Source organism: Anabrus simplex, chromosome 1, assembly GCF_040414725.1.
Source record: "Anabrus simplex isolate iqAnaSimp1 chromosome 1, ASM4041472v1, whole genome shotgun sequence".
Taxonomy (NCBI): domain Eukaryota; kingdom Metazoa; phylum Arthropoda; class Insecta; order Orthoptera; family Tettigoniidae; genus Anabrus; species Anabrus simplex.
Window position 1 is genome coordinate 779,765,923 of NC_090265.1, and position 288,358 is coordinate 780,054,280.

General features: G+C 41.2%; 1 protein-coding gene across 1 annotated transcript; it reads right to left on the minus strand.

The window, feature by feature from the left end:
* Window positions 1-37,038: 37,038 nt before the first annotated feature.
* On the minus strand, window positions 37,039-184,489 carry LOC136873332 (uncharacterized). The gene is made up of 3 exons (XM_067146696.2): window positions 184,462-184,489; window positions 88,461-88,565; window positions 37,039-44,913 (listed from the first exon to the last, which is right to left on the minus strand). The coding sequence occupies exons 2-3, from the start codon at window positions 88,515-88,517 to the stop codon at window positions 44,683-44,685; spliced, it is 288 nt and encodes a 95-aa protein (XP_067002797.1). The 5' UTR covers window positions 88,518-88,565; window positions 184,462-184,489; the 3' UTR covers window positions 37,039-44,682.
* Between the last annotated feature and the right edge of the window lie 103,869 nt (window positions 184,490-288,358).

A 288,358-nucleotide genomic window follows, 5' to 3' on the forward strand; every position in this document is an offset into this window, starting at 1 on the left:
ATATTTAAATATGTTTCATCCGTGTAGACCGCTTAAGGTAACGAACCCCCCACAGGAGTACGAAATGAAATGGTGCGATAATGAATGCCACGATCTCATTCATAAGAGAAAACAATTATTTAAACAATATCGCCAATCCATGACCCAGCATCATTATTTCCAGTTACGAAATCATATAGCAAAAACAAAGCTTGTCTTTAATGCCAAAAAACGAAAAGTTTGGCAATCCTTTATTTCTACTCTAACTCCCCAGTTACCAGCCGCGACATTCTGGAACGTTATCCGCATGATAACAAGAACATTCCAATACCAAACTCATTTTTCATATCCGCGACAAGTTTTAGAAGACTTTCTTTATACCCTCGCCCCAGTATCAGTAAATCCTCCCTTTCTACCTAACTCAATGGACAATTCTCGTCAATTTACTTCATCATTAAACCCAATTACATATAATGAACTTCAATCTGTATTATGCACCGTTAATAGTTCATCACCAGGACCTGACGCAATTACTTATCTTATGCTAAAGGCCCTTCCCCCCAACGTCCAACTTTATTTACTACAATATTACAATGGTACTCTTGAGTCGTTACAAGTACCAATAACATGGAACGATTTTTTCATAACCCCTATTTTGAAACCCACAAAACGACCTACAGACCCTGAAAATTTTCGTGGCATTGTACTGGGATCATGTATACGAAAATTTTCTGTAAAATCCTCATGAAACGAATGGCATAGTTATTAAAACATCACTCGTTATTACCTAAGTATCAATTCGCTTTTCGACGTGGTCATAGTACTCAAGAACCTATCATTATTTTCCTACTCGATATTTTATTAGCAAAATGGCGGAAACAATCTACCATTGCAGTCTTTTTGGATATTAAAGGCGCCTATGATGCTGTGTTATTGCATTTCCTCTGGGAGAAATTATTTATTTATGGATTTCCCATCAGATTTCTTTCTATTTTAAATCAACTATTTACCAACCGTCGGTTAACCATTAAATCAACTCAACACACAATTGAAAGCCGATATACATCACAGGGATTACCACAGTGATCGATACTAAGCGGAATTTTGTTTGCTCTTTATATGAAAGATCTAGAATCTATTGTGACACCGCATGCTCGAATTCTAGCCTTTGCGGATGACTATGTCATTTATTGTTCCCACCCAAACATTGACAATTGTAGACCCACAATATCTCATGTTTTGAGTTTAGTTTTTCGATGGTTAACGACCCACGGACTTTCTCTTTCTTTATCTAAGTGTGCAGCGATGATTTTTACTAATAAACGAACCTTTGATAGAAATCCTATTACTTTTGATACTTATAGCATCCCTTGTACCACAACACTCATATTTAGACGTATATATAGACCAAAGACTTACATGGCAACCCCAAATACAGTATTTAATTAGGAAATCTGATCGCTATATCACCATATTACGAACGGTAACGAAACGTACATGGGGAGCTGACCCCTTGTCAGCATTACAATTATATCGTGCAACGATCCGTTCCACACTTGATTATAGTGCACATATTATCGATTTAGCCTCTAAACACAGTTTATTAGCCTTGGATCGTTTACAATTTTCTGCATTACGTATCAGCGTGGGTGCCCTCCGAACAACACCTACTAACGCTTTATTAGTGGAAACTACAGAAGAACCGCTGCACATTCGAAGGATAAAAATTTCGAAAGAATTTCTACTTAAACATATTAGCAGATCGAACTCCCTTATCGTCCCTAAATTAAAATTATTATATGAATAGTATCAACAGCGTCCTCCACCTAATCATCAGTACCCCGCCATATATATGGCATATGCTGAAACGCACCATATTGCTGAGATTATATTACGAACACCACGCTTAAATATGTACTCATATAGCTACGATATTCAGACATTCCGTCCATCAATTATCATTGCACCTTCTGATTCTTCGAATCAAACAATGCATGCACCTAACCTCACACCATACGCTCATAAGAAATTTAAAAGTTTAATTACTTCACCAGATTATCACATTTTTACCGATGGGTCAAAGTCGTGTACTGGATTTGGAGCAGCATTTTTTGATCCACAAACACAAACTAGCTTTAAATATCCGTTGCCTAATAATTTAACTATCTTTACAGCAGAATTATATGCCATATATCAAGCTCTATTATATGTCCAACATTTGCATTCCAGAAAAATAAATGTATTTAGCGATTCTCAAAGTGTGCTACAAGCTCTACAATCTTTCTCCCACTGTCAAAATACATATGTCTACGAAGTTAAACATCTCCTTTATCAACTCGAAACATCTGGCTTTGTTATAACGTTATTATGGATTAAAGGACATAGTCAGCATGTAGGCAACGATTTGGCCGATATAGCAGCCAAAGAGGCTAGTGCAGATACCACGAACTTATTACAAACCAAAATTCCGGTCTCTGATTTCCTTCCATGTATTAAACACGAAGCTCAACACGCATGGTATACACAATGGCGTATATCAGCTGGTACGAAAGGCCAATATTATTACCAAATTCAACCGAATATTCCCACACTCCCGTGGTTTGCAAACGGTAAGTATGCACGACGTCACATCACTAATATAATTAGATAACGCTTTAATCATTCATTAACCCCTGTATACTTATCTCGATTTCACATTACGAATGACCCAACTTGTTCCTGTGGAGAACCATATGGCGACAGCGACCATTTATTTTTCCAATGCCCCCAATATGCACACTACAGGCAATTTTAATGCAGAAATTAATTAAAATACACGTACCTTTACCTACACGACTTTCAGTCTTGCTGTCTCAACCTTCACCTATTATCATTGCTATTTTAAACGAGTACCTTGATAACACTCATATCAAATTGTAATTACGCTCTAGATTTTCAGTCGTTTTTTCCGACATGTTTGCGAAGTGGCATTTCTATACGTTCCTGGTGAGTGTATCTCGCCCCAAGAGTTTTACTTTGTCCCAATCCTGTACAGTGTATTACGTTTATGCTGCTAAAGATCCATAGGATATCTGTGTATTCGAACAGTGCATATAGTGTAATTCTTTCATGGATCTACACATAAAAGACACAATAGTACCCTTTTCAGTTTACCTATCTAAGTGTATTTGTGTCTAAACAGTGGCGGCCCGTGGCCAAATTATCCGGCGGGGCACAACTTATAAAATAATATGGACAGTCAAGTAGATATTTAAGGTATCGGTTGCAAAATATAACAATAATGCGCATGTGAATAAATACACTAACAACTGACTTGTAAATAAGCTTATCCCGTTTACAGTTGGTGCCAGTTAGATATTAACACCAAGGAAAAAGACAGTGAAAGGTGGGGTCAAAGGAAACGGGACACGAACCCGTGACCTCTCCATTTCCGGTGAAGTGTTATTTCACTGAGCTAAATGGCAGGGGATAAGCTGATCCAGATTTCGTTTATAACCTGTTCCCCTACAAGTCAAGTAATAATGAATATACTAACCTTCTCATTTTTAGATGAAGTCTATTCTTCGATCCTTTGCTTGAGCAAATACTTCGATAACTCGCTGGTTGAAGTCGGGAATCGAACGTACCATTTTACTTTCAATGGAAAGCATCGCCAGGGCCATTAGTCTGTCTTGGCTCATCGTATCTCAAGAAGGTCTTTATTCGATTTAGAGTAGAGAAAAACTTTTTACTTTCCACTGTCGACATCGGGTTTGTAACAATAATGCTCAGTAACCTAACGCATTCATTGAAAGTGTCTTGCATATTGTTGCGCAGGAAAAGTTGCAAAAGCGCCGCAGCACCATCTGCCGCACGCACGTCTACCCTGGAATATAACACTTCAAGTTCGGTCCTGAGCCTGGCTTTGTTCACTTTCGGGTACTTGTTTACGGTTGACGCGGAATTTTTTCCGGAAAGAGAGTACACAATTCTCCAAAACTTGATACCCGAATAAGGTTGGCAGCTGCTAAATGGCCTATTAGAAACACGGTAACCTCATTTAAGATAACTTATTTTAATAATGAAAACATCTGAAAGCAACTAAATCCCTGCATGAGAGATATGAACGCATTTTTTAAATAAACAAGACTAAAATATTATTGGATTTACTTTAGTTACAGAATTGGTGAATTGGCTACACTGATGTTTGTAAAGCGCGGATATTTCTCGTGATCTGTTATTTGCTCTATGCGCATGCGCTGCAGAAGGCCTCAAGGATCTGAGTGCCCAACCAGAAGTACTCCCCGTCGCCCGCTCACCCACACAAGCCCACAGCTGTCATGGACTTTCACCATCTTCAAATACGGTGTTCTAATGCGCAGGCGCGTCGTTTGGGCACAAGACGATCTAGTGCCCAGAGCTGCACATTTCGCCTGCCACTCGCTTCGCAAGACTCCTGCAGTCATTATTGTCGCACTGACAGCAACAGCTTGTCTCTTTAAATACGAGTACAAAAGGTATCCTCTCTTCGTGCTTAAAGACATGGTGGGTTTAAATACCTACCAAAATCCGTAATCCAGTTAAGAATATAACATTTTGTCGTGATAATATTTGTAGAAATAATTCTGTTGTTCGGCTGTAGCCCAACTAAATTATAAATTATTTCCTGAAATTCTGAGTGCAAAAACTTGACAGGGCACGTGCCCCTGTGCCCCTAAGGGCCCACCGCCACTGTGTCTAAAACGGTAATTAATGATGTAAATGTGTGTTGATGTGATACAAGTGAAATATTACGTTGGACTTGTGACTGGGAAATAATATATTGAATCCCAAATAAATATCCTCAAGACAAGACAAGAAAAGACAACTTGTTAGGCCTACTCAGTGGAAGGTAATCGGCAATAAAATGACTCAACTAAGAAAATGATAGACTAATGGACCTGTTTCTAAAATAATAATTACTTTATTCCAGAATTACGTGAATTGATAATTCTACCACGAGTACTGGCAGCGTAAAAACCGATGATGTACCGGTAGACGGTTCTATTCAGGGCATAACCATGTCACCTAAAAGAAAATACTGATCACGTTTATTTCTAAATTATTGCCAAGAGGTGAACTACTAAATACTCTGCTAGTCCGGCCTCGCGGCGTAGGAGACAACGTGTCCGCCTGTCATCCGGTGGCCCCGGGTTCGATTCCCGGCCGAGTCAGGGTTTTTAAATTGTAATGACGTCCTTTGTGGCGTCCTTAATCTTCCTTTCCTCACACATAACATTCCACACTACCGCCATTCCAATTACACGCAGGTTCGTACAATATGGTGCCAGTAGTGGCAAAAGATCCATATGGGTCGACGCCCCGAACAAATAGCATTAAAAATACTCAGAAACACATCCAAAATATTTCGCCTGTTATCACAAACAGCTTGCATTCGTTTAATAATAAGAGCAGTTTACTATGAAGACATATGTTGATAAATAAATATACCGGTACCTGTATGGAATAGTGTCCTTTTCTGTTTACGTTAGAGGCGGTATCATTTGCAGGCTTATCAATTTCAATATGACAGCCACCTATGGCACCAATGACACCTAGAAATCCACTTTCCCTGAAATGTTGCTCAATATTTACTTCCTCATCTTCTGTAGGCCAAGTGATCACTTTTGGAGATAAGTTGCTAATGAAGACAGTCAATCGTTTGACAAATCTATGTAGAGAGCTCAAAGAAATCTCAAACCGATCTGCAACATCCCGGAAACTTGTAGTCTGATGCCCAATAAACCACAGGAAAATTTGAACCTTTATTGGAAAAGCAATACTTAACGATTATTAAAATTATTATTACTGTCATTATTATTATTATTATTATTATTATTATTATTATTATTATTATTATTATTATTATTATTATTATTATTATTATTATTATTGTTGTTGTTGTTATTATTACCGAGATCGATAGCTGCAGTCGCTTAAGTGCGGCCAGTATCCAGTATTCGTGAGATAGTGGGTTCGAACCCCACTGTTGGCAGCCCTGAAAATGGTTTTCTGTAGTTTCCCATTTTCACACCAGGCAAATGCTGGGGCTGTACCTTAATTAAGGCCACAGCCGCTTCCTTCCCACTCCTAGGCCTTTCCTATCCCATCGTCGCCATAAGACCTATCTGTGTTGGTGCGACGTAAGGCAAATTGTAAAAATATATCATTATTATTATTATTATTATTATTATTATTATTATTATTATTATTATTATTATTATTATTGCAGCAGCTGCAGGCAAACCTGACTCAGTGCAGAAAGTTTTCCATATTGGCCAGACTGATGTTTGTAAATATTTTCCATTATCTCCCTACTGACACAAAAATTCTCCTTGAACGTTTTATTGTCATAGCGAGGTACTGTTTCTTCTATAGACGGAGAGCGAGAGAGAAAGAGAATTTTGGTTACTAAATTATGAGTTACTCATACATGTTGTGAAAATAAATATAATTTAAACATAATGACAAACAAGTAAAAAATTATAATAACTTGCCTAAATAATCTTCATTTTTCGGTTTTGGGATATTGTAATATATCCCTAGATCATCTTCACTGGAGTCCGAGTTCATAAGATCATCACCATAATTTATTTTATTTATTTATTTATTTATTTATTTATTTATTTATTTATTTATTTATTCATTCATTATAGAATGTCCCAGTGAGCTAGTGGCTCAAGGAACCGCCTTCAAAATCATCATGCATCATTCTGGTTTTTATCTCGTGCCTCTTAATTTATTAGTGTGTAGTCAAATATGACTTTTTAACTGTATGACTTTTTAACTATTACTGTATAAAACAACGCCGTACTTCTATTTAATTGTACGTGTAACGTGTCGTCTGTTCGCGCCAGATGATACCTGGATGATACCGATCAGCTGTTCACGATTCACCAAGTGAAAGCTATGGACCACAATGCACAGCTCACACTTATTTTGGTGTACTGCGCATGTCTCTGATGAACAGTACTTGTTCTGGAGCACGAACTGCTTTGCCAGTTTGCAAACTGGTTCAGGAACGGTCAATAGTCTGTTGGAACAACCGACTCCGAGTCCGCGTTTGAGTTTGAAGTTTGTTGGAACGCTCTTTCCGTACTGCACATGCGTCTGCCAGTTTGCAAACTGTTGCCGTTCTTGTTGGAACAAACCTATTGATATATTTGCGCGCTCATTTTAGAGCTCATTATACAGACGGATACAAAGCTACCACATTTTTCTGAAAGTGCAAACGCGGCATTTTAGTGTCTAAAGCTGGCCACAGACGAGCGATCCATTTGGCCTGAGCCCATTTAGATCGAGTCCATTTGGCAGAGGTCAAAATTAGGTAGACACACACGAACGCTCCGTGCTGAGCCCAGCTCCAGGCAGTTGTGATTATCTGCTAGTGAAGTTCACTCGTTCTGAACATGGACGAAGAATTCATCACCTTAGCAGCCGCTGCTGTGGTTGTGTGCGTGAAGTTGAAGACAAGAAATCCGAGGAGCAAATGGCAAAAGGAGTGGTTGGCTAAAAAAAGGAAATTTACTCATGTAAATCTGTTGAATCAGCTTTCACTCGAGCCTTCAGATTGGCGAAATTACTTGAGAATGGATGAAACAACTTATCATACCTTGCTGAAGATGGTTACGCCCATGATCGAGAAAAGGGATACAAATATGAGACAAGCTATCAGCCCTCACGTGAGACTGACTGCTACTCTCTGCTACTTAGCGGCTGGATGTACCTATGAGGAACTGAAATTCGTTACTGCAATATCGCCTCAGGCTTTGGGAACTATAATACCAGAGACGTGTAGAGCAATTCTAAGATGTCTGCAAGGATGCATAAAGGTAAGCAAAAGTTAATTTCTAATTCAGTAGCAAAAATATATGTACGCATACGAAAATGTAGTTGTTCAGTCGTATAGTAGTGTACAGGGTAAATGATTTTCTAAATAATAATACAGTAATAGCAGACTTACTTTTATTTATCTATTTATTTATTTATTTACAAAAATAATGAAGCAAAATCTGAAAAAATGCAAGAAAAATATGAAATGAAAAACCTCAGGTCAAAGGAGAAGAAACAACAGTTCTATTAATTCGAAAAGTCTACAGAAGAATTTATCGTATGATTTAAACTTGAGATGTTGAAATATTTATGGATACGGCTCTACAGCATCAAAGTACGCCCTCATTCTGGGGTCCTGGCTTCCTGAGGAAGAGGTAAGCAGACGCCCTTCATCTGTGACGATTCTGGAAGTGGCGTTTAACACTCCTATTTCAGCATAAAAAATAGCATCATTTATGAGTTTTTGGCAAAAAGGTGTCATCGAAGCCGAAATGGACTGCATTTTTCCGGCAACATATACCCCAAACACATCATGAGGTTGCCTTATTTTTTCAATTGGTGTGGGAATGGTGACAGGCTGGTCCATTCTCTAAAACTTGATCCACTCTTGGAAGGGGTCCCTTCAAAGAACGGGATGATCTGGATGATGCTGAACGTTGACTCCCAGTGCTCATGTGATCATTATTATCAGCCGATTCTCCATCATTACTCTGGAAAAAATGAAATGAAAAATGAAATAAATAAATAAATAAATAAATAAATAAATAAATGAATAAATAAATAAATAAATAAATAATGAAATAAAAGTAACCAAATACAAAACAAATTTCTTACAATAATCCATTTATACAAAAGTTGATGATGTACGTTATATTTTATTCATCACATTGTAATATTTTATTGTTCTAGTTCCCTTTTCAGATGCCTCATACTGAAGAAGAATGGAGAACGATCGCCCGCCGATTTGAGGATAGATGGCAGTTTCCCCACTGCCTTGGGGCGATCGACGGGAAGCACATTCTGATCGTCCCCCCTCCTGGAAGTGGATCTTATTTTTGGAACTACAAATATTTCCATTCCATTGTACTCATGGCATGCGCTAATGCTGATTATGAATTTATTTGGTGTGAAGTTGGCACTAACGGTCGGGTATCAGATGGTGGAGCATTGAAAAACACTGAATTCTTTTAAAAACCGAACATGGGCCAGCTCAACATCCCTCATCCAGAGCCTTGTTCTGGCAGTGTGACTAGTTTACCATATGTTTTCATTGGGGATGGGGCGTTTGCTTTGAGGAGCGATTTTTTGAAGCCCTATGGTGAAAAAACTTTAACAAGGGATCGCAGAATTTACAACTACCATTTATCAAGGGCTAGGAGAATCGTGGAAAACATTTTTGGGATCATGGCTAATCGTTTCAGGATCTTTCATAGCAGTATAAATTTATCGTTGGATTGAATAGATGTAGTATTGGCGTGTTGCGTCTTGCACAATTTTCTTCAGAAAACCTGCCCGACTTATACCATGGAGGCAATGGAGTTTGAAGAAGGGATATCACCAGCCGAGACACTGACGCCGCTACAAACTACTGCATCGCGGAATGCACCTGCATCTGTGAAGCTCGTTCGAGAGTTATTCAAAGAGTACTTCGTTGGTGATGGTGAAGTGCCTTGGCAAGATGAAAGAATATGAAATGCCATGTTAATCATAAACTTACATAATATGTGCATTAACTTGTTTCCCTCTTGTGCAGAAGACCTGTTTTAGTTCTATGCACTTAATGTTTAAAAATAATTAATGTTGGGGATGTGGTTTATTATGAATGGTTTGACATGAGAAGTTACAAATAAAATATATTACTCAACTATAGTCACTTATTGTAAATTTACCTCATCTTCCCCAAATGGCATATCATCCAACACCATAGTTACAGAATGACTTCTTCGTGGTATGTCTTGATCTTTTAGGAAGCTCAGTTGGTCATAGTTACAGAGTTTAGGAACGTGTACACTAGACGGTTCTGTCCCTGTGGTCTGAAATGCCTCTACCTGAAAGTCAAATGTAAGATATACCAATTGAGGAATTCAATACAACATTCTTTTATATTACGTAGCCGGTTGAAAATGTGTTAACAATATATACACACAGATACTACCATACACAACCATTTAGTATTGAATAATAATAATAATAATAATAATAATAATAATAATAATAATAATAATAATAATAATAATAATAATAATAATAATAATAATAATAATAATAATAATAATAATAATTGCAGCACTTACCTTCCTCAGCTCTTGATTGTACGACCCCCGCATAGAAGCATGTTTCTTTAGCACTGTTTCCCGGTTCGCTTCAGGATCTTTCATTTTAAATAATTGCACAAGTTGGTCAAGAGCATTATTGCGTTTCACTTTGTCGCGATAATCTGCATGACTCACTTGCCACAGGCAAGGATGATTGCGATAACTCTCAATCACCTCAAGTACGAAATCGCGCCCGCTAGTAGTACCAGACATTTTGTGGGATATGTGTTGGCGACAAGAAGTCTCTTTCAAAATTGACAGCAATTTGGATCGGGAATGCCACACACACAGTGAGGCCAACGGATGGCTCGAGTCCAATCGGACCTGCGATTCCCCACACATGGGAAGTCCAATTGATGGCTCATTGGCTCGGCGCGGTGGACTTTGGATCGGGCGGAAATCCAGCTGTGCCTGCCGAGCCACGCCGATCCATCTAGGATTCCCCACACACAATAGGTTTCTGGATCGGTACCAGGCCAATTGGACTGATGGATCGCTCGTCTGTGGCCGGCTTAAGAGATGTGACTCGCCAGGCGCTGTAGTTGGATTCTGATATTTGTGCGGCGGAAGCAGTAACTACGAGATGTGGTATGTTCCTATACTTATAGTTGGCCCAAGACCAAGTACAACGTATACTGGGTAATATTGTAGTTGGTCTTGGTTGGGCCCGCGAGAGTTGGAGTCTTGACATTTGAGCGGCGAAAGCAGTAACTGCGAAGTATGCTGGGTTGCGTTGTCATAGTTACCTTCAACTGCGACATATCACCTTTTCATACAGGCTGAATATTTTATCAAATATGTAGGCCTAATGCAATTCAATAAACTTTGACCCATTCCTAAGCTCGTGCTAATAATTCCAGCATTTAAGACAGAACACGTCATTGCCGATTAACATGATATTTCATAATCATTAAATTGACAATAACCTCAACAAATGCACCTGTTAAATAGAGAATAGAATTGTACAATTAGCCACTGATTAATTTAAAAAAAAATGAACTAACAACGATAATAATAATCGGGAAACAAACACGTAAATATTTACATAAACCCGCAACAACTAACACAGCTAACACAGTACTGTACCACTCCCAAAAATATCAGAAAAGCAACTGAGAGCAAGCCAACTCACGTGGCGATAGCTGCCTTAAATGTGGCATCTCTGTTATCGTTGCCGTAGCAACAGACCATTTTTGAGCGGCGTTAGTCAAATTTTTCTCGCCAGTGGCTCTAATTGACAAGCTCCAACTCTTGTTGGCCCTACTATAGCTCTGCTGCTGTACACTGGGTGGCCAAAAATCAATCCATCTTCAGACAATTGTTGTCCTTCAGGAGATGTTACTCTAAACATTCTCCGTACAATTCTGTATTTTAGTATATATGAGTGATACTGTGCGATTTATTACAAGTATTGGAACTGGGTGATATAACAAGCCCATTCAAATTTCAAGAAGAGTGGCCAAAAGTCATGGGAAGGGGTGTCCCATTAGAAAATGTGCCATGTATGACCCCTGAACTTTGCGGCAAGCTGCGGCGTAGCTGAGCAGTCTGTTACTGACACCAGTGGGTGAAAATGGCAACACGTTGTGAGTTAACTGAGACTTTGAACGTAGGATGACCATCAGTGCATGGTGCATGGGTCATAGCATTGCAGAGATTACACGTGAATTTGGGTTCCCGAGGTCAACAGTGTCGAGGGTGGATCTTCAATAGCACAGAGAGAACGTTGCCACCCACGTAAACCGCTGCACGGGAAGACCTTCGGTGTTTAACGAACGGACATCATGTCACTTCCACAGAACCATACTGGGTGCTCGACGGGCTACTGTGAGTCAGATCACCGCCCAGTTGAATGTTGCGAGCCAGGAACCCATTTCTACCAACACTGTAAGGAGGCAACTGCACCACATAGGCTTCACCAGACGACGACCAACTAGTGTCCCTTTGCTGACACCTCAACACAGAGCTCATCGACATGCATTGTCCCACGAATATCGGCATTGGACCATGGAACATTGGCAGCATGTGTGGTATGGTCCAATAAATCCCGCTTCCTGTTGTATGGAGCTAATGGGCGCGTGAGAGTGTGGCGTATTCCCAATGAAGCTATGGATCCTGCATGTCAAGAAGGTTGTGTCCAGGCGGGAGGTTGCTCAGTTCTGGTCTGGGCGGTGTTCTCGTGGTCACAATTAGGCCCCATTGTATGGCTGCAGAGAGCGCTGTCAGTTGCACATTATGTGGACATTCTTTCGGACCATCTGCATCCCTTTCAGGCCCTGATTGAGATGCCGTGTTTCAACAGGAAATTGCACACAAATGGTTGAAGGAGCACTTCAGTGAAGTTACGACCTTGGATTGGCCCTCCAGATCCCATGATCTTAATCCAACTAAGCATTTATGGGATGCTGTCGATGCTGGTGTAGGCTCCATGAACCCCACACCAACTACACAAGACCAATTGTGGGCAGCAATGTAAGATGAATGGGTCCAGATCCCTCCAGAACATTTCCAACACCTTCTTGAGTTGATGCCTCGCATTATTGTTGCCGTTTTGAGGGCTTGCGGTAGAGCAACTCATTATTAACATCACATTCAGTGTATTCCCATGACTTTTGGCCACTCAGTGTATATCATCCTTTAACACAGGTTGAGCGTTTTAGAAAACATGTAGGCATAACAGAGTTCACTAAACTTTGACCTGTTCCTAAGCTTGTGCTAATAATTTCAGCATTTAAGTATTAGTTGAGAAACACCGTGAAAAGAATAAGCCGCTTCATCTCACTTTTCTGGATCTTGAGAAGACCTTAGACCAGGTGCCACATGACCTAATCTGGTTAGCACTACGAGCACACAGCATTCCAGAGCTCCTTCTTAAGTGGGTACAGATGCTCTACGTAGAACCAAGGAGTTATGTTCAAGCTGCCGCAGGAGCGTCCGATGATTTCCGCATCACTGCAGGAGTCCATCAAGGCTCTGCCTTATCACCACTACTGTTCATTCTTGTGATGGACACTGTTACATCAGACCTGCACAAGCCAGTACCATGGGCACTTCTTTATGCTGATAATGTCATGTTGGCTGCTGTGAATAATTTAAATTTAAGAATTTCAATTTTAAGTCCATATGGAACCGAGAATGATAGAATAGAATAATACTAATATATTGAAAAGGTGGATTTTTAATTTAATTATCTATTGCTGAGAATAAGTTTGATCTCCAGTGTCAAACAGAAGAGTGGAACAACTGACTAGCGCAATACGGCCTGCGCTCAACAAAAAGAAGAAAGAATACATGACATTAGATCCTCGAGAAGTTGGAAACATTCACGTTGACAGTGAAGATCTACCACTAGTAGATAAATTTAAATATCTTAGCTCCACAATCTCTGACGTTGGCCGACTTACTGACGAGGTCAACACATGGATACACGCAGTCTGGCTGAAGTAGCGAATGATAAAGGCATCACCTGTGACCGTCGGATGAAGGGCCATCTGAAATCTAAAATCTACCGGACTGTTATCCGTCCTGTCGCTCTCTATGGCACTGAGTGTTGGCCTGCAACAAAGGAGGTAGAACGTCGACTAAGCATCATGGAGACGAAGATGCTTAGGTGGAATGGTGGCATCACTAGACTGGATCATATTTCAAACGATGATACACTGACTGACAGAGCAAATGCAACACCAAGGAGGAGTGGTTCGAAAGGGATGAAAGTTGGGGAAAAAACAGAGACGGCACGGACGAATAATTGATGTTTATTTCAAACCGATATGCAGGTTACACAATGCGCACGGCATCGACTCAGTAGGATGTAGGACCGCCGCGAGCGGCGATGCACGCAGAAACACGTCGAGGTACAGAGTCAATAAGAGTGCAGATGGTGTCCTGAGGGATGGGTCTCCATTCTCTGTCAACCATTTGCCACAGTTGGTCGTCCGTACGAGGCTGGGGCAGAGTTTGCAAACGGCGTCCAATGAGATCCCACACGTGTTCGATTGGTGAGAGATCCGGAGAGTACGCTGGCCACGGAAGCATCTGTACACCTCGTAGAGCCTGTTGGGAGATGCGAGCAGTGTGTGGGCGGGCATTATCCTGCTGAAACAGAGCATTGGGCAGCCCCTGAAGGTACGGGAGTGCCACCGGCCGCAGCACATGCTGCACGTAGCGGTGGGCATTTAACGTGCCTTGAATACGCACTAGAGGTGACGTGGAATCATACGCAATAGCGCCCCAAACCATGATGCCGCGTTGTCTAGCGGTAGGGCGCTCCACAGTTACTGCCGGATTTGACCTTTCTCCACGCCGACGCCACACTCGTCTGCGGTGACTATCACTGACAGAACAGAAGCGTGACTCATCGGAGAACACGACGTTCCGCCATTCCCTCATCCAAGTCGCTCTAGCCCGGCACCATGCCAGGCGTGCACGTCTATGCTGTGGAGTCAATGGTAGTCTTCTGAGCGGACGCCGGGAGTGCAGGCCTCCTTCAACCAATCGACGGGAAATTGTTCTGGTCGATATTGGAACAGCCAGGGTGTCTTGCACATGCTGAAGAATGGCGGTTGACGTGGCGTGCGGGGCTGCCACCGCTTGGCGGCGGATGCGCCGATCCTCGCGTGCTGACGTCACTCGGGCTGCGCCTGGACCCCTCGCACGTGCCACATGTCCCTGCGCCAACCATCTTCGCCACAGGCGCTGCAGCGTGGACACATCCCTATGGGTATCGGCTGCGATTTGACGAAGCGACCAACCTGCCCTTCTAAGCCCGATCACCATACCCCTCGTAAAGTCGTCTGTCTGCTGGAAATGCCTCCGTTGACGGCGGCCTGGCATTCTTAGCTATACACGTGTCCTGTGGCACACGACAACACGTTCTACAATGACTGTCGGCTGAGAAATCACGGTACGAAGTGGGCCATTCGCCAACGCCGTGTCCCATTTATCGTTCGCTACGTGCGCAGCACAGCGGCGCATTTCACATCATGAGCATACCTCAGTGACGTCAGTCTACCCTGCAATTGGCATAAAGTTCTGACCACTCCTTCTTGGTGTTGCATTTGCTCTGTCAGTCAGTGTATTATGAAACGTTTCAGCGTTGCACCAATCCAGAAGAAAATGCAAGAAAACCATCTGTGCTGGTTTGGGCATGCGTTGCATGCAGAAGACAATACATTGGCAAAGTCAATGTATACATTGGAAGTCGCTGGAAAGAGACCCATGGGATGATCAAGACAGAGGTGGACCGATACAGTGCACAACGACCTGAAAGCTGTAAGACATGGCCCGAGGCTGAATTAAATGGTGACAACGAATCCACATAGTTGTCCCTGCCACCAGGCGGGACAAACACTAAAGAGGAAGAATATAAACCATATAAAAATAATCAGCTGTTGTTAACAATATCAACAAATGTGCAACATGTAAAAAATAGCAGTCACAACATAACTTACATTCATCAGTCAGTCCATTAGTCATAAGGAACTTCTGTTGTAGTAAATAAATGAACACTTCCCACATTGATAGTTGTATTATTTAATGCCAATTGTTAATGGTACGCATCAAGAATAAACCTTCATAGGAAGACAATAGGTACTTCATCGAAAAAAATATATGTAAACTTCTCTGCTAAATGGAGAAGCATATAATCGTGGATATGTTTATGGTCTTACGAGATAAAAGTGAGTAGAGATTTTTTTATTGTTTCCCCCTTACGACATAAAGAGGGTACATTTCACTCCACCCACAGCAAGATAGAGTTCCAGGAAACCTAAAGAAATATGTAGCATCACGCGCCACGTTCAACAATAGGGCAAATAATCCAGCACACAACATAGCCCCACCTATCAAAATCTGTTGTTGTTTGAGTCATCAGTCCATAGACTGGTTTGATACAGCTCTCCATGCCATCCTGTCCTGTGCTAACCTTTTCATTTTTTCATAACTACTACATCCTACATCTGCTCTAATCTCTTCGTCATATTCCTATCTTGGTCTGTCCCTACCGATCTTACCACTTACACTTCCTCAAAAACCAACTGTACAAGTCCTAGGTGTCTTAAGATATGACCTATCATTCTATCTCTTTTTCTGGTCAAATTTAGCCAAATAGATCTCCTCTCATCAATTCGATTCAGTATCCCTTCATTCGTGATTCTATCTACACATCTCACCTTCAGCATTCTTTTGTAACACATTTCGAAATCTTGTATTCTCTTTCTTTCAGACCTAGTTATCGTCCATGTTTGACTTCCATACAATGCCACGCTCCAGACGAAAGTCTTCAAAAACATCTTTCTAATTCCTATATCAATGTTCGAGGTGAACAAATTTATTTTCTTAAGAAAGGCCTTCCTTGTTTGTGCTAGTCTGCATTTTATGTCCTCCTTACTTCTACCATCATTAGTTATTTTACTACCCAAGTAACAATATTCATCTACTCTTTTAAGACTTCATTTCCTAATCTAATAATTCCTGCATCACCTTACTTTCTAATTCCTATATCAATGTTCGAGGTGAACAAATTTATTTTCTTAAGAAAGGCCTTCCTTGCTTGTGCTAGTCTGCATTTTATGTCCTCCTTACTTCTACCATCATTAGTTATTTTACTACCCAAGTAACAATATTCATCTACTCTTTTAAGACTTCATTTCCTAATCTAATAATTCCTGCATCACCTTACTTTGTTCAACCGCACTCCATTACTTTTATTTTGGACTTATTTATTTTCATCTTGTATTCCTTCTCCAAGACTCTGTCCATACCATTCAGCAATTTCTCCTGATCTTTTGCAGAGTCAGATAAAATAACAATATCATCAACAAATCTCGCGGTTTTAATTTCCTCTCCTTGGACTTTGATTCCCTTTCCAAATTCCTCTTTGATTTCCTTTATCGCCTGTTCTATGTAAACATTAAAAAGGAGAGGGGACAAACTGCAGCCTTGCCTCACACCTTTTTGGATTGCTGCCTCTTTTTCAAAGCCCTCAATTCTTATCACTACAGACTGATTTTCGTATAGATTGTAGATAATTCTCCTTTCTCGGTATCCGATCTCGATCACCTTCAGAATCTCAAACAGCTTTGTCCAATCAACATTATCAAATACCTTTTCTAGATCCACGAAAGCCATGTACATGGGCTTGTCTTTCTTAATTCGTTCCTCTAAGATCAGATATAAAGTTAGGATTGCTTCATGTGTTCCCACATTTCTTCTGAAGCCAAATTGATCTCCCACCTCAGTTTCAACTCGTCTTTCCATTCTTCTGTAAATAATACGTGTTAACATTTTGCATGTGTGAGATACTAAACTAATGGTGTGGTAGTTTTCACACTTGTCAGCACCGGCTTTCTTGGGAATAGGTATAATAACATCCTGCCGAAAATCGGATGGCACTTCTTCTGTATCATATATCTTACACACTAAACGGAATAACCTCTCCATGCTGGTTTCTCCTAAAGCAGTCAGTAATTCTGAGGGTATGTCATCAATTCCCAGTGCCTTGTTCCTACTTAGGTCCCTCAAAGCTCTGTCGAATTCTGACCTCAAAATTGGTTCTCCCATGTCATCAGCATCAGCAGCCTCTTCTTGTTCCACAGCACTATCATCTATGTCATTACCTTGATACAACTGCTGGGTATGTTCCTGCCATCTTTCTGACTTGTCTTCTTTCCCTAAAAGTGGTTTTCCATCTGAGCTTTTAATTCTCATACACCTACTTTTCCTTTCTCCAAAGGTTTCCTTGATTTTCCTGTATGCAGCATCTACCTTTTCTAGGACATACAACCTTCAACATCCTTGCACTTCTCTTTCAGCCATTCTTCCTTAGCTATCCTGCACTTTCTATCTACTTCATTCTTTATTCGCCTGTATTCTTTCCTGCCCTCCTAATTTTTTTTGCATTTGTGTACTTTTGTCACTCATCAGTCAGGTCTAGTATCTCTTGAGTTATCCATTGTTTCTTTGTTGATCTTTCCTTTCGTCCTAACTTTTCTTCAGCAGCCTTACTGATCTCATTCTTCATGACTGTCCATTCTTCCTCTACTGTATTTCCTTCAGCCTTTTCATTTAGTCCTTGTTGTACATGTTCCTCATGCTCTTTTCTTTCAACTTGTCTGGATCCCATCTCTTTGCATTCCCTCCTTTCTTCAACTTCAATTTCAGATGGTATTTCATGATCAACAGGTTGTGGTCAGAGTCCACATCTGCTCCTGGGAAAGTCTTGCAATCCAACACCTGGTTTCTGAATCTCTGCCTAACCATAATGAAGTCTATTTGATACTTTCTAGTGTCTCCAGGTCTCGTCGAGGTATACAGCCGTCGTTTGTGGTGTTTGAACCAAGTGTTAGCAAGGACTAAATTATGATCGGTGCAGAATTCAACCAGCCTCTTTCATTCCTTTGTCCCAATCCGAATTCCCCTACTATGTTACGTTCTCTTCCTTGGCATACCACTGCATTCCAGTCTTCCATTACAATTAGATTCTCATCATCTTTTACATATTGTATTAAATCTTCTATCTCTTCATATATTCTTTCGATTTCTTCATCATCCGCTGAACTAGTAGGCACATAGACCTGCACTATTGTGGTGGGCTTTGGCTTGGTGCCTAACTTGGCAATAATAATCCTTTCACTGTGGTAGTAGCTTACCCGGTGCCCTATTTTCTTATTCATTACTAAACCAACTCCTGCAAATACCCTGTTTGATTTTGTGTTGATAATTCTATAGTTGAAGGAGATTGACTTAGAGATCCTCAGCAAAGGACCCAAACACAAAAAACCAACATCCCAACTAAACACATTTCAAAATTGAAAAAAACAAAAAACAAATGACGTAATAGTCACAAAAGCAGATAAGGGAAACACCATGGTTCTAATGATTAAGAATGATTATATCAGTAAAACAGAGCTATTCTTTTCCAATAAGAGTTTCTCCATCGTAACTAAAGATCCCTCCATTAAAATTCAAAAAAACCTTAAAGGAAGGTTATTTTAAATAATATTGTAACCCTTTTCAATGAACAACAAGTTTCCAAACTTATTTTAATGAATCCAAAACTCCCCACTGCTAGGTCTTTACCAAAGATGCATAAGACAATGTTTCTTGATTCATACAAAAATACCTAGCCAAATATTATACATTTTCCAACAAAAGCTCTGTCAAAAATTCTGTACAATTTAGTAACATCACATATAAACTCAAATTAAATCCTAATCATTCTATGCACTCGTTCGATATTACAAATATGTACACCAACATCCCATTAGCTGAAACCATTAACCTAGTTAAAGACAACCTAAATAAACATAACCTTTTAAGTAAACTTGAAATAGAAGAATTTTTTACATATTTGGAAGTTTGTTCTTAATAATTATTATTCTACATTTAATAACACAATTTATCTGCAAAAAGGACTCCCTATGGGATCCCCTATTTCTGGAATTTTGACAGAAATTGATATAGACGATCTGGATAAAACCAAGATACTCAGTAATTCACCATGTATATTCCATTGGTCAAGATATGTAGATGACATTTTCACCATTATTGATCAATGTACCGTATCACTGACAGTACAACCCTCCTCATTAAGCTAAATACTTGTGATGCCTATATAAAATTTACAGTTGAATCTGAAACAGATAGATGCTTAAATTTACTAGATCTTAAAATTAGGAGAAGTGACAACCATCTAAAATTTGAAATCTTCAGAAAACCCACCCAGACAGCTAACATGATCAGACATGATTCACTGCACCCTGGCTCCCACAAAAAGGCCTCTTTTTTAGCATGATATATAGAGCCGTGAACCTTCTCATGTGTAAGAAAGCTTATAAGAAAGAAATTAACATCCACACTTTAGCACACCTTAATGGGTTCAACAGTAATTTCGTTGACAGAATTCTTATGAAGATTAAGAATAAACCCTTCATATAACCAAAAAGGGAACTTTATTAAACATCCTTGAAAACATTGATCAAAAATCAAATCTCATCCATAATCTTAACGACATCCAAGAAAATATGAACATCCTTGTTGACACAATAATCAAGATGGATTTTAAGCAAAGCTCAGTTAAATCTATCACAACTAGTGACGGGATATTCAATTCATTTTAATGAATCGATTCATTTGATTCCGTTCACGTTACTGAATCGATACAGTGAGCCAATTCACGGCTCAATACGGTCATCGATCCTATTGCATCTGTGTAGTGTGTACTGATAAGACAGCAGCAACAACATTCACTGCTTGCTGCTGCCATCTGGTCATCATTCTATGAACTGCTTTCCTATGTGTCATCTAACTTTCAGATTCAATACTATACTTGCGTATTATATTGCAGCACAAAACTTACGTAGTTAATAATAATAATGATAATAATAATAATAATAATAATAATAATAATAATAATAATAACAACAATAATAATTACTGACATAACTCAAATTTTATACACTACCTAATGGTTTTCCACAGTTCTCTGAAAGTCACAACTCACACACACACACAAATATATATATATATATATATATATATATATATAGAGAGAGAGAGAGAGAGAGAGAGAGAGAATTAGATGTAAAAATACCTGTGTCCAAAATAAGTAGCCTACATATTAAACATAAATCAAGTAAGTTGCTTTACGTCACACCGACACAGATAGGTCTTATGGCGATGAAGAAAATAGAAGAGATAGGAAAGGGCTAGAAGTGGGAAGGAAGTGGCCGTGGCCTTAATTAAGGTACAGCACAAGCTTGTGTCTGGTGTGAAAATGGGAAACCACGGAAAACCATCTTAATGGCTGCCGACGGTAAAATTTGAACCCACCATTCTCCAAATGCAAGCTCATAGCTACACGACCCTAAACGCACGGCCAACTAGCTCGGTATTCTTTGAAAATGTCTTTTTCTATCAGCATATGAATTTTTTTAATCATCATATTTTGTATAGGCTACACAAGATGTACAGAAGCCCACTGGTTTTCTGATTAAACATCTTTTTATTTAAGGTATTGCATCAGTCTGCTTACGTACTCACTGTCCTCGTACACCAGTGACCTCGTGATTCGATTATTGAAGTATTGTGCAATGATGCGACATACAAACTGAGAGAATACAGAGCGGTTCTTCCGAATATAAAACAGACAGTTTTGAGTGCAAGCATGACTCATAGTCATAGGGTAGGCTAGATAATAATGTTAATGGCTTTATGTCCCACTAACAACTTTTATGGTTTTTGGAGATGCTGGAATTTAGTCCCACAGGAGCTCTTTTACGTGCCAGTACATCTACTGACACGAGGCTGAGCACCTTCAAATACCATCGCACCAAGTCAGGATCGAACCTGCCAAGTTTAAGTAATTGTCGAACATCAACTAGTTATAAAAATACTAATTGATTAAACTAATACGGTAAATAGAATAACCTAATAGCCTACCTGCTAACAAGCTTTTTAACACTGTAAATAAATCTATCTATTATTTAAAACTCCCTGTAAGAAGAGGACAGTGAAAGCAAGTGGGTATTATTTTCAAATGAGCTGAGCTCGAGAGTCCATTAGAGCGTACGATTCTTTCAGTGTGCCATGATTCACTGTGTCTCGCTGCAGCGGAAGCTGGCTCTCCGCCAGTGTCCAGTGTGCCGATAAGGAGCCATGTGTGTTGTGTGGCTCACTGAGCCGTGATTGAGCACGATTCTTTCAGTGTGCCATGATTCACTGTGTCTCGCTGCATTGGAGGCTCTGCTCTCCGTCAATGTCCAGTGTAAGGAGAATAATAAAACTTTGTTTTACACCTTCATTTCAGCCACATAAATATTCAGCAAAAATTGCAAAATCACAATAGAGGACATATACAATATTTTAAGTAGAAATAGTCCGGAACATAGATTAGTGAGGTTGGACATCCTGCCCTTCATCATTTATGAGTCACTGTTGAAAATACTGTGCTTGTCAAAACTAGTAAGTTGCTATTTTACACTAATATTGAAATGATGATGAAGACGACACATACACCAATTCAAAACAAAGTTTTATTATTCTCCTTTCAATTGATTTTCAATACGGGATCTAAAATGAGAATAGTCTCTTGCAGTGTCCAGTGTCCCGCTAGTGAGCCTTGAGTGCACCATTCAGCACTGTCAGCTGAATCGTGTGCCGTGAGCTCTCCGTTCCTGTGAACCAGTTCACTCGGACACTTGAATGAATCGATACACTGCTTTGAATCATGCATTCAGTAGCCAACACTAATCACAACACGCATTACTGATCCATCCTCCCATACTTCCACTCACGTTCCCTCCCCTCATCCACTGTTTATCCCACCCAACGCAACATCGGAACGGTTGCCAGTAGTGGTGGGGACAGAGCGGTGCGGAGCAGAGCAGTTGTTGTGACGTCATCACCTGGTTGTAACGAATGAACTACTGAGTGAATGTACTGTGGTCCGCCTCTGTGGTGTAGTGGTTAGTGTGATTAGCTGCCACCCCCGGAGTCTCGGGTTCGATTACCGGCTCTGCCACAAAATTTGAAAAGTGGTACGAGAGCTGGAACGGGGTCCACTCAGCCTCGGGTGGTCAACTGAGTAGAGGTGGGTTCGATTCCCACCTCAGCCATCCTGGAAGTGGTTTTCTGTGGTTTCCCTCTTCCCCTCCAGGCAAATGCAGGGATAGTACCAACTTAAGGCCACGGCCGCTTCCTTTCCTCTTCCTTGTCCATTCCTTCCAATCTTCCCATCCCCTCACAAGGCCCCTGTTCAGCATAGCAGGTGAGGCCGCCTGGGTGAAGTACTGGTCATCCTCCCCAGTTGTATCCCCCGACCTAGAGTCTGAAGCTCCAGGACACTGCCCTTGAGGCAGTAGAGGTGGGATCCCTTGCTGAGTCCGAGGGAAAAACCGACCCTGGAGGGTAAACAGATCAAGAAGAAGAAGAAAAATAATGTACTGTGGCGGCACCTTAAAATACATTTATTGGTATGGCAACGTAAATTCAATGCCCCTTTCTTACAACATAACTGTTTTGCTGAATATAGCAATGTTGTTTTCTGCTGGTGAAGCCGACCTGCTCATTTCATCCTTATGATGCCTCTTGATATGATCCCACAAATTTGATATGCTACCATTTGTCACGTAAATGCGGATGCAAAATAGGCATTTTGCTGATTTTTATCATCGGTAATTTCAAAGAACTGCCATGCATCAGACGGTTTTTGTGGCATTTGTGGTACAAATTTCTGTAAAAATTTATTCAAGTCCTTAAATATTCAAAAACATGAATACCATCTAAAAATGGGATTAAATATCAAACTAATACCACAATTATTATCCAATATACTTTGCATTATCTACAAAACACAACAAGCAGAGGAAATAGATGAAAATTAAGCAGCCCAGACTGAATACAGGTATAATACAATACTCTTACAAGGGAAGGCCACGACGTTCATTTCACGGAGTATCTTCAAACTTTGTACACATTTAGTAGTCCATTAGAACAAGATAATGTGCAAGTAGTAAGGTGTATTACTAAGACGTTCTCGAGAAATTGTAAGAGAAGTTTTCGCATTGAATATGCACCGGTGCGTTGCGATCATGAGCACGAAACGGGGGTGGTTGAATGCTTAGTGTTCAAGCTCCGCTGGTTTGCTGGATCGAGTCCCGCTTGTCCTTTTGTTTTTCAACACTGGTCATATTCTTTCATATATATTACGATTTTTTTACTACCGGGGTAGTGGCTTTACGTCACACCAACACAGATAAGTCTTATGGCGATGATGGGATAAGAAAAGCCTAGGAGTAGGAAGGAAGCAGCCATGGCCTTTATTATGGTACAGCCCCAGCATTTGCCTGGTGTGAAAATGGGAAACCACGGAAAACTATCTTCAGGGCTGTCGACAGTGGGATTCGAGGCCACTATCTCCTGGATGCAAGCTCACAGCCGCGCGCCTCTAACCGCATGGCCAATTCACCTGGTATATAGACCTATTGCAATTCAAAGGTAATATAATGAAAATGAAAGGTATATTTGCATGAACATTTTTGGATTTCCAATGTTATTTGGCTCTTTGCTAATATTTATCATTACTTCTTCTTCTTCTTCTTCTCTATCTGTTTACCCTCTAGGGTCGGTTTTTCCCTCGGACTCAGTGAGGGACGCCACCTCTACTGCCTCAAGGCAGTGTCCTGGAGCTTCAAACTCTGGGTCAGAGGATATAACTGGGGAGGATTACCAGTACCTCGCCCAGGTGGCCTTACCTGCTATGCTGAACAGGGGCCTTGCGGGGGATGGGAAGATTGGAAGGGATAGACGGGGAAGAGGGAAGGAAGTGACCATGCCGTTAAGTTAGGGACCATCCCGGCATTTGCCTGAAGGAGAAATGGGAAACCACCTAAAACCACTTCCAGGATAGCTGAGGTGGGAATCGAACCCACCTCTACTCAGTTGACCTCCCGAGGCTGAGTGGACCCCATTCCAGCCCTCGTACCACTTTTCAAATTCCGCAGCAGAGCCGGGAATCGAACCCGGGCCTTCAGGGCTGGCAGCTAATCACACTAACCACTACACCACAGAGGCGGACTCCTTTCTTTCTTTCTTTCTTTCTTTCTTTCTTTCTTTCTTTCTTTCTTTCTTTCTTTCTTTGTTTATTTCTTTTTTAATCTGTTTACCCTCCAGGGTCGGTTTTTCCCTCGGACTCAGTGAGGGATCCCACCTCTACCACCTCAAGGGCAGTGTCCTGGAGTGCGAGAGGTTGGGTCAGGGATACAATTTGGAAGGATGACCAGTACCTCACCCAAGCGGTCTCACCTACTAAGCTGAACAGAGGCCTTGTGGAGGGATGGGAGGATTGGAAGGGATAGACAAGGAAGAGGGAAGGAAACGGCCATGGCCTTACATTATGTAGGGGCCTACATCCCGGCATTTTCCTCGATGAGGAATTTGAAACCACAGCAAACCATTTTGAGGATGGATGAGGAGGGAATCGAACTCCGCTCTACTTAGTTGACCTCCCAGCCCTTGTACCACTTTTCAAATTTTGTGGCACGGCCGGGAGTCGAACCCAGGCCTCTGGGGGTGGCAGCTAATCACACTAGTCACTCCACCACAGAAGCGGACTACAAAAAAATATATATTATTTAGAATTATCAACAAGTAAATGACCAAATGCATAAAGTTTTCCTGAAAATGTATGGCTTTTGTTACAAAATCCCTCGTACCTGACAGTGAAATCGGATATGGTACCCGGAACTGCTTTACACCTGGACGCTCTGTGATAGTACATATATCACACCCTCGCACTACATGTAGAAGTGAGAGATATTATTGTCAATATTCGATTTATTATTATTATTATTATTATTATTATTATTATTATTATTATTATTATTATTATTATTATTATTATTATTATTATTATTATTATTATTATTATTATTATTATTATTGTCAGTATTTCATTTGTATATTTTGTCATTAATATTTGTAAGCTGGGAGGTCTCCATATATGTAGTATGAGTAATTTGTTTTGAACAACGAGTGGGAAAACATTTCTATATTGGTCTCTGGTAATTTCTATGACTCATGCAGACATCCCAGTGTCTTATGAGATGTACTTGTTGTTGTCGTCGGGAAGTTCTATAAGTCATGTATATATCCCAGTCTGATGAGATGAGCTTGTTGTTGTACTAGGAAAGTTCTATGACTCATGTGAAACACCCCAGAGTTTTTTATTGTCTTGGGAGCAAGAAGAAGTTCAGGGCATGGTCTTGACTAGAGGATCACTTATGATTGGCTGGCAAGGATCAATCTCGGCGAATCATGTGAGAGATGAGGTCTTTATATACTTCGACATCACAGGAAGGAAACCACAACTGACACACTGTATGAGAAGGAAGTAGTGCAGACAGACTGTACAGGAAGGAAGTGGTGCTAACACACGGGAGTGAAACTGGATATACGGTATTCGAGTGACACTGCTACAATGGACTGGACTTCAAACATTCGTGGAATGTAGTCTTGTTATGTTCGTGGAAAGTGGCTGATCGACAAATTGTGGAGTGCTTACGCATTAAGTATTGTAGCACTTGTGGCGGCCTGGCATTATATGTTGGTGAAAGCTATTTCAGACTTTCCATAATTTATGTTCAGGATCGACAAGCGTGTGTTGCTCAAATGTATATATCTTTACAAGAAGTGTTAAAGTCTGTGAATACAGTATTACGAGGTACAGTATCTGTGTGATTTTATAAGTGCTGATTTTGAGAATCGGCAAGTCGTGTTGATACAGAGACAGTGAAGGCTTCTTATATACATATATGTACATTGTTCAATGAACTAACTACAAATGGTAGCTTAGTTCTCGCTTTTGTTTTCCCACTGTTTTCATTGTTGTTCTTGTAAATATGGAGTCTTCCAGCAATCTTTTTTGTTTGTGTATTATAAGTGTATTTTTTTGTGTTGATGAGGTGCTCAAGCACGGTTTTTATTGAGAGTATAGTTAGATATTTTAGAATCAGTGGAGTTATTGATGAACCTAGGTGCAGTTCTACCTATTTAGTCGTTTTCAGAAGGTTAGGTAGGGCCTGAAGCAGATGTACCAGTACGCAGCATTATGTACACGCCCTGGAAGATAAAAAATTATCATGCTCTATCTAAATTTGAGGGATCCTTTCTGGTGAACTCTTGCGCCCATACTACAGATATTTCGATTAATTATTTTTATTAATTTCACTTATTGCAAGTATTTTATTCAGTTCAGTTACAGCTCTGACCTGCAATATATATGAAAGAATATGACCAGTGTTGAAAAACAAAAAAGCGATGACTGGGACTCGATCCAGTGATTACGGAGCTTGGAGTCTAATCACTCGACCATCGCCATCTCGTGATCGCGACCGTAATGCACCGGTACATATTTGACGCAAAAATCCTCTTGCAATTTTCTTGAAAATGCTTTAGTAGTACGCCTTACTATTTGCACATTATCTTGTCCTAGTGGACTACTAAAAGTGTACAAAGTTTGAAGGTAATCCATGATCCGAACATTGTGGTCTCCCCTTGTTAAACATGTGGCATGTGCTACACTGTGTTCTGGTCCTCTGCAAGTACTTGCAGTTGTAAACAGAGGGGATCGGTGGTGTGCTCTACTGCTACAACCAGATTACTCATCGGTATTACTCGCTCCGCTCCCAGCTCTAGTTGCCAGTCAGTGTGGAGGTCAACACTAGCCCAACGTGATCTACACAAGCATAGGGCTGGAGGAAAGAGGACATGAGTAATATTTTGCGATTCCTAATATTATCTTTAATCTCTACCTCAGTTTTTCATTCTCAAACTCGGCTTTTTATTTCAGATCCTGGCTATACTAGTGTTCTCTGTGATGCATTACAATGGATCTTTTATAAACTTCCGCCATTTTCCAGAAATATGACAGATTAGAGCTACGTCCAACTGTCATTCACTAGTTTTCTGAAGTATTTCCTCCAGCTATGTACTATTGTACAGAATTTGCTTGAACCCACACTATCGATTTATTTTGTCCAAGCTTGAATCCATGTATATTTTTAACAGTTTTCCATTGTACTTGTTGAATATATTTTTAATAGCGAAGCTATGTGCATTTTAAAGTACTCCCATTACATTTGTTGACTGTGTTTTATCTCTGATTTTTATGTATCACTATTATTATATAATACCGATATAGTTGGTCCGTTATTGGACATTAGCATCACTGTTTATTGTCGTATGTCACTCTTCTTTGTTATTTTCCTGACGATGACCTCTAAGCCAGGTCAAAATATGTCCAAGGTATTTTAAACTACTATGTAACTTTTAAAGGGGCTGCCTGGCCGAGGTGGTAAAGGCGTACTCGGTTTACCCGGAAGGACGTGGGTTCGAATCCCCGTCAGGAAGTCGTAAAATTTAAGAAATGAGATTTCCACTTCCGGAGGTGCATATGGCCCTGAGGTTCACTCAGCCTACATTAAAAATGAGTACCAGGTTAATTCCTGGGGGCAAAGGCGGCCGGGCATAGGACTAACCACTCTACCCCATCAAGTGCCGAGGTTACGAATAGTGGAAGCCTTTACCTTCCACCACTCCCAGGGCCTTCATGGCCTGTACGGAGATGACTGCTTTGCTTTGCTTTATGTAACTTTTAAACAGACCATTGAATAAATGGCAGAAATGTATTGAATAGGTGGACCTAATTACAGTAATTGAATTCTTTTAGAATTTTGTCTTAGATATTCAAAGTCAATACATAACTGGAATGAAGTTTATTACTTGTAATCAACCATCCATGTCACTCAGCCCAGCATAATTAAAACTGAGAGGACTTTTCCTTTTGGTGAAACAGCCTGATTTTTCATCCCATTTACCATTATACCATTGTCCGTTGCCCATCTCACAACTTTGTCGAAGTTGTTTTGCAGTTGCTTCCAATTCTGTAATTTATTTACTACTCTATAAAGTACAACAGCATCTGAAAAAAGCCTTACCTGTGAATTCACTTCTTTACTCATAGTTTCTATAGGTTACATAAGAAAACATAAAGTTCCATTAATACCGTCTTATGGGACCCCCATCTTAATCATTAAAGAATGAGACAATGTTTCACCTACTCAAATTCTCTTGGGTATTTTCTAGAAATGTAGCTATAGCAACGCAGTCCATTTCAACTCCAAAATCTAAAATATTTGCTATATCTTGCTGGAATCCTACAAGTTGAGCCTCACTGTGATAACAGTTCCATAACCCAAACTGCTTTCTGTTAAACCAGTTAGTAATTTTGCAAGCATGCCTAATATAATCAGAAAGAATGTTTTTCCAGACATAACAAGCAATGCATGTCAATCTGACTGGTCTGTAATTGTCTGTTTTAGGTTTATCACACTTTTTGTTTGTACACTAAGACTACTATAGCAACTCTCCCTTTATTTGGTATAGCTTCTTCATGCAAACAGTAATCAAACAAATATTTCAGATATGGCACTATATCAGTATAACATCAAAAATGTTATTAATCCCAGCTGCTTCTCTAGCTTTCAACTTTTGTAAATATTTTATAGCATAGGTCTGTACTTTGCTGGTATTAGTCACTTCTTGTATGAGCACATTCTTCTTATGTCCAATTATTGGCATGTACTGCTGACTTAATACCTCTACCTTCTGTAAATCCTTACAAATATGCTCCCCTTGTTCATTATTGATTCCTGGAATATCCTTCCTGGAACCTGCTTTTCCTTTACATACCATCCCATTCTTCATTAAAACTCATTTGACTGCTGCTCGTAATTATGTTTGCCATCATATTAGCCTTAGCTGATATTTTTTTTTTTTTTTTTTTTTGCCAAATTCAATTTCTTAGTAAATTCCTTGAATCTCTCCTTACTGTTCAACAATAATAAAGGTGTTTTAATTTGTTCCACCTATTCAATACTTATATTTTCACTTATAGTGGTTACATAAATAGATTCTTAGTTACATGGGACATGTTTTGCCCTCAATTAAGGGCATCTTCAGCCTAAACACAATCATCAACAATACAACTAAATTAAAAGTGGAAGTTAAAAGTTTAGTCAGTTATTAAAATTTGGAACATAAAAATGTGAAAAGTGATACAATATATAAAGATGCTAATGAACTGGCGTAGCCAAGGGGTGGGGGTGGGGGGGGCCAGTGGGGCCGGGCCCGCCCCAAAATATTTCCTGAAACTAGAGCTATTTTCAGCCGTTATTATACGTACGGTACGAACGACTTAAACACTTACGCCAAAATGTTAAATTAACGTAGCGACAAAGAATCTACTAGGAAGGCTCAATAGGGTCATACATAACTCTCCATATTTGTACTGCTTGAATGAAAGGAAAACACTTAGGATTCTCATGCGTGGGGATATTTCCGTGTAGAGGCCTCAGTATTGGGAATGTAACAGTGTATTGACAAACGTCAAGAGATGAGGAAAAGGGTAATTAGCAAGGGATTACGCAGCAGGGGGCCGGAACATGACCACCGAGATAACGGGGCCACGTACAGAAATAGTTGCAAGCTTACAACATCGTGTCAGCTTTTGCACATCGGTTCCAGGAAACAACAATGCCCTAGCGATCCTGGGGTTGTACCGTAGTTGAGAGATATGCTGTGTTTAAGTGGCAGGGTTGGGAAGACTGTGACAGGATTGTGAGTTGCACATTAGTTCCTCATTTTGTGCCATATAAGCAGTTTTTTTTTGAAGCCAGAAATATGTGCATCCTCGGTAAGTTATGAAAACTTTTTTTTATTCTAACAGTAGCAAGACAGATCGCGGATGTGGGCCTAAGGTCTACAGGTAGACCTATATATTTTGTCAAATGCCCGGGGACTGATTGGAACCTCAAATGGTACCATCAAAAGTGCGGGTAACTATTTTGTAATTAGTGGGCGTGATAACTCAGTTCCAATGGTTCTGTATTCTCATCAAGACAGCCGAGGCTTGAATCGCAGTCGATGCATAAAACATTTTTAAAATGGGAAGTCCCGTTCTATTGATTCGTCCCGTACCTTTCATTAGTATCTTTGAGCCATAACTGCATCATTTATAGTGTTGTATTTTGAGTATCCAACCATTCTTCGGGCTTACTTTGTACCTTAAATGGTGAGTGGATGCAGTGGCGTACCCACAAAATAATTTCAATGGGTGAGATGTAAGTCCAGGCCAGTAGTGTGGATACAACTTTTCCTTAGAAGGGGTTGTGAAAAGATTTTTATTTATTTTTTTACTTAGAATTTGCTTTACGATGCACCGTAGGTCTTATGGCGATGATGGGAAAGGAAAGGGCTAGGAGTGGGAAGGAAACGGCCGTGGCCTTAATTAAGGTACAGCCCCAGCATTTGCCTGGTGTGAAAATGGGAAACCACGGAAAACCATCTTTAGGGCTGCCGGCAGTGGGGTTCGAACCCACTATCTCCCAGATGCAAGCACACAGCTGTGCGCCCCTGACCGCACGGCCACCTCTCCCGGTGGATATGAAAAGAAAGCCGGTCCTACCGAGTGCGGTGACGGATCTTCAGTAGATATTGATGGTTTTGATTGTTACCATATACAATCATGGCTTCTGTACTCTTAACATGTACAGGCTGCATTATTGAAGCTGTTCGTAAAATTGATAATATCGTTTTTTGTTTATGAGGAAGTAGAATCTTCATTTATTTTGTCTTCTTAAAAAGGAACTAGTTGCTTTACATAGCACCGACACAGATAGGTCTTATGGCTGAAAAAGGAACCACTTTGGTACTTCGCCCCATGAAGGTGACAGCTTTCCAGGTCATAGAAGTTTCGATTACGGGAGACTCAAGGCCAACTCTACTGCACCCACAAACAAGGCTGTATCTTCCCCCATCCCATGCCTTTTTTAACTCTGTCAGTGTCGGGAATCGACTGCAGGATGCCTTAAGTCAAATTCAAAAATAAGGAGACCCAAAAGTAACCAAGTGGCCCCGTGGTGTAGGGGCAGCGTGCCTGCCTCGTACCGGAGGCCCTGGGTTCGATTCTCGGCCAGGTCAGTGATTTTTACCTCGATCTGAGGCCTGGTTCGAAGTACACTCAGTCCACGTGCTTATAATTGAAGAGCTATCTGACGGTGAGATGTTGGCCCTGGTCTAGAAAGCCAAGAATAACGGCGGAGGTGATTCGTCGTACTGACAACGCGACACCTCGTGATCTGCAGGCCTCCGGGCTGAACAGCGGTCGCTTGGTATGCGATGGCCCTTCGGGGCTGTTACGCCATTGAGTTTGGTTTGGAAAAGTGAACAGGGTAGGAAGCGATACCCCTATAAGGCTCTTTAGCTTCCAGCTAGTTCTTCCGTCCGGTCTCATGCATTTAGGACAGTTGGAAAACGTACCACTTAATAAATGCTGCTCACAAAACCTTTGGAAAAATACTAACTGCATCTATTTATAACAATCATCACAAACGCCTCCTTTTCATGTGATTCAGTTGGTTGAGTCGCTTTCCTTCTGAGTCCGAGTTCGCAGGTTCAAATCCCTGCTTGGATCGGTGGCCCTTAAAACGGTGTTGAAATGGCAACAGCTCCATGTCGTTGGTTTCTGGCATGTTAATAACAATTATACATGCGAATATTAGCATCATTAAACTGTAACTTTATAGTACCATATTCTGTATCCCAGGCTTGCGAGGGAAAGTAATTAACAATTTGCTTTACGTCGCACCGACACAGATAGGTCTTATGACGACGCTGGGATAGGAAAGGCCTAGGAGTGCGAAGGAATCGGCCATGTCCTTAATTAGGGTACAGCCCCAGTATTTGCTTGGTGTGAAAATGGGAAACCACGGGAAACCATTTTCAGGGCTACCGGCAGTGGGGTTCGAATCCACTATCTCCCGGATGCAAGCTCACAGCTGCGAGGCCCTAACCGCGAGGGAAACTAATAGGACAAGGTAAACCCTACCTATCATATGTTGTGACGTGTATTTTTCTTTACCGATTAACAAAATACGCATCTATACCCATACCCCTTGCATTCTATATTTAATTTTATTTATTTATTTATTTATTTATTTATTTATTTATTTATTTATTTATTTATTTATTTATTTATTTATTTATTTATTTATTTATTTATTTATTTATTTATTTATTTATTTATTTATTAGTGCCTTTCTTACAGTGGCTAAGTTAGGGCTCGAGGACCTCTCCTATACTTAACCACATACTAATCAAAATCTTAAATAAAATACTGAGTTACTTAAAATAGTTAAAACTACTTAAATGAATAGAATTGAAAATATATTTAAATGCATTGCTAACTAAATTAATACCTATTCAAACTAATTAATATTAAAAACTCTGAAAAATGGCTAGTCCTCAGGCATGCACACATTCATACTTCAACCATTCAGTCAGCTGTCCTTAAGAAGTAGTCTCCTTAAGCTAGTTTCTCTCACCTGAGCTGGCAGAGAATTCCATAACCTGGCGCCGGTCCCCACAAATGATCTATTAATTTTATTTGTGCAGTGCAGTGGAATAGAAAGAAAGCATCTAGAACGTGTAAGTTCTGAAATGATGAAAATAAGGTGAATTTAGAAGAAATATACAGTGGCTGACTTTCAGCTAACACTCTAAACACCATCCTTAAAATGTGTAGCTGCCGACGTTTATCAGGCTTCAGCCATGAGACAGCCTGATAGTATGGGGTGGTATGAACATCGTACCCGATGTCGTAAATAAATTGCAGACAGGAATTCAGTGCTCGTTGAAATTTAAGTGTTTCTTCTCTCGTCATGTCAACTAAAACAACGTCACAATAATCAAGAATGGAGAGAATGAGTGTCTGTATTAGTCAGGCCTTTAGCTCAAATGGAAATACATCCCTCTGCCGTTTAAGAGGGTGATGTACTCCAAAAATCTTTTTACGTATTTCTTTCGTGTGATCAGACGAATAAAGTGTTTCATTCATAATAGCGCCGAGATTTTAAACTTTTTTACTGTAGGGAATAATGTTTCCATTCAGTAGAATAAGCACGATTATGACATTGTTTGAGCAGCTCAGTAATTTTCGTGATCCAATTATGATTAACTGAGATTTTGTGGAGTTTATTATAAGAGAAGTTCGTTGTGCATATATACTGAGTCATCGAATGTCATTGTTAATATCTTGTCTTGCAGTTTTGATATATTTGAAGATCGTCATCATAGAGGTGGTGTGTGTTATTTCGTGTCACAGATGGTAGGTCACTGATATAAACACAGAAAAGTAAAGGCCCTAGAATACTGCCCTGTGGGGCACCATTTTCATTTTCTATTTAGAGGCCTTGTTGTTTACTGTTACACGCTGTTGACGGTTACTCAAATAAGAATTAGAAACTTAAGCGCAGCCAGGTCGACATTTAGCAGTTCCATTTTTTTTATCGTAGTCCGAATTTCTATAGTGTCAAAGGCACTACTGAAGTCAAGAAGGATAAGTATAGTGAGCAGTCGTTTGTCCATAGCGTTTCTAATGTCTTCAGTAACCTTCAAAAGTGCTGTTGTGGTACTGTGACCCTTCTTAAATCCAGATTGCAAAGGGTCCAAAAGAGAATTTTTATTTAGGTATTCCAGAACTTGCTCGTATACTAAATATTCAAAGACTTTGGAAAGCGCAGGGAGTATGGACACAGGACGATAGTCAGAGGGTGATTGTGGCTCTAAAATCTTAGGTACCGGTATAATATTGGATGTTTTGCAGACAGTAGGGAAAGTAAACGGTAGTTCAGTATGTGCGTCAACACCCATAATGTTTTGTATAAAAGTAATAAGAATATCATCTACACCTGTGGCCTTTGATTTAATCGAGTACAAAGCTTTTTAACCTGATTTTCTGTGACACTGTGAAATGTGAATAGTAGATTGGCTGGAGGGGAGGGCAGTGAATCGGTGCAGTTAATGGGGGGGGGAGGGTGAATATTTATTCTACAAAAGTAATCGTTCAGTTCTTCAAGTGGAATGTCAGGAGTTGTCTGTCTTTGTTGACGTTTTCCTATTCCCAGAGCTCTAAGTTGGTACCATGCACAATTAGAATTTAAGTTGTTAGGTAAATTCCGGAATTTTGTACGTTTTTTATTTCTGATTAACTACTTTGTGCGATTTCTTAGATGCGGGAAGATTCAAAGTCTGTGTCATCCAGAGTTTGTTTATGATGTTGAAATAACGAGTCTCGATGGGTCATCATTCTCTTGGTTTCATCATGTAGCCATGGACTAAAAGGTCGAGAAACCTTTATTCGACGTGTGTGTGTCTTTGCCGCATTATTTGTATAAAATGTCACTTCTCTTTCTTTATAGCTTATCACGTGACCATTATTATAATAAAATGACCGTATTTATTCTAAACCAGAATATTGCATCTTTACTCAAACTGTTTATTTTTGCATTCATTTCACTTTACTTGGAATATATGAAATGCTGCAGTTATGTTGGGTTGGGAGTAACAGAGGTAGGCGGGGTGTGGGGGTGGGGCGTTGTCGTCCAAGGAGTCCAGACACCCCAGGAGTTTTATTTTTATTAAGCATTTGATATATAATGTATATTACTATTAGCTTCTGGAGTCCGACTGATTGGCTGAATGATAGTGTTGAGGCCTTAGGTTCAGGCGGTTCCCGGTTCGATTCCCGGCCGGGTCGGGGATTTTAATCGCACCTGAATAATTCTTCAGACTCGGGGACTGGGTGTTTGTCCCAACACCTTCCTCTTGTTATTCAGACAACATACTACACTACTAACCACCAAAGAAACACACAACAGGGATTACATCCCTACATATAGGGTTGGCGTCGGGAAGGGCATTCGACCGTAAAACAGGGCCAAATCCACATGTGCGACACAGTTCGCACCAGCAACCCCACATATGTGGGAAAGGCAGAGGAAGAATATTATTATTATTATTATTATTATTATTATTATTATTATTATTATTATTATTATTATTATTATTATTATTATTATTATTATTATTATTATTATTATTATTATTGGCTTCTGGATCCGCATGAATCCACCACTGTTACTTGGATCCAAGGACACTCATTTCCTTTTTAGGTATTCTATACCACCTAAACTCTGGAAGTCTGGACACCTATCAAAATAAAATTCTGGATGGGCCCCCCCAAAACTGAAATCCTGGCTACGCTACTGTGCTAATGGAAAACTGTCTTATAATTAAACTATAATCTTGTCAGAGACTAAAACTTCTTCTATTAAAATTCTAATTAAAAACAGTTCATATAAAATATTAGTGGAAAACCAAAGTGGTAATAATATAAAGCCAACGACATGAGTGCGTGAACACAAGCATAAACTTGATTGTCATGAATACAATCTTTCCAAGGCCGCTGATGAAATTTGTCAGCAAGTGAGACAGAAGCATCTGTTGAAAAATTGTAAGTGGCCCTTAGCACCGGTTGGTAATAACGCAATCAACACAACAGTAGATAACAAATAACAACTTCCACTTACATAAAACATTATTTCTGCATCTACTGACATTTTCTGGCAAGGTTTCAGCCATTTTTATTACCTATTGGTGTGCAGAATATCCAAATTGTGTTTATGAAGTCCCTCATTATGATAGGAGGATTGATGTTTGGTGTGTTGTTAGTGCAACATTTTTCTTTGGGCCAACAGTAAATGCAGAGAGGAAGATGACATTTTGGCGCCGTTATTCCATCAGTTAATGGAACGGGTGGACAAGATTTAGACCCTGCTCACACAATAGAAGATTCCCTTCTTACAATCTTGGAAGTGTTTGCAGACACAGTGATCAGTGCTGGTCTATTTCCCCCCTCATTCTCCAGATCTAACAGTATATGAATTTTACATGTGGGGTAAACTGAAAAAGAAAGTATATCAAACAAATCCTCACACACTGGCGGAACTGAAAGAAAATATTACGACTGAAATCAGAAACATTACAGTGGTAGAACTGAATCGCGTCAGCCAGTATATAGTTATCAGATGCAATACCTGTATAACCCAGGAAGGACAACACTTCCAGCATCCTTTTTAAGGTAAGATTTCATATAAGACTGCGTGCGTCATAAATTCGGCTGAGGCAGCTGTCGTAGGCCCGATTACAAACACCGTGCGTTCGGTCGTAGTTTATATGAGAAAGCCTGTAGTGGGTCTTTATCATTCCTTATCACCTTTAAAGGTACCAGTACTTACCTGTTTTCACACTCGTTAACAATTGTTTTAAACCCATCCTCCAGGTTGTTTACATTTTTATTTACCATTTTCTGCCAATCATAATTACTTTTTAGAAACACCTTCATGCCTTTCTTATCAGTAGTACTTCTTAATAGTCCTACTTTGGATGCAGGAATATTGGATGGAGGAGTTTTGTGTTCACATATAAATAGACACAATTGATAGGACATTCATTACACCTTTAATGGATTATGACTGACAGTTATTTACACAATAAATAACACACAAAAATAAATACTGTACAATAAACATTCTGTATATACATATCTTACATTTTAAAAAATCTCTTTCTAATGGCTTCTACACATTTAAAAACAACTTACAGTTCAGTGTTAACTTTTTGTGGTCTAATATTTCCAGAAATTAAAGTCAGAATCACAAATCTACAAAATCTGTGACAGGAGAAAAATTTAAAATAGTTATTAACAATGGAAGGCCTCTTATCATTGCCAGTTGTGACAGATGATCACTGCTAGATTATGATTACAATCACAAACTGGACCTGTTATTCACTCTCTTTCATTTGGGACAGTGACATTTTTTAGTGTGTTAATGTCTGTAAAATAATGCACATAATATGGTAGCAATAGAAATGAGATTCATTAGAACTATGAATCAAAGGACTAAATCAGAAATGAGGTAAACAGGAAGGTAGCTGGCTCTCTATTACCGGTGTAATAAAGAATCATGGATTTCAGTGGTATGAGCACATTTTGAGAATGAAGAGCGAGAGACCTGCCAAACAATACTTCGACCTTACTCTCTAGCTAGGGAAAGGCCAAGGAAATGCTGGCCCCACAGTGAAATCAGGTGTGGAGGACAAAGGTCTCGGATGGGAAGATGTTCTGGAACAGAAGATGTATGGAGACGGAAGAGATTGTGAGCGCTTGTACACCACACCTGGGAAAATGGAGTTGGAAAATGATGATGATGATGATGATGATGATGATGACGATGATGACGATGATGATGAATATGGTAGCATAGGCAGTTGGTCTGATGAATGGTATACAGCATTTCATAGTGAAATAGTGTCAGATTTGTTTAAGATAAATTCAAACATTTCAGCAATTATTACTGAAGTGTACACTGAACTCTAACATAATTACTTATACACTTCTTCATAATATTCTTCAGTTCATAAATAAATCTATATATTGAATGAGTTTACTAAATCTGTCCGTCCATTGTACCAAACAGATTTGCTTCATTTTTGTTTTATTCTCTCCAGAATTACCTGCTGGTGAATCATGAGACACTGATAGGTCTCTAAGTTCAGCCAACTTTGGGCAATCACAAAATCAAATCATTGAATGATCACTCCAGTAATTGCAGGCGAAGGCTTACTCTAACCCGCAATATAATCTGTACTTAGCGGATTGGTGGAAATGATTAAAGCTGCAGGACCTATTGGAATGTAGTGGCTGTATAGAATAATGAAGATAGTATGGACGTATGGACTGACAGAGAGATTCCTGATGATTGGACAAGGGAAATTATTGTACCTATTTTTAAAAAAGGTAATAAGGCACTTTGTGCAAACTACAGAGGCATAGCATTACTGTGTCATTGCATGAAGATTTATGAAAAGATAATCTTACAAAAAATCAAGAACAAGATAGATTCATAATTAACAGAAGAACAATAAGGATTTAGACCTGGAAGATCAACTATTGATGCCATATTTACAGCTAGACAAGTAGTAGAAAAGAAATGGTAATTTGGGAAAGACATCACAGTTGCATTCATGGATATACCAAGGCTTATGACATTTAGAAGAGAAGAGATATGGAAAGGGCTGAATAGAATGAAACTGTCAAGAGAAATGCAATTCAGAATTAGAAACATGTATAACAAATGTCTGAACTGTGTTATAATAGATGGCAAAAAATCAGAATGGTTTAGAACAGACAGAGGAGTTCAACAAGGAAGTGTACTTTCACCCGTGCTCTTTAATATAGTGATGGACAACACCATGAGGAAAGTTCGCCAAGGGTCAACAGTAAATGATATGAAAGTCATAGCATATGCAAATGATGTGATGATATGGGAAGAAAATTAGCACAAAATGAAAGAAGAACTAAATACCTGGCAATTGAAAGGGAAATTGAAGAAGCAGGCATGGAAATAATTTTAACGAAAAGTGAGGTAATGAAAATCAGTAGAGAAAACAAAAAAAATTAAGAATGTTAGGTGTAATGGAAAAATTCTTCTAGAAGTCGATGCTTTTAATTACCTAGGAAGTAAGCTAACTGGGAAAGGAAACATCAAGGAAGAAATTTCAGAGAAGATAGGAAATTGCTCAAAATTTTATTACTGTGAATCAGACATAATTAGAAATTGGAAAGTACCTACCAAGGCAAAAATCATAATATATTTATATATATGATATTATTTGCCTAAGGATCAAATGTTGGTCTTGGACAAATCGTCGCCATAAGACCTATCTGTGTCGGTGCGACGTAAAGCAACTAGCTAGATGGTCTTGGACAAAAAAAGATCTGAGTAGATTAAAAGTGACTTTATCCATTCCTAACCTGTGAACAAGGTGCTGCAAGGGAAATGGATAGGACAAGGAGGTCCTGTTTCTTGGCCCACCAGATCACTGGATTTAATGCCGTTAGACTTTTTCTTGTGGAGGAATTTAAAAAACATTGTTCACACTCAAGTGCCCGAAAACCCTGACCAGCTCTGGTAACACATCACAGATGCCTGGAAAGGTTCAGTGCACAAGGCGATCTATTGGACACCAGGCCTGAATGTGCATAAACCAAAATGGTCATCACATCAAACATTTCTTTCTTTCTTTCTAACTCTGTGTACCCTCCAGGGTTGGTTTTTCCCTCAGACTCAGCAAGGGATCCCAACTCTACTGCCTCAAGGGCAGTGTCCTGAAGTGTGAGTGTTTGGGTCAGGGGATACACCTGGGGAGGAGGACCAGTACCTTGTCCAGGCGGCCTCACCTGCTATGCTTCTTTTTTTTTTTTGCTACTTGCTTTACGTTGCACTGACACAGATAGGTCTTATGGCGATGATTGGACAGGGAAGGCCTAGGAGTGGGAAGGAATCGGCCGTGGCCTTAATTAAAGTACAGCCCCAGCATTTGCCTGGTGTGAAAATGGGAAACCACAGAAAACCATCTTCAGGGCTGGCGACAGTGGGGTTTGAGCCTACTATCTCCCGAATACTGGATACTGGCCGCACTTAAGCGACTGCAGCTATCGAGCTCGGTCCTACTATGCTTAACAGTGTCCTTGTGAGTTGGGGGGGGGAATGGAAAGATTGGAAGGGATAGAGAAGGAAGGGAAGGGATAATAAAGGAAGTGGAAGGGAAGCGGCTGTGGCCTTAAGTTAGGTACCATCCTGGCATTTGCCTGGAGGATAAGTGGGAAACCATGGAAAACAACTTCGATGATGGCTGAGGAGGGAATCGAACCCCCCTCTTCTCAGTTGACCTCCCAAGGCTGAGTGGACCTCGTTCCAGCCCTCGTACAACTTTTCAAATTTTGTGGCAGATCTGGGAATCGAACCCGGGCCTCCAGGGGTGGCAGTTAATCACATTTGTGAATTCATAATCTTTTAAAAGGTTTTATGTTAAATGGAACAACAATTTTACTGAATCAACTGACTACACTCAGAACAAATGATGGCGTTATAACGAGGGGTGACTGTATAACAAGGACATTTAGTTATCAAAGGATATTATTTTAAAGCAATGACAACATTTAAGCATAAAGGAACAAGGCTGCGACTTATGTACATTCAGTGTTTAAGCATAGTGAAGAAACACTGCAAGGAATCAGTGATTTCAACACTGGAGATAAGAGGAGAAGACATTTTCAACCAATTAGAGCGAGTTTCCATTTTAATTTTTCAAGGACCTCATTTTTGGTAGTTTTCTTTATATAAGGTTATTTTAAATCAGTTCATTAATATTAACTGGAAAAAAGTGCTGTTAACTTGGGTTTCAGTCCCTTTACTTTCTCTTTTGTAGATAAGTTTCTCTGACTCTAACTTACAGTTCTATTGAAACTCTTAGCCTATATTATTATAGTGAATTACAGTTTGTAAGCAACAACAGAAGTTCTCAACCATTCAAAAAAACCTGACTTTAACCATGAACAGTCATATTATAAGAAACTTTTTTCAAGTACTTGGGTCGCATGTTCTCCTAGGACAGTAGCATAGCCAGGATCGACTGATGGGGGGAAGTTATAGTTACAAAATGATGATAGAACACAACAAAGGTGCTTGTGTGTGTGCATATGCAAGACTTGTCATTATAAGGACACTGATACAAGTGAAATATGTTGATATTAATATTCATGTTCAGTTTACAATCTAAAATCCAACTTTCGAGGCTTTTTAGAAAATATGTTCAAAAGATCTGTCAGTTCTACGATTATGTCTCTGAAGGTTTATTTTCTTTTTGTAAAATTTCCATGGGATAGGGATTCTAACCCCAGTAACCCCTGCCCCTCCCCTTGGCTATGCCCCTGTCCTGGGGTGGATGTACAAAGTTCCCATGGAGCTTGACACTCTATCCCTTACCTTTCTAAATCAAGTTTTTTCAAGAGTCCACCTTCACAACTTCACAACTAAGACACATTTTTTCGTTACAGACCCTCAATCAGTCAACATCAATCATTAAATTGAAGCAACAAGACTACAACATTTTGTCATAATGACTTTGAGAAGTCCCCTCTTCAAACATAATTTCATCATTTTAAGCACCACAAGTAACATTCAGCTAACAGATCATCTAATATCTTACAAATATGCCAAGAAAATTTAAGTCCTAAGGTGACGCTCAAGTTCGCGAACATTCCAGTGACAGCACGCAAATCAGATATTCAAGATCAAATAACCCAACCAACCAGGAGAACATGCTCATGGATATTAAAGACTGATTAATTCAAACCAGTTAATGTCATTCAAAAGTTATAAAACATAACAATTAGGTTTTTTAAAATGTTCAACAAGTGTAGACTCAGTTTTTAAACAGAATAATTTGTATGTAATCTGAATGTTTTTTTATATATAGCACATTTCACCAGTGAAAATAATTCAAATCAGTCGGATGTTTCCACAGACCACATATTTACACAAAAACATAATTTATTTAAAAAGAATCCATGTTAGCTTGACAATTTTAAGTATTTTATCAGTAAACAAATACACAAGACCCTCGCTATTTTGATCTTAGAGTATAGGAACAGCAGCTGAAGGTGCCTAAAAATATAGGCGAAACATATCCCACTTAAGGAAATAATGTTAATTTTTTTTATATAAATCAATTAAAACATATTGTATTGAAAAGGTGGACTCAAAAAATAAAAAATAAAAACCCACTATTTAGAAAGGTATACATAGCTCAATGTGGATCCAACGATTAGAGTACCGGTATATAACTTGTAACTCCACCTCTTACCCCCAGAGGAAGATATCAGTATCATTGACTACACATAGCAAGTGTAAGCAAGACATTGCAGGCAAGTTTGTCTGCATTTCTGTTCTTTACCACTATACTGTCTTCCATACTTACTTCATTAATCAAAAGAATAAGGTATAAATAAGGTAAAAATATAGGCAAAACATGTCCCGCTTAAGACATAATAATGTAAATTTTTTATATAAATCAGTAAAAACATATTGTATTGAAAAGGTGGACTCTTAAAAAAGATTTCCACTTCAGTGAGGACCGTGAGCGTATGGTGATGATCTCTTCTTCCTAGTGACTTACCTTACTTGCTCACATAATTACCAACTGTTGATTATGCATTCCAAGGTGTGTATATTGATTATCAAGTGTGCATAGGATAGAACTTCTCAAAGGGAACCCCTTGTGGATGGGGTTAGTAAAATGCATCCATGGTATCCCCTGCCTGTCATAAGATGTGACTGAAATGGGGACCAGGGACTCTCAACTAGACAGCAGGTTTCGGCAACCACAGTTCTCTTAGCATTGCTCCCACTTTTTTCTGGGAATCTGCTACCTTTCATCCCTCCTATGTGACCTTCCTTTGTCCACTTTTGTTCTCTTCTGAACTCGAGTGTCAGGTTTGCAAGGCCCTCTATGTCCCTTCCCTTTCTTTTACCGATATTTTCATTACTTGTATTGTTGGACCTCTTCCGATTAGTATAAGGCATGATCAAAATATTTCCCTTTGAGGGCGTTGCTGCAGCAGACATGCAACATAGTGCAACTTTGATGCGGGCATATAAGCACGGACATTTAGGCAGAGGGAATAGTGTGGCAGTCGTATTGTGCCAAGGAGCGTGCGTTAAATGTGGCCACATTGAACTATGGTGACGTTATTACCAAATGCATCCAAACAGGACCAACATGCTGTTAGTTTGTTCTTGGGTGCCAAAGGACAAACACCGGTGGACATCCATCAGAAAATGAAGAATGTGTATGGGGCAGCATGTCTGTCGAAAATCACCATTGTCGAATGGTGCACCAAGTTCTGTGCGGCTCGTGTTTCGAAACAAGACAGTGGTCGATCTGGGAGGCCATGCAGAAGGAACGACAACTCAAGTGGGAAACACTCGAGCACCCGCCCTATAGTCCTCATTTCTCCCCATACGATTATCATGCTTTTCGTCCCCTCAAAAAGGCCTTGAAACGTTGACACTTCCTGACGGATGAGGATGTGCAGCAGGTGGTTACAGATTTCTTCATGCAGCACGACACAGTATTTTACCACAGGGGGTTCTTCAACCTGGTGCGTCAGTGGGATGAGTGCCTCAATGCTCACGGAAGTTTTGCCTGATTGGTATCACAATTCAGGACTGTATGGCTGTTGAACAGAAACTTTTCTATGACCCGTTATATTAATAGCGGATGGTTGCCCAGTTGTACTTTCTCTTGAAACATTGAATACCACCATCTCTTTCAAAGGGAAAATGTCCCCACATAGCAGTGACACTGGACCATTGGTCAACAGCAAAGGAGTTCTTATTGCTCTGTAGTTGGTAATGAAGTTTGTCGTTGTTGAATTCTAAGAGTGACACTATATTTAATCAGTTTCAGACATTGGCAGTGGGGTGTATTGAAATGTCTCATGATATCTGATATTTTGCTATGAAAGTAAATATATTTCTGGGGTGGGCTGGTGGATCCCTAACGTTGGCAATGAACACATCCCACTCTCCCTCACATTCCTTTTTAATTCATGCTGAGAGGTTATTGTATACCTTTACCCATTCATGTTATCTTTCTCAAAGGAAACATCACAAACCCTTGTGTGAAGAGTCTGAGGAAAAGTATAGATTTGTTACAAAACCAGCCAACTACATTTTTTCTTCCACAATAACTAATAGTCCTTAAAACTCTTTGGCAAGGTTAAGCTTGAATTTATTTTTAAATCTGTCCCTGAAATAATCACTTTCTTAATTATTGTCCACAGTCTAATGGGTTGACAGATTTTGCTCTCCTCTGAAAAGAAAAAAATCAGATGGATATTGTCTGTTTGTAACCAAGCTACTCATTTGAAAAGACTCTAACAATGGTTTACATCCATTACACCATGGTTCAGATTTTCTAATTTATAAAATGACAAACAATGGATTGGTAGCCTAACTTCAGTATTATAAGTTAGATATAATGCAAGAAATATGCAATCTCATGCAAAATGGTTTGAGAACTCTGTGATAAAAATTACCCCCCTAGGGTTACCTTTGACTTTGAAATGCATAAATGATTTACATAGTATCTCTAATAATATAAACAGTCTCCAGTTTATATAAACATGCTGGATATTCTTTGGTAACATCAGGCATCAAGCAGCCTCCCATTCTCAATAATCATCACCACCATCAAATCCATAATCATCATAATCATCGTTGACTCCTGGGGGTACAAATATTCCTCCCATGAAGTTAGATATTCCTTCACCAAATCCAAGGGAGGTGGCGATGCCATACACCACTCGTAAGAATAACAGGCGGAGAAAGTTGAACAAGCTTGTTTCTCGTGACTGAATTTGCTTTTCCTTCTTAGCTTTTTTACTGCGACATTCACAACCAATCTGCAACAATAAAATGAAATTTGTTATTTATTTTCTTAGTCATATGGAAAAGGGAATCTCATTGTTATCAAAGAATAACCTTGACCTACAGACATACAATTAATAGAAGCACGGTGAGACCCCAGTGAACTGGGCAAAATTGAGAAAATCAACAGATTCAAGTACCTGGGGGCTTTGACTGTCCTAAAATGAAGGCAGGGGATGGTCAAAATTTATGCATGCTCTAGTTCTGTTATAACGTGTGATTCAACCGCTCCTTCCAGTGTAGTTTTACGCATCCTGCAATATTAATTCTGTTCTGAAAACATCTGCCCTGCCGGTATGCTCAGACAATACAACTGGATATCTTGATAGATGCCGTACTATTATACTCGTATTAAACACTGAAAGGCATGCGTGTGCCTTCTAGATTATATGAATCTTACATGCCGGCAAAACACTAAATTGATATTGTGACTGCAGTAAACCTAATACATGCTATAAGCTGCTCAGTGTGCCATACAGAACCGTAGTTGGTACAGGTGTGGCAGAGAGGGCTTAAGTGTGAGGTGCAAGGCTCGAGTCCGGGGCTAAGATTCCATATTTTTGAAATATTTGTTTAATACATACCGCATGCAATGTAAGTTCAATAGCCACTTTCATCCAAATTGTTTGTGAAATAATGTGTTTGTGGCCCTAAGAAGGGCTAATGAGTTAGCAGGCCGGACACATACGGACTGGAAATAATAGGAACACTCAACTGCCCTGAGAATGTTTTATTGCAGTAAATGCTTGATGTGTCCACCTCTGTGGTGTAGTGGTTAGTGTGATTAACTGCCACCCCTGGAGGCCCGGGTTCGATTCCCAGATCTGCCACGAAATTTGAAAAGTGGTACGAGGGCTGGAACGGGGTCCACTCAGCCTTGAGGCAGTAGAGATGGGATCCCTTGCTTAGTCTGAGGGAAAAAACAATCCTGGAGGGTACATGGAGTAAGAAAGAAAGAAATGCTTGATGTGATGACCATTTTGGTTTATGCACATTCAGGCCTGGTGTCCAATAGATCATCTTGCGCACTGAAGCATTCCAGGTGTAATTGCTCAGCATGCGTCTGTGATGAGTTACCAGAGGTGGTTGGGGTTAGATGTATGGCTTTTTAGGCGTTTGCTCTATTAACCAGTGTTTCGTCTTAGGTCTGACACCAGACCCTTCAGAGTGGGATGTGTCAGACCCCACCCACTGACGCTGGGTACATGCAGGTGAACGTGCGTGCGAGAAAGTTTCATTCCCCACCCTGAAGGGGTGGGGCAGGCCACTTGAAGGATTACACCCTCCCTCTGGCCAAGAGCTTGAGCGGGGTGGAGGAGATGTGTGGAAAGTGGGAGGTGGGAAAAGGTGATGTGAAAAAATTTGGGGGTAGAGGGCTCTTAGCTAAGTGAGGTGTAATGATACATATACCTTTATTAGTAGATTATGAATTAAGTACAATACAAGTGAATCATACAGTTATACAGAGAAACTAGATTTAAAGAGTTGCACTAGGAAAAAAGTGGAGAGCGAAGAGGTGATAAAAGGAGAAGAAGATGAAGGCAAACTTATCAGAAGCCTATTTATGAAGCACAGTCTGATAACTGCATACGGGAGACAAAACTCCACAATGGAAATAATGCCCACCTAGCAATTCCGAATGGAAATTCTAAGTTCCCATGGAGGGAATTAGATATTTTTCCACCAACAGAGCATATCAAAAATCAGATCAACAATTAGATGTATGGCTTTTCAGGCATTTGCTCTATTAACCAGCGTTTCGTCTTAGGTCTGACACCAGACCCTTCAGAGTGGGATGTGTCAGACCCCACCCACCGACGCTGGGTGCATGCAGGTGAACTTATCAGAAGCCTATTTATGAGGCACAGTCTGATAACTGCATATGGGAGACACGTGGTTGGGGTTTTTGGGCACTTGAGTTTGAACAATACTTTTCAAATGCCTCCACAAGAAGAAGTCTAACGGCGTTAAATCCGGTGATCTGGTGGGCCAAGAAACAGGACCTCCTTGTCCTATCCATTTCCCTGGCAGCACCTCGTTCACATGGTTAGGAATGCGTAAAGTCGAATGTGGCAGAGCATCATCCTGTTGCAATCACATTGTAAAAACCATCATGCAAGGGCACATCCCCTAGCAGCAGTAGGAGTTTACATCAGAGGGATATGTGATGATAAAAATTGGTTCATGAGTAGCCAGTATGGATTTAGAAAGAAATTTTCTTGTGAGGCACAACTGGTGGGATTTCAGCAGGACATGTCAGATCAGTTGGATTCAGGAGGTCAGTTAGATGGCATAGCCATAGATCTTTCCAGAGCCTTTGATAGAGTGGAACATGGAATACTATTAAAGAAATTGGAGGGAATAGGATTGGACATAAGGGTTACATACATACATACATACATACATACATACATACATACATACATATATACATACATACATTATCATTATAGACTGTTATGCCTTTCAGCGTTCAGTCTGCAAGCCTCTGAGAATTTACTAAACGTCGCCACAATCCTCGATTTGCAACTAGTGTTGTGGCCTCATTTAGTTCTATACCTCTTATCTTTAAATCGTTAGAAACCGAGTCTAACCATCGTCGTCTTGGTCTCCCTCTACTTCTCTTACCCTCCATAACAGAGTCCATTATTCTCCTAGGTAACCTATCCTCCTCCATTCGTCTCACATGACCCCACCACCGAAGTCGGTTTATGCGTACAGCTTCATCCATTGAGTTCATTCCTAAATTAGCCTTTATCTCCTCATTCCGAATACCCTCTTGCCATTGTTCCCACCTGTTTGTACCAACAATCATTCTTGCTACTTTCATGTCTGTTACTTCTAACTTATGAATAAGATATCCTGAGTCCACCCAGCTTTCGCTCCCGTAAAGCAAAGTTGGTCTGAAAACAGACCGATGTAAAGATAGTTTCGTCTGGGAGCTGACTTCCTTCTTACAGAATACTGCTGATCGCAACTGCGAGCTCACTGCATTAGCTTTACTACACCTTGATTCAATCTCACTTACTATATTACCATCCTGGGAGAACACACAACCTAAATACTTGAAATTATCGACCTGTTCTAGCTTTGTATCACCAATCTGACATTCAATTCTGTTGAATTTCTTACCTACTGACATCAATTTAGTCTTCGAGAGGCTAATTTTCATACCATACTCATTGCACCTATTTTCTAGTTCCAAGATATTAGACTGCAGGCTTTTGGCACAGTCTGCCATTAAGACCAAGTCGTCAGCATAGGCCAGGCTGCTTACTACATTTCCACCTAACTGAATCCCTCCCTGCCATTTTATACCTTTCAGCAGATGATCCATGTAAACTATGAACAGCAAAGGTGAAAGATTACAGCCTTGTCTAACTCCTGTAAGTACCCTGAACCAAGAACTCATTCTACCATCAATTCTCACTGAGCCCAATTGTCAACATAAATGCCTTTGATTGATTTTAATAATCTACCTTTAATTCCATAGCCCCCAAGTATGGCGAACATCTTTTCCCTCGGTACCCTGTCGTATGCTTTCTCTAGATCTACGAAACATAAACACGACTGCCTATTCCTCTCGTAGCATTTTTCAATAACCTGGCGCATACTGAAAATCTGATCCTGACGCCTCTCTGTGGTCTGAAACCACACTGGTTTTCATCCAACTTCCTCTCAACGACTGATCGCACCCTCCCTTCCAAGATGCCAGTGAATACTTTGCCTGGTATACTAATCAATGAGATACCTCGATAGTTGTTGCAATCCTTCCTGTTTCCTTGCTTGTAGATAGGTGCAATTACTGCTTTTGTCCAATCTGAAGGTACCTTACCAACACTCCACGCTAATTTGACTACTCTATGAAGCCATTTCATCCCTGCCTTCCCACTATACTTCACCATTTCAGGTCTAATTTCATCTATTCCTGCTGCCTTATGACAATGGAGTTTATTTACTATCCTTTCCACTTCCTCAAGCATAATTTCACCAACATAATTTTCCTCCTCCTCATGAGCTTGGCTGTTTGCAACACCACCATGATGATTTCCTTTTACATTGAGAAGATGTTCAAAATATTCCCTCCACCTCTCCAGTGATTCCCTGGGGTCTATTATGAGTTCACCTGAATTACTCAAAACACTGTTCATTTCCTTTTTCCGTTCCTTCCTAAGATTTTTTATTACTGTCCAGAAAGGTTTCCCTGCTGCTTCCCACGACTTCTTTTTGGATTCAACAACTATTTGTTTCGCTCTGTTTCTTTCATCTACGTACCAATCCCTGTCTGCCTCGGCCCTTGTTTGGAGCCATTTCTGATAAGCCTTCTTTTTACGTTTACAGGCTGCTCTCACTTCATCATTCCACCAAGATGTTCGCCTTTTCCCATCTTTACACACAGTTGTTCCTAGGCATTCCATTGCTGTTTCTACTACAGCATCCCTGTATGCCACCCATTCACTTTCTATATCCTGAACCTGCTTACTGTCTACTGTTCGAAACTTCTCACTAATCATATCCATGTACTTCTGTCTAATTTCCTCGTCCTGGAGATTTTCTACCCTTATTCGTTTGCAGACAGATTTCACTTTCTCTACCCTAGGCCTAGAGATACTTAGTTCACTACAGATCAGATAGTGGTCTGTATCATCGAAAAATCCGCGAAAAACTCTTACATTCCTAACAGATTTCCTGAATTCAAAGTCTGTTAAGATATAGTCTATTATGGATCTGGTACCCCTAGCCTCCCATGTGTAGCGGTGAATAGCCTTATGCTTGAAGAAAGTCTTCGTAACAGCTAAACCCATGGATAAAATCATTTCTAAATTCAAGGGTTCAGAAAGTCAAAGTAGGAAATAATGTATCACAGGAAGAGAAAGTTTGGAAGGGAATTGCACAGGGTAGTATAATCGGTCCGTTACTTTTCTTAACATATGCAAACGATTTAGGCAACAATATAACATCAAAAATAAGATTGTATGCAGATGACATCATTGTTTGTAGGGAAATGAGGATTGTTCAGAATTATAAAGGGACCTTGACAATATCCAACAATGGATTGAAGAGAATATGAAGGTTAATGGAGGCAATATAACCTGTTACAACATTTACAAACAGGAGCTTAAAAACTGAATTTAATTATACTTTGGATGAGGTAATTGTCCCAAAAGATGGCAAGTGCAAATACTTAGGTGTGGGATTTGAAAGTAATTTGCACTGGAAGGGTCATGTTGATGACATTGTTGGGAAAGCATACAGATCGTTACATGTCATAATGAGGCTACTTAAAGGATGCAACAAACAATTAAAAGAGATAAGTTACTTAAATGTGATTTGTCCATTATTGGAATATGCAAACAGTGTTGTGATCCTCACCAGGAATATCTAATAAAAGAAATAGATGGCGTGCAGAGGAAAGCAGCAAGATTTGTAACAGGGGATTTCAGAGAAAAAGTAGTGTATCAGAAATGTTAGAGAAATTTGGGTGGGAAGCTTTAAGTCAGAGAAGAGAGAAAACTAGACTTATAGAATTATATAGAGCCTATACAGGAGAGGAAGCATTGGGGAGAAATCCGTGAGAGGCTTCAGTTGGAAAATAATTACATCAGCAGGGCTGACCACAAGTATAAAATGAAAAGGGATTATAGCCGAAGCAATTGGGGTAAGTTTTCATTCACTGGGAAGGGTGTGAAGGAGTGGAACAGTTTGCCAGGGAAAGTGTTTGACCCTTTTCCAAAATCTGAATGGATATTCAATGCAGCGGGTCTTTATGCATGTTAGGTGCCAAAATAAGTAAAAAAGAAATGCAATGTAAATTTTAATCCTATACCAGTTGTATAGTATTATTTGTAGTGATTCCACATACTGTATATGAGTTGATTATGTTTGTAAGTACAGAAGATACAGAAAATACAGAGTAGAATTTTGTAAATAATATAAATTTATTAAGGATGAGTGGTGCGTTTAATAGAAAAGCTGTTAAGTGTAAATTATATAATACTGTATTTTAGGGAAATGTCCTCTTCTCTTCTTAATTTAAAATTTAGTGATTGATAATAATGTATTTTTGTGTACCATTTGCCACCGAGGTAGAAAACCTTATTTGCAAATAAAATTATTTTGATTTTGATAATAGTAACTATTCCAAGGATGTTTTCACCAATTGAAACATATTGGCCTGTATTGTGAACAATTAGGGTCAGGATAAAGCTTCATGGTACATGAAAAAGCAGTTGGAACTCTGAAATACACACCCAAAAAGATTCATGTTTAAGTGTTGCTTTTATGATAATATTTTCATTCATTCTGAAATACACCAGTCACAATTATACTGACAGCAGATGTATTTACAAATATCACAAACAGAACTCCGGTGTAACATTCTGCAAATTTTACCGTCTTTTGTATGATATACAATATGTTACCAGCTTCAATGAAAATACTCTTACAGAACAAATTAAGTGATTCGCATGTACCGAAGGCCAGTGGCCAGTGCAACGGGACTCACAGAACAAAGAGGGTATGACAGAACACAGAACACTCCAGCACGTGGTGGCACACAGCTAGTAGGCAAAGGGCAGTGCATAGTGGCACTTTTGACTGGACAACGAGTCACTATCTCGGTTTCACTTGAGAATGTTTCGAAACAACAGACAGTCGGTGTTCCAGAACAATGGAACATAACTGTGCACTAGCACAGTGTGTCGAAACAGAGACATAGTGCCCACCCCTATTTCTCAGAAAAGGCAGCACTAATAACACAGACTAACAAGCTAGAGTTGGCATACAAACTGACATTTATAACAAGGGGTATCTAATGCTATATAAAATTTAAATTAAAGTATAAAATTTCCACCTATTCTATACTACATATTACAATCTTATAGATTATTTAATTAAACATTATATTTTAAAAGTGTACATTCTTCAGCTCAATTGAGCCATCATCAGCACTGGAAAGACATAAAAATGAGTGTAACTTATTAAATAAAATATCTAGTAATGATATGATTAAAATATAATGTTTAATTAAATAAGCTATAAGATTATAAGTGTAGTATTGAATAACTGGAAACTTTGTACTTTTAATTCATAACTCAAAATATGAATTTTGTTTCTTGCAATACAAAATTTAGACACTACCATGCTGTTACCCAACCACAGCCCTATATGACACTGAGAAACTGGAGATCCAAGAGAGAAAAAGCCAGAGAAAGATACTTGGACCACCCAACTATTTAGTGTATGGCTTATATACAGACAATATGAGAAACAAAGTAATTTGTGCTTCATAGTTGAATATCTATTTCTTCAATCCAGCGTACAGCATCTGGAGTTACCAGCAGGAAGTCAGCTTCATCACCGTGATAGGCTTGAATCTTGCATTCCCTGACAATATGATGAATAGTCTGGTGTGAAGTTCTGCAGTCACAGTCTGGATTAGCTAGCTTTTTCCACTTATGGAGAGCGGCTCTGCACTGGCCATGTTCTGTTCTGATTCTACTCAGGGCAGTCCAGGTCTTGCATGGTAGGTGGGATCCATTTGGAAGTCTGGGACCCGAGAAGAAGGTATGCAGGTGCACATCTGTTGCTTCTTCCCATTGACCTTTCCACTTATCAAGAGATTTAAAATCCTTAGCATCCATGTCAGCAGCATCACGCAGAGTTGGATGGCGTGATTTTAGTCTATTAAGATTCAAAAGTGGCAGGTCACTATGCACAGGTAGACTAGGATTTCTGGAGATCTTGTGGAATTCCTTCATAAGGGCATTAGATTGGTGTATGAAGCATGTCTTTTAAGTAAGATCCGTTTTGTTGTAGACACTAGTAGTTCGCGCATATCGCAACAAGCGCGTGCATCGTGTGCCGATATGCCTCGGGAACAACTGTGCTCAGTTTCGGCTCTGTAGCTAACCTGTATGGTTCTGTTCTGTGCTTTCAAAATGGGAATCAACATCTACATCATTTGATGGCCAGGCAGGCATCTATTTTTGGAAATGAGACATAGCTCTCATAGTGCATTGGCACTGCTGGTGGCTTCAAATAGTCTATGCAGTGGCCTCCACGGTATGCACTAGCCTTGCGTCTTGGGTGGTGTGCTAAGTCCCAACTGACGAGCCTAACTTAGCACACGAGGGCGAAACGCAGGCAACCAAGAAGGAGTTAGCTGGAAAATTTATAATGTCCAATAACGGACCATTATATTGGTATTATTAAGACTATCAACTCACCCGCCGCGTGTGAGGCTCGGTCAGTGATGCGGTTTTTGTTAGCAAGGAACCTGTCTGCTGCAGAAATTCATCGACAGATTTGCGAAGTGTACGGTGATACTGTTATGAGTGAAAGCAAAGTGCGTAAATGGGTATGACAATTCAAAAATGGCTGTGACAACATCCATGATGAGGACCGCTCCGGTCGCCCTTCTTTGATTACAGACGATTTGATAGTTTCAGTAGAAGCGGAGATTCGTGAGAACAGGCACTTCACAATAACAGGTCTCTCAAACGAATTTCCTGACATGTCGAGATCAGTGCTTTACAACATTGTTTCTGAACACCTAAAGTTTAGGAAACTGTGCTCCCGTTGGGTCCCTAAACTCCTAACAGAGGACCACAAAAACCAAAGGTATGAGTGTGCTATGAAGTTCTTGACTCGTTATGACGAAGAAGGTGACGGCTTCTTGAGTCAGATCGTAACTGGAAACGAAACATGGGTTTCGCAAATCACGCCCAAATTGAAGCAACAGAGCATGGAATGGAGACACACACACTCGCCTGTAAAGGTGAAGGCCAAACAGACTCTGTCCCAGCGCAAAATCATGGCATCGGTGTTTTGGGATAGGCATGGTGTTTTATTGGTCGACTTCATGCAACGAGGAACCACTATCAATGCAGAAGCATACTGTCAAACCCTGAGAAAGCTACGCAGAGCGATTCAAAACAAAAGACGCAGCATACTGACAAAAAGAATTGTCCTTCTCCATGACAATGCAAGACCTCACACTGCAGGTCAGACCCGCGATTTATTGGACAGTTTTGACTGGGAAGTTTTAGACCACCCATCCTACAGTCCTGATCTTGCGCCGAGTGATTACCATCTGTTCCTCCACCTCAAACATCACCTCAGTGGCAACCATTACAATGATGACGACGACGTGAAAACTGTTGTATGTCCGGCGCTCCCTTCTCGCTCCGCCAGCCAGCTGCACGCGCGCCTGTGTATCATTCTGCTAGCTTCGACGCGCAGCCCTCAGTGCGCGTGCCTGACCATCGAGTGTACTATAAATAGGAGCTCCCTGCCTGCTCACTTGCCCACTTGCCCCGGTGTCCAGCTCCAGAATACACCCTACGTCGAGCACGGAGGCTACTCCTCTTGAAAATGTGCTTCGACCAGGTGGACTGAATTTCTGGCAGTACGAGGTTTCACCTCTGGTCACCGCTCCCTTACCTGTTTCCGCTGCCTATGTTCCGTAATTCTTTTACAAGCCATTTTCATTCCCTAACTTATGCAAGCTCCCTTAGTTTCGCTAGGTGGAATTTCTTCAATCAATTGAACTTGCTTTTTAGGAATTCAGGCACTTCAACAAACAAGGACTCTCATGAACAATTATGTTAGTGTGCCAGATAGTTCTCGACTATCAACGTGTCAATTCACAAAGACTATCTTTTCAAGATAGAAGTGTATATAAAGACTGCAAACCTGTACATATTGTATAAAGACAGACTTTTCTCAAGATTCAATATTCCTTTTTGCTTCAAAATAAATTTCAGTTATTTGTGTAAATATTATAAAGTGAAGCAAATAAAGTTGTGTTCTGTAAACTTCAACCTTGGTTACAACACAACTCTATGGCGACGAGGTAAAAAAGCAACAAACTACAATTCTTCGGTCCCAGTTGCCAACTCTATAGCGACGAGGTACACACGCAACCAACACTACAATTCAACGGGCCCAGTCGTCAACTCTACGGCGACGTGCTAAACCACAACGACACTCCAACCAGTTCTGACACACAGCTTACCTTACTTTTTCTTGCACGCATCTCGCAATGGCTACTGCGGAACAACTCGCTACGGTTTTCCAAGCCTTACAGCAGCAACAACAACAGTTTATGCAACAACAACAGGCAGCATTACTTCAGGCTATTCAAGCTATTTCTGTCTCTACACAGCCATCAGCTATTCCTCCGTTCTCTGCTTTTGATCCGGCTAAGGAAGAATGGTCAGTTTATTTAGCCCGCTTGCAACAGCATTTCATCTGCCATTCTGTCACAGATGATCAACGCCGCCGCGCACTATTTCTTAGTTCGGTTGGCAATGCTACGTGTGAATTACTACGTAAATTAAGTCCAGAAGAACACTTATCTGAGGTACCCTTCACGCAGCTCTTGGCCCGTCTCACGGAACACTATGCCAAAGCTCCTCACATAGTGGCTGCTCGCTATAAATTTTTTCAGAGCAGAAAGCAACCCCATCAGACACATACTGAATGGATAACTGAATTGCGTGGTCTAGCTAAACCCTGCCAGTTCATCTGCTCCAAGGACGGTTGTGGTTCATCTTACACTGATTCTCTCATTCGGGACATGATAATTTTACATACTCCTGAAGACAAAATACGTTTTGACGCTGTCAAGCAGAGTAACCCTTCTTTAGAAGACGTCCAGCGTATTGCTACGGTTTATGAGCTTACTACCAAGACTGCCGCAGCCATAGCTTCTCCACACGAAGTTGCACAAGTCTCGCCTCAGGCCCGCAAGTCCTCTGCTACAGTGAACCGTACGGATAAGGCGCTCTCCACCAAGCATTCTCGCCAGGTTCCCTCTCGTCATGCTACACGGAAGCCCAATTCTCAAAACACCTCGAAACTCCTGCCTTCCTGCCGAGGTTGTTTCAAGCATCATGAACGTCGTGACTGTCGTTTTTTCAAAGCTACTTGTGAACGATGTAATAAACTTGGACACATTCAGACTGTCTGTCAAAGTTCGCTCCGCCCTGCTAAGACTACTGCAGCGCGCCGGAAGCATATACAGCCCCGCCAAGACATGGAAGTTGATCAGATCAATCTTATTCTTCCCACAAAGGATTCTCACAAAATCATCATTCCTCTCTCATTCTCTGATCGATCTGTCGATTTTCAATTAGACACTGGATCACCTGTCTCTATTATTAACCTGACTACCTACCACGACTTAGGTTCACCTTCATGCTCTCCAGCTGACATCCAGCTCGTGACATTTAACAAGAAGAAAATTGACATCAAAGGTCAAATTCAGCTTCAGGCTAGTTATAAAGGAATTCAGAAGGCCATTCCTCTTCTCGTAGTTAACAACTACACTGCATCAAACATTATGGGCATGGATCTATTTAACTTATTTGGTTTCCAGATACATGACAACATTAACGTCGTATCTACATTGCATCCTCCTTCTGACGTTACCGCTCTCCTAGCGCAGTTTCCTGAAGTCTTCGACTCTCAGCTCGGAACAGCAAAAGACTATATAGCTCACATACAGCTGAAATCCGGAGCTAAGCCTCGCTTCCTCAAAGCACGTCCAGTACCCCTAGCACTTCAAGACCAGGTCACGAAAGAATTAGAAAGATGGATACAAACTGGAATTGTCGTACCAGTTACTTCTAGTCAATGGGCTACTCCACTCGTGGTAATCAAGAAACCTGATGGTAATGTTCGACTTTGTGGCGATTTTCGATCTACAGTCAACGCACAACTCGAAACCGATATCTTTCCTATTCCACGTCCAGAAGACTTATTCCGTCGTCTCTCTGGTGGACAATTCTTCTCTCGAGTTGATCTTAAAGAAGCATATCTCCAGCTACTTTTAGACGAAGAATCTAAGAAATTTCTCACACTCAACACTCCTCTCGGACTGCTCCAGCTCCAACGGCTCCCCTTTGGTGTTTCATCCTCAGCGGCTATTTTTCAGCGCTATTTGGCTCAACTCACCGCCTCAATTCCCGGTTGTGCTAACTACCTGGATGATATTATTGTTACTGGAAAAGATCATCAGGAACATCTAACCAATCTCCGCCTTCTTCTCCAGAAATTGAAAGACAATGGCCTACGAGCGAATCTCGCTAAATGTACCTTCTTTCAGCCTCAAGTTCACTACCTCGGACATATACTTGATAAGAATGGAATTCGTCCTAGTATGCAGAATGTCTCCGCGATAGTAAACATGCCAGCACCTCAGAACCTCAAGCAGCTTCAGTCCTTCATAGGCAAAGCGAACTATTATAATAAGTTCATTCCACGCTTCGCTACAGTAGCAGCTCCATTAAACGCTCTACGTAAAAAAGGTGTTAAGTTTCAGTGGACTCCGCAATGCCAACAGGCATGGAAAACAATCAACGACGCCTTACTTCAAGCTATACAACTCACTCATTTTCAGCCCGACAAGATCATCACGCTAGCTACTGACGCTTCAGACTACGGTGTCGGTGCCGTTCTCTCCCAGAAGGATCGTCATGGACAAGAACGCCCCATCGCCTTCGCTTCGAAAACACTTAATGACCATCAACGTCGATACTCACAGATAGAGAAAGAAGCTTTAGCCATCATCTTTGGTATTCGCCGTTTCAATGAATATCTTTATGGCAACCATTTCCTGATCATTACCGATCATAAGCCTCTCGTACACTTATTCCATCCTGGTAATAAGATCCCAGAGAATTCCCTCAGAAAGCTTCAAAGATGGTCCATGTTCCTTTCTGATTATTCCTATCAAATTGTATATCGAGCCACATCCCAGCATTGTAATGCTGATGCCCTCTCCCGCTTACCCGTTGGTCCTGACACTGCCTTCGATTCTCAAGAATCTGCATGTCTTCAGTTGGACATAGAACTTGAAGATACTGTATCCAGTTTTCCTATTGATGCTACCTGCATAGCTAAAGCTACGGATAAGGACAGTACACTTGCTACTGTACGTACTTACATCCGCAACGGTTGGCCTCTTCAGAGCACACTTCCTGCCCACCTGGCACCTTATCATCGTATGCAGCATCGTCTCACGACTCGTGCCGGAGTTGTACTACTAGAAGCAGGCACCATCTTCCGAGTGGTTATCCCACTTAGCCTACAGAAACAAGTTCTGGAATTATTACACCAAAGCCATTGGGGTATCTCCAGAACAAAGCAACTCGCCCGTCAACACTGCTACTGGCCCGGTATTGATGCCGCCATCGAAAAGCTAATACGTCATTGTGAGCAATGTCAAACGAATCAGAACGCCCCGTCTTCTGATCTTGCTTCATGGCCTCCTGCTACTACTCCATGGGAACGAGTTCACATCGATTTCGCAGGTCCTTTCCTCAATTCCATGTGGTTAATAGTCATCGATTCACTGTCAAACTTTCCATATGTCGTGGATATGCATTCGACTACTACAACCGAAGCTACCATTCGTGCTCTCCAGAAAATCTTTACTACAGAAGGTTTACCGCAAGTACTCATTTCGGACAACGGACCTCAATTTACAGCTACTGCTTTTCAGAACTTTTGTACACATAATGGCATTCGTCATATCCTAGCACCACCTTTTCACCCTCAATCTAATGGTGAAGCTGAACGCTTCGTACAAACATTTAAACGAAGTATGAAGAAAGCTGTCTCTTCAGGCTTAACTAAAGACCAAGCCTTGCTCCAACTCTTAAACAACTACAGAACTCTCCCCGGCGCTGATAATATCACTCCTGCACAGAAGCTCCATGGACGACCTCACAGAACTTTACTTTCTCTGTTACAGCCTCTTCCGGCCCAGCATAAGACATCACCAACGAAGTTCTCCCTCAACGACAAGGTCTACACCAGGACATTCAAATCCAACCCACTCTGGATACCTGGAGTCATCTGCAGATCTTTGGGTCATCGTCTCTACGAGATACAGACTACGGAGAAACGTATCTGCCGCCATCAAGATCAGATACGTCTGCGCTACCGCCCCTGTCCAGCTATTGATGCTATTCCTAAACCAGATAAATCTATTGCTGAACGCGCTTTAGATCATTTAATAACAATGGGTTCCTTTCAGGACGAGACAGCGCCACTCCGCCCAGTTCCAGCTCCGGACAATACAACAGAGATATCAGCAGCTCCGCCCCAGCATCGCAGTCGCCGCCAGCGCCGCCGCCGTTTCACGCCGTACCGGCGCATTTAGGAGGGGAGGGTGTTGTATGTCCGGCGCTCCCTTCTCGCTCCGCCAGCCAGCTGCACGCGCGCCTGTGTATCATTCTGCTAGCTTCGACGCGCAGCCCTCAGTGCGCGTGCCTGACCATCGAGTGTACTATAAATAGGAGCTCCCTGCCTGCTCACTTGCCCACTTGCCCCGGTGTCCAGCTCCAGAATACACCCTACGTCGAGCACGGAGGCTACTCCTCTTGAAAATGTGCTTCGACCAGGTGGACTGAATTTCTGGCAGTACGAGGTTTCACCTCTGGTCACCGCTCCCTTACCTGTTTCCGCTGCCTATGTTCCGTAATTCTTTTACAAGCCATTTTCATTCCCTAACTTATGCAAGCTCCCTTAGTTTCGCTAGGTGGAATTTCTTCAATCAATTGAACTTGCTTTTTAGGAATTCAGGCACTTCAACAAACAAGGACTCTCATGAACAATTATGTTAGTGTGCCAGATAGTTCTCGACTATCAACGTGTCAATTCACAAAGACTATCTTTTCAAGATAGAAGTGTATATAAAGACTGCAAACCTGTACATATTGTATAAAGACAGACTTTTCTCAAGATTCAATATTCCTTTTTGCTTCAAAATAAATTTCAGTTATTTGTGTAAATATTATAAAGTGAAGCAAATAAAGTTGTGTTCTGTAAACTTCAACCTTGGTTACAACAAAAACGGCAGTGAACTCTTGGTTATCGGAGAAGGTGGCAAGTTTCTATGAAGAGGGTATTTTAAAATTGGTTACGAGGTATGATAAGTGTTTGAACAAACTTGGCAACTATGTCAAAAAATAGAGTGAAGTATGTAGTTTCTGAAAATAAATTAACTTTTTTGAAATAACCTTTCGTTGTGTACTTATTTTCAAACGGACCTTACTTAAAAAACACAGCTCATAGATCAGGTGGCATTATACCAGATAGCAGTGGAAGCCAATGAACTGGAGTAGATGTGATTGCGCCCGATATGATGTGCATTGTAGCATTAAGCTTGGTGTCAACAAGCCTTGTATGAAGATTGTTCAACCAAACAGTGCACAATATTCAGGACTTGAATACACCAAACCTAAGGCTGAAGATCGCAAGGTGGTTGCTGAAGATCCCCAGGTAGTTTATGGAGGATGTTGTTTCGAGACTTCAGCTTCTGTGCTAAGTTCAGGAGGTGTTGTTTGAAGGATACTGTATGGTCCAAGATGACGCTAAGGTATTTTGGGTTCCAATGATGACGAAGAATTCTGCCTCTGAAACTAACATTCAGTTTCACATTCACAAAACGATTATTTAAATGGAAGCAAGACACTTCTGTTTTACTCACACTGGGTTGAAGTCTCCAGATTTTGAAGTAGTTTTCCAGTAAAGACAAGTCCTTGATCAGAATCTCTTCAGTCGTCTCTATTATCAGATATTGTACGGCTAAAGCCAAGTCATCGGCATAGCAGAATTTTCTGGATGAAGTGTCAGGAAAGTCAGAGAGAGATATAATTTGAACAATAATGGTGAGAGAACTGATCCTTGGGGCAATCCATTGTTTAGCTTCCTCTCCTTGCTTATCTTGCTTCCAGTGATTACTTGGAACTTCCAGTCACTTAACATGTTGTTAACCAGTTGAGCCATCATTCTGCATGGTATGATATGAAGAAATTTGTAGATAAGGCCTTCCCTCTATACAGTGTCAAAGGCAGCAGTAAGATCAACAAATACTACAGATGTTTTCAGCTTTATTTGATATCCTGTCTCTATAAAATATGTAAGAGACAATACTTGGTCACAGCAGCTACCCCCTGGCCTGAAGTCTGCCTGTTCTACTGGAATATGCTCTAGGAGTGCGCTACTTATTCTGTTATATATCAGCCTTTCAAAAAGTTTGTAGCAGCAGCTAAGAAGGGCTATGGGTCGATAACTTTCTACCTTGTTGCTGGGTTTGCCAGGTTTCAGAATAGAAATTATCTTCGCCCTCTTGAATTCCAATGGAAGTTGACCAGTCAGCAGGATGTCAGTGAAGAACTCTGCCAACCATTTCTTAGCATATCCTTCCAAATGAATCAGGAATTCTGGAAGGATGCCATCGAAACCAGGTGACTTAAAGGGTTTGAGGTACTTCAGTCCATTATCAATGCCTAAAACTGTGAAGGGACGTGAATATTCTGATGAGGGAGATGTTACCTTTTTCAGATCATGAAGACGTCATCTAATATGTTTGGTATGTTTCTTGTCGGGAGGCACTCTTGATGTGGTAATGATGTGGGAAGCAATTTGGTCAGGTGTTACTCCTGAAGGTTTCCTGCATACTGATCCACTTCTTCCCAATCTCCTCAAAAGGCTCCATACTTCCCTGTTTGAGTGGGTAAGTCCATACTTTCTACTGTATCTGTCCATTTCTGCCTCTGAGATAAGTCTAAGTGGGTCAAAAATTCTGTAGCTATCTCTTGGTCACTACTTTGCTGGAAGTGTTGGTACAGTATTTCACTTTCTTTGCTCCATCCTGGGATATATTCCTTTCGATATCCTCTTGGCATACACTTTTTAGCTGCTGCTGTTACTGCACCAATGAAGCAATTGTAGTTCTTATGAGATGGAGGGATCCAGCGAATGCACTTATCCAGTTCTCTTGAAAACTTCACCCAATCAGCCTTCTGGAAGTTGCATCGAGCATGTGGAGTTGATTGTGTGACAGGGACCATGCAACCAATTTGTATTATTACAGGTCTGTGCTGGCTGTGAGGGAAGGCATCTATCACTTTTCTTGTGGCATTGATCAGGAAGCCTTTTTCATTGCAGGTAACGTAAGTCAGGAATTGAATCCTTGCCCCAAGCAGTTGACCTGAAAGTACCTTGCTCTTTGGCATCAAACACTAGATGAAGATTGTTCACTTCAGCTCATTCTGCAAGCATGCTTCCGTTTTCATCATTGTCAAAGTATTTCCAAAATTCATGGTGACCATTGAAGTTACCTATATAAATTGCAGGATGTTCTGCAGTTTGTAAATTGCACCAGGGTGTCTTGGGTGGCTTATAAATATTTGTGATAGTGATATCATGCACTTGTACAGGGTGTGGCAGAAATGCCTGACGAATTTCAGATGTAAATAACTCAGCAACACAACAAGCCATTCGCAATTTTGTTGTGCAGTTTAAAAAAGCAGGGTATGCCATTGACGTCACATACAGTAGATTGGAGCAAACTAGAGATCGTATTGGCCACAGCTTTCAAACAGGTGTTATTGTGGTGGTGCGCGTGGTCTTGGCCTTGGCTTGGCCTTGGAGAACACGTGCATCGTCTCGTCCGGGCTAGTCAGTCAGCCAGCCAGTCATTAGCATGGTGTGGAGTGATGAACACCGAGGTTTTGTGATTGAGAATTTTTTCAAAAATACCGACTCTGTTACTACAACACAGCGTTTGTTTTGCAGACACTTTGGCTTAGTTCTATATGAGAAAGTTCCGAGCAGGAACACCATTCTGTTATGGGTGAACAGTTTGAAAAAAAGTTGTTTGAGTGCGAAAACGAAGCCGCCTGATAGGCCTCGTAATGTCCGAACACCAGAGACCGTCCGCGCAGTGAGACACGCCGTTATGCAATCTCCTCAACGTTCGGAGTGTAGGCATTCACGTGCTCTGGGACTCTCGAATCGCACCGCAAGGAGGATTTTACGCGCAGACATGAAGTTCCATCTGTACAAAATGGTGGGTGTTCAGAAACTCACTGAACGTGATTGGGCCAACTGCAGAGAGTGTTGTGAGACTATCCTGGAAGCTGTAGCCTGGAAGCTGACACCAGTGTCCTGGCAAGTGATGAAGCACACTTTCATTTGTCAGGCTACGTTAATAAACAAAATTTTCGGTACTGGTCCGCAACCAATCCTCAACAGATCCATGAGCGACCTCTCCACAGCGAGTGCGTTACTGTTTGATGTGCTGTCGCTGATTTCGGAATTGTAGGCCCTTACTTTTTTGAAGAGGAAGACAGAATTGTAACCGCAACATCGGATCGTTACGTACAGCTGTTATGCAACTTCCTGCAGCCGATACTGACCGACTTAGCGAATCCTGCTGTGTGTTTCCAACAAGATGGTGCCACTGCACACACAGCCAGGGCGTCGATGGGTCTCCTCAGAGAAATGTTTCTTTTTTTTTTTTTTTTTTTTTTGCTAGTTGTTTTACGTCGCACCGACACAGATAGGTCTTATGGCGACGATGGGACAGGGAAGGGCTAGGAGTGAGAAGGAAGCGGCCATGGCCTTAATTAAGGTACAGCCCCAGCATTTGCCTGGTGTGAAAATGGGAAACCACGGAAAACCATTTTCAGGGCTGCCGACAGTGGGGTTCGAACCTACTATCTCCCGAATACTGGATACTGGCCACACTTAAGCGACTGCAGCTATCGAGCTCGGTGTGAAATGTTTCCAGGACGTCTCATCTCCTTGCGAGGTGACGTTCCATAGCCAGCCCGTTCCCCTGACCTCGCCCCGTGTGATTTCTTTCTCTGGGGATATTTGAAGGATCTCATCTTCTGACGTAAGCCGCGAACACTACATGACCTGCAAGCTGCCATCCATGAAGAAATCAAGGCAATACCACAAGACATGCTCAAGCGAGTCATGCTGAATTTCAGGGAGAGGCTTCAGAGGTGCATCGAACAGGACAGTCAGCATTTGAATGACATTATTTTCAAAGCCTATTGTGTATGTGTATGAGACACAAATGGCAAATACTACTCTTTCCAACTGTGCAAATAATCTTTAAATGGCTTTTTGCGTTGCCGAGTTATTTACGTTTGAAATTCGTCAGGTATTTCTGCCACATCCTGTATGACAACCATATGCATATCTTCCTTCATATTAACAGAAATTAGTGAAGCCTCATTTAAGTTGCTCCGAGCATACATAGCAATTCCATATACTTCGTGATAAGTTGCACCAAGAGCAGTATATATGCTGGAAACATGAGTTTCCTGAATGGCAACAATATCGATGTTGTTGTCCAGCAGGAATTTTGACAGATAGTCACACTTTGCCTAGCTAATGCCTTTGACATTCAGTTAGGAGTCTAATAGATGGACCAATGTTTCTCGTTAATGAGTTCTGAGAAGAACTGTTTCTATTATTATGTTGATATATCATTGCCAGGAGCTCCTGTGGATAGTCTGGGTGCCTGTTTTCACTGTTGCTCAGTTAGCACCACCCAGGAGGCACGTGTAGGAGAATTAGAGATTAAACCTACGGACGTGAGCAACCTCCTGGACCACCCGATGTAAATGGCAAATATAAAAGGTGACCCAATCAGGAGCTTAACTTCTTTTTTTAATACTTGTAAGACATTTTTCAAATGGACTGGAAAACTTCATAGTTATAGATGAATCTTGAACAGTACAATTACACAGAAAGAGTCACAGGTATGGCCAAGAAGAGATGTCTAGCCTTCTACACACAGGGTAATCAAAAAAGAATACTCATATTTTAAGATATTGCTGCTTCAAGCTGCTGGATGGACATGTTGAGACAATTGTGGTCTCAAACTGAAGAGGAAGAAGGGAGAGTTTGAAACCACTGCTAGTAGTTGTCTGACTTTGACCAGGTGATGTAACCCTCGGTATGTATAACGTGACTGCATATGTATTGTGTAGCCAGGACAGTACAATGTGGACCACCTAGTAGAAAGTTCACTGTATGCTTTTGTTTTTCCTCAAATAAAATAAATTGAACATTAAGCTGGTGTCCAGGTTATTTTCATGCAAGATACCTTTCAAAGCAAATGTACGCAATGCACTGAATGCTCAGTTTCAAACTGGTAGAGGTGGCCCTATTCCCTGACTACCTAGAATCTCTGACCTCACTACAATGGACTTCTTCTCGTGGGGATATATTAAGAACATTCTTTATAGTGGGATTTCACTCCAGACGTGCTCCAGTGTACGAGGCAAGAAACTGATTATCAGTTTGATGTCAGCCATGCAACTAATGGGACACATATAGAGATGTATTGAGGAATGTAAAAACCCTCCCATCTTTACTCTTCAATTTCAGGCCATAATTACCTCAATATATTTATCATATTTGGAGCACCATTTTTTAAAAATATAGGTATTCTTTCTTGATGGCCCTGTATGAGGCTAAGTAATGGTAAAGATCAACCACGTAACAAATCACGTTACATACAGAAGGTAGGAACATGAAAAGGAACTCATAGTAAGATAAACATAATGATAGGAGGAGACAAGGACAAAGATGAAAGGATGTGTTTATACAGTGCCATCTCTACACTATAGCCCCCAGAAGCCCGGTCATCAGGAGAGTAGACATCAGCACTCAATGAGCTGCCACCTTGACAAATCTTCAGTCTTGATATAAGAAGTGTAGGGAGAGAACAAACCTCAATAAATACAAGAAAATGAAAGAGACTAAAAGATAACAGTGGTAAAAGGCAAAGAGTAAAGGATAAACACAAGACAAGGAAAGGAACTCAGCAAGTCAATAAAGTAATGAAAAGAAAGAAAGAAAGAAAGAAGTGTTTCTGTTCTCCTTCTGTTCCTAGTCTTCCCTTTTGTCTCTTTCTTTCTTAATCTGTATACCCTTCAGGGTTGGTTTTTCCCTCAAACTCAGTGAGGGATCCCACCTCTACTGCCTCAAGGGCTATGTCCTGGAACATTAGACTTAGGGTCTTAGGGATACAACTGGGGAGGAGGACCACTGCCTCACATGAGTGGCCTCACCTGCTATACTGAACAGAGGGCTTGTTGGGGAATGGAAAGATTAGAAGGGGTAGGCAAGGAAGAGGGAAGGAATCAGTCCTTGAGTTAGGTACCATCCCCTGGAGGAGAAGGGGAAACCACGGAAATACACTTTGAGGATCGCTGAGGTGGGAAATGAACCCCGCTCTACTCAGTTGACCCCTCAATTCTGTGTGAACCCCGCTTTACTCAGTTGACCCCTCAATTCTGTGTGAACCCCATTCCAGCCCTCATACCAGCTAATCACACTAACCACTACACCACAGAGACAGATGTCACTTGCTTTTTATCATGTTTATGTGAATTTATTCTCGCCCCACACTTCCCATATCAAGATTGAAGGTCTGTTGAGATGACTCTCATGGAGTGTCAATGCCCGACCTCCTGATGAAGATAGGAAGCAGAAACAAGCTCGTCAGGGCCCAAGAATAAATCCCTTAGAATATCTGGGACTGATGAGGAAAGAGCCCATCTGCTTGAGGACCATGCCATATGAAAACTTAGAGAATATGGAGTTAGAATTTTGTGTTGGAACAGCACAATCCAAAATAACATTCACGCAAACACTTTCAGGTATTTTAGATTTAAAGTAAAGAAAAATAAGAACATGGAAATGTTGTGCAAGGAATAGAGATTTAGGAGCCAAGTTGCTTTAGTCCCAGAGCCCTGACTCCTCAATATCGCCAACATGCCCAACTTCCCAAAGTATTGCTCTTTCAGCAAAACAAACTTTCCATTTGTTTGATAAATTTTATTGTACAGAGTGGTCCACTTAAGAATATTTTATGGCTAGTTCAAGATAGTGTAGGAGGTTTTCACCTTGATGAAGAACAATAACGGGTACATGCAGACTGAGCAGTGTGTGTCTCATACTTTAAAAAGTACTGAGACAGCAATACCAAGTAGAGAGTATTGTAACAAGGTAAGGCCTTGGGATGATCAAGCTACCCTGGTCCAGCTCTAACTGACATCACTGAGTTACAACCCTACCTGATTGCCACTGCAGCAAGCAGTAAGGGACATGCTTGGTGCACACCACTCCATTATCTCACTGCAGCCCTTTCTGGTGGTGGAAGAAACTACTGGAAGGTGAATCACAGCTTTTATATTCCCGAGGACTCCAGGGACCTTTGCTTTTGCAAAGTATCTGGAAGAGCCAACCTCCCTATTTAAAGCACCCTGAATGAGCTTCATTACTTCAGTTCTAATACCGATTGAGATGGGTTTTTTTTTTTTGCTAGGGGCTTTATGTCGCACCGACACAGATAGGTCTTATGGCGACAATGGGATAGGAAAGGCCTAGGAATGGGAAGGAAGCGGCCATGGCCTTAATTAAGGTACAGCCCCAGCATTTGCCTGGTGTGAAAATGGGAAACCACGGAAAACCATTTTCAGGGCTGCCGATAGTGGGATTCGAACCTACTATCTCCCAGATGCAAGCTCACAGCCGCGCGCCTCTACGCGCACGGCCAACTCGCCCGGTGAGATGGTTTAGTTCTGTGAGTGGTTGAATGCTGTTAGTGCTGTGTGTTTGAACTGACAGGCAGTGCAGGACTGTGTAGCTGAGCGACGAGGTACAGTGAACAAAGACTGCCATAAGTGTACGGAGTGTGTAGCATAAAGAAGAGCAATAAAACTTTGATTTCCACCTATTCAATACTCTCCTTTAACAGACTTTCAATATGGAAAAATGAGGATAGTCTCTTGCACTGTGTAGCATATGCACAATTTGTGAACTGTGTGATTATGATTAGTGCACAGTGAGTGTAATTGTGAACTGCCCTAGGGTCTATATGCAAAAGAGTGTGTAGTGTGATTTGTTTTAGTTTGTAAGCAATTTAGTGAAAAACTAGAGTGACTCAGCAGAGATAGAGTGTGAACTGATGTAATTGTGTGCCTGTGTAGTTGTATAAGGAATTATTAGTTAATAAATACTAGAGTAAATGCTACCAGTTGTGTGTTTGTTCAGCTACCCGCCATCACACTGCGGTATGGTGCCACATTCAGCGATGCACACAGTTCACAACTTGTGCATGTGCTAAACAGTCCGTACGCTCACAGCGGTCTTCCTTCAGCATACCTTGTTGCTCAGCTACATTTCACATACAGAGCACTAACAGCACTAAGACATCACTGTCCACTGGCTTATCTAGTGATCCATATCACTCATCCACTAACAGAATTGAACCATTTTGATTGCTAACCAAACTCATTCAATGAAACTCGTCTGGCCTGCCTTCAATAGGGATGTCACACTTGTACCACTGGCAGAAAGGTGTGTTCAAGTGTGCACGGTTTCAAATGTGGTGCTATCAAGAATTAGAAGCCTGACGTCAAGAAGAACATAAAGGGTACATGTGACTCATAACTTGTGTTGATGTCATTGGGAGAGTAAAGTTACAAACAGCCTCTGCCACATTTGGAAATTATACATTTAATTCTCCTTTTCACCAGGGATCGATGTCTGACTGTGGAAACACTTGCACCACTAAATGCAGTTGCCGACAACCAATTGTGCAGCAGAGAAAGGTATTGTTATGTGGCAACCCTGTTGTGGCCCCATTCAATACTTTCTGGAAGCGACTAGTGAATCAGACGATCAGTGAGCTCCCAGCCGGGCTGGAAGGCATGGCTGGCCTTTCCGTATTTTGTTCTCTTCACCTGATTTTCCCCATGTGTTTCTGGAAGCTGCAACAAGAATGTTCCGTCTCTAACCACATCGCAAACATTCCGGTACACATCACCCGAACTATAAAAAGGTCAGTCAGCCAGTGCTGGACTCACCAAGTGTAAAAACCCGATTTGCGGAAACTTCACTCAGTAATAATAATGGCGTGTGGCCTCCGGAGAGCTGGCTACCTGCGCGTCTTGATGAGGATGAAATGATAATAAATACCCAGTCCCTGTGCAAGGAGAATTAACCAATTATGGTTAAAATTCCCGACCCTGCCGGGAATCGAACCCGGGACCCCTGTGACCAAAGGCTAGGGGCCTGTTCCACAAACGAACTTTGCAACTTTTCAACTTTGCACTTTTCACTTTTCAATTCTTGCAAAGTGCAAAGTCTTTCTGTTCCACCATGAACTAGGTTGTACTTTTCAATTTCTTTGCAAAGTGAAAAGTCTTTGCGAATGAGTGATCCGATCGAGTTTATTCCATAAGCAAACTGTATAGGCCTAAACTCTATGATTTTAATGCTTTACTTTTCGCGGCGAACTTGGCGGTATAATTGTCGTACCGTTAAAGTTTTTATCATGGGAAAGAAAGGTTATTACAAGAAGCTGGCTGTGCTGGAAGTTGTCTAGGAGAAACGTGACATCCTTTTTTGACAACTTTAAAGATAACCTCTCAAACGATGACACACATCAATGTTAACGAGAGTAGGCTACGGTACCATCAACACATCCACCAGTGGCGTGCATTGTGGGTATGCAGGCTAAGCCGGGCTTACCCGTTGGATTTGAGAAACAAAGTAAACAAACTAATGCGACTGTAAGAGCAACAATTAATTTTATCTTGTCAGTTGCCAATTTTTTTCAAATACACAATTGCTGCAGTATGGTTTTCTGCAGTATGCATGGGCACCCGCAAGGGGGGGGGGGGGGGGGCGCTTGCCCCCCCCCTAGAATTCTAAAAAGTTGATGTTCAATTGTTTAATATCATACCAGATTATTTCATAAACTGAACTTACTGACAGTCATCCAGCATCTGTTATATTCGCAAATTTCTGTAAACAATTTAATGTTGCTGACGTTATATTGGTGTTTATATTCAAGAAAATTGTTAATGTGCCCCCCCCCCCCCCTTGGAAAAGATCCTGCGGGCGCCCATGGCAGTATGTATATATAAATTCTGCAGTAGCGAGGGTACGCGATACACCTACCGCTTGGCTCGCCCAGCGTTGAGTTCAAGGTGACGCATGCGTAGTAACCACGCCAGAGAGCGAGCTTGGTAAGCCGACAACTCAACGCTGCCCGGCTCGAGCGCTTGGTGCAGCAGTGTCTTATTTACGGTGATTTAGGTTATTGTTGAAACAGCTCTTGTGAGTGACAACTGACAGCAGTGAAGAACTTATTAAAAGTACGAATATCCAATGCCTTTTAGAAATGAAATATAGTTTTTCTTAAATGTAACAGTGTGAGAAAAACTTGGCTACTAGTAGGTACCAGCGTTATAGTGGAGCATGTGGCGTGTTTGTAGGAGTGGATATTCTAATTATTTTCATATTAATAACACGCAACGTGGACAGTGCTTATAATTAGCCTGTGTCGTGAGTGCGTACTTGTGTATTTATGTAGAAGTATTACGTGAAATATAATTTCTTCTTACTTTTCAACCACCGTATCGTAGGCTAATATTTACGATGGCTGACTCAATTTGAGTGATTGAACAACTGTTAGACAAGCAGTCTCGTTCTAAGAGCTTATGTGAGAACCTAGAAATTGTTCAATCTGGGAAACCTTCTCCAGATATGTCCAACCTTAGAAACGCATAAAAACAAAAATCAAGAGTACGTTCGTCGTTTCCAAAGTTCACAGTACAGTAAAACAGAATGGATTGAGGGAAGTTCCAAATTTAATAAAATGTTCTTCTGGCCATGTTTACTCTTTGCAAGAGACCGAACTGTGTTGTCCGACACTGGTTATGATAATCTGAGTAACTTACACAGTGCCATTCAAAAGCATGAGATATCGTAGTCACACATTTCTGCACTGTTGCAGCTGAGAACGTTTGTAAAATCTAGAATTGATATTCAGCTCGATGCTCGATTGCCTGCAAGCACTGTACAATATAATGAAACCGTTCGGAAAAACAGAGAGGTGCTCAAACGATTGGTTGATGTTGTGATTTTTAGCTACTCACGAATTACCATTCCGAGGACATTCTGAGGGTGAAGCTTCTTTGAACAGGGGTGCTTCTTTGGGTGCATTGAACTTACTCGCCACTTACGATGCGACGTTAAGTACACACCTAGAAATATCGACCGTGTTTCGCGGAACTTCAAACAGGATAGAAAATGACTAAATAAGGGCTGTCAGTGATGTAGTTTTAGAAAAAGTGAAGTCAGATATAAAACAAGCTATTTTTGTTGCCCTTCTTCTTGACGAGACTTCAGACATAATGAATTTGTCTCAGCTATCAACCACTCTGAGATACGTTGATTCTGAAAGTGGTAAAGTTCACGAAAGGTAAATTTCTTTCACTGATGTCAGCGCAGATCGAATAGTCAGTGGTTTGCTTGAACATCTGTAAAACATTGTTACTGAGTTTGACTTAAACTACAGGTTGGTTGCACAAACGTTCGACGGAGCAGGTGTGATGGCCGACCACACAAGTGGATTAAGAAACAAAGTACAAAAACTATTTCCGAGGCCACATTTATCCAATGCTTTAGTCACAAGCTTAATCTGATTTTGTCACAGTCAGTTTCCTGTGTCAAGGAATGTAGAATATATTTTCAGACCTTAGCGGGATTAGGAACATTTTTCCACAAGTTCTCTAAACGATCTCATGAAATGAAAGAATTTACAGCAAAGAGGATGCCTAGAAATACTCCTACACGGTGGAATTTTTCATCTCGTCTTGTTCACACAGTGAAAGAACAGTTAACTTCATTCCTTGAATTCTTTCGGATTGTTTTAGATGAAAGATCAAACTGGTACAGTATACAATAGTAGCGGTACAATGCCTCATGAAATTTCTAACTAGCATTGAAAATTCCTTTTTTTACTGATTTTAGCAACATTTTTACTTTCACTGATATCGTTTTCAAAGTCCTTCAATCCAAGCATTTAGACGTCCTATATTGCTCCCAGAATGTTCAGGAAATCAAAAGAGAGATACTAAACCTCGGGAATAAGTGCGACGTAACTTGGTCCGAGACTCTGGTCTATCATGGTGTCGAAGACTCTCTACCAACTAAATGAAAATATAGGGAAGAAGATCCAATAATTTCAAGGAAATTCCTATACCACTCGATTCTTTACCACATTATTGTACAATTAGACTAACGATTCGGGTCATTAAACCAATTACAGTGTTTGTTTTTGATTTTGAAGTAAAGGAACTTGGTGCCTTCTATACTTTATTGCATTAGATATGTCTTAATGATGCGATATCACAACTTGATGACGGACATGACTGTTGCATGCGTAACCATTTTTCAACAATACAGAATCATCTGACCAATTGGAAATAGGCTTAGAAAGTGCCAACTTCAATTAATGAAATAATTTTACAAAAATGAAAAGTCTCTTCATAACATCTTGCCCCCCTTGAAAGGAGTTCTTTCAACTAAACTATTATAACATTGTAATCTTATACCTATTGTAAAAACACTTATTCTGAACATATGCATTAATACAAAACTCTATACATACATATTTTTATCATTAAAAGAAAATAATATTGAAATTATATCTTTGATGAAAAATAACACAAAGTTAAAGATATCACAGGAAATCTTGAATTCAGTTCTCTTTGTCATCCTCTTCAATGGGAAGAGGGCATATTTTCTTGATGCTTCGGGTAAAAGTTCCACCAGCCGTCCGAACGGTGACAACCCTCACCTCACCATCTTGTCCAGGGTGAACTTGAACTATCCTACCTCTGGGCCACTCTAGAGGAGGGATGTTGTCCTCAATTAATAGCACCAAAAAATCAACATCAATACGTCGATTAGTATCATGCCACTTGACGCGTTTTTGCAATTCCTGCAAGTATTCTCGCTGCCATCTCTGCCACAACCGCTGCCGAATTTTCTGCAAGTGCTGCCAACGTGACAAGCGGTTATCGGGTTCTCTCAACAAATCCCTTTGCACGGGTTGCACGATCGAGTCACTTAGAAGAAAATGTGCTGGTGTTAAGACTTCTAAATCATTTGGATCATTTGGCAAGGGAGGAAGGGGACGTGAATTTAATACCGCCTCTATATCGCAAAGAATAGTGTAGGTTTCTTCGAAAGTTAGCACACGTCCCTGTGTTTCAGTCAGCAAATGTCTTTTCATCATCTTTACAGCTGCTTCCCACAATCCCCCAAAGTGGGGTGACCGGGGAGGAATGAAACTCCACTGTATCTGCTGCTGTGCGAGTGAGGAGGTAATGGTCGTTGACCCCTTTTCCGAAAAGGATTGGATATCTTGTAGTGCGTTCGCTGCTCCAATGAAATTCTTCCCATTATCAGAGAAAAGCTGCTTGCACAAACCTCTTCTCGCCGTAAAGCGTTGCAATGCAGCTAAGAAAGCTTCGGTCGTTAGCTCCGACACCAACTCCAAATGCACTGCCTTGGTACTGAAGCATGTAAATACAGCTACGTAACTCTTGTAAGTATGAATGCGGCCCCTTCTGTGGCTTTCTCTTACAGATATTGGACCTGCATAGTCCACTCCTGTGGTAACAAAGGGTCGAACAACTAACGTAACCCTTTCTTTTGGTAAATCTGCCATGCGTACCTCTGGAACTGTAGGATGGTAACAAAAGCACTTCAGACACCTCTTGACAATCCTTTTCGCTTCTCTTCTGCCACTGATAGGCCAATATCGTTGTCGAGTTGCATGTAGCAGTTGCTCTGGGGGACAATGCTTCAGACGACGATGTTCATTTTCCATGATCATTCTGGTGATGTGATGATTTGCTGGTAGAAGCACAGGATGTCTCTGTTCTGATGTTAGCTCAGAAAAACGAAGCCTTCCTCCAACCTTAATCAATCCGTCACTATCCAGAAACGGACTGAGTGACTTTAGAGAACTCTTCTTTGGGAGGTCTTGATTATTAATTAAGCAATGTAGTACTTGAGGGAATGCTTCTAATTGTGTCCATTTGACTACCTGCTTCTCTGCTTTACAAGTTTCTTGTATTTCTAGTGAACCTTTTTTCCTTTCCGATGGTTTGAGTTTGCAGTTATAAATGAATCTTTGACAATATGCTACTATACGGCATAATTTCGGAAATGACGAGAATTTATTCAGTAGAATGCTGGTTGATGTTGCTGTCAACGTAACTGCTGTGACCTTCAGCTCTGATAGTTCTGTTTCGAATTCTTCTGAATGCTCTGGTTGTTGACGTTGTGTGCGAAGCCAAGAAGGTCCACTCCACCACAGCTTTTTGTCTTCGAGTTCTGCTGAAGTAATTCCTCTTGAGAGAAGATCAGCTGGATTTTCAGTCGAAGGAACATGCTTCCAGGTGGTTGAATCAGTGGCTTCTTGAATCTTTGCAATCCTGTTTGCCACAAATGTCTTCAGCAGCCTTGGCTCAGTGTTGATCCATCCCAAAACAATTGTACTGTCACTCCATAATCTGATCTGACCAATTTTTTCTTTCAAAGCACTCACTGTTGTTTTGACAAGTTGTGCAAGAAGAAGGGCTGCCTCCAATTCGAGTCTTGGCAACGAAATGGTTTTTAAAGGAGCTACTTTCATCTTCGCACAAAGTAAATTGGAAATGTAGATACCACTTTGCGTTTGACAAACTGCATAAATGCATGCTCCAAAAGCCTTCTCTGAAGCATCACTAAATCCAAACAAATCAAAAGAGCCAGAGCAATTCCCAGGATTTATGTTTCTCATAATTCTGATGTTGTTCAGTCTTTCTAATGACGTATAGTACTCGTTCCAAATCTGAAGGTGCTCTCGAGACAATGGCTGATCCCATTCAAATCCATCAACAACTTCCCTTTGATCAGTACTGGACCCACGAGTCCTAGTGGATCAAAAATCTGTGCGATTTTGGAGGCGACTTCTCTTTTGGATCTTGGTGACTGCTTTGTCAGCTCAACTCGAAACTGAAGGCAATCTTGTGCTGAGTCCCAGAGGAGTCCAAGAGTCTTACTAGCTTCACCTTTGTCTAAAACCAGTAAAGTCCCTTCGTCGCTTTTGCTCTCCAAATCCTGCAAGATCTCTTTGCTGTTGGACCTCCATTTCCTCAAATGCATTCCACCACTCTTGAGTATATTTTGTATTTGCCGCCGTAGCCCGATCACGTTTTCTAGAATGTCTCCACCACTTAAGCAGTCATCCATATAAAAATCATCACGAATAGCCTTTGCTGCTGCTGGAAATTCATTTTCATGAAGAGTAGCCAATTCATTTAAGCATCTCATGGCATGGTAAGGTGCTGATGCTGTTCCATATGTTACTGTATTCAACTGATAAATCCTCACAGGGGCTGAAGATTCCTCTTTCCACAAAATCTGCTGGAATGCTCGATCTTCAGGATGGATGAGGATTTGCCGAAACATCTTTTCCACATCTGCCGTCATGACGTACTTATGGCTGCGAAATCTAAGTACAATGTGAAAAAGATCTCGCTGTAAATTAGGTCCTGTCATGAGCTTGTCATTGAGTGATGTCCCGAGTGATGTTTTTGCCGAGGCATCAAATACCACTCTGACCTTTGTGGTGTCACTATCTGGACGTACCACTGGTTGATGGGGTATGAAGTATGAATTTGGTACATCTTGATTTTGGTTTGTTTCAATCAAGCTCATATGCCCTAGTTTTTCATATTCATCCATGAAATCTGCATAAGCTGTCTTGAGTTCGGGGTGTCTGTTTAACCTCTTGACTAATGATTCTAGTCTGTTTAGTGCGTGCTTTCTTGATTCTCCGAGGATGACATCTGGCTTGATAGGGAGCCTTACGATGAATCTACCTGTTGTATCCCTCGAAGCGGTGTCCGTGAACTGTCTTTCACATATTCTTTCTTCTGATGTGTAATGTTGAATCTCCGGAATTGCTTCTTGTTTCCAAAATTTCTCCATCTGATCTGATAATTGTTGATTGCTAATTTTCATGCATGTTGTTGTTGATCCTTGTTTGTTCTCAAAAACTTCACCACCTATAATCCAGCCTAATCGGGTGTTTTGCAGAGCTGGTTGTCCTTCAGCTTCATTCTTGGGTGGACCTATGACTATTTTCCAATAAAGTCCAGCACCAATTAACATGTCGATGTCTCCAGGCTTGTTGAATGTGGGGTCTGCCAAGCGAATATCCTTTGGAATAATAATCTTGTCCTTCTTGATCTCCAACTGTGGCAATCGTCCTGTTATAGTTGGCAAAACTAGAAATTCTGCTTCCACCTCAAATCCGTCATTCCTTGAAGCGAGATGTACTCTCGTGATCCTTTTTGTTTCCACTTTGGAACAATCTACTCCAATGATCTGTGTGTTTGTCTTGACATTCGGTAAACCAAGTTTCTTATACAGACCTTCCTTTATTAGATTCGACTGAGATCCCGGATCCAGTAAGGCTCGGCATGTCATTCTTCTTCCGTGAACATCTTTCACATCAATTAAAGCTGTTGACAAAAGTATTTGTGATGTTATTCCTTTCACCAAGTTCACATTGAGTGAAGCAAGTGAATGCTGAGATTCGAACACAGGTTTATGGCACTTGATCTTCTTTGAGATTTTGTTTCTGTTTGTCATCTTCCTCAGCATGTAAAAGTGTGTTGTGAGGAAGTCCGCATTTCTTGCATTTCGATCCTCTGCAATTTTTTGCAATATGTCCTGGTTTCAAACAGTTATGACACTGTCCTTTTTCTCGAAGCAGTTTTCTTCTGTCTTCAACTGATCGTTTAATTAATTCTTCACATGTAAAAATGGGGTGACTTCCACCACACAGATTACAGCTTCCCTGAGTCGTCGTCATAACAACTTTCTTGCTAGGTTGTTTGTCCTTCGGATTTGCCTTTGTGTTCAATGCCTTGGTTTTGTTATGATTTAAAAGCATGTATGATTGGGAACGCTCAGTTAAAAATTTCAAGAAATCATCCAATGTTGGCATCTTCTCTGGAGTGTTGCCTTTCACCCTTTCCTGCCAGTCTCTTTGCTCAATGAAATCCAGCTGCTTCTTTGCTAGATGAATAACCAATGTGTCCCAATATTGTACAGGTTGCTTCATTGCTTTTAATGAAGCCATGTGAGTTTGAATATGAAATTGTAATTGCCTGAGTGATTCAGATTTGTTCTCTTTAAAAACTGTAGGAAACTTGAAAAGTTCATCTAGATGTGTCTCGATTATCATCATTTGATTATCGTATGTATCTACAAGCAAGTTCCACGCACTTGTGTAGTTTTCTTCTGAAATGGTAAAACCTTGAATGACTTTGCGTGCCTCGCCCTGCAGAAGACCGATCAGATACTGATATTTTTGGATATTTGTTAGTTGAGTATCATTATGAATGGTTGACTCAAAACTGTTCTTAAAAAGCAACCATTTTGTGAATTCGCCGTTAAATTCCGGTAATTTAATTTCTGGTAATTTATGTATTCTTCTGTTATTATGTTGTGGAACTTCCTGTTGATGAACGGCGTTGTTTACTGCCGTGTTCATTTGAGCTAGTAAATTATTTTGAACATCCTCTGCTTCATCTAATATCGTTTGCAGTTGTGTAACTGCGCGGAAATAAATAGATTCAAATAGCTCTCGCTCTCCCTCACATTCCTCTTCAAACTGTAGGGCAGCTATTTCATCAGTTATCTCCGTTTCCTCTATTTTCATTTGTACTTCTTCAAAAGAATTCCATAGCTCTTCACATTTTTTAATTCTAACCTTCGCCTCCGATTTTGACATGTCAGCTGTAATCGACTTTATTATTCTTGTTAACGTGCCCTTTACTCGACCACGCGATTGTTTCAATTTCGTTAGTTGCGACATATTGAAATTAAGGTTATGCTGTGTGAAAGTTCGAAAGGATTGCGTGAAGGTTATGTATAAGTTCAAAGGAATCGTGTTGCTGAATTGAGGTTATATGACAAAGGAATTTGGATCTTTTATATTTATGACAACAGGAGGATCAAAGGACTTCAATTATCATTTTCTTATTATTATTATGTTGATCGGTGCATGTGCATGTTTGTTACAAAAACATGCGCTAAAAGAAAGGCTAGAATCTAAGAGTACCGTATGTATAGCAAGGATGGTGTATATGTCAAAGAGACTCACGCTCTCACGGAGATTCTTGCCTTGAGCGGCTAAGAGAATGTAAAACTTGAAATCTTGTCGCTACTTCTTTGGATGTACTAAGTACGAAAGCTCGAATCTTACTTGCCTGATTACTGATTTATGCTGCAATCCGTTGAAGTTGTTGGCCTCAGCGGTCTGATCTTCGTTATGAACGAGAATGCAATATCCGTGAATGATTCCACGAATTCGAGATGTGTTGTATTTTTGCTCCGATGCTTAACCTCAATTGCGACGCATTGTTTTCACTTCTGGATTTCACTTTTCATGATCTTGCTTGTATTGAACATCTCAGGTTATTGAGAGCCGTGCTGTTGGGCGCCAATGTTTGTTTTTGATTTTGAAGTAAAGGAACTTGGTGCTTTCTATACTTTATTGCATTAGATATGTCTTAATGATGCGATATCACAACTTGATGACGGACATGACTGTTGCATGCGTAACCATTTTTCAACAATACAGAATCATCTGACCAATTGGAAATAGGCTTAGAAAGTGCCAACTTCAATTAATGAAATAATTTTACAAAAATGAAAAGTCTCTTCATAACATACAGTTTACATCCTTATTGGATCCTCTGAAGTATGAAACGTACTAAGGTACTTTTCCTCATTCTGCTTTTGAAAATATTTAGCTGTCCTATAAAGTCTTGTTTGATTTTATCCGATTGAAGAATGAACTTACTGTGCTGTATTATTTTGACGAATTTTATGGTCAACACCCTCATCAGTTAGTGTGTTCCCTGAAAAGCAAACAATTAGATGCAGCCCTGCCTGAAGTGTACAAGTTGGGTTTGCTTATAGTAACTGTTCCAAGCACAACAGCGTTAGTTAAAAGATAGTTTTCAGCTCTCAGGAATATTAAGACTTATCATAGGGCAACACAGAGACAAGAGCGACTTTCAGACTTGGCAGTTCAGTCCATAGAAGAGGAAGTTCTGCACCAACTGAAAAGCACAGACACATTTTATGATAATGTCATCACAACATTCACAAAACAAGAGAGGCGACTAGATTTTACCTTCCAGTATACTCAAAGCAACAAAAAATATTGCGGAGGAACATCATGCATAGTTTTGTTAGTAGTGGAGCATACAGTGGACAGTATAAGAACTTCTGACGAAAACGTAGCAAGTAAGTTACTATCAATTTTGACATAGGCCTATCTGTACAATGTAATATGAATGATGCTGTTGCATCAGTGTCAGAGGTACTTCAAGTCGGCTTCCAGGCTGAAGGGCGAAAAGTGTAACAGGTCAGAGAGTTTTCTGATACATACATAAGAGATCAAGGAGATTTTTAACATAATAGTGACGGGTAATTCATGAATTATACGTGATTTGTACTAATCTATGCACTTTGATATAGGAAACTGAATAAAACAACAATTATCAGACATAAAACGTAACAATGACACGCTTGTTTCCGTTTTTTACGGATTATGCACTGTCATTAGAAATAAATAAGCTATTACTATACATCTCAGTGAGTTAATTGCAGCTTTAAAATATATATAGATTTTTTAAATCTACAGAAGTGACGTCACTAGTTATTTAGTGTTTCCCGAAAAGCCAATGATTTGACATGATACCTTACGCTCTGGTTAGAAGTTCTTACATTTTCATGATAATACAGAAGTCTATATGGTTACAGCTTGATTACATTCTTTTATATATTGACGTACGTTAAATTGTACTTCCTACGTCAGGTAATTAGTACGTCCTACTTTGGACAGCATACCCACTTTTCGAAACCACCGCACGCCACTGACATCCACACACAGAAGGAAATTCACCCTTCATTAGAAATCCCGTCGCTATATTAAGTGGATTATTAGGCCAACGTACTGTTAGGAAATATTACATTTACTATAACATCTACGAGTTTGGTAACAGTTCTGCAAATAATTGATTTTGATGTCTCATGCATTGCTGCTACACCGTGCAAGCTGGGCACTATTTATTAACCAATTTATATAAGCATATAAGAATTTGTTCTTTTTCGGAAAGGAATTGACTTCTTTTTGTTACATGTTTCAATAAATGTCCGATCATTTCAAAAATATAGTGAGCCTGTGTTGGGGTAATACGAAATCACTCGCGAAAGTCCGTCGAAGTGAGGTTATGAAAATTAATCTCGTCTTTGTACGTTCTCTTATTGGATTCTTCATCACTGTCCTCACATGATGCTAATAAAAGCTCACGTAACGCGTTTATATCACTAAACAAAATTCTACGCCGAAAAAACGAGTGTACATACTTGTTAATTAACATATGAAAAGGGAATCATCTCTTTGCAAGATTTATGAAAACTTTTCACTTCATTTCTTTGCACTTTGCATTTCTGTACCAATGAAGGAACATAACAGGCTTGAAAAGTGAAAAGATTCCTAACTTTTCACTTTGCAAGCTAAATCTGAAAAGTTATGGTGGTACAAAATCTGAACTGAAAAATGTAAAGTGCAAAGTGAAAAGTTGCAAAGTTCGTTCCTGGAATAGGCCCCAGTACGCTAATCATTCAACCATGGAGCCGGGCACTTCACTCAGTGAAAGAGGGGTCGAAAAAAGCGAACAGATGTTTCGGCTTATCCTTAGACACTCGACCGTTTCTGTGAAAATGACGGTCCAAGTTACCGTCGTGGTTTACGTATCTTTTAGAGCGTACGGAGTTCAACTTATGCGGTGGCGCAGCACTTATCGCCCCGGCTTTACAATTTTGCGCCCCGTCTTCAAATCCCGATAATAGCTGTTTTTTTGTAGTTGTTATTTAATTTATATACTTATGTCCATTGACGATTACTACACGGATGTTTCTTATCAGCTTCGCGGACACAAGGACGTTATGTTGATTGTAGAATTACAGCTAGGTTTCAGAAGTGTTATGTATTAATTTTCATAATCCGTTTACTTTCCAGGACTGGTTTTTCCCTCGGACTGAGCGAGGGATCCCACCTCTACCGCCTCAAGAGCAGTGTCTTGGAGCGTGAGACTCTGGGTCGTGGATTACAACTGGGGAGGAGGACCAGTACCTCGCCCAGCCGACCACAGCCGCTATGCTGAACAAGGGCCTTGTGGGAGGATGGAAGATTAGAAGGGATAGACAAGGAAGAGGGAAGGAAGCGGGCGGGGCCTTAATTTAGCTACCATCCCGGCATTTGCCTGGAGGAGAAGTGGGAAACCACGGAAAACCACTTCGAGGATGACTGAGGAGGGAATCGAACCCCCTCTACTCAGTTAACCTCCCGAGGCTGAGTGGGCCACGTTCCAGCCCTCGTGCCACTTTTCAAATTTCGTGGTAGACCCGGGAATCGAATCCGGGCCTCCAGGGGTGGCAGCTAATCATACTAACCACTACACCACAGAGGCGGACGTTATGCATTTATTATATGTTGTTGTTGTCGTTGTTTGAGTCATCAGTCCATAGACTGGTTTGTGCAGCCCTCCATGCCACCCTATCCTGTGCTAACCTTTTCATTTCTACTACCTATTGCATCCTACATCTGCGCTAATCTGCTTGTCATATTCATACTTGGTCTACCTCTATCGTTCTTACCGCCTCTACTTCCCTCGAAAACCAACTGCACAGGTCTTAAGATGTGTCCTATCAATCTATTCCTTCTTCTTGTCAAAGTTAGCCAAATCGATCTCCTCTCACCAATTCGATTCAGTATCTCTTCATTCGTGATTCGATCTATCCATCTCACCTTCAGCATTCTTTTGTAACACCACATTTCAAAAGCTGATATTCTCTTTCTTTCTGAGCTAGTTATCGTCCATGTTTCACTTCTATACAATGCCACGCTCCAGATGAAAGTCGCCAGAAACATCTTTCTAATTCTTATATCAATGTACGAAGTGAGCAAATTTCTTTTCTTAAGAAAGCTCTTCCTTGCTTGTGCTTAGTCTGCATTTTATGTCCTCCTTACTTCTGCCATCGTTAGTTATTTTACTACCCAAGTAACAATATTCATCTACTTCCTTTAAGACTTCATTTCCTAATCTAATATTACCTGCATCACCTGCCGTCGTACGACTGCACTCCATTACTTTTGTTTTGGACTTATTTATTTTCATTTTGTACTCCTCACCCAAGACTCCGTCCATACCATTCAACAACTTCTCCAGATCGTCTGCAGTCTCAGATAAAATAACAATATCATCAGCAAATCTCAGGGTTTTGATTTCCTCTTCTTGGATTGTGTTTCCCTTTCCAAATTCCTCTTTGATTTCCTTTAATGCCTGTTCTATGTAAACACTGAAAAGGAGGGTGGGTGGGGGAACAGACTGCAGCTTTACCTCACTCCTTTCTTTATATATAAATGTGGTATTTTTCAGAGATTACAAGTTCATTGTTAAGTTAACGCTTCAGGGAGATACGCTGAATTCCCTTGGATGACACCGAACGTAGAAACATTTGAAACAGCAATTTCGCACACCTCGAGCATCGCGCGAAGGCAGGCTTGCCATAGTTACATTTCTGGGTGGGAATGCCACTTGGAAAAGAAATGTCGTTAACATTACTGAAGATTTCACGTGTTGGCAATAAGTCTGCGACAAATTACGCATATCGGATTTTTTCAAACACTGGCGCTTGCAATATATTACGAATCAATGCATGGATTTTTCGTCGCGTCTAGTCGTGATATCCCTTTGCTGTGCAATGAGTGTAGGACAATTGATTGATGTTTTAAAATGATTTACCAGACAGAACAACGCCAATCAATGTAAGAATTATAGGACAATTAGTTTTATATGTCATAACACTAAGGCTGTGCCCAGAATAGTGCTAAGAAGAATAGAAAAGAAAATAGAGGAGAATATAGGAGAAGATCAGTTCGGATTCAGGAAAAGAAGAGGAGTCAGGGATGCAATTGGGTGTCCGCGGATGATGGCAGAAAGGTTGTTGGAAGTAAATAGAGAAATAGGCCTATACGGTATGTTTGTTTTGTTGACTGGGGAGAAGCATTTGACAGAATTGACGCTGTTACTAGGGTACGGTACATGTTACGCGTAATCCGTTACGCTGTGAATCGCCGGCAACTTATCACTGTTGAAGAGAAGTCGTCTGTTTATTAATGTGTATGTTCTAATATTCTTGTACTGTACAGCAGTTGTTACTGAAGATTTTGATGTTGTGGTGTGCAGCGATAGCCTACAACACAGCATGACTTGTACTGATACATATATTTGATATGATGTTTACCTGTGCTTGGTTTTGTTATTTACCTTTTGTTTCTTAAGCGCATTTTTTGTCACATTTTTACCACTTCTTCACAAGCGCATTTAATTGTTTCCATTCTTTTCGTGGGGCGATATGACGGCACAGTAGCACCCGGCGTTGCCTGGGCAGGGGACAGATGGGCAAATGTGGTGACATTAGACGAAGCATATGTGTACCTTAGTGATTGTAACAAACCCCGCTCGATTTACTACCGCCATAGAGACAGCAAATATTATCAAACATGATATAAAGATTGTCAGGAAAGTTTTCCAAGGGATTTCATGATCATCGCTAGATACTGCTACTGTACAATGATAAGTTAACCATTCGCCGTGTCCCTAATAATGTGAAGGTGAACTCTACATACTATCAGCAAGAGGTTTTAACACCCATTTACAACACAGATATCCCAGCACTGTATGGGAGGGCGAAAAATCAGTTATGGGTACATCAAGATAAAGCATCCAGCTACACCTCTCGTTCGGCTCGTCTGTTCTTAGAGAGAATGGAGATGGAAACTGGAATCTGTGCATTCCTTTTGCTGACATTGTGAAGGCACCGTGGACTTCTGTGTATTTGGACTCCTAAAAGGGCTTTAGGAAATAGACGTCCACGCACTATCAATGGCCTCTGAAAAGCCTGTCAGGAGGAGTGGGATGCGATACACATGCTAGCTCTGCGAAAAAGTCTGTTGCAATGGAAATTACTTTGTCAGCCTGTAGCTAGAAATGCTGGCTTTTCAATTGAGCAGGATGGCTTTTCATAAGCTAAGTACCCTTCAAACATCATCCCCAGAGATCTCGAACAAACTTCTGTACTGTTAAACTGTTGCTGTTTAGTTGTTCACTGTATTTGATTGTGTGAATTACTGGAGTCGAACCAAGAAACAGTCATCGTGTGTTGTGTGGCCAGTAGCCTGTGTTCAGACCTACAGACATGGACAAAAGTATTCATACCCCAACCCATCCGAAACAAAATGCTTTGTTGCTGGACCAATACGGAGTACAGGTCAAAATTACAAACCCAAACGTATACCTTGTACAGTAGTGTACATTAAAAAGCACAAAATAAACTGGAAGTAAATAACAGTACATATCAAAGCAACAAATTCGTACTCCTTGACACTACTTGTCTGGACATAAGTATTCATACCGTATCCTAGAAGAGTTCACAACTCAATGAAGAAACAGATATTACCAACTCGATCAGTAGCGCGTTTGTTTGCCTTTCCTGTATAGTATTTCTTTTAACCTGCTGGGCATTGAGAACACCAGTTTCCGAGTTAGTTCAAATAAAATGTTTCCCCATTCTTGTTGTAGTAACTGTTTAAAGTGTGCTTTACTTGTTATGTGGTGTTTTCTTAGTCTCGACTCCAGTTCACTCCACAGATGTTCGATGGGGTTGGTATACGGCGATTGGGGAGGTGTTTCTAGTGTGTGCGGCGTGTTGCAGAGTACCCACAAACGAACAATTTCTGCCGTATGTTTGTGGTCATTGTCGTGTTGGAAGTAAAACTCATTTGCAATCCCAAGCTTTTCGGCGCTTTTGCGAAAGTTTTCTTTCAGGATGTTCAAATATTGAAATCTGTCCATCCGCTCGATAAATACCAACTCCCCGACACCTGAAGCGGCCATTGAGCCCCACACCATAACCCCACCCCCGCCGTGCTTCACAGTGGTAACGAGGTTCTGCTCATCGAGCTTTGTGTTACGGCGTCTCCAAACTAAAATGCGTCCATCACTTCGGAAAATATTAAATTTACTCTCATCTGTAAACATCACTGTTGACCAAAACGCATTATCTTTCGCCACAGATTATTTTACAAATTGTAGTCTCTTCCGTCGATTCACTTTCGTTATGTGCGGTTTCTTTCTTGGGACCCTAGATCGATACCCAGACGATGAAGGACCCTCCTTACTGTTTTGTGTGACACTGCCTGATGGAAATATTCTGCCAGCTGCGATGCTATTGGGGAAGATGTAGTGTGTGGTTTATTAATTGTGGTTACTATGGACCTTTCTTCTCGTGCGGTCAGTTTCTTCGGACGTCCACTTATTTTCTTGCTTATAAGAACATCCTGTCCTTTTAACCTTTGTATGATGCTTTGCACAGTTGGTTTACTTCTTCCAATTATGTTTCCGATCACGGAATACGATTTTCCTTGCTGGTGAAGGCGTAGAATAAGTTGTCTCTTTTCCTCGCCATTGGACAAGTACCGTCTCTGACCAGCTGATCAGTCCATCCCTGTCTGCATCTACTATACAACCAATGTCACGGAACAACACAGGTTTCTGTTTACTCGTGCAAACCCCATTTTTGCACGTAAGGTATGAATACTTATGTCCAGACAAGTAGTGTCATGGAGTACGAATTTGTTGCTTTGTTATGTACTGTTATTTACTTCCAGTTTATTTTGTGCTTTTTAATGTACACTGCTGTATAAGGTATACGTTTGGGTTTGTAATTTTGACCTGTACTCCGTATTGGTCCAGCAATAAAGCATTTTATATTGGATGAGTAGGGGTATGAATACTCTTGTCCATGTCTGTAGCTGTCTGAGTGCATCAGCAGTGTGTGTGACTGGACTTGCGAGCATGAGTGGAAGTAAGGCAAGCCTGTCGATCAGGATTATAGCCTCTTTCAGATCAACACTGTCCCGCTGGAGTCCTGCTGCGAGAGACATGTAAACAGCCCGCAATTAGTGAGTGTGATCATTCGTGGCTAAATAGAATTACAGTATATGTGTGTGTGCATTTATTGGGTCATCCAGAGATAAATTAGAGTGATACCGACAGTGTTTTATTCGTAACAGTACAGTTCCGGTTTTAAAAAGCAGCGTGGTTTGAAGTACAAGACACATACTACATATTCTTTCACGTGCTCCGTTTAGTCATTCACCTTAGTGAAAACCATCTTCAGAAAGTAATTGAGGAGGAAAACTTAGATGGGCCACCCAATATATAAGCTGACTTACTGAAAGCTCGGCTTGAGTGAAACTAACACTTAATCATCTGAGGAAATTACAGAACTGAGGTGGGGGTGGTCTGAACTACAAACTCTGTTATTTGTACTTACATAGGTTTAAAGCCAGCCTTTTCAGTGATGTTTGTAGTATTCATCCAGTTCGTAATCGTAAGTGTAGAAGAAGTTATTGACAGACCCAATACTCATATTACAGCTGCATTAAAGAAGATTTTGGCTATGGCAGAAACATGAATGGGTGCCATCCTGTCACCAGCCTCAGCAGAAAAATCTGCAATAGCACAAGACAAGAGTTGTACAGCGTGCTTCAGTTACAAACAGCTCAGTAAGTTGGGTGGTCTAAAGCTGCCCTGCCATGGCGGTAGTGATGGGTGCTGGGTGGCTCACTCGCGAACCAGACCTTTTGAGCGGTTCTTCTTGAAATCATGCTCAAGAACGGACTAAAGGACGTAGTCTGGGCAGGTCATATAGTGATAATGGATCTCATGAGGTGGACGAGAGTGATAACTGAATGGTACCGCGTAGACATACAGCGAGGAAGGTGACGCCCTTCAACCAGTTGCTCTGATGTCCCGGAATGGGTTGCGGTACCAATTTGGATGAGGGGTTCACGTGACACAGGAATATTTCCAAAAAGTTGTGGAAGGCCTTTACCGCAGAAGGGAACTGAAAGGGCTAGAAAATAAGAGAAATATTCTTAAAATATGTCATACTTCCAAATTTCCCTTATTATTGCCGATTTAAACGAATCTTCCCTACACATATTTTTATATAGATTATCATGTTGTTACCAGGGGCGCCGACTTCCAGGGTGCTACGGTGCTAGAGCACCCCGCAGAACGTGTGTGGGGGTGACCAGCAGCCCCCCACAAACAGGAAACAGAAGGGTAACAAAATAAGTAGTAACAAAAGTCCGTAACAAAAAACAAAACTTAATTGAACCTCGAATCGATCATTTTCACCAAACGATGGACTGTTGACGGACGGTTGCGCAGTAGACTGGCGTGGTCGTGACGTCACTGGACTCTCCCTCCATTACGTAATTGTTAATACCAGTTTATACACTTTGGTGCCAGTGTTTTCATTCTAAGCAGTGAAGTTCGGTCTGCGATCTACACATTATTTCTTTAATTATTGAATTAGGCTACTTTGGAGGTTTACCAATGTTGTAAATGTCCGTGAACTCGTGCGTATCGTTCGTGAGTGAAGTGAATTTCAGTGTACTGTATATGTCGGGTATGTGCTGTTAAAATGGCGTGCTGTGCGGTTGCAGGCTGTACAAATCATCCCAACAAAGGAAAGAAATGTAAGTTGTCCTTTTATAGGGAAGGTTTCACTATTCTGGCTTTCAAAGTAGGTCTGCAATATTTACAAAAGCCCACAAATAAAATAATAAAACGAATAGTTTTATGCAATATTGTACTTGTTTTCATGTGAAAATATCATATTACAACGTAAACGTACTTGTGATAAGGAAAATAAGTAGACTGGAGTCCACTGACGTCACATGTTCCTGGCCGGCTGCGTGTGACACCTACCGTCCCTGTTCGTAGGAACATTCTTTATATGCGAGAAGTAGAAGTTCCACAAAGATTTTAAATTTTTTGCTAAAGACTTAAGACTCCCAGTTTTTCATTTATTATTATAGTAATAATAAGCGCCAAACTTGAGGCAAATACTTTTAAAAACTCAAGTTTGGTATAATTTTACGAGAAAACTAGGCTAAAGCTTAAGATTTTAGAGAGCAAGTTTATTTTTCTTCAGCTTCCATCCTTTTAATTCACATTTATTTAAAATGTAAAAGCTCTTACTTTTCATGATTTTTTTTATTTCGTGTGGCTATTTCTAGCCGAGTGCAGCCCTTGTAAGGCAGACCCTCCGATGAGGGTGGGCGGCATCTGCCATTTGTAGGTAACTGCGTGTTATTGTGGTGGAGGATAGTGTTATGTGTGGTGTGTGAGTTGCAGGGATGTTGGGGACAGCACAAACACCCATCCCCCGGGCCACTGGAATTAACCAATTAAGGTTAAAATCCCAGACCCGGCCGGGAATCGAACCCGGGACCCTCTGAACCGAAGGCCAGTACGCTGACCATTCAGCCAACGAGTCGGACACTTTTCATGATTAAAACACACCTTCACGTTTTATATGGATTTTATGTCGATTGTACATGGATTTATGTGGACTTTTGTTTGTACTCGTTCATTATTGTTGTTTTCCATCCAATATTGCTCATTCAAGAAAACCTAAAACTTGCATTTTCCTGAAGGCTGAATTTCAACATTTTCCGAAGCGTTTCCTTCTTTCTTAACTCCACTTATTTTCAAAACTCGGCGCCCCTGGTTGTCACCATATCCCTGCTGATCCCTTGTTCTGTGTAAGTTTACAACTTGAGAATGTGTATTCATCACAGCTGTTTAATGAAAGACATTAGTTCATTTGTACTTACCGCTGCTAAGACCAGCACCAGGACGGCAGAGTAAATGAGTATTCTTCGTAGCTCCATGATCCCGCTGGTATGTATGAGATTTAATGCTGGAGAGGTTTTAGCATTCTGGAATTGAAAACAGAACAAAAAATTACTACATGTGATTTCCTTCCATTGGAGTTTCTTTGTGGGGAGAACCCGAAAAACAGATAACTGTCCTTAGCAGGTTACCTGAAATATACACTCTTTAAATCAATTCGTATAAACAATAATATTAATAATGATTATGATTAAAGGCCTACAATTTTTAAATTCTTGTTTTAACCAATTAACTAAGGACTGTCTTTCGAGAATTTCGTTTAGAAATAAATTACTGAGGATTATAGATAACTGACAGGGATTCACTGATTACATTCAGAGCTAATAGCTTTAATACTGAACAGTTGAAACGAAGCCTGTTAATATTCGCATAACACTGGCAATGACAGGTAATTTTCATCTAGATTTCCATCATATTTTTTTTCTTAAAAGGAAATTTGTTTTGTGTGTTTATGAATTTCATTGTTGTTATGTTGTACACATCGTCACAAAACATCAACCTTTGATGGCAACGTATTGTTGAGTTATAGCGATCGTTACCAATAAAAGTGGATATTGAAATGTTCCCATATACACTCATATTCATAAAAACCAGAATACCTTGAAAGACTAGAGATAGGAAGTTCATATTCACAGAGCATGTGCATTAGTATGTTCTGAAAAAATGATTAGCATTCGAACCATGTCAGCCCTCAGGTTCAAGGTCCACATCGATATTTCGACGCACCACCATCGACTGGTAAAATGTGCCTGCGGCTCTCATTGTCACTATAAACCTAAGGTAATGGATCAGTGTGACTTGAGCAGACGCGCAGGATGCCTCGCAGATGTATGCGAGAACCGTACCGTCAAATGAGTGAGTTTGAACGAGGGCGCATTATTGTCATGAGAGGACGTGATGCATTCATCCGGGAAATTGCTGCTCGTGTGGGACGAAGTGTGTTGGCAGAGCAACGGCTGTGTACAGAATGGTTCACAGAAGGCCGTAGAACATGACGAGATGGGTCTGGTCGCACCACCAAGACCCCCCCCCCCCGAGAAGATCGACACCTCATCCGAATGGCATTGCAAGACAGAGCTGCGTCCTCTTCGGCTCTGGCGCAACAGTGGAACAGTTTAACACATCGTACACTATCAGGAGTGACAGTCCGTCGCCGTTTATTACGATCTGGGTTACCGACGCGTCGTCCACTTCTCCGCCTACCATTGACTAATGTGCACAAACATGCTAGACTGCAATGGTGTATGGAACAACGTCACTGGGGACAGGAATTGCAGCAGGTAGTGTTTTCGGACGAATCCAGGTTCTGTTTGTTTGAAAATGATGGCCGCATTTCGGTTCGCCGCAGACAGAGGGAGAGGCATCACATTGACTGCAATCGCACAAGACATACAGCGCCAACTCAAGGCCTTATGGTGTGGGTTGCTATTGGGCATAATCACAAATCACAGTTGGTGCGTGTCCAGGGCACTGTGACCAGTTTGACCTACGTGAATGACATCCTGCAACCCGTAGCCAAACCCTTTCTGCACAACAGCCCAGACGCCATATTTCAGTAGGACAATGCGCGACCACATATTGCTGCACGAACGCGTGCCTTCTTGTTGTCACAGGATGTCAGACTGTTGCCCTGGCCCGCCCGATCACCGGACTTGTCGCCAGTCGAAAATGTGTGGGATATGGTGAAACAACGGGTGCAGCGCTGTGACCGAAAGTCAACCTCCAAAGGTGAACTGTAGAACCAGGTGAATGCAGCATGGATGCCTATACCCCAAGACGCCTTATAAGCGTCGATGCTATCACGCAACCCCCTGTGGGTGGAGGCGGTAAAATAGCATCCACGGTATCCCCTGCCTGTCGTACGGGGTGACTAAAAGGGGTCCCAGGGGCTCTGAAATTTGGAGCGTGGCTTGACGACCAACCACGGGGCCCTTAGCTGAGTCCTGGCATTGCTTCCACTTACTTGTGCCAGGCTCCTCACTTTCATCTAGTCTGTCTGACCTCCCTTGCTCAACTCTTGTTCTTTCCCAACCCCGACGCTATTAGGTTTCCGAGGGCTGGGAGTGTTTCATTTTCACACCCTTTGTGGCCCCTGTCTTTCTTTGTCCGATATCTTCGTTTTTCGAAGTGTCGGATCCCGTCCATTTTTCCGTCTGATTAGTGTTATAGAGAGGATGGTTGCCTACTTGTACTTCCTCTTAAAACAATAATCGTCACCACCATTGCTATCACGTATGGAACAAGTTATCAGTGCCCATGGAGGACCCAGTGCCTACTAGGCAACATGACACATGCTGAACGTAGGTGACTGCGTTTCTGCAGAACATACTAATGAACATGTCCTGTGAATATGAACTTCCTATCTCGAGTCTTTCAAGGTGTTCTCTTTTTTATGAACATGAGTGTAGTTTTCAACGAATCCAAACTATTTAAAAAGGCACTTCAATATTTCGGTGTGAAAATTATACTCAAGCGAATATTACGCGGGTAAATTCGGTTATTTTTTAAGCTTATTCAGAGGATCTACAATGGCTGATCTGAACCTGTAATGTCTGTTGTTGAGGATGATTTTAATCCCACGACGAAAACCAAGCACTCGAGGGAGGATTTAGTAAAATGTAATCAAGGTGCAGTAAAGTAATAATAATTATTATTATTATTATTCTCGTATCAGAAACATACATGTTGTACACAGTTATAATTACTATATTACATTTGCCCAAAACTTGGCCACTTCCAAAGCATTTTTTGATGCTTGATATAGTTCATCTTCTGTGCAGGAGGCTGGACATAGACGACACTGGAGCATATGTTGGACTGTCTGGTCTTCTCCGCAGTCACATTGGATTTTTTCTTGATCTATATAGCCCCATCTTGCCAAATTAACTTTGGATCTGCCAACTCCAGATCTCAGTCTATTCAGGGACTTCCAGGTCATCCATTCTTCATTGTAGCCAGGAGGTAGAGTTTCAGAAAATCTTATCCAACCAGGAGGAAGGTAGGATGTAGCCCTCCATAATTGCAACCTGGCTTTTTCAGTAGTGGTTCTAAGTTCCTTTGAAGTTCTGAGAAAACTCTTCCTTGACTTTAAACGTTGCAGATGCGGTGCATGCCCATATAGAGGGTGGGTCCTTTCCTGTTCCACTGTCTTTCTTTCCTTGTTCGCAGCTATTTCTCTTCGAACAGAAGGAGGTGCTATTCCTGCAAGGTGGTAGAGCCATTCAACTGGAGTGGATTTCAAACAACCTGTTATAATTCTGCAAGTTTCATTGAGAGCTATATCCACCTGTTTGGCATATGTTGAATTATACCAGACAGGACACGCATACTCTGCTGCAGAATAGCATAGTGCCATTGCAGAAGTTCGGATGGTTTCAGGTTGGCTACCCCACTGTGATCCGGCCAGTTTCCGTAAAAGATTGTTCCTGGTGGAGACTTTTGATTTGCAGTTCATGCAGTGCTTCTTGAAAGTAAGAGATCTATCAAGTGTCACTCCTAGATATTTTGGAGACTCGCAGTGTTCCAGTTCGACTCCTGACCATACTATCTTTAACTTGCGAGTGGCTTCCCTGTTTCTCAGATGAAAAGCACACACTTGTGTCTTTGAGGGGTTCGGTTTAAGCTGGTTTGTGCTGTAATATCTAGAAAGATCATTAAGGGCATCCGTGAGGGTGATCTCCACTGTTTCAAAATCTCTTCTCTGAGTGGCTAGGGCGAGGTCATCAGCATACAAGAAGCTACTGCAATTGGGGGCTATGGGTTGGTCGTTTGTGTATATATTGAACAGAATTGGAGCCAGCACACTTCCTTGCGGAAGACCGTTTTTCTGTAGTCTCCATCGACTACGCTGTTCTTGGAAATCAACAAAGAACCTGCGATTCTGCAAAAGAGTGGCGATGAGTCTTGTTAGGTTAAAGTCCTTGGTTAGATTGTAGACCTTCACTAATAGTAGCTGGTGGTTGACAGTGTCATACGCTGCTGATAAGTCAACAAATACCACTCCTGTCACCTTACGAGCCTCAAACCCATCTTCTATAAACTGTGTAAGGTTTAATAACTGTCCAGTACAGCTTTTACCAGGACGAAATCCAGATTGCTGAGGTATAAGTAATGGGTCAATTACAGGTAATAGGCGATTTAAGATCAATCTTTCCAGCAGTTTGTAAAGGTGACATAGTAGCGCAATTGGTCTAAAATTCTTTGGATCATTCCCTTCTTTACCAGGTTTCAGCAAGGCAATCACTCGGCTCTTCCGCCATATCTTTGGAATTTGGTTTCTGCTCAAACAGTTATTGAAGAGTTGGAGAATCCATTTCTTTGTCATTAAGCCAAAGTGTTTAATTTGCTCAGTTCGTATATCATCCAAGCCAGCTGATTTTCCATTTTTACTCTGTTTGATAGCCTTCTCTAATTCTTCCATGCTGAGTGATGATGTTAGGTCGTCGCTCTCTTCATGCTCTTCTCTTTGCAGTTTCGGTTTTTGTGATTTGTGGTTTGCCTTCCCGTTCAGCAGTAACTGATGTGCTATTTGGTTAGCAGTGATATTATGATGTGCGGTGGTCTTGGTTGGATCATTGCTTAGACGTCTCAGAAGTCTCCAAGCTTTATGACTGTCTCTTTTCAGGTCCAAGTTTTCAATAGTTTGTATCCACTGATCCCTTTTGGTCTCTCTAATAGAGGAAATAAGCTTGTTCCCTGCTTCCACAGTTACTTCATTGAAAGGATTTTCTTCAAATAAGTTTTTGTATTCTGCAAGTAGTGTGGCTTGATCTGAAGTAAGCCCGGGGATATAAGATGTTCGACAGCCACGGGGGATAGACATCCTTGAGCATCTCTTTACAGCTGTGGTGAAGGTGTCATAGTAACTGGGTACTGGTTCTATAGCAGATATTTCAGCGTCCAGTAATTCCGCAAATCTTGACCAGTCTGCCTTCTTAAAATTAAACCTCCTCCGAAAGGATACCATCTGAGGTCTTATAGCAGCAAATACTTGGCACATTATTGGTCTATGCTGTGTATTGGGTATTGGGGAACAGACAGATTTTACACATTGTTGGTTGATATTGCTGCTGCCAAATATGAGGTCAGGATTGTAAGCTCTTCTCCACCTGCCACTGTTAAAGGATCCAGGTAGTTTTGCATCATGGATTAAAGTCAGCTGGCTTATTTCTGCCCATTCTTGTACTGCTGTCCCATTCTCATCTTCATGGTCATAGCCCCAGAGAGGACTATGGCTGTTGAAATCACCGATCACAATTTGCACATGCTTGTTTCCGAAATTGGATGGTAGGTTTACAGTGAATTGAGCACCAGGTGGTTTATAAAGGGATGAAATGGTGCAATTAGCTGTTTCTACAGTAAGGATTTCAATGTTGTTTTCCTCTGTGAATGCTGTGGATGAAATCTGGAAATCTGGATGAACAAAAATAGCACTTCCATATTTATCATGAGGTCTTTCAATGGCGAGACGCATTCCATCTATTTTTGGCCTGTGAATATCACAACCTCTATGTGTCTCCTGTATGCACAGTATGTGGCACTGGTGCTTCCTGCATAGTTCTTGTAGCAGTTCTTCTTTGGCTGGTGTAATGCCTTCTATGTTAACAGAGATAATCGTTAACTGTGGCCCTGAAAAGGGCTCAGGTGTGGATGTTTCTGTTGTGAAAGGATCAGCCGTCAGGTTATTCATTCTCTGACGTTGCCCGGGGTACGCCCGATTGCTTTTATTATCTTGATCACAAATCATCGCAATCTTCGGGGAGGCTCCTTTCGTGTACCCCGTAATAATAATAATAATAATAATAATAATAATAATAATAATAATAATAATAATAATAATAATAATAATAAAAATAATAATAATATTATTATTATATTATATTATATTATATTATATTATATTATATTATATTATATTATATTATATTATATTATATTATATTATATTATATTATATTATATTATATTATATTATATTATATTATATTATATTATATTATATTATATTTTGTATAACGCGGAAACGGAAACTGAAAGAATTCTTTAACATCTACTTGTACAATGCGGAAAATATTAGGAACTGATGTAGTCCTATGTACAATATTTGTGTATTTCTGGTGCTGGTATGATCAGTGCCATTGTTTGGACAGACTGACTCACGTGTTTGGAGAGAGTGATAATACGGATGGTGGAACGAATGAAGTGCTCGAAAACACATCGGCAAGAACTTACGACATACCACATTTTCGAATCAGCTACAGCCCTTCTATAGCAGTGAGGAAGGCCGAGAATGAGCAGAGCACGGAAGAAGAAGGAGACGAGCAAGAAGATGAAGATCAAAACAAGATCCGAACCCACGAACAGGTCCACAGTGCTTTTGTGACGTAAAGCAATTTGCCATTACATCTAACTCTTCTTGAACTAATTTACTCGGCTCAGGACTGCATTCAGAAAGACACGACTAGAAAGAAGAGGAAACAAGATCTTTTGTTTGATCTGAGCTTAGTGTTGTGAAGTTCTGGATAGAGTTTTATGTTGGAAGTTTAAGGAGCGTATATCCAGTGTTCTGAAATAGTATCATATAGTGTTGTGATAGTGCCAAAATGATATACTGTGTATCATTCTGTTTGTAATAATAATAATAATAATAATAATAATAATAATAATAATAATAATAATAATAATAATAATAATAATAATAAGAGGGCCCGAGTTGCTCCACACCATTCTTTATTAATAGGTCAGATAACTCGTCTTGATATGCCTGTCGTAGTAGACCTAACATTGTTTCACCTGCACTTTTCAGTGGTTTTCTGAACATTCAGTAAGAGGCGCGTTATGTTATGTCGCAGTTTGTAGTCAGAATCCATCCATTCTGACGTCATCATGCCATCTGTTTGGTAAACATCTATCCAAATGTTCGCTTTTAATCCTGCAGTTCTTGATGTAAAGCTTGGTATTATGTCGTAGAAGGCAATGGTACTTTTAATCGCAGTTTTTCTTTACAGACGGTTGTCTTGTGAGCTCATACGTTAGTCTCGAAGGAGCGTTTTTCGCCAGGCAGAGAAGAACGTTTTTAAGATACATGTCCTTCACTCTTTCTAGTGCAGCTAGGTTATCCATCAATAGGTGTTCCCAGATGTCTAAAGCGTGTGCATGATGGGGTCTGTTTGTACGTAGACATACTCCTTTTCTTAGCAGCATCTATCTAAGATCATTTTATCCTATAATAGTAGGGGCAAAAGATCTTCTAAGGTCGACGCCCCGAATAAATAGCATAAATAGCATTTAAAAAATCCTATAACAGTAATCCTCAACATTCAAAATGCCTCGGTCCCTAATAATATACAAAATTTTCGACGTAACTGTTTTGAAATAGATCATTTTGGGCTTCAGAATCATTTAAGTAAAAGAAATTGGGGAGACATCTTAAACGGCAATGATTTAGATATCAAACTTGTAAATTCGTCAAAACGATTAACCGTTGCTTAAGCCTGTCCACTGTTCAATTGAAATCAAAGGAAATTAAAAGAACAGAGTGGAATATTACGGTTTAGTGAAATCAATTCACTCAAGAGACCGATTTTATCAACAATGTTTAAAAAATAAGTATAATTTGGAAATTAAAGAACAGTACAGGAAATATGGGAATAAACTAAATGATATAATTGTGAAAACGAAAATATCCGAATCTGATCAATCGCAATACAAATAACCGGGTAAGGTCTGCGGCAAAATCAATGAAATAACACAAAGGTCAGTTAGAAAAGAAGAGATCAAGGAAATCCGATATAAAGGTGAGGTCCTTAAAGATGACATAAATATTTCTAATATGTAGCAATTATTTCAATAACGAAAGGACTGAGAAAGCAAAGCATCACAGACAGATTTCCGGCTCCACATTAATTATCGCTCGCAACCCTCATAGGCTTACTTACTTCCTTGCACCGGTAACAGAATACGATCTGAAGAGATATTTGAGTGAAGTAGATGAAAACAAAGCTGTAGGAATAGACAATACGTATTTCGGCGCGAATTATTAAAGAAAATATAGAGTCATTAAAGGAACCGTTGCTGAACATTATCAACGATTCATTCACCTTAGGTTACTTTCCAAAGCAGCTTAAAACCACAATAGTAAAACCTTTTCACAAGCCGGAAAATATTTATGACATTAGAAATTACAGATCCATTTCGATAACCACAACAATATCAAAACTATTCGAGAAATGCATAAAGAACAATATTTACCAATTTTTAGAAAAATAACACATACTTTCTCCCAGGCAGTTTGGATTCATTAAAAATCTCGGAAAGACTGATGCCATATCCACCTTAACCAAGAGAAAATATGGCAATTTTAATTCTTCTCTGCTCTCCACAAGGATATTTCTCGAACTTGAAAAGGCATTCGATAGTGTGTCACACCACTTGCTCCTCCAGAAATTGGAAAAATACGGCTTAAGGGCTAATGTGCTCCATTTGATTGAAAGTTACTTGACAGATCGAGTAGAGTATGTCAAAATTAATCAGTTTCGAAGCACACCGATAAAGATAATAAAGGGTGTCAAACAAGGCACAGTATTAGGTCCATGATTGTCCATTCTATTTATTAATGATCTAGAGAAAACAATAGCAAACGACGAACATACGCACACCGTAACATATGCAGATGATACAGTCATTTATGTTGAGGGTGATAGCTGGAATCTCATCAGACAGAGAGCAACTCAAGCACTGCTTAAAGTTAAAGCATGGTTAGATAATAATGAATTATTTTTAAACATAAAAAGACAAATTTGATTAATTTTTCAATAACAGATACGAGGAACGATTTTAATTAATTAACTGTACACAACATCAAGTGTAAATTTAATTGTAACTGCTACAAAATGTATAAAGTAAGTAATGTTTAGTATTTGGGATTATTAATTGATGCGAACATGAAATAGAAAAGTCACATTATCGATTTGAAAAATAAAGTCAGAAGAACTATTTATATATTTCACCTTTTAAAGTACATATCCAGTATGCAATTGTTAAGAGAGATTTATTACGCTTTGGTTATGTAGGCCTAAAGCAGCTCTATGCCCATTAAATATACAAATATATGAACAAAAACAAAAATATAATTGAAAACATTAAACATGAATATTCTACACGCACTAAGATGTACCACCGTTGTGAGTTATACAAACCCAAACTTAGCATAACAAAACGCAATTTCTTGTACTTCATTCCAGAATTCTTTGATGTCCTTTCAGGTTTTTTTTTTTTTACAAAATACAAAATTAAGCCAAAAAATGAGTCTGAAGAATCTTAAATCCTTTGTCATGGATAATAAGACTGTTATTGAAGAAATAACTAAATGAAAATATCACGTCATCATATACAATTTCTATTCGATACTCCACCATGTGCTGTTGATCATACCTATCATTCACTCATACCCATACTCTTACTTCAGGCATTATTTTTCAATATATTTCTCTATACATAATTAATACTCTGAATTATCACACACAAGGTTTCACCTTACGTGGTATTTTACTCATATCCTGACTCAACTCTGTTGAGGTTGGTGCAATAATAATAATAATAATAATAATAATAATAATAATAATAATAATAATAATAATAATAATAATAATAATAATAATAATAATAATAATAATAATAATAATAATAATAATAATAATAATAATAATAATAACAATAATAATAATAAATTTCATGTGTGAAAGAGATAGTTCCAAGTTCAATTTATTTTAAGTATTAATACATACATACATACATTATCATTATAGACTGTTATACCTTTCAGCGTTCAGTCTGCAAGCCTCTGAGAATTTACTAAACGTCGCCACAATCTTCGATTTGCAACTAGTGTTGTGGCCTCATTTAGTTCTATACCTCTTATCTTTAAATCGTTAGAAACAGAGTCTAACCATCGTCGTCTTGGTCTCCCTCTACTTCTCTTACCCTCCATAACAGAGTCCATTATTCTCCTAGGTAACCTATCCTCCTCCATTCGTCTCACATGACCCCACCACCGAAGTCGGTTTATGCGTACAGCTTCATCCATCGAGTTCATTCCTAAATTAGCCTTTATCTCCTCATTCCGAGTTCCCTCCTGCCATTGTTCCCACCTGTTTGTACCAGCAATCATTCTTGCTACTTTCATGTCTATTACTTCTAACTTATGAATAAGATATCTTGAGTCCACCCAGCTTTCGCTCCCATAAAGCAAAGTTGGTCTGAAAACAGACCGATGTAAAGATAGTTTCGTCTGGGAGCTGACTTCCTTCTTACAGAATACTGCTGATCGCAACTGAGAGCTCACTGCATTAGCTTTACTACACCTTGATTCAATCTCACTTACTATATTACCATCCTGGGAAAACACATAACCTAAATACTTGAAATTATCGACCTGTAATAGCTTTGTATCACCAATCTGATATTCAATTCTGTTGGATTTCTTACCTACTGACATCAATTTAGTCTTCGAGAGGCTAATTTTCATACCATACTCATTGCACCTATTTTCAAGTTCCAAGATGTTAGACTGCAGGCTTTCGGCACAGTCTGCCATTAATACCAAGTCGTCAGCATAGGCCAGGCTGCTTACTACATTTTATACCTTTCAGCATATGATCCATGTAAACTACAAACAGCAAAGGTGAAAGATTACAGCCTTGCCTAACTCCTGTAAGTACCCTGAACCAAGAACTCATTCTACCATCAATTCTCACTGAAGCCCAATTGTCAACATAAATGCCTTTGATTGATTTTAATTCCATAGTCCCTCAGTATAGCGAACATCTTTTCCCTCGGTACCCTGTCATATGCTTTCTCTAGATATACGAAACATAAACACAACTGCCTATTCCTCTCGGAGCATTTTTCAGTTACCTGGCGCATACTGAAAATCTGATCCTGACAGCCTCTCTGTGGTCTGAAACCACACTGGTTTTCATCCAACTTCCTCTCAACGACTGATCGCACCCTCCCTTCCAAGATGCCTGTGAATACTTTGCCTGGTATACTAATCAATGAGATACCTCGATAGTTGTTGCAATCCTTCCTGTTCCCTTGCTTATAGATAGGTGCAATTACTGCTTTTGTCCAATCTGAAGGTACCTTACCAACACTCCACGCTAATTTTACTACTCTATGAAGCCATTTCATCCCTGCCTTCCCACTATACTTCACCGTTTCAGGTCTAATTTCATCTATTCCTGCTGCCTTATGACAATGGAGTTTATTTACTATCCTTTCCACTTCCTCAAGCATAATTTCACCAACATCATTTTCCTCCTCCCCATGAGCTTGACTGTTTGCAACACCACCATGATGATTTCCTTTTACATTGAGAAGATGTTCAAAATATTCCCTCCACCTCTCCAGTGATTCCCTGGGATCTGTTATGAGTTCACCTGAATTACTCAAAACACTGTTCATTTCCTTTTTCCCTCCCTTCCTAAGCTTCTTTATTACTGTCCAGAAAGGTTTCCCTGCTGCTTGACCTAGCCTTTCCAGGTTATAACCGAAATCTTTCCATGACTTCTTTTTGGAGTCAACAACTATTTGTTTCGCTCTGTTTCTTTCATCTACGTACAAATCCCTGTCTGCCTCGGCCCTTGTTTGGAGCCATTTCTGATAAGCCTTCTTTTTAAGTTTACAGGCTGCTCACACTTCATCATTCCACCAAGATGTTCGCCTTTTCCCATCTTTACACACAGTTGTTCCTAGGCATTCCCTTGCTGTTTCTTTTACAGCATCCCTGTATGCCACCCATTCACTTTCTATATCCTGAACCTGCTTACTGTCTACTGTTCGAAACTTCTCACTAATCATATCCATGTACTTCTGTCTAATTTCCTCGTCCTGGAGATTTTCTACCCTTATTCGTTTGCAGACAGATTTCACTTTCTCTACCCTAGGCCTAGAGATACTTAGTTCACTACAGATCAGATAATGGTCTGTATCATCGAAAAATCCCCGAAAAACTCGTACATTCCTAAAAGATTTCCTGAATTCAAAGTCTGTTAAGATATAGTCTATTATGGATCTGGTACCCCTAGCCTCCCATGTGTAGCGGTGAATAGCCTTATGCTTGAAGAATGTATTCGTAACAGCTAAACCCATACTAGCACAGAAGTCCAGCAAACGCTTCCCATTCCCATTAGCTTCCATATCTTCCCCATATTTACCAATCACCCTTTCGTATCATTCAGTTCTATCCCCAACTCTCGCATTGAAATCTCCCATTAGCACTATTCTATCCTTGCTGTTGACCCTGACCACGATGTCACTCAATGCTTCATAAAACTTGTCAACTTCATCCTCATCTGCACCCTCACATGGTGAATACACGGACACAATTCTTGTCCTAATTCCTCCCACTGACAAATCTACCCACATCATTCGCTCACTTACGTGCCTAACAGAAACTATGTTGCGTGCAATGGTATTCCTGATAAAGAGCCCTACCCCAGACTCTGCCTTTCCCTTTCTAACACCCGTCAAGTACACTTTATAATCTCCTATCTCTTCCTCCTTATCTCCCCTTACTCGAATATCACTTACTCCTAGCACATCCAGATGCATCCTCTTTGCTAACTCAGCAAGTTCTACCTTCTTTCTTCCATAAGCCCCATTAATATTGATAGCTCCCCATCGAATTCCATTTCGTTCGCCAAGTTGTTTCCAAGGAGTCCCTCGCCTGTCAAATGGGAGTGGGACTCCATTACTCCCATAGGTCCGAGGCTTGCTTAAAGTGTTCTGAGCTCGGTAAATTCATGAAGCAGGATGCTGCCCTACTTGCACATAGTCCAAGTGAGGCTCTCTCCTCTAACGGGTTATGGACCACCGGTGAATTGTGTAGTCCTAGCCGCCTGAGCACGAGGAGGGCCACGACTCAGAATATGTCCGAGATGCCCACTCCCATTCCATAGCAACTGGTATCCCGATTCTCAGGACCACTTACTAGGCCACTCAGCCGTTGCCCATGCTTCACGAACTAGGACGTGACTACAGTAACCCACAAACATGAACCATTAATACTAATATGGTAATAATAATACTACTTCTGTAATATAATGTAATAGTTAGTTACAATTTTTTTTTTAGTATTAATGTTATTAGAAGAGTTATGTTTATAAGTCCTGTAAATATGTAAACACCGTACCTAATGAGTGAATAAATACTATTGCTACTACTATTAGGAACACTCTGCCATCTGCTGAATATGTTTGGAAGCTGGGAAAGGTTAGAGGGTCAAAGAGTATCTAACAGGGAATACTACTATTAGGAACACTCTGCCATCTGCTGAATATATTTGGAAGCTGGGAAAGGTTAAAGAATCAAAGAGTATCTAACAGGGAATAGTATCCTTCCGTGATCAGAGGAAGTGTGTACTCTCTGGCTTGACATTTAGTAATCAAACAAGGCATTACTAAGGATGAAAATCACTGATATCAGAATATTAATGCAAGAGTTAGTCTCTTAGCAACCTGCTAAGTACATAATACACTGACTGACAGAGCAAATGCAACACCAAGGAGGAGTGGTTCGAAAGGGATGAAAGTTGGGAAAAAAACAGAGTCGGCACGGAAGAATAATTGATGTTTATTTCAAACCGATATGCAGGTTACACAATGCGCACGGCATCGACTCAGTAGGATGTAGGACCACCGCGAGCGGCGATGCACGCAGAAACACGTCGAGGTACAGAGTCAATAAGAGTGTGGATGGTGTCCTGAGGGATGGTTCTCCATTCTCTGTCAACCATTTGCCACAGTTGGTCGTCCGTACGAGGCTGGGGCAGAGTTTGCAAACGGCGTCCAATGAGATCCCACACGTGTTCGATTGGTGAGAGATCCGGAGAGTACGCTGGCCACGGAAGCATCTGTACACCTCGTAGAGCCTGTTGGGAGATGCGAGCAGTGTGTGGGCGGGCATTATCCTGCTGAAACAGAGCATTGGGCAGCCCCTGAAGGTACGGGAGTGCCACCGGCCGCAGCACATGCTGCACGTAGCGGTGGGCATTTACCGTGCCTTGAATACGCACTAGAGGTGACGTGGAAACATACGCAATAGCGCCCCAAACCATGATGCCGCGTTGTCTAGCGGTAGGGCGCTCCACAGTTACTGCCGGATTTGACCTTTCTCCACGCCGACGCCACACTCGTCTGCGGTGACTATCACTGACAGAACAGAAGCGTGACTCATCGGAGAACACGACGTTCCGCCATTCCCTCATCCAAGTCGCTCTAGCCTGGCACCATGCCAGGCGTGCACGTCTATGCTGTGGAGTCAATGGTAGTCTTCTGAGCGGACGCCGGGAGTGCAGGCCTCCTTCAACCAATCGACGGGAAATTGTTCTGGTCGATATTGGAACAGCCAGGGTGTCTTGCACATGCTGAAGAATGGCGGTTGACGTGGCGTGCGGGGCTGTCACCGCTTGGCGGTGGATGCGCCGATCCTCGCGTGCTGACGTCACTCGGGCTGCGCCTGGACCCCTCGCACGTGCCACATGTCCCTGCGCCAACCATCTTCGCCACAGGCGCTGCACCTTGGACACATCCCTATGGGTATCGGTTGCGATTTGACGAAGCGACCAACCTGCCCTTCTCAGCCCGATCACCATACCCCTCGTAAAGTCGTCTGTCTGCTGGAAATGCCTCCGTTGACGGCGGCCTGGCATTCTTAGCTATACACGTGTCCTGTGGCACACGACAACACGTTCTACAATGACTGTCGGCTGAGAAATCACGGTACGAAGTGGGCCATTCGCCAACGCCGTGTCCCATTTATCGTTCGCTACGTGCGCAGCACAGCGGCGCATTTCACATCATGAGCATACCTCAGTGACGTCAGTCTACCCTGCAATTGGCATAAAGTTCTGACCACTCCTTCTTGGTGTTGCATTTGCTCTGTCAGTCAGTGTATATTGCGGGTTAGGGTAAATTTCGCCTGCAATCATTGGAGTGATCGTTTAATGATTTTATTTTATGATTACGGCCTACTTGGTTGAACTTAGAGACCTATGAATGTCTCAAGATTCACCGGCAGGTAATTCAGGAGAGAATAAAACAAAAATGATGCAAATTGGTCCAAATTGTATTTAGTAAATTCTTTCAATATATAGATAATAATAAAAAACAAATTAGTGCACTACAGTACTACGTACATCAATGTGGATAGCCGAGCGTCATGTGTAGGTAAGCTATAAAAAATTATATTTAAAATTTTTAAGGCACACAACCCCGATGTTTTTCGTAATGCGGAAACTTGTCTAATTCGGAAGTTCTTTTTGTCCCTTGCGATTCAGGTTTTATCAAGTAGTACTGTATTATGTTATATAGGTCTAGTTATTACAGTTATGTTATATAATAATTATAATATACATTTATTTATTTATTTATTTATTTATTTATTTATTTATTTAATTTGACTCAAAACATTCCAGGTTTGCCAAATCACACACAATAGCCCGCAGTAAAATTTTGAAGAAAAAGAATTAATTTTTGAACAAATAGGCCTAATTCAGACTAATCTTAAAAATAATGTAGGTTACAGTTGATCATATTAAATGCTACGAACTTCATATAAATGATGTCTAAGAATCGAGACGGAGTATTTCATTACTGAGACGACTATGTCGTCTTGCAGGTTTCTTGACAGCTTATATTTCTGTCGCCATATCACGAAAGATTTCGGAATAGTTCTCCTCCCTCCAAAGAGTCCAGTCACAGTCATATTCCGAAAGGTATAAGACTCAAGGAGGAAAGGGGTGGTTGAGTGATAAATATTCCTTTTTCTCACTGTCTACGTCAATCGACTGAGAGACTGGAGATACAAAGCGTGCGGTTGGATAAGTAAATTCTGCTGCATTCGTCCGTCTATCAGTCGCTATTATATCACTCCATGTAGGCCTATGTACGAATAGTAACACAGTCGAAACCCTTTATTGCGACATCGCTTTTAACGACATATGGGATATAACGGGGACTTCTGTCGGTTCTATTTAAATCATATATTAACACTCTATTTAAAAATTCGTTTAGTACGACATCGCTTATTACGACATATCGTATATAATGGCGTATTTTTAGCACATTTTTGGAGAAAAGTATCATAAATAACGTCCATTTTGTTTGTTTTTTCAACTACTACAATCAATCATTACTGACCTGCGTTTAAAGCAGTCACTCAGGTGGCAGATACCCTATCTGTTTTCTTCCTAGGCTTTTCTTAAATGATTGCAAAGAAAGTGGACATTTATTGAACATCTCCCTTGGTAACTTATTCCAATCCCTAATTCCCCTTCCTATAAGCGAATATTTGTCTCAATTTGTCCTCTTGAATTCCAACATTATCTTCATATTGTGATCTTTCCTACTTTTAAAGGCACCACTCAAACTTATTCGTCTACTAATGTCATTCCACGCCATCTCTCCACTTAATTTTTTTAATTTAGTGTGGCTATTTCTAGCCGAGTGCAGCCCTTCTAAGGCAGACCCCCCGATGAGGGTGGGCGGCATCTGCCATGTGTAGGTAACTGCATGTTATTGTGGTGGAGGATGGTGTTATGTGTGGTGTGTGAGTTGCAGGGATGTTGGGGACATCACAAACACCCAGCCCCCGGGCCATTGGAATTAACCAATTAAGGTTAAAATCCCCGACCCGGCCTGGAATCGAACCCGGGACCCTCGGAACCAAAGGCCAGTACGCTGACCATTCAGCCAACGAGTCGGACATCTCTCCACTGACAGCTCGGAACATGCCACTTAGTCGAGCAGCTCGTCTCCTTTCTCCCAAGTCTTCCCAGCCCAAACTTTGCAACATGTTTGTAACGCTACTCTTTTGTCGGAAATCACCCAAAACAAATCGAGCTGCCTTTCTTTGGATTTTTTACAGTTCTTGAATCAAGTAACTCTGGTGAGGGTCCCATACACTGGAACCAGAAAATCATATGCTCTCTCCTTTACATCCTTACTACAACCCCCAAATGTGCAGATATGACATTTTTTGCAACAGCACGGAAAGACCGGTTTGTGCGACTGTTGTCTATACCGATCGTTAATCGCTGGTCTCTTCGGAGTCGTTGTAACCGTTTCGACTGTAATAATAATGGTTTTACGTCTCACTAACTACTCTTTACGGTTTTCGGAGACATCGAGATGCCAGAATTTTGTCCCGCAGGAATTCTTCTTAATGCCACTAAATCTACCGACACGAGGCTGACGTATTTGAGTATCATCAAATACCACCGGACCGAGCCAGGATCGAACCTGTTAAGTTGGACTAAGCAGACCAGCGCTCTACCGTCTGAACTACTCAGCCCGGCACTGTAAGAAAGAAGTCAGTTCTCGGACGAAATTATATTTACATCGATCTGTTTTCCGACCGACTTCGCTGTAAGGAAGTGAAAGCGAGGTGGACTCAGTATATCTGTTTCGGAAGTTGGAAGTAACACCAACAATGATAGTAAGAATGATAGTTGTTTTAAATAGGTGGAAACAGGCTAACAGGGTAAAGGCAATGATGTGCAGATGCTGGGAAACTGGCAGCAGGCGGCTTGCAATGGCACAGGGGTGTGACGTCTCAGTCCGCTGTGCCCTCGTGCACTGTCTGACTCTAGATTAGTCTCAGTTAACATAATGGAGCTTACTGCGGAATGTTCAAAGCGGAGACTCCCGACTTCGTTATCGTTTTGCGTGAATAGGAAGTATTGTACTTATTTATACTGAGTGACTAAAAGTCAGGGGAAGGGGTGTTCCATTAGAAAATGTGCCGTGTACGACCCCTGAGCGTTATGGCTACCTGCGGCGTAGCTGAGCAGTCTGTCACAGACACCAGTGTCGTGAAGATGGCAACACATCACGAGTTAATCAACTTTGAACGTGGGATGATCATAGGCGCACGGCGCATGGATAATAGCATTGCGGAGATTACACACGAATTCGGGTTTCCGAAGTCAACAGTGTCGAGGGTGGATCTTTAATATCGCAGAGAGAATGTTACCACCCGCGTAAACAGCCGCACGGGAAGACCACAGGTGTTTGACGAACGGACATCACGTCACCTCCGCAGAACCATACCGGGCGCTCAACAGGCTATTATGAGTCAGATCACCGCCCAGTTTATTGTTGGGAGTCAGAAACCCATTTCTACCTCAGTCTAGCTTGAGCAAGCGGCGAGAAAGGACGTGTTGCGTAGTGCGTGCCGAGAAGTATGGTGGGAGTTGAACAGTATCGGGCCGCGATTGGGAGGTGGCAGTGGAAGCAGGAGAAGAATTCTAAGAATGGTTTGGTGAGAAAAGAAGAGCTGGGAAATATGGGTGGGGCGGTGCTGGTGGCAGCAGTGATAGCTGTGCGTCTGGTCATTGGAGAGGGGGGGTGGTGGAAATAAACCCCGGCCCGAATACCAGCGGCAATTTCAGCTGGGAAGACTTGGCAGCAATTAAGGAGATATTGAGGGAAGTTATACAAGAAACCTGCCCTTGGGACCAAATTAAGGAAATGATGAAAGAGCAATCAAAGGAGATAGGGAATATGAAGAAATGGCTGGAAGCAAAGACAGAAGAAACGATGAACAAAACGTGTAGCAACGAGAAAGAAGTAGAGCTGTTAAGAGGGAAAGTAAAAAATTTAGAAGAAGAGGTGCTGAAGTTGAAGAAAGAAGCAGACGTATGCAACCAGGAGAGTATGAAGAAATCCATATTTGTATATGGTGTTCAGGAAGATGAGAAGGAAGGCAAGGTGGACGTAATTTGTAAGGTGGTGGAGGTCATCCAGAACAAGATGAAAATAAATTTTTCAGTGAAGTGGATATAGACGATGTGGAAAGAGTGCGTAAAACTCAAGGTCGCAGACCAATTAGAGTAAAGTAGGCAAATTAGGTAACAAAAAGTTTAAAGAAGTAAAGTAGAGTAGAGTAGAGTAAAGAAATAGTGTTAAGGAACGCCAGCAAATTACAAGGACACAACATCTGGGTGAAGAGGGATATGGGTAAAGAAGGAAGTGAAAATACGGAAACTTTGAAGCGGCATCTATGGACGGCGAGACACCAAGGGCTGAAGGCACACATAAGGGGGAAGCTGCTAGTGGTGTCAAAATGGAAGATGGTTTCGAGAGTGGCCGGTGTCAAAAATGAAAGCGATGGACGATTATGCCAGAACGGAGGAGGAAATGATGGCAAGGCAAGATGGAAGAAAGGACGCAAAGCGAATTATGGAACGAGTGGGGGTAGGTGAGTAGAGCAACCCAGGAGGAAGTGGGCAGCGCAGTGTGGGTGTGGAAAAAGGGAGTCGGGAATTGGTGAGCGAGGGAGAGTCTAAAGAATCTTCAAGAGCAGAGTGCAGTGGACAACTGAACAATAAAGGTGGTGATATGCGTGACGAACAGAAAGGAAAAGGAGCTATGAGCAAAGGAAGAAGTATGAGTCTAAAAGACTTGTAGGGTAAAAGGTAGAAAGGTTTGGTGGATAAAGAGGGAAGAGAGCGACAAAAAATGTTAAGAAAGGGAGAAATGGAGTCAGGAAGTGAGAGGGATATGGTAACAAGAAGCGAGAATAGGGGAGAAAATCTGGAAGGAGGGAGAGTAAGTTACAACAAAATTGGAAAAATAGAGTTTGTGAATATTGAAGGGCTGTTAGGCAAATTAGGTAATAAAAAGTTTAAAGAAGTAGTGGAAGGTCACGATATTGTGACACTCTTGGGGAGATGGCTTGAAATAGGGAAGGAGATAACATGGGAAGTGTGTGTGGTTAAGTATAAATCCGAAAGAAAGGAGCGGAATATGGGGTGAATCCCAGGATGAATAGTGGTTCTAAGAAATGAATAAATTAGCGGACTAGTAGAGGATATTGAGACAGAGATGCAAGAAGTAATCTTGAAAAGATTTAATATGCGTAGGGAAGAAGGGAGGGTTAAGAAGGTAAGTTTAGCATTTGTATATTGCCACCCTAGGAGTTTGTTATACACAAATAAAATAATTTTTGAGTTATTGCTGGACATTAGTATGATAAGAGGGAAATTTGAAGAAGAGATGGCATGTTGTTATTTGGGGACTGGAATGCGAGAATAGGGGACCAGAGCCCAGTGTACTGTAAAGAAGACGGAGGAGTAATGAAGAAAAATAGAAGAAGTGAAGATACAGTCATAAACAGTTATGGAGATACACTTTTAGGAATGTGTGCAGCGGGAAATGTATACATTCTAAATGGTTGGAAACAGGGCGACAGGAATGGGAAGCTGACTTAAGTTACAGAACAGGGAGGAAGCGCGATTGACATAGTAATAAGCTCAGAAGATATGTTAGAGGAAATCATAAGGATGGAGGTAGGAGATTGGGTTCAATCACATCACTTTCCAGTGTGGGTGTTGATAGAAAGGAGGGTAGGGAGGGACAAAAAGAGAGAGTTAAAGAAGAGTGATGAACTGGAGGGAGGGTATATTAAATATAAATGGTCAGAGACAACAAAACGGGAATTGGATGCGATAATAAAAGAGGAGTTACAATTAGTAAGGTATGGGTGGGAGGTTGCGTTGGAGGAAAAGTGGACAAGTGAACAATAAAAGTGGTGATATGCGTGACGAACAGAAAGGAAAAGGAGCTATGAGCAAAGGAAGAAGAATGAGTCTAAAAGACTTGGGTAAAAGGTATAAAGGTTTGGAGGATAAAGAGAGCGACAAAAAAGTTAAGAAAGGGAGAAAGGAGGGGAGAGGGAAAGGAAGAGAAAGGGAGAGCTTTGGAAATTATTTTATACCCAATCAAAAGGGTAGCGCAGATTGACAGAGGCAGGAGGAGAAAGAGGGGAGAGGAGAAGGCCGGTACAGTAAGGAGTGTGAGGAATTGCGAAATAGGTTATGGGAGCGTTAAGAGAGTATAGAAAAAAGGTGGGAGTGCAGAAGGAGCAGTTTTCTGTAATTTAAGGGAAGACTAGAAAAGGGAAATCAGTGAGAAAAAAGTCATGGATGAAAGAACAAACGGAAGCAATAAATAGCGTAGAACGAATTAAATGGAAAAATAGGAGAAAATAAACAGAATTAACAAGGATGGAAAGAGATTTTAGAAACCGGGTATTGAGGATGAGCAATGGGTGAACTATTTTAGTGAACTATTTGGGAGGGGAAGAAATGGTGTAGAGAGAAGTGGGAAGAAGTTATTTGGAGAGATAGAGGGTATCGATATTTGAACTGGACAAAGAAATTTCAAAAGAAGTCATGGAAGTGATAGGTAAAATTAGGGGTAGATCTGCGGGAAGATGCAATGGTATTACGAGGGCAGATCAAAAAATAAGTTGCACTTCCCAGTTATGGCCATTTATTACACCACCTATACAACAGCAACACGACTATAGCGACATACACTGTAACGTCACTTTTCCACATAGTTTCCAAGAGACTCCAAACATTTCTGCGAATGCACAACCAACTTGTCGATGCCGGATGCATAGAAATTTCCTCCAGCGTTCTGCAACCACTCGGAGACAGCGGCCTTCACCTCCTCATCGGTCTGGAAACGTCGACCACAGAGCTCCGTTTTGAGCTTACCGAACAAATGAAAGTCACATGGCGCTAGGTCGGGACTGTAGGGTGGATGTTGCCAGACCTCCCACTTCAAACGCTGCAGCAGTTCTCTTGTTTGGCGGGCCTTGTGAGGTGTTGCGTGATCGTGCAACAAAATCACACCGGCGCTCAATTTCCCCCGGCGCTTCTCTTTAATCGCTTTACGCAACCGGTGCAACGTTTGACAATACGACGTCGCGTTGATCGTCGTTCCTTCCGGCATGAATTCCTCGTGCAGCAAACCCTCCATGTCAAAGAACACTATCGCCATAACCTTACCGGCTGAAGGTTGAACCTTGGCTTTCTTCCGTTGTGGTAATGAGGGGTGTACCCATTCTACAGATGTTCTCTTCGTTTCGCGGGTGAAGTGGTGGACCCACGTTTCGTCGCCTCTGACGATTCACCGCAGAAACCCGTTGCCGTCTGCAGCATAGCGTTGCAAAAATGCCAGGGAGGATTGAAAACGTTGTCCCTTGTGCTCATCGGTGAGAAGACGTGGGACCCAACTTTGACACAGCTTACGATGTCCAAGGTCCTCGTGAACAATGGCCAACACACTGCCATGTGACATGTTTAGCTGCGTCGCGATTTCTCTCAGTTTATTGCGCCGGTTCTGTCTAATGATCGCATTCACACTGCTGACCTTTGCACGGGTCCTAGACGTCGCGGGCCTGCCTTCGCGATGGTTGCCCGTGATATCCGTGCGTCCAACTTCGAAGTGCTGACACCACTTTACGATACCTTGCCGGGAAATGGCCCGCTCCCCATACAAGCACTAATTTCACGATGAATGTCCGTGCAATTCTTCCTTTTGGCCCATAGGAATCGGATTGTCGCATGCACCTCATATTTGGAGTGAACGTCCAGTTGACGCACCATTGCATTTGGCCGCTATTCACACAATACTAGACGAGACACCACAGCGACCTGCCTAAGAGATGTGTGGGCAGTGTCTGTCCCTTTCTCCGCTGTGCCCACGTTTGCGACACACACAGCGCGCTGCTGCGGCGCGTTAGTGCAACTAACCTTTTGATCCACCTACGTGACAATAGGTTTTGGATAGAATTACGCAAAATTGGGCTGATGATAGAGGGCATAGTGAAGTCATTTAACAAGATTGTTGATGGGGGTAGGTACCTAAAAGAATGGGAAACAGGAATTGTATATCCAATATACAAGAAGAAAGGTAATAAAAACAACATGAATAATTATAGAGGTATAACTTTGTTAGATTCTCTAAGTAAAATTTATACAGGAGTTTCTTCAAACAGATTAAGAGACTGAGCTGAAGAGAATTCGTTTTTGTCAGTTTTCCAAGGGGATTTTAGAAAAGGAAAAAGAACGGCAGACCATATAATGATAGTGAAGATGATTTTAGATAAATACGTGAGTATGGGAAGAGGAAAAGTGTATGTGGCGGCAATTGATTTTGAAAAAGCCTTTCGATACGGTAAACAGAAGTGCGTTAGCACGAAAATTGGGAAGGTTGGAGGTTTCTGAGAAGATGATAAGTGCAGTGGAGGCGGTATATAAGGAGGTCAGGTGCTGTGTTAAGTTGGAGGAAAACAGGTTAAGTAACCCACAGAGTGTAAGGTGGGTTTAAAACGAGGTTGTAAACTATCCCCGATATTGTTTATTTTATTTATTTACGACATTTTGGATGGACACGGCGGGAATAACTTGGCTTCACCGGTTCCTGATAGGATGGAGATACCGGGACTGATTTTTGCGGACGACGTGGTTATGCTAACTCTAACTGCTGGTGGGGTGCAGCAAAGTTCAAATGCAGTGTCGAAATATGCAAAGGAATGGGCCCTGAAAATTAACGGGAATAAATCTTGTTACGAGCTTCCTAATCATGTTCCCTACGTTGATGTTACATCTTATCTTCTGCCTACTTCGCTGGCTTGCTGTTGTGTATATTGCAACTCAACTCATCTTGCACCGCCTGTTCACACGGCCCACCTACGACTGTTTGTTGCCTCTCCTTCCTGGCCTCCATTCTACTACGTCACGATATTCTCGCATGTTCTCGACTCCGCTTCTCTGGCATATTTAAGTCGCCACTGACCTGTTACCGGCAGTCAGGCATTCTGTGTTAACTCGAGTGGAGGGAGCAGAAACTGTTACGCACGGCTGGTCCGTCGCGATTTTAAAACTTTTCTATCTTCAACGTGACATCTTCATTATCTTCACTATGCTGGGTGAGCAGAACTTTGTTATGTTACTCTAGTCACTTTGGATTAATCTTCTCCAACTTTGCCCCTCAGGCCTTACGTGTATTTCAAACTTAGCCCTTTGTAGGGCAGTTCTCACTACGTATATCATGAACTTCTATCGTCAACGCTTAGTTACTAAATTTTGCACGTTTCTGCCACAAGGACTCATAGCTTGGGCGAACGTTTTAATATTGAATCAAGGGAAAGACTGACTAATACGGAACTTTTATAAGCGACCTGTGTGCGTGTGATAGAATAACTTTCAATTATTGCAGCCTGATTTTTACCATCACTCACCCTCGCCACTCCTTTTTCTCTCTTTTTGCTGTCACTGTTAACATTGCTTACTATTTCTTGTCCTTTCCTTTCCTGTCCCTCTAATCTTTTTCCTTTCCATAATTTCCATGATTCTAAATTTGTAAAAGTGGCCTTCGTGTTTCATCTACTATGAATATCGGTGTTTAGCTATTGTACATATTCTCCTAAGGTGTATAAGTAATTATTTTGATCTCTTCTTAATGTCGATAAAAGTGTTCTATTATCAAAGAACTCTAGTCACGATGTCATAAGCCTTGCCTTTCATGGTCATGTTATTTGTATCTACGTAATTATACCTAGGTCTAATCATGGTCTAATGATCAGTTATTTTTATAGTCTTCTTTGTATTGCCAAAGCAATATTGTAAAATTCTAGTCACGATCTTAATGAACGTCTTCCTTAATGAGCACCATAACGTATTTTAAATTCTATATTTATGTTTTGAACAATGATATCACAATTTAATGTTGGTATTTGTGGAAATCCCTGATTGTAAAACTCTTTCTTCTTTGGGTGTTATCAATAAATTTTGTGATTTTGAAATTTGTTATTTGAGCTTCCCTAGCTGTCCTAACTTCCCCTTTTCTTTCCTTCTGCTTACTATGCGCTTACGTCATACCTACTGGAAAAATGGGCCAGTGAACTCTGGGCAGATTCTGCTGATATGTTGAGGTTTTGATCTGTGATTATGCTTCGCGCTGTTTTCCCTTTTTTGGTCTGGCGCTGGAGCTTGGTAATATTTTGTGTCTGCCACGTAACTGTTTTGCCTTGTGGTCTCTATTGTACACGTCCTTTGACCCAGGGTTTCATCTCTGCTTCAGCGCACAGGCAGATTGCTACTTAATTTACCATTCGTACACCATTGCCCATATTATTTGTGATCACCGACTATTCACTGAGTTTGTACTGTTTAACACGCCTAATCTGGATACGCTAAATGTATCCCCCGTACCACCACAAACCATCAGTAACAATCTGAAGTGTTAGCAATGCAAAAACAAAAATGGAGAAAAAAGAAATGATTTGGATGGTCCAGGAAGAGAGGATAGAACAATTAAATAAGTTAGAATAGTTAGGAGTGATTTTAAACATAAGCGGGACATGGGAGGATCAAATTAGGAGAGCAAGGGGAAAGGGAATGACAGCCTTAGCCGTAGTTAACATTTTAGTGGCTTAATCTCCGGGAATAAGCTATAAAACCTTGAAGTTAGTCTTAAGATCAGTAGTATTTGGCAGGGTAATATATGTGGCAGAAGTATGGGAGCTGGAGGAAAAGAGGGTTAACTTAAGACAAATTATGAATAAATTTCGTAAGGCAGTAATGGGGCTCTCTCAGCGCACAGCGAATGCTGTGGTGGAATTAATGTGCAGGGAAGGAATAGAAGTTGAGTGTGTGAAAAGAGTAGCCAAACAGTGGATGGGTTTGAAAAGAAAGGAATGAGGGAGGGTGCTTCAGGCTGCGTACGAGCAACAAAAGAAAAGTATGCATAAGGGGTGCTGGCTAGAAAAAATTAAACTATACATAAAAATGAAATGGTATATGACTTTCAGTGCCGGGAGTGTCCGAGGACAAGCTCGGCTCGCCAGGTGCAGGTCTTTCGATTTGACTCACGTAGGCAACGTGCGCGTCGTGATGAGGATGAAATGATGATGAATACGACTAATACACCCAGCCCCCGTGCCAGAGAAATTAACCAATGATGGTTAAATTTCCCAACCCTGCCTGGAATCGAACCCGGGAACCCTGTGACCAAAGGCCAGCACGCTAACCATTTAGCCACAAAATCGGACAACTATACATAGAGAGGGTGGGAATGGGGTACATGTGGGAAGAGGTTTGGAAGAAGAAGTTAGGGAGCAGAGGGTGCTTTTAAGGAGGATTAGAGATATTGAAAGACATAAACTGATAGAAGAGTGCAGGAACTGAGGATCGCTTAGTGTTTTTAATAAAGAAATGGAAGTGATAGTTTTAAATGTTGGGAATGTAGATAGGTTGAACAGAGGAGGATTACTATGGTGGCTGATGGGGTTATATAAGAGTAAGGGATGGACAAAGGGTAAATAAGTCACTATGCGTATCATGGGGGGGGGCATCAGGAAATGATCCACACTTAATAGGTAATTATAAAGGTACAGAAGAGGTAAGAAATAAACTTTTGAGTGCCAATAAATGGGAATTATTAGAAAAAGGGGATGGGCAAAAAATCATAGAGTGGATTATCAAGGAATGGGAGAAGGAGGGGGGAATTAAACAGGTATTTATATGCGGCAACGAGAGTTTGTGAAATAAAGCTAAAGAGGAAAGTTCATAATGTTATTTGGGTTTGAAATAAGTTAAATGACGGCGGTGAAGTTTTATTGAATAGTCATGAATGTATAAGACTTGAAAGTGGATGTGAAAGAAAGTTTAAGAGATAGGGGTGTAAAATGAGAATGAATTAGAGGAGTGTGTAAGAGTGATAAGTAAAATTTAGATGTAAGGATTTGTAGGAAGTAGGTTTGTTAAGGGCAGTTAAGTAAGATAAGTACGGTTATAAATGTATGTGAAGTTTGAGCGAAGGATTGCTAATATAAAGACAAAAAGTTCGAAGGTTCGATGATACGGTAAACAGAAGTGCGTTAGTAGAAAAATTGGGTAGGTTGGGGGTTTCTGGGAAGATGATACGTGCAGTGGAGGGGGTATATAAGTAGGTCAGGTTCTGTGTTAAGTTGGAGATACATTGTAAATGTGGTTGTGAAGTGTAATTAATATTGCGGAAGTGATAAGGTATTGTAAATTTGGAAGATTTAAGTAATAAAGATAGGGCATATTAATATTGGTATGGCAGGACATGGACGTATAATTGAAACAGTAGTGGTAAGTAAGTTAGACAATGAAAGACATGACTGAACTGTTGACTCAGAAGTGAACTGGAATTTATCTGGAAGTAGGTCAGTGTATGCGTAATATTATGAACTGCTAAGTCAGTAGGTGATCAAGACGATAGGTAATAAGAATGAAGGCACATGCGCTGCGGATGACGAAATGTTAAGTCAGCGGATCTGGAAAGCAGTGTTCTGCTGAGGACGAAATGTCGATTCTAAGAGGAGTGAGTGTAGAGGGGCAGGTCTTGAATAAATAAGTGTGTGTAAGAGTTAAGGTAGATGTATAAAAGAGAGATGGGTAGTGTTACTGTAATGAGGGGCCGGACGTGTCGTTCCAGGAGGGTGGTTCTTTTTTGTTTTTTCCTCACCAAGGGGGGACGGCACGGACGGCCAGTAGTTTTAGGGGTGGCATGTCACATGTGGTCTGGTTTCCGACTGTGTGAGGGGTCACAAAATTACGTTAAGAGTTTAGAGCAAGTTAGTTATAGGGGTGGCGCTTACATGGTGCATGGTTTTCCGCCCATGTGAGTGATAAAAGAGTAGAATTAGTATATTTTTATTTTATTGTTGTTTTGCAGGAAGGGGGAGGGAACGACATAAGAGGGAGGGATAGGGCGGTCCTAACCCAAATCTTGCTGCCAAGTCTTAATAGATAGAGAACGATAAGGAGAGAAGGAGGCAGGGTACATGTGGAGCTGGTCTTCAGCACACATGTAGCCTGTCGAGAAACGGAATGTTGAGGATCTAGCTTTGTCAACTGTATAGAGGGCCGGACGTGTTCTAGGGAGGGTGGTTCCTTTTTTCCTCACCAGGGGGGACGGCACGGCCGGTCAGTAGTCATAAGGGTGGCATCTCACATGTTGGTTTCCGCCTGTGTGAGGGGTCACAAAATTAAGTTTGGATATTTAGAGTTAAGGTAGTTATAGGGGTGGCGCTTACATGTGGCCCGGTTTTCCGCCCATGTGAGTATCCACATAGTAGATCTTTTTTTGCTTTGTAACGGGAACATGTATTTGGGCGGAAAGCCTGTAATGATCATCATCAATAAACTCATAAACCCATTTCTACGAGGACTGTAAGAAGGCAACTGCACCGCATAGGCTTCACCAGACGACGACCAACTCGTGTCCCTCTGCTGACACCTCAACGCAGAGCTGAACGACGTGCATGCGTCCGCGAACATCGACAATGGACCATGGAACATGAATCCCAGTTCCAGTTGTATCGAGTTGGTGGGCGCGTGAGAGTGTGGCGTATGCCCCCATGAAACTATGGATTCTGCGTGTCAACAAGGTTGTGTCCAGGCGGGAGGTGGCTCAGTTCTGGCCGGGCGGCGTTCTCACAGTCGCAATTAGACCCCATTGTCCGGCTGCAGTGAGCGTTGACAGGTGCACATTACGTGGACATTCTTTCAAACCATCTGCATCTCTTTCTGACCTTAGAGTACCCTGATGGAGATTCCATGTTTCAACAGGACAATGCGCCATGTCGCTGCTCTGTGGAGACACGCAGGTGGTTGAAGGAGCACTCCAGTGAAGTTACGACCAAGGATTGGCCCTGCAGATCCCCCGATTTTAATCCAATCGACCATTTATGGGATGCTGTCGATGCTGGTGTTCACTCCATAAACACCGCGCCAACTACACAAGACCATTTGTGGGTAGCAGTGCAAGATGCGTGGGTCCAGATCCCTCGAGAACGATTCCAACGCCTTGTAGAGAAGATGCCTCGATGTATTGTTGCCATTTTGAGGGCTCGCGGAGTATGAAATCGTTATTAACATCACATTCAGTGTCTTCCCGTGACGTTTGCTCACTCAGTGTATAGTATGTAAGATCAAGGGCTGTCAAAATGTTTAATTTGCCATAAAACCATGAACCAATTGAAGAAACTCAAACTAAAACGACATATTGTTTACCGTAGTAAATAATAATAAAAAATAATAAAACGACTAAAGAAGGAAATTATCAACCACATATTCACATATTTCAGAGTTTATGATTAATTTATAGCTACCGGGTGAGTTGGCTGTGCGGTTAGCGGCGCGCAGTTGTGAGCTTGCATCCGGGAGATAGTGGGTTCGAATCCCACTGTCGGCAGCCCTGAAGATGGTTTTCCGTGGTTTCCCATTTTCACACCAGGCACCGACTGAGAGAGGACTTATGGCGAGGATGGAAGAGGAAAGGACTAGGAGAGGGAAGGAAGCGGCCGTGGCCTTAATTAAGGTACAGCACCTGGTGTGAAAGTGGGAAATAATGGAAAACCATCTCCAGGGCTGCCAACAGTGGGGTTCGAACCCAGTACCTCCCGGATGCAAGCTCACAGCTAACCGCACGGCCAACTCGCCCGGTACTGTTTTAATCTAGGCCTACTAGATGGCAGAGTAAACCGAATTTCTTTTGGGCGTCTACGGCTGAGTTTTAGTGAATTTGGTCCTGTAAACACCAAATGTGGTTCGGGAGATCTTTTACTTGCCGACATCGTACGACATGGAGTGTCGAATGGACTTGTTTCCTCCCTTCAAAAATGCTACAACCACTGGCCGGGTTCAAACCCGCTATCTTGGGATCCGGAGGTTGACTCTCTACCACTAATCCACAGAGGGAGTTGTTATAATAATAATAATAATAATAATAATAATAATAATAATAATAATAATAATAATAATAATAATAATAATAATAATAATAACGTGTGGCCCTGAAGAGGCGTCGTGCAGGTCTTTCAGGTTGTCGCCGTATAGGCGAGAATGGGGCCTTCTAGTGCTGAAGGCGGTGCACACACACATCTAGCCCCCGAGATATAGTAATTAAACAGTGATGGTTAAAATCCCCCACCCGACCGAAATTCGAACCCAGGATTCGTTCGATGTGATGTCGATGCTTTATTAATAATGTTACTTTATTTACGTTCCACTAACTGTATTTACGGTTTTCGAAAACGCCGAGGTGTCAGAATTTAGGCCCGCAGGAGTTCGTTTACGTGCGAGTAGATCTACCGACACGAGGCTGGCGTATTTGAGCACCTTTAAATACCACCGGACTGAGCCAGGCTCGAACCTGTGAGGTTGGGGTCAAAAGGCCAGCGCCTCAACTGTCTGGGCCACTCAGTCTGGCTATGATGTTTTACTTCGTATCGCTACGTTTCTTAAGAGTAAAGCCAAAGGTATTAAAAAGGCAGATGCAGCTAAGAGTGAGTTTCGAGTCTGCTAATGTTGTGACGTGCGATCGCATTAGCAGCCCAGCCAACGTGTAACGGTAGTCCTACTTCATTAACAATAGACAGGATACGAGATGTCACTGTGCCACAAAACGGGCACAATTAATAATTCAACGAACATTAAAGATAACAATGGAATGTTATAAGTAGAGCGCGGAAGTTCGGGTATGTATCTTTTCTAAAATAGGCAGGCAAATAGGCTCTTAACATTTAGGAAATAGGCAGTAAAATAATTAAAATAGGCATTTATAATGACAAAAAGGGCACTAAACTAGTAAAGATGTTTTAATGTAAGTTGCGTAACACATATTTGCATCATATTTTAGCACTTAATAGAATAATGTCATAGGTTTCCCCTGTCTGTCGTAAGAGGAGGCGACTAAAAGGGGGACCAGAACCTCTCAACTTGGGAGTGTGTATATGTGACCACGGTTCCCCTAGCTGAGTCTGGCGTTTCTTCCGCTTACTTGTGTCAGGTACCTCGCTCTTAGCTTTCCTGTCTGACCTCCCTTGGTCAACTCTTGTCCTTTTCCGACCTCGACGGTAGTAGATTTGCGAGGCCTAAGGAGTCTTCTATTTTCACGCTCTTCGTGGTCCATCCCTCTCTTTTGCCGATACCTCCATTTCTCGAAGTATCGGACCACTTCCATTTTCCTTCTGATTAGTGTAATCAGAGGATGGTTACCAAGTTGTTCTCCCTCTTAAGACTATAATCACCACCAGCACTTAATTTTACGTAGCAAGGACGGGACCTGGCATCCCTTTCGAGCATTTAGCTTGTGGAAAATTCGGTAGAGATTTGTATAATACGAAAATATCTATTAAGTTAACATGAATTTATTTCTTTATTATTAATACAGGACATTGGAATTTTACGAGGCGGTACGCAAAAAACCGGAATTATTATTTAAAAGCTATATATTTTCTTTCTTTCTTTTTTTTACAAAAATACCTTATCCCCTTCAAAATACTCTCCATTACAACTAATTACTGCTACCACTATTCGAAAGATTTTCGAAAGATCTTTAGAAATGGCTGACAGCTCCTCTCTCGTTTTTTCTTGGCCTCTTCAATGTTGTCAAATCGGTGTCCTTTCAATGCGTCGAAATAAGAAAAAGTCGCACGTAACCAGGTCATGCGTGGGTCAGCGGAACTATGCCATTTCAGCCAAAAACTGTCTAACAAGTGCAGGTGCGTTGTCTTGGTGCACGAATCGGTCTCCTGTCTGCCACAAATCGGGTCTTTTTTGAAGAACACTGTTGCGCAATCTTCTTGAAACTTCCCAATAAAAGGTTTGCACGTTGTTCACTTAAACTTGCCGTCATAAAAAGCGAAATAAGAACGAAACAGCCCTAGCAAAAACATTCACTGCAGTTGAACAGAATAAGCCAGGTCGACAACACAGGCGGCACTGAGCTATGCACGCCTAGCGGCAGAAACGCGTACTACACAAGCTTCGCTCACGGCAATGTTATTCCGGTTATTTTTGGGTACACCCTCGTACGTAGGCAAGTTAATAAGTATCTGCAAATTTGTTCTAACTGTCTTTAGGTTGGCTCTATGGCGTTGTATGCTCACCAGCTGCTAGATGGCACCGTTGTCTACTCCTGTCGGTCTGTGGTAGGTTTCAAGTGTTTCAATGTTATCAGATCACAGTACAGCTTGCGCTGTTGTGACGTAAAGGTTGGCGCGCCACTCTCTGTTTGCACCAAGTAGGAACAGCGTTCCCTAATGCGATTTTTGTGGTCTGAGGGTGTACCACAGTACCAGGAGTGTAAATTCATAGAAGACTTTCAGCACAATATGGAGACAACGTTTTGCCGCAGCGAAGTGTTTACCAGTGGATTGAACAGTTCAAAAGGGGTCGCCCGAGCGTAAAGGATGAGGAAAGATCCGGGCGTCCATCTGCAGCTGTAACTGATTGCCATTATTGCACAAGTGCGTGATATGATCCCAAATAACAGGCGAGTGACTGTTGATGATGTGGGAAACCATAAGCCATCGATTCAGCTCCGATCAACAGGTGAAGGATGCGGTGCATGCATGGCTTGCTGCGCAACCAGAAACCTTCATTGCAAAGGGTATCAGAAAGCTTGTGAAACGGTGGACGATGTGCATTAATAATAATAATAATCTCGTGTAGCTATATCTAGCTGGGTGGTGGGCGGCGTCTGCCATGTGTAGGTAACTGCGTGTTATTGTGCTGGAGGACAGTGTTATGTGTGGTGTGTGAGTTGCAGGGATGTTGGGGACAGCACGAACACCCAGCCCCCGAGCCAAGGGAGTTAACCGTTTAAGGTTAAAATCTCCGACCCGGCCTGGAATCGAACCCGGGGCCCTCTGAACCGGAGAGCACTGCGCTGACCATTTAGCCAAAGAACCAAGTGCATTGAAAAGCAGGGTGACTATGTTGAAAAATGATATCAATACAAAGTGTGTAGGCTACTATTTTTGTGATAAATTATAAACATTGATTGCAGATACTTACTGACTTGCCCTCGTAATTTTTTCTCCCCATTGATTAATTTTAATATATAAATAACAGCAGAAAATATCCACAACTTAAAAAGGCAAAAAATGCATTACGTTATCAAATAGTGTATGGAAGCTAAAATAGACAAAAAAGACAAAATAATAACTGGTCCTACCGTTCCCAAACGTACGGAAACATATTTTTCTCTATGTGATGCTTCGATGTATCTACCCAGATAAAAAAAAAAAAAGGCATTTTTCCTAACTTCCGGCCTCTAGTTATAAGTTTCCAGGGAACTGTTCAAATCATACAAAAGTTACACATTTCTATACATGGTTATGAGCTTATCTAGGGGAAGTAGTGAAGATGTAAAGGAGAGGGCGTATAAATCTTTGGTAAGACCTCAGTTAGATTACAGTATGGTTCCAGTGTGTGGGACGCTCACCAAGATTACTTGATAGGGCCTACGAGAACTGGGAGAAAAAATCAAAGGAAAGCAGCATGATGTGGTATTATTCGACACAAGAGTGGTGTTACGAAAATGTTGCAAACTTTGGGCTGGGAAGACTTGGGAGTAAGGAGACGAGCTGCTCGACTAAGTGGTATGTTCCGAACTGTCAGTGGAGAAAAGGCGTGGAATGACATTAGTATAAACTAAGTTAGAGTGGTGTTTTTAAAAGTAGGAAAGATCACAGTATGAAGATAAAGTTAGAATCAAATAGGACAGATTGTGGTAAATATTATTTTCTTAGGGCGAGGACAATTTTACAATTTGCTTTCCGTCACAGCGACACAGATAGGTCTTATGCGGACGATAAAATAGGAAAGTGGCAAGAAGTGACCGTGGCCTTGAGGTAGAGCCTGGTGTAAAAATGGAAAACCACTGTAAACAATCTTCAGGGCTGCGGACAGTGGAGTTCGAACCCACTATCTACCGGATGCAGGTTGATAGCTAGTAACGTGAGCCGGTACGAGGAGTTAGGGATTGGAATAATTTACCAAGGGAGAGTTAAATAAATTTCCCAGTTCTTTGAAATAATTTAAGAATAGACAAGGTAAACAACTGATAGGCAATCTGCCACCTGGGCGACTGCCCTAAATGCAGATGATTGATTGATTGATTGATTGATTGATTGATTGATTGATTGATTGATTACTCCAACCTTACGGTGTTTAATGTATTCAATACTGCGTGTTCCGGCTGTGGTTGATTGTGCGGAGTTTTATTTATTTATTTACTTTATTTAGCCAATGGCTTTTGGTACTGGGAGTGTCCGATGGCATTTTCGTGTAACCTGGTACAAATCTTCCTATTTGACTCCCATGGGCGACCTGCACGACTGGATGTGAGACGATGATGAAGATGTAGGTAAAGGGTGAAACCCGACGTCGGCTTACTCCTGTAGAATAACACCAAGGGGTCGGTTCAAGGCTTAACGTCTCCATCTGGTGGACGAATCACCATCAACAGCGTCATGTGCCCTCAAGCCATATGAACATTACAGAGATGTTTGAAATTGAACTCAGACTTTTCACGCGCAATCTAGTGATTAGAAATAAACTGTATCCCACCACCTCCCCCACGCTAGCGGCTAACATTCTGATGGTATGGCGGAAGCTCTAGAAGCATAAGTTTTGCAGTAAAATTCAATGGAATACCCAGCCAAGTAATTAAGTTTGCAGATGATCAGACCATTTTAGCTGGCAGCCCATCTAACTTACAGGCAATGCTCTCAAGAGCAGAAATACGGCATGAAGATAAACACCTCAATGATAAAATGCCTGACAGTCTAGAAATTCTCAAAACCTCTTCGCTTAAAGTTTGATGATCCAGATAGAGAACAAGTCAACAGGTCAGAAGGTTACTTAGGATGGAAGATGCACCATTGAAGTTACATGCCGTACTGTTCAGGCGAAAACAGCTTTTATGTAGAAGAGGAAATTACTGTGTACCGGTCAACTTAGTCTTCCCCTCCGAATGAGAATGCTACATGCATCAGTATGGCCGGTTGCATTGCATGCCTGTGAAACGTGGACACTAAACTTATTTGTTTTACGTCGTACAGACACAGAAAGGTCTTATGGTGACGATGGGATAGGAAAATACTAGGAGAGGGAAGAAAACGACCGTGGCCTTAATTAAGGTACAACCACAGCATTTGCCTGGAGTGAAAATGGGAAACCATGGAAAATCGTCTTGAGGGCTGCCGACAGTGGGGTTCGAACCCACTATCTCCCAAATGCAAGCTGACAGCTGCGCAATCCTAACCGCACAGCCAACTCGCCCGGTAAATATAATAGAACCATTTTGAAGCCTTTGGGACCTGGTGACGTGGAGAGATAAGAGTTCTGGACACTGTGAACTAAGAGAGATCAATCCTTCGTCGTCTTCCATGGTGGGGTCACACAATAATCTGGAAATATTTTATGGGAACTGATCAGTCTTTGGACAGTAAACCAATGATGATGATGATGTTGATCATGATCATGATAATGATAATGGTGATGGTCATGGTGGTGGGGTTGGGTTAAGCACGGTACCAGACCATGTGTGTTACATGTAGATGAAGAAATGCGTTTTAAAACGAACAAAATCAGCAAGTTCCAGAGAAAGAGGAATTAACCATAGCCAGTTAAAAACCCCGACCCGGTCAGGAATCGAACACGTGTCCTTCTCAATCGAAGGCCAGTACGCTGACCATTCAGGCAAGGAGCCGGACGACAAGCTCAGGAAATTCCATAAAAGAAACCACTTTTCCGTTTGCGAAAATCAAATGATCATAAATATGTCTCAGCGACTGCTCATTTTAGATGGCAATCAGACATAAGACATAGCCTGCACGGTTGCTAAGTAACATTGTCTGACCATCCTTCTATACCTTACATCACAGCCTGCACGGTTCCTATGTAACATTGTCTGTTGACCATCCACTCATACCGTACATCACAGCCTGCACGGTTGCTAGGTAATATTGTCTGACCATCCATCTATACCTTACATCACGGCCTGCACGGTCCCTAGGTAACATTGTCTGTTGACCATCCACTCATACCGTACATCACAGCCTGCACGGTTGCTAAGTAATATTGTCTGACCATCCATCCATACCTTACATCACAGCCTGAATAGTTGCTACGTAGGTAGATCAAAAGGTTAGTTGCACTAACGCGCCGCAGCAGCGCGCTGTGTGTCGCAAACGTGGGCACAGAGGAGAAAGGGACAGACACTGCCCACACGTCTGTTAGGCAGGTCGCCGTGCTGTCTCGTCTAGTATTGTGTGAATAGCGGCCAAACGCAATGGCGCGTCAACTGGACGTTCACTCCAAATATGAGGTGCATGCGACAATCCGATTCCTATGGGCCAAAAGGAAGAATTGCACGGATATTCATCGTGAAATTAGTGCTGTGTATGGGGAGCAGGCCATTTCCCGGCAAGGTATCGTAAAGTGGTGTCAGCAATTCGAAGCCGGACGCACGGATATCTCGGACAACCATCGCGAAGGCAGGCCCGCAACGTCCAGCACCCGTGCAAAGGTCAACAGTGTGAATGCGATCATTAGACAGAACCGGCGCATTACACTGAGAGAAATCGTGACGCAGCTGAACATGTCGTATGGCAGTGTGTTGGCCATTGTTCACGAGGACCTTGGATATCGTGAGCTGTGTCAAAGATAGGTCCCACGTCTTCTCACCGATGAGCACAAGGGACAACGTTTTCAATCCTGCCTGGCATTTTTGCAACGCTATGCCGCAGACGGCAACGGGTTTCTGCGGCGAATCGTCACAGGCGACGAAACGTGGGTCCACCACTTCACCCCCGAAACGAAGAGAACATCAATGGAATGGGTGCACCCCTCATCACCACAACGGAAGGAGGCCAAGGTTCAACCTTCAGCCAGTAAAGGTATGGCGACAGTGTTCTTTGACATGGAGGGTTTGCTGCACTTGGAATTCATGCCGAAAAGAACGACGATCAACCCGGGGTCGTATTGTCAATCGTTGCACCGGTTGCGTAAAGCGATTAAAGAGAAACGCTGGGGGAAATTGAGCGCCGGTGTGATTTTGTTGCACGATAACTCAACACCTCACAAGGCCCGCCAAACGAGAGAACTGCTGCAGCGCTTCAAGTGGGATGTCTGGCAACATCCACCCTACAGTTCCTACCTAGCGCCATGTGACTTTCATCTGTTCGGTAAGCTCAAAACGGAGCTCGGTGATCGACGTTTCCAGACCGATGAGAAGGTGAAGGCCGCTGTCTCCGAGTGGTTGCAGAACGCTGGAGGAAATTTCTATGCATCCGGCATCGACGAGTCCATCCATCCATCCATCCATCCATCCATCCATCCATCCATCCATCCATCCATCCATCCATCCATCCATCCATCCATCCATCCATCCATCCATCCATCCATCCATCCATCCATCCATTCCTTATATCACAGCCTGCACGGTTGCTAGGTAACATTGTCTGACCATCCATCCATACCTTACATCACAGCCTGAATGGTTGCTAGATAACATTGTCTGACCGTCCATCCATACCTTACATCACAGCCTGCACGGTTGCTAGGTAACATTGTCTGACCATCCATCCATACCTTACATCACAGTCTGCACGGTTGCTAGGTTACATTGTCTGACCATCCATCCATACCTTACATCACAGCCTGCACGGTTGCTAGGTTATATTGTCTGACCATCCATCCATACCTTACATCACGGTCTGCACGGTTGCTATGGTAACACTTCCGTCACACATGTTGTTGCATCACGTTATACATATTTTCGGATGACCCCCCCCCCCAGCCATGAGACGTATGTATGTCAAAATGGTTTTGTTACTATGCTATAGATTTGCATAACACGCATTGCGTTACACGTTTCTAATGTTTTCCAAAGACAAAGTATTCCTAAGAAAGTAGTTCACTCCTTTACCAAATACCATATTATCTGCAGAATTACGAGTTTCTATACCACCGGCCGTGACGTCGCGCTGGTTATCAGGTATAGGAGACACGCCCCACTGTGCCACCTGTTTCTTGAGCCGAAGGAAATACCAGAGAAAGTCTTCGTTCACGCCGGGCAGTGATGCGTGACCTTCACCGCTTTGACCTCAACGACGGACCACGCAAGTTCCGGACCAACACAAGGTTCAGCTTCATCATGGTCTAGAATGTTCCGTACCTTGTTAAGAGGAACAAGCAAGCCAAACTTCCAGATATCAACATTTGAATGTTTATTGTTTTAGCTTCGCTCATTTAATTTTTAAAATTTTATTTGCTTTACGTTCCACTAACTACTTTGACGGTTTTCGGAGACGCCGAGGTGCTGGAATTTAGTCCCGCAGGAGTTCTTTTACGCGCCACTAAATCTACCGACACGAGGCTGACGTATCTGAGCACCTTCAAATACCACTAGACTGAGTCAGGATCGAACCTGCCAAATTAGGGTCAGAAGGCCAGCGCTTCAACTGTCTGAGCCACTCAGCACGGCGCTTATTTAATATTCCAATTTCACTTGCTGTACATCTATATAATAGGAACTTATTAGTTACGCCCGCTTCTGCGCAATCTGTCATTCAAATAGAAACTTCCCGAAATATATTCTCTCTTTAATATTACTTTCTAAAAGCACCCATTTCTAGAATGGAACGGAAATGTTTCATCTTAACTGCTAGTAGCACTGTCTGAAAATTGAGAGTCGATCCATGCTGATTTTTTTTCTTTGCTATTGGCTTTACGTCGCACCGACACAGATAGGTCTTATGGCTGCGATGGACAGGAAAGGGCTAGGACTGGGAAGGAAGCGGCCGTGGCCTTAATTAAGGTACAGCGCCAGCATTTGCCCGGTGTGAAAATGGGAAACCACAGAAAACCATCTTCAGGGCTGCCGACAGTGGGATTCGAACCCACTATCTCCCGAATACCGGATACTGGCCGCACTTAAGCGACTGCAGCTATGGAACTCGGTCATGCTGTTTCTAGCGGGAGTTTCAATGTATTGGAATTCAAGAAGAAAGATTGCTTCAAATATTCGAGGAATTAGAGATTGGAATAATTTACTAAGAGAGACGTTCGATAAAATGGCAATTTCTTTGAAATCATTTAAGAAAAGACTTTGTAAATAATTGATAGAGAATCTGTCACCTGGGTGACAGCCCAAAATGCAGATCAGTGGTGATCGCTTGATTGAATTCTAATTGAAGATCTTCCAATACGTTAATGAATTTGAGTGATATAAAAGTGATACACCGGGCGAGTTGGCCGTGGGGGAGATAGTGGGTTCGAACCCCGCTATCGGCAGCCATGAAGATGGTTTTCCGTGGTTTCCCATTTTCACACCAGACAAATGCTTGGGCTGCACCTTAAATAAGGCCACAGCCACTTCGCTTCTTCTCCTTCTTCTTTCATTATGGCCTCTGTAGGATCACGATTTTGGTTTTCTTCTCCTCCCCAAATCTCCTTCTCTCCCGTTCTTCAGCTGATGTTTTCAGTCTCTTGTCTCCCTCATTTGTCTTTCTCTATTCTGTTCCTGTATCCTTCTCTGTTGCTGCTCCTTTCGGTCTTATTTCTTCTGAGATTGTCCTCATGTTTCGGTACAGTTCGTCCCTTGATCTTCGCTCCCATCTTTTATCTACTCTCTTTTTGGTGCCAGTATCTCTCTTCAGTTGCTTTGCCCCATGCCTTCCTAGTGTCATCGTCTCGGCCGCCTTCCTCACTGTTGTCTTGTAGTGCCTAAGCTTTGCGGCTGTTGATGGGTTTCTTTTATCGTACAGTTGTCTGGTTGTAAGGTAGGAAGGCCTTATATATTTCAGTCTCTCTCTCTTTTATCCCCTCGCTGCTCTTGTTCCTTCCTGTTACATATTTTTAAAGGTACGGTATTAAAACTTTTCTACCTTCTGCTGTTTTCCAGTCACCGGTTGTCTTCAGAGTATTTGTTTTTCACCGGGCGAGTTAGCCGTGCGGTTGGGATCGCGCAGCTGTTAGCTTGCATCCGGGAGATAGTGGGTTCGAATCCCACTGTTGGCAGCCCTGGAGATGGCTTTCCGTGGTTTCCCATTTTCACACCAGGCAAATGCTGGGGTGTACCTTAATTAAGGCCACGGCCGCTTCCTTCCCTCCTAGCCCTAACCTGTCCCATCGTCGCCATAAGACATATCTGTTTCGGCGCGACGTAAAGCAACTAGCAAAAAAAAAAAAAGTTTTTCACATACGTACTGGTAGTTCTGTAGCGTGTTGTTTGACAAACTCAGAACCTTATTTATTTATTTATTTATTTATTTATTTATTTATTTATTTATTTAATTTATTTACTTGTGTCTTCCTAAAGTGGCGAAGTTAGCGCTCTTGACCCTCTCTTACACTTAACCACAGTACATACAATTTTTGGACTTTTACAGCATTAATTTGAAATATCGTGGTAATCAATTACAGTTTATGAGATAAGACGAGAAAGTCAGATAAAGAGTAACAATAATACTGTTAATTAAGTTTACTATTGATGAAAAAATTATAGGAAAAATAGAGAGAGTGGACAATAACGGAAAAATATCAAATTACTAACTAAAGAGTAGATCTACTAACTAGTTTAAAAGAAAACTTATTCTAATCTGAGGCAAAAAGAAATTAACTGAATATTACTATATTCACCAGAGTTCACCAGAAACCAGGTTACTATGTTATATATTTCTAGGAACAGTGCATAGTCTTAAATGAGAAGAGTAAAAACGTAAATGGGATAGCCCAAGATAGTTAAACCTAATACTTTTTTTTTTTTTCATTCACACGTCATTCACTCTTACATTCATTCGAGTCAACGGTACGTAACCTATTTTGGAGGAATTTGCGGTAGGCTGTTTTACTGTGGTCAAAGACCCAGTTTACCTGGCTGATGAGGATAGAAAACTAACTTCGTTTTTTAGACCCCCTTCAACACCACGGGCTATTTCGTAAGCAGTCTAAGCAATGGTAGTGTTCTATTATCCGACGCGAGACGCCATGCTACCGAACTAAGAACATGCACGTACGAGAACAATTGCGGGTGTGCACGAAATGTCACGGATATTCGCGAATATGCCCGAAGAAGCAAATTATAAACATTAATAGTTATCCATCGTATTATTTATTTTTTTAAATTATTTTCATAGTTTGTCGAATCATGTTCGTTAAATCCGAAGTCTATTGAATCGAGGGTTTACTGAAGCTTGAATCAAAGTCAGAACACGGAAATGGTAACATAGCAGATCTCTTTCACAATGCCACTTTACTCTTGATGACACTTTCACAAATTTGCAATCAATGTCACATTCAAAGACTGGAACTGTATCGGACGTGCATAGGTCTACATTGTTTGTAGTAAATGAGACGCGTTGAAGAAAACTGACTATATAGGGAAGACGTTTTCGTGATGTAGGTAGTAAATTACTTCCGCTTTCACAAGGAATATCAAATTATGATGCTTGTTTCTTTGTAAGCCTTAAAGGAAGTACGAGCGGCCTACAATCAATGTTAAATTGAACAATTTCATCTTTCTTTTTAACCGGAATAATTCAAGATAATGAAGGGAAAATCTTATTTTCTTGATGTCACCAGTAGTACAAAGTAAGATGTAAGTTTTCAAAGATAATGTAATGTATTTTTAATTCAATGTTTATTTTTATGAAATAATAATAACCGCAAAACAGAGACCAACAGGTTTAAATAAACTGAAAGTGACGTAGTAGAATAATTAAAATAACAGAAAATTCACTATTCGATCGAACAGCTAAAGTAATAACTAAAGACGAAAATATAAGGTTCTAAGACAAATCTACATTAAGAGCCAAACAAACCTATTCTTGGGAAGACGAGAGGATATGATCAGAATGAATGAAGAAATACCGGGCACTAAGAAAACAACACATAGAGACATGATTGATTCATCGCACCCCAAAGAGGGTGAAACGAACGAATAATAATAATAATAATAATAATAATAATAATAATAATAATAATAATAATAATAATGCATGGCCTCCAGAAAGATCTGGCTCGGGCCCATGGGTGATCTGTGTGTGTGTGAGGGTGAGACCCTCCCTAGGACGAAATAAGGTTCAAGACGGCACACACATCCAGTCCCCGAGCTAGAGGAATTAACCAAAGAAAGTCCCCGAACCGGCCGGCAATCGAACTTGGGTCCCCTTCGATTATGGCCAGCATGCTAATCAATCAATCAATCAATCAATCAATCAATCAATCAATCAATCAATCAATCAATCAATCAATCAATCAATCAATCAATCAATCAATCAATCAATCAATCAATCAATCAATAAATAAATAAATAAATAAATCAATCACTACTGATCTGCCAGGGAGCCGGACATTGGTTTTCGACATTTTTTCTCCTACCTCTACTTTAGAGATACATATCAGTACATACAATCAATCTTGAATAAGTAAATGAAGCATTTCCTGGGATAATGGAAACAAGAAAATACAGTAAATGGCTTTTTTTTTTTCAGAAATCGTAGTCGGATAACTGCATTTTACAAAACGAAACTCCTTCACACAGCTGACCAAGCTGAATGTCAAATAGGAAGTGAAAATGAAAATGAAAACCTACAACCTGTTTTCCAGTCTTTGACCGGGTCAGGGATGTAATGAATGAACCATATATAGGCTATTGGTACGATGGGGTCGCCACTCCCAAAGTTATATATTAATGACTGATAGATGCTATGAAATGAGAATGGAGAGTGTTGCTGGAATGAAAGATGACAGGGAAAACCGGAGTACCCAGAGAAAACTCTGTCCTGCCTCCGCTTTGTCCAGCATAAATCTCACATGGAGTGACCGGTATTTGAATCACGGTATCCAGCGGTGAGAGGTCAACGCGCTGCCGTCTGAGCGACGGAGGCTCTCTCAAACAGGAAGTGACATTCCAAAATATGTTCGCTATAATTCAAGGCAAACCACTGCCTTCTAGAGCAGTCATAGCAAGTTCAAATGCTGTCAAAACGTATTGAGTGCAAGCGTGAAAGCTCAGGGCAGATGACGGAACAACTACAGGTCCAGCGAGTAGAAAAAGCATAGCAGTGGAACAGGTACGGATTATGTTGGCGACCATATTGTTATGTCCGAATGTACTCCCTTATATACGACAAGATAGAGGACGAAAGTTAGTTATCATTTGGTATCAGGGGTGGTGCGTGGTATTGTTGCAGTGTTGCACAACACCCAATAATATTACACTTCACTTGTATTTTCTTCTAATGTTTTAGTTTAATAAACCTAACATATATTCTAAAACATGTTAAAATCAACCATCTTTGGTTGTTCGCTGTACTAATGCTTCGTAACGGACCAGTAAACGCTGCTGGCTTCGAATCAAACTCAGGGGGTTTGCTTTCCTACGGCAACTCCCTAGCGGACAGCGCGGCGCAATGTACCTCAGCAGGGACGAGCCTAAGCTTGTATAGCATCAGGTAGCACGCCCGCCAGTATCGGTCTTGGAGTTGCACGAGACTAGCAAGTCCCCTATCGAGAAACAGTTCCAAATGTCCCCGTTAGATTACGCTGCTATGCGGAGATTACTTCGTTCCTATTTTCTCTCTCTTGCAAAGGCAATTTCTTTCCCATTTTTAATTTACAATTTTTGCTTTACGTTGCACCGACGCAGATAGGTCTTACGGGGACAATGGGATAGGAAAGGACTAGGAGTTGAAAGGAAGCGAATGTGGCTTTAATTAAGGCACAACCACAGCATTTGCTTGGTGTGAAAATGGGAAACCGCGGAAAACCATCTTCAAGGCTTCCGACAACGGTGTTCGAACACACTATCCCCCGAATGCAAGTTCAGCTACGCGACCCTAACCACGCGGTTAACTTGCTGGGTAATTTATTTTCCACTCCATACTAGACTACCCACAATATTACCAATCATCTTGCTTCAATGACAAACATGAGGGTAAATTTTCAATTCAAGTGAGGTAAGAGTAACTGTGCTAAGCTGAGTGGGTCAGACGGGTTGAGGCGCTGGCCTTCTGACTCCAACGTGGAATACGTCAGCCTCCTGTCAGTAGATTTACTGGCATGTAAAAGAACTCCTGCGGGACGAAATTCGAGCACCTCAGCATCTCCGAAAAGCGTAAAAAAAGTAGTTAGTGGGACGTAAAGCCAATAATATTAGTATTAAGAGTAACTACAGTTATAGTGTATAATTAGCCTCTTATTTTCTGGGTTGTAATAGCCAGATATGTACTCCTGAGCACGTAAGACTATACACTAAGGGTGCAACCTTGCTCTTTCTCCCCTGTTAATGCTGAATGTAGTGATCTACAGTTAGTTCGATTCAGTGTCACTAACCACAGAGTTTAGAGACCCTACTTGCCGATACGACGTCTTACAGTTAATTTAGCACGTTGGCACTATACAGTCATGGTTTTCGCCGGAATTAGGCTACGTACTGCCACTATCGTATTGTTAAAATCACTAGTGTTACACTTGCGTGTATAATTAAAGCACATTTTCTTTCTCTGTGGGATTGTAAATCTATTTGGCTAATACCAGGTAAGTAGAATTGCAGCATGCTCGAATAATGCATTTAATAACATAGTTTGTGTGAAATGACTAACATAGCATTTTATTAATTACGGTCTTATTTCGTCCAATACTTACCTATAGAATTCAATTAGGATGTCTAAGAAGCAAGAAAAATCTGCAAGAATTACTCCGAAAAGGAAAGCAACGTTACGTCCTTTAAAAACATCGGGTCAAGAGATTATTATACATTGCTACGAGGAATTGAAAAACGAAGACGATGAAGAAGTTATCATTCGTAGTGATATGGACAAGAGAGGAAACCGACGTAATTACAGTGGCATGCAGTGAACACATTCCTTACCCCAGCTGCAAAAATGTTTTTTTTTTTAATGTAAGCAATAGTAGCCCCCACTACACTCTGTAAAGTCAACATTACCATTTTATAAGGCTGCATTTTTCGTGGAAAGGTCTACCCAGTGCCGGATTAAGGTGTTTGGAGGCCCTGGGCTATTTAAACATGTGGGGCCGCTTCTTCGTAACATCACGTAAGACTAGCATACTGAAGTCGTTATAGAACCACTTCCACTTACATTGATGAATAGGGAAGTGTTGAAATAGACTACAATTTTTCTCTCTTTTTCATGTTAATATTTCTAAATGCCAAAACATATTTTACATTTGTTTCATCATCACTATCAAATCGACATACAAAAAAAAATTACGTTTTTTTGGCACCACTAGGATATTTTCTATCCATTTTACAAGAATATTACAGTTGTAACTTACGAATGGTTCAATAATCAGAGGTGAACTGGAAGTTCTCTTCCTGATGCAAAGATATAGTATAAACAAAACAAAACAAACCCCATGGCACTACAGCCCTCGAAAGGCCTTGGCCTACCAAGCGATTACCGCTCAGCTCGAAGGCCGGGAGATTACGAGGTGCCGTGTGGTCAGTATGACAAATCCTCTTGGCCGCTATTCTTAGCTTTCGAGACCGGGGCTGCTACCTCACCGTCAGATAGCTTCTCAGTTCTAATCACGTAGGCTGAGTGGGCCTCGAACCAGCCCTCAGGTCCAGGTAAAAATCCCTGACCTGGCCAGGAATCGAATCCGGGGCCTCCGGGTAAGAGGCAGGCACGCCACCCCTACACCACGCGGCCGGCTCAAAGATATAGTATAGCATGCACATTCCACCGTGCTTCCCCTGTCCCCTCCCGCTCACTTCCTAGACCTCTTCCTCCCCTCCCTCTCTGCCCCTACTCGCAAGCTGCCAGATTTAAATTTTTGTCAACAATAACCTTTACAATAATTACAGTGCGTTAATAGCGAGGGTTCGTGTCTCCGGACGGTGATTCTAGCAGTGATGTTATACTACCGCGGGCAGCTGATAAGAAGGAAGGAAGAGTGCGTTTTCAATATTTTGTGAGCGTAAATACTCATATTCATGCACGGAGGTGGAGCAGCAGGCCTTTTTATACAGTTTTAGGTTCGGCCAAGGGCCAGGGCCCGGGGCTGCAGGCCCTTTAGCCCCCCCCCCCCCCCATTAATCGGGTCCCGGGTCTACCTGAGAAAGGTCTTAAAGAATATTTTCAACCACACACTTGCACTTATTTCCAAATTGATATTCACGGCAGTGACGGCACCATGATAACTTAATTTATAGCAGATTTTAAACAACGTACCTACAGTTTTACTCGGTGACTTTTCGTGATAGTACAGTCATGTTTTCATAAAAATACACTGGGACTGTTTGTTTTTAACTTAAAGCAACTTGTAAAAATAAAAATTTAAAGAAATGTACGCAGCAGCCACTTGAAGTGATAAGTTCGCATTCCTCGAACGTAAACATCTAACTAGTGAAGTAAATGAAATGGGTATGGCTTTTAGTGCCGGGAGTGTCCGAGGACAAGTTCGGCTCGCCAGATGCAGGTCTTTTAATTTGATTCCCGTAGGCGACTTGCGCGTCGTGATGAGGATGAAATGATGATGGAGACAACACACTCCCAGCCCCCGTGCCAGCGAAATTAACCAATTTCGGTTAAAATTCCTGACCCTGCCGGGAATCGACCCCGAGACCCCTGTGACCAAAGGCCAGCACGCTAACCATTTAGCCATAGAGCCGGACGACTAGTGACGTGAAAGATCATTATTGTGATTAACAGACTAACTACCGCTACTTCACCAGGTCGAGGACGGTAGACACAGACCAACACCCAGGACAGAGAGAGTAGTAAGGACGTACATCAAGTATTGTTAAAGATCGTGTGCAAGCTACCCATTTAGACGAATGTACACAGTCAAACTCCCAATACAATAGTGTATCCTCCGAAGGCAAATAAGTTAAAGCAAGATAAACAACCTAGTTCACGAAGCTTTAGAACAAGTACTAAAGGAACTTCAAAAGAAGTTTTTATCATCATCATCATCATCATCATCATCATCTGTTTACCCTCCAGGTTCAGTTTTTCCCGCGGACTTAGCGAGGGATCCCACCTCTACCGCCTCAAGGGCAGTGTCCTGGAGTTTCAGACTCTTGGTCGGGGGATACAACTGGGGAGTATGACCAGTACCTCGCCCAGGCGGCCTCACCTGCTATGCTGAACAGGGGCCTTGTGGAGGGATGGGAAGATTGGAAGGGATAGGCAAGGAAGAGGGAAGGAAGCGGCCGTGGCCTTAAGTTAGGTACCATCCCGGCATTCGCCTGGAGGAGAAGTGGGAAACAACGGAAAACCACTTCCAGGATGGCTGAGGTGGGAATCGAACCCACCTCTACTCAGTTGACCTCCCGAGGCTGAGTGGACCCCGTTCCAGCCCTCGTACCACTTTTCAAATTTCGTGGCTGAGCCGGGAATCGAACCCGGGCCTCTGGGGGTGGCAGCTAATCACGCTAACCACTACACCACAGAGGCGGACAAGAAGTTTTTATACCTGGTGATAAGAAGCTGCACGCTCAAAGGAAAACAACGACCAACACATTCCAACTATACTCAGTGAAAAGTGGACCGGTATTTTTAAGCATATTCACATACTTTATAAGACATTTTAAGCTATTTTAACTACCAATAAGTATTTTTCTCCATAGCTAAATGGTTAGCGTGCTGGCCTTTGATCACAGGGGTCCCGGGTTCGATTCCCGACAGGGTCGGCAATTTTAACCATAATTGGTTAATTTCGCTGACACGGGGGCTGGGTGTATGTGTCGTCTTCATCATCATTTCATCCTCATCACGACGCGCAGGTCGCCCACGGGTGTCAAATGGAAAGACCTGCATCTGGTGAGCCGAACTTTTCCTCGGACACACCCGGCACTAAAAGCCACACGCCATTTCGTTTCATATGTTAGACGTTAAGTATTACTAAGCAACCACCTTCACCTCCACACAATCCACACATAACCCCCTCCCTACAACACTACCTTCCTCCTTCAATTAGTTTATAAGATTTTAGTTTCCCGTGGGATATTTCTTAAGATTGACTAAAGAACACACATGTGCTTACTTTTAAGGTATTATCAGCACCTATCCGCCTGTTGCCATTTCTTGATGGATGCAGTATTTTTGTATCCGTCTCTTGGTACAGGCCAGAGCAAAGTGTAGCTTCCACCGAAGTCCCAGTCTCATCCTTGGCTGTGACAATATGGAAGCTGCTGGGGTATGGGTGGTGCTTGAGTAATGACATTTGGAGCACAGCTAGTGTCTGAGTGTTACGAAAGGTGTTGCTCATAGGATCAGTCGTATTACAGTGGCACCTTCTGGTCCAGTGAGGAAAGCAATGGCAAACTACCTCACTCCTCATCTTGCCTAGTACGCCTCAATTGGACTCTGCCATTGGTTTTTGTGGTTTCCCTATAGCTGCATAGCCTTTGGTGGTGCTATTTGAGGATCCAACCAGCCTCTAATAATTAATGTTATTTGCTTTACGTCTCACTAACTACTTTTACGGTCTTCGGAGACGCCCAACGAGCCTCTGGGCTGATGACCTAACAGACACACATCAGCATCAAAGCTTCTGTTCGTACAGCTGATGATGACTGCAAAGCAGTTGAAACATATACTGCATTTGCTAATTTTCTTATAGATTTGTCAAAGGCAAAGAATAAAAAGTATCGATTAGGTGGAAAAACATTATTGTGATTATCAGACTAACTGATGTCTTTCCCGGTAAGCGTGATTGGATTGTTGGTGAATTTATCACGTAATTTAAACCCAAGCAACGACATGCCATAGGTTATCCACCCAAAATCCGTATTATATTAGAAATGTTTCTAAAGCACCTCTTAACGTACAATAGTGAAAACTGGAATTGATTACGGACAATACGAAAATATTTGAGATTGTAGCCCTGAGTCTTTATTGTATTTGGTCAAAATACATTAACTACAATAAACATAAATAACGTATTTCTTACAAAGTAAATTGAAAATGACGTGGATTTCTGCCCTCTTTCTTTCATTATTATATGCCTGCATGTCACACTCGGGTATCGCCACAGTGGTCGAGAGCGACTGGGAGACCTTCAGGGCCTGTGACGTAACCACGTCAAGGTGGCTGAATAGCATACGCTCATCAGCTGCATGCCCGCCCGCTTACAGAGCTGGGCGCCCGCGGGACTAAATGGCCAGTGTGTGCACCTCTGCTCTAAACGAAGCCGAATAACCAGCAGTATCCTCCCTGTGTCTACGCTTAGGAAAGTAGTAATTAGGAAAATAAGTGGATTGTTAGCGACAGAAAATTCAGTGAACTATTGAAGCTAATACAAAGCCATCAATCAGCAGCCATAGGTATCCTAGGCAGCACTAAAGAGCCGTAGTGGGTAAAGAGGAGTAGTGTGGTTTCCCGTTGGTTTCCTCATCGAACAGTTATAAATCAGCTTGCCAAGCCCACTGAAATGCATACTCTGACCGAGTCTATGAGCAACAATTTTCCATCACTCGTTACAGACACTGGATGGATCACTAAAGGCACTACTAGCATCGCTCACACCTCAATCACTTCTATATATTGTCAAGGCCAGGTATAAGATAGAGACAGATCTAAATGTGTTCTAGCCCAGACCTAGTACAGTCACCAAAACTGGATCTGGGGAGTCCATTATTGTTCTGAGAGAAAATGTAATGTCCCCTCAACCCCCGTTCCTCCTTTGAGAGTAATCAAAGGTCGAATCACTTGTTGTTCCAAAGATAGAATTCAACAATATTGTAATTTTTGATAAATAAACAAACGTTGCTGGCTAAATCTCAAGGTCTCGGCGTGAGTCTCTCCTCACAGTGAGAGGTGGTTGAGACCAGGAATCCCAGTCACGCAGAAGAATCAATTTCCGGAGCCGAAGTGTGAAAGGGGCCATCAAGAGTGATTACCTGAGCCGTCGTGTCCGCTTGTTGGGGTCAGTCCCTAGGAAGGAACATTAGTCTTTGAAGAGAGAAATGAAGCATGTTCCACAGAGTGATGAGTCACTTGCTACACAAGTGGCGAGCACTGAAATGATCGAGGTCACACCACACTGCTCCGACTGCAGGCTCTGACCAGCTAGCTTCACCAGCAGGTCATGATGTGAAAGAGAATGTACCCTACCACGGGAGCTACGTGGTATGACTGTACGTAGTGACGGATTCAATAAAAGTAACATGCTCTTCTGCAAAGCATTTTAATGTTTTCGAATAAATTCTCCCGGGAGAATAATTACCAAAAAAAAAAAAAAAAAAAAAAAAGGAGCAAGGCTTTACAGGCGTTTGCTCTATGAAACCAGCGTTTCGCCTTAGATCTGGCGCTGGTTTCATGGAGTGAACGTCTCAAAAGCCTTACACGTTATTAACATGGATATGTTTTTGTTCTATCTGGAATTTGCGTCATCAATTTCCCCACACCATTGTAACCATGGAAACCAATCTTCGTCACCTACTACTACTACTACTACTACTACTAATAATAATAATAATAAAATAATAATAATAATAATAATAATAATAATGTTATTGGCTTTACGTCCCGCTAACTACTTTTGGCGGTTTTCGGAGACGCCGAGGTGCCGGAATTTTGCTCTCATGAGTTCTATCACGTGCCAGTAAATCTACCGACACGAGGCTCAGGTATTTGAACACCTTCAAATAGCACCGGACTGAGCCAGGATCGAACCTATGAAGTTGGGGTCAGAAGGCCAACGCCTCAACCTCCTGAGCCCCTCAGCTCGACCTATGTCCGGCTCCATGGCTAAATGGTTAGCGTGCTGGCCTTTGGTCACAGGGGCCCCGGGTTCGATTCCTCGCGGGGTCGGGAATTTTAACCATCATTGGTTAATTTCGCTGACACGGGGACTAGATGTATGTGTCGTCTTCATCATCATTTCATCTTAATCACGACGCGAAGGTCGCCTACGGGTGTCAAATCAAAAGACGTGCATCTGGCGAGCCGAACATGTCCTCGGACACTCCCGGCACTAAAAGCCATACGCCATTTAATTTCATTTCATTTCAGCTCGGCCTATGTATACTAGGTCAGTAGCGGTATATATACGCAAGCTTCGTGAAAGAGAGTACAGTTTACTACCTAACGTACTTGGTGGTGATTTGAACATCGATCTGAAGTCAGAGCCAGGTCAACAGTTTCTCTCCTTCATGCGAGATACATTCGCCCTCGAATGACGGAACGACCCAGACACTTCCACTAGGTCGGTGGATGCAGAGTGAATCTCGGTCCATAAGTGGCCACGGCTGGTCCGTGGTCCAACAGCTGTGCACTCTGACTGGCCAATCGAGCAGAGGAGGGGTGGCCGCGGCTCTACCGTGGCTCTGCGCCTCTGCATTCGGGAGACGGGACAGGGCTGGACCTCACGGCTTGCCCCAACCGTCGGCTATCCTGAAAATGGTTTACCGTGATTTTCCATTCTCCTGCACTAAGGTGAATGCTGGGATAGTTCCTAGTTTAGTCCACGGCCGCCAACCCCCTCACCTTCTCCGTGGATCTCCTTCACCGTAACAGATCTCCCGGCCTGAGAGACGGCGTCACCGTCTAAGAGGCCCGCCTCCCCCTTCAGGGGCGGAATGAAAACGTTTAATACTAGTAGTATTTCCACTACTTCAAATCCCGGTCACTCCATGTGAGATTTGTGGTGGACAAAGCGGAGGGGAGACAGGTTTTTCTCCGGGTACTCCGGTTTTCCCTGTCATCTTTCATTCCAGCGACACTCTCCACTATCATTTCATTTCATCTGTCAGTCATTAATAATTGCCCCAGAGGAGTACGACAGGCCTCGGCAGCCGGCACAATACCTATCCTCGCCGCTACATGGGAGCTGCATTTGTCCCATTCCTGGCCCGGTCGAATGACTGGAAACAGGCTGTGGATATTCATTTTTTTTTCAGTACTTCTACTACGAGGAGTAGAAAATGCGTGGATGCTGTGTTCAGTCGCAACCACTTAACAATATTACTACTACTACAACTGATAAAACGTTTTCATTACTCCCCGGAAGGGGAGACGGTGACGCCGTCTCTCAGGCCGGGAGATTTGTTACGGTGAAGGAGATGCTCGGAGAAGATGAGGGGGTTGGTGACCGTGGCCTAAACTAGGAACTATCCCGGCATTTGTCTTAGTGCAGGAGAATGAAAAACCACGGAAAACCATTCTCAGGACAGCCGACGGTTGGGGCCAGCCGTGAGGTCCAGCCCTATTCCGTCTCCCGAATGCAGAGGCGTAAGGCCATGGTAGAGCCATGGCTACCCCTCCTCTGCTCGGTTGGCCGGTCAGAGTGCAGAGCTGTTGGACCACGGACAAGCCGTGGCCACCTGCGGGCCGAGACCCACTCTGCATCTAACGGCAACTTACTCTGTACTGTCTAGTGTGCCATCGGTTATTTTCCTTTAAAATTATCATGAAATCCCCTCATTTGACTTCGTTTAAGTATGCAGATTTTGTTCACGTACAATGAATTCAGCGAGCCCGCAATGTACAACCTGGAGAAATAATTTGAAATTAGTGTATTTGGAATCATACTTGGCTTAACCACACTACGGTCACAGAAATTGGAATTCAGAAACACCTCAGTTCGCTCGGCAGTATATCACAATAGTCATCTCCAAGTAAAGGATCGTCTGTTTTCAGACAGCACGTTGCAAAACATCGAGAAACTTCACCCCGCATTAACGGATGTTAAGGGTTCATACTTGAAGCAAGTGAGACCTTCCTCTTCAAAAACAATCACATCAATATTTTATCCTTTCAGTATTTTACTTATCTTCAAAAACACCTGGTTTTTCAACCATTAGTTTCATTTTTTTCATTACATTTCATTTTCACTCTTGCTGAAGAAAAGATGTTTAAGAGGTGATGGATGAACTAATGTTGATTCAAATTGAGAATGGGCAGTACAACTGTAGTCAAAAGAAGGTGAAGTTGCAAGAAAAGCCGTTAAAACGTAAACAAAGGCTAGAAAAGGACCTATAAGCAAAGAAAATAAGAAGAAGAAGAAGAAGAAGCCGAAAAAGACAGAAAAGGAGAAATAAAACCCACCATTTTCTGGTCTAGAATAACCCAGCCGTCTTCGGACACTCGGAAAAAATGGATTTTTTTCAACTTCCGAGACCTAGTGATTACAATGAGATGGCGGCCCCGGTCTAGAAAGCCAAGAATGACGGCCGAGAGGATTCGTCGTACCGATCACAGAATACCTCGTAATCTGCAGCCCTTCGGGCTGAGCAGCGGTCGCTTGGTAGGCCATGGCCCTTCGGTACTGTTGTGCCATGGGGTTAGGCTTCGTGTCCATATAGTAATATGACACGAACATTTATACCAACTTGTTCTCATGATGTAATTTCCTTCCCCATGTTCGTGCAATTAAGTTTAATTCCGTATGGCTGTTGCGAGCCTGTACGGCAGGGTGCGCGGCATCCGCCCTGTATGAGAAACTGCGTGGTAGTGTTGTGGTGTGTTACAGACCAGTCGCGTATACTGAGGGCTACCAAGGCTATCGGTGAACCCCAAACCTCAAATGAGAACTATGGAAATCTAAAGCACGTTATAATGTTAGCACATAGTTCCATTTACAAAACTTGAAAGCAATAAGACATCGCGCGTATTTCTGAGAGCAAGGGATAGGAGACAGATCTTGCAGCCCAGGCTCTGCGTCGCTGTCTCCTAGAACCACCTCGCGCGTCTAGCTGCTGTATGTCTCATAGGTGCCGGGACCGGGGGGATAGGTGCGAGGCTTCGCTCCGTCAGATCGCCACTGCTAACGAATAGCCATGCGTTTCTCATCGTACGTATATACTTCCTCACCTCATACTTCTGACTTAATTATAGAAATAAGAGAATGCTGGTATTTCACTCCCGTTTATTTCTACAGCATTGTAAAAAGACACTGTAGGGCTGCTGTAGGTAGATCTGCTAAAATGAAATGCAATCTGTCAGGTTTAGTGTTTCTTTTGTTGGTTGGAATGGAACCCGTGATCATGGGTCAGACACCACCACTCATCTCCCGAGGAAGCTAATAAATCAGTGAACTATGGGCATGTCCGTTGGTAATGCTGTATAATTAATTTTTATATTATTATTATTATTATTATTATTATTATTATTATTATTATTATTATTATTATTATTATTATTATTGTGCATGGCATCTGTATAGGCTTGTTGGTGACGTGATGAGGATGAAATGAATGGCGAAGATTTTTATGAACACCCAGTCCCAAGCCAGGGGATATAACAGTACGAGGAAGTTGATTCTGAGAATTGAACCGAGGCCATCGGACCAAAGGCAAACATTCTATTCATTTAGCCACAAAGTCGGACTTTAATTTGCTAAGGACTTTTATTTGCTAAACGTTAGGCTACCATCTCCACTGCTCAGGTACTGGAGTATTAACAGTAGTAGATGCCAGGGCAATAGTTTGTGAAGCACCTTGACAACACAGCAGGCTACTCTGGTGGCTATTGACTGCAGTAAACCAACCATCGAAAAGGGGTAACCGTTTAATATTCAAACCCCTCGACCCGATCGGGATTCGAAACCGAGACCCTGAGCCATGGAGCCAGATTACAAATGCAATGAAGGTATGAGATAATCTGTGAAATTAATTCTTAAACTGCTTACATACTTTTGTCGATCTGTGTACTTTTGTGGCTATCAGTACCGCTACGCTACTTCATTCGGGCAATTAGTGTCTCCAGGGAGCGGTCCACTGTCGGAAGAGGACACGCCATAGAGAGACCGCCCGAAGGCGAACCTGTACTTATACTTGATGACTGTTCAGATTACTCGTAAACTCTGGCGAAGCGTGGGAATTTTATTCGGGTAAGCTGAACGAAACAGAACCTTTCGTGAAATAAATAAATAAATATAATAATAGAAAACAACAGCAACAAAGATATTTTTGTAGTATACATGATATGAAGCCTTTGGGTTTATACCGTGTCGGGAACAAGGCGAAATTCTTTACGTTTCGCACAGAACTTTGCTCCACGTCTTCAGAAGAATTAGAGATATTAGAGAAATTAGAAATAATTCGATACTTAATATACACCCGCCCCGAGATGTAAATATTCGCGGGTATTTTTCCCCCAACTCGGGGCAGGTGTATATTAAATATCGAATTATTTCTTAAGAAAAGACTAGGGAAACAATTGATAGGGAATCTGAAAACACACCGGTGTCGTCCGGGAGCTGAGTTCCTTCTTACAGAGTACCGTTGATCGCAAATGCAAGCTCATTGCATTAGCTTGCTGCACCCTGATTCAATTACACAAGTACTATACATACATATCCTAAGTGCATGGAATTATATCCCGCTTTTCCTACCTAATACTCATTCCTCTTAGGTTTCTATTAATAATATATCCAGTAAACCTAATTTTTCTACTTTCTTTCTTTAACAGCTCTCCTTCATTTCTCTTAACACTTCATGGGTTATTTTTCTTTTAATCCAGCTCGTTCTTGTCACTTAGCACTGTTTCAGGGCGGCTCTTCTCTTGTTTTCGAAGTGCCAAGAAGACTTCATAAACAACAATCACCGCCAGCTCTGATTCTTAGAGTAGGTCTACCTCACTTGAATGGGAGTCTCGTTGATGGAGGAAAACGTAACGGTCTCAATGATAGGACTGTCTCATCATACCGAGATTGAGGTCGGCGCAGCGAGGACTGACCTTCTTGAACGTAGAATGCATAGGTCACGTCTAGCAGCGAACAAAAAATGAAACTATAATGGCGTAGATTGTTTTGAGACATGGTAGCAAGTTTTTTTTATAGTGAACACAGTGAAACCTCGTCCCACGAAATAAAATTATTTTGCCTATTTAAAATTTAGTAATGCTGATGCTGCAATAGAGCCTGTGTGGCTCAGGCGGCAGCGCGCCCGCCTCCCACCGCTGGGTTCCGTGGTTCAAATCCCGGTCACTCCATGTGATATTTCTGCCGGCCCCCGTGGTGTAGGGGTAGCGTCCCTGCCTCTTACCCGGAGGCCCCGGGTTCGATTCCCGGCCAGGTCAGGGATTTTTACCTGGACCTGAGGGCTGGTTCGAGGTCCACTCAGCCTACGTGATTAGCATTGAGAAGCTATCTGACGGTGAGATAGCGACCCCGGTCTAGAAAGCCAAGAATAACGGCCGAGAGGATTCGTCGTGCTGACCACATGACACCTCGTAATCTGCAGGCCTTCGGGCTGAGCAGCGGTCGCTTGGTAGGCCAAGGCCCTTCAAGGGCTGTAGTGCCATGGGGTTAGGTTAGGTTAGGTTAGATGCTGCAATGCTGATTGAAACGCATACATACTACATTTTTTAAATTTAAAACACAATGAATTACAGTAGGTGAGGTATTATCTGATCCTGGAATAATTAAGACGGAGGTGGGGGGGGGGGGGGTCTGCAAGTAATAGAAAAGAGGCCAGAAGAGGAGGAGGAAGAAGAATCTGTAAATTGTTTGGTTTCTTAAGTTTATAGCATTTTGTTTCCACAACTGATGTTCTGTTGCTGTGGTTGCATATACAATGTCATTCTACGCCATTTCTACGCTGATAGCTCTGAGCATGCCGCTTAGTCGATCAGCTCGTCGGACGGAGAGGCCCTGCGATATCACCTGCAGGTGGGAACAGTGGAATACCTTCATTTCTCGATGTGTCGGTGGTGGTGGTGATTACTGTTTTAAGAGGAAGTACACCTGGGCAACCATCCTCTATATAACACTAATCAGAGAGAAAAAACCCGAAAGGGATCCGACACTTCGAAGGGCACAAAGACCACGAAGGGCGTGAAAATGAAAGACTCCCTAGCCCTCGAGTGCTCTAATACCGTCGGGGTCGAAAAGAACGGCCAATATTAAAGTACAGTCCATAGTTTTCAGGGTCGCTGAGATGAATAGTGAAACTCCAGATGTCGTTTAAGTCCAAGTTCAGCCGGATCGACACAGGGTGAGAAGGGGTGAAAAAGGAAATATACAAAATAACCGAGATTACTTGTATTTCCAACATAACGTTTTTCTGCATTTCTTACAATACGCTGTTATTCTGCCTGTCACCTTACAACAGTCGTTTAGTTTAAGTCCGAAAAATTCACCAAGATTTCCTCGCATCGATTCATAAGCCGTATTTGTAACTGAAAACAATGAATGCGAATTTACACTGCCTGCTGTATAACAGCCGCACCCGAATTGAGGTTTAAGTTGAGACATTTTTTACAGTGTCTTTCCGGCAAATGGTAACTGCCCATTCCTACATTACCTGGAAATTTCTTAATGACAGTTGCTTCAAGTACCTTCCCCACATCTTTCCATTATGCCGCCTGAAAAGGTCCGCAAATATACTACAATAGTATAAGAGAAAGATATGAACATCAGCTTACTTTAATGATCAGTCCATCATATTATAATAGCTGAGGTTAGCACACCAAATGGCAAATAACAGGTTTTGTGCCACGAAAAAGAAAGTATGTTTCCTTCACTACAGTACAATTATTTTAATAGGTTCGATTAATCGACTAAAGCACATTGATCGATTAATCGGTTCGATTACCGATTAATCGATTAAATCGACAGCTCTAATTATTACACATAAAGCCGTTGCCTGTCCAGTCGATTTGCTCCACCTCCGATGTAACGTGATCTGCCTCCCTCGTCGTGAAGTGATGGGTCCGCGATAATATGACGTGTCGCCTGGCACAGGCCGCGCTCAGCTGTCTGCTATTTTAAAAATCTCGAGTGTGGTTCTCTGGAAATAAACTCGGAGGAACAAATATCCAGCATGCTAGAGTTCTGTCTTCATGCATACCTCATTGGCGAAATCAAACATCTGAATTGCAAGTGCTTTAATCAACAGAAACTCAATTCAGATTGTCTATATAGGCCTAAATGATCCCCCTGTGGGTAGGAGCAGTAGAATAACACAAGCCTGTCTTAAGAGGCGATTAAAGGGGCGCCAGGGGCTCTAAACTTGGGAGCGATAGTGGTGGTGAATATTGTTTTAAAAGGAAGTACAACCTGGTAACCATCCTCTATTAACACTCGAAAAAAAAAAAAAAAAAACCTGAAGGTATCCGACACTTCGAAAATGGAAGGTATGGCCCAAAGAAAGACAAGGGCCATGAAAGGCGTGAAAATGAAAGACTCCCCAGACCTCATAACCTAACACCGTCGGGGTCGGAAAAGAATAAGAGTTGACCAAGGGAGATCGGATAGGATAGATGAAAGTGAGGAGCCTGCCACGAGTAAGTGAAAGCAATGTCAGGACTCAGCTAAGCGCCCCGTGGTCGCCAACCCACTCACCCAAGTTAAGAGCCCCGCAGGTGGTGTTGTTGGTGATTATTGTTTCAAGAGGAAGTACAACCAGGTAACCATCCTCTATAAACACACAGCAGAGAGAAAAAAAGTAAAGGCATCCGACACTTCAAAAAATGAAGATATCGGCCAAATAAAGACAAGGGCCATGAAAGGCGTGAAAATGAAAGACTCCCGTGACCTCGTAACCTAATACCGTCGGGGTCGGAAAAGAACAAGAGTTGACTAAGGGAGGTCGGATAGGATAGATGAAAGTGAGGAGCCTGGCACAAGTAAGTGGAAGCAATGCCAGGACTCAACTAAGCGCCCCGTGGTCGCCAACCCATGCTCCCAAGTTCATAGCACCTGGGACCCCTTTTAGTTGCCCCTTACGACAGGCAGGGGATACCGTTGGTGTTATTGTACCACCCCCACCCACAAGGGGGAAAAGGGAATTGAGCCAACGGCACGTGGTTTTCCCAAGCGGCCACCCATCCAAGTACTGACCACGCCCAATATTGTCATTAAATAAGGTCAGCGCCGGCATTTGTCTGGTGTGAAAATGGGAAACCATTATCTCCCGTGACTCAAACCACAGCCTCTTGCTGGGTATAACAGAACTCTTCCCACGGAATTTGTGGAGTGATGTCTAACAAATTTTGACCGTGGATGTTTCATTGTAGGTATATCGTAGAGATATGATTCGGATAAGGTGGTTCTTACTCAACAGAATGTCATTTTAGTGCAAGTAGAGCAATTGCATCATCTACTGTAGTAATTATAATTGTCGACCCTGAGTTTTATTCTTAAAATACCGGTACATTATCATGTCCATTTCCTATTTTAAAATTAATTTTCACAATTTAATTTCGGCTATCGAAGACAAGCTTTCATACTAGTCTATACTAATATTATAAAGAGAAAAAGATTTGTATGTTTGTAATGGATAAATTCAAAAAATACTGAACCGATTTAAAAAAATTTTCACCTGTAGAAAGCTGCATTACCAGTGAGTAACATGGGATGTATTTTATTTTCAAAACAATTAGACATCCCTACGAAAATTGAAATAATATAACCCAAGGCATAACAAATTTGCCCCTGAAAGTCATTATAGGCCAGTATAGATGAAATATCGAATTTGTCGCTCAAGGACGAGACAAAGCTCATTTTAAACCTCACAACGCGAAGAATAAAACTGGGTAAGGTCCCGAAAATCATGTTTTAAGGGCTCAAAATCAATCGTTATGGAGATATTGCCATCACATACCCCGCTCTAGGAATCGGATGAAAAAATGACCAGCCGTAACCATGGCAACGTCAGCACAAGGATTCTACAGTAGAATATAGGCCCGATGTTCGAAGTAGGCACGTGCGTAAATGTAGGCTAGACCGAGGAGCGATTCTGCTACACATATGACTGTCTGGAAAAAAGCCCTGTTTTAAGGTCATAGATAGCGCTGGGAAGTTGAAGAAAAGTCCTTTTTATTATCGAGTGTGCGAACACGAGGCCCAACATAATATTTGTTCATTCTGGGTCAATTTAGGTCAGATAATGGAGGGTTTTATTTGTCCTTTATTGCCTTCTTCGGCGTTCTTGGATTACAGTTCATTTTCAGCCTTTTTTGAAAGGTCTTAGCGGCTTTTTTATTTGTAACTCCAGCTTATTTCGACTACGATTGTATTACTCATTGTCAATTTTAATCATGATTAGTTCATCCACCACCTCTTAAACTCCTTTTCTGTAGTAAGAAAGAAAATGAAATATATAAAAAATGCTTAACAAACAGGGGTATCAAATTATGGTGCAAAATAAGTGAAATGCTGAAAGGAGAACATTTTAGTGTGTTTATGAAGAGGATGGTTCATGGTGTGCGTTACTGTAGTCACGTGAACCATGGGCAACGGCTGAGTGGCCTAGTAAGTGGTCCTGAGAGTTGGGATACCAGTTGCTATGGAATGGAAGCGGGCATCTCGAAAATATTCTGAGTCATGGCCCTCCTTGTGCTCAGGCGGCTAGGACTATACAATCCACCGGTAGTCCATAACCCGTTAGAGGAGAGATCCTCACTTGGACTATGTTCAAATAGGGTAGCTTCCTACTTCATGAATTTACTGAGCTCAGAACATTTTAAGCAAGCCTCGGACCTATGGGAGTAACGGAGTCCCACTCCCATTTGACAGACGAGGGTCTCCTTGGAAACAACTTGGCGAACAAAATTGAATTCGATGGGGGAGCTATCAATATTAATGGGGCTTATGGAAGAAAGAGTCAGTCTGGATGTGCTAGGAGTAAATGATATTCCAGCAAGGTGAGATAAAGAGGAAAAGATAGGAGACTGTAAAGTGTACTTGACGGGTGATAGAAAGGGAAGGGCAGAGTATGAGGCTCTTTATCAGGAACACCATTGCACGCAACATAGTTTCTGTTAGGCACGTAAACGAGCGGATAATGTGGGTAGATTTGTCAGTTGGAGGAATTAGGACGAGAATTGTCTCAGTGTATTCGCCATGTGAGGGTGCAGAAGAGGATGAAGTTGAAAAGTTTTATGAAGCGATGAGTGGCATCGTGGTCAGGGTCAACAGCAAGGATAGAATAGTACTAATGGGCGATTTCAGTGCGGAAGTTGGAAATAGAACTGAAGGATACGAAGGGTGATTGGTAAATGTGGGGAAGATATGGAAGCTAATGGGAATAGGAAGCGTTTGCTGGACTTCTGAGCTAGTATGGGTTTAGCAGTTACGAATACATTCTTCAAGCATAAGGCTATTCACCGCTACACATGGGAGGCTAGGGTTACCAGATCCATAATAGACTATATCTTAACCGACTTCGAATTCAGGAAGTCTGTTTGGAATGTACGGGTTTTCCGGGGATTTTTCTGATCTGTAGTGAACTAAGTATCTCTAGGCCTAGAGTTGAGAAAGTGAAATGTGTCTGTAAACGAATAAGGGTAGAAAATCTCCAGGACGAGGAAATTAGGCAGAAGGACATGGATATGATTAGTGAGAAGTTTCGAACAGTGGACAGTAAGCAGGTTCAGGCCATAGAAAGTGAATGGGTGGCATACAGGGATGCTGTAGTAGAAACAGCAATGGAATGCCTAGGAACAACTGTGTGTAAAGACGGGTAAAGGCGAACATCTTGGTGGAATGATTAAGTGAGAGCAGCTTGTAAAAGTAAAAAGAAGGCTTACTAGAAATGGCTCCAAACAAGGGCCGATGCAGACAGGGAATTTTACCTAGACGAAAGAAATAGAGCGACACAAATAGTTGTGGAATCCGGAAAAAGGAAATGAACAGTGTTTTGTGTAATTCAGGTGAACTCATAATAGATCTCAGGGAAGCACTGAACAGGTGGAGGGAATATTTCGAAAATCTTCTCAACGTAAAAGGTAAGCTCCTTTGTGGTATCGCGAGCAACCAAGCTCATGGGAAGGAGGAAAATGATTTTGGTGAAATTACACTTGAGGAAGTGAAAAGGATGGTAAATACACTCCACTGTCATATAGCAGCAGGAATAGATGAAATTAGACCAGAAATGGTGAAGTATAGTGGAAAGGCAGGGACGAAATGGCTTCATAGAGAAATAAGATTAACATGGGGTGTTGGTAAGGTACCTTCAGATTGGACAAAAGCAGTAATTGCACCTATCTATAAGCAAGGGAACAGGAAGGATTGCAACAACTATCGAGGTATCTCATTGATTAGTATACCAGGCATCTTGGAAGGGAGGATGCGATCAGTGGTTGAGAGGAAGTTCGATAAAAACCAGTGTGGTTTCAGACCACAGAGGAGCTGTGGGGATCAGATTTTCAGTATGCGCCAGGTAATTGAAAAATTTTACGAGAAGAAAAGGCAGTTACCGTATGTTTATGTCGTGTAGATATAGAGAAACATATGACAGGGTACCGAGGGAAAAGATGGGAGACTTTGGTATTAAGGGCATATTTATTAAAATCAATCAAAGGCATTTATGTTGACAATTGAGCTGCAGTGAGAATTGATGGTAGAATGAGTTCTTAGTTCAGGGTACTTACAGGAGTTAGACACCTTTGCGGTTCGTACTTTACATGGATCATCTGCTGAAAGGTATAAAGTGGCAGGTAGGGATTCAGTTAGGTGGGAATGTAGTAAGCAATCTGGCCTATGCTGACGACTTGGTCTTAATGGCACATTGTGCCGAAAGCCTGCCGTGTAATATCTTGTAACTTGAAAATGGATGCAATGAGTATGGTATGAAACTTAGCCTTTTGAAGACTAAATTGATGTCAGTAGGTAAGAAATTCAGCAGAATTGAATGTCAGATTGGTGATACAAAGCTGGGACAGGTAGATAATTTTAAGTGTTTAGGTTGTGTGTCCTCCCAGGATGGTAATATAGTAAGTGAGATCGAATCAAGGTGTAGTAAAGCTAATGCAGTGAGCTCGCAGTTGCGATGAACAGTGTTCTGTAAGAATGAAGTCAGCTCCCGGACGAAACTGTCTTTACATCGGCCTGTTTTCAGACCAACATTGCTTTACGGGAGCGAAAGCTGGATGGACTGAGGATATCTTATTCATAAGTTAGAAGTAACAGACATGAAAGTAGAGAGAATGATTGCTTGTACAAACAGGTGGGAACAATGGCAGGAGGGTAATCGGAATGAGGAAATAAAGGCCAAGTTAGGAATGAATTCAATGGATGAAGCTGTACTCATAAACCGGTTGGATGGTGGGGTCATGTGAGACGAATGGAGGAGGATAGGTTACCTAGGAGAATAATGGACTCTGTTATGGAGGGTAAAAGGGCTAGAGGAAGACCAAGACGACGATGGTTAGAGCCAGTTTCTAACGATTTAAAGATAAGAGGTATAGAAATAAATGAGGCCACAGCACTAGTTGCAAATAGAGGATTGTGGCGACGTTTAGTAAATTCACAGAGGCTTGCAGACTGAACGCTGAAAGGCATAACAGTCTATAATGATAATGTTATGTAATGTTTATGAAGAGGAAGATCTTACATGCTTTAAGTATGAACCCTTAACATCTGTTGATGTGGAGAGAAGTTTCTCGATGTTTCACAATGTACTGTCTGAAAACCGACGATACTTTACACCTAACAACCCAGAGACGACTATTGTCATATACTGCAAAGCCAACTGAGGTAAGGGTTGTGAATTCCAATTTCTGTAACCTTAGTGTATTTAAGCCAATCACTCCAGGCATACTAATTTCAATTTCTTTCTGCAGGATATCCATTGCGGGTTCGTTGAATTAATTCCAGGTGGAAAAAACATTTTATGCTAAATTTTGCAAGTACTTTTTTAACAAACACGGAATTCCTTTTTTAGTATTTTAATCTAAAATATATACTGTCTGAAAGAAGAAGTGTTTCACTTATGTTACATAGCACCAGAATTTTGCATTTTTAAACATTATATTCCTTCATATGTCATGAAAACTAACATTATGACTGAATTCGGAGCATTTTTACGCCCTTTTTGCCAGTTTTTAGAATTTTTTTTGGGGGGGGGGGGTTCTCCAGTAGTATAAAGCATATCACTTACACTGAAATTTGCTAAACTGTGCCTGCCCAAATTGGATACAACTCGGTACTGCTGATTTACCGAGACGGTAGGAGGAGGAACCACCTTGACGTCAACATGACCTATGGCTCTTGCTTTAATATTTTGCGGTAGTGGCAATGAAACATTTGGCAGCTGTAAGAGCCTCTAAGCTTGTGCCAGCCGATAACTCACCGAGATGCAGCTTGGCAACTGCTCTCTCCGGTAGCGGTAACATAAACTAGCGGGCGTAATATGACGTTGAATGAAGTCGCCACGCGAACAAAATGGCACAGTATCGTAGAAAGTGTTGGCTTTCGCCGTCGCGTACGATAGCAGTAGCGACATTTCTTGATGGCGGTGAGTGCGCTGACCGAACAGATCATGAACATTTTTCTGCTCAAGTGCGGTAGATTTTCTGCACACAATCAGTCAACTGGAGTAAGGAAGAGGAGGAATAGTTGATTGATTTTGTAAATAATTCTGAAATACTGCATTGGGTGAAGAGCATGCTTTATGTAGTTCAATACATAATCAAGTTTTTTCTACTATTGCATTGTAGATGACGATAGACAGAAATATCATGTGCAGCTCTTGTTGAAAGTTTTTTGAAAATGTTATTTTTATCTCGTTTCGCTTCGTCTTCCGATGATAGTTCACCTTCAAAAATATGAGTCGAGATCCGTTTCATGGAGCAGCAAGTAAAATCATCTGATGACGAATGAACGTACGGTACCACATCCACTTCTATTATTAACTCTTTAATGCATGATTTTTTTTATTTTCATGTTTAAAAGTTATTTTTTGATTTTCCATAAGGTTAACAGAACGGGGAAAAAAATTGAAAAAATATCAATAATGCTGCATATATGATACATCATGAATAAACATTATCTTTGATACGGTTGCCATTCAACTAGTTCCTACATAAAATATACACAAAATGGTTAATTAAGGTCAAAGATATTCTATAAAAAACTTGGAACTCATGTGTAACATGCACTGGTTCATGAAATGTCCATCAGAGGCGTGCAAATCAATTTTTGAATCTATGTTGCATATATGCTACATCATGCAACAAAGGGGTGTAGGCTCTCCCATCTCATAACATACGCTACTCTAAGGCCACAGTACAGCCAACCTATGAGTAACTAAGGTCAAAGGTCTTATATATACATCTTGGAACACATGTGGAATATGCATTGGTTCATGAAGTGCCCACCAGAGGCGTGCAAAACAGTTTGTTAATCGATGTTGCATATATGTTACAAAATGCAACAAAGGGTTAACGTGTAAATTCAAACTTAATTCTTGGAGAAGTCTTCCTCGTGAACAGTGGAGATTTTCTTCTGAAGACCCAGAGCAAAGTTCTCTGCGAAACGTAAACGATATCACCTTATTTTCTGTCCGACTCGTTGGCTGAATGGTTCGCGTACTGGCCTTCGATTCAGAGGGTCCCAGCTTCGATTCCCGGCCGGGTCGGGGATTTTAGCCTTCATTGGTTAATTCCAATGGCCCTGGGGCTGGGTGTTTGTACTGTCCCCAACATCCCTACAGCTCATATACCACACATAGCACTATCCTCCACCACAATAACACGCAGTTACCTGCACATGGCAGATGCCGCCCACCCTCATCGGAGGGTCTGCCTTACAAAGGCTGCACTCGGCTAGAAATAGCCACACGAAATTATTATTATTATTATTATTATTATTATTATTATTATTATTATTATTATTATTATTATTATTATTATTATTATTACCTCATTTTCTTGACATGGCGTGAGCCCAGAAGTGCATATCGTTTCTATAAAATCATTTACTTATTCGCTATCAAAGAACTTGGATAACAATTTTGATCAATGTTTGACTCCATGTTGTAATTAAAGATATTCTATTACTAGGGCTCGAAAGTTGAACAAAAAAGACGTAAAAATGCGATCCAAATTAATTCATAATTTTAGTTTTAATTATTAATGAAGGAATATAATGTTTAAAAATGCAAAATTCTGGTGATATGCAACATACGAGCAAAAATATGGGTGAAATATTTCTTCTTTCAGACATCATATATTTTTAGATTAACATAATTTAAAAATGGAATTCCGTGTTTGTTAAAAACATACTTGCAGAATTTAGAATGATAATTTTTTTCACCTAGAATGAATTCAGTGAACTCCTGAAGAAATAAATTGAAATTAGTATAACTGGAATCATATTTGGCTTAACCACACTAGGGTTACAGAAATTGGAATTCGGAAACATTACCTCAGTTGTCTTTGCAATATATCATAGTAATCATCTCCAGGTTCTGAGGTGTAAAGGCTCGTCGGTTTTCAGACGACACGTTACGAAACATCAAGACACTTCTCTCAACATCAACGGATCTTACATGTTCATACTCGAAGCAAGTGATATCTTCTCAAAAGCACTCCCATCATAATTTTCTCCGTTCAATATTTCACTTACCTTGCACACAATTTGACACCCCTGCTTTTTCAAGCATTACATCGGTTCACATTTTTCATTTCATTTCACGTTTTCTCTTTTCAGATATGGCTCAAATATAATGTATTTATTATAGAAAAGGTTAAGAGATAATGGATGTATTAATGATGAATAGGCAGTAAAAACGTAGTCGAAAGAAGGTGAGGTTGCAATTAAAGGCCATTAAGACCTAAAAAGGCTAAAAGGGCCAATATGCCGAAAAACGCCGAAAAAGGAAAAAAAAAGTAGAAATAAAACCCACCATTTTCTGGCCTTCAGTGACCGAGAATGAACATATATTTGTTGGCCATCGTCTTCAGACACTGGAGAAAAAAAGAATTTTACCTCAACTTCCGAGTCCTAGCTATCACACTACATCAAATATCTTGTACAAACTCCTCAGTCTTCTTTCCGAGAAAGCTGATGAGCAGGCTCCCGCTCTAGTTGCAAGTGCATGTGTAGTATTTATATGACTATTGTTAAGAAAAGCGAGAAAAGAAAGAAGAAAAGTGTGAAATTTTATGGAGTTCGATGTAGAGAAGAAGAGTGAAACCACGGCGACAGTGGATAGACTGAGTATTTATTTAATGACTTAAAATTAAGAATGAAATAAATCACCTCTGATCTGCATTTAGGGCTGTCACCTAGGCGGCACATTCTCTAGTCTTTTCTTAAATCATTTCAGAGAAGTTGGACATTAATCTAGCATCTCCCACGTTATACAATGGTGTTCTGTGATCTCCCAACTGCTACAGTAATTCCTCATCTTACAAAAGAATATTTGGCCCAGGTTGTCCTCTTTAATTCCAACTTTATCTTCATATTGTGTTCTTGTCTACTTTTAAAAACTTCACTCAAGTTTGTTCCTCTACTACAGTAGGTCGTTCGGGATCTCTGGTGACGAGTTTGAAGGCCGCTGGCGGCGCTGTTATCAACTTGAGCACATCAAAACGGGGAGTGACGATTCATGTTGGTACTGCGAACGTGTGTGTAGAGTTTCATGACATTAGCTGCAAGGATGCCAAAGCGGACTGACCCCAGGCACCGATTTCAAATAGTTGGCGCCTCGGGCAAACGATCTTTAGCCCCCCAAACGCTCGTTTTTCTGTTCTTCTAAAAAATAATTGTTTACAAATTAAAGAGTACAGTTTTCAATATTATGAGTTTTTAGAGAATATCAACTTGAGTTAGAATCATGAAACTTCGATTTAAAACACTGATTTAAAATACATTGTTCTTAGCATTAATTTACATGAAATGTTTTTGAAAAATATTCCAACTTTCCCAGTTGACTGTGAATACAATAAACAATCTCTTAAAATAACGTCTCCATTAGAAAGAGTACTCTTAAACATGTTTCGAGACAATGTTTTTTTACCATCATTGTAAGTTCGCAGAGATTTCGAAAAATCCACCATTACTTTTTTTTTGCTAATTGCTTTACGTCGCACCGACACAGATAGGTCTTATGGCGACGATGGGACAGGAAAGGGCTAGGAGTGGGAAGGAAGCAGCCGTGGCCTTAATTAAGGTACAGCCCCAGCATTTGCCTGGTGTGAAAATGGGAAACCACGGAAAACCATTTTCAGGGCTGCCGACAGGGGGGTTCGAAGCTACTATCTCCCGAATACTAGATACTGGCCGCACTTTAGCGACTGCAGCTATCGAGCTCGGTACCATTATGTTTTTGTTTTGGACAATGTTTAATAATATTCTCAACTACTCAGTTTAACTTGAGATTCCAAGTAGCAGGATCATCTATAGAAGATGAATTAGGTAAGGTAACCTCAGGTTGTGATTGTGAAATAGTTCCAAAGGGCTGCTGGACAACTTCAGGCTCATTGTTCAATTTAATACTAACACAGGGCTGACCAGTCTGTATATCTAGGCCTTGTAAGTCATCTTGTGTAAAGTTAAATGGGACCAATGACGAAGTCGAAGGTTTTGTTATGTCATCTTGGCATTCCGATTCCGAAGTTGGAGTTGAACGAGTCAAAGTAAGGAACTTTCCCATTTTAGGCATTTTCTTAAGTAGTTCAAGTTCGTCACTCTGCGTTTTACCAGGGCGTATTTTTGTATTCATCGCCACTTAACATTTTACTCTTGCTTAAATACCGAAAAACATGTAAGAATTACGCGAGACAATGAGTTGGCTAGGTGAGCTTATCAGGTTGATGGTGAGCGGAGATGTAAACAACAATACGCACACGAACCGTCACAAGCCAATGACAGACAGGGCAGTGGCTGTCTAGACTAACACGGTTGCCAAGCCACCAACTACAATTGCCCACCCAGCAACCGCACGAGTTAAATAATACCTTTCCTTACTGTCTGCAGTTATTAAATTTTCTTCATAAAATTTGAATATATGGATTAAATTCAGGTTTTAAAGTTAGAATAGTTTAAAATATTTTATATGGGCTAATAAAATAATTGGAATAATTTGTGGAAAGTAAAAGTAATTTGAGTGTAATGAATTTAAGACGTAATTCACACAGGCCATAATTACTCGATGCGCCGGCCCCCACCCCTCGAAAACTGGCGCTCTGGGCAAATGCCCAGTCCGCCCATTTATAAATCGGGGCCTGACTGACCCTTGGTGGGAGGGCTACATAACAGCCCTTTCCGATGCTAAATATAGGTAATCTACAATCCAAGGAACGCGCAAGAAGCGTGATTTCTTGATACCAAAGAACGGGATCAGTGGTGTATTGAATAAAACAGGCAAAGGCCGACTGGGCTTAATTCCAGAGCGGAAAAACAGGCAAATTCACGACCAGCCACTAGCCATACATCAGAAATGGTGAGGATAGTGAAGGCCCTTGTCTCAGGTGGTAAACCTGCCCCCCAAAGGACTATCGCACGTAAGTTGGAAAGTCTGTTTCAACAATTAACACCATAATCAACAAGGACCTGCAATTAGAAAAGCGGCATACGAGCCGACTTCACAATCTGTTGCCTCGTCATATTTTGGAATGTCGCACTAACGCAAGAAGGCTGTATGAGGGCTGTCTGGCAGGGGACAGATGAAAAAATGTGGTGACATTAGACGAAGCATATGTGTAAATTACTTAGTGTAACGAACCCCGCTCGATTACCACCGCCCTAGAGACAAAACAAAATGATCAAACATTGTATAAAGAATGCCAAAAAAGTTTTCCGAGTGGTTTCATGATCATCGCTGGATAATGCTTCAATGGCTAGCTAACAATTCGCCGTGTCTCTAATAAAGTGGAGGTGAACTCTACATACTATCAGCAAGAGGTTTTAACACTCATTTACAACACAGATATCCCAGCACTGTATGGGAGGGTGAAAAATCAGGTATGGGTACATCAAGCTAAAGCATCCAGCCACATCTCTCGTTCGACTTGCCTGTTCTTAGAGAGAATGGAGATGGAAACTGGAATCCGTGCAATTCCTTTTACTGACATTCCGGTGAAGGCACCCGATGGGTCACCCATGGATTTCTGTGCATATGGATTCCCAAACAGGGCCTTAGGAAATAGACGTCCACGCACTATCAATGATCTCTGGAAAGCTTGTCAGGAGGAGTGGCATGTGATAGACATGCTAGCTCTGCGCAAAAGTCTGCTCCAATGGAAATTATATCGTTGGGCTATAGCTAGAAATGCTGGCTTTCGAATTGAGCATGATCGTTGGTGGAGATATGGCTTTTCATAAGCTAATTGCCCTTCAAACACTGTCTCCAGAGATGTCGAACGACCTTCTGTAATGTCATTCCACGCCATCGCTCCATTCACAGCTCGAAACATACCGCTTATTCGAGCAGTTCGTCTCCTTACTCTCAAGTCTTATCAGCCCAAAGTTGTCTGATCAAGTCATCCTTATCTGTACTCCCACATTGTGAATACACTGAGACACTCCTCGTCCTAATTCCTGCAACTGCCTTCTCTCAAACCAGTTAGTAATTTCGCAAACATTTCTTCTTTTTCTTCTACTACTACCACCGTTTCTTCCCACACGTGTGGGGTCGTGGGTGAGAACTATGTCACACATGTGGATTTGGCCCTATTTTATTGACGGATGCCCTTCATGACGCCAACCTTATGTGGAGGGATGTAACCATTATTGTGTGTTTCTGTGGTGATTACCAGAGTGTCTGAATATGAAGAGGAGAATTTTGGGGCAAACATCAATAGGCAGTCCTTGAGCCAGAAGGACTAATAAGACGCAATTAATATCCCCGACCCGGCCGGGAATCGAACCCCGGACCCTCTGAACCTAAGGCCTCAACACTGACCATTTAGACAAGGAGTCGGTCTTCGCAAACGTGTGTAGTGTAAAAAAAATTAAGTTTCCAGAAGGAAATCATAATTACCGGGCGAGTTGGCCGTGCGCGTAGAGGCGCGCGGCTGTGAGCTTGCATCCGGGAGATAGTAGGTTCGAATCCCACTACCGGCAGCCTTGAAGATGGTTTTCCGTGGTTTCCCATTTTCACACCAGGCAAATGCTGGGGCTGTACCTTAATTAAGGCCACGGCCGCTTCCTTCCAACTCCTAGGCCTTTCCTATCCCATCGTCGCCATAAGACCTATCTGTGTCGGTGCGACGTAAAGCCCCTAGCAAAAAAAAAAAAAAAAAAAAAAAGGAAATCATAATTTAACGATTGAAAATATTAAAAGCTTCAAGCTCTTCATGCCTTTTCAATCGTGAAATTATCAGCGTTTCGCCCCGGTATAGCAGTGATATCATCAGTCTGATTGCTACACATTTCCAAGACGCTGGCGGCTAGTGCACCGTTCAGAAACTACTGGAAGTTAACGAGCTTGATGCTCGGGTGCGTTAACCTCGGTTACGAGTCAACCGTGGTAAAATGGATAGCTTACCATGTTTAACTTGAATTTATGTTGCATCAAGCCAGGTTTTGAAATTTGTGACGTTTTACCGCAGTTAAAAGTTAACAGGTCGTCAGCGAGCGGTTAAGGAACTAACCGAGGCTTTCAGGCTTACGTACGCTCATAACCTCACGAGTAATTTGCATATTACGTGCATCAAAAATGTCGTGATCCGATTTAAAAGTTTACCGGTCGTGAGAGAACGATATCACCTCACAATCGGTGCATCCAAAGTGCCGTGATGTTACCGTTAAAACGAATTTGGCACCACATATCGTGACAATATCTTGAGGATAATGAAGGAAGAGAAATAAATTGTGGCGTCTTTGTTACAATTAAAAGGTGACCAACTCGAGTTCCCCACTCATAGAAATAATCCTGTTTCGCCAAGAACTAATCTAAGGGCCTGTACTACGACAGCCAGATACAAGTGCGGTTTAAATTTATGTGGCAGTTTGCACATTTATCTGGAAGTTCGGTTGAAAACGCGTACTACGACTTTCGTTTATGTGCAATCTGGGAGAGTATTCTCGAGTTTTAGCTATGCCACTGCCTTCGTGATGTGTGGCTGTGCCGAAGTTGGAACGGAAGTTTTAACGCTCTTATCTGGGACTTGGCAAAGTGGGTCTCGGCCCATAAGTAGGCAAAGTTGGTCCGTGGTCCAACAGCTCAGCACTCTGACAAGCCAACCGAGCAGAGGAGGGGTGGCCACGTCTCTACCGTGGCTCTGCGCCTCTGCATTTGGGAGACGGGACAAGGATGGACCTCACAGCTGGCCCCAACAGTCGGCTGTCCTGAGAATAGTTTTCCGTGGTTTTCCATTCTCCTGTACTAAGGCGAATGCCGTGACTTCTTCTTCTTCTCCTTCTTCTTCTTCTTCTGTTTACCCTCGAGGGTCGGTTTTCCCTCGGACTCAGCGAGGGATCCAACCTCTACTGTCTCAAAGGCAGTGTCCTGGAGCTTCAGACTCTGGGTCGGAGATTCAATTGGGGAGGATGACCTCACCTGCTATGCTGAACAGGGGCCTTGTGGGGGGATGGGAAGATTGGAAGGGATAGACAAGCGGCCGTGGCCTTAAGTTAGATACCATCCCGGCATTTGACTGGAGAAGTGGTAAACCACGGAAAACTAATTCTAGGATGGCTGTGGGGGGAAAATCGAATCCACCTCTACTCAGTTGACCTCCCGAGGCTGAGTGGACCCCGTTCCAGCCCTCGTACTTTTCAAATTTCGTGGCAGAGCCGGGAATCGAACCCGGGCCTCCGGGGGTGGCAGCTAATCACGCTAACCACTACACCACAGAGGCGGACGAATGCCGGGATAATTCCTAGTATAGGCCAAGGCCGCCAACCCCCTCATCTTCTCCGAGCACCTCCTTCACCGTAACAAATCTCCCTGCCTCAGAGACGGCGCCATCGTCCACCCCTTCAGGGGAGGGTTGAAAACATTTTAATAGTAGTTCCTCCTATCGGGGACGCTACTGTAGGAATCAAGAAGGTTACACGTCAAGACGAATCTACATCTGCATAATGCTATACGGAAAATTTGTTAAAATGTAATCTATGCATAAGTTTACAATACATCATGCTTCCTGTCCAGCTAGAGATTTCCCAAACTAGCAAGTTGTTGCTACTGACTACAGTATATGAGTAGTCGTACGCACGCAGATCAGTAACAAGCTTCCCAGGTAGTCGTAGTCATTACGGCAACATCCACGGCATCATCGTTAGATTCTGCTACGCAGTTATTTATGGGTTCGAGTCCCAATAGTCCAACATTTTTTTTACCTTCTAAATGTTAGTCGGTACGATACTAGATGTGATAGTACACATTTCCTAATCATTAAGAGTGCGTGCAGAGAATTGGATTCTATTCCAAATCTATCCGCGAAGCACATATGGAGTAAAAGGTATACGACGTTGTTCATGGTGATTCGTCCGTCAAATGACGACGTTAAGGAGGTTATAATTCTTTGACTTCATAACAACTTGCTACTAAAGTGATATAAATGGTTGACAGTTACTATTCTAACATGATCTTGGAAAAAACCTTCCTGTTCTTAATCTGTTTACCCTCCAGGGTCGGTTTTTCCCTCGGACTCAGTGAGGGATCCCAACTCTACCACCTCAAGGGCAGTGTCGTAGAACGCGAAACTTTGGGTCGGGGATACAACGGGGGAGGAGGACCAGTACCTCGTCCAGGCGGCCTCACCTGCTATGTTGAACAGGGACCTTGTGGTGGGATGGAAATATTGGAAAGGACAGGGAGGAAGAGGGTAAGAAGCGGTCGTGGCCTTCCATCCTGGCATTTGCCTGGAGGAGAAGTGGGAAACTACGGAAAACCACTTAGAGGATGGCTGAGGTGGGAATCGAACCCTCCTCTACTCAGTTGACCTCCCGAGGATTAGTGGACCCCGTTCCAGCCCTCGTACCAATTTTCATATTTCGTCGCAGAGTATGGAATCGAACCCGGGCCTTCGGGGGTGGCAGCTAATCACACTAGCCACTTCACCACAAAGGCGAACGAAAATGAAACTATATACTTATTAAATTAGCAACAATAAATTGAATTAATAATAACATTAATAATCCTACGCCGCATCCAGTGGCATCAATCTATATACAGTGTGTTAAGGGTATACGTGCAGATATTAAGCTAGTCGGCAGAGAAAAATACATCTCACAATATATGCTATGTACTTTTTACCTTGTCCTATTAGTTTTCCCATAACTGAGCCAAATAGTTCAGGACCTAATGTGTTTTGAACAGCCGTAGCAGGATACGCCGGTTACGTCATTCCGTCCACGCGTAGTGGAAGTACAGTAGTAGAGTATAGGCCTTGTTGAATCTGTTTCTTATCGCAGGCCAACACATGTTGTGCACTTCCCCTAAAGGCTTGGCAAGTAGGAGAGGTTGACTCACGTGCCAGACACACTTGCTGTACTCGAAAACCGGTCTAGCGTAGTCTGTGTGAAAAGTACACAGAATCCTTACTGTGACGTCGAAGATCCGTACCAGCACATCATGCGAATCAAGTGTTGTGTAGTTGTGTGTGATTTATAAGACGTCAATGGCATTACTCAGTGATCCAAGCTGACAAAACGAAAAGAAATAGTTAATAAGTAATGAAAAATTGGCGCAACATTTCTCTGCTGTTATTGCGGCAGTCTACGATGAATTTCTGACAATAGACAATGCGAGTTGTCTATGCTTATTCATAAACTTCTCAGGTCAATGAAAGGTCGGTGGACACTGAAAGAAAAGGCTATAAGTATTCAGTGAAATTGTTATTAATGAGACAAATTTCAAAAACCGTAGTTGCATCCATCGTGAACATTGCTCGAAGGAAAAAGAGCTACTGTGGAATTGCCGCCGGGCATTTGTAATAGAAGGCTTATTCTTCCTTTTCCTCCAGGGTTGGTTTTCGCTGAGGATCCCACCTCTACCGCCTCAAGGGCAGTGTCCTGGAGCGTGAGACATTGGGTCGGGGATACAACTGGGAGAATGACCAGTACCTCGCCCAGGCGGCCTCACCGGCTGTGCTGAACAGGGGCCTTGCGGGGGGATGGGAAGATTGGAAGCGATAGACAAGGAAGAGGGAAGGAAGAGGCCGTGGCCTTAAGTTAGGTACCATCCCGGCATTTGCCTGGAGAAGTGGGAAACTACGGGAAATCACTTTCAGGATGGCTGAGGTTGGAATCGAACCACTTCTACTCATTTGACCTCTCGAGGCTTAGTGGACCCCGTTCCAGCTCTCGTACCACTTTTCAAACTTCGTGTCAGAGCTGGAAATCGAACCCAGACCTTCGGGGGGTGGCAGCTAAAAACACTAGCCACTACACCATAGAGGCGGACAGAAGGCTTATTACTGGACAGTAAGTGCCGATAGGTAAAATGATGACTGTGATGGACCCGTTTAATTAGAACTTCCGTAATAAAAATATTACTACTACTACTACTAATAATAATAATAATGTCTTTACCTTCCACTAACTAATTTTCACGGTTTTCGGAGACGCTGAAATACCAGAATGTTTACCGCAGTATTTTTTTAATGCAAGTAAATCTACAGACACGAGACTGGCGTATTTGAGCACCTTCAAATACCACCGAACTGAGCCGCCATCGAACCTGCCAAGGTGGGATCAGAAGACCAGCGCTCTATCGTCCGAGCTACTCAGACCGGCATTAGAGCGTAGAGTAAGTTGTTCATGCGGTTAGGGGCGCGCAGCTGTGAGCTTGCATTTTGGTGATAGTGGGTTCGAACTCCACTGTCGGCAGCCGGGAAGATAGTTTTCCGTAGTTTCCCATTTTCACATCAGGGAAATACTGGGAATGTACCTTTATTAAGGCCTCGAACGCTTCCTTCCCACTTGTATTCCTTTTCTGTCCCATCGTCGCCGTAAGACCTACTTGTGTCGGTGCGCTTAAAACAATTCGTAAGTACACGTTTCGGTAATTTCGGAGACATGTCTGCAATTATAAGATTAATAATAATTCAGACTTGTTAAAAGTTCACTGTTTTATTTAGTGTTTTCTGACAGATTACCAGCTACGAAGTTTGAGTGGGGCGTTTAACTTTTATTTCCATAATAGTGAGTAATAATAGAATAACACAGTTATTATTATAATATTGGTAGTGGCTTTACGACGAATGCAAGCTGACAGCCGCGCACTCCTAATCACACGGCCAACTCGCCCAATAATAATAATAATAATAATAATAATAATAATAATAATAATAATAATAATAACAATAATAATAATAATAATAATAATAATAATAATAATAATAATAGTAAATGTCTACGTACCAATGGAGACGCGCGGTTTCGGAATTTTGCCCACAGGCATTCTTTAACGTGCCTGTAATTCTACCGATCAGAAGCGGACGTATTTGAGCACCTTCAAATACCAGCAGACAGAGCCAGGATCGAGCCTGCTAAGTTCATGAAACAAATGCTTGAACCGTCTGAGCCACTCAGCCTGGCAACGGTTATTTTGATACGTTTAATAGGCACTGCAAAAGCAGAATGCTTTAATTTACCATTAAACATGTTCTTTTCGTTTGGAAGCACGAAAGGAAGGTACGTTTATTTATTTTATAACATGTCCCTATATTGGTATGAAGCAAAACGTTCGATGTGCTTTGACAATTCAATTCTGATACTACTCACTTGGAAATCCTATCCCATGCATTCTTTCGTTCACGTAAGAAACATTATTTACGTACACGTCACGTTTCTGCATACGGCGAGTTGGTCTCCCAAATATCCATGGTACTGAAATCACACTGTGGGGGAATATTTCACGTAAGGACTTCGACAAAAGCACTAGACCTGTCACGTGCCGGTTCGGTTGTCTGCTGTTCCTAGCGATGGGGATATGGTAGGACGGGTTCCCGCCTCTATATGAAACCGGACTAGAGGTATGAGCTGTCTGTCCGACCTTGACCTGAATAACAGCTGTCGGAGAGGCGAATTATCGTCCGTACTGGTACGCGAGCTACTTCGGAGTAGTAGTAGCAGTATTTGAATAATGCCAGTGTATGAATACCACGAATACCATGATATGCTGCTAGTGTATCGTGTGGCAGAACAGAACACGGGTCGCCCTCCATGAATCTATCGGGAAAGGCTTCCCAACAGACGGGTGCCGAATCCAGCAACGATACTTGCTGTACTGCAGCGTATTCGCGATACAGGTTGTCTTACATCACGCTTTGAAAAGCGATGGCCTGAACGGCCACGTGTAATCCTAGACGCGGAAGAAGACATCCTGACAATGAAATGACATGGCGTATGGCTTTTAGTGCCGGGAGATCCCAGGACGGGTTCGGCTCGCCAGGCGCAGGTCTTTGGATTTTACGCCCGTAGGCGACTTGCGCGTCGTGATGAGAATGAAATGAGGATGAAGAAACACATACACCTATCCCCCGTGCCAGGGAAATTAACCATGATGGTTAAAATTCCCGACCCTGCCGGGAATCGAAACCGGGACCCCTGTAACCAAAGGCCAGCACGCTAACCGTTTTGCCATGGAGCCGGGCATCCTAACAATAGTAAACGATGATCCCGGGCGCCGTACGCGTAGTATAACACGTGCCGTTGGTGTATCAACTTGGACCATACGTAGGACACTGTATGAAGAGCGAGTGCATCCTGACCACATTCAACGCTTGCAGTGTCTTTCACAGCTGATACAATTTTTTACGAGTTGATCTTACGGCGACGGCGGGACAGGAAAGGGCTAGGATCGTGAAGAAGCAACCGTGGCCTTAATTAAGGAACAGCACCAGCATTTGCCTGGTGTGAACATGGCAAACCACGGAAAACCGTCTTTAAGGCTGCCGACAGAGGGGTTCGAACCCACTATATAGCACTCATGGGCTGTGGAACATCCCCATTCAGTAGGAGAAGGCAATTTCCAGCACCGGTTCTGAATTAATACCTGGATGGGTGTAGAAGGAGGTCGGTTACGTGGACTAATCATCTTTTTATTAACGTTACCTTGCTCCTGTAGATACAGTACGTTACTTGAACTTTCAGAGTACGTGTCGTTTCGACTACGCAGAACCACGTGGATTTTACACGATGGTCGTAGGAACTACAGTCGGAATAATAACACTCTGTTGTAGAAAAGAATGAACTAACATACAGTAGGGGCTCCGTAATTCCAGGTGGACGGTAACAAGACTATCTCGAATAGAAAAGCACGGATTTACGAACATACACGAAAACGCCTGTGTACAAAGAATGCACCTATACTAAACATTACAGTACAACAGTTTCGAAAAGAAAAACGTACAGATTGCCTTACACTAAAATAAATTTAAACTCTCTTTTGTAAATTAACAAAACACTCTAGGCAACCTTTTTAAGTTAAATGTTTACTTATAGTTCCTATTTCAGTAGTAATGAATATAAAACAAGCATTTTATTGAATTTTTATACGTGACAATGATGATGATCATGATGATGATTGCTGTTTTAAGGTCATCGGCTCTTAAAAACGCAAAATGTCTTCTGTTTTAACTCGTAGTGGATAAGAAACAAAATATAAATTGCTCGAACACACGTAATAAACCCAAACCACGTGCAGGGTAGGATTGAGGTGCAGCCAAACTGCGTTAAATGTCAATGTCTAGCGTTTTAACAAGCAGGTCTTCCATTTGTTATGTTCATCTTTCACCACGTACAAGGCACTCGCGCACTGAAACTCTCAATTTATAATTTTTGTTACCGGTACATCAATTTCTCTGCTCAGATTTACGAGAACATCGAACTATCGAGACTCAAAATACTATATCGAATCTGTACTGAACTCCCCATCCATGGCGTAACATCTGATATACCGAAGTAAAAACTCGTAGCAATTGTTCAAAGTCATCACACTGGGCTTCTCTGCAGGCTTCATTTCTACGAATCCAGTTGCGACGCATTCGAGCCAGGGTTGTTCAGAATATCCTTTGCTGCTTAAACAATACGTTCACGGAAGTCATCCGAAGTGGTTACTTGAGTTCGATATACTTTGTGTTTCATGTCCCCCCAGACATAAAAATCAATTGGAATAAGGTCTGGAGATCTGGCTGGCCAATTGATAGTTCCACATCGTCCTGTCCACCGTTGAGGAAATATCTGGACCACGTCACTATTATGCCTGTGTCACTAATGTGCGCCCTGTTCGGCTCTGTCCTGCTTGACTATGTGGCTCTCGTTATCTTCTTCCTCTTCTTCTACTGCAGCCTTATGTCATTACAGGTATACTGTATTCTACCGACATCGTCTTAACACGCAGTGCCGTAATCTGCTGCGATGTGTTATTAGCACTATCATAGTAAAATGTAGGATGTAGTTTGGAGGAATCTTCTTAGGTACGTTCGACATCTGTGAATTGTGTACAATTTCATATCTCATCTTGTGCTCATGAAAGCGCCCGTCGCCCTGGCATTCATGTTAATAGCTACATGTCTCTAACGTTTAACGTTGTTTATGTTTCTCAGATTTGTTGATGTGTATGTTTGATGTTTATACACAATACGAGATAACAGCTGACTCATCCCCACGAACTTGACCTGGTTTTCGTCTTACGCATAGTAATGTGTAGTTAACTACTGCGACCAATGTTGCATCACGTGACGTATATTTCATCTTGTTTCCTCTTAAACCACACATATCTTACTATTTTCTTCAACGCATTTCAGTTTTTAATGACCTGATAATAATAATAATAATAATAATAATAATAATAATAACGTTAAGTGCTTTACGTCCCACTAACTACTTCTGCGGTTTTCTGAGACTCTGAGGTGCCCGAATTTAGTTCTTTTTATGTACCAGTAAGTCTACCGACACGAGGCTGACGTACAGTATTTATGCACCTTCAAATACCACCGGACTGGGCCAGGTTTGAACCTGCAAAGTTGGAGTCAAAAGGCCGGCACCTCAACCGTCTGAGCCACTCAGCCCGGAAGAAGGCACGAAATGTAGGTACGTTTAATTTATTTAGTTGTTTTTTGCTATTTTGCTTAACGTCGCACTGACACAGATATGTCTTATGACGACGATGGGATAGGAAATATCTAGGAAGTGGCCGTGGCCTTAATTAAGGTACAGCCCCGGCATTTGACTGGTGTGAAAATAGGAAACCACGGAGCACCATCTTCAGGGCTGCTGATAATGGGGCTCGAGCCCACTATCTCCCGATTACTGAATACTGGCAGCACTTAAGCGACTGCAGCTATCGAGCTCGGTTTATTTAGTTGTATAACATGCCCATTACTCCTTTGAAACTAAACGTCCGATGTGTTTCGATAATTCAATCCGATGCACAGCGGGGATCGTACCGTATTTCACGTCCCGGCGCGCCTATCCCAACCAATAATTATATCGCACACTCGTACAGGTCCCGCACCGACACAGATTTTCAGGTCTTTTCCATACTCACTAGACCACGGGGCTGATGACCACATATATCCCAATCCCCTAAAGGACGTAACAGCAAATGAACCAGTATTAACACTGAGAATTCGATACATCTCCAGGGTCCGAAACCAATGACCAGTGTTGTTTGAAGCCTCTAAGACGGAAACTGATCAACAATAACCATTCTTTGTTGTGATGTTCTTTGCCTCTTATGGTGCCCTTAACTCCGATAGATAGGATTACTGTTGCGTACAACAAAACCAGTCTGGCGAGAATGTAACGTAATACACTACTGTAGTAGCCGCCTTCAGCTGTTATTGCAGTTCAGTTGCTCTTAAACATAAAACCAGTTTGAGAAGTATGTTACGTAACATCTCGTGCATTGCATAGGTAGCGTTCAGCTGTTACAGTAGTACATTTGCTCGTAAACGTAAACAGAAACCAGTTTGGCACGGATGGCGCGTTACTTGCCTGTTAACAAAGGGAAGCTATTTATTCACAAGAACAAGGCATACTACCTATTCTAAGAACATCGTATCTCTTTGCTCTCGAAAATAACTTCCGATGATTACTAAAAGTTTGATGTATAGTGGTTCGTCACATCGTTCTCTATTGCTAGAAGAAATATCTGCAGGTATACCCATAACATTCTGTATATAAAATAAGAGTTTTGCCTGTACATTGCTCAGAATTTGAAAAGAATGGTATTTCTGTATCGGTCATGTCCACAGTAACAAGGTAATGCACCTTTTACTTTTCCGTAATTTCTGTCTGTCTGTCTGTCTGTCTGTATGTATGCATGTACACGCATCACGAGAAAACGGCTGAAGAGAATTTCATTAAAATCGGTATATAAAGTCGGAGGATGAGCCTCTACAATCTAGGCTATAAATCATTTTATTCACGCTGAGTGAAATGGTAGTTTAGGGGAAGGCCTAAAATTCAATTCTCAAATATTTATATTATTAGTGCTCTTATCAATAAATACGACGTAACTAAAGTTACATAGAATTAAATTTCCGATCATTTATGTCTTGTACATTTTTACTGTACCGACTATGATAACAGATATTCATGAATTTCGAATTTTGTTGCTAAGTCCATTTCAACGACGAGTCACGAGAATATGGGTCCGCAGAATTTAGTGAAAATCGGTATATAGAGTTAGGGAAGAAGAAACTATATTCCAAGCTGTAAACAATTTTATTCACCCTGGATGAAATGGTAGTTTAGGGTAGGCGCCTAAAATTTAATTTTTAAATACCTGTTATTTTGTTCTATATAAATGTACTACATAACAAAAGTGATAGAGAATACAGTTTCCTATCATTGATGTTTTAATCAGTTTAACCGTACCGAGTAGTATTTCATAGTCGGAAGAAAACTAAATGTGAAGGCATACAATATCGAGAGCGCATAACATTGATCAACAATAACCATTCTTTGTTGTGATGTTCTTTGCCTCTTATGGTGCCCTTAACTCCGATAGATAGGATTACTGTTGCGTACCGAGTATAACAGCCTGACTGAATATTGGCGAGAAATAGCTGGTTAGTTAGAAAACTGTTTTCTTTAGCATGCCATTCCTCTGGTTCATACAATGTCTGACACTGCTTGTACGTAACACACTGGTTCATCATAGTATTCCAGCTATTCGATCCCTACTCTGACGCCCTGTTTTGAATGAGCTGTGTACACATTTGGCAGAGGCTCACTTAGTAGTATGACTTGGTCTAGAATTACAATTTAAGCCTATTCCAAATTATGGCACCACAGTTCACTAAATAATTCAAAATTCAACACTGAAAAGAGCCGTTTCTTAAGAAAAGCGCCTTCCTCTTTACTTTTATTATATTCTACATTCATTTTATTCCAAATTAGCAGTGAAGAGGGGTTTCTCCTCTGGCTTGCAGGAAAAATTTGCCTCCCAGTCAGATAGATTTTTCCGCCGCCAGTGTAGTGAAACGAGATCTTCCGACTCATCGGTTACTCCCAGGAAACAGATTAGAAGAAGGGCACAGATTTGCCCTGGGACTCTCCACTATTCTACCCATCCCCCGCCAAAAAGACCATGAATGTTCACGGATCACGGCTGTCTGCGGCTTGGTCATTCCAGTTCTGAACTTTGAACTGTTAGATCGGCAGCGTAGTACTGTTCGTTAAAAGTGAGAACATGCATGGTTTTTCATTTGATAGAGTATTTCATATTGCTTTTGATCGCGTCATTCCTACTGACGTCTTTGTAATGGCCTATGTTCATTTCACTTGGGAAAACCACTAAGAGAGTCTTTCCGAGGATGTAAAAAAGCAGGTGGAGAGTGAGTGTCTGTCATTATAATGAAAACTCCCCAACCTGATTGTGACTGATGGTAGGCAAGTGGGCCTACCATTACAATGAAAATTCCCTAACCCAGTCTTAATCTGAGAAAAGACGTTTGGTGACTTCCCCGTCGCGTTTCTAGAGTAACGTTAAGAGCTATGCAATATAATATAGTCTTGCTCACAAGGTGTACACTACCTAACCGGCATACAATGTAGAATTCCGTAGCGAAGCACGGGTACATCAGCTAGTTACGAATATAAACTTTTATTTCGCCGTAACACGCATCTTCGTAAATAGTATTAGACAAAAAACAAAAACGTGTGGTAGGAATTATTTGATAAGATACATAATCTGAATCTTAACTTTTGCATCCAGGTTACATTTTTAAGTCTTTTAATTTTCTGCAACAATTTCTGAGTTTCGTTACATTGTTCATTAATTCTAACATTTCTTCGTATGTGTAGATTTCAGTTCTAATTCTGTTTCTGACCTGAACTTCTACATTATAGCTCAATAAGAGTCTGATATTGGACTCTAGTAATACAATTTCAAAAGGAACAGCGCTAATCAAACGAAAACACCAGGAAACACGTATAGCACCGCGCTAAATTTCACTATATTTTCATTAAACTCATTACCAACGTAATAAAAATGTTACTACATCTGCCGCATAACATTACCGTCGTTAAAATCCGTTGGTAGTACGCAAGAAAATATTTAACTTGTAGTTTGCAAAACTGCAGCCTACGTATCTGACCGTTTATTTGACAGTCGTTATACAGGCCCTAAGTCAGTGAGCATTTCAGTTTTAACTGCACTAAAATTTGGCGTTCTCATTCGCCCTTTCTTTTCTATATCGACTGACAGCTGCTGTTACTGATAAGTTAACCTAAACTAACCTAATGAAATAAAGGACTGTAATAAAAGATATGATAAATATTACTACAATGATACTGACAAGGAGAAAAATTATTATACAACTTTCTTTATAGAAGTATAAAATAATATTTGTCCTAGAAATAGAAAGACAGCTAACGATTCCAGACAAAACGTAAACATTCAATCTATTAAGGTACACTCGAAAGAGCATTAACTACAAACCAAACATACTTTAGCGCTCATGTAGACCTGATTCAAAGTACAATAAACAATCTCCCAAACAGGGATTAGTTTTCACTGCTGTAATCAGACAAAGATTTTGTCCTCATCTGACATACTGTTATGTGATGCAGGGTACATCTCTGTCCACATAATTCACCCACAAACCTTTCGTTCGGCAAATGAAATAGCTTATTCTCACAAATCTTGTAATGAAATCCATAAATGGCCAGTCTCGTAACGGTATATCTTTGCTCCCGGTTCGTCTTTGTCTAGTTGATGTTCCATAAAAGCCAATATCTATCTCTGTTCTATTCGTCCTCCTACGTTCCAGTAGTTTGTTGGATGCCTCAGTAGAAGGCAGACGTAGTCTTAGATCCTCCATCAAAAATTTCCTTGGCAAATACGTAAACAAGTCTAGATGGTGCATATTTTCTCACCCTGAGGGCATGTTTTAGGAAACGAGCTTTCCCCTTTTCTATGCGATCTAAGTCAGTGATGGTCAGATTTCCCATATTAGTTCCAGACCGTAGGTAACTATGGGTGATAACATCGTATCAAAAAGTCTCATGGCTGTCTTCAGCGATGGTGCTGCAATATTCCTTACCCTGCATATTGCTTTCGTGGCCTCTGCTGTCCTATCCTGGATGTGACACCAGAAGGAGCTCGCTGTCGTTTGAAGGGCTACACCGAAATATTTGAACCTATTAAATGTCGTTATCAGTATGTGGTTTTGCGATTTTCTCCCTCCCTTTCTGAAAATCATCTGATGTGTTTTCTGCATATTGATTGAAAGATGGTTTTTCTCTATCCATGTCTCAAGTTCCATCAAGGTTTCCTGCAGCTCTTCTTGGTTGGTCGAGCCTAAGACCATGTCGACCTCATACATGATTAACGTGGTTGTCTTCTTTCCTTTAAGTATCTCAACGATGTCTGCTGTCATTATGTTGAACAACAGTGGACTTATGGGGTCACTCTGTAGGACTCTCTTTTTTTTTTTTTTTGCTAGTGGCTACACGTCGCACCGACACAGATAGGTCTTACGGCGACGATGGGATAGGAAAATGCCTAGGAGTGGGAAAGAAGCGGCCTTGGCCTTGATTAAGGTACAGCCCCGGCATTTGCCTGGTGTGAAAATGGGAAACCACGGAAAACCATCTTCAGGGCCGCCGACAGTGGGATTCGAACCCACTATCTCCCGGATGCAAGCTCACAGCCGCGCCCCCCTAACCGCACGGCCAATTCGCCCGGTCTGTAGGACTCCATTGATCTGTGTAATAGTCTTCGATCTGTTAACACCATCATCGATTTGGGAACTGGATAAATTAGAGACACATGACTGTCGAAAATATCACTGCCTTCTGGATAAATTAAAGACATTTTTTTTTTTTGCTAGGGGCTTTACGTCGCACCGACACAGAGAGGTCTTATGGCGACGATGGGATAGGAAAGGCCTAGGAGTTGGAAGGAAGCGGCCGTGGCCTTACTTAAGGTACAGCCCCAGCATTTGCCTGGTGTGAAAATGGGAAACCACGGAAAACCATTTTCAGGGCTGCCGATAGTGGGATTCGAACCTACTATCTCCCGGATGCAAGCTCACAGCCACGCGCCTCTACGCGCACGGCCAACTCGCCCGGTGAATTAAAGACAAGTGGCTGTAGAACTCATCACTGCTTTCTGAATACTACTTTAAAATTCTTCTGAGGTTAATAATAGTGACAAAAACGAGCGTCAAGATTCCGCGGTTTCAAAACCCAGGATTAGCAATGATGCAACTTGTTAATGACAAGACCACGGTAAGAGTTTGACCACGGTTTCGTAACGCCTGATATTTACCGATAATGGTGCACCCGGGCATGAATGTATTATCAGAAAGAATGCTTACCCTAAGCTTGCATGCAACACATGTCAAGCTGACAGGCCTGTAATTATCCGCTTTATGTTTAGCAGCCTTTCTTTTGTACACTGGTGCTACTCTAGCAAGTCTCTATTTAGCATAACTCATTCATGGGAGCCTCCGTGGCTCAGACGGCAGCGCGTCGGCCTCTCACCGCTGGATACTGTGGTTCAAATCCCGGTCATTCCATGTGAGATTTGTGCTGGACAAAGCGGAGGCGGGACAGGTTTTTCTCCGGGTACTCCGGTTTTCCCTGTCAACTTTCATTCCAGCAACACTCTCCATTCTCATTTCGTCGCATCTATCATTCATTAATATATATATAACTTTGGGAGTGGCGACCCCATCGTAATAATAGCCTATATATGATTCATTCATAACATCCCTGACCCGGTCACTGACTGGAAAACAGGTTGTAGGTTTTCATTTTCATTTTCAACTCATTCATGCAAACAGTAATCACATATGGTAGTACAACCTAAGCCATTGCCTTTAGCAAATCCCTGGAAAAAAACCCTGTGGGTGGGGGCGGTTGAATAACGCCCACGGTATCCCCTGCCTGTCGTAAGAGGCGACTGAATGGGGTCCTAGAGGCTCTGAACTTTGGAGCTTGCGTTGACGACTACGGGGCCCTTAGCTGAGTCCTGGCAATGCTTCCACTTACTTGTACCAGGCTCCTCACTTTCAGCTATCCTATCCGACCTCCCTTGGTGAACTCCTGTTATTTTTGGACCTCGACGGTATTAGAGTATTCGAGGCCTATGGACTCTTTCATTTTCACGCCCTTGGTGGCCATTATCCTTCTTTGGGCGATACCTTCATTTTTCGAAATGACGGATCCCTTCCTTTTTTTTCTGATTAGTGTTATATAGAGGATGGTTGCCTGGTTGTACTTCCCATTGAAACAATAATTACCACCACCACCACCACTCCCCGGAAATCTTAAAAGACAGGAAGTGTGGAACAAAGAAGGGCACAGATTATTTTCAAATTGAAGATTTTGGTGGTGCGTAGTTTGTTTACAGAGGCTTGCAAACTGAGCGGTGAAAGGTATATAACAATCTATAATGGAGATCTATGTAACCACGAGCAGTTTGTTAGAACCACGTTCAGGGAATATTCTCTGCGAACGGTTACACATATTGTGTTTACGTTCGGGGCGGCGAGTGAACACCTGTGTGGCTAACGGCATCTTCCCTCACATCCGCTACTTTGAAGTAAGAAATAGTCGTGCTTAGTCACACTCAACAGCAGAATACGCAGTCACTTCCGCGCAGGAATTATCAAGTCAAATGCTAAAATACAGTCGAAATCGTTTATTGCGACATCGCTTGTAACGACGTATTGGATATAACGGCGAAATATAACGGTCCGTATATATCCTATATTTTAAAAATCGCTTAGTACGACATATCGTATTAAAAAAGGCATATTTTTATCATATTTCCGGGGAAGTGTATCCACTATAACTTCCAATGTTGATTTTTGTTTGTTACGCGTTTGGGGATTGCTGACAACAATGTAATGCTTATTTTCAGTAGATTTTAGATTTCAAATCGCTCTGTCAGTTAAACAGTCAAGGCAACCATCGCTGTGTAAGATCAAATACAGTAGAGACAATACGCGACACTGAGCGAGATATCGAGGGACAGCTATTGGAGCTCACTCTAACGGATAGACCTGAACAGTACTGATACTCTCATAAGAGCACGTGTGTTTTTGTGTGAAGTTTTTGGTGTTATTTATGCGTTTTCAGTGAGTTGACATAATTAAATAGTAGCGTGTGTCATTCCTTGATATCTCCTCTCAACATGAGGGGAAACGTATGTGCTGTGTTTGGCTGCAGTAATTACGAAGTAGAGAAAAATGCGCGGTCGTTCTTCAGGTTCCCTCGTGACAAGAACATGGAAGTAATATTGTGTTTGCATATATATTCTTCCAGTGACAGAGATTTTTATAGTACTTCATAATCTTCTGACCTGCTGGACCCATATTTTAACTGGCATAAAATGTAATACGCATATTTTATTGTATAGTGCAGCAGTTAACCTTCAATACCGATGTGTTGTTGTAGGTGTGATCTGTGGGTTTTGAAATGTCACAGAAGTGATTTGGATAAGGTGTACAAGAAAGAAGGGACGTTACGCTTATATAAGAATTATAAGATCTGTTCAGATCATTTCCAGGTCAGTGACTTAAAAAATCCTCGACTATACAGCCAAGGGTATGTTACATTTTTACTCTAATTGTACGTAAATATTCCTCAAAGCATCACTATCGACAACATTTTCATACTTTTCTTTCTTTAATCCCTCTTCTCAGATTAAAGCCGGAATTTTATAGATTTTCTTTCTGTTAGTAGGCTTCATATTAAGAGGAAAATTGTCCAGCTTTTAAATGTTAATTCATTGCATCATGTGTGTAAGGAATGTGCCGATATTTTTATTGACAAGTGTCTTAATGTGATCATACAATGTTTTATTAATGAGAAAAAAGACAAATCCAACCGTAAAAGTTCAGGCAGGAATGCTAAAGCTAAAAAAGTAATGCATAAATGAAAGATCAAGCCATTTCACAGCAGTCCATTTCATATCTTGTTTCTGTGTCTAATTTCAGTCTTTGAATAATAACCTTTTAAACAATTCTTCATTCATTTATGCAGAATTGCTTTAGCAACTTTGAAGTTAATATCTCAATACCACTTTCTTTCTAGACGTAATTTATTTATCCATTTCCGTATATACATTTCCATTGATATTTGAATTTAGCGCGATTTGTTCAGGTCAACTCACTAGGAGCGCCACCGTCGAATTGTCTCCCATTTTAGCAAGGCGAAATCCGTAAGTGTCGCGTATTGTCTCTACTGTATTTGGTAAGATGTAGCAAAAGGAAGGGAAAGTGTTTAATATTGAACAAAAATCACACAGATGGCAATTATAAAATGGGGAAACAAACGCGAAGAAATCGGGGTATCACTCTCAACGATTTCTACAATTTGGAAGGACTATTCATTAACCAAGACCGTGTGTGACATTATCGATCAATTTACATTGTTTGCTACTTCTTTTCTCACTTATTATTTTGTATAATTATATTTTGCTGACTTACTGCAGTACGTATTGTGTAAACATTAGAAGAAAAATTGTAACTTGATGTATTCATGGACAGCTCCGTGGCCCGGTACACCTTGCAGACGGGCCGCGGGGCTGTCCTCATCCACCTGTATTATTAACAATATTAATCAAGTAATTATTGTGACCAGCCGTGGCCTCCGCCGCTTACTGCGCGCACCACTCCCCGAAAGGGGCCGTCCGCCGGGTTATCAGCGGAGGCGACGGGTAGCCACGCAAGGGTAACAACCCTCTCTGTTGCTATCTTTATTAATTCACAATACAGGTGGATGAACATGGGATGGCGATGGAGGACAGCCCCGCGGCCCATCTGCAAGGTGTACCGGGCCTCGGAGCTGTCCGTGAATACATCAAGTTGTGAGAACAAGTAACATGTAAATCGACAATAGTCCAGTGTGTTGCTCTTATTTTTGCTTGTGGTTAGGCGATCCTTGTCATTGGTATGGGAGAATGGTGATATATAAAGAGCCTTGAGACCATAGAGCCGTAAATCTGACCTAAGCCTAACTGGCTCCTGCCCGCAGTTAATGGAAGGAAGGAACAAAGGTCAATACGTTGGTAGTTAGCGCAAGAGAAAATCCCTCATAACCCTGTGACTGTAGGGGTTCTGGTGCCAGGTGTCAGGTCTATTGTATTACGTTAACAAATCTATTCGTTTCGATACCTTGGGTGTATTATACTGTAGTTAAATATTTACAATATCCGCGGATAAACACTCGCGGATGCGGATACTATTTTATATATCCACGCAGGGCTCTACCTATGGCTTCCCACAGAAGTCTTTCAACTTCCGAAACTGTGAATAGTCAGTTATTCGCAGCTACATAATCCTTCCCTTGGACCCAAATCGGTTCTGAGAATAAAATTTTAGGCCTTCGCCTGAACTGCCATTTCACTCAGCATTAATAAAATTATTTATGGCCTCGATTGTAGCGATTTATTCCCCGACTTAACATACCGATTTTAATTTAATTCTCTTCAGCCGTTTTCTCGTGATGAGCGTACGTACATACATACATAGAGTACATTTCACTTAGACCTACCTATTTTTTTTTAAGTTGCTTTACGTCACACCGACACAGACAGATCTTTTGGCGACGATGGGAGAGAAAGGTCTAGGAGTAGGAAGGAAGCGACTGTGGCCTTAATTAAGGCACAACCCCACCATTTTCCTGTTGTGGAAATGGGAAACCATGGAAAACCATCTTCAGGACTGCCGACAGTGGGGTTCGAACCCACTACCTCCCGGATGCACGCTCACAACTGCGCGCTCCTGACCGCACGCCCGACTCGCCCAGTACATTTTACTTACCTAGTCAATTAATAGTTCAGAAAGGGGACTTTGTGTAGTGGCAGATGAAAACACTCAATCAAAACAAGATTTTATTGAAAGAGAACTGGCTCAACTCTTTTCTGAACTGCTCACCGAAAACAGTTGAGACGAACCCACGTACCCCTACACTTTGAATACCAGATCGACTTCTTCCCTTTAATCACTCCCACCGAGCGAGTGGGATGTGTGGTCTAGGTCACGTAGCTGTCAACTTGCATTCGGGGGATGGTGGGTTCGAACCCTACTATCGGCAGCCCTGAAAATGGTTTCCATTTACACAATTAAGGCAACGGTCACTTCCTTCCTGCTCCTAGCCCTTTCGTATCCCATCGTTGCAATAAAACCTGTCTGTGTCGGTGCGACGTAAAGCAAATTATAAAAAAACAAAAACAAAAAAATCACACTACCGTTCCCTCCTGCTGTCTGGTGCAATATTCGAAATAGCATTCAACAGTCTGATTTAAGCGGCCTTATCGAGATTTCCTCTTAAATTCATAAACAGCTTGAATTATTATAGTTTGGCCTGGTGGCCATTATCGTTAAGGCGACATCGCGATTAGCTGGTTCGGGTCTCCTTGGTGAAAAAAGAAATTACCATCAGAATATTAGCCAGTAGGATAGGAGAAATGGTGGTATACAATTTCTGATCACTAGATTGCGCGTAAAAGCCTGGATTAAATAGCAAACCTCTCTAAAGTGTTCATATGGAGTGAGGGCATATGTCGCTCTTGATTGGGACTATGCCTTGAGCAGGGACCTTGGTGTTATTCTACAGGAGTAGGTTATGTGCCGACACAGGGTTCACCTTCTTCACACCAATCTCACACCCTCCACGCCAAACTCAGATGTGCAGGTCGCTCACGGGTGTCAAACAGAAAGACGAGTCGAACATGCCCTCGGAATTCCTGGTTCTAAAAACCATACGATAAATAAATAAATAAATAAATAAATACAAAATCTGAAGACCAATACACAAAGTCAAGAGCCCGACAATGGGTAGCTATATTTGTCGACTTCCAGAAAGCATACGACTCAGTAGACAGAATTACTCTTTACAAGACATTAAGAGAACTAGGACTTAACGACAAGATCAATAGGCTGGTACAAGCTACCTTGCACAATACCACAGCCAGAGTAAAGTTTAGAGGACAACTCTCGGAGAGTTTCGCCATTAAAACAGGAGTGAGAGTATATTATTTAATTGCGTTCTGGAAAAGATAATTAGAGAGTGGATGAGATTCCTTCCAGAGAACACTGGATTACGGATGGGGATTAAAGCCGACAACCTAAGGATACCATGCCTAGCCTTTGCAGACGGTCTGACTTTATTGGCAAATGACATACAGGCGGCTACTACTTAGCTCCAAACACTGCACTCAATAGCGGCTAAAACGGGTCTTTTGATCAACATAGGAAAGACCGAGTTTGTTACTAACATCAAAGATGCCCCTGGAAAGATGAGAGTCAGTGATAATATCTACATCAAGGGAGTCAAAAGTGTAAAGTACCTTGGGGAATGGTTCTCAGAGGACCTCAGCGAAACAATGGCTCTTGAACACAGGAGACTCAAACTACATAAGGCTTACCATGCCTGTAGAAAGCTATATGCTTCAAAAAATCTGTCGATGAATGTCAAACTAAGACACTACAATGCAGTAATCAGACCTTCAGTCCTCTATGCAGCAGAGTGTCTATATTTAACTAAGAAGACCCCACTAAGAGCCCTCTAGGTACAAGAAAGATTCCTGAGACGGATAGTGGGACCAAGAATTTTACCAGGTGGAAGCCGATGGTATCAACCAAATCGTGAGCTATATAAACACCAAGAAAATCTCATAGATGCCATCAGAAGAAAGCGACTGGCTTTTTACGGACACCTATCCAGAATGGACTCAAATAGGTTATCCCATAGGATCTTCAAGGCTGCTAACAAGGGCAAAGCTACTGGATTCGTATGGATGGACCAAGTGGAGAAGGACCTTTCGGAACTCCATATAAATCAAAACGACATAGCTGATCGGAGTAACTATCATACAACTCTTAAAACTAAATCCTTTGTAACATCCCTCACAGAAGTTCCCCACAGACCAAAAGACGAGACCAGGAAATGGTCTGAGGAACGTAAGATTGAATTTAGCCGGAAAATGAAGGACTACTGGGCCATCAGAAAAGCTCGAGGTCCCAACAAGAAAACAGCTGCCAAACCAACCGCTAAGAACACCAATTGTGGCAAACAACGACGATGATAAATAAATAAATAAATAAATAAATAAATAAATAAATAAATAAATAAATAAATAAATAAATAAATAAATAAATAAATGAGTAAATAAATAAATAAATAAATAAATCAAATAAATAAACGGAAATAACTTATATTTTCTTTGCGACAGCTCATTTTAATAGCGTAAAATACTGTTATGGTATTTTTAATCGTAAACTCTCAGCTCGAAAAGATTATCATCGTGCGAGCCCGTTTAACAAATATTGAAGAAGTTAATAAAATGAACTATTAGAAGTCATTAACTACTTCTGTCTTACAGTTTGGTCCAAAATGATATCCCCACTCAGTGTATGTTGGGTATTCAGCCCAAAGGCTGGTTTTATCCTCTACAGCTCCACCAACAGCTGTCATAGATAGCCTAGGTGTTACTGAAGAGGCATACTAGGGAAATGAGGTAGTTTCCCGTTGCTTTCCTCACTGAGCCAGAAGTTGCTATTACATATCAGTCTGCCAAGGCCACTGAAATGCATGCACCAACCGACCCTATGAGCGATATTTTCACACCCTTCATAACAGGGACTGGCTGCATAAGGAACGGTATTACTAGAATCGCTCATACCTCAGTCACTTTCATATTGTCAAAGCCAAGGAAGAGACTGAGAGAGGTCAATGAAAGTAACAAATTTATTCTAGCCTATACCAGAAGACATAGTGCACTGTAAACACTACATCCTGCCAGCAAAGGCATACCTACTCAGTGATACTCAGCGAAATGTAGAATACAACCTCCCAGTTTAAGACTGCAATAATACATGCTGCATGATCAACAGTAACCAATTTCTTACATAGGTAAGATAGTAGGAACACTGAGGTATATGTTTTGGCCCAGTAATTGGTGAAGAATTTAGTTAATTTTGTTTGTTTCTTTGATATTCGGGAAGGAAACTAAGTTGATGGAGGCACCATACCACTTTCAGCTTTTACTCGCTGAAGAACTTCTCCACTTCTTCCCACCGCTCTGCGGGGACGGGTATGGATGGGATAAATCTTCCCAGCGAGGTTTGAGGACCGGATGCCCTTTCCGACGTCAACTTCATCCGAGGAGTGAAAATAATAAAGTCAAAATATAGAACGTGTTTGACAGATGCCTATGTGAAGCCCTGCCATCACTTGTCTTTATCAATCTTCAATGGAGGGTTAAATCTTAGGAAATATCCATGAATGCTCTGAAATATGCAATGCTTTAGTGTTGACTTTGTCCAGATCCATTGCTAAATGGTTAGCGTGCTGGCCTTTGGTCCAGAGGGCCACAGGTCAGAGATTTTAATCTTCATTGGTTAATTCCGATGACTCGGGGGCTGCCTTCAGCTTTAGAATTCATCATAGGTAGGGCCCCATCCTCACAGACGCGCAGGTCGCCTATAAGGCGTCAACTCGAAAGATTTTCACCAGGCCTCTCCGGAAGCCACACTCTATTATTATTAGCGTTGATTTTACTTCTACTGTTAAGTATATAAATACTGTATACTGCCAACGCAACGTTTTGAAATATGAAAAAAAGTATGATTTGCTTTACGTCGCATCGACACAGGTAGGTCTTAAGGCGACGATGGGATAGGAAAGGCCTAGGAGTGGGAAGGAAGCGGCCTTGTCCTTAATTAAGGTACTACTCTAGCATTTGCCTGGTGTGAAAATGGGAAACCACGGAAAACCATCTTCAGGGCTGCCGACAGTGGGGCTCGAACCCACTGTCTCCCAGATGCAAGCTCACAGCTGCGCGTCCCTAACCGCACGGCCAACTCGCCCGGTTTTTTAAATATTAAAAAGAACGGTTACTACTTAAAAATATATGTCGTTTTGGAAACATGCAATTTGAAAGCACTCTAGATAACTTCACAACAGATCAGATCCAACTCAAACTGAACACGTTACGTACAACGAAGATATAGTGCAATCCAGACATATGGGAAACATGGTTCGTTATTGCCTCACTAGCTGCAGCAGTGGCGAATACCGAGGGCTACCAAGGCTATCAGTGAAGCCCAAACCTCAAATGCGAGCGACGGAAATCTAAAGCATATTATATTGTAAGCATCTAACACATTGTTCCATTTGCAAACCTTGAAAGCAATGATAAAACACGTCGCAGGTATTTCTGAGAACTAGGCTTCGGAGACTGATATTGCAGCCCAGACTCTCGTCCCTTCCCATCGACTCGCCTCACGCGGCTTGCTCCTGTCTGGCTACAGGCACGGGGACCGGCGGATGATAGCTGTGCTAGGCTTCGGTCCGTCAGATCGCCACTGCTATCACCATGCGTTACTCACCGTATATACTTCCTCACCTCATCCTTCTGTCTTAAATATATAGATAACGGAGTCCCGGTATTTCACTCCCGTTTACTTCTACATCCTTGTAGGAAGACACTGCAGGGCTTCTGTTATAGGAGTAATATAGTTTTCTTTTTATTGGCAGATCTGCTAAAATAAAACGCAATCTTTCAGATTTAGTATTCTCTTTTGTTGGTTGGAATCGAACCCGTGATCATGGGTCTGACACCATCACTGATCTTCCGAGGAAGATAATTAATCATTGAACGATGGGTACGACTGCTGTAAAATTCAACGTTGTTATTTAACGATTATGATGATGATGTTAATAATAATAATAATAATAATAATAATAATAATAATAATAATAATAATAATAATGGTGCATGGCATCTACACCTAATAAGGATAAAATGAATGGCGAAGACGTCATAAACACCCAGTTCCCAGTACAAGGGGGTTGATTCTGAAAATTGAACCGGGGCCGTCGGACCAAAGGCAAACATTCTCTCCATTTAGCCTCAAAGCTGGACTTCAATTTGCTAAACCTTAGGCTACCAACTCGATTGATCAGGTGTTGAGTATTGACGGTGGCAGAGGCCAGGGCAGTAGCTTGTGAAGCAGCCTTGACAACACAGCAGGCAGCTCCGTTGGCTGTTGGCTGCAGTTCAAAATGCTTGATGTTCCCTAAACCAACTATCGAAAAGGGGTAGCCTAAGTCTAGTGGTAGCCCACGTCTTGATACCAGCATACGCCACTGAGCTGCAGCTAGCGAGTTCATCGCAAGGTACACGTAATTGCACACTTTTGTAAACTTGCAAAGCAGAAAGAACAATACTCCTCCGTCGAAGAGAATACATAGCAAGCAAGTAAATTCTCCTTCGCGCATGTGTAGTGGTACGCTTTTAAGGATTAAGAGATTGACATGGTACGACTACTCTTACATAATATTTTTTTCATTACAAATTCTTCCTTCATCTAAAGGCTGCTCGAAGACAAAGAATACACATACAGCGTCATTCAAAGTTTGATCTTTGATGGCATAGACACGAAATTTTGGAGTGTTCATGCGAAAATACGTACATCGGGTACAGTAACAAAATGTCACGCATCGTAAAAGCAGAATAATGCTGCTACCTGGTGGAATAAGCATTAACTAATGGCACACGTCTGACGCACGCGTTAAATTAATTCTCACCGCGCCAATTTTAGAATATAAGTCGGAAGTTGGCTTCCGAAAGTAAACTCCTACGATATAAGTACATCATGAGTGAGAGACGAAAACCATCTCTTCGAGTAAATGCGCTGTATTACAACAGATTCTCAGTTCGTGTAGTCTAGGTTGTTTCTAAAGAAATTAATTAACACTGGTTCTGGTATATAGGACCGATGACCTTAGATGTTAGGCCCCTTTAAACAACAAGCATCATCACGGTTCTGGTATGAATTTATGGAAGTTAGGTGTGCCAAGATGCCATACTGAGTATGGCACAAAGTTCTGTGAGAACAGGGGGAACATTATTATTCAGTTGGTCGAACACAATTTACAATAGGCTCCAAAAAGATTCTCAGTCGACAGTGAAAACGATTGAGGTACGATGCAGTGTTCTATAAATATATAAAAATACAAATACCTATTAAAATATTGCAAATGCTTTGGGATAACTTAATGCCATATACATTTCAAGGTATGAGAAAATAAATGCACAATCTTTCAGTTCACCAATATAAATAAACAGTGCGTAAAATCCGACGTTGGTGATATGTTTCTCAATTCCCGTGAACATGTATTTCTTATTGTAATAATGTTTATCCAGCACGGAACACGTTACGTACCTCGAGTGCCGGCAAGACGCTGTAGTCAGCTGGCTGTCCAATGTTCTACTGACTGGAGCTGGGCCAGCAGACGACGTTCAGCTCACGACATTCCTCTGGCTGCGCTAGCCGCTACACCTTGGCACGCTGGCCACATGTTTCTGGGTCACACCACACTGCACCTTCCTTTTACTGAATGAGTGCCGGTATACGTACGGTACTCCCTCTTTGGTGAGTTCCATGCCTAATAAGCTGGCGCCAAATACAATTCCGGACTGTGTTCCAACATCGGCATATCCCTTCACCATTGTAGGTTACTCTTTCGCGGATCCTACCCTACATAATAGTGACCATATTCAGGTCCTTGCCGTGCCACCACCGTGCGCTCACATATATACTGTGCGGATTTGGTAATAAGAACCGGAATGGTCCAGAAAGAAATTCGAATTAAGAACGAATTTGAATTAAACAATACCACACACCTTAATGTCCGCCTCTGTAGCAAGCTGCCGTCCTCGGAGGCCCGGGTTCGATTCCCAGTACTGCCAGAAATTTAAGAATGACAGGAAGGCTGGCATGTGGCTGAAATGGTACATGCAGCTCACCTCCATCGGGGATGTGCCTAACATGAGCTGCACCACATGGGGATGAGGACGTGAGTTTACTTTTAATTTACACACCTTATTCACCTGAATCCTACTTTTTCCGTGGTTTCTTCTTCTACCGCTTTTCCCACACCTGTGTCGCACGTGTTTTACGACCGGATGCCTTTCCTGATGCCAACCCTATGAGAGGAGGGATGTAATTACTAGTGCGTGTTTCTGTGGTGGATAGTAGTGTGGTGTGTTGTGTGAATTTGAAGAGGAGTGTGTTGGGACAAACACATACACCCAGTACCCGAGCCAGAAGAATAAATTAGACGCAATTAAAATACTCGACCTGGCCGGGAATCGAACCCGGGACCCTCTGAACCGAAAGCCTCAACGCTGATTATTCAGCCAAATTCCTCAAGTTACAATGACAATAGAATATGTCGGAACAATAACAGACCATGACACAGTACGTGACATTTTACCGTCCGCCTCTGTGGTGTAGTAGTTAGCGTGATTAGCTGTCATCCCCGGAGGTCCGGGTTCGATTTCTGGCTCTGCCATGAAATTTGAACAAGTGGTACGAGGGCTGGAACGCGGTCCACTCAGCCTCGGAGTTCAACTGAATAGAAGGGGGTTCCAACCCCTCCTCAGCCATCGTTGCAGTAGTTTTCTGTGGTTTCCCACTTCTCCTCCAGGCAAATGCCGGGAATGTACCTAACTTAAGGCCAAGGCCGCATCCTTCCCTCTTCTTTGTCTATTCCTTCCAAACCGAGCGAGTTGGCCGTGCGCGTAGAGGCGCGCGGCTGTGAGCTTGCATCCGGGAGATAGTAGGTTCGAATCCCACTATCGGCAGCCCTGAAAATGGTTTTCCGTGGTTTCCCATTTTCACACCAGGCAAATGTTGGGGCTGTACCTTAATTAAGGCCACGGCCGCTTCCTTCCAACTCCTTGTCCTTTCCTATCCCATCGTCGCCATAAGACCTATCTGTGTCGGTGCGACGTAAAGCCCTTAGCAAAAAAAAAATATTCCTTCCAATCTTTCCATCCCCTCACAAATCCCCTGTTCAGCATAACAGGTGAGGCCAACTGGGCGAAGTACTTGTCCTCCATCCCAGTTGTATCCCAACTCAATGTTTCACGCTCCACGCCACTGCCCTTGAGGCGCTGGAGGTGGGATCCATCACTGAGTCCGAGGGAAAAACCATTCCTGGATGGTAAACGGATTAAGAAAGAAAGACAGAAGGAAAGAAAGAAATAAAGCAGACATTTTATCATGAAGACACTTCCAACATAAACGAAATGCAATGTAGACTACACAGTTCGAATGAACCGGAGTAATAGAGTGACTGGTGATGATCATTATTGACAGACTGGTTAGAGGCAATCAGGTAGAAAATATCATCATCATCATCATCATCTGTTTACCCTCCAGGTTCGGTTTTTCCCTCGGACTTAGCGAGGGATCCCACCTCTACCGCCTCAAGGGCAGTGTCCTGGAGCTTCAGACTCTTGGTCGGGGGATACAACTGAGGAGTATGACCAGTACCTCGCCCAGGCGGCCTCGCCTGCTATGCTGAACAGGGGCCTTGTGGAGGGATGGGAAGATTGGAAGGATAGGCAAGGAAGAGGGAAGGAAGCGACCGTGGCCTTAAGTTAGGTACCATCCCGGCATTCGCCTGGAGGAGAAGTGGGAAACCACGGAAAACCACTTCCAGGATGGCTGAGGTGGGAATCGAACCCACCGCTACTCAGTTGACCTCCCGAGGCTGAGTGGACCCCGTTCCAGCCCTCGTACCACTTTTCAAATTTCGTGGCAGAGCCGGGAATCGAACCCGGGCCTCCGGGGGTGGCAGCTAATCACACTAACCACGACACCATAGAGGCGGACAGAAAATATACCATTCGAATTAAACACGATACAGACGTTCGAATCGACTTGTAGGTACGGCACGAGTAACAGATACTACACCAAGCTACAAACATTAGTCGTGATAAACAGGAAATGCGTTTTCATTATTCAAATGTTCATTATTCAGTACACACAGTAAATTTGTAACTAAAGCACGCACAGTTTTTATTGTGTATATTTATTTTATGCCCTTTGTAAATATTTATATATCTTTCATTTTAGATTAATATCTATTGTACATAACTCGGATCTTTGTAATTCGGCGTTATGCTGTTGTTGATCCTGAATAAATAAAAAAAGAAACAATTGCACTACCAATTTGAAACTTCTCAGCAGCACCTTAGTTCCAAAGAATCACCGCGGACGGAACCGATGTTTATTGTCAGGCCTTGCGACTTGAGATTGGCGCATGCGCAGCAGCCATGTTTACCCCGCATGCACGCCACTTGTCAGACGACCATAGTACATGAGTACGGAAAAGTTTTTTCCCTGTAAGAACTCATTTTCTACAGTTGTACATAATGCATTACTCACGGGACACACACAGGAACAGAAAAAACTATCACACCACACGGAACTCTTTCTTACATGAAACGTTCAAAATGCCTTCCGGTAGCGGCTATTGCAGGGCGACGAGGGGGGTTGCGATAGCTCTCCCCCCCCCCCCCCCCCGTTGTAGAGAAAAATATATACTGTATTTTTATTCCATTTTAGCTGGCTGAAACTAGGAATTATAGGCATGATTAAAAAAGACCAATTTATACAACCCTGTTGTCTATCAGCTAATTCTTTCCTTTATTTTCATTAATTATTACCAAAGTTATTAGCGGAAATCTTTCTTTCTTTCTTTCTTTCTTTCTTTCTTTCTTAATCCGTTTACCGTCCAGGGTTGCTTTTTTACCCATCGGACTCAGTAAGGGATCCCACCTCTACCGCCTCAAGGGTAGTGGCCTGGAGCGTGAAACATTGAGTTCGGGGATACAACTAGGAAGGAGGGCCAGAACCCCACCCAGGCGGCCTCTCCTGCTATGCTGAACAGGGGCCTTGTGGGGGAAGGGGATAGGAGATTGGAAGTGTCAGGCAAAGAAGAGGGAAGGAAGCGGCCGTGGTCTTATGTTAGGTGCCATTCCGGCATTTGCCTGAATGACAAGTGGGAAACCACGGAAAACCACTTCAAGGATGGCTGAGGTGGGAATAGGAGCCACCTCTACTCAGCTGACCTCCCGAGGCTGAGTGGACCCCGTTCCAGCCCTCGTAACACTTTTCAAGTTTCGAAGCAGAGCCGGGAATCGAATCCAGGCCTCCGGGGGTGACAGCTAATCACGTTAACCACTACACCACAGAGGCGGACTATTAGCGGAAATACACACAAAATGTCATTCGTGGCGGCTAATCGATTTGTATAGCGCTACAGCATGTAGTCGACACATTGCATGTGCTGTGAGGAAGGGTAGCAGGGGTATTTTTTCCAAGGTCATGGATACTGAGGTATGACTCACTCGCTTGCCGCGCGTATTCATGTCTGCCAGTCTCTTTGGTTGTCTCTTAGCTTCTTAGGCCAACGGCCGTAGCCGTGTTGAAACGCCGGATCCCGTGAGATCTCCGAAGTTAAGCAACATTGGGCGTGGTCAGGAGTTGGATGGGTTGCCACGCGCTGTTGATGGGGGTAAGGGAATGGAGGAGCGGAAAGGAACTGGCCACCCTACCGCACGTAAACTCCGGCTCAGGAACACCTCTGCGGAGGTTCGGACCTGCCCTCGGGCAGGACAACCCTTACCTTACCTAGCTTCTTAGTATGTAGTCAAATACTAAATAATTTTTAATTGTGTTATCTAACCGTACTTCTATTTAATTGTAATACATGTGTAATACTGTTCCTTTTGTGAAAGTTTTATTGTATAGAATTGAATAAAAATCTCACAAAATTATTATTTTTTTTTTTTTGCTAGGGACTTCACGTCGCACCGACACAGATAGGTCTTATGGCGACGGACAAATTTATTATTACCGCACTTAAGTTGGTAAACTGTCAAACTTTACCTTTCTCTCGAAATTCACTCACCGGGAGAGTTGGCCGTGCAATTAGGAGCGCGCAACTTTAATTAAGGCGACGGCCACTTCCTACCCACTCCTAGGCGTTTCCCATCCCATCGTCACCATAAGACCTATCTGTGTCGGCGTGACGTAAAACAAATTGCTAAAAAATCGCTCAGAGAGTATGAAAACTTACCATTTTTAGATTATTTTCAGTTTTGATGTATATACCCCCCCCCCCCTCCTTCCGGGTACCTTTTGTTGTCTGTATAATTTTGCCCCCCTCTTCTAATTCCCAATCGCCGCTGATGATGCCTTCCGTTAGCATTGATACATCCATCAACCCGCCGTCGCATTCAATGCGGCATTCAACCACTTGTATCAAAAGTGATGTAATGTTCGTGTGGCATTACCTGAACCCTTTCCTTGATTTGATCGAACTTAACGATGTAACTGCCAAGGGGGATTCCTGTTTGTTAATGAGTCGACTTGAAAGTCTTGGAAGGTTAGAAGATTGTTTCGACACTTGTGATGGAGCTGCAGTGATGTTTGGTGGACGCAGTGGTGTTAGCAAATTACTACTAGACAGGTTCCAGAATGTTATCGTTGAGGCACTGTGCTTGTCATCCGTTAATGATACAGTAAGTTGCATGGTTGTAATAAACAGATTTCAGAGTTTTTGTGGATAATATGTACGTAAAGCATGTTGTGTATACGATCAAATGTTTGTCAAATTCAAGACTCCACAAGAATTGTCAGTACTTCACAAGTTTACGTGTCAAGTCGCTTACAATACTTGACAAGTCTTGCGAAGTCTTTAGAAGTCTTGAAAGTGAATTATCAAAGAATTGCCAAGTTTTTGACAGAATAAACCAAATGGAATTCGAGTATTGACGGTGAGCGTTCGGGTCAGGCTGGGATTGCCGGGACGGGAATCAAAACAACAAAAATGGCTTCATCTTCATTATCGAGGGATGTTGTGTGTGTACTTATTGCTAATTATGAGGCACATCCCTCCTTATATTCAGAGAACTCCTTAGAGTACCACAACAAAATTAATAAAACGCCAGCGTACAAGGAGATTTCAAGACAAACATCTCAAGGAAGTGGACAGTTTTTACAGTAGTGGCGTTAAGAAGCTCGCCCCCTCCCCGCAATAATTGAAAATGTGCCCCTCGTTTCCTGATAAGGAAAGTTACAGGTTTATTTTGTAAGACAAGGTTGTATATTATTACAATGGACAGCAACGATAATAATAATAATAATAATAATAATAATAATAATAATAATAATTGTACCGGGCGGTACACCTCCACGCCGCTTATTTAAAATTTGCGCCAGTTGAAACTCCTCTGCTGGAGGAAGTCTGAACTTTATCTACGGTATTAATTTTCTACTTTCTCAGAAGATGTCACTACTTGGAAAGTTTGGAGTTTTTGAACTGTGCCACTTTTGATGTATTTTTGTTTTACCGGTAGTAAGAAGTGTGAACTTTCTCTTCTAGAGGACACTACTGAAGATCAACAATAGTGCACCCTAGTGCGGAGTGAAAGAACTGTTTTTTTTGGAGAAAATTTAATTTCAAAAGTTTGTTCTTTGCTAAATTTCTTTCAGTCATTGTTTAAGTTGGCAATATTAACCCTTTCTTTCCCCTTGTTTTGAATTTAGCCAATCCCGAATTTCTTAAATTAATTTTCCACCAATGATGTGTTTCTTCTTCATCTTGTGTAGGGGTTTTCTTTAACCACCAATAAAAGATTGTGGGCGGGTGTTTTCCTTCCTAAAACGCCTCGAACTTTCCGCGAGAGTATATAAACTGCTGATTTTAGGGTCTCTGCGCCACTTCTGTTCCATCTTTTCGTGTGTAAAGTACATAGCAGGGGGCGGGAAGCGCCTCTTTCTTCGGCGGCAGTCAACAACCAGGTAATGGCCGATTAATTACTTCTTTTCTTGCTTGCTCAGCAGTTTAACTCTCGGGGCGGGTCCGAAGTTTTTCCATTATGTAACCTTCCTTAAAATGTAAAGAAACTTGTATCTATTCTATCTTTTAAACTACATATTGGAATAGAGAGTGCTTAACCCTCTCGAGCTCCCACTCATATTATCTTGAGGTGAACTTATTTTCTCAACCTATTCTTCCTTAACATTATGTAAATTTGTTTCTTTCTAAAGTCACCTCTTTAGTATGGGATTAGCCCTTGCATCAGTGGCCTAGAGCCAAATTAGGTTTTGAAGCAAATGTATTAGGAGTGCAGTTCGCCTCCTCTCAACTTGGTATTTTAGAGGTCATGTAATTATCCATTTATCGCTTAATAGACCTCAGTAGGTTGGGTGTTTTACCCCTGTGCTTACGTCCTTAGAGGACAACTTGAAAGTAGAGTTAGGTGTGGCCTTGTGATAGGCTTAAAACTTTGAGAGCGGATCGCTCTTTTGCAATTTGTTTCTGCGTGCCTCTAGGAGGTATTACTGTGTAATTCGGAGCAAGTGCTCCTGGGCATGATTGGGGTTTTCTGCCCCTTTGCTAAACCTTATGTACATGTAAATTAGGGCTAACTGCTCGAGAATTGGAAGTTCGGGGCCCGAAGCCCAAAACCTGTAAATACTATTGTTGCTCTTTGTTGCCTTGCTACTCTGTACCTGCCATTCTTGTTATTTCTGAGTTTGAAAAGAAAATATAACCTTGTTAAATTTTAAATTAATTTTACTTTCGTAGCTTGAGACCTGTTCACCACCCCGCACCTTCTTTCACCTCTAACTACCACAAAAACACGGTAACAAGTGGTAGCAGAGCGTGGTTGAATGGGTCTCAATTTAGCCCCTTTTGACGGCTAAACATTGTTTTGTTCCGAACTCTAACCATTTTCTCAGTTGCTGGAATTTTTTGAGGTTTTTCAAAATTGTTCTGTCATCATGCCCGGCCCTCGCGATGTTCTCCATCTTAACTATTTGCGCAAAGAGGAGTTGATCTATGAGTTAACTATCAGAAATGTGCAATCTGGAGGCACGGTTGCAGTAGACACAAATAAGCTTAGAGAGTCCCTTGATTTGCCCATTTCCATCCCCACCTTGGGAGAGAAAGAAATTGACGACTCTCTTTCCACGATCGTCGAGAATATTACTGGGCTAGCATCTGTAGTTAGTTTTTTGATGAAAATGATCCTTCTCCTAATCAAATTAAGCGTGTGCAAGCCAGGCTGTTTCATTTTTCAAATAGAGTTAACGATCTGTTGTCTCTAAAGTTGAATGACGTTCAGAAGAAGGAAGCTAGTACGCTGCTTGAAAATATTTCTGAATTATCTAGCAAGGTCACTCAATTGTTAACTGGGGAGGTTCCTCCCAAAAGCGATCTACCCACCACAGTGAATGTAGGTAGCGAGGAAGAGCCTCCTAAGGGAGAAGTAAATAGGAAAACCATCGCTGCTCAAACAACCTCTGCCCCATTGGACGAGTCTGAACGCCGTAACTCATTAAATAATGTACGTTCTGAATTAAGTTCCTTGCCACTGAAACCTTTACCTACTATGTCACCCGGGTTCAGCAGTTTGCCTCATCCATTGGCAATGTTGCTCAGAGGTATCTCTAAGTTTTCCGTTAATACCACCAGTGAAGTAATTTCCTTTTTAAGATTTTTAGTTGAATTTCAGGATCATGCCCTTGTGTTTTCTCTTTCTCCATGTCAAATTTTGCAAATTATCTATCCCTATGCAATTGGCATTCTCTCTGACAAAATAGTAAGAGCCATTGCCGAGCAATCATCTATTGAGGATTTCCACGCCCACTTGCTAGCTAACTTCATCCCGGCTAGGGCCAGGTCCTCCCTTATTCAGAAGTACTATTATCGTGTACAGCGTTTGGATGAAAACTTGGCAGACTTCATCCAAGATATTAAATTCTATACTAGGGTGTTTGCTCTTCATTTTCCTGAAGACCAGATTGTACAGGCTATTGTAGAAGGAATTTCACCATCCTATAGGTCATATTTGTGTTTCGCGGCGTGCCCGCAAACCTTCTCGGAACTTGAAGCATTGGCCGTTTCAGCGGAAGGGGTTAGATACGCCGATTCCTTGCGTGTCGCGAAAGACCCCCACCTTCCTTTAGTAATACTCGGCCTCCACCTCGCCGATCAGTCACTCCTCGTAAATGTTACGCTTGCGAGTCGCCTGACCATCTGCGGAACAAGTGTCCATTGGTCAAATCTAGTAGGGCAAATAGTGGAGCTGGTTCATCACAAGGCTGTTTTAAATGTGGGGCTTTCTCACATATCGCCAAGAATTGCCCAAATTCAAATAGCACCCCCTCCTGCTCAACTTCTGGTGTAAATTCCACCAATGCCAATAATAAAAAATGACTAGTGGCTTCGGCTGAGTCGACTAATCCTTCTTCCCGAGGCTCAGCCCCTGGTAAACAGGTCGAAAATTCAGGGAACGATCAGTCTTCAAAATCATCTTTTGAATGCCCTAAAGAGTGTCTTAGGATTGCGGCGGATACCCCCGCACCGGTCCCCTTTCTCAAAATTGAGGTAAATAACGAACCTATAACAGCTCTATTAGATTCAGGCAGTGTTTGTTCTATTATTTCGGCCGAATGGTATGCAAAATTGAAATCTGTTTGTAAACTACCTGACTATGACTCATCTCCTGTTCAATATGTTTCGGCTAATTCATCCCCATTAGAAATTCTAGGTTCTTTACAGGTCAAAATTCGTATTTTTAAATTTACATGGAAAATCAAATTGTTTGTGGCCAAGCACTTGTCTTGCCCCATCATACTGGGAGCGGACTTCATTTCTCACACGGGTCTTGTGCTCGATCTCCAGAGTAGGTCGTGCTCTTTCAAATTTGCGTTTAATTGTAAAATCCCATTATTGAAATGTAATTCTGTATCATGTTCATCTATTTCGCCTACCCAGGATGAGATGTTGTTAGACCTTAGACATCTACCTGAGGAGCAGGCTGATAGTATTCGTAAGTTGTGTCAGTCGTTTCCAGAGGTGTTCTCTGATACTCTTGGTGTTACTGACCTTATCGAATACAAAGTTGAGGTCACGGATTCGATTCCTGTCCGTTTTCCACCTTATATGCTATCTCCACCTAAAATGAAGGCTCTGAAAAAAATCATCGATCAGATGTTGAAGGATGGTATTATTAGGCCCTCTAAGTCGGCGTATTCGTCGCCTATTTTTCTAGTCCCGAAACCCCAGGGGGGCTTCAGGCCTGTCATTGATTATAGGGCTCTCAATCGGAAGGTGGTGTTACAATCTGTGCCCCTTCCCGACCTTCATTCTTGTTTTTCATGGTTCCGTAAGGCCAAGTCCTTCACCATCTTGGACTTGAATCAGGCCTACAATCAAATTCCTCTAGCCGAAGAGTCTAAACATCTTACAGCGTTTGCCACGGACTGGAATTTATACGAATACAACCGCGTGCCTTTCGGGCTCCCCACGGGAGCAGCTGTACTCACTAGGCTGCTAGATAGGGTCTTCTCCGACATCAAATTTGAGTACTTGTACCACTACTTGGATGATGTCGTCGTATTTTCAGAGTCTTTTGAAGAACATCTAGATCATCTGCGAGAAGTTCTCGATCGCCTTCGTAAGGCTGGGTTAACTGTCAAGTTGTCCAAGGTTGCCTTTGCTAAGCCCTCTATGTCATTCCTAGGGCATATTGTGTCACCTGATGGTGCAGCAGTCGATCATTCGAGAACACAGGCCATCCGTGATTTTAAACCACCTAAGGACATCAAAGGTATCGCCAGGTTCATTGGAATGGTGAATTTCTTCAGGAAGTTCATTCCTAACTTTGCTAATAGAGCGGCGCCCTTGAACCTTCTTCGTAGGAAAGGCATCAAATTCGAGTGGGGACCTTCTCAACAAGCCGCTTTTGAAGATCTTAAATTAGCTCTCTGTAATGCCCCTGTCCTTGCTATGCCTGATTTCTCAAAGAAATTCATTGTCCAAACCGACGCGTCGTCGTCAGCAGTAGCTGCAGTCCTTCTTCAAGAGACTGAACTAGGGAGGCGACCCATCGCCTATGCATCTAGGACCTTGTCGGCTCAAGAAGCCAAGTATTCTATCTATGAGCTCGAAGGTTTGGCAGTCTTATTTGCCTTAGAAAAGTTCCGTCTCTATCTTGAACATGTCAAATTCGACCTGGAGACAGATAATCAAGCCTTAAGCTGGGTCTTAGGTAGGCCGCGTCGTACTGGCCGTATAGCCCGTTGGGCCATCCGTATTTCTGCCTTCCAATTCGATGTCAGGCATATCCGAGGCACCGAAAATGTTGTTGCTGATGGACTCAGCCGTATGTTTTCCAACGACGTCGAGACCCATGAACCGGTCGACAGTTCATCACCTTCCGAGTCCATACTATCTGATGTTAATGCCATCTTAACAGATGTTCCCATGCTCTTTAGGGATATCGAGAAATACCAACGTGAAGATCCGACGCTGGCTCCGATAATGGAAACCCTTTCTTCTGGGGAACATGTGGTCCCTTATGTTCTGAGGAATGGTGTTTTATGTTGCCCATCGAGGCATGATAAGATGATGAAAGTTGTCGTTCCAGCTGTTCTTGTACCTATGATCTTCAAGTATTATCATGAGACCCCATTAGGAGGGCATCTTGGTATCTTTAAAACTCGTGAGAAGATTCGTGAAATGTTCATCTGGAAAGGTATGGACGGTGAAATCCGTGAACTTGTAAAAGCTTGTAAATCTTGTTTGCTCAGTAAACCCACCATGTCCACCAAGGTAGGCCTTTTGTCTTCACATCAAGCGTCGCGCCCCATGGAACGCCTGTATATTGATTATGTAGGACCCTTCCCCCAGTCTAAGGGAAATGCTAACAAGTTTATCTTTGTATGCGTAGATGGCTTTACTAGATTTTCCTGGTTATTTCCGACTAAGCTGGCTACCGCTCAGTCCACCATTACTTGCTTAAATTCTATTTTTGCTTCTTTTGGTCCGTGCCAATTCATTGTGTCTGATAATGCTAAGGCGTTTACATCAAATCTTTTTCGTAAATTTTGTTTTGACTTGTCCATCTCTCATGTGACGACTTCGGCTTATTACCCTCAACCATCTCTGGCTGAACGGGTTAATCGTAATCTCAGGTCCGCGCTTATTGCCTCTCATCATGAAGATCATTCCAGGTGGGACACGTCCCTGCATTGGTTAGCTTTTGCTTTGAATTCGGCGGTTCATGAATCTCACAAGTTTACTCCAGCTTCTTTGATGTTCAAGTTCGTTCCCAACACGCCGCTCTCTAACCTCTGGTCTCTGAGTGACATTCTACCTGAGACAATAGATCCGGATAATATTAAAGATATTTGGAAGAAGGCTAAAGCCAATCTTAAAGTCTCTCATGAAAAGGTTAGGGAAAGATATGATCGTGGACGGAGACCCACCCATTTGAAGGTAGGTGACCAGGTGATGGTCAAGAATTTTGTTCCCGCGGGCAAGCTTGCCCCCAGATTTCATGGGCAGTGTATCATTCTAGATTTCCTTACGCCGGTCACATTATTATTAAGCAATCCAGCCACCGAGAGGATATTTAGGGTTCACCTGTCACAGGTGAAACCGGTGTAATTTCTGGGTTAATTTGCTTCATATAATAGTGAAAGGAATATGAAGGTTATTTTTTTTTTTGAGTTTTCACTTTTAAGGCATTCTGCCCCTTCTATAATATTTTGTTTCATATGTAAGTTTTTGTAAACCTTCCCCGCACGGTTAAACTGCCATCCTATCCTTGCCACGGCCTATTACCACGCTCCCGTCTCCTGCTCCACTACACACAGTGGCTCGCATCTGAAATGAATTTCTGCACGCCGCTGGCCCCTCAACCTCTCCACAAAGCCTGTGCCTTCAAAAAATGATGATGGTCCAACAATTCTGCCGCCTAGCTTTAATGTTTCAGTGCCCCCGCAGCCGCGCGGCGCCGTGCTGCGACTGGGATAGAGGAAGGGCCCCCTCTTCCCCAGCGAGGACGACATGTGCACGGCGAGCCGGAGCCCTCCTCCCGGCCAAGGCTGATGTGCGGCGCACGACCTGCTACTGGCCCGCAGCCTGTATATGTTCACCGCGGGCGCGGCGTGCTTCAACACCTCTACTCCTCTCATAGTGCGGGTGAGCGGTATCTCAGGGTACTTGAGGGGTCCGAGCGGCCTCCTCTGGACACAAGCTGCAGCGGCCGGTCTGGCCATCCAATTTAATTAACTACATGGACAATTACTATCAGCAATTACTACACCTGAGTATTCAACAACAATATCTGGAGGACTTAGAAAATTTTTTCCTCAACTTTAAAACTAAAGTTTTCCTTCTCAATTCAACCTTCTACAAACATTAAGACAGTACTTCCGCTGTTACTACAAGAAATTTTGGAACGGAATCAAACTAAATTTCAACCATTTCGATAAATGCTTCTGCAATCAATCTTCATATCCACATCATAACTTGGACCTTGTTTTCAAACAAATTTCATGTGTCACCCCTGGAGGAACCTTCGGGGGGGGGGGGAGGTCTGTACCGGGCGGTACACCTCCACGCCGCTTATTTAAAATTTGCGCCAGTTGAAACTCCTCTGCTGTAGGAAGTCTGAACTTTATCTACGGTATTAATTTTCTACTTTCTCAGAAGATGTCACTACTTGGAAAGTTTGGAGTTTTTGAACTGTGCCACTTTTGATGTATTTTTGTTTTACCGGTAGTAAGAAGTGTGAACTTTCTCTTCTAGAGGACACTACTGAAGATCAACAATAGTGCACCCTAGTGCGGAGTGAAAGAACAGTTTTTTTTTGGAGAAAATTTAATTTCAAAAGTTTGTTCTTTGCTAAATTTCTTTCAGTCATTGTTTAAGTTGGCAATATTAACCCTTTCTTTCCCCTTGTTTTGAATTTAGCCAATCCCGAATTTCTTAAATTAATTTTCCACCAATGATGTGTTTCTTCTTCATCTTGTGTAGGGGTTTTCTTTAACCACCAATAAAAGATTGTGGGCGGGTGTTTTCCTTCCTAAAACGCCTCGAACTTTCCGCGAGAGTATATAAACTGCTGATTTTAGGGTCTCTGCGCCACTTCTGTTCCATCTTTTCGTGTGTAAAGTACACAGCAGGGGGCGGGAAGCGCCTCTTTCTTCGGCGGCAGTCAACAACCAGGTAATGGCCGATTAATTACTTCTTTTCTTGCTTGCTCAGCAGTTTAACTCTCGGGGCGGGTCCGAAGTTTTTCCATTATGTAACCTTCCTTAAAATGTAAAGAAACTTGTATCTATTCTATCTTTTAAACTACATATTGGAATAGAGAGTGCTTAACCCTCTCGAGCTCCCACTCATATTGTTTTGAGGTGAACTTATTTTCTCAACCTATTCTTCCTTAACATTATGTAAATTTGTTTCTTTCTAAAGTCACCTCTTTAGTATGGGATTAGCCCTTGCATCAGTGGCCTAGAGCCAAATTAGGTTTTGAAGCAAATGTATTAGGAGTGCAGTTCGCCTCCTCTCAACTTGGTATTTTAGAGGTCATGTAATTATCCATTTATCGCTTAATAGACCTCAGTAGGTTGGGTATTTTTCCCCTGTGCTTACGTCCTTAGAGGACAACTTGAAAGTAGAGTTAGGTGTGACCTTGTGATAGGCTTAAAACTTTGAGAGCGGATCGCTCTTTTGCAATTTGTTTCTGCGTGCCTCTAGGAGGTATTACTGTGTAATTCGGAGCAAGTGCTCCTGGGCATGATTGGGGTTTTCTGCCCCTTTGCTAAACCTTATGTACATGTAAATTAGGGCTAACTGCTCGAGAATTGGAAGTTCGGGGCCCGAAGCCCAAAACCTGTAAATACTATTGTTGCTCTTTGTTGTCTTGCTACTCTGTACCTGCCATTCTTGTTATTTCTGAGTTTGAAAAGAAAATATAACCTTGTTAAATTTTAAATTAATTTTACTTTCGTAGCTTGAGACCTGTTCACCACCCCGCACCTTCTTTCACCCCTAACTACCACAAAAACACGGTAACAATAATAATAATAATAATAATAATAATAATAATAATAATAATAATAATAATAATAATAATACACAATTTAGTTTTCAATTCCGAAAGAATTAAAGTAATACACTTATATGGTACGAACACACACACACATACACAAGAGATGCATATTCCTATTATAGTAACCATAACACGCTGACCATCACAATCTTAAGAAATAATCTCGTTCCTAGGACCAAATAACTTACTACTATTTACAACTCAACCATTCATCGTAGGCCTACTTAGCTACACTGACTGCTGAGAGTTATAAACAGGCTCGAAACTTTAGTATTTAGAGTGTAAATAAGATGTCTTTCTTATCACATCTTCGCTGACTACTTGGTTCTCAGAACTGGCTAATTTCTTCAAAAGCCTTGTTGATTGTTGTGAGTGGCAGCAAGGGATGGTTATTACTGGAACAGATTGGGAAACTCACATTCTTTCAGAAATAACTACACCGGGTGAGTTGGCCGTGCGGTTAGGGGTGCGCAGCTGTGAGTTTGCAGTCGGCAGATAGTGGGTTCAAGCCCTACTGTCGACAGCCCTGTATATGGTTTTCCGTGGTTTCCCATTTTCACACCAGACAAATGCTGCGGCTGTTCCTTAATTAAGGCCACGGACGCTTCCTTCCCAGTCCTAGCCCTTTCCTATCCTATCATCCCCGTAAGATCTATCTGTGTTGGTGCAACGTAAAGCAAATGGTAATGAAAGAAAACAATGAAATAACTACCGTACTCCTATTGACGAAAGAAGCTTTGCACTATGACGGCCTCTGTAATGCAAATACTACAGTGTTGTGTGCTGTAGCTTTATCAGTATGTAAAATCACTCTTCAGCTACTGAAGTAAGAAACAGTCGTGTGAACCTCACAAGCCACTGAGCTTTTATATTTATTACCGTACGGTAATCTATAAGTAAACACTGTCAGCAATGATCGATTTACAACGATCTTCGGATATTATTATTATTATTATTATTATTATTATTATTCTTATTATTATTATTGAATTCCTAATATGTCTTAATGTAGGGCCTAATAAGATGCGAATTTCCGTTGCATGCCTATCATTTTTATTCAATTAATGTGAATAACCTCTGCAAATGATGTTATGATAGTAAATACACTGCAATTAATATTTTCCCCCTATAAATTATGGTTTATTGCGCGTTTTTCTTTTTAACAATGTATCCCACTGCTAGTCCAAGAACCACAACTGCTGTTTGCCTTTCCTCCATGTTAAAACAAAATGCTATCAAACCTTGCTAAATCCTGTCAAACTCCAGCAATGCTGAACGGTCTTTGACAAGATTTCACAACTTTTCTTATGAAGTATTGAGTTGAAAGGAACATATGATGGTGTATAACAGGCATAACACACCATGCTTTTCCAAAAAATGAAAGGCAACTGCAGGAGTGTGCAGAAACATTAGATTTGCAGCTCCTGAAAAGAAGGGTCTTGAGTTCACGATCTTCCGTACAGTGTGGCGAGATTATCCGGTACTACTTTGTCATTTCTAACAAGCATAGACGGATGCTGCAAGAAGCAAAGCAGAGCCACTGCCTTCGTGATGTACAGGCCGCACTGTATCTCCGATGAGCATTAATAAAAATATGGAGACTACGAACGTATAAAAGTAATAATAATAATAATAATAATAATAAGTTGGATTGCTTGTTACACCTAAATATTGTCTACTAGCAATAGATAATGCCAAAATCATTTGACAGAAGGTTGAGTTTTATAAACATCATTTAGTTCTACATTTTAGAGTGGATTTTGCTTTTACTTCACACGCTCTTAATATTACCTAATCCACTTGGTTACTAATCATTTCGGTTATTTTTAGACCCTTTTTGTACAACAATAAAAGACACTGCTATAAATATATACCTTTAAGAAGAAGAAAGTCAAAGGTAGAAATCGCCATCAGCTCGGAAAAAATGAGTAAAACTCGTAACAGTTACATTTTCGGTTAGGATTTTCGTCTTCCATAAATGTCTCTTGCCCTTATTCGAAGTAAACGAGAATATTGGTCTATAATCACTTGTATAGTTGGATTTTCCTCATGGTGCACACAACTTCTTGGCACTGTGATAATTTATTTAAATTCATATTACATTACATTTCCACAAAAACGTGCTATATAATAACAATTCAGTGAATAAATTCCACGAGAAGCATTATGATTACTCACGAAGTGAAAATAACATACCTAGCATAAACTATTAGGTCTCATTATCTCAATAAGAGCTGTTTATGTAAATCTTGAAGTGAAACGTTAGAGGACAGGCAGGCATTTCAACAGCCACAATTATACAAAGAACGCTCACAGTTACTATGTATTACATTACATTCGTTTAGCCGCCGTAATCGATCAGCTGATGGGCATAGCGCGCTTTCTACACTACGGCAGTGGCAGAGGGTCTGCTGAAGAAAATTACGTCTTGTCATTTTCTATTTGTTTGGGGATAATGTGTGAGGCTCTTCAAGAGCTGAGTGATTTAAGTTTAGAATTGGAGAAAAATAAACTTTTACAAAGAGGGCAGGAAGATAATAAAATAATTGTTAATGCTGGTTCATAGGCATATTATAGCGTCTCCTTCAAAATCAGATTGAATCGAACCCGGCGCTCCTTGGATCAGTGGCCTGGATGCTAACCATTTAGCCATGGAGCCGGACTTAATAATAATAATAATAATAATAATAATAATAATAATAATAATAATAATAATAATAATAATAACAACAAACAATGGCCACACACACTATTCCATATTCTAGAATTCAAAGTTGACAAGAAAACAAGAGAATTCCTAAGACGCTGACTGGCACAATTTCAAAAGTTCAATATTTCAAGGTGAACTTTCTGACCCTTTTGATATTACCACAGGACTTCGACAAAGAGATGGCTTATCCCCGTTATTGTTTACTCTTGTGCTTGATAAAGTTATCAGGACATGGGAAAATGACACAAAGGGAATAACTATAGGTCGACTACTCATAAATAAAATTCATCTGCAATGTTTGGCCAGATGATCTAGCTATTCTTTCTAACGACAGACAAGAAGCAGTCCACGCCCTTGAAATTGCAGTTAAGACTGAACTCCAAATATCGTATGAAAAACTCAGTAGGCCTACATGAAAGGATTAGCTCGTTATCTAGATGGGAAACCTCTAAAGACTAAATTCGGCAAAATTAATCAAGTGAATAAGTTCAAGTATTTAGGAGAAATAGGCCTAACTCAGCTATCAGGCTTGAATTGTGGAGCAAATAAGGAGAGGATCTCAAAATTACAGAAGGCCAATAGGCTCATCTGGCACAGATATAACAACAAATCAATACCCAGAAATACAAAATTAAGACATCACAACTCAGTTATCAAACCTGAAGCACTATACACCTCGAAAACCTTGATCGTTGGAGGCAGATCACCTATTAAAGACATAAACAAACAGGAGAGGAAAATCTTCGGTTCAGTCTAATCAGAGGGAATCTGGATGAAACGGAAGACTCGGGAGCTTTATCAGCATTGTGAAAAGTTCACCGACACCATCAGGAAAAGGCGATTAAAGCTCTATGGCTACATTCTTCGAGTACACAATGACAGGCTCACCAAAACGAATCTCAATCTTGCTCTCTCAATGAAAGTCAAGAACAACTGGCTCAGTGAAATAGAACAAGACCTTCAGGAAATTGGCATCGCACAGAAAATTATTCAAGATCGACTCCAATTAAAAACCTGCCAACAACCAGCATTTTGCTGAGAAAATGAATACCAGACCAATAAATCATGGACTGAAGAACGGAGGGAAATGTTCAGTGACCAGATGAGGAGATTTCGGGCGAAGTATAAAAATCAACATCAGCTAAATAAGACGGATATAACGCTGTAAAAACAGTTTGCTTTACGTCGCACCGACACAGATAGGACTTAGAAAGGGGTTAGGAGTAGGAAGGAAGTGACCGTGACAGTCACTCTGTATGTACACTGTGGCCAACGGGTGCTTCATTCTGATTGGTTCCGCCATGTTTTAGCCAAATGTCCCGTCAGCTGATTTAAACGTATGTATTCTGCACAGGATAAGATCACTCTTTGTGCAATTTCAGCGAAGTACAGGCTACCAGTTTTAACCTTAATACAACCAAACTATGTTTAATAAAAACACAGAAGATTATTTAGTATTATTAGTTTCGAAATGTGTTAATTTACGTATTCCTGACGTCTGAGTTTTGAAGAAAATTACGCCAGGCGGTTATGCTTATGAATGCAGAAACAGATCCGGAAAGGGTTTTAAAATAAAATTGGGCAATTGCTTGCTTTTAGCTCTGAAAGTAGCACGTTATAAGACGCTCCCGGCAACGAGTAGAGTTGTCTCATGCATAGAGTTCGTGGTTTATAGCATTTAAAAATCAGTGATTTAGCGTTTTGATTTTCAAATTTAGCGTTTTGTAGCATCTAAACTTCTCAAATTTAGCATTTTGTAGCAAATAGGTTAAAAACAGGCAAAATTTGCTAAATTGCACGCACAACAGTTGGGAGTAAAATCATGCTGTTTAATCACACATTGCTTGTCATGCAGTTTTGAATTCACTATGGAAAATAAGACACACATCAACATAAGACTCCAAGAAGTATTAACGAACACACAGGAATATGCTTATTTTCAAATTTACAAACACAATTTCAAAGTGAAACATACTATTCTGAACGTATTTATTTATCACAGTACAACACACCTACAAGGAAGAGGAATTTCAATGATGATTTAAGTACAACATGCCAATTATTTAAAAGGTGTCCTCCTTCATTTGAGACCGCCTATCAGTTACAATTATGTTGTACTTGCTAAAAAAAAACTCTACATCGACACTGTTCGTAGAGGCCCAAATGCACAGAAGTGCTGCCAAGGCAAAGGAAAGCCTGCAAAACATTTTTTCTTCTTCAAGGTTTTGGTTGCAGAGTCGGCACATCAATATAGGCCATCTGTATCCTTACATAAATATGTGTCCGGCTCCATGGCTAAATGGTTAGCGTGCTGGCCTTTGGCCACAGGGGTCCCGGGTTCGATTCCCGGTAGGGTCGGGAATTTTAACCATCATTGGTTAATTTCGCTGGCACGAGGGCTGGGTGTATGTGTCGTCATCATCATCATTTCATCTTCATCACGACGCGCAGGTCACCTACGGGTGTCAAATCAAAAGACCTGCACCTGGCGAGCCGAACATGTCCTCGGACACTCCCGGCACTAAAAGCCATACGCCATTTCATTTCATAAATATGTCCCGATTTGTGACTTTCGGCATGCTGTTTGATCGTCACTTCTCTTCGACCCATGACTAACAGACAATAAAATAGATCGCTACCGTACATTTAAACGGAACTACTACTCAACACCAATGTCAAGAATAACCGACTAAGATCAAGGGTCAACACACAAAGAGAATGAACGTGGTGCTTGAAAGTGTATTTGCTGTTTGATTGACTGGTCTTTGCAGTGCTCTTTAGCCAGTGAAAGGAATTCCACACATTGAATGATTTAACCCTTTGGCCTGCCATTACTTGTGAAAGGAAATATTCCCTTACATACTATTTATTTTTTCGTCACTTTAACATAAATTTGATTAATTACATAGGCTACATAAGAATACACAAAGCAAAGTGAGCTTTTAGCTCGTCTATAGTAACAGGAAACCAATGTTTTTGTTCGTAAGTATTACTGGTTTCAAGGGAAGCAGATAAATTAGCAAGAAATGTAGAGGCATAGGTATTGGTTTCCTTAGTAACGTGATGCCAGAACTGTGGGTTTAGATATTCATTCCCTAAGTCCATTTCTTTCGGATTATTACCCAACCCCCTCCTCACTATAGAGTGAATTTCAAAAACTGGTTTAGATGTTACATTATTGTCAACAAGATCATAATTCCAAGTATCATTTTACTAGACTTCTCAACGGGTGAGTTGGCCGTGCGGTTAGGAGCGCGCAGCTGTGAGCTCATCCAGGAGATAGTGGGTTCGAACCCCACTGTCGGCAGCCCTGAAGATGATTTTCCGTGGTTTCCCATTTTCACACTAGGCAAGTGCTGCGACTGTACCGTAATTAAGGCCACGGCCGCTTCCTTCCCATTCCTAGGCCTTTCCTGTCCCATCATCGCCGTAAAACCTATCTGTGTCGGTGTGTCGGTGCGACGTAAAGTAAAAAAAAAAAAAGAAAGACTTCTGACTCGCTCTTGTTGCATTCTGGTTTTGTCACGTAGTTTCAATTGGCACTATCATCTCGGAATCACTTTCATCACTGTCATTTGAAGATGAAGAATTTTCACTCTCCAGAGAATCTTTTCCACTTTCAACATCACTATTTTCAAGCCAGTTACGAATAAACTCATCCATGCCGCGCATGGATGCCGCCATGATTGTTTACAACGAGCGGCAAAATGAGGTGCTTTTTATTTTCCGTATTTCAGCTCAGAGTTACTTTTTACACAGAGAAACTAGCTTCAGGTATCATCTGACATCAATCGGTTAGGCTGCGAAACAAAGAGAATAAATCTCTCCGACCAGCTAACTGCACCAAGACGGAAGTGTCCGTCAAAGCATGTTACCGCTTTAGATCGCAGTGGGCGCCGTAATAATTATTTCTCCTGAAATAAATAACAACATTTATATCTTATTTTTAAGAAAAATGCATACTTTCTAAAAATATATGTTTATTTCGTATAAACCTGAGAGTTTCGCATCTATTTCGCATAAATTGTATAATTTTGCATTTTGAACCAATTTCGCATTTTATCGCGAATTCGAAATCGCCAAAAACCACCCGTACGGGTTATATAAGATGAAGGCACATACACTGACAAAGTTTCGGCATATTTCGCATTTATCGCAAATGCTAAAAATCACAAACTCTACTCATGCATTATAATGGTAACAATAATAACAAAATGGGTTAGTAATTGTATGGAGGCCAAGACAGTAAATGTCAGATATTTCCGCTAATATTCGCCGTATAGAAAACCTGTACATAACGAAAGTTGTTTAGAATATAATTTCCGATCGTTTGCGTTTTGTGCGATTTTATCGTGTAAGGAAAAAACGCCAGAGATTTTCACGATTAAAATTATATTATTTTTCACAAATTTCCAAATATCCCCGATAATATCTGTTTTATCTAAAACCTGTACACAACAAAAGTTACAGGAAAGGTCACTCCCGATCATTTACTGTAAGTCTCATTCATTCTCACCGTATGAGATATTATGATTGATATATTCTCGAATTCAAACTTTTAAGGCTATTCATCTCTTAGGACGGGGTTATAAGTGCCGCTTAGCATCAAGTTGAGTTTTACCATACATTACAATGATAACAACAATAGTCCGACTCCGTGGCTGAATGGTCAGCGTACTGCCATTCGGTTCAGAGTGTCCCGGATTCGATTCCCGGCCGAGTGGGATATTTGATTAGCTCCGGCTTGGGGACTGGATGCTTGTGTTTGTCCCAACACTCTCCTTTTCATATTCAGACACCATACCACACTACAAATCACCACAGAAACTCGCAATAGTGATTACATCCTTCCATATTGGATTTACGTCAGGAAGGGCATCTGGCCATTAAACAGGACCAAATCCACATGTGTGACGTAGTTCCCACCCACAAACCCACAGTTGTGGGAAGAGCGGTAGAAAAAGAAGAAGGTAATGATATTGATAACAGCGACACCAATTAATTAGCGAAACTGATAGTAGCAAATACAACCTGTCTGAAAAGTGTCATGTCTCATGAAATAAATTCAATGTAAGTTACACACAAAACTCCTTTACTGGCCTTCAAAGTAATCTCCGTTAGCTACAACACACTTTTGACAGCGACTGTAAAGCTGCTGGAAGCTGGCAGCAAACGCTTCTTTTGGAATCTCCCGGAGAACCCTTGTCACGCGTTGTTGGAAACCTGCTAAACTGTCGAGCCGGTGGCCTTTCGGGTCTAATTTAAGACGGAGAACAAAAAATCTGCCGGCGCCAAATCCGGAGAATACGGAGGGTGGGGAAGAACAGTCACCTGGTGTTCAGCGAGAAACTGGGTCACGCGGATCGCGGTGTGCGGACGGGCATTGTCGTGGAGGAGCGTCCACTGTCCACTCCGATACAGTTCAGGCCGAACCCGTCTGATGCGTTGCAGTAGCCGTTTCAAAACTCCCTCGTAGAATTCCGCGTTGACAGTTGTACCCTGGGGTACAAATTCATGATGAATGACTCCATTGCTGTCGAAAAAGGCGATCAGCATTGTCTTAATCTTGGACTTCGTGCGCCGACTTTTCATGGAAGGCGGAGAAGACGCTGAACACCACGCCATTGACTGTCTCTTGGTCTCCGGATCATACTAGTAGCACCACGACTCGTCTCCTGTAATGATGGTTTTCAACACCTCCGGATTTTGGTCACATACGTCAATGACATCTCCCGACGTTTCCATCCGAGTTTGCTTCTGCTCGTCTGTCAGCTTGTGCGGTGCAAACCGGGCACAAATATTCCGCTTTTTCAAATGTTCGTGAACAACGGTCTTTACAGTGTCCTTGCCTACACCCACTTCATCTGCTATCATTCGTAAGGACAGTCGCCGATCATTTGCAAGCATCTGTCGCACTCGTTCGATGTTGTCTGGAGATGTGCTTGTGGTTGGTCGACCCGAACACGCCTCGTTCTCAAACCTTCCTTTCCATTTCGAAAGTGTTTAAACCAGTCAAAAACGCACTTCTTACTCACTGCTTGAGCGTGGTAAACTTGCACTAACATTGCGTGTGTTTCCGTTTCCGTTTTGACTATGTGGAAGCAAAACCTCATGTTAACGCGTTGCTCCGTTTTGCACTCCATTGTGCAATGACACGAGTCCTCACAATGACTCCGTGCGATGTGTTGCAGCGTTCAACTCCGTTTAACTGTGTTGAGTTGACCGATAGGGGAGCACTTGGTGTCATGTCCCGCAATGCGTATGCGCGAGCGAATCGTCCGAACTAGCACGGAGTATAGCCTAGGCGACCGTTCACCGAACTTTTCAGACACAGGTTGTAGAATGTTTAAAATGAAGCGGATATCTACCAGTACTAGATTTAGAGGTAGTTAAGTAGTAAGTAGTTAGTGCTTAGCTATAAATAGTCTGTAAGTGTTTATTTTGAATTGCATATTTGGAACATTGTGACTTCGCGAAAGCCTGTTATGTTCAATTCAATAAATACAAATACCAGTACTAACCGAACCGGGGCACAGAATTTGTCGCACATCATGGGGATCGAACCGCGGGTGGTCGATAATTGAGTCCTGAATACAAGTACAGTACTCCGGGACCGGGATAACTGCTTGTTTTCACCGAGCAACAAGTATTATAATATTTTCTCAAACTATAGGCCTGTTGTAGAGTGATACTAATATTTAATTCCTCATTGCGGGGATCAAACCGTAGCGATCATCAGTTAAGTAATCATAATATTTTCTATCTTCTGCGTGTGTTAATGTTATATACGTACCGATAAGTCATATATAAAAAGTACATTTCTATGTATAGTTTGACGATATTGCGTTGTATATTCCGATATGTAAAAAAATGTAACCTGGAACATGCTATACACAACCCAGGGACCATGGCAGTTGCTTTCTTTCACTACGAAAGAGTATCAGGTTTTTACTATTATTTCTATTAGTACCACGAGTAAAATGATACAGTATATTATGTTTAACTTATGTTAACATAAATATGGAGCTACGTAAGATAATTTTGTCTGCCCATCGGTTAACTAATATTATTTTCTACCTTCTGCGTGTGTTAAGATTATGTACATACCGATATCATATATAAAAAAGTACATTTCAATGTACCGTATTGTTATATGATACTGCGTTCTATATTCCGATATGTAAAACCATGTAACTGGGAACATGCTAATGTTAATGTTTCAACGTAGGCTAACTTGACAGTCATCACATGCATTATTTAAGACAATGATTTTACTATTTTATACCACATGTATTATAATATAAATGTTGTTATAGGCATAGCCACCAACACGAAATTTCTAACCTCTTCAATAATTGTGACTTGTAGGCCTGAACCATTTAAATGTAATTGTTACGGGGTTACCCGTGGGTCAGCAGAGGTGAAAGAAGGTGCCGGGGTGAATGGGTCTAACTACAAAGTCAAAGTTAATTTAAAATTTTAACAAAGGTTATATTTTTCGAAAAAATTACAAAACTTTAATAATTTTTCACTTAGTGAAATAACAATGACATAGCAAATTAGAAACAAGACTTAGAAGGATCCAAGATTTCCGAAATTGAACATTCTTGGGCTACAAGCCCCTAGTTTTACAATTTTTGGGTACCCAGCTCGATTTTACAAAGAATATACTGTACCGGGAACGCCGCTACGACAGAAGTTCGAAGTATGTTTGTTGAACTTCGCGCGAGATGGAAGGTAGGCAGCCCGCCGAACGCAGTGACGTACCCAGCGAGTGACGTGGCCGCCGTAAGCCAGCTCTCCGCTACCATATATGGTAATGATCCAGCTCGTCCTCAAAAGTACATTTTTGAGCTAATTTATCGCTATTTTGACACTGCCATCTTAAAGGCCCTTACAATAGACATCATCTGTTTAGATTTCAAGAAAATCCACCGAGTATTATAGAAGTTATAAGGGTAGATAGTACCCGAGTTCTAGACACTTCCATGCGAACGTGTATAAAAGGAAGACCACCCGACCTACGAATTCAGTGTCTGTCACTCCGCCGTCTCTGTGACACGGGTGACAAGAGAAGTCTTGTGTGTGTCGAACTTCTAGTCGACAGTCTGCGAAATCCAAGTTCGGTATTTCTCTAAGTGTTGTATCAGGACTTTGCCATATTCTTGAAGTGCCTGAATGGGACTTTGTTTTCTGCGAGCATCGTATTGGAACTTTGTCATATTGACACATTGGGACTTTGTTTTTTTTTGTCGTGTGTCGTGATTGGACTTTGTTTTTTCTTAAAGTGCCATATAAGAACTTTGTTTTTTTTCTGAAGCGTCTCATTGGAACTTAGTTATTTTCGCCAAGTGTCGCGATAAGACTTTATTATTTTCTTAAGGTGACATACTGGAACATTGTCATCGAAACTTTATTTTCTTCGAGTGTCGTGTTGGGACTTTAACATTTCGACACGTTGGAACTTTATTTTCTTCGAGTGTCGTGTTGGGACTTTAACATTTCGACACGTTGGAACTTTATTTTCTTCGAGTGTCGTGTTGGGACTTTAACATTTCGGCACATTGGAACTTTGTTACTTTGTTTTTTTTGAAGTGCCACATAAGGACTTACTTATTCGACGACGATTGAATTTTCACGTGTGTTGTGTATCACATTGAACTTACGCGAACTTATATTTTTGAATCAATTTCTGGAACATTGAACTTAGGGGACATTAAACATTACGTTTAATTGTGAAATATGCAATGCTTTCCAAGTGCTGCACAGGGACTTATGTTTTGATTCTTAAAGACTGTGACAATTCGGAATACGCATATCGCATTTCCCTAAAGCCTAGAACTTTCCAGTATTTTGAGTGATCCATAATTTATGAAGTCAGACTTTTTCTTTCAAATATTACTTTCTTTAATGGCTATTCACTTCGCTTATTAATGCAACAGGACAGTTTCCGAGTGCTACTTATTCAGTTCATTGCCAATATGTTCTAAACCTTCAGAACTGTGCATTTAGGACTGCAGTAACAGTAATCCTCTAGAACATCCTGACTTACAGTGAGCTTGCCTTATGAACTTGCATTTCTACCGGTACTTGTTCTTCGAGTGATTATTCTAGAACGTTTTTGCAGTAATCATAATTAAAAAAGTCATATCTGTTCAGACAGTGCCCTGAATGTGTGGAGTGCCGTACAGGAAATTCAGGTGTGAATTACGTCTCGAATCGAACCCAGGAGCACGTACCAATCTTCGAGACATTCCAGAACGTCGGGACATTCCAGAACGTCGAGACTTCCAGAACGTCGAGACACTTCCAGAACCTCCAGACGTTCCAGAATTCCTCATCCGAGCAGGTGTGGTCCCTGCCCAGTCGATGTCCAGCACCATCCCAGGACTTGGAGGTACCAACCAGCCACGACATTTCCACGCTGCTGTATGAAGGTGATATGAACTTGCTTTTGATGATCAATAAACTCAATTTATCAAAATAATCTCTCAATTTGATAACTATACCTCTCTCTGTACCAGCTCCAATGATAAAGCCACAACAGAGATTAAGCCTCATGCTCGTTCATTTAATATCAAGCGCCTTAAAGATATGAACACATTTTTACGGGTACAATACATTTACCCAAAGGGCAGAAATCCTCTAATACCTGGAGCACTTGCTCCCAAAATTGCAATATCAGGCCTCCCAGAGGCAATTTTACAACACTTGGAAAAAGAGCTCACACGCTCTCAGTTCTTAATCCTATTCCAGGTAACACAGTATGAGAATTGAATAATCACTGGCCTTACAAGGCCCTATTTACAAATAGCCATCTTATTACACAGAGGTATCTAGTACCCAACCTACGGGGCCTTAGTGAAAAATAACAGGTTCAATAAACGGCCCGAGTACAACCGGAATGGAGTCAAAGATTGAGCTCTCAAAAAAAAAAAAATTAAAAACCTATATCGCACTTGGCCAACGAAACAGGGGCTAATCCCAAACTACTGAGGTAGCGCGCATGGAGATAACTTCAATACATTGCAGAAACAAATGCGGTACCTCAAACCAAGATGAAGGGCAGCTCGAGAGGGCATATCACTCTCTATCCCCGGATTACAGTTAAAAATTTATGAAATATTACATGAGCCGAACGGAGAATTACATTTTAAGGAAGTTGGTTACATAATTCAAGTTTCGAGCCTTTCCCTCGGGTTAAACTGCGGAGCTAGCAAAAATGAAGATGGTAAGTGGCCATACCTTGTCGGAGTACTGCTCCCTGGTGAAAGAGGCGCCTCTCGCCTCCTGCTTGACACACACACTAAGTTAGACGACGATCAAATGGCCCGGAGACGAGAAAATCTGCAGTTTATAAACCCTCGGGGAAAGTTCGAGACGTTTCATTAATAAAACAGCCATACCCTCACAATTTTATTGGTGGATGAAAAGTTTACACTCAATATCGAAGAAGAAATACGGGATTGGTTGAAAATTAATTCCAGAAATTCTTGATTGGCTACATTCAAAACTGGCGGAAAGAAAAGATAAATATTGCCAACCTAAAGATGAATGAACAAAATTTAGTAAGGAAAAAAGTTATGAATACAAAATGTCTTCAAAAAGGTTCTTTCCCTTCGCACCAGGGTACATGGTCATAGTTTGTTTGGCGGTGTCATCTATGAGAGAATGTCCAAAATTCTTGATAAATGGAAAACAAAACTAGTTGAAGTTCACACAGTACTGGAGACTTCACAATAACAAGAGAAAATTTCAAGTTGGTCCAGTAAGTTCAGTGTTTCTCCTGTAGAGGAGTTCTTTAAGGGGCAAGTTTTAAATGTGCGGCGTAGAGATGTACCTCCCGGTACAGACCTCCCCCCCCAATATCCTTCCAAGGGGTGACACAGAATAATTTTGAAAATATATTTTTATTTTACTTTTTTTTAAGTCGACAGGTGGAAGGTAGATTAACCTCCAGCTTTAGAGAGTCTTTGTTGCCTTAGAATGTGGAATACATGTCGATACTTTAGACGGCAAGAACTGCCGCCGCTGCCGATATCCAGTCGAGGTCGCCCGGACCCCTCAAGTACCCTCAGATACACCTCTCCAGCTACTATGAGGGGGGTAGTCGTGGTGGAGGACGCCGCAGATCAGAAGTGTATTTAAAGTTCCCAGATGAGTTGGCGGTAGGGGCGCCGCACATCAACCTTTGCCGGGAGGTGGACTCCGGCGCGCCGTACACAGGTAGACATCACGGGAGTGGAGTGGACCAGTACCCCACCTCAGTGGTGGTACGTCGACGAACGGCTGCGGGGACACTGAAACAGTAAGATCTTGGTAAGTTAACAATGAAGTTACACAGGTTTATTTGCGAGATGTGGACTCTAAAGATCCTCTCCGTGGCTGGATTGCTCACCAATAATTTAACAGGAGTCAGGAAATCTAAAATGATGCACGGCCCATGAAATCTTGGGGGACAGTGTTGCTGGTGACTTGAGATTTAGAGGGTACGATCTTAATTGTTGATGATGAGGACCGGGCGGCGCGGAAGGCTTTTCATGCCATAGGTGTTGATGTGCAGGAGGCGGGGGCTTGGTAATGGCCACTAAGGAATTGACAGCAGGAAAAACAGGGGGAAAGATCGTACATACAAATCATATACATAAAGAAAGGAAACCATAGTGCAGAAGGCCTTAAAATAATAAAAATATATATAACCTACAAAGCTCCTGCTAAATTGATTGGTAAGTTAACAATGAAGTTACACAGGCTTATTTGCGAGATGTGGACTCTAAAGATCCTCTCCGTGGCTGGATTGCTCACCAATAATGTAACAGGAGTCAGGAAATCTAAAATGACGCACCGGCCCATGAAATCTGGGGGCAAGCTTGCCCTCTGGAACAAAGTTTATAAGTTTTTAACCATGACTTGATCTCCTACTTTTAAATTGGTGGGCCTCCGTCCACGATCATACCTTTCCCTAACCTTTTCATGAGAAGCTTTAAGATTGGCCTTAGCCTTTTTCCATAGATCTCTTATATTATCGGGATCTATTGTTTCTGGTAGAATATCATTGAGTGACCAAAGGTTAGAGAGCGGCGTGTTGGGCACAAATTTAAACATCAAGGAAGCTGGAGTGAACTTATGAGATTCATGAACCACCGAATTCAAAGCGAAGGCCAACCAATGCAGGGATGTATCCCGCCTGGAATGATCATCATGATGAAATGCAATGAGCGCCGATCTCAGATTACGATTGACCCGCTCAGCCAGAGATGGTTGAGGATAATACGCGGAAGTAGTTACATGACAGATGGACAGATCAAAACAGAATTTACGGAAGAGACTGGAGGTAAATGCCTTAGCATTATCAGGCACAATATATTGACACGGACCAAAAGAAGCAAAGATGGTATTTAAACAAGAAATGATGGACTGAGAGGTAACTAGCTTAGTCGGAAATAACCAGGAAAATCTATAGAAACCATCTACACATACGAGAATGAATTTGTTGGCATTCCCCTTTGATTGGGGGAAGGGTCCTACGTAGTCGATATAGAGGCGTTCCATGGGGCGCGACGCTTGATGAGAAGATAAAAGACCTAGCTTAGTGGGCAATGTGGGTTTACTGAGCAAACATGATTTACAAGCTTTTACTAATTCTCGAATTTCACCGCCCATACCTTTCCAGATAAAAAACTCTCGGATTTTTTCTCGAGTTTTGAAGATGCCTAAATGCCCCCTCCGCCTAATGGGGTCTCACGGTAGTACTTGAAGATCATAGGTACAAGAACAGCTGGAACCACCACTTTCATCTTTTGATCATGCCTCGACGGGCATTCCTCAACACATAAGGGACGACATATTCCCCAGAAGAACGGGTTTCCATAATAGGAGCCAGCATTGGGTTTTCACGTTGATATTTTTCAATATCTCTAAACAACATGGGGGCATCAGTTAGAATGGAATTCACACCAGGGGGTATGGGCTCGGGAAGAGAAGAACTATCTTCCAATACAGAGGTCACCTCATCGTTAGCAAACATACTGCTTAATCCGTCCGCCACAACATTTTCCGATCCTCTTGTATGCCTAACATCAAACTGGAAGGCCGAAATCCTGATGGCCCATCGGACTATACTACCCATACGACGCGGCCTAGCTAAGACCCTACTTAAGGCTTGGTTATCAGTTTCTAGGTCGAACTTGACATGTTCCAGATAGAGGCGGAACTTCTCCAATGCAAATAAGACTGCCAAACCCTCAAGTTCATAGATGGAATACTTGGCTTCTTGAGCCGATAGTGTCCTAGATGCATAGACGATGGGTCGCCTTCCGAGTTCAGTCTCTTGAAGAAGCACAGCAGACACCGTCGACGACGACGTGTCGGTTTGAACGATGAATTTCTTCGAGAAATCAGGCATAGCAAGCAAAGGGGCATTACAAAGAGCTAGTTTCAGGTCTTCGAAAGCGGCTTGTTGAGAGGCCCCCACTCAAATTTGACGCCTTTCCTACGAAGTAAGTTAGAGGGCGCCGCTCTGTTAGCGAAGTTAGGAATACATTTCCTGAAGAAATTCACCATGCCTATGAATCTGGCAATACCTTTGATGTCCTTAGGAGGTTTGAAATCACGGATGGCCTGTGTTCTGGAATGATCAATGAAAACACCATTGGGCGACACTATATGCCCTAGAAATGACATGGAAGGCTTAGCAAAGGCTACCTTAGATAACTTCACCGTTAACCCTGCCTTACGAAGGCGATTGAGGACGTCTTTCAGATGATCAAGGTGTTCTTCAAATGTCTCAGAAAATACGACGACATCATCAAGATAATGGTATAAGTATTCAAACTTGATGTCAGAGAAGACCCTATCTAGCAGTCTGGTAAGCACAGCTGCTCCCGTGGGGAGCCCGAAAGGCACGTGGTTGTACTTGTACAAGTTCCAATCCGTGGCAAAAGCTGTTAGATGTTTTGATTCCTCGGCTAGAGGGATCTGGTTATACGCCTGATTGAGGTCTAAGATGGTGAAGAACTTAGCTTTCCGAAACCATGAAAAACAAGTGTGAAGGTCGGGAAGAGGCACAGATTGTAACACCACCTTCCGATTTAAAGCCCTATAGTCAATCATAGGTCTGAAACCACCTTGGGGTTTCGGAACCAGAAAAATGGGCGATGAATACGCCGACTTAGAAGGTTGAATAATACCATCCTACAGCATCTGATCGCTGATCTCCTTCAGAGCCTTCATTTTAGGTGGAGATAACCTATAAGGTGGAAACCTAACGGGGATCGAATCCGTAACCTCAATCTTGTATTCAATAAGGTCAGTAACTCCAAGGGTATCAGAAAAGACATCAGGAGACGACTGACATAACTTACGAATAATATCAGCCTGCTCCTCAGATAGATGGCTAAGGTCTAACAACATCTCATCCTGGGTAGGCGAAACAGATGAACAAGACACAGAATTACATTTTAGCAAGGGAATTTTGCAATTACTAGCAAATTTGAAAGTGCACTACTTGCTCTGAATGTCGAGCACTAGATCAGTAAAAGACATGAAATCCGCTCCTAATATAATGGGGCAAGACAAGTTCTTAGCGTCAAACAATTAAACTTTCCAAGTAAATTTAGAAATCCGAATTTTGGCAAAGATGAAACCTAAAATTTCTAATGGAGAAGAATTGGCAGAAACGCATTGAACCGAGGACGAACAATAATCACGAAATTTACAGACGGATTTTAATTATGAGTACCATTCAGCCGAAACAATAAAAACAAACACTGCCAGAGTCTAACAGGACGGTGACCGGTTCATTGTTCAACTTAATTTTGATAAAAGGTACCCGTGCGTGAGACTCCGCCGCAATCCTAAGACATTCTTTGGGAGCTTCAAATTATAAATTAGAAGAACCTTTCGCTGGATTTAACAGTGGCTGAGCCCGGAAAAGATGAGCTTGCCGACTCAGCCAATGACGCTAATCATTGCCTATTATTCGAGTTGGTGGAAGTTGCACCAGAAGTTGAATAGGACGGGGTGCTATTAGCATTAGGGCAATTCTTGGCGATATGAGAAAACTAGCTACATTTAAAACAGCCTTGGGATCACCCTGATCCGTTCTTTGTCCCACTGGATTTAATCAAGGGGCACTTATTACGCAGATGATCTACCGATCCACAAGCATAACATTTGCGGGTGGTGGAAGTTCGGCGAGGTGAAGGCCGAAGTTTACTAGAAGACGGAGGGGGCTCCTTAGCGACTCGTAATGTGTCGGCATACCTAACTCCTTCGTATGAGACAGCCATAGCCTCCAATTCAGCAAACGTTTGAGGACGCGACGCGAAACACAGATATGACCAATAAGGCGGGGAAATACCTTCAACAATGGCCTGCACAATTTGATCTTCAGGGAAATGAAGAGCAAATGCCCTAGTGTAGAACTCAATGTCCTGGATGAAGTCGGCAAGGTTTTCGTCCAGTCGCTATACTCTATAATAGTGCCTTTGAATTAATGCAGACATTGCTCGAGCCGGAGTGAAATTAGCTAGCAGATGGGCGTGGAAGTCTTCTGTAGATGATTGTTCAGATATTGCTCTGACTATCTTGTCCGAGAGGACACCAATGGAGTAAGGGTAAATAATGTGCAGAATTTGAGAAGGGGAAAGAGAAAACACAAGAGCGTGATCCCGAAACTCAGCTAAAAATCTTAAAAATGAAATGACATCACTAGTAGAATTGATCGAAAATTTAGAAATTCCCCTAAGCAACATAGCCAAAGGATGAGGCAAACTACTAAAGCCAGGTGACATAACAGGTAACGGCCTAGGGGTAGAAGACGCCTCGGACACAGCCTTATTCAAAAAGAATGGAGGAATGGATGTACGACGCTCAGGTTCATTGCCTAATGGGGCAGAAGTTTGTTGAGTTGCCACGGATTTTCTGCTTTCTACGTTCTTGAACAAGACCTCCTCACATACGATGTTTACAACAGTGGCCTGGTCGGTTTTGGGAGTAGCAGAACCAGTTAACAATTGATTAACTTTACTTGACATTTCAGAGAGATTTTCGACAAGGTTGCTAGCCTCATCATCATGGTCCTCTTTTAGTTTAAGAGACAATAGGTCCCTTACTCTATTGTAAAAGTGAAACAATCTAGCCTGCACTCTTCTGAGTTGATTTGAAAATGGATCACTTACTTCAAAAACGCTAACTACAGATGCTAACTCAGTAGTGTTGTCAGTGATAGTGGAGAGAGACTCATCAATGTCCTTCTCTCCCAAGGTTGGGAGACTAATAGGTAATTCTAATGACTCTTCGAGCTTGGTGGTATCTGCCGCAACCGTGCCTCCAGAATGAACATTTCTAATAGCTAATTCATAAATCAATTCCTCCTTGCGCAAGTAGCCGGGATGGAGGTCTTCGCGAGGGCCGGACATGATAAGAAAAAATTTACAAATTTAGAAAATAGGAAAGGAAAATTCCAGCGACTGAGAAAATTGTTAGAGTACAAATCGAATCTTATGTTTAGCCGTCAAAAGGGGCTTAATTGAGACCCATTCAACCACGCTCTGCTACCACTTGTTACGGGGTTACCCGTGGGTCAGCAGAGATGAAAGAAGGTGCCGGGGTGAATGGGTCTAACTACAAAGTCAAAGTTAATTTAAAATTTTAACAAAGGTTATATTTTTCGAAAAAATAACAAAACTTTAATAATTTTTCACTTAGTGAAATAACAATAACATAGCAAATTAGAAACAAGACATAGAAGGATCCAAGATTTCCGAACTTGAACATTCTTGGGCTGCAAGCCCCTAGTTTTACAATTTTTGGGTACCCAGCTCGATTTTACAAAGAATATACATTTACCCAAAGGGCAGAAATCCTCTAATACCTGGAGCACTTGCTCCCAAAATTGCAATATCAGGCCTCCCAGAGGCAATTTTACAACACTTGGAAAAAGAGCTCACACGCTCTCAGTTCTTAATCCTATTCCAGGTAACACAGTATGAGAATCGAATAATCACTGGCCTTACAAGGTCCTATTTACAAATAGCCATCTTATTACACAGAGGTATCTAGTACCCAACCTACGGGGCCTTAGTGAAAATAACAGGTTCAATAAACGGCCCGAGTACAACCGAAATGGAGTCAAAGATTGAGCTCTCAAAAAAAAAAAATTAAAAACCTATATCGCACTTGGCCAACGAAACAGGGGCTAATCCCAAACTACTGAGGTAGCGCGCATGGAGATAACTTCAATACATTGCAGAAACAAATGCGGTACCTCAAACCAAGATGAAGGGGAGCTCGAGAGGGCATATTACTCTCTATCCCCGGATTACAGTTAAAAATTTATGAAATATTACATGAGCCGAACGGAGAATTACATTTTAAGGAAGTTGGTTACTTAATTCAAGTTTCGAGCCTTTCTCTCGGGTTAAACCGCGGAGCTAGCAAAAATGAAGATGTTAAGTGGCCATACCTTGTCGGAGTACTGCTCCCTGGTGAAAGAGGCGCCTCCCGCCCCTGCTTGACACACACACACACTAAGTTAGACGACGATCAAATGGCCCGGAGACGAAAAAATCTGCAGTTTATAAACCCTCGGGGAAAGTTCGAGACCTTTCACGAATAAAACAGCCCCACCCTCACAATTTTATTGGTGGATGAAAAGTTTACACTCAATATCGACGAAGAAATACGGGATTGGTTGAAAATTAATTCCAGAAATTCTTGATTGGCTACATTCAAAACTGGCGGAAAGAAAAGATAAATATCGCCAACCTAAAGATGAATGAACAAACTGGAGGCTTCACAATAACAAAATTTTAGTGGTGCCATCTTCAGAGAAAATTTATAAGTTGGTCCAGTTTCAAGTTCAGTGTTTCTGCTGTAGAGGAGTTCTAGGCGCAAGTTTTAAATGTGCGGCGTAGAGGTGTACCTCCCGGTACAGTAATGATTAATAACCCTGGCCAGGGGATAACCTTAATCGTCCTTTCCTCACACACAACATTCCACACTACCGCCATTCCAATTACACGTAGGTTCATACAATATGGTGCCAGTAGGGGCAAATGATCCACAAATAGCATTTAAAGAAAATAAAATGGCCTATATCACGTATAAATCTAAATGTTGAAGTCTTACGTCAGGTAGTCAGACTCTGAATATAACAAATACTGATAGGCCTATATACACACAGCATAAGCAAAATAAATAACATCTTAAAACAATGACCTTGTCTATTCTTTATTGAAACAATAATAACTATCACTCTCCATCTATCAGATGACTGCGTACTTCGCTAAAACATGGTGGCTGGACTGGACTTGGCCACGCTAGGACCAATAAATCATGGACTGAAGAACGGAGGAAAATGTTCAGTACCCAGATGAAGAGATTTCGGGAGAAAAAAAAATCAACATTAGCTATATAAGTTCTCTCGCGCTCCACACACGGACATAACGCTGTAAAACAATTTGCTTTAGTCGCACCGACACAGACGATGGGTTAGGAAGGGAAGAGTAGGAAGAGAGTGACCGTGGTCTTAATTAAGGTACAGCAACCCAGCATGTGCCTGGTGTGAAAATGGGAAACCACGGAAAACCATCTTCAGAGGGGTTCGGATACAAGCTCACAGCTGCGCGCCCCCATCCGTACGGCCAAATCACCCGGTAAAGAAAAGTTATATTTCGAAAGTAACAAGATAGGAACACAATAGCATCCCGGGATTAGTACAAAATAAAGACCCTGTAGTACCAGAATGGAGACTCACACTAAATCGACTGAACTCTCTGTCGGCAAATTAAAACTACACACATGAGATGACAGATATATTTTTCACGGAAATTTTAGTTTCTCCTGTCTCTTTCACTCTACTATTGGCTCTCTTCGTCAGTCCGGAAGTTTCCACGCGCCGGGAACTATTGTTAGCAGCGGCATGTCCTGCTCTGGTTCACAAGACCTTGCCATGTAATACCTATAATGATACTATAATAGCCCCGTTAGTCACTCGCCGAGCCCCGGGGTGCTGTGCCAATTTGTAAACAGACGTCCTTTTGTTTACAGTAGCTGATCAATTTGCCAAGATTCCTCCCCCAACAGGGAAAGATGACGGAATTACATTGTGTAACAAGTGATAGAAATACCACATTACAGTATATTTGTCTGGCTATTATTAACGACTTGTTGGAATACCAAACAGTGTTTTCAACCCTGGGCATTTCAGTGGCCGAATAACACGAGAGTTCCAAGGTGTTCTCTTTCAAAAGTCGTCACCCAAATTCAGCCTACAGCAGATGGCGAGACCCACACCTTGAGGCGATGTGGAGAGGGCATTTTAAGATAACCGAACCCGACGACTGTCCGGTGGGGGGTTGCACTTCAGTGTTCGTTAGAGGCCGGTAAAAATATTACCGGTAAAAAATACACAATCTCTATAACAATCAGTCTGTAGTGATAAGAATCGAGGGCTTTGAAAAAGAAGCAGCAATCCAGAAAAGAGTGAGGCAAGGTTGCAATTTGTTCCCATACAGGCATACAGGAAATCAAAAAGGAATTTGGGAAGAGAATTACAATCGAAGGAGAGGAAACCAAAACCCTGAGATTTGCTGATGATATTGTTATTTTATTTGAGACTGCAGAAGATCAGGAGAAATTGCTGAATGGTATGGACAGAGTGTTGGGTAAGGAGTACAAGATGAAAATAAATAATGTCCAAAACTAAAGTAATGTTGTGCAGTCGAACGAAGTCAGGTAAATGACAGAAGTAAAGAGAATATAAAATGCCACAAGCAAAGAAGGCCGTTCTTAAGAAAAGACATTTGCTCACTTCGAATATTGATATAGGGATTAGAAATAATTTTTTGAAGACTTTCGTCTGGAGCGTGGCATTGTATGGAAGTGAAACATGGACGATAACTAGCTCAGAAAGAAAGAGAATAGAGGCTTTTGAAATGTGGTGCTACAGAAGAATGCTGAAGATGAGATGGATAGATCGAATCACGAATGAAAAGATACTGAATCGAATTGGTGAGAGAAGATAGATTTGGCCTTACGTGATTAGCACATTTTCCCACGAACTTCCAAATATCTCCGTAAATAAAACCAAACCAAACCCCATGGCACTACAGCCCTTGAACGGCCTTGGCCTACCAAGCGACCGCTGCTCAGCACGAAGGCCTGCAGCTTACGAGGTGTCGTGTGGTCAGCACGATGAATCCTCTCGACCGTTATTCATGGCTTTCTAGACCGGATCTCCGTAAATATTAATTCAAATTAAGTGCGGACCCATGGCTAAATTGTTAGCGTGTTGGCCTTTAATCACAGGGGTCCCGGGTTCGATTCCAGGCAGGGACGGGAATTTTAACCATTCACAGTTAATTCCCCTGGCACGGGGACTGGTGTATGTACCGTCTTCATCATTTCCTTTCATCCTCATCACAACGCGCAAGTCACCTACGGGAGTAAAATCGAAAGACCTGCACCAGGCCTCTCCACAGGTCACACGCCATTATTATTATTATTATTATTATTATTATTATTATTGTACCGGGCGGTACACCTCCGCGCCGCTAATTCAAACATTGCGCCTGTTGGAACTCCTCTACTGGAGGAAGCCTGAACTTTAACAGCCATGTTAATTCTAAAGTTTCTCAGAAGATTTCTCTACTGTAAATTTTGAAGTGTTCGGAACTATGTCAATTTCGATTCGTGTTTGTCTGCTCCATAGCAAGAACTTTGAACATTCTCTAACAGATGTCTCTACCAAAACTGATAACGCTCTCTGGTGTAAAGGAATGAACTGTCCGGAAGAAATTTAACATTCATAAGTTTTGTTTTTGCTAAATTTTGTTCTGTGGTTTGAGAGTTGGCAATATAATCCTTTCTTTCCGCCTGTTTTGTATGTAGCCAATCAGGAATTTCTGTAATTAATTTTCCACCAATAAGGTGTTTCTTCTTCGTCTGGTGTACTAGTTTTTGCTGTTATCCAATAAAATTTTGTGGGCGGGTTGTAATCATTCATGAAACGTCTCGAATTTTCCACGAGGGTATATAAACTGCTGATTTTCTGGTCTCCTCGCCACTTCAGTAACATCTTTCTTAGTGTGATTACGTAACAGGGGGCGGGAAGCGCCTCTTTCTTCAGGCGGCAGTTCATCCATCAGGTAATGGCCTTTTAACAACTTCTTTACTTGCTAGCTCAGCAGTTTAACCCTCGGGGCAGGTTCGAAACTTTTATCATGTAACCTTCCTGTAAAATGTAATAGACACTTGGTATAAAATTCTGTCTCTTTGACTACAAATCGGGATAGAGAGTGCCTACCCTCTCGAGCTCCCTCTCATATTGTTTTTGAGGTGACTACGTTTTCATGCCTGTTTTTCTTCGTTTCATAGTGTAATTAATTTTCCTATCGTGTCACCTCCGTAGTATGGGATTAGCCCTTGTATAAGCGGCCTAAGAGCCAAATAGGTTTTAAAAAGGTGTATTAGGAGTGCATGTAACGCCTCCACTCAAATTGGTATTTTGGGGCCATGTAATTGAACTCTTTCTTTATTGAATAGGCTTCAGTTGGTTGGGTATCATTACCCATGTTCTTGCGTGCCCGGAGGGCAGCTTGAACGTGGAGTTTGGTGTGGCCTTTGAATTGGCTTGAACTTTGAGAGCTGGTTGCTCTTTCTTGAATTTGGTTTCTGTGTGCCTCGAGCAGGCTTTACTGGGTAATTGGGAGCTAGAGCTCCTTGGTATGATTGGGGTTTTCTGCCCCTTTGTTAAACCTTGTGTATAAGTAAAGTTGGGCTCATTGCTCAGTGATTGTGTTTCTGGAACTCGAAGCCCAAAATACATTAATAAACTGTAATTGTACATTCTTATCTTGTTGCTATATAACTGAGTTCCTGTTGTACTTGTTATTTCTTGATCTCGAAAAGAAAATATAACCTTTGTTGAATTTTAAATTAACTTTAATTTCGTAAGTTGAGACCTGTTCATCCCAGCACCTTCTTTCACCTCTAACTACCACGGAGAACTCCGTAACAATTATTATTATTAGTTCAAACTAAAAAGTGTAGGTAACAAAAATCAGTAGCGACGATTGGGAACTAGAAGTGGGGGAGGGAATGTACAGACCACAAAAAGTATCTGGATTTGTGGGATGTGGGCTATAGCCGGGAGGTGAGTGGGGGGGGGGGGAGGATATACACATCAAACTGAAGAAAGAAAGAAAGAAAGGTACAAAAAGGTAAGTTTTTTATGCTCTCTGAGCGAATTTCGACGGAAGGGTAAAGGTCGACAGTTTACCAACTTAAGTGCGATAATAATAGTTTTCTGAGGTTTTGAATCAGTACTACACAATAAAACTTTCACCAAAGGAACAATATTACACATGTATTATAATTAAATAGAAGTATCGCGTGGTTATACAATTAAGAATCATTTAGTGTTAGACTACACACTACGAAACTAACAGACACTAAAGGGTCTGCCAGACTGACGAATACGCTTGAAAAAAAGAAAAAGAAAAAAAGAAAAACCTGCTTCCCTTCCTCACAGCACAAGCAAAGTGTCCACTACTTGCTGTGGCACTATACAAATCGGTCAGCTACGACGAAAGATATATTTTGGCTATTTCCAGTAATAATTTTGTTAACAATTGAAGGAAATAAAGGAAAAAATTAGCTGATGAGACACCAGGGCTTGTACAAATTTGCTTGCTTTAATAATTCCTACTGTCAGCCGCCTAAAATGGAATAAAAATGAAATGTTTCCTCTACAAAGTGGAAGGGGGGGGGGGGGGAGGAGCCTCGCCCCTCCCCACCCTAATCGCTGCTACTAACAAAATTCTAGTTATTTACGCAACTGCCATGGAAAGTGATCTTCTACCTCGCTAGTGAGATGCTTACGGAATTTCAAAACGAGCAACGTGGTGGCTGTAGTGTACAATGTTTTATTTCATACAGTACTATGGTGAAATTTTTCATTTAATTTTATTATCCATTTAACTTCAAAGGTTGGTTTTCCCTCGGACTCAGCGAGGGATCCCACCTTGAGGCAGTGTCCTGGAGCGTGAGATTTTTGATCGGAGATACAACTGGGATGGAGGACCAGTACCTCGCCCAGCCGGCCTCTCCTGCTATATTGACCAAAGGCCTTGTTGGGGGATGGGGAGTTTGGAAGGGATACACAAGAAAGAGGGAAGGAAGCGGTCATGGCCTCAAGTTAGGCACCATTCCGGCATTTGCCTGGAGGAGAAGTGGGCAACCACGAAAAACCACTCCAAGGATGACTGATATGGAAATCGAACTCGAGCGTCCGGGAGTGGAAGCAAATCACACTAACCACTACACTACAGAGGCGGACTATGGTGAATATACTTATTTTTAATTAAGTTAATTTAATTAAATAATTGTGATTTATTGCAACTCAAATCGTCCATGTTTGATCCATGCATTGACGTTTTCCTGTTTTGTTGTGTGCGTGTCTTGCTATGAAAGATTTAAGAGCTGTGTACTGTGCCCGTCCTAGTCAGTCATCGAACACGAGACACCCCAGGGGTGCTCAGTTCGGTGGCTGTAGGCTTATAAAATAGATGAATGTGGCAGGATTATCATAGGGTTCATCAAATGAGTGCGTTCCAAGTTGAAAACAAATATGACACTTTTATTCAATTAAATGCAGTATTGGCCATCCTGAAATCTATGATTATGATTATGATCGTTACGTTAAGGAATTTTATCTGGCTCTTGATGTAACAAACCTAGGCACACACACAAATGGGGTGGTACACGGCAGTTGTTTCCCTGACATTCTAACAGAGTATTTACATTGTAAAAATTTTTTTTATCGTCTTCAAAGTTATTAAGTTATTTGTTTAAAGTTGAATTAAAAATTTTCATTCAGAAAAATGAGGTCTGGGCCAAGCCTTCATCGATAATCTGGAAAAAATGCAGTAATTGTAAGAACGAATTTAATAAAAATATAACCAAGATTCAAAAAGTTAACACTTATGACAAAATAATAAAATTTACAGTCGTTATCTTAACGATAAAATGAAAAGTTGAATTTGCCTTGGTTTTCTCTAAGTTAATCCGAGACGTCGGATATACCTGTTCACGTCGTCTCACATTTCCTTTCGTGAGAATTTGTATTGAACATTAAGTATTTAACCAATGGTTAAACTAAATAAAACGCCTCTCGGGCTTGCAAACGTAAATAAATGGGGATAATGCCATCCATGTGGAGATCCTGTCCACTATCAATCGATAATATCAGTGTCACATGTTTCAGAATAGAACACACAAAAAAAAATAACCCTCTAAATACTAATAAATCACTACTTCTACAGCTAACTACGGAAATTGGTAAGAAGACTGTGAGTACTAAGAAGAAAATATCTACATTATGTACATGTCAACGAGTGTCGATCAACCGTTTTACTCTCCTATTAACAAATTTATGGAGTTACAGCAAGATTGAGTTATCACATGAGAGTAAAATTACATCAACGAATGAGCTGGTATAATCATGAATCAGACATTATTTAGATATTTCGTCGAAGACTTGTTCTTTAGACCTAAGGTCTTCTCGAACATTCATCTGTACCTTGAGATTGAAATTACTGGATTACTTGAGAAAATTTGGGATATTCCCACGAATTAAAAGTACATCGATAAACATGGACTTTCATTTTCTTCATCTGAAGACACTAATATTAGGCTACACTGCATTTATCGCGAATAATCAATAAACATGTGAAAAGCTCAGTATCGCGAAGATTCATGCCACTTATTCCATATACTCTATACGTACAATATACCACAATGACGACTTTAACCTGTCGCATCTTAATCTCAAATATGTAGCCGTGAAATATCAGGACCTACCACCGTCCTACAAATACATAATATCCACTTAAGAGTGTCTCGATGATTAATTACATCCAATTAATTATCACATGCTTCCAATGCACATGTTCACATTAAATTCGCACATAGAATTCGGACTCAATATCCCGATGACACGTTGTCTCAGACACGAGGTACAAGTAGAAGTTCAAATACAAGGAAAATATAGAAAATACGGACGAAATATCCTACCATTAAATCCATCAAACATAAACTAATTCATATTCGTGACGAAATTTACTCAATAAGCAAAGATGGTGTCGATAACACATGGATAACTCTATCAGAACCCTCACTGTCAAATTCATGGCCACATGGTCATCAAATAATCACATGTGTCAGTTTTATGACGTATTCGAGCAAATAAACTGCCATAAAAAAGTGTCAAAATAGCTTACTGAGAAAAAGAAAGAATAGAACAAAACTACATAGAACAGATATAAATGAGACGTAATCGACTTAACTTATAGATGAATCTTCATGTCTGGAAGTCTGGGTTCTCAATCAGCCATGCCAGGAAGAAAGAATCTGCATCCCGGCGCCGCCAACGATGGTCAACGGTTTAGAACCTCATGGTGAAGCACTGGTAATCCATGATGTGAGATTCCGTCCTCTTCTGGAATTTATTCACGTCCACGTCTTCCGCGTCCACTCGTAAGAAAGCTGAAACTTACACAAAATGTTTTAGAGTAGGCTCCAAGCACACACGTAACAGTATTCTGGAAATGACACGTACTTTAAGGGATTATTGTCTGCACATTCGACGCCTGATCACAGCACTGTTCTAAATTATATCCAATTTTCAGACGTGTAGAGCACAGGAGTGAAGCGACGTTCCACGCTGAGCGACTGAAGGTGATAGTCCAAGACACGCCAGAGGGTGTGTGAGAGCGAGTATTCGTATCACATGACTTAAATGTCATGTCTGGTGCACATACACGGAAGTAAAGTCAATTGAGGGGCTAAATTCTTCTACTGTACGAATCTACAACTTCATCACCATCTTAGCCACAAGGTCGTGCAAATTATTCCAAAATTTCAGTTTTTAATTTATATCCTCCAAATGTGCTATTCTTTTATCCAGTTTATTTTACTTTAGTCCTTGAGCCTTCCGCAATTATGCACGTCGCCACCAAAGATATTACAAGTATTTCATTCATATCATTCCTCGCAATTACAAGTGACACGCGCTGGCCTCCTTCTTCCAGTCACCAACCTTCATTTTTTTATTTTTATTCCGTTAGCCAGCCGGCCGCTCTCTGCACAAAAAAACTCGTTTTCGCCCCTGTCCAAGGTCGCGCGCACCCCATCTCGCCGACAAGCAGACACAAACCGCACCAACACCTGTTCACTCATTTGTGGCCTGACGGTCACAGTACATGGTGTTATGTGGTAATGAAACATCAAAATTAACGCTATGTATAGCAATGAACAGTCCACTAAGCTACCCGAGTCGTATACATGGTCCTCTAGTCCTGCATTAAAAAAGGTAGTACGAACTTTATGATACACTGTGATATATGCTATATTTATCTGTTGGAAATGGATTAACTCATACATTCATCAGTGTTGTGATGGGGACAGATCACTTGAGCTGGGAATACAGAGACGCCATTTTTTGTGTAGGCTGTAGATGAGTACAGAACCACAGTGCTGCAGTCTGGCGGAGAAACAATTCAACAAAGTTAAGTTTGGTGTTTCTTGATTCAATCTCTCTCTGACTATCCGTGTTTACCTTCGAGCTTACGAATACATAGAGAGGGCGCGGCCAGTAGAACACGGCGCCAAGATCAAATCAGCTGATGTTGGGCACCTAAGGTGAATATGCTCGGGCTGTTGGCGTAAGCGGGAAATTTCAAGTAATCATTGTCGACGTACGAGGCCTTTTCTATATAATTATAATATACTGCAAATATATAAAGCACGTATTTTCGTAAATGTGATGAGTGAAGTATGCCAATTTGAAGGATTATAGCAATATTTTCATATCTTGCGCTGCTTACAGTTGCAGTCAGAGATTTGAAAAGGGAAGTAAGGTATATTTTCACAGGTAAGGACTAAAATCTGTAACTGACAAGACACTAGCATGATTATTGATTACATACCGTATCTGGGCTACCAGGGAACGCGAGTATATGTCACAAAATGACTTGTACTCCTCTCCCCTACATGGATATTAACATGTTTGCTTGTACCATTAAGGCCAAACGAAATATTTTACATATCGGTAATAGTTTAGTTCTGACTTATACTACTTAGACCAGAGACCGAAATCCCTTCCAGGTCTCACGTCGTGGACTTATCTCACTTTCAACATTTTCTAAATATATTTCTGGACCTCACCGCATAGACGTAAGTCGCCCACCATGATTGTGCGGCTGAGCCGGATGTCCAGAGATAGAAGGTTCGAATCCTGGTCTTGAGTCATCCTGAGAGTGTTTTTTCCCGGGTTTTCCCACAATATTTCCAGGAAATTGCCGAGATGGTACCTTGTTTGAAGTCCTGGGGCACCTATCCTAATCCTAGACCCTAAACGCTAATTACACACACTAGGTTATCAGACAAATTCAACAAATATCTAAGTATACGGGGATGATGGCCAATATGTCCCAAGTCCCTGAAATGAATTAACAACATCATAATTTATTTCATGTAAGAGGGCCGAGCTGAGAACGGTAGAGCGCTGGCCTTCCGAGCCCAACTTGGCAGGTTCGATCCTGGCTCAGTCCGGCGGTATTAAAAGGTGCTCGAATACGTCAGCTTTGTGTCGGTAGATTTACTGGCGCGTTAAAGAACTCCTGTAGGACAATATTGTCAAGACATGCAGTTCTCAGGTTTTCACAACATTCCGGAGAAGAATGGTGTGTGATTTACATGTAAATATTAGTTTCCTTCGTTGTATCATACATTTATTGACTGGCTGCAACTGTTTTGGTGAGTTGTAGCCTACATGGCTTCCTGTCATTCATCATATTGTAAATTACGTTACATTTTTAAGGATAGTTTTGTGAATGGCACATCTCATTCGGCTTCATTAACTCAGTTATAGTTTGATATAGCCTGAGCATTTGGAAGCGTTGTGGTGTGTGTGTTCTTATTCATATATAATAGTGGCGTGTCCTGAGCATTTGGAAGCGTTGTGGTGTGTGTGTTCTTATTCATATATAATAGTGGCGTGTAACCTAGATGTCGGGCCCTGTAAAACAATAATTATCATCATGCATAACTGTATGGTACATCTATAAACTAAATGTGAAGGTCTGTGAATGAGTGTGATACTGGTGTTGATAGCTGTTCTTAGGGGCAGAATCTTGAGATTATCAGCTGCAATATTAATTCGCCTGGTGTGAAAATGTGAAACCACAGAAAACCATCTTCAGGACTGCCGACAATGCAAGCTCAGAGCTGCGCGCCCCTAACCGCACCCGGTCCGTTTTAATTTAATCCGGGAGGTAGCATCTCCCGTTTTTAGAAAATGACACCAGACCGAGAACTAAAGCTACCGCGCATTTCAAAATTCTCGTTTTTGGGAGATCATTATATTATCGATATTGCGATGTAATATCAACTTCATCGATACGTAGCTCTACGAGCTATGACAACCATGCCGCTTCCACTTCACGCTCCAGTCGGCGTCCTTCCGCTTCCTCGTTTTGTTTGTGACTGATGCTGTTTGTGATTTGATATTTTTGTTCACATGCACCTGTTGCTGTTTGTCGTTTCTGGAAGTCACGCAAAATGCATACACACAAAACTCCTCCTTAAAAAAGAAAGGAAAATTCTGATGATAGGAACCGTTGTCATGTAAATCTGATGAAAGCTGAGTTACAAATCATCATCTACTAAAGACAATGCCTTGTTGCTGTAGCGACATCTGACGATCTGCTAGCCTCTTCATAATACCATATAACCACATGCCAGTTCACCGACGGAGTTTCTGCTGAATGACATCCTTGGTCGTCCCCTGGGTCTCTCTCCTATTACTTTACCTAGTGATGGTTTGGAAAAGAGAGTCATGTCCCAGTACGTGTCCAAGGAACTTTGTTCTATTCTTGATCGTATTTAATAAACATCAATCATCCTTTACGTTCTTTAAAACAAGGTCATTTTTTTATCCATCCAACTTGTTTTTGTAATTCTTCTCCAAAACTACATTTCTGCAGCCTCAAGTTTTGTTTCTTCCTGTTTCCCTAATGTCTAGGTTTCGCATCCATACAGTAGCACACTCCAAACAAAGGCCTTGAGAAATGATTTACTGGTCTCCAAACTGAGATGGTTGTTTAACAATGTAACGATTTTGTGAATACTAATAAATAATAATAGAATATCATAAATAAAGTATATAAATAAATAAATACTTGAAATAAATTAAATTAATATATATAATTATTCGAAAAGTCCGTAGTATGGGCGCCAAAGTTCACCAGAATGGATCCCTCGAATTTAGGTAGAGCATGATTATTCTTTATATCCCAGGGCGTGTACATAATTCTGCGTACTAGTACATCTACTTCAGGCCTTACCTAACCTTCTGAAAACGATTAAATAGGTAGGAACTGCACCTAGGTTCATCAATAACTCTACTGATTCTAAAATATCTAACTATATCTATATATATAAAATAAGAGTTTTGTCTGTACATTGCTCAGAATTTGAAAATAATTGTATTTCTGTATCGGTCATGTCCATAGTAACGAGAAAATGAACTTTTTACTTTTCCGTAATTTCTGTCTGTCTGTCTGTCTGTATGTATGTACACGCATCACGAGAAAACGGTTGAAGAGAATTCAATAAAAATCGGTATGTGAAGTCGGGGGATGAGCCTATACAATCTAGGCTATAAATCATTTTACTCACGCTGAGTGAAATGGTAGTTTAGGGGAAGGCCTAAAATTGAATTCTAAAGTATTTATGTCATTAGTGGTCTAATGAAAATCGGTATGTGAAGTCAGGGCATGAGCTTCTACAATCTAGGCTATAAATTATTTTACTCACGCTGAGTGAAATGGTAGTTTAGGGGAAGGCCTAAAATTGAATTCTCAACTATTTATGTTATTAGTGGTCGTATTTTAAAGAAAATGGGTATGCAAAGTTGAGGAATAAATTGCTACAATCTAGGCTGTCAATAATTGTATTCACGCTGAGAAAAATGGTAGTTTAGGGGAAGGCCTAAAATTTAATTCTCAAATATTGTTGTTATTAGTAGTCCTATCTTGATGAAAATCGGTACGCAAAGTCAGGAAATAAGTCGCTATAGTCTAGGCTGTAAATTATTTTATTCACGCTGAGTGAAATGGTAGTTTAAGGGAAGGCCTAAAACGTAATTCTCAAATATTTCTTATTAGAGGTGTAATCGATGAATGCTACATAGCTAATATTATATAGTATTAAATTTCCTATTATTCATGTCTTATACATTGTTACCGTACTGGCTATGATCACAAAGATATTCTTGAATTTGGATTTTTGTTACTAAGTCCATATCAGCGCCGAGTAACGAGAAAATGGGTAAACAGGATTTAATGAAAATCGGTATGTAAAGTCGGAGAATAAGAAACTACAGTTTACGGTATAAAATATTTTACAAATCACAGAGTCGAAAGAAAACTAAATGTGTAGGCCTACAATATAGAAAGCTCATAACACTGATCAACAATAACATTACATTGACCATTGTTTGTCGTGATGTGCTTTGTGTCTTCTGTTGCCCCTCATCTACGGTATATAGGATTACTGCTGCGTACAGAGTAATTTTTATTTGATTTACGTCGCACCGACATAGATAGGTTGTATGGCGACGATGGGATAGGAAAGGGCTAGGAGTGCCTTAGGCCTTAATTAAGGTACATGCCCAGCATTTGAGTGGTGTGAAAGTGGGAAACCACGGAATACCATCTTCAGCGCTGCCGACAATGGGGTTCGAATCCACTATCTCTCGGATGCAAGCTCACAGCTGCGCACCGCTAACCACACGGTCAACTCACCCAGTCGTACAGAGTGTAACAGCCTGCCTGAATATTGATGGGAAGTAGCTGGGGAGTTAGATAACTTTCTTCTTTAGCATGCCATTCCCCTGGTTTATACATTTGCTGATACTACTGGTACGTAACACACTGGATCATCTTAGCATTCGGGCTATTCAATCCCTACTCTGAGGACTATTAGACTGGCACCGCAATCTAACCGCAGCACTGTTCGTTATAAAATGTGCGGCTTTCCATTTGATCGAGTATTTTATATGATAGAATTGCTTTTAATCGCTACATTCCTACTTACGTTTTTGTAATGACCTATGTTGATTTCAGTTAGGAAAACCACAAAGTCAGTCTTTCTGAGAATCCCGTAGCGAAGCACGGGTACATCAGCTAGTTCTCAATAAAATCCGTGCATGAGCACCTCATCAACACAACAAAATACACTTATAATACACAAACAAAAAAAATTGCTGGAAGACTCCATATTTACAAGAACAACAATGAAAACAGTGGGAAAACGAAAGCGAGAACTAAGCTACCATTTGTATTTAGTTCGTTGAACAATGTACATATATGTATATAAGAACCTTCACTCTGTCTTTATCAACACGACTTGCCAATTCTCATAATCAGAACTTATAAAATCACACAGATACTGTACCACGTAATACTGTGTTCACAGATTTTAACACTTGCTGTAAAGATATATACATTTGAGCAACACACGCTTGTCGTTCCTGAGCATAAATTATGGAAAGTCTGAGATATAGCACCTCCCAGCTTTCAGCAACATGTAATACCAGGCCACCACAAAATGGTACAATACTAAGTTGTATGCCAGTCACTTCTCACAAATATAAAAATACTACGTTCCGCAAACAAGACTACGTTCCAGAAACGTTTGAAGTCCAGTCCAGTATAGAGCAGCAGTGTCACTCCAGTACCGTATATCCCGTTTCACTCCCGTGTGTGTCGCACTCCTTCATCCCCGTACAGTGTGTCCGCACTACTTCCTTCTCGGAGAGTGTGTCAGCACTCCTTCTTTTCTGTACCGTGTGTCCCCAATACTTCCTTCTCGTACAGTGTGTCAACACTCCTTTCCCGTACCGTGTGTCCGCACTACTTCCTTCTCGTACAGTGTGTCAACACTCCTTCATCTCCATACAATGTGTCAGCACTCCTTCTTTCCTGTACCGTGTGTCCGCACTACTTCCTTCTCGTACCGTGTGTCCGCACTACTTCCTTCTCGTACAGTGTGTCCGCACAACTTCCTTCTCGTACAATGTGTCAGCACTCCTTCTTTCCCGTACCGTGTGTCCGCACTACTTCCTTCTCGTACAGTGTGCCAGCACTCCTTCTTTCCCGTACCGTGTGTCCGCACTACTTCCTTCTCGTACAGTGTGTCAGCACTCCTTCTTTCCCGTACCGTGTGTCTGCACTACTTCCTTCTCGTACAGTGTGTCAGCACTCCTTCTTTCCCGTACCGTATGTCATTCCCCTTCCTCTCACATTAATAATAATAATAATAATAATAATAATAATAATAATAATAATAATAATAAATCAAATGCTGACAATGATATCTCTCACCTCTACATTTAGTGCGAGGGTGTGATATATGTAATATCACATAACGCCCCCTTGGTGAATCGATGATATCACATATTTTGATTCACCATACAACAGAACTTCATAAATAACACTAGAATGACATAATTGAACACTTAAACTACTGTGATAAAGATATATACACCTACACTGCGTCTATTGCATCGTATTCGCACACGCGAAATACAATTTGTCCAAACAATAATGATAATAATATGGCTATATACAAGTAACACTGATTGTTTCATATATCCTTGAACACAATCCCTTCTTATTACTGAACACATAACTCAAAATTGATAATATATACATCCAAGGTGCAGATCCTATCTCTTATATCTGCGAAGACTATAGATATTGTATGTCCCAAGGATCTTGTTGTCAGCGGTTAGGAGCCTATAAGCATACTTGCCTATTCTACTGTCCACAGTATACGGACCCAGATATAATTGAAAAAACTTATACATAGTTTTCTGATCAGCATTCGACAAATGAGGAACTCTGAGAAGCACCTCATCACCCACCTCAAACTCGTCCTGTACTTTCCCCTTTTGCTGGCGAATTCTCCTATTACCTGCCTTAATTAAATTATCGCTAGCCAGCTGGATGCAGATATCCCTAGGTACCGCCTCTCCTGTAGCTAAACCTAGTATTCTAGCGAGTTCGTTGGTGGGCTTCCTACCTAATTGAACCTCAGTCGGAGAATGCCCAGTACTGTCGTGCTTAGTGACGTTAAACCACCGCTCAATATCGTCCAGGCGATTGAAACATGGGCTGTGTTTCTCGCTCACATACGACCTGAACATCCTGCCGAGTTTTCTCATGACTCTTTCAGACATATTCCCTTGCGAATATCTTATCGACGAATAAATATGTTGGATCCCAATTTCCGCCAATTTGGTTCTCCAGATTTTTTGGGAAAATTGAGATCCATGGTCTGATAGTATCCTGAGTGCCTTACCAAACTCAGGCACATATTTGTCAATGATCTGATGGACACACCCTCTCCCCGTGGCTTTTTCCAGGGTATACCACTTGACGTATTTGCTGAAGGCATCTAATACGACAAATATGAACTGGTATCCATACCGAGAAGACTCTAACGGTCCATACAGATCCACGCATACAAGCTCTCCAGGCGCCTGCGACAAAACTACCTGTCGAGGACCCTCTAAATACCTGTTGGGATGTTTGCAGCGCTGACACAAGTCACAGGTCGCTAGAATTTTGCTAACGTCCCTTCCCATGTTCTTCCAGATGAAATTGTACTGAAGAGCACATAAAACCTTGTCCGGACCGAAATGTCCCAACTTCTTGTGATAAAACCAAACAATGTCTTCTATCAAAGACTTGGGAACTATCACACACCACACAACATTATAACACTTCTTAGTCAGTAAATCATCTTGTAATCGGCACCTTTCTGAATCTGACGATGATTGTCAGGCTCACTAGCCTCCAATTCACCAAGTATCTGAATGAGGTCAACATCCTTCCTTTGTTCCACATTAATCTTACACAAACGTAACTTCTCCTCCTTACGATCATAAAATTTTACAGTACATCCTAAAACGCCTCCTGACTGTTCGGTGACAATGTCTTCACGAGATACCTGAGGGTTTCTACTCAAGAAATCTGCTAAGACATTGTCTGCCCCTTTGACATGAGCTATGTCAAAGTCGTGGGCCTACTCTTGTAAAGCAAGAATCCAACGGGACATACGACTAGATGTTAACTTACACGTCTGCATAAAAATCAGAGCATTGTGATCCGTCATAATCTTAAATTTAGTTCCTAACACATACGTTCTAAATTTACCCAAGGAGTACAGAATGGCAAGTAACTCTAATTCGGTAACGGTATACCTCTCCTCAGTTAAACTAAGTCCCCTACTAGCTAGAGACACAATCCCAAGGTTACGCTCATCATCCTCCTGAAATAACACACCCGCAATCCCCTTATCGCTAGCACCAGTCATAACTAAGTACGCACGGTCTGATCTAGGATATTTTAGCATGACAGCTTCTCGAAAACCTAACTTAAGTTGTGTGAAAGCTGCATCATGCTCCGGACCCCAATTCCACCTAGCATTGCTCTTAAGGAGTTCCCTGAATGGCTCTACAAGAAATGAATACCTGATTACAAACCTCCTGAAATAATTGCAAACTCCCAAAAAGGACCGAAGTTGTCTGACGTTACGTGGTGTCTTGGTGTGGAAAATGTGTTCTAATTTCGTCTGTTCCGGAGTTACACCCTGCTGCGTGATAGTGTGACCTAGAAATGTTATGTGTTGTGCATAAAATGTAAATTTATTCAATTTCTAGGTGAACATTACGAAAAACAATCCCTAAGGGCCTGTACTACGACAGCCAGATAAAAGTGCGGTATAAATTTATTTGGCAGTTTGGGCATTTATCTGGAAGTTCGGTTGAAAACGCGTACTACGACTTTCGTTTATGTGCAATCTTGGAATATATTCTCGAGTATAGCTATGCCGAAGTTGGAGAAGCTGTTAACGCTCTTATCTGGGACCGCTCCTATCGGGGACGCTACTGTAAAGAATCAAGATGGCTATACATCAAGATGAATCCACATCTGTATGATGCTGTGCGAAATTTTGTTATAATGTAATCTATGTATATATTTATAAAGTATGTCATGCTTTCTGTCCAGCTATCACAGAATTCTTAAAGATTTTCCAAGTTAGCAAGTTGTTGCTACTGACTATATCAGTAGCATATGGGATCCCACGGCAGAGAATCTTTTGTATTTTTCAGCATTGACGTGTTCTTGATATCTAATTAAGGAGTTCTTTCCAGATTGTCCCACGTAAGTTTTTTTTACACTGAGTACAAGATTCCTGGAATTCGTCATCTTTAAGTTTATTAGCTTTATTGTGACTAAAGAACCTATGTTTCGTGTTGTTGTTGGTTGAGAAGGCTACTTTGGTGTTGTGTTTCTTGAATAAGTTGGTGATTTCGTAAATCTTCGGGTTATTAAAGGTGAATTTGACATATCCTTCTTTTTTTGAATGCTGTTTAAGTTTAATTTGTTGTTGGTATTTGCATTTAGTAACGATTTTATTGATGACTAGCAAATGTACCCGTGCTTCGCTACGGTATTCTACATTGTATACGGATATCGACGTAAATACTGTGCGTGCAGCAAATGAGATTGTTTTAAAATTGCATGTCTCTTGGCCTTATCCGAGAAATAGCATGGGGAGGTCCACATACGTTGTTTCCAATGTAAAGTGAGGGTTGCGGAGTTGTGATGATAACGCCAGGCTCACTTGCCTACTGCCATTCACAATCGAGTTGGCAAGTTTACATTATAATTGCAGGCCCCAATGCCTACTGCGCGGTCACAATCGATTTGGGGAGTTTTAGTTACAATGGCAGACCCATTTCCTACTTTCAGACAGGTTACAGTTGAGGAGTTTTTATTATAATACCAGGCAACTTCCCTACCACCAGTCAAAATTGAGTTGTGCAGTTATCATTATAATGACAGTCCCTTTTTACTGCTGCTAACCAGCTTACTGCCAGTCACACAGAATTAGTGAGTTTCCATAAAAATAGCAGGCCACTATGCCTAATGCTAGTCAAATTTTAGATTGGAACATTTGTTTAAATGGCGGGCACCCTGGCCTAGAGCCAAACACAATAGAGTAGGGGACTTTCGAACAAAACTGCATGATCCCTTGCCTTCTGCAAGACAAATCGAAAAGTGAATTATTCATTAAAATGGTAGGCCCTCCTTACTAATGCCAGTTACACAGGAGTTGGAGAAGGACCCCATTCCTACTGCCAGCAGTCAAAGTCGGTGTAGGGAGTACTGCTTACAATAGCAGACACATCCTTTCTCGATCGCTACAAATCGACATCAATGAATATATACAGATGGACATACGAAAGTATATGAATGTTTACAATATTGCAGACCTTCATTTACAGATTAACTGCTGCTAAACGGTACGTCATATCGACAAAGGATTGTACCGTAAGGCGCAGTATTTAGCGATCTAAATGGCTGGTCCTATGATATTTTCTCGCATCTAATCTATTCATGGGTCAGATTGAATCAGAAACGTTGAATAGGTTGAAATTTGTGTAAGATTATCTTACATTGCATTACTTTTCGGATAATTATGTGACATAGCATTTGGCTCACATATGGGTACTGGGTGAACCAATGTTCGTGTAGAGTTTTATCACACTATCTTTCCTGTAAGTGATTGAAATGATGCACATGAGAAGAAAAGGTTTAGAAATTAATTTCCATTAAGGCAGGTAGATTTCCATTAAGTTTGGCTGTGTGTATTTTGAGGGAGTGCAAAATCACGGTTTCGGTTTCGTATAAACCCCCAATTAGTTCAGGGATTTAGAAACAATATTTGCCCTAAAACCTCCCCAAAGGATAGGTGGATTCTAAATATGAAGTTTGGTGGAAATATATCCAGTAGTTTTCAAGTTAGAGAAAGACAAACAGACCAAACAAACAAACAAACAAAGAAAGAAACAAACAAATTAACTAACTAACAGACACCAAGGAAACCTACCCTTGGACAGATGGATGCTATATATAAAATTTGGTTCAAATATCTTGTTAGTTTTCAAGTTGTAAGAAGTACGCTTTACACGTACCCGCTCTTGCGTTAAGTCCGCTGGGATTTGTACCGAAAAACGGCCCGTTAATGATATCTCCCTTACTAAATCCTGTTATCGAAATGATGCACATGAGAAAAAAGGTTTAGAAATTAATTTTCATTAAGGCAGGTTGATTTTCATTAAGTTCGTTTGTGTATACTTTGAGGGAGTGCAAAATCACGGTTTCGGTTTCGTAAAAATCCCCACTCAGTTCAGGGATTTAGAAACGATATTTGCGCTAAAACCTATCCAAGGAGAGGTGGATTCTAAATATGAAGTTTGGTGGAAATATATATTTAGCAGTTTTCAAGTTATAGAAGGACAGACAAACAGACAAACAGACACCAAAGTTAAAAATGATGCAGATGGTCATTATTACACCTGAAACGGATAACTGTACGGAAATTTCGCCAAAATAATCAATGTACGGACACACAGTCGTTACGATTTTATTTTTTGCGCTAAAACCTACCCAAGGACAGGTGGATTCTAAATATGAAGTTCGGTGGAAATATATCCAGTAGTTTTCAAGTTATAGAAGGACAGACAAACAGACAAACAGACAAACAAACAGACAAACAGACACCAAAGCTAAAAATGATGCAGGTGGTCATTTTTACACCTGAAACGGATACCTGTACAGAAATTTCGCCAAAATAATCAATGTACAGACACACGGTCGTTACGATTTTATTTATATAGATGACGGATAAGCATGAGCACGTTGAAAAGTGCAGACTTCCACTTCGAGATTCATATCTCCTAAACGGTTTATGATATTAAGAAACGGTTTGCGCCATCAGACGCCCCATTTATCGCTCTACATGCTTGTTTCTAAACCATATCCTCGTATCTCCAATATTAAGGGGGTAAATTGAGTTCAAATTTTGAATAGGGTGAAATTTGGGTGCATTTTTAACATTTTACATTACGTTTTGCCTACTTATGTATAAGCTAGAATCATGAAATTTGGTACACATATGTCCCTTAATCGTGCCAATGTGCGCATCTAACGCGATGATCCTATCATTCTTATAAGTGTGTCAAACAATGAAATATACTTGTAAAAATCACCAAATTTACGAACAATCCAGAAATACGGCCAAACTTAACGTATAAGGGAGAGAGATACGACAAAATGTCACAGGACCAAAGTTGTAGATCACTCCGAATTGAAGCGACATTGTGCCATCCGTTTTGTGATACGACTTACCGTTTAGCCAAAAAATAGCTCAAAAGGAATGTCTGCACAGTCATTAAAATTGCCTTCATATTTCGATATCTTTGGGTGTAAAAAGTGAAAAATTTGAACATCTTGGAATTTTCCCGTCGGTTAGGGACCAAAAGCTATAATTTCACCAAATTTCAATTGTCTACCTCGTCTGGCAGGTTGTGCCGCCATCTTGATTTGGGGGGATAGGGGATAAAAATGAGGAAATTCCCGAAAATTTTTAAGCCCACGAAACCTATAGGTTATCGTTTTGGATATACTATACGACTGTGTTCATATGCTGAGCCCAAAATTTGAGCCCCCCCAGCGTGCCCCCTTCAGGGAATTTTGAGAATTTCCGATTTTTCTAGGGATCCTGGGGTCATCAGTTTCCCTCGTACCAAGTTTCAAATTTCTGAGATTTCTGGAAGTGCCTCATTAATTCACGTCTTTTTTCAGTTTTAAATATTTATATATACATCGCTCCAGCCCGACTTGCTTTTATATATATATACTGTAGATGACGGATAAGCATGAGCACGTTGAAAAGTGCAGACTTCCACTTCGAGATTCATATCTCCTAAACGGTTTATGATATTAAGAAACGGTTTGCGCCATCAGACGCCTCATTTATCGCTCTACATGTTTGTTTCTAAACCATATCCTCGTATCTCCCATATTAAGGGGGTAATTGAGTTCAAAATTTGAATAGGGTGAAATTTGGGTGCATTTTTAACATTTTACATTACGTTTTGCCTACTTATGTATAAGCTAGAATCATGAAATTTAGTACACATATGTCCCTTAATCGTGCCAATGTGCGCACCTAACGCGATGATCCTATCATTCTTATAAGTGTGTCAAACAATGAAATATACTTGTAAAAATCACCAAATTTACGAACAATCCAGAAATACGGCCAAATTTAGCGTATAAGGGAGAGAGATACGACAAAATGTCACAGGACCAAAGTTGTAGATCACTCCGAATTGAAGCGACATTGTGCCATCCGTTTTGTGATACGAATTACCGTTTAGCCAAAAAATAGCTCAAAAGGAATGTCTGCACAGTCATTAAAATTGCCTTCATATTTCGATATCTTTGGGTGTAAAAAGTGAAAAATTTGAACATCTTGGAATTTTCCCGTCGGTTAGGGACCAAAAGCTATAATTTCACCAAATTTCAATTGTCTACCTCGTCTGGCAGGTTGTGCCGCCATCTTGATTTGGGGGGATAGGGGATAAAAATGAGGAAATTCCCGAAAATTTTTAAGCCCACGAAACCTATAGGTTATCGTTTTGGATATACTATACGACTGTGTTCTTATGCTGAGCCCAAAATTTGAGCCCCCCCAGCGTGCCCCCTTCAGGGAATTTTGAGAATTTCCGATTTTTCTAGGGATCCTGGGGTCATCAGTTTCCCTCGTACCAAGTTTCAAATTTCTGAGATTTCTGGAAGTGCCTCATTAATTCACGTCTTTTTTCAGTTTTAAATATTTATATATACATCGCTCCAGCCCGACTTGCTTTTATATATATACTGTAGATGACGGATAAGCATGAGCACGTTGAAAAGTGCAGACTTCCACTTCGAGATTCATATCTCCTAAACGGTTTACGATATTAAGAAACGGTTTGCGCCATCAGACGCCTCATTTATCGCTCTACATGTTTGTTTCTAAACCATATCCTCATATCTCCCATATTAAGGGGGTAAATTGAGTTCAAATTTTGAATAGGGTGAAATTTGGGTGTATTTTTAACATTTTACATTACGTTTTGCCTACTTATGTATAAGCTAGAATCATGAAATTTGGTACACATATGTCCCTTAATCGTGCCAATGTGCGCACCTAACGCGATGATCCTATCATTCTTATAAGTGTGTCAAACAATGAAATATACTTGTAAAAATCACCAAATTTACGAACAATCCAGAAATACGGCCAAATTTAACGTATAAGGGAGAGATATACGACAAAATGTCACAGGACCAAAGTTGTAGATCACTCCGAATTGAAGGGACATTGTGCCATCCGTTTTGTGATACGACTTACCGTTTAGCCAAAAAATAGCTCAAAAGGAATGTCTGCACAGTCATTAAAATTGCCTTCATATTTCGATATCTTTGGGTGTAAAAAGTGAAAAATTTGAACATCTTGGAATTTTCCCGTCGGTTAGGGACCAAAAGCTATAATTTCACCAAATTTCAATTGTCTACCTCGTCTGGCAGGTTGTGCCGCCATCTTGATTTGGGGGGATAGGGGATAAAAATGAGGAAATTCCCGAAAATTTTTAAGCCCACGAAACCTATAGGTTATCGTTTTGGATATACTATACGACTGTGTTCTTATGCTGAGCCCAAAATTTGAGCCCCCCCAGCGTGCCCCCTTCAGGGAATTTTGAGAATTTCCGATTTTTCTAGGGATCCTGGGGTCATCAGTTTCCCTCGTACCAAGTTTCAAATTTCTGAGATTTCTGGAAGTGCCTCATTAATTCACGTCTTTTTTCAGTTTTAAATATTTATATATACATCGCTCCAGCCCGACTTGCTTTTATATATATAGATGACGGATAAGCATGAGCACGTTGAAAAGTGCAGACTTCCACTTCGAGATTCATATCTCCTAAACGGTTTACGATATTAAGAAACGGTTTGCGCCATCAGACGCCTCATTTATCGCTCTACATGTTTGTTTCTAAACCATATCCTCGTATCTCCCATATTAAGGGGGTAAATTGAGTTCAAATTTTGAATAGGGTGAAATTTGGGTGTATTTTTAACATTTTACATTACGTTTTGCCTACTTATGTATAAGCTAGAATCATGAAATTTGGTACACATATGTCCCTTAATCGTGCCAATGTGCGCACCTAACGGGATGATCCTATCATTCTTATAAGTGTGTCAAACAATGAAATATACTTGTAAAAATCACCAAATTTACGAACAATCCAGAAATACGGCCAAATTTAACGTATAAGGGAGAGAGATACGACAAAATGTCACAGGACCAAAGTTGTAGATCACTCCGAATTGAAGTGACATGGTGCCATGCGTTTTGTGATACGACTTACCGTTTAGCCAAAAAATAGCTCAAAAGGAATGTCTGCACAGTCATTAAAATTGCCTTCATATTTCGATATCTTTGGGGGTAAAAAGTGAAAAATTTGAACATCTTGGAATTTTCCCGTCGGTTAGGGACCAAAAGCTATAATTTCACCAAATTTCAATTGTCTACCTCGTCTGGCAGGTAGTGCCGCCATCTTGATTTGGGGGGATAGGGGATAAAAATGAGGAAATTCCCGAAAATTTTTAAGCCCACGAAACCTATAGGTTATCGTTTTGGATATACTATACGACTGTGTTCTTATGCTGAGCCCAAAATTTGAGCCCCCCCAGCGTGCCCCCTTCAGGGAATTTTGAGAATTTTCGATTTTTCTAGGGATCCTGGGGTCATCAGTTTCCCTCGTACCAAGTTTCAAATTTCTGAGATTTCTGGAAGTGCCTCATTAATTCACGTCTTTTTTCATTTTTAAATATTTATATATACATCGCTCCAGCCCGACTTGCTTTTATATATATAGATGACGGATAAGCATGAGCACGTTGAAAAGTGCAGACTTCCACTTCGAGATTCATATCTCCTAAACGGTTTATGATATTAAGAAACAGTTTGCGCCATCAGACGCCTCATTTATCGCTCTACATGTTTGTTTCTAAACCATATCCTCGTATCTCCCATATTAAGGGGGTAATTGAGTTCAAAATTTGAATAGGGTGAAATTTGGGTGCATTTTTAACATTTTACATTACGTTTTGCCTACTTATGTATAAGCTAGAATCATGAAATTTGGTACACATATGTCCCTTAATCGTGCCAATGTGCGTACTTAACGCGATGATCCTATCATTCTTATAAGTGTGTCAAACAATGAAATATACTTGTAAAAATCACCAAATTTACGAACAATCCAGAAATACGGCCAAATTTAACGTATAAGGGAGAGAGATACGACAAAATGTCACAGGACCAAAGTTGTAGATCACTCCGAATTGAAGTGACGTGGTGCCATGCGTTTTGTGATACGACTTACCGTTTAGCCAAAAAATAGCTCAAAAGGAATGTCTGCACAGTCATTAAAATTGCCTTCATATTTCGATATCTTTGGGGGTAAAAAGTGAAAAATTTGAACATCTTGGAATTTTCCCGTCGGTTAGGGACCAAAAGCTATAATTTCACCAAATTTCAATTGTCTACCTCGTCTGGCAGGTAGTGCCGCCATCTTGATTTGGGGGGATAGGGGATAAAAATGAGGAAATTCCCGAAAATTTTTAAGCCCACGAAACCTATAGGTTATCGTTTTGGATATACTATACGACTGTGTTCTTATGCTGAGCCCAAAATTTGAGCCCCCCAGCGTGCCCCCTTCAGGGAATTTTGAGAATTTCCGATTTTTCTAGGGATCCTGGGGTCATCAGTTTCCCTCGTACCAAGTTTCAAATTTCTGAGATTTCTGGAAGTGCCTCATTAATTCACGTCTTTTTTCATTTTTAAATATTTATATATACATCGCTCCAGCCCGACTTGCTTTTATATATATAGATGACGGATAAGCATGAGCACGTTGAAAAGTGCAGACTTCCACTTCGAGATTCATATCTCCTAAACGGTTTATGATATTAAGAAACAGTTTGCGCCATCAGACGCCTCATTTATCGCTCTACATGTTTGTTTCTAAACCATATCCTCGTATCTCCCATATTAAGGGGGTAATTGAGTTCAAAATTTGAATAGGGTGAAATTTGGGTGCATTTTTAACATTTTACATTACGTTTTGCCTACTTATGTATAAGCTAGAATCATGAAATTTGGTACACATATGTCCCTTAATCGTGCCAATGTGCGCACCTAACGCGATGATCCTATCATTCTTATAAGTGTGTCAAACAATGAAATATACTTGTAAAAATCACCAAATTTACGAACAATCCAGAAATACGGCCAAATTTAACGTATAAGGGAGAGAGATACGACAAAATGTCACAGGACCAAAGTTGTAGATCACTCCGAATTGAAGTGACATGGTGCCATGCGTTTTGTGATACGACTTACCGTTTAGCCAAAAAATAGCTCAAAAGGAATGTCTGCACAGTCATTAAAATTGCCTTCATATTTCGATATCTTTGGGGGGTAAAAAGTGAAAAATTTGAACATCTTGGAATTTTCCCGTCGGTTAGGGACCAAAAGCTATAATTTCACCAAATTTCAATTGTCTACCTCGTCTGGCAGGTAGTGCCGCCATCTTGATTTGGGGGGATAGGGGATAAAAATGAGGAAATTCCCGAAAATTTTTAAGCCCACGAAACCTATAGGTTATCGTTTTGGATATACTATACGACTGTGTTCTTATGCTGAGCCCAAAATTTGAGCCCCCCCAGCGTGCCCCCTTCAGGGAATTTTGAGAATTTCCGATTTTTCTAGGGATCCTGGGGTCATCAGTTTCCCTCGTACCAAGTTTCAAATTTCTGAGATTTCTGGAAGTGCCTCATTAATTCACGTCTTTTTTCATTTTTAAATATTTATATATTCATCGCTCCAGCCCGACTTGCTTTTATATATATAGATGACGGATAAGCATGAGCACGTTGAAAAGTGCAGACTTCCACTTCGAGATTCATATCTCCTAAACGGTTTATGATATTAAGAAACGGTTTGCGCCATCAGACGCCTCATTTATCGCTCTACATGTTTGTTTCTAAACCATATCCTCGTATCTCCCATATTAAGGGGGTAATTGAGTTCAAAATTTGAATAGGGTGAAATTTGGGTGCATTTTTAACATTTTACATTACGTTTTGCCTACTTATGTATAAGCTAGAATCATGAAATTTGGTACACATATGTCCCTTAATCGTGCCAATGTGCGCACCTAACGCGATGATCCTATCATTCTTATAAGTGTGTCAAACAATGAAATATACTTGTAAAAATCACCAAATTTACGAACAATCCAGAAATACGGCCAAATTTAACGTATAAGGGAGAGAGATACGACAAAATGTCACAGGACCAAAGTTGTAGATCACTCCGAATTGAAGCGACATTGTGCCATCCGTTTTGTGATACGACTTACCGTTTAGCCAAAAAATAGCTCAAAAGGAATGTCTGCACAGTCATTAAAATTGCCTTTATATTTCGATATCTTTGGGTGTAAAAAGTGAAAAATTTGAACATCTTGGATTTTTCCCGTCGGTTAGGGACCAAAAGCTATAATTTCACCAAATTTCAATTGTCTACCTCGTCTGGCAGGTTGTGCCGCCATCTTGATTTGGGGGGATAGGGGATAAAAATGAGGAAATTCCCGAAAATTTTTAAGCCCACGAAACCTATAGGTTATCGTTTTGGATATACTATACGACTGTGTTCTTATGCTGAGCCCAAAATTTGAGCCCCCCCAGCGTGCCCCCTTCAGGGAATTTTGAGAATTTCCGATTTTTCTAGGGATCCTGGGGTCATCAGTTTCCCTCGTACCAAGTTTCAAATTTCTGAGATTTCTGGAAGTGCCTCATTAAATCACGTCTTTTTTCATTTTGAAATATTTATATATACATCGCTCCAGCCCGACTTGCTTTTATATATATAGATGACGGATAAGCATGAGCACGTTGAAAAGTGCAGACTTCCACTTCGAGATTCATATCTCCTAAACGGTTTACGATATTAAGAAACGGTTTGCGCCATCAGACGCCTCATTTATCGCTCTACATGTTTGTTTCTAAACCATATCCTCGTATCTCCCATATTAAGGGGGTAAATTGAGTTCAAATTTTGAATAGGGTGAAATTTGGGTGTATTTTTAACATTTTACATTACGTTTTGCCTACTTATGTATAAGCTAGAATCATGAAATTTGGTACACATATGTCCCTTAATCGTGCCAATGTGCGCACCTAACGGGATGATCCTATCATTCTTATAAGTGTGTCAAACAATGAAATATACTTGTAAAAATCACCAAATTTACGAACAATCCAGAAATACGGCCAAATTTAACGTATAAGGGAGAGAGATACGACAAAATGTCACAGGACCAAAGTTGTAGATCACTCCGAATTGAAGTGACATGGTGCCATGCGTTTTGTGATACGACTTACCGTTTAGCCAAAAAATAGCTCAAAAGGAATGTCTGCACAGTCATTAAAATTGCCTTCATATTTCGATATCTTTGGGGGTAAAAAGTGAAAAATTTGAACATCTTGGAATTTTCCCGTCGGTTAGGGACCAAAAGCTATAATTTCACCAAATTTCAATTGTCTACCTCGTCTGGCAGGTAGTGCCGCCATCTTGATTTGGGGGGATAGGGGATAAAAATGAGGAAATTCCCGAAAATTTTTAAGCCCACGAAACCTATAGGTTATCGTTTTGGATATACTATACGACTGTGTTCTTATGCTGAGCCCAAAATTTGAGCCCCCCCAGCGTGCCCCCTTCAGGGAATTTTGAGAATTTCCGATTTTTCTAGGGATCCTGGGGTCATCAGTTTCCCTCGTACCAAGTTTCAAATTTCTGAGATTTCTGGAAGTGCCTCATTAATTCACGTCTTTTTTCATTTTTAAATATTTATATATACATCGCTCCAGCCCGACTTGCTTTTATATATATAGATTTTCAAACTGAAACCGTTATGTAGAGCTTGTTGACGAATGAAAGATAGTTCCTTCTTTCTGTCTGTTTCTGTTAGCGGAATTTCAAAGGCTCTGTTGACGAAACTATAATAAGCAGATTTCTTTTGTGAGATGGGATGTAAAGAATCACTTTTGATTGTGGTCGGTGTAAAAGTGGGTTTCCTGTATATTTTAAATTGGAAATGGTTGTCTTTCCGAATTGTTTGGATATCTAGAAAATTGAGTATGCCTTTTTCTTCTTCAGCATTAAATTTTATGTTTGAGTCTAAATTATTCAAAGTATTTAGAATTCTGTGACTGTCATTGATTTCCTTATTAATTATGGCATAGGTATCATCAACATATCGAAGCCAGAGATCAAGTCCTTTAATGTGGCCTACTATCTGAGTGTGTTCCAATTCTAATGTTTTTTCCTCTCAATTCTTTCTTTATGCAGCTGAAGAGGACCACTAAGTGGTCAAAATATGTCCTGTAAGTGTTAATTTATATTCAATTTTGCCTGAGGCAATAATAAAGTATCGATTAGGTGGTTATTTATACTTGATTATACTCATCGATACGGTCATGAAATGGACAACTTGTAATACGAATGCTAACCAAGTAAGAAAGAGTACGAACATCTATCTTAATCTGCAGATTAAACTTGTTAAAGTAAGCACAGATGTAATTTTCCTTAAAGAATGTCTAAATAATAATCTAATTCCTAAATTCTTAAAAGGGACACAAAGACACAACATACGCTCAGTCTTCCACATTTCTACACAAAGAACAGTAAAACGCATATGGATTAAACGAGAAATTAAATTTATGTATAGGAAGAAATCCTTCCTCAACCGAGAACTTTACCTAGCGCACCTTTCTGCTTCAATTAGTTCCGCTAGAATGGGATTCCGCACAAAAATGCGGCAGAGATAAAGTTGAAAATCTAATAAACAAGAAACGTACAACTTTGAATAAGAAGTTAGAAAACCTAAAAAACAATGCCCCAACAAATCTAAATAAGCAGCAACCTAAATCTTCTTCTAATTGTGAAAAATTCCCACCCCCCGTCATGAACATGTCGAACTTTACCTAGCGCACCTTTCTGCTTCAATTAGTTCCGCTAGAATGGGATTCCGCACAAAAGTGCGGCAGAGATAAAGTTGAAAATCTAATAAACAAGAAACGTACAACTTTGAATAAGAAGTTAGAAAACCTAAAAAACAATGCCCCAACAAATCTGAATAAGCATCAACCTAAATCTTCTTCTAATTGTGAAAAATTCCCCCCCCCGTCATGAACATGTCGAACACGACATTTACAGAACAAGAAGTACAATTATTAAGCAAAGGGCCTAATCACAATTGTACTAGTTTCGATAACAGACAAGTATTAATACAAACTTTAGCAGAAACAGAGACGGCCATACAAACCCTTTCAGTCGACATTCAGAATGACGCACGGTACGAACCAAAGAAAAAATTCCCTCCGTAATTAAAGGATTACTGACCAGTTTCACAAACATTAAGATCGAGAAGGATCTTCAGCGTAAAATTAGACAAAGTGACGTAGTTATAACGAAAGCGGATAAAGGTAGAACAATGGTAATATTAAATAAAACCGAATACGTCAATAAAACGGAAACTTTTTTCACTAACAACAAATTTAAGGTAATTGAGAAAGACCCCACCCTAAAAATTCAAAAGAGTTTGAAAGGGATACTGAAGCAAAACTCCTTCCTTTTTAACGACCAAGAAATTCAAAAACTCATTAATATGAATCCAGGACTTCCTAAATCAAGAACTATGCCTAAATTACATAGAAAGGATGCATCTATGTGGCCTATAATTAATTTTCGGAGAAGCCCCACATACAAAATATCCCAGTTTAATCATAAGTTCTTGACCCAAAACTACGTATTTTATGCCGAATCTTCGATAAAAAAAACCTCCAAAGAGTTCTGCATGGCCATTAATGATTTCAAGTTCATCTCATGTATCAAATTCCTTCGACATCAAGGATATGTACACGAACATTCCTATTAAAACACCATTGAGATTATAAAGACGAATTTATTAGTTCACAAACGAATCAGTATACCCGAAATAGAAAACTTCATAACTATCTTGGAATTCGTTTTGAACCACAATTTCTTTTCTTTTAATAATAAAATATATCAGCAAGATGGACTTCCAATGGGAGCGCCGGCTTCTGGAATTTTAGCTAACATATACCTCGACTATTTGGAACACACTCAGATAGTAGACCACATTAAAGGACTTGATCTCTGGCTTCGATATGTTGATGATACCTATGCCATAATTAATAAGGAAATCAATGACAGTCACAGAATTCTAAATACTTTGAATAATTTAGACTCAAACATAAAATTTAATGCTGAAGAAGAAAAAGGCATACTCAATTTTCTAGATATCCAAACAATTCGGAAAGACAACCATTTCCAATTTAAAATATACATGAAACCCACTTTTACACCGACCACAATCAAAAGTGATTCTTTACATCCAATCTCACAAAAGAAATCTGCTTATTATAGTTTCGTCAACAGAGCCTTTGAAATTCCGCTAACAGAAACAGACAGAAAGAAGGAACTATCTTTCATTCGTCAACAAGCTCTACATAACGGATTCAGTTTGAAATTCATCAATAAAATCGTTACTAAATGCAAATACCAACAACAAATTAAACTTAAACAGCATTCAAAAAAAGAAGGATATGTCAAATTCACCTTTAATAACCCGAAGATTTACGAAATCACCAACTTATTCAAGAAACACAACACCAAAGTAGCCTTCTCAACCAACAACAACACGAAACATAGGTTCTTTAGTCACAATAAAGCTAATAAACTTAAAGATGACGAATTCCAGGAATCTTGTACTCAGTGTAAAAGAACTTACGTGGGACAATCTGGAAGGAACTTCTTAATTAGATATCAAGAACACGTCAATGCTGAAAAATACAAAAGATTCTCTACCATGGAATCCCATATGAAAGAGTCCAACCACAAATTCACCAATATCAGACAGGACCTTCAAATTATATGTATGATAAATAAAGGAGATCTAATGAACAACCTGGAAAACATCCACATCGTTCTTGATAAATTAGTAAACGGTGAAGAGTCTCTTAACGGAAACAACGAGAAAAAAACATCTTATACCAGAATATTAGTAAATACTTGGAATGGGTAGACATGAAACAGACAAGACGAACAAGAGGTATAATCAAACACGACATCGCAGAAGCACAGCCCAATCTCCCTCCTCCCTCACATGATATTTTAGATGACGACAAAACTCTACTTCCCTTCTCTCCTGAGCTTTGCATGAACTGTCAGACTGTGTCACATCGTTACTTCACCAGGTCGCGCTCAAAGACAGACCCTATAGACAGCGCAGAATGAACATCTTTTCCAAACAAGAACGAGGGCAAGATGTCCTGATCTGATGACCTCCATTTTTTAACAAAGGAGTCTCCAAAGAACTTTTATTATTTGTGCTTATTGTCCTAATGTTTTTTCTTCTCAATTCTAATGTTTTCCCCCTCAGTTCTTTCTTTATACAGATGAAGAGGACCACTAAGTGGTCGAAAAATGTCCTGTAAGTGTTAATTTATATTCAATTTTGCCTGAGGCAATAATAAAATCTCGATTAGGTGGTTATTTATACTAACTTCTTGATTATATCAGTAGCACACAAGCAGTCAGCAGCAAGCGTCATGGGTAGCCGTGGTCGTTAGGACAAGATCGTTTGCTGCTATGCAGTTTTTCGTGGGTTCGAGTCCCAATAGTCTAACGATTTTTTACCTTCTAAATGATAGTTGGTAGGTTACTAGAGGTGATAGTACACATTTCCTAATCATTGAAATGCGTGTCAAAAGCGTGGGTTCTATTCCAAATCCATCCGCGAGGCACATATGGAGTAAAGGTAGATGACGTTCGTGGCGATTCGTCCGCCAAATGAGGATGTTAAGGAGGTTATATTTCTTTTACTTCATAACAACTTGCTACAAAAGTATTTACGCTAAAGTGAGATAAATGCTTGCCAGTTACTATTCTCACATTGTATTGGAAAGAAAGAAACTAACTACTTATTCAATGAGCAAACAATAAATTGAATTAATAATAGGCTAAAATTAATTATCTTAATTACGAATATAAACTTTACTTTCGCCGTAATGCGCAACCTCGTAAATAGTACTAGACAAAGAAAGATACATAACCTGAATCTTAACTAGTGCGTCTAGGTCACATTTTTAGTGTTTTATTTTCTATAACAGTTTCAGTTTCGTTATACAGTTAATTAATTTTAACATTTCTTTGTATGTGTATATTTCAGTACTAATTCTGTTTTTGACCTGAACTTCCACATTATAGCTTAATAAGAGTCTGATATTGGATTCTAGTAGTACAATTTCAAAAGGAATAGAGCTAAACAATCGAAAACACCAGGAAACACGTATACCACCGCGCTAAATTTCACTATATTTTCAGTAACCTTATTACCAACCCGATAACAAGGTTACTACATCTTCCGCATTACAATACAGTCGTTAAACTCCGTTGGTAGTACGCAAGAAAATATTTAACTTCTAGTTTGCAAAACTGCAGCCTACGTGTCTGGCTGTTTACCTGACAGTCATAGTACAGGCCCTAAGTGCCTCATGTGTTCCTCGAATGTATGTGACGCAATGACCAGGTCATCAACATAGCTGGTGGTGAAATCCTCCGTTTCATGTCCCAACAGAATGTCTAACGCCCTGATAAGTGCGGCAGATGATGTTTTTGTGCCAAAAGGGACGCGTGTGAATTGAAATAACTTATTCTTGTAAAGAAATGCGGTGAATTGCCGATCTTCCTTCCTTAAGGGAACTTGCCAAAAACTAGAGCTCAAATCTACCGTCATGAGCCATTCCTACTATCGAAACGTTGGATCAGGTCTTCGGTAGCCTCAAGTCGTTGTTGATTGGGTGCAATGCGTTAGTTCATCTGTCTCGCATCTAAGCACACGCGAACACTCCCATCCTTCTTGGCTACAACTACTAATGTGTTCACATATCGACTACTTGAAGGTTCAGTGTTCCCATCCTCCAACATTTTTGATATAACCTCATCTACAGCTCTGGCATGAACATCTGGGATAGGGTACCGCGGTCTCACAAAACTCAAGCGATCAGTGATGTCAAACTTATGTTCATAAAGGTGAGTTTTTCCAGGCCGACCACTAAAAAAGTCGCTATACTCTACTAACAAAGAAAATAAGCAATTCTTCTGCTCCTGTACTAAATTCGTTCTGTCCACAGCCTCGAGGAACTGGTCTCCCTGACCAGTCTCCACAGACATGTGACACAGATTTACCTGTGACACTTTATCACAAACTTCATTTACTTCATCGTAAGCCACCTGGATACAACTCAACTCATGAACAAAATTCCCTCATCGATCTTGTACTTCAATTTCATTAAATCACGAGAACTACCCGAAAAGAAACGGACCGTCGCACTATCATAATCTAACTTAACCCCTTAACTACCCAACCAATCAGCCCCAAAAATCACCGGATATACTAAATTAGGCACTAATAAACATACCTGAAAAACAGTCTCACTGCCTATCTTAACTGGAATAGCCACTTGACTCTTAATTCTATGTGATTTGCTGCCTACCGCAGACGAGATGAACGTGTTACTAACAGGAATTTCCTCTACGATATGTCCTTTCCTCTTAGCATCATCATAAAACTTAAGATTAATACAAGACTTCTCACTACCTGAATCTAATAGAGCCTGACCTTGTTCTCCCAAATCACAAATTCAATAACAGGTGTGATCATAATAGTCTCAGATTCCTCCTGATCACAAAACACTTGGTCATTCAATAATTCCTCTTTCACGTCTAAATCATAACTTACCTGTTTCATCGCGTGAATAGGAATTTCGGTATCGGACTGCCTATCTGACCCAACTAAGAAGTCCGATTCCTGTTTAAATTACTTGACATGACCTGCTCACTATTATCATGTCTCTGCACTTCATCTGGAGGTCTTTGATCCGTACGCCCCCTACTTTCTGATTCCCCTTTATTAGGTCTTCTGCCATAATATTCCTGGTGATTAACTCCCTGATTAGAGTGTCTGTTTCCCTTTCCGGAATTACCACCCTGATTCCCTTGCCTAGAATGACTGAAATTCTGATTGTTCCTATCTCCCCCTAGTTGATTAACTTGTCTCCCATTATTCCCGTAATTTCTACCTTAATTTTTGCCTCGTCCTCCCCTGCCCTTCCAAAGCATCAAACCTCTCTAACAGCTGCTCTAATTCCTTAATCGTAACAATATTCTGCATACATGCAGCTAATCCGTTCTTAGGAAAATGCCTCAACATCTGGCGGACTGTCTCTCTGATGCTAGACCTTCAATATTCTGGCTGATCAGAACATGCGCCAAGAAATACTCCGTCATAGACACACCTTCCTGATGTCTATATTTCCCAAATAGCACGCGATCCCTTTCCCTTCCCTGAATGGCTTCACTCTAAAATTTAGAAATAAATTTCTCCTTAAATTCCTCCAAACTCCAAATACCATGTCTATAAACTTGAAATCAAGATATCTTCTCCAACAAATGCAACATTCAACATTTCATCAACCATACACCACTCAATCAAACCATCGTCAAGATTCTTGGAAAAACGTTTCTCCACCGTTTTCAAGAATTCCGTCGGATTAAACTGCCGACCATTAAACTTGGGCAATTCAGTGTCCTTCGTACAAGATACGTACCTACTAAATATATTACCACCTACTTGGATTTTACAGATCCCCCGCCTTAATTTCACATGACGTTTCAATTCCTTCTTCCGCTACCATTCTGGCATTTCCTTCTACTGACTTGATGTCATCTTTTACCGACTTAAGGTCTTTCTCCAATTTATCATTCTTATCATCTATTCGCTTCGCTAAAACATTCTGATTGGTTTTAATTCTATCTATTTCTTCGACTTTATCTTCAACTATGTTTATTCTCTTGTCACATTCCTTGGTGTTTTCAACCAATTCCTTCCTAACTACATTAAATTGGCATTCGATTTTCTGAGTTAGTTCCAAGCATTGAGCTTCTGCCTTATTACTGATTTCCTGAATTTCCCTACTTTGATGGTCAAACTTCTGGTTTAATTCATCTATTCGACCATTCACAGCGCTACTTTATCAATTTTACTAGACAATTCAACACTCACTGAATTTAACTCCCTCCTCTGATTCCCAGTCTTATCGGACAATTCCGTACTAACTGAATTTAATTCAATATTAATACTGTATATTTCATTACTTAAAAAACTCAATTCACTCTTCAACATTTTACTCTGACTATCAATCTTACTGGATAATTCAATAATATTGTTATCGATTTTACTGGACAGTTCAACATTATTATTATCATCGATTTTACTGGGCAGTTCAACACTCGCCGAATTTATATCTTTACTCTGACTATCAATCTTACTGGACAATTCACTCTTCAGCTCTTCATTCTTACCATCAATCTTACTCGACAACTCACTCTTCAATTTATTAAGTAGCGATTTAAGCATATTGAGCATTGAAGCTTCACCTTGAACCGTTTCCTTAACAACCCCTACATGCTGACTTTGAGTCGGATTACTCGATTCCTCACCTATCCTAGCCAATTTATCTTCTCTGCTGTTAGCCATTTCGCTATACTCACTTAAATTAGATAGACTCGATGTGGTGGAATTCTTTTGATTTCTCTTTTCCTGATTCTTAGTACCAGCAACTTTAACAACCTCTCTATTTCTCAATTTTATAGTAATCGACTCGCTAAAACATTTCATCATACTCCAAAATATATATTACGTACATATAAACACTTCACTGACATATCTTTTAGAATTCCACCCACATCGGACAGGTGCACCTACGCTTATAAGCCTAACAGATGAACCAATCATTCAGCCACACGCTGGGCAGCCAATTGTAACTCTTTGTGAATTCTAATAAATAATAATTAATATCATAAATGAAATATATAAATAAATAAAATACTTGAAATAAATAAATTAACATAATTATTCGAAAAGTCCGTAGTATGGGCGCCAGAGTTCACCAGAATGGATGCATCGAATTTAGATAGAGCATGATAATTCTTTATATCCCAGGGCGTGTACATAATGCTGCGTACTGGTACATCTGATTCAGGCCTTACCTAACCATCTGAAAACGACTAAATAGGTAGGAACTGCACCTAGGTTCATCAATAACTCCACTGATTCTAAAATATCTAACTATACTCTCAATAAAAACCGTACATGAGCACCTCATCAACACACCAAAATACACTTATAATTCACAAACAAATGATTGCTGGAAGACTCCATATTTACAAGAACAACAATGAAAACAGTGGGAAAACGAAAGCGAGAACTAAGCTACCATTTGTATTTAGTTCGTTGAACAATGTACATATATGTATATAAGAACCCTTCGGTATCTCTGTATCAACACGACTTGCCAATTCTCATAATCAGCACTTACAGATACACAGATACTGTACCACGTAATACTGTGTTCACAGACTTTAACACTTGTTGTAAAGATATATACATTTGTGCAACACACGCTTGTCGTTCCTGAGCATAAATTATGGAATGTCTGAGATATAGCACCTCCCAGCTTTCAGCAACATGTAATACCAGGCCACCACAAAATGATATAATACTAAGTTGTATGCCAGTCACTTCTCACAAACATAAAAATACTACGTTCCACAAACAGGACTACGTTCCACAAACAGGACTACGTTCCACAAACGTTTGAAGTCCAGTCCAGTATAGTGCAGCAGTGTCACTCCAGTACCGTATATCCAGTTTCACTCCCGGGTGTGTTCGTACTCCTTCATCCCCGTACAGTGTGTCCGCACTACTTCCTTCTCGGAGAGTGTGTCAGCACTCCTTCTTTCCTGTACAGTGTGTCTGCACTACTTCCTTCTCGTACAGTGTGTCAACACTCCTTTCCCGTACCGTGTGTCCGCACTACTTCCTTCTCGTACAGTGTGTCAACACTCCTTCATCCCCGTACAGTGTGTCAGCACTCCTTCTTTTCTGTACCGTGTGTCCGCACTACTTCCTTCTCGTACCGTGTGTCCGCACTACTTCCTTCTCGTACAGTGTGTCAACACTCCTTGCACGTACCGTGTGTCCGCACTACTTCCTTCTCGTACAGTGTGTCAGCACTCCTTTCCCGTACCGTGTGTCTGCACTACTTCCTTCTCGTACACTGTGTCAGCACTCCTTCTTTCCTGTACCGTGTGTCCGCACTACTTCCTTCTCGTACACTGTATCAGCACTCCTTCTTTCCTCTACCGTGTGTCCGCACTACTTCCTTCTCGTACCGTGTGTCCGCACTACTTCCTTCTCGTACACTGTGTCAGCACTCCTTCTTTCCTGTACCGTGTGTCCGCACTACTTCCTTCTCGTACCGTGTGTCCGCACTACTTCCTTCTCGTACAGTGTGTCAACACTCCTTTCACGTACCGTGTGTCCGCACTACTTCCTTCTCGTACAGTGTGTCAGCACTCGTTCTTTCCCGTACCGTGTGTCTGCACTACTTCCTTCTCGTACAGTGTGTCAGCACTCCTTCTTTCCCGTACCGTGTGTCCGCACTACTTCCTTCTCGCACAGTGTGTCAGCACTCCTTCTTTCCTGTACCGTGTGTCCGCACTACTTCCTTCTCGTACCGTGTGTCCGCACTACTTCCTTCTCGTACAGTGTGTCAGCACTCGTTCTTTCCCGTACCGTGTGTCCGCACTACTTCCTTCTCGTACAGTGTGTCAACACTCCTTTCACGTACCGTGTGTCCGCACTACTTCCTTCTCGTACAGTGTGTCAGCACTCCTTCTTTCCTCTACCGTGTGTCTGCACTACTTCCTTCTCGTACGGTGTGTCAGCACTCCTTCTTTCCCGTAACGTATGTCATTCCCCTTCCTCTCACATGATACGTCTGGATTGATCCTCGCCAGCCAGTCATGGTAGATCCTCTTGTCAAGACCACGCCGTGAACTCCTTCTTGGTTCCAAGACATATACAAACTCTCTGGGGTGTTTCACGTGAGTCATAGAACTTACCTAGTGCAACAACAAGCTCATCTCATCAGACTGGGATGTATACATGACTCATGCATAGTTTCCAGATCCCAATATAGCAATGTTTTCCCAGCCTATGATCAAAACAAATTACTCATATTACATGTATGGAGACCTCCCAGCTTACAAATATTAATGACAAAATATACAACTAAAATACAGATAACAATAATAACAATAATAATAATAATAATGATAATGATAATAATGATAATAATAATAATAATAATAATAATAATAATAATAATAATAATAATAATAATAATAATAATAATAATAATAATAATAATAAATCGAATACTGACAATGATATCTCTCACCTCTACATATAGTTTGAGGGTGTGATATATTTACTATCACAACAATTTTTTCTTATCTCGGAAGGCTTGTTATGCTACCAATACTCTTTTCTTGATTTCTGAGAGGGACCTGTTATCGCTACGTAAATAGGAGAATTCTGTGACTTGTTCTATCGGTGTGTTATTTAATTTGAAGTTTCTTCTACCTGTAGGCTTCTTTTTGTCTATTATCATGAATTTTGTTTTCTTTATATTTAGTTTTAGTTAAAACTTTTTCAAGGATTTGTTGAATGTTCTTAGCATCTCACTCATAAAAAAGGGTTCATTTTAACTACACCTACACATGCTAAGAAGTTGTGGAACTTGCAAAGACTAAGCAGTAAGTTCCGGCTGTTACCAAATAAGTCAACAAATATAATTGTAAGCAGTGCTTTACTTGTGGTGGTATAGAACGGTACGAAAGAAACAAAAACAAAAATGAATTGGATTTTCTTCGGAATGTTCGTATCATATTTCATATGAAGTGTTGGCTTATGTCTTAAAATCAAGTTTGTTTATCCAATTTTGTTCCGTTTCTATAGATATAATGCGTACGAGGACATGATTGAAGTTTTTGTAAATCGTCGTTCTAAAATTATCGTTACCAGGGGAGTTGGCTGTGCGGTTAGGGGCACGCAGTTGTGAACTTGCATCAGGGAGATAGTGGGCTCGAACCCCACTGTCGGCAGCCTTGAAGATGGTTGTCGGTGGTTTCCTATTTTCACGCCAGGCAAATGCTGGGGCTGTAACTTAATTAAGGCCACGCCGTTTCCTTCCCACTCGTGGCCTTTTCTATCCCATCGTCGCTATACCTATCTGTGTCAGTGCGACGTAAAGCAAATTGAAAAAAAATATCGTTCTTGTCCTATTAACCATATCGTGTCGTCAGTTCGGAGTTTAATAAAAAGAAAGGGATACTAGTAATCTTCCGAGATTATTAATTTCATGTTGCTTAGTGACAGAGTGGTCTGTCCTGAATCATGTCGACAACGTTGACATCCTCATTTAAAGGTGAACTCCATTTTTCTCTCCTGCGTAGCAAAGTAGCGAACAGTTATTTGAAAAAATGAATCTTTCTAGTGAACGTGTTCCAGTAATGCTGCTTCAGTGGAAAGCAGTACCAAGCTTGTAAGTCTTTTTTCTCCCCCCGTTCTGTTCCTTGAGCAGGTTTGTATTCTTTTTAAAGCTGAGAAAGTCCTTTCCACCGACGCAGTAAACACTCGTATGGTACAAATGATCGTAATTAACTTAGAAAGTTGTGGGAAACAACAAATTAATGATCGTTCTGAAAAGAGGCTGATTAATTCAAATGGACCCTTTTCTTTAAATTCCTCGCTACTGTAGAACACCGTTAGTTCGTTTCTCAACCTAATTTAATCGAAATGGCCTGGGTATGAATTTAGAAGACTAGAAATTTCAGCTTGAGGGATATTCTTCTGATAAATTTCATACTTCCCTTTCTCCGCAGATAGTCCTAAGAAGTTCAATTTTCCATAATCCTGAAAACGCATTTCGAGGTGACTGTCAACATTATCAAATATTTCACAGTAAATTTGTTTGTAATTAGGACTGTTTCTTTTTGTTGGCTCACCTATTTCTTGTGCTGTTTCTGCATAGATGTACTCAAATTCGCCCCTTAACGAATAAATGGTCTTCCGAAATTCATCAACTTTTCTCCGGCAGAAAATGATGTCGAAAGTTTTCGTCTGGAGGATATTGTAGAGAACATCAGTGAAAGAAAATATTTTGTCCAATGTCCTAAGGAGAAAACAAAATGTGAAATCATTCAGCATGAGGAGGTAACCTTTCACTGGAGCTAAAATTTCATTCTCAATTTCTAATGAACTGCGTAGCATTGAGTTAAAAACTTCACACAAATCACTTCTGTGAATGAACACGGTGCTCACTAACCTCTTTGTATAGTTCCACCTAGTAGGTGAAACGCTAGAAAGTCTTCTTTGCAAATACTCTTCCAGGAATTTAGCCCGTTTAGGTGAACGTGAAAAGAAAGCAGCAATATCAGTAAGAGAGAGAAAAAAAATTTGCATTCAGACAACTTGTTCACAGTATGGGACAAAACTAGATTTAAGCAGTGCACATAGCAATGAATAAATAAAGCTTGAGGATGTGTTTTTTTTTTAATTAAAGCTTGACTACATTCATATTCCCGGGCATTGAAGCAGCTTCATCGTAAGACTGCGCAATTAACTTGGTATTACATTCAAACTCAGTTAAATATTGTCTTACGATTTCTGAAATGCCTAAAGCTGTCACTCTACCCGACAAATCTTTCCTTTGTTTGCCCATTGTAAACATACCGTAGAACAACGGAGTTGTGCAGTATTGGAAACACCAGTCGTCTCGTCCACTAAAACTGAAACAAACTTGGATTCTTTCAATTCAGATTGTATTTCTTCCAGCAACGTGTTTGCCACTGCATCAATTAAATCATTCAGAATTCTATTTGATACACCCCTAAAAACTGTGGATGTCTCCAAGTGGGTTTTCAAGAAAGGGCCATTTTCTGCAGTGTATTTTAACAGCTCGATGTAGTTACCCCTATTAACTGAGGTTTCACACTCGTCATGCCCTCGGAAAGAAAGTTCTTGCTTACATAAAAGGCACACAACTTTAACGAAACGCTTCAAGAGTTCCCTCTTTTGTTTTACCCTCTAATTATGAAATGCGATTCCCTGTTTGAGCTGGTCATCTATTGTAGTTGTGTGTCCACCCTAACCTTACCAAACGACGCTAAGAGATAAGATGACCGGGCGAGTTGGCCGTACGGTTAGGAGCGCGCAGCTGTGAGCTCGCATCCGGGAGATAGCAGGTTCGAACCCCACTGCCGGCAGCCCTGAAGATGGTTTCCCCTTTTCACACCAGGAAAATGCTGGGCTTGTACCTTAATTAAGGCCACGGCCGCTCCCTTCAAATTCCTAGGCCTTTCCTGTCCCATCGTCACCATAATACCTATCTGTGTCGGTGCGACGTAAAGCAACTACCAAAAAAAAAGAAGAAAAAGAAAGATGCTCTGATGTGTTCTATAGACTCTTCGTGAGAAACAGCTGCATTGTAAAATTTTCCAGATTAATATACCCCGTTTTAGTCGAGCTTGTGTTTCTGTCTTTACCAAAAAGAAGGCAAGACCAACAGAACAGAGCATTCAGTTTGGTGCATCCTGTCAACCAAATACAGTATATTTTTCGTACGAAGAAGCAGTGAAGTGCCTAGTGAAACCTTTTATTTGTTTTGTTAAGCCTGGTAAATCTGGAGTTGGTCTACCTTCTTTTTTATAAGTCTGCATTTTTCGTGGAAAGGTCTACCTGAGAAAGGTCTTTCAAGAATATTTTCCACGACACACTCACACATATTTCCAAATTGATATTCACGGCAGTGACGACACCATCATAACTTAATCTACAGCGTCACGACGCATAGCACACATTATATTAATGAATAATGGCACAGAACTCACGAAAACTTCACCTGTAATACAAGCGGAACACTACGAAAATTCACTGTATTCCACCATTACAGACAACCAAATAGGCCTACAATATCCGCTTAGCTCTGTGTTCATGCTGGGCAACCTAAATATTTTTCTGCGACTATCGGAAAACATACTGCACACATGCCATCAATGAATTGCTCGAAACAACTTTATACATGCCGAAATCCAGAAATAAAATATATTCTTTTATATTACAATTGATTTCATAAACAGGCTCTATTTTTATTAGTAGTGGCTATACTGTTAACTTGTTGATATTTTTATTGTAGCCTCTAGTGTGTGGCGCTGAACACTTCGAGTGTCAAGTATTAAAACTAACAGGCCCTACCGAAGCTAGTTGGCCTGTCGCCGTAAATTGCTGTCTGGAGAGGGGCCACAGCTTCAAGGACAAGGAAGCTTCAAGTGCATGTGTCATCCAAGCGACTTAAATTTCGCTTCGCTTCGCTCTTTCGCACCGGCAGGGAAATCCAGCTCGTTGGAGAAGCTGAACTGCGGTAGTGCGAGCGGATCGTCGAGACAGCTGTACTTGGCTTAGATATTAGCAGTTTTTAAACTTTGTAAGAAAGCGTTCTAACGAATAATAAGAAAATATAAATACAAAGTTATTTACCCAAGCAGCACTGGGGTAGGTGGGGTTCAGTACACGCCACTGGTAATGTTAAAGGACTTCTTTATTTTGAAAGCCCTGTTTAGCAAGAGCTGTTCTTCTTTGATATCCTTGGTGCATCTATTTTCTTCAGTGATAAAGCTTCCTAAATAACAGAAATGTTGCACCTGTTCTATTTTGGAATTTCCTATTCCTTTGTATTGACTTTCTTGCCATCTTTGCTCACAACTAAAATTTTGGTTTCCTTACCGTATTATTGATTTTAAGTTTGTAATGTTTCAATATATCACACAGAACAGTCAACATTCTATTTAATTCCTTCTCAGAGTCTGCCACTATGGAAATATCATCACCAAATCTAATACTGTCGATTCTTGTCCCATTTATCTTTATTCCTTTAGTCCTTTCCTTTAAAACGCATATTGCTTCTTCACTAAACAAACTGAAAAAGGTATGGTGAGAGTGGATAACCCTGCCTCACTCCTTTCTTCTTTCTTTCCATTCTTGTACATCCATTCACCACTACATTTGTACACTGGTTCTTGTACATTTTTCAGATGAGCCTCCTATCTTTCCAGTCATTTTGTACTTTATTCATACATTTAAACGATAGTTCCCAGTTTATCATGTCAAAAGACTTTTCCAAGTCAATTAATGCTATAAACACCTTTCTTTTAATTTCTAACCTTCTTTCGAGTATCGTTCTTAATGTAATGTCGGACATTAACTCAAAAAAATTACTTTTTCTTTATGCGAAAAATAAAATGTTAGTTGTAATGTGTGCCAAGAATTTACAAGTTTAGAACAAGAGAAACAGATCGAAGTGAAAATTGTTTATGAGTCGGCCAGTAGTAAAATCAGTACTTTTGGAAGAGAAGAAGTCGGTACACCTGGAGATGTGAAGAAGTTCGTGTGAATACCGCCATCTTTTTTCTTACAAAAATGCACTGAGTGTAAGTAAGATTTCTGTAGTTGTTAACTGTTATGTAGTTCTTGTTTGTCTGATACAACCTGGTTTAAGAATGTTTTATTATTGTTATTCATATTACTCGTCATCTCGCGTTAAAGTCTCCCTTATTTTGGCAACCATAGTTGGAAGCCCAGGTCTCGAATGCTTCGATATCACTGAGCCGGAAGATAATAAAACGTGGTGGCCTACCATGTCTTAAGTTCCTAAAACTTCGCCTACGTGCAATGATTGAGATGTGCTTTGTCTCTTCTGCTGACACTCATCTCCGCTAGATGGCACTAATAAGACCTAACCCGTTAATGACGGACAAGACAGCTATTATAGCTGAAATGCAGTCGGATCCGGGGCTTCCCCAGAAAAAGAAAATGACTTAACCAGAAATCAACTCTGCACGGGAAACGTTTGTTCTTACAGTGCTTATGTAAATGTCGCCGGCCCCGCGGTGTAGCGGTACAGTGCTTGCCTCTTACCTGGAGGCGCCGAATTCGATTCCCGGCCACGCCAGGGATTTTAACCTGGATGTGAGATCCACTCAGCCTATGTGATGACTAGGGAAAGTATGGTAAGGAAAGGGAGGAAAAAATGTTCTGAACATACAAAAAGGAGTTGAAGAAATCACTTTATTGAGGTTTAAACCAGTTACATGAATTTTTTTACCCATTTACTGGGCTCTAACATTTAATAAACTTATACTGGATTTCACACGACATTTCAATGTTTTTGACAGTCATTAAATTGTAATATTTACTTCGCAGACGACACGTAGAAGAATGAAGGTCATCAGTCAACACATTTAATTCAACCTTCTTTCCCATAATAATCGTGGATAAAATTAAAACCTAGGATTCGACGATAAATTTGTAGATAAATTTCGAGTATCCTGTGTGCATGGAATGAATGTGATTGTATTTAGAAATATTTTTCAGTGCTGTTTATTTTGAAATGTGGTTCTTAATCTGACCACGTGTTCATCACGGTGGAAGAGCTTATTCCAACGTTTTTTGTGTTCTTGTTCATTTATGTGGAATGTTGTTTACTTCTCAAATCAGAGATTAGTGACAGATTTAATCCAGTGTTAACGTGATTTTCAGTGATTTGAATAAGATCGATACACTTTCTGAATATGCAAGTAAAAGCAAAGAAAGGAAATTAAAATTAAAATATTGCGATGTTAAATGTAACTAACGTTTATTAAATTTAAATAAATTGCATCTTGAAATCTTCTGAAAGGGCGTACAACTTCTCCTTCTTACCCTTTGGCATGATTTTGTATTGTGAAAAAAGTAGTTCTTGCCCAGACTTGTAAACACGAACATGGCCGACAAGAGAATACACAGTAGATAGGTGGAACCGTTACATTCATACCAATACTAACTGAACTAAGCTTAAATTGTTGCAGCATCATTGTTTAAACATGAATTTGATTTCTTAGCTGTAGGTTGGTCATTTTTGTTAGGATATGAATTGCTGGTGGTTTCCATAAATTATATTTAAATATTTATTTATTGTCTATTGTTGACTTCTGACTAAACACAGTTTTCAAAGTCTGTTCAACAAGAGAAAAAATATGCTGTGTAACCTTTGAAAAACGCAGATAAAAGTGGGTGAAAAGCTGCTGAAGCATGAAATAGAAGGGAAAAGGTGGCAAAATCACAAAAAAGTGAAAAAGTTGCAACAAAATGCGTTTATTTTGCTTCATTTCATGTCTCCAAAGTAACCATATAAAGTAACTATATTTTAAAAAGAAGCTGCACCTTAAAATCCTTTCACTAGTCATCCCAATTGAGGAGCTGTCTGATGGTGAGATGGCGGCTCTGATCAAGAAAGCCAAGAATGACGGCCGAGAGGATTCGTCGTGCTGACCACACGACACCTCATAATCTGCAGGCCTTCCGGACGAGCAGTGGTCGCTTGGTAGACCAAGGCCCTTCGGGGCTGTTACACCATGGAGTTTGGTTTGTTTATTTGGTATGTAGAGTAATTGAGGAGCTTTCTTGCAAACTCCACCTAAGTCATTTTTAATGCTTTTTTTTGTCTTTGTGTTGAAACATCTTGATTGCATGAGATACGGTACACCTACTGAACTACAAACAACATGTAAAACTCATTTAAGTCTAGTTATAATATTTGAGAAATTGTATTTTTTTCGACGTACACCTATGTTATTTCCAAAACCCACTTAAGTGAAATCAATATTCTTGAATTCCATTCATGGTTTAATATTATTCCTGCGCAATATAGAATGATATTTGAATTTGAGTTTTGGAGGAAGAAGCTAGTTTAACAATGATAGAGCCCTTCAAACAGTTGCCCGCCAGGTATGGTTGTATAACTTAGCAATAATTATGATTAATGATGGGACGCTCGAGAAGAACAACAATTATTTTTACACATGGGCTGAAAAGATTCTCCCAAAGGGATCGAGTGAAGTGGTATCTTGCTTGGCTAAATTCTTTAAGTTATTAGAAAAGAAAATTCAGCTCGGACAGTATACTACTTTGAGGTTATTTGCCGATTCTTGAGCGGGGAAAAGTACAAATAAGACTGTGTTGGCATTCTTATTTTCTTATAATGAAGGAAGCCCTTTGTTTGATGTGATTGAGTTTGTATTTCCCATAAGAAGGCATTCATACTTACCTGCGCATCGAGTCTTCGGGCACAGGATAGGAAGTACGAAAATATGGTAAGTCCAGCAGATTATTACAAGATTCTGAACAAATTTGGATGGGCGAAAAAACATGGAGAGGATTGGGCCTGCAAGGATTTCACTAAATTTTCCAAGAATGTGTTTAAATCATTACTGCCAATAAAACTTTCACAGGCTCGTGTTTTGCGATTCTGTCAAGAATATAAATCCATCAACCGTAGGAATACTGTACCTAATAAGGGTTGAACTCATACAGTACTCGGCCTTATTGAAAAGGAACTTAAAACGAGCACCAACCTTCAGAATTGCTTCTACTATCCCCAGTGTCAACTGTATCAGTCATGGAAAGAGGCAAGACGTAAGAACATTATTGAAATTTATAGCCCTCATTGACAGTGAGCTGTCCGTTCAGAGAGTCAAGAAGAACCGATATTTGACGGAGATGAAGGGAAACCATTCCTTTAAGGCAATATTAACAGGGTTATATTTTCACTAGCACTGATAATTATAATCATAGTCTATACAAGAAGACTTACTCTACGTCTGCTCAGCAGGACATTGAGTAAAAGTGTAAGAAAGCTAGTGATAAGTCTAATGAACTGATAATAACAACGTGGGAAGCAAAAGGCTTTTATACAGTAGTGAAAGGGAGCAACAATGAATATTAATGTGTAAGAACACAGAATGATTATTTTCCACGTTGGAATGTATTGTAGCGTGCATTATGTCCATTATATTGCATCTCTCTGCACTTCCATTTACTTAATATGTAATGACTTAAGTGGTTTTTGGAAATAAATGCATTCTTCGGGTGCTATTTAGGCCCTAACGCTAAATCAGCAGACATCCCTATAACTTTTTCCTATTCTCGTGTATCCCAATACCTACTATATAAAGTTAAAATAAAGTACAATTAAAATATAATAAATCAGAAAATGTTTTTCATTCTTCCTGTAAAACTATTAAAAATGACTTAGGTGGAGTTTGCAAGAAAGCTCTTCAATTGCCGGATGGTTGTATCAGTCTGCAAATTATTGTTATTGTGTTGAGTCTTGTAACCCAACTAGTGTATCTGGATGTTATAATGTTATAAAAAAGTGCTGCTCATAGGGTCAGACGAGCTGAAATAACACTTTCTGACCAAGTGAGGAATGAAACGGCAAACTTCTCATCACGCTTGTACGCCTCTTTATGGCACCGCCATTAGTCTTTGTGGTTTCCCCTATAAGCGCCCAACTTCCGTTGGTATAATTTGAGGATCCAACTAGCCTCTGGACTGGACACATAAAAAACAACCACTTGCATGATTTTCAGAGATACCGAGGTGCCAGAATTTTGTCCAGCAAGAGTTATTCTAGGTGCAGATAAACCTACCGTCTTGAGGCTTACGTATCTGAGAACCTTCAAATACCACCGTACTGAGGTAGGATCGAACCGTGAACTTGAGCTCAGAAGGCCAGCGCTCCATAGCCCGGCTACCTGAAATAGGGCAGGAACGTGAAAACTTGTGAGAATCTTCCGTCTGGCAGCCTCTCAACGCTACAAAAACAAACACACTAAACACCAATAAAATCAGAACACATTTACCTGTGAGACTTGGCTCCCATTAGTGCGTTTATTTCAGAACCTGGCATAGCTCTAAAGTACCGTAAGTCTCATTCAGACGAAACATTGTAGGAGAGTTCATTATCAAGTCGTTTTATAACGGAGAACATTCACGTTGTTCAAAAAGAAGCAGTCATTTAATTGTCTCGAAACATGCGCTCACAATATCCATTGTTTTCTCCCACAGAGTGATGGAAATGAAAGGTTCGTCGCCAGGAACACACCTGTGACGATGATGATTGTTTAATTACTGGGCAAGCATTATCTATCTATTACCCCTAGCAAAACCAAGATTTCTTTTGTCACACAATGCCTTTAGAGGTCCATGAAGAAAACTTGACTTATACAAGTTACCTGATGTTTGTATACATTAGGCAATTGAAAAGATATTACCGGCACTTCCGTGTCTGTATTTCATTATCTTCTATTTCACTTTCTTCTAAAATAGATTCTTTCAAAACCTGTACAGTAGCTGTTTCAAGAGAGCTATCATTTATATTACGCTTCAACATACTTACATTTCAACAGCATAGAAAATAAAACTATAATAATAATAATAATAATAATAATAATAATAATAATAATAATAATAATAATAATAATAATAATAATAATAATAATAATAACAGAAGATCTGGAGAAATTGCTGAAAGGTATGGACAGAGTCTTGGGTAAGGAATACAACATGAACAAATTAAGTACGGTACAAAACAAAAGTAATGAAGTTCGGTCGAACGAAGTCAGGTGATGCAGGAAATATGATTAGGAAATGAAGTCTTAAAGGAAGTTTATGAATATTGTTACTTGGGTAGTAAAATTACTAACGATGGCAGAAGTAAGGATGACATAAAAAGCAGACAATAACAAGCAAGGAAGCCACTTGCTCGGTCTTCTTCTTCTTCTTCTCCTTCTTATGATGATGACGATGATGATGATGATGAGTATTACCTTGATTCTTTTGCCAAGAGCCAACTGAAGACTGTAGCCCTACAAATTATTGTCACTGGTTTTTTGTTTCTAAAAAAAAAAAAATTACGTTCTATTAATTATCTTCCTATTCAAAGAGCTGTGAATGCATTCATGTCATTTACGAGTTGTACTGTTATATATACATTTTGTAAACATAATACAGATGTCAGGTTTGAACCATTTTGTGGGAACACTAGAATACATCCAGGGTATCCCCTTCCTGTCGTGAGAAGCGACTAAAAGAGTCCCCAGAGACTCTTAACTTGAGAGCGTGGGTTGGCGACCACGGGGCCCGTAGCTGAGTCTTGGCATTCTTTCCACTTACTTGTGCCAGGCTCCTCACTTTTTATATCGTATCCGACCTTCCTTGGTCAACTCTTGTTCTTTTCCGACCCCGACGGTATTAGAGCAGTCGAAGCTTTGGGGGTATTTCATTTTCACGAACTTCGTGGCCTTTGTCTTTCTTTGACCAATGCCACAATTTTTCGAAATGTCCGAGTGTTTTAAAATTTCCGCTCTGATTAGTGTTAAAAGTGGATGGTTGCCCAATAGTACTTCCTCTTAAAACAATAATCACCACCACCACTTTGTACTGCTCAGCTGCATGGGTTATCCATAAACTAGTTAGAGTAGCTAAGAACATCACTCTTGTTATATATGAGAAGAGTATTTTTGCCTTAGAACCCAATGAATTTACCACATCAATGGATAACAACAGCGTGCGGCCAGTATCCAGTATTCGGGAGATAGTTTGTTTGAACCCCACTTTCGGCTGCCCTGAAAATGGTTTTCTGTGGTTTTCCATTTTCACACCAGGCAAATGCTGGGGCTGTACCTTAATTAAGGCCACGGCCGCTTCCTTCCCACTCCTAGACCTTTCCTGTCCCATCGTTGCCGACCTATCTGTGTCGGTGCAACTTAAGACAACTGGCAAAAAATAAAATGAATAACAGCGAACATAATTTATTGCACTCAACTCAAGAGGCATTCAGTCTTTGTCAACATACTGAAGTAACCTTTTAGAAACGCAGTAACCGTTACTACTTTCTAAATAAAATTCAATATTTTATCTGTTAATGATATAATAGAGGTATTGTACAGATTTCCATGTTTCTATCAATCAGGTTACGTATTTTGACAGATGATATTGATTAAAAACACGGTAAGGTCAAGTAATATGGAAGTGAAAAAGTATACATGAGCACTTTTCCTGATTCTTGTTTCTCAAAAAAATGAAATTTAGGTTCTATTAATTATCTTCCTATTCAAAGAGCTGTGAATGCATTCATGTCATTTACGAGTTGTACTGTTATATATACATGAGCAATAGATGCTCAGTTAAATTCTGCATGAGAAACAGTTGTTCGTTTGTTTTTTGTTCAATATTTGGTACCTTAACTCCTCTAAATTCTAATACACTTGCCTTTGGTTACGTTCACTTAAAGACCCAATATGGCGGCTCCATAAATAGCATTTGTGACTTGACCTCCCTAGACAGACCTTGATCTTAAAACACCCAGGACTTGTGCAGCTGGATTTTGAGGAAAGTGTAGGAGGTAAGAACGGTAGGGTTAGACCAAGCTATGAATATGGCAAGCAGATTAGAGCAGATGTAGGATGCAGCAGTTACGTAGAAATGAAAAGGTCTGCACAGGATAGGGTAGCGTGAAGAGCTGCATCAAGCCAGTCTACGGACTGATGATTCAGCTAGGCCGCGTCGTACTGGTCGTATGGCCCGATGGGCTATCAGGATTTCTGCCTTCCAGTTTGAAGTTAGGCATATCAGATGATCTGAAAATGTTGTTGTGGATGGACTAAGCCGCATGTTTTCTCATGATGTGGAGATCGCCGAACAGGATGATAGTTCTTCTCTTCCCACGCCCATACCTTCCGGCATTAATGCCATTCTAACTGATGCCCCCATGTTGTTCAGGGATATTGAAAAATATCAACGTGAAGATCGTGTTCTGGCCCCTATCATTGAAACCCTTTCTTCTGGAGAACAGGTCGTCCCTTATGTGTTGAGGAATGGGGTTTTGTGTTGCCCGTCGAGGCATGACCAAAAGATGAAAGTTGTGGTTCCAGCTGTTCTTGTACTTATGATCTCCAAGTACTATCATGAGACCCCATTAGGGGGACATTTAGGCATCTTCAAAACTCGAGAAAAGATCCGAGAGATGTTTATTTGGAAAGGTATGGACGGTGAAATTCGTGAATTGGTAAAATCTTGTAAATCTTGCTTGCTTAGTAAGCCCACCTTGTCCACTAAGCTAGGTCTATTATCTTCTCATCAAGCGTCACGCCCCATGGAACGCCTCTATATAGACTACGTCGGACCCTTTCCCCAATCAAAGGGGAACGCCAACAAATTCATTCTAGTGTGTATAGATGGTTTCACTAAGTTTTCCTGGTTATTTCCGACTAAGCTGGCTACCTCTCAGTCCACCATTTCTTGTTTAAATATCATATTTGCTTCTTTTGGTCCTTGTCAATATATAGTTTCTGATAATGCTAAAGCCTTTACCTCCAACCTCTTCCGTAAATTCTGTTTTGATCTGTCCATTTCACATGTAACTACTTCGGCGTATTATCCTCAACCATCTCTGGCTGAGCGGGTCAATCGTAATCTTAGATCGGCTCTCATCGCATTTCATCATGAAGATCATTCCAGGTGGGATACGTCCCTGCGTTGGTTGGCCTTTGCTTTGAATTTGGCGGTCCATGAATCTCATAAGTTCACTCCAGCTTCTCTGATGCTTAAATTTGTGCCTAACACGCCACTCTCTAACCTTTGGTCACTCAATGATATTTTACCAGAGACAATAGATTCCGATAATATTAGAGATCTATGGAAAAAGGCTAAGCACAACCTGAAGGTTTCTCATGAAGAGGTTAGGGAAAGATAAGATCGTGGACGGAGGCCCACCAATTTAAAAGTCGGAGATCAAGTCATGGTTAGGAATTTTGTTCCCGCGGGCAAGCCTGGCCCCATATTTCACTGGCCGTGCATTATATTGGATTTTCTGACTCCCGTTACATTATTAGTGAGCAATCCAGCCACGGAGAGGATCTTTAGAGTCCACCTCTCTCAAGTAAAACCTCTATGATTAAAGTACCTTTTTGCCATTAAAATTTTAGCAGGAGTTTGAATGTTATATACCTTTTTTGATGTTTTGAGGCCTTCTGCACTCTTATTGTATGTAATTATGTATATGACCTGTTATGTACGATCTTCCCCTCTGGTTTTCCTGCTGTCAATTTCTGAGTGGCCATTACCAAGCCCTCGTCTCCTGCATATCGGCACTATTGGCATACAAGAACCTTCCACGCCGCCCGCCCCTCTGCATCACCAATAAAGATCGTACTCTCAAGTCTGCAACAACACTTCTCTGTCGCCGAGATCTTACTGTGTCAGTGTCCCCTCAGCTGGCCGCCGCCGTACTGTAACATCTTGTGAGGGACACAAGAGAGAAGAAAGGGCCCTCTTCGCTTTAGTAAGGCCTCCTTCTGAACGGCGGGCCGGAGTGCACCTTCCCGGCAAAGGCTGAAGTGCGGTGACCCTACCACCAACTCATCTGGGGACTGTACGTATACTTCTAATCTGCGGCGTCCTTCACCACGACTACCCCTCTCATAGTACCGGGAGAGGTGTATCTGAGAGTACTCGGGAGGTCCGGGCGACCTTCACCTGGGTATCGGCAAGCGGCGGCAGGTCTGGCCGTCAAATCTATCAATATATATTTAACATTCTACTATAACAAGGACACTCTTAAGCTGGAGTTAAACAAGTTTCTACCTATCAACTTTTTTAAAAAAACTTAGGATTTTTTCCTCTTTACTGAAAATGTTTTCTCAAATTTCCTCTGTGTCACCCCCAAGGAGGGACTTTTGGTGGGGGAGGGACATCTCAATGCCGCGCATTTAAAACTAGCGCCTAAATGAACTCCTCTATTGGTGAAACTGTGAAACTGAAACTACACCAACATGGATCTTTAATCAGAAGATGTCACCACCTAAATATTGAGTACCTTTGTTATTATGAAGGTTCCTGAACTGACTGAATTTCTACTAGTTTTGTTTACTACCCATCAAGAAGTTTCGGCATTCTTCCACAGATGAGACTACTAAAAACTATGATCATGCACCCTGGTGTGAGGTGTAAGAACTTATAATTCAAAGTTGTTTTGTATTCATAAGTTTTTTTACTGATTGATGTTCATTTATTTTTGGGTTGGCAATATTTCCTTTTTATTTTCGCCAGTTTTGAATCTAGCCAATCCCTAATTTCTGTAATTAATTTTCCACATATCATCGGCTTCTTCTTCGATTCTCAGTGTAACTTCGAAATTAACCAATAAACTTGAGAGGGTGTGGCTAGTTTAATCTTGGATGGTCTCGAACCTTCCCTGACGGTTTATAAACTGCGGATTTTCACGTTTCTTGGCCAATTGAACGTCATCTTACCGAGTATGTGTGTCAAAGCAGGAGGCTTTTCGTCGGCAGCTAGAACTGCTACCAGGTATGGCAACATAATTCCATCTTTCTTGTTGTAGCTACCTCCGCAGTTCAACCCGAGGGAAAGGTCCGAATCGTTAAATATGTAACCTTCTTTTCTAAAATGTAACTTTCTGCCGGCAAATGTAAAAACATAAATTTTAAACTGTAAATCGGGAATAGAGAGTGGTGTACCCTCTCGAGCTCCCCTTCATCTTGGTTTGAGGTGATTACGTTTGTAATTGTTTTTCTTCCTTTCTGTAATGCATTAATTTATCCTTATACGAGTCACCTCGGTAGTTTGGGAATAGCCCCTGTTTCATCGGCCTAGTGCCCTTTAGGTTTTAAGTGTTCATATCTAGGAGTGCACGCATTCGCCTCCATTCATTTTGTGTTCGGGCCATTATCTTATCCCACGAAGGCCCAGTAGGTTGGGTATTTAATACCCCTGTAAAATAAGTTCCATTTGTAAATAGTGCCTTGAGAGGCCTGTAATTGTAAAATGAGGTTGCCTCGAGTAGGCTGGGAAAACTGAGAGCCTGTTCGCTCTTTTTTCAAAGTTTTGTAAGGTTTATGAATGTCTCTTGAAGGCTAGATGTTGTAATTGTGGGAGCAAGTGCTCTTTGAATTAGGGGATTTCCGCCCTTGTACAAATTTGTGCTCTTTTGTAAATTTGAGCTAGGAGCTCAGGAAATGTAAAGCGAGGGCTTGAAGCCGAGGATTTGTTAAGACCACTAATCTTGTCTTTTCCTAGACTTGCTTATGATTATCACTGTACCTGATGTTTCATTTTTTATGATGAAAAATTGTCGGGTCGTCACCCTTTGTTCCCTTACATTACATATTTTACAGTAGAGAATAGAACAGAGTCCACGGACTTGCCGAAATTCTACATTTAAACCACCAATTTTACAAAATTACATTAAAATAAAGAGACCGAAACCTTCCCCTCAAACTATCCGCAGGGGCTATCATCTAAGTAAATTCTGCCATTACCTTGTGCCGCTGAATCTTCCTCACAGCGGGCTCTCCCCTGTCCCCCTTCGGATACGGCGCACTCTTAAGTACTGGGACGATTCAGATAAGACGACCCTACAGTGCACTGCTTTTATAGTACTACAAGGGGAAGATTCCAGAACCCTATACTGATAGGCTGGATTCCTGTACACGCTCCCGGTTTTAATTGGCTTAGAAAATATTTACAAGTTTTCTGATAGGTTGATTATAATCGAGGAGGAACCAGCTGAAGTGTTGACAACTTCCGTACATTAACAAAATTTTCCGAAACAGGTTTATAAACTTCAAAAATAAATCTTACTCTATCTAGTAGTTAATCTTTAGTCCAGGAAAGGGAGGCACTATATCGATGGTAGAGACATCTAACTGTAGAAGACAAAAGTTTCTGGGAGTTCTCAAGTTCAAGTTTGTTTACATAGATTGCCTTAGAGAAGGCGCGCAGTTTAAATAGCCGGGGAAGGTGTACCCCTGGTACAATAATAATAATAATAATAATAATAATAATAATAATAATAATAATAATAATAATAATAATAATAATAATAATAATAATAATAATAATAATAATCCACGAACCTACTACGCTGTCGTTGCAGAGGGAAAGGTGATACTCACACGTGGCGCGTCTCAGGTGGTGGATGGGGGTGCTAAGAGGCTTGCCGGTGGACCTGTACGAAATAAAATAGCTCTCGCGGACCAAACACATATTAGAGGCGGCTGACAAGCAGAAGCCGTAGAACAGCCAGAAACCACCTTGAGGCAACCTCTAAGACTCATTACCTTAGTTGTAACATCGAGATCGACCATTAGCGGTCTCCCAATTACCTTCAATCTTTTAGCATGATGGAAATGTCAGCTGACAAAGAAACTACCCCAGGCCCTAGTGATTGCACTAGGTTTTCTCGGTTATCGGATTCTGGGGGACCGAGAACATCATGCGGAAATGTATCGGAACTTCTCAAACCTCTTTGTCCCAAACGCAAGCATTTTCTTGGCATCATCATCACCAGCACACTTCTCGACGCCGAGTGTTGGGCGGCGGAAAATAACCTGACTCCCCACAAGAGCCAACGGCTTCGGGCGGATGAGCTCTTGTGGGAGGGTAATGGGCCCTCAGCAGAGGAAATGCTGCTGAAATACCATTGAGCTGCAGCGTCTGTACCCCAGAGGGGCGGCTGCAAAAGGCGTCTGTTCTCCAGGTTAGGGGCGGCCTAATTATATGCTGGCAGTAGCTATAAAATGCCCTCAACGACAGACGAAGCGACCCGTCGGTTGAGGAATCATTTGTCGCATCTATGGCTACGTCTCTTCTAAATTCGGAACATACTAGGGCGTCCCCTCAAAGCGACGCGCGCCACTTACGCCCGAGTGACGTGATAAATGAGCAAGGGTTACCTACTCATGGACGGGGTAGGCTAAAGAAGCTAGTTCAACCCAAACAACTACTGAGATTTGCTACTCTCAATATTGGTACGTTGACAGGCCGACATCGTGAACTAGCAGAAATGCTTAAAAACAGACGTGTCAACATTGCCTGCATCCAGGAAACCAAGTGGAAAGGTTCAAAAGCAAAAGAAATCGGAGATGGCTACAAACTCATATATCATGGTACCAGTACACGAAATGGTGTAGCAATAGTCGTCGACCAGAACTACTGCAACAATGTCACCAGTGTCAACAGGGTGTCAGGTAGGCTTATGTCTATCAAGATTGACTCAACTTCCATCACTGCCCACATTGTATCTTGCTATGCACCTCAAACTGGATGCACTGAGGATGAGAAGGATGAATTTTGGAACAGTCTGGATGCCCTCCTTCGAGCAATTCCCCAGGATGAGTCCATTATTCTTGGAGGAGATTTAAATGGACATGTCGGGTCTCACAAAGAAGGATATATGCGATGCCATGGAGGACATGGGTTTGGTGTGCGAAACGATGACGGATGTCGGATACTCGATTGCGCAGAGGCTCATGATCTGATTGTTACCAACACATATTTTAAAAAGAGGCCAACACATCTGGCTACTTATACAAGCGGTGGTCATGCTACTCAGATTGATTATTGGCTAATCCGTCAACAAGATTTTAAGCTGGTAACGGACACTAAAGTAATTCCGTATGACAGCATTGCCCCTCAACACCGATTGCTTGTCCTCGATATTCGTAGCAATGTTACACAACCCAAACCTAAACCTAAGACTGGGCCTGACCGAATTAAGTGGTGGCGGATGAATGCCCAACGAAACGAGTTGATGACAGCCTTGGCAAACTTCTCCGTGAAGTCCGATCAATCGGTTCAAGACATGTGGAAAGATGCTGTGGAACAAATACATCAGGCGGCGACAAAAACGTTGGGAAAAACCATACCCGGACGAAAATATATTGATAAACAAACCTGGTGGTGGACAGACGAAGTCAAGCAAGCAATCAAGGAGAAAAAGATAGCCTACAAGACTTGGTGGAACTCACGTCTTGATACTGATCTTCAGCAATATCGCGACCTGAAATCTGCAGCAAAAAGAGCTGTAGCTGCAGCAAAGGACCATTATTACCAGTCACTATACGACCAGCTTGACACACCATCAGGAGAAAACAATATATATCGTCTTGCTAAGTCCCGTGACCGTTCAACTCAGGACATTGGACACATAATGCACATCAAGGGAGCCGACGCCAAACTGCTACGAGATCAACAATCCATTCTCCAGCGTTGGGCAGATTACTTTAATAACATCAGCAACAAAGAATTTACGCATCCACCAATTTCTAGTCCTGATCCTATCGTAGCCCCTGTTCCCTCAATTACATCCGAGGAAGTAATGCTTGCCATTAGCAAAATGAAAAATGGAAAAGCAACTGGTCCAGATGACTTACCAGCGGAAATCTGGAAAATGCTCGGAAAGCCTGCTTCAGAGTTCCTTGTCTCACTCTTCAACCAAATCATCGCCGAGAAACAGCTTCCACACACATGGACAACTAGCACAACAGTTCCAATCTGGAAGGGAAAAGGAGATGTGAGTGATTGCTCGACCTATCGCCCTATACGACTCCTCTGTCATACTTTCAAGATCTTTGAACGTGTACTTGACAGCAGACTCAGATGTATTGTCTCTGTAACACCAAACCAGTGTGGATTTATTAAGGGATGCAGTACCATCGATGCAATCCATGCCACACGCCTCTTGATGGAAAAGCACAGAGAGAGACAGAAGAGTGTACACATGGCATTTCTAGACCTAGAAAAGGCTTTTGACCGTATCCCACACGAACTTATTTGGCGAGCTCTTCGCTGTCATGGCGTCCCTGAAGAGTATGTAAGCTGGGTGCAACTTCTGTATCGCAATTCCACTAGTGTTGTCCGGAGTCCTGCTGGAATCTCTCCGCCTTTCGATATCACTGTGGGTGTTCATCAAGGTTCTGCCCTTTCACCATTGCTATTCATCCTCTGCATGGATACGGCAACAGCTGACATACAGACTTCACATCCCTGGACCCTTCTTTATGCCGATGATGTGGTACTTGCACAAGAAACCCGTCCTGAACTCCAGCATCAGGTTCAAACGTGGAAGGACAGACTGGCTGAAAATGGACTGCACCTCAATATCCAGAAGACAGAATACCTGGAATGTGGCCCCCAAACCAGAGGTACCATAAGTATCAGTGAAGAAGACCTGCAGAAGACCATGCAATTTAAGTACTTAGGATCCGTCGTCACCTCAAACTGTGTCACCACTCCTGATACTCGGATGAGGGTAAATGCAGCTTGGCTCAAGTGGAGACAGGTCACTGGAGTCCTCTGTGATAAAAAGATGCCTCAATATCTAAAGGCAAAAGTTTATAAGAGTGTGGTACGGCCAGCAGCGATCTATGGGACTGAATGTCGCCCCATGACGAAACAACAGGAGCAAATGTTGACAACCATGGAGATGAAGATGCTTCGATGGTCCATGGGGCTGACCCGATGTGACCACATAAGGAACACGGACGTCCGGCAAAGGTTTGGTGTCGCGCCCATCATAGACAAAGTGAGGGAAGCCCGTCTCCGCTGGTACGGCCACGTCATGAGAAAACAGGACGACTCAGTTGCCAAAACAGCGCTCCACATCAACCCAGAGGGAACAAGACCACGAGGAAGACCGGCAAAGAGATGGACTGACAACATCAGGGCAGACATGCACAGTGTTGGCTTAATACCAGAAGATGTCAACGACAGACAGAAATGGAGGAGATGTAGCAAAGCAGCAGACCCTGCAAGTCGGGATTAATGCTAAGAAAGAGAGAGAGAGAGCTCTTCAAGAAACCAGATATACGGATGAAAATTACTTCGAGCCAGGCAGCTACAGAATATACAAAGGTAAGCCAGTAATTCCAGTCATTTACACACCATTGCCATTTGGGACCGGGTTTGCAGTACGAAAGGATATCATAAATTCAGTTATGAGTTTCAAGTCTCTCTCTGAAAAAATGTCAGTGCTAGCAATCAAATCAGGAAACAAAGTCTATTCACTTATTAATCCTCATGCACCTACAAATAATTACAACCAAAAATACCCAGAAAAGGTAGAATTCTGGGAACTTCTGGAAGAAACAGTAGCCCATAATTGCTAAATATGTCAATATTTTGATGGGAGATTTCAATGCACAAATAGGGAAAGAAAAGAAGTACAAAGCCACCGTAGGACTCTACCCTGCCCATAAAAGAACCAAAAAAGGGAGAAAGATGAATAAATTTCTGTGAGACCTTTGATCTAAAACTAATGACAACTCATTTTCTAGCACGTACGCAGAATGAAACAACCTGCAGGTCCATGAACATCCATTTAGGAAAATTTCAGATAGACCATCTGGCTATTGCAAAGAGAAACGAAGAGGAGATCATGAATGTAAAAGTCAAGAAAGGCATCATCGACTCTGTTCACCACCTATCTCTAATCAAAGTGAAGTTTCAACCTAACAGATCCAAATGTAGATCACGGCTAAACACACGAATCGACCCAGAGGTTCTAAAGCAATCCTCAAGCTCTTTCCTGGCCAATATCGTCGAGCAAAATGCTACTACTTGGTCAGAACTTAAAGACGTACTTGTAAAAGCAGTCAAGTGCACTAACATGCCACCGAGGATGTGCAAACATAAGTGATGGAACGATGCCTGTGATTAGGCGTTAGAACTTCGCGTGAAAGAATGGCAAGACTGGAAGTCGCAGAAAACCACAGAGAAGTGGTATGCCTTAATTAAAATCCAGAAGGAGACATCAAGGATTATAAGATTCCAAAAACGTCACTATGGTCAGATCAGACAGGCAGAAATCGAGGAAGAGTTCAAGAAAAACAATACTAGGAACTTTTACATAAACTTTAAAGAAGAACTTACGAGTTATAGAGCAGCCACTACATGTTTTAAACGATCGGATGGGACTTTAGAACAAATAATGAAGAAAACCTTTGGCAGATCATTTCAAAGACCTAAATTGTGAACCTCCTACTGACCAACTCATTTTTGAAACATCAGAAACAAATCCAGATTCAGAGCCTCCAACAAGAGAAGAAGTTCAGCAAATAATACACGAATAAAAAAACAACAAAGCTCCAGAGGAATATGGTCTAATTTCCGAAATGTGGAAAGTATGTGGCAGAAATCTCGTTCAGAAAATCCATAAAATTCTTACAGATATCTTGACCAGTGAAACAATTCCTGAAAACTAGAAGTGTGAATAATTCACCCATTACATAAGAAAGGGGATCAAACGACATAAATAACTACAAGAGGTATTTCCCTAGGAGCAGTCGCCTACAAAATTCTTTCAAAACTCATACTCAAGAGACTTGAAATGCAAACAGATCATTTGATAGGAGAATATCAGGCAGGGTTCAGGAAAGGCAGATCATGCGCAGAACATATTTTTAACCTCAAGACCATCCTACAAATTCGTAAAAGCAGGTAAACGGTGATCACTTCTGAGGACTTCAAAAAGGCATGTGAATCTATAGACAGACCGACACTTTTCTTGCTTGCTTGTTGTTTAAAGGGCCTAACATCTAGGTCATCGGCCCTCGACACTTTTCTCGACACTTTTCCGTGTACTGGAAGAATTCTAAGTAGACAGGGAAACAAAAGAATTAATCATGCAAACACTAACAGGCCCCACTTCAGAGGTTAAATTCTTAGGAGAATTGTCTGAACCATTTGATGTTAAAACAGGAGTTAATCTTGTTTAGGAAGAAGTGATTAGGACTTGGGAAAATGAAGTTAGAGGAATAACCCTTGGCAGATTACGTGAAAACAAAATTAATTTACAATGTTTGGCTTTCGCTGATGACTTATCAGTGTTTTCTAATAACAGACAGGAAGCGATTGCATCCATTGAAAAACTCCATGAAATTGCATCCAGACGACTCCAGATCTCACATCAGAAAACTCACTACATGGAAAGGATCTCTTCGGCACCTAGATGGACAACCAATGAAAACCCAATATGGCAAAATATCCCAAGTGTCTACATTCAAATACCTGGGAGAAGTCATCCAACCTTCAGGACTCAATCGTGAAACAAAGAAAGGGTCTCTAAACTACAAAGAACATACCGGCTCACATGTAGCAGATATGATAAAACAATCTATATCCAGAAATGCAAAATTGAGACATTATAACACTGTAATCAAGCCTGAAGCACTATGTGCGTCTGAAACATTGATCATTTGGGTCAGATCATTGATTAAAGATGTAGAACATCAAGAAAGAAATATTTTAAGATACATTTTTTGGACCAGTCTGTACAGAGGGAATTCGGATGATAAATAAATCTCATGACCTGTACCAACATTCAGGGAAAATCTCAGACACATTTAAGAAAAAACGTTTGAAATTTTATGGACATATTCTCAGAATGAGTAATCAGAGATTGACCAAAAGAATTCTGAACCTTTCCCTCTCAATGAAAGTAAAAACAATTGACTGCTCGAAGTTGAAAATATCTTCAGGAAATAGATGGGTGTTAGACAGATCTAAGTTCAGAAAATTAGTCGAAAATCACCGCTTTAAACATCATCCAAGCACTACCACCAACAAAAACCTGGTCAGAAGATCGAATGAAAAGTTACAGCGGACGATGAAGAGATTTTGGGAAAAGAAAAAGGCAACGACATCAGCTAAATAAGTTCAATCACGCTCCTTCGTTGGGTATAACGAAGAAATAATAATAATAATAATAATAATAATAATAATAATAATAATAATAATAATAATAATAATAATAATAATAATAATAATAATAAAGGTACAATTGACAGCGTCCCTTATTTTAAATACATCGGAGAATTTATCGAACTGATAGACCTCAAAAAAAAAGAAAAGGATTGGGGTTAGTCCAAAACATGTACAACAAAATAATCCATGTCAAGACATAAAGAAATTCGGTATTACAACACAGTGATAAAACCAACAGTCCTTTACGCAGGTAAAACACTGGCACTCAACAGAAAACAAGAACTTGAATACATGAAAAAAAGAAGAGAGGAAGATCAATAGGAAACTCTTAACAGCAAGATACATCCAAGACGACTACAGGTTACAATCAATCAAAACAATAGAAAAGTTCTCAAACATGGAAATTGACGGTAGGAAAAAACAAATAAAATTCTTCGGTCATCTCACTAGATTACCAGAAAATCGAATGACAAAAATGATAATAGAATATGTAACCTCACTTACGAACTCAATACCCAGGACTTCGAAAGGACCTCAAAAACGCAAGCATAAGTTCAACAGACACTTTAGAAAGAGACATCTCTAGACACAAAGTAAACAATTGGGAAGCGACATCAGAGCAACCACAACAAACGTCAGAACGTAATGTGCCGTTCCATTGTTCTGATTGCTAATGCACGAAGTCAAGATGCTTACGATTACTGCGAATGAAATGAAACAGTACGCATTAAAAGTAAAAAATGTCAGAAATATAAAGTTATACGATACATATACAATCCGAATCATAGTGGCCGTCAACGAGACAAATCTAACATTAAAACTGTTAGTGCTACAGATGGGCACTATCGACTGATAACAATCGAACTAGTCGATAGTTCAAACTATCGTAACAGTCGACTACTTTAAAAAACTAGTCGACTGAATTCAGTCGCATTCCCGTCACGGATCTCCCACGTTTTGCTCTCCAGTCAGCACTAAACAAGTCGACTGAATTCAGTCGCACTCCCGTCACAGCGAATGGAACTATCGGTTTACGGTCACTTCGGATATGTAATATATAATATGTTAACTTTATAGGTGCCTACTTAATATGGCGATTTTCTTTTGTCGTTTATGCGCTCTTTATTTCGTTGCATATTTGTTTATATTAATTACGTTATTCATTTATAAGGCTTAACTATAATAATAATCTAGAAAATACAGTAGTACGATAGTGTGTTTGGTTATTCTTATATATATATATATCTTGATTGTGTACTACAGCAACAAGTTTTACATATTATTATTGTTAGCATTGTTCAGAAATAGAGCCTCATTGTCGTCTTTCTACGTTTCACTGTCCATTTAGCACCAAGAAAGGCCATTCGTATGATGTTGGTTCGTATTAAGGGCATCTCTCTATTTGTTAGCCCCGTGTACGGACGAGTGTGTAAATCGGATTTTAATCTGCGCAACTGTGAATTCCTCGATAGAGTGATTATATAATCCGGGATTGGGGTATGCGCCCAAGGTACAGTACTATTGTGGCATTTGCCAGGAATGAATGTAGAAACCCCCATGGAAAACTGGTATCCGCTCTCCGTGAATGGAATACGGAACTGGGATATCCAGGTGGTGCAGCTTCTTATTCCTAACTAGCAAGATACCCGTGCTTCGCTACGGTATTATAATGAAATTTATAATTGAATGCTTAACGTTTTATATATAATCCTCCGAAATTCGCGATTTGACTCGTTTTCTGAGAGATTACGGCAAAGTTCCTCACATTTTTCAATCTTTTTTGCAGCAATCGATTTCGTACTTCTCGGGGTAGGTTTAGGTATTCCACGTGGTCAGTTGGGTCCCTAAATCTTTGCCATTTTTTCCTATAAGCATTTTTAGTATGGATCAAATCCTGGAGGAGATCCGGCGTGGTGCCGTCTTGGGTGCCTTGGCGGTACTGAACCCGCGGCTGGACTGTATTCGTAGTCATTACCAGGCCAGGACCCGTTTCCAGCGCGGTCCGCACAATTTGACGACGGACCAGAACATTATTATTATTATTATTATTATTATTATTATTATTATTATTATTATTATTATTATTATTTTTGGCTAGGGGCTTTACGTCGCGCCGACACAGATAGGTCTTATGGCGACGATGGGATAGGAAAGGCCTAGGAGTTGGAAGGAAGCGGCCATGGCCTTAATTAAGGTACAGCCCCAGCATTTGCCTGGTGTGAAAATGGGAAACCACGGAAAACCATTTTCAGGGCTGCCGATAGTGGGATTCGAACCTACTATCTCCCGGATGCAAGCTCACAGACGCGCGCCTCTACGCGCACGGCCAACTCGCCCGGTATTATTATTATTATTATTATTATTATTATTATTATTATTATTATTATTATTATTAGATGTTCTGGACCCCACAGCAAGATGCAAGACCGCTACTTGGCGCTAAATTACATCTGCTAACATTGTCATTGTTAATAATGTGACCGGCACCATTGTCGCGCGTAGGCAAGTGTGCGGGATTTCTGGCTATACGAATGACATACTTCCGTGCATTATTGACCTTATTATAGAGGTGAACAATTTGACGGGCAATCTCATTCCTATCGTTTATTTCAAATGTGTTTAAATTTTTATTTATATGCCAGGAGATCCTACTGTAATCTAAGAACGTTCTCCGAAGGAAAAGATGGCTGTTGAAATCGAACCCAGGAAAGATTAAAAATGATCGGTTTATGATCAGAATAAGTACATCGAAAATCTACAGCCTGTTTACAGTCATTCGACAGCGTCAGGAATGGAATGAATAAAGCCCCATCCTGCGGCGACAGTAGGAATTGTGCTGGCTGCCGAAGCACTCCTCTGGGGCAATGAGCGATGAATGACAAATGAAATTAAATATTGGACAGTATTGCTGGAATGAATGATGACAGGGTAAACCGGAGTATCCGGAGGAAAACCTGTCCCGCCTCCGATTTGTCCAGCACGAATGTCACATGGAGTGACCGGGATTTGAACCACGGAACCCAGCTGTGGGAGGCCGGCGCGCTGCCGCCTGAGCAACGGAGGCTTTTTAAAAGTACATTATGAACAGTAAAATCAATTGGTCTCACCTCCTATTACTCCCCACCGCTGTTAAGGTTATTTACCCCCCCCCCCAAAGAAAAATTAAAAGAAGGCGTGTTTCATTATGTTTAAAGGAGATTCCAAACACAAATGTTCACGTCAATTACCTTCAGTTTTGAGGTATAAGTATCCCCATAAAAATAATTAACTTTATTTACTTCCTTTCACACTCCCCCCACCCAAGTGAATTTTCCGGCAAAAAAAATTACTTGTTTCTTTAATAGTAAAGGATCTTCTAAATACCAATTATCACGACTCTAACTATTTCAGTTTTTGATTTATGTGTCCTCGTGAAAGGAATTCAACTCCTTTTCACTCCTGCCCCGCAAGATGCCCCCCCCTAAACGCTTTTTTCTTTGTTTTTAAAGGAAATCCAAATACCAATTTTCACGTCTGTAACAACTTTATATTTATTAGATGTATGTATTCTCATACAATGAAGTCAATTAATTTTTCAATTCTTTCACCCCCCCCCTTCATTTGATTTTCCGAAAATACGTGTTTCTTTACTTTTAAAGCAGATTCCAAATATGAAATTTCACGTCTGTAACATCTTCATTTTTGAGATATCAGTAGCCTAATTAAAAGAAATCATCACCATTTTCAGTCAATTTTACCCCCCCCCCCCTCAACCCAAGTGGTATTTCCAAAAACAAAAGTACCAATTTTCAGGTCTGTAATATCTTCAGTTTCTGAGATATAAGTATTCTCATTAAAGGCATTCAACCAATTTTCACCCCTTTTCACCCCTTCTATTGGGATATTCCGAGAACAAAAAAATACGTGTTTCTTTATTTTTAATGAAGATTCTAAATACCAATTTTTACATCTGTAAACTTTAAAAGTTTTGAGATATAGATGCACTAATTTAAAAAATTCTCCCCCCTTTTCACCCTCCCATTAATTGGATTTTCCAAAAACAAAAAATACGTGTTTCTTTATTTTTAAAAGAGATCAAAACTACCAATTTTCAGGTCTGTATATATCTTCAGTTTCTGAGATATAAGTACCGGTATCCTGATTAAAGGCATTCAACCGCTTTTTCACCGTTTTTCACCCCTCCTATTGGGATTTTCTGAAAACAAAAAAATACGTGTTTCCTTATTTTTAAAGAAGATTCTATGTACCAATTTTTACGTCTGTAAACGTTTAAAGTTTTGAGATATAGATACACTCATTTTAAACTTTCAACCCTCTTTTCACCCCCTTAGCAAAGGAATATCCAAAAATCCTCTCTTAGCGAGCACCTACATCTTAATATGAATCTATGCCCAAAATTTCATTTCTTTATGTCCAGTAGTTTTGGCTCGGCGATGATGAATCAGTCAGTCAGTCAGTCAGTCAGTCAGTCAGTCAGTCAGTCAGGACAAGTTATTTTATATATATAGATGTGGAGCGGAGTGGACTTCTCAGCTGTGAACATGGGTCCTTTTGAAGAAATTTGTCACTCAATATAACATTAATTTTTTTCTAATAGGTGTCTATACAAGTGATTTCTAATTATTGGTAAATTGCGTTAAATTGAGTCGAATTCGTAAAAGTACGACTCTCCACTTTTGATACGGAGAGTTTCGACTGTAAACATTCGAATGTTTTTCATGGAATGACTACTTGCGTGATATGAATACTTTCATTCGACTGCTCAGTCTTCTCAACAGGAAGTAATGAATACTTTTGTTCGACTGAAAACATTCGACTATTCAGTCGATAGTTCGAAGGGACTATCGCCCGAGTAGTCGATAGTGGTTTTCAGTCGATAGTGCCCATCTCCAGTTAGTGCCAACACTGAGAACAAGAGAGAATTGAATTCAGGACTGACAAGAAAAATTAGCGAGCACATTTTCGAGGAAAGAGGAGCTATTTGGCAAGCCTCCGTGGCTCAGACGGCAGCGCGTCGGCCTCTCACCGCTGGATACCATGGTTCAAGTCTCGGTCCCTCCATTTGAGATTTGTGCTGGATAAAGCGGAGGCAGGACAGTTTTTACTCCGGGCACTCCAATCTCCATTATCATTTCATAGCATTTATCAGTCATTCAAAAAATCACCTTGGGAATGGCGACCCCATTGTAATAATAGCCTATATATGGTTCATTCATTACATCCCCTGACACGGTCAAAGACTGGAAAATAGGTTGTAGGTTTTCATCATTTTCAAGAGCTATTTGAAAAGTTAAGCGTCGAAATATCAAGAGTAATAGAAAGAAGGGCGACAACATACGTCTATACATACACTGACTGACAGAGCAAATGCAACACCAAGAAGGAGTGGTTCGAAAGGGATGAAATTTGGGGAAAAAACAGAGACGGCACGGACGAATAATTGATGTTTATTTCAAACCGATATGCAGGTTACACAATGCGCACGGCATCGACTCAGTAGGATGTAGGACCACCGCGAGCGGCGATGCACGCAGAAACACGTCGAGGTACAGAGTCAATAAGAGTGCGGATGGTGTCCTGAGGGATGGTTCTCCATTCTCTGTCAACCATTTGCCACAGTTGGTCGTCCGTACGAGGCTGGGGCAGAGTTTGCAAACGGCGTCCAATGAGATCCCACACGTGTTCGATTGGTGAGAGATCCGGAGAGTACGCTGGCCACGGAAGCATCTGTACACCTCGTAGAGCCTGTTGGGAGATGCGAGCAGTGTGTGGGCGGGCATTATCCTGCTGAAACAGAGCATTGGGCAGCCCCTGAAGGTACGGGAGTGCCACCGGCCGCAGCACATGCTGCACGTAGCGGTGGGCATTTAACGTGCCTTGAATACGCACTAGAGGTGACGTGGAATCATACGCAATAGCGCCCCAAACCATGATGCCGCGTTGTCTAGCGGTAGGGCGCTCCAAAGTTACTGCCGGATTTGACCTTTCTCCACGCCGACGCCACACTCGTCTGCGGTGACTATCACTGACAGAACAGAAGCGTGACTCATCGGAGAACACGACGTTCCGCCATTCCCTCATCCAAGTCGCTCTAGCCCGGCACCATGCCAGGCGTGCACGTCTATGCTGTGGAGTCAATGGTAGTCTTCTGAGCGGACGCCGGGAGTGCAGGCCTCCTTCAACCAATCGACGGGAAATTGTTCTGGTCGATATTGGAACAGCCAGGGTGTCTTGCACATGCTGAAGAATGGCGGTTGACGTGGCGTGCGGGGCTGCCACCGCTTGGCGGCGGATGCGCCGATCCTCGCGTGCTGACGTCACTCGGGCTGCGCCTGGACCCCTCGCACGTGCCACATGTCCCTGCGCCAACCATCTTCGCCACAGGCGCTGCACCGTGGACACATCCCTATGGGTATCGGCTGCGATTTGACGAAGCGACCAACCTGCCCTTCTCAGCCCGATCACCATACCCCTCGTAAAGTCGTCTGTCTGCTGGAAATGCCTCCGTTGACGGCGGCCTGGCATTCTTAGCTATACACGTGTCCTGTGGCACACGACAACACGTTCTACAATGACTGTCGGCTGAGAAATCACGGTACGAAGTGGGCCATTCGCCAACGCCGAGTCCCATTTATCGTTCGCTACGTGCGCAGCACAGCGGCGCATTTCACATCATGAGCATACCTCAGTGACGTCAGTCTACCCTGCAATTGGCATAAAGTTCTGACCACTCCTTCTTGGTGTTGCATTTGCTCTGTCAGTCAGCGTATAATACATGTATAATTTGTTATGTCCGCCTCTGTGGTGTAGTGGTTAGCGTGATTAGCTGCCATCCCCGGAGGCCCGGGTTCGATTCCCGGCTCTGCCACGAAATTTGAAAAGTGGTACGAGGGCTGGAACGGGGTCCACTCAGCCTCGGGAGGTCAACTGAGTAGAGGTGGGTTCGATTCCCACCTCAGCCATCCTGGAAGTGGTTTTCCGTGGTTTCCCACTTCTCCTCCAGGCGAATGCCGGAATGGTTCCTAACTTAAGGCCACGGCCGCTGCCTTCCCTCTTCCTTGCCTATCCCTTCCAATCTTCCCATCCCTCCACAAG

Bases quoted from the DNA above. Each gene is read 5' to 3' on its own strand.
- LOC136873332 (XM_067146696.2), bottom strand. From the start codon at position 88,517: ATGGAGCTACGAAGAATACTCATTTACTCTGCCGTCCTGGTGCTGGTC. The intron at 44,914-88,460 runs GTAAGTACAAAT...TTATTGTTGCAG, and splicing joins TGGTGCTGGTCTTAGCAGCG to ATTGGTTGTGAATGTCGCAG.